General features: G+C 34.5%; 36 protein-coding genes, 1 long non-coding RNA gene, 2 other non-coding genes and 1 pseudogene across 52 annotated transcripts; 19 read left to right on the top strand and 21 right to left on the bottom strand.

Annotated features, from left to right (window-relative positions):
* The first annotated feature begins 8,523 nt into the window (after positions 1–8,523).
* LOC105161357 (transcription factor bHLH30) lies at positions 8,524–12,158 on the top strand. The gene is made up of 2 exons (XM_011079014.3): positions 8,524–9,883; positions 10,876–12,158. The coding sequence occupies exons 1-2, from the start codon at positions 9,290–9,292 to the stop codon at positions 11,350–11,352; spliced, it is 1,071 nt and encodes a 356-aa protein (XP_011077316.1). The 5' UTR covers positions 8,524–9,289; the 3' UTR covers positions 11,353–12,158.
* Positions 12,159–13,835: 1,677 nt separating this feature from the next.
* TRNAI-AAU (transfer RNA isoleucine (anticodon AAU)) lies at positions 13,836–13,909 on the bottom strand. The gene has a single exon. It is a non-coding gene; the product is annotated as a tRNA-Ile (tRNA).
* Positions 13,910–16,036: 2,127 nt separating this feature from the next.
* Positions 16,037–21,746, top strand: LOC105161348 (uncharacterized). The gene is made up of 14 exons (XM_011079002.3): positions 16,037–16,389; positions 17,526–17,616; positions 17,739–17,823; positions 17,978–18,047; positions 18,190–18,259; positions 18,830–18,899; positions 19,259–19,304; positions 19,391–19,640; positions 19,725–19,930; positions 20,016–20,090; positions 20,555–20,615; positions 20,766–20,846; positions 21,227–21,306; positions 21,499–21,746. The coding sequence occupies exons 1-14, from the start codon at positions 16,274–16,276 to the stop codon at positions 21,578–21,580; spliced, it is 1,383 nt and encodes a 460-aa protein (XP_011077304.1). The 5' UTR covers positions 16,037–16,273; the 3' UTR covers positions 21,581–21,746.
* A 450-nt stretch (positions 21,747–22,196) lies between these two features.
* SOG1 (NAC (No Apical Meristem) domain transcriptional regulator superfamily protein) lies at positions 22,197–27,296 on the top strand. The gene is made up of 6 exons (XM_011078989.3): positions 22,197–22,427; positions 24,648–24,789; positions 25,436–25,622; positions 25,727–26,214; positions 26,397–26,798; positions 26,893–27,296. The coding sequence occupies exons 1-6, from the start codon at positions 22,420–22,422 to the stop codon at positions 26,956–26,958; spliced, it is 1,293 nt and encodes a 430-aa protein (XP_011077291.1). The 5' UTR covers positions 22,197–22,419; the 3' UTR covers positions 26,959–27,296.
* A 4,892-nt stretch (positions 27,297–32,188) lies between these two features.
* On the bottom strand, positions 32,189–32,673 carry LOC105161330 (small polypeptide DEVIL 4). The gene has a single exon (XM_011078980.3). It carries the CDS (start codon positions 32,544–32,546, stop codon positions 32,406–32,408), a length of 141 nt encoding a protein of 46 aa, XP_011077282.1. The 5' UTR covers positions 32,547–32,673; the 3' UTR covers positions 32,189–32,405.
* A 3,855-nt stretch (positions 32,674–36,528) lies between these two features.
* STN7 (Serine/Threonine kinase domain protein) lies at positions 36,529–39,941 on the bottom strand. The gene is made up of 10 exons (XM_011078969.3): positions 39,395–39,941; positions 39,196–39,282; positions 38,924–39,043; positions 38,735–38,833; positions 37,993–38,161; positions 37,817–37,910; positions 37,647–37,740; positions 37,505–37,561; positions 36,971–37,384; positions 36,529–36,884 (listed from the first exon to the last, which is right to left on the bottom strand). The coding sequence occupies exons 1-10, from the start codon at positions 39,824–39,826 to the stop codon at positions 36,723–36,725; spliced, it is 1,728 nt and encodes a 575-aa protein (XP_011077271.1). The 5' UTR covers positions 39,827–39,941; the 3' UTR covers positions 36,529–36,722.
* A 2,700-nt stretch (positions 39,942–42,641) lies between these two features.
* On the bottom strand, positions 42,642–44,366 carry LOC105161313 (putative galacturonosyltransferase-like 3). The gene has a single exon (XM_011078961.3). It carries the CDS (start codon positions 44,362–44,364, stop codon positions 43,198–43,200), a length of 1,167 nt encoding a protein of 388 aa, XP_011077263.1. The 5' UTR covers positions 44,365–44,366; the 3' UTR covers positions 42,642–43,197.
* Positions 44,367–55,083: 10,717 nt separating this feature from the next.
* On the top strand, positions 55,084–60,325 carry LOC105161298 (receptor-like protein 4). Its single transcript, XM_011078941.3, has 9 exons — positions 55,084–55,374; positions 55,530–56,609; positions 57,091–57,241; positions 57,434–57,505; positions 58,027–58,095; positions 58,440–58,508; positions 58,761–58,838; positions 59,487–59,695; positions 59,874–60,325. The coding sequence occupies exons 1-9, from the start codon at positions 55,308–55,310 to the stop codon at positions 59,978–59,980; spliced, it is 1,902 nt and encodes a 633-aa protein (XP_011077243.1). The 5' UTR covers positions 55,084–55,307; the 3' UTR covers positions 59,981–60,325.
* An 11,738-nt stretch (positions 60,326–72,063) lies between these two features.
* On the top strand, positions 72,064–73,574 carry LOC105161286 (AP2/ERF and B3 domain-containing transcription factor RAV1). The gene has a single exon (XM_011078932.3). It carries the CDS (start codon positions 72,162–72,164, stop codon positions 73,224–73,226), a length of 1,065 nt encoding a protein of 354 aa, XP_011077234.1. The 5' UTR covers positions 72,064–72,161; the 3' UTR covers positions 73,227–73,574.
* Positions 73,575–76,509: 2,935 nt separating this feature from the next.
* LOC105162178 (allene oxide cyclase, chloroplastic) lies at positions 76,510–77,672 on the top strand. The gene is made up of 2 exons (XM_011080147.3): positions 76,510–76,880; positions 77,049–77,672. Exons 1-2 carry the CDS (start codon positions 76,631–76,633, stop codon positions 77,567–77,569), a joined length of 771 nt encoding a protein of 256 aa, XP_011078449.2. The 5' UTR covers positions 76,510–76,630; the 3' UTR covers positions 77,570–77,672.
* Positions 77,673–79,985: 2,313 nt separating this feature from the next.
* Positions 79,986–81,794, bottom strand: DOT5 (C2H2-like zinc finger protein). Its single transcript, XM_011078921.2, has 2 exons — positions 81,099–81,794; positions 79,986–80,645 (listed from the first exon to the last, which is right to left on the bottom strand). Exons 1-2 carry the CDS (start codon positions 81,498–81,500, stop codon positions 80,196–80,198), a joined length of 852 nt encoding a protein of 283 aa, XP_011077223.1. The 5' UTR covers positions 81,501–81,794; the 3' UTR covers positions 79,986–80,195.
* A 9,823-nt stretch (positions 81,795–91,617) lies between these two features.
* Positions 91,618–94,520, top strand: LOC105161268 (transcription factor HHO3). The gene is made up of 5 exons (XM_011078909.3): positions 91,618–92,109; positions 92,363–92,652; positions 92,752–93,061; positions 93,171–93,247; positions 93,905–94,520. The coding sequence occupies exons 1-5, from the start codon at positions 91,965–91,967 to the stop codon at positions 94,256–94,258; spliced, it is 1,176 nt and encodes a 391-aa protein (XP_011077211.1). The 5' UTR covers positions 91,618–91,964; the 3' UTR covers positions 94,259–94,520.
* A 5,880-nt stretch (positions 94,521–100,400) lies between these two features.
* Positions 100,401–103,740, bottom strand: LOC105161260 (uncharacterized). 2 transcript variants are annotated; one of them, XM_088884024.1, is made up of 7 exons: positions 103,023–103,740; positions 102,346–102,382; positions 102,215–102,264; positions 101,779–102,040; positions 101,534–101,694; positions 101,237–101,386; positions 100,401–100,873 (listed from the first exon to the last, which is right to left on the bottom strand). In XM_088884024.1, the coding sequence occupies exons 1-7, from the start codon at positions 103,065–103,067 to the stop codon at positions 100,526–100,528; spliced, it is 1,053 nt and encodes a 350-aa protein (XP_088740150.1). In that variant the 5' UTR covers positions 103,068–103,740; the 3' UTR covers positions 100,401–100,525. The 2 variants fall into 2 exon arrangements, with proteins under 2 accessions (XP_088740150.1, XP_011077201.1); XM_011078899.3 differs by having other exon boundaries at positions 102,215–102,382.
* Positions 103,741–103,939: 199 nt separating this feature from the next.
* LOC105161252 (mediator of RNA polymerase II transcription subunit 25) lies at positions 103,940–112,799 on the top strand. The gene is made up of 15 exons (XM_088884015.1): positions 103,940–104,398; positions 105,809–105,839; positions 105,964–106,027; positions 106,571–106,701; positions 107,663–107,866; positions 107,955–108,020; positions 108,482–108,692; positions 109,231–109,301; positions 109,411–110,232; positions 110,742–110,795; positions 111,018–111,046; positions 111,577–111,645; positions 111,757–111,841; positions 112,081–112,167; positions 112,274–112,799. Exons 1-15 carry the CDS (start codon positions 104,301–104,303, stop codon positions 112,670–112,672), a joined length of 2,421 nt encoding a protein of 806 aa, XP_088740141.1. The 5' UTR covers positions 103,940–104,300; the 3' UTR covers positions 112,673–112,799.
* A 1,421-nt stretch (positions 112,800–114,220) lies between these two features.
* Positions 114,221–116,363, top strand: LOC105161245 (Eukaryotic aspartyl protease family protein). The gene has a single exon (XM_011078875.3). It carries the CDS (start codon positions 114,497–114,499, stop codon positions 115,973–115,975), a length of 1,479 nt encoding a protein of 492 aa, XP_011077177.1. The 5' UTR covers positions 114,221–114,496; the 3' UTR covers positions 115,976–116,363.
* Positions 116,364–117,893: 1,530 nt separating this feature from the next.
* LOC105162169 (uncharacterized) lies at positions 117,894–121,154 on the top strand (annotated as a pseudogene). The gene is made up of 6 exons (XR_016066877.1): positions 117,894–118,356; positions 119,040–119,231; positions 119,328–119,559; positions 119,673–119,800; positions 120,450–120,672; positions 120,755–121,154. The product of XR_016066877.1 is annotated as an uncharacterized LOC105162169 (transcript).
* Positions 121,155–124,090: 2,936 nt separating this feature from the next.
* On the top strand, positions 124,091–128,473 carry LOC105161226 (transcription factor HBP-1b(c38)). The gene is made up of 11 exons (XM_011078850.3): positions 124,091–124,499; positions 124,675–124,781; positions 124,900–124,976; positions 125,070–125,285; positions 125,823–125,900; positions 125,993–126,052; positions 126,741–126,818; positions 127,102–127,159; positions 127,371–127,642; positions 127,736–127,981; positions 128,087–128,473. The coding sequence occupies exons 1-11, from the start codon at positions 124,411–124,413 to the stop codon at positions 128,231–128,233; spliced, it is 1,428 nt and encodes a 475-aa protein (XP_011077152.2). The 5' UTR covers positions 124,091–124,410; the 3' UTR covers positions 128,234–128,473.
* Positions 128,474–128,517: 44 nt separating this feature from the next.
* LOC105161235 (uncharacterized) lies at positions 128,518–129,188 on the bottom strand. The gene is made up of 2 exons (XM_011078862.3): positions 128,800–129,188; positions 128,518–128,691 (listed from the first exon to the last, which is right to left on the bottom strand). The coding sequence occupies exons 1-2, from the start codon at positions 129,137–129,139 to the stop codon at positions 128,624–128,626; spliced, it is 408 nt and encodes a 135-aa protein (XP_011077164.1). The 5' UTR covers positions 129,140–129,188; the 3' UTR covers positions 128,518–128,623.
* A 1,846-nt stretch (positions 129,189–131,034) lies between these two features.
* On the top strand, positions 131,035–132,873 carry LOC105162158 (protein PLANT CADMIUM RESISTANCE 2-like). The gene is made up of 4 exons (XM_011080130.3): positions 131,035–131,733; positions 131,864–131,935; positions 132,088–132,300; positions 132,706–132,873. Exons 1-4 carry the CDS (start codon positions 131,484–131,486, stop codon positions 132,780–132,782), a joined length of 612 nt encoding a protein of 203 aa, XP_011078432.2. The 5' UTR covers positions 131,035–131,483; the 3' UTR covers positions 132,783–132,873.
* A 3,219-nt stretch (positions 132,874–136,092) lies between these two features.
* Positions 136,093–137,498, top strand: LOC105161219 (putative carboxylesterase 6). The gene has a single exon (XM_011078839.3). It carries the CDS (start codon positions 136,347–136,349, stop codon positions 137,379–137,381), a length of 1,035 nt encoding a protein of 344 aa, XP_011077141.1. The 5' UTR covers positions 136,093–136,346; the 3' UTR covers positions 137,382–137,498.
* Positions 137,499–138,085: 587 nt separating this feature from the next.
* PP2AA2 (protein phosphatase 2A subunit A2) lies at positions 138,086–144,864 on the bottom strand. 2 transcript variants are annotated; one of them, XM_011078831.3, is made up of 13 exons: positions 144,703–144,864; positions 143,586–144,022; positions 142,682–142,928; positions 142,220–142,332; positions 141,747–141,826; positions 141,234–141,375; positions 141,046–141,126; positions 139,941–140,045; positions 139,653–139,835; positions 139,197–139,289; positions 138,751–138,890; positions 138,597–138,663; positions 138,086–138,488 (listed from the first exon to the last, which is right to left on the bottom strand). In XM_011078831.3, exons 2-13 carry the CDS (start codon positions 143,976–143,978, stop codon positions 138,369–138,371), a joined length of 1,764 nt encoding a protein of 587 aa, XP_011077133.1. In that variant the 5' UTR covers positions 143,979–144,022; positions 144,703–144,864; the 3' UTR covers positions 138,086–138,368. The 2 variants fall into 2 exon arrangements, with proteins under 2 accessions (XP_011077133.1, XP_020549747.1); XM_020694088.2 differs by having other exon boundaries at positions 138,397–138,527.
* Positions 144,865–145,395: 531 nt separating this feature from the next.
* Positions 145,396–148,366, bottom strand: LOC105162149 (aluminum-activated malate transporter 4). Of its 2 annotated transcripts, XM_011080118.3 has the most exons (6): positions 147,374–148,366; positions 147,148–147,285; positions 146,794–147,063; positions 146,577–146,710; positions 146,347–146,493; positions 145,396–146,237 (listed from the first exon to the last, which is right to left on the bottom strand). In XM_011080118.3, exons 1-6 carry the CDS (start codon positions 147,675–147,677, stop codon positions 145,578–145,580), a joined length of 1,653 nt encoding a protein of 550 aa, XP_011078420.1. In that variant the 5' UTR covers positions 147,678–148,366; the 3' UTR covers positions 145,396–145,577. The 2 variants fall into 2 exon arrangements, with proteins under 2 accessions (XP_011078420.1, XP_020552259.1); XM_020696600.2 differs by having other exon boundaries at positions 146,794–147,285.
* Positions 148,367–148,562: 196 nt separating this feature from the next.
* LOC105161200 (aluminum-activated malate transporter 4) lies at positions 148,563–152,254 on the bottom strand. Its single transcript, XM_088878165.1, has 6 exons — positions 151,662–152,254; positions 151,371–151,508; positions 150,960–151,229; positions 150,740–150,876; positions 150,498–150,644; positions 148,563–150,383 (listed from the first exon to the last, which is right to left on the bottom strand). The coding sequence occupies exons 1-6, from the start codon at positions 152,002–152,004 to the stop codon at positions 149,724–149,726; spliced, it is 1,695 nt and encodes a 564-aa protein (XP_088734291.1). The 5' UTR covers positions 152,005–152,254; the 3' UTR covers positions 148,563–149,723.
* A 1,722-nt stretch (positions 152,255–153,976) lies between these two features.
* Positions 153,977–154,989, top strand: PSRP3/1 (Ribosomal protein PSRP-3/Ycf65). 2 transcript variants are annotated; one of them, XM_088886292.1, is made up of 2 exons: positions 153,977–154,332; positions 154,541–154,989. In XM_088886292.1, exons 1-2 carry the CDS (start codon positions 154,072–154,074, stop codon positions 154,829–154,831), a joined length of 552 nt encoding a protein of 183 aa, XP_088742418.1. In that variant the 5' UTR covers positions 153,977–154,071; the 3' UTR covers positions 154,832–154,989. The 2 variants fall into 2 exon arrangements, with proteins under 2 accessions (XP_088742418.1, XP_020550944.1); XM_020695285.2 differs by having other exon boundaries at positions 153,980–154,332; positions 154,550–154,989.
* A 291-nt stretch (positions 154,990–155,280) lies between these two features.
* On the bottom strand, positions 155,281–158,057 carry LOC105161174 (uncharacterized). Its single transcript, XM_020695289.2, has 5 exons — positions 157,473–158,057; positions 156,992–157,085; positions 156,592–156,629; positions 156,356–156,491; positions 155,281–155,716 (listed from the first exon to the last, which is right to left on the bottom strand). Exons 1-5 carry the CDS (start codon positions 157,818–157,820, stop codon positions 155,301–155,303), a joined length of 1,032 nt encoding a protein of 343 aa, XP_020550948.2. The 5' UTR covers positions 157,821–158,057; the 3' UTR covers positions 155,281–155,300.
* Positions 155,585–168,410, bottom strand: LOC105161182 (Protein kinase superfamily protein). Of its 4 annotated transcripts, XR_002287392.2 has the most exons (16): positions 167,824–168,410; positions 166,044–167,143; positions 165,774–165,943; positions 165,003–165,202; positions 164,734–164,802; positions 164,260–164,332; positions 163,763–163,919; positions 163,363–163,654; positions 163,150–163,264; positions 162,892–163,055; positions 162,698–162,772; positions 162,168–162,584; positions 161,637–161,701; positions 161,150–161,203; positions 161,020–161,048; positions 155,585–155,716 (listed from the first exon to the last, which is right to left on the bottom strand). XR_002287392.2 is itself a non-coding variant. In XM_011078797.3 (12 exons), exons 1-12 carry the CDS (start codon positions 168,268–168,270, stop codon positions 162,396–162,398), a joined length of 3,051 nt encoding a protein of 1,016 aa, XP_011077099.2. In that variant the 5' UTR covers positions 168,271–168,410; the 3' UTR covers positions 162,080–162,395. The 4 variants fall into 4 exon arrangements, 1 of the variants encoding a protein (XP_011077099.2); XR_002287390.2 differs by lacking the exon at positions 155,585–155,716 and having other exon boundaries at positions 158,764–161,048; XR_002287388.2 differs by lacking the exon at positions 155,585–155,716 and having other exon boundaries at positions 158,764–161,048; positions 161,150–161,701.
* A 1,759-nt stretch (positions 168,411–170,169) lies between these two features.
* On the bottom strand, positions 170,170–170,811 carry LOC105162141 (Copper transport protein family; the record flags this gene model as incomplete). Its single annotated transcript, XM_020694823.2, has 2 exons — positions 170,170–170,609; positions 170,703–170,811. Coding segments are annotated over 2 exons (336 nt in total), but the record flags the coding sequence as incomplete, so codon positions are not given.
* Positions 170,812–171,539: 728 nt separating this feature from the next.
* Positions 171,540–173,742, bottom strand: LOC105161139 (uncharacterized). 2 transcript variants are annotated; one of them, XM_011078747.3, is made up of 4 exons: positions 173,502–173,742; positions 173,223–173,380; positions 173,036–173,117; positions 171,540–171,997 (listed from the first exon to the last, which is right to left on the bottom strand). In XM_011078747.3, exons 2-4 carry the CDS (start codon positions 173,340–173,342, stop codon positions 171,831–171,833), a joined length of 369 nt encoding a protein of 122 aa, XP_011077049.1. In that variant the 5' UTR covers positions 173,343–173,380; positions 173,502–173,742; the 3' UTR covers positions 171,540–171,830. The 2 variants fall into 2 exon arrangements, with proteins under 2 accessions (XP_011077049.1, XP_020553317.1); XM_020697658.2 differs by lacking the exon at positions 173,502–173,742 and having other exon boundaries at positions 171,540–171,888; positions 171,957–171,997; positions 173,223–173,495.
* A 601-nt stretch (positions 173,743–174,343) lies between these two features.
* Positions 174,344–178,538, bottom strand: LOC105161154 (Agenet and bromo-adjacent homology (BAH) domain-containing protein). Of its 2 annotated transcripts, XM_020697653.2 has the most exons (7): positions 178,140–178,217; positions 177,248–177,309; positions 176,903–176,976; positions 176,674–176,787; positions 175,722–176,540; positions 175,406–175,622; positions 174,344–175,235 (listed from the first exon to the last, which is right to left on the bottom strand). In XM_020697653.2, the coding sequence occupies exons 3-7, from the start codon at positions 176,933–176,935 to the stop codon at positions 174,703–174,705; spliced, it is 1,716 nt and encodes a 571-aa protein (XP_020553312.1). In that variant the 5' UTR covers positions 176,936–176,976; positions 177,248–177,309; positions 178,140–178,217; the 3' UTR covers positions 174,344–174,702. The 2 variants fall into 2 exon arrangements, with proteins under 2 accessions (XP_020553312.1, XP_011077062.1); XM_011078760.3 differs by lacking the exon at positions 177,248–177,309 and having other exon boundaries at positions 178,140–178,538.
* A 6,024-nt stretch (positions 178,539–184,562) lies between these two features.
* Positions 184,563–187,043, bottom strand: LOC105162133 (heat stress transcription factor C-1b). Its single transcript, XM_011080093.3, has 2 exons — positions 186,696–187,043; positions 184,563–185,543 (listed from the first exon to the last, which is right to left on the bottom strand). Exons 1-2 carry the CDS (start codon positions 186,918–186,920, stop codon positions 184,722–184,724), a joined length of 1,047 nt encoding a protein of 348 aa, XP_011078395.1. The 5' UTR covers positions 186,921–187,043; the 3' UTR covers positions 184,563–184,721.
* Positions 187,044–191,685: 4,642 nt separating this feature from the next.
* Positions 191,686–194,873, top strand: LTA2 (2-oxoacid dehydrogenases acyltransferase family protein). Its single transcript, XM_011078727.3, has 6 exons — positions 191,686–192,707; positions 192,994–193,185; positions 193,287–193,374; positions 193,472–193,542; positions 193,621–193,704; positions 194,626–194,873. The coding sequence occupies exons 1-6, from the start codon at positions 191,838–191,840 to the stop codon at positions 194,728–194,730; spliced, it is 1,410 nt and encodes a 469-aa protein (XP_011077029.1). The 5' UTR covers positions 191,686–191,837; the 3' UTR covers positions 194,731–194,873.
* Positions 194,874–195,481: 608 nt separating this feature from the next.
* On the bottom strand, positions 195,482–197,398 carry LOC105161121 (ACD11 homolog protein). Of its 2 annotated transcripts, XM_088884825.1 has the most exons (5): positions 197,285–197,398; positions 196,937–197,189; positions 196,261–196,433; positions 195,980–196,125; positions 195,482–195,790 (listed from the first exon to the last, which is right to left on the bottom strand). In XM_088884825.1, exons 1-5 carry the CDS (start codon positions 197,338–197,340, stop codon positions 195,684–195,686), a joined length of 735 nt encoding a protein of 244 aa, XP_088740951.1. In that variant the 5' UTR covers positions 197,341–197,398; the 3' UTR covers positions 195,482–195,683. The 2 variants fall into 2 exon arrangements, with proteins under 2 accessions (XP_088740951.1, XP_088740948.1); XM_088884822.1 differs by lacking the exon at positions 195,482–195,790 and having other exon boundaries at positions 195,829–196,125.
* A 6,141-nt stretch (positions 197,399–203,539) lies between these two features.
* On the bottom strand, positions 203,540–206,853 carry LOC105161089 (protein NRT1/ PTR FAMILY 3.1). Its single transcript, XM_020697043.2, has 4 exons — positions 206,587–206,853; positions 206,219–206,436; positions 205,579–206,138; positions 203,540–204,568 (listed from the first exon to the last, which is right to left on the bottom strand). The coding sequence occupies exons 1-4, from the start codon at positions 206,660–206,662 to the stop codon at positions 203,683–203,685; spliced, it is 1,740 nt and encodes a 579-aa protein (XP_020552702.2). The 5' UTR covers positions 206,663–206,853; the 3' UTR covers positions 203,540–203,682.
* Positions 206,854–212,248: 5,395 nt separating this feature from the next.
* On the bottom strand, positions 212,249–216,775 carry LOC105161078 (uncharacterized). Of its 3 annotated transcripts, XR_016065549.1 has the most exons (4): positions 215,846–216,775; positions 214,565–215,693; positions 213,838–213,902; positions 212,751–213,634 (listed from the first exon to the last, which is right to left on the bottom strand). It is a non-coding gene; the product is annotated as an uncharacterized LOC105161078 (long non-coding RNA). The 3 variants fall into 3 exon arrangements; XR_847739.3 differs by lacking the exons at positions 212,751–213,634; positions 213,838–213,902 and adding an exon at positions 212,249–212,749 and having other exon boundaries at positions 215,562–215,693; XR_016065547.1 differs by having other exon boundaries at positions 212,751–213,902.
* Positions 216,776–220,836: 4,061 nt separating this feature from the next.
* Positions 220,837–221,753, bottom strand: LOC105161068 (uncharacterized). The gene has a single exon (XM_011078646.2). It carries the CDS (start codon positions 221,625–221,627, stop codon positions 221,076–221,078), a length of 552 nt encoding a protein of 183 aa, XP_011076948.1. The 5' UTR covers positions 221,628–221,753; the 3' UTR covers positions 220,837–221,075.
* A 30,316-nt stretch (positions 221,754–252,069) lies between these two features.
* Positions 252,070–252,142, top strand: TRNAK-CUU (transfer RNA lysine (anticodon CUU)). Its single transcript has one exon. It is a non-coding gene; the product is annotated as a tRNA-Lys (tRNA).
* A 1,216-nt stretch (positions 252,143–253,358) lies between these two features.
* LOC105161052 (alpha-xylosidase 1) lies at positions 253,359–258,602 on the top strand. Its single transcript, XM_011078620.3, has 3 exons — positions 253,359–253,831; positions 253,973–254,661; positions 256,498–258,602. The coding sequence occupies exons 1-3, from the start codon at positions 253,437–253,439 to the stop codon at positions 258,375–258,377; spliced, it is 2,964 nt and encodes a 987-aa protein (XP_011076922.2). The 5' UTR covers positions 253,359–253,436; the 3' UTR covers positions 258,378–258,602.
* A 6,350-nt stretch (positions 258,603–264,952) lies between these two features.
* Positions 264,953–267,749, top strand: LOC105161026 (ethylene-responsive transcription factor ERF118). The gene is made up of 3 exons (XM_011078594.2): positions 264,953–265,106; positions 265,697–265,924; positions 266,108–267,749. Exon 3 carries the CDS (start codon positions 266,337–266,339, stop codon positions 267,408–267,410), a length of 1,074 nt encoding a protein of 357 aa, XP_011076896.1. The 5' UTR covers positions 264,953–265,106; positions 265,697–265,924; positions 266,108–266,336; the 3' UTR covers positions 267,411–267,749.
* A 6,154-nt stretch (positions 267,750–273,903) lies between these two features.
* Positions 273,904–274,928, top strand: LOC105161018 (ethylene-responsive transcription factor ERF117-like). The gene has a single exon (XM_011078573.3). The coding sequence runs from the start codon at positions 273,984–273,986 to the stop codon at positions 274,707–274,709; it is 726 nt and encodes a 241-aa protein (XP_011076875.3). The 5' UTR covers positions 273,904–273,983; the 3' UTR covers positions 274,710–274,928.
* A 5,038-nt stretch (positions 274,929–279,966) lies between these two features.
* TKPR2 (NAD(P)-binding Rossmann-fold superfamily protein) lies at positions 279,967–281,691 on the bottom strand. Its single transcript, XM_011078560.3, has 6 exons — positions 281,524–281,691; positions 281,260–281,432; positions 280,941–281,129; positions 280,683–280,845; positions 280,360–280,549; positions 279,967–280,249 (listed from the first exon to the last, which is right to left on the bottom strand). The coding sequence occupies exons 1-6, from the start codon at positions 281,627–281,629 to the stop codon at positions 280,087–280,089; spliced, it is 984 nt and encodes a 327-aa protein (XP_011076862.1). The 5' UTR covers positions 281,630–281,691; the 3' UTR covers positions 279,967–280,086.
* Positions 281,692–282,175: the final 484 nt, after the last annotated feature.

The raw sequence follows: 282,175 nt of genomic DNA, 5'->3' as shown, positions 1-282,175 counted from the left end.
ATATATATACACATATACATATATATTTGTTTTGAGTCTTGACACACCACCTAAATATTGTAGAATCCGGACCACATAGTGAGTAGGTCCTTTATTATGTTGTTTTTGTTCATGAATACCACGAAATTTTTATTTAATTCGTGACCGACCACAAATATTCATTAAATGTACTTGTCCCACTGAAAGAAACAATATAGTATATAATAAAGATTGAAACTTTCATTAATGTTTTTCATATTTAGTGCGATTAGTACATTAAAAATATATATGATTTTTTGTTATAATTAATTAATTATTGTGATTTAAAATAAAAAATTACGATAAATACTATAGTAATTATTGGTGCCCTATATTACCCGTTGTTTCTGTAAGTAACGCCAAAATATTAACGATAATTAAAAATTATAGCAAATGTTTCGGCCATAAGTAGTTAAATCACCACAAATATTGATCAATTGCAGTCCAAACTTACGTTTTTAGCATCGATTTTGTTTGACCGTAATAGATATTATTAATTTATCTTGATTTTAAACATTTATAATCTAGGAAATTAACTTTTTTTAAAGTGATATAATTTATAATTGGAATGTGAAATATTCCTCAAATAAAATCAAATATTTTTATCTGGAGGACAAATTAAGTTGTTATTAATTAGCAAAATAAATCGTTATTTCCTCTTTGCCTTTTTGTAAAAAGTTTTGCTTTAAACTCTTACAAGTTGTTCAATAAAGAAGTCAATAATTGCAATAAATGTGAAGGTCATCGAGTTCGACTCATATGTCGACAATGAATCTATATATGCAACTATACATATATATTCATGGAGTTTTGGATGCGACTTGACATAATTTTCATACTACATCAAATATTTGACAAGTCGGAAAAATGAAATTTAAAAAAAAAAAAATGCTATGTTTCTAACCAAGATCGTCATCCGAAAATACCCTTTAGCATAAACGTAGTCAATTTGAAGTTGAAGAACAATTTACCCTCTTGGTGCCTTAAATTAGACGGAGTGTAGGTACAACTCAATCTTTCAATTGTGAAATTTACAAAATAAATTATCGTTAGAACGACAAAATTCTGATTGTAGCTTTTTAATACTTAAATAAGGTAGATTGTAATAGAAATATATGTGAAGGGTATAAAAATGCTAGTGCTCAAAAGTTGTGCCTAAAGCATAGAGAAGATTATTTATAAATTTTCTCTAATTATATGATTTGAAGTTAATCATATAAATCAAAAAATAATCGTAAAATCACAGTGAGTGCACACATTTACACCAAAGCCTGATTGTATAGACTTTGGATTATTAAAATATATCCAAAGTCTGTCAAAAAAACGATATATTGTGGAAAAGTCTTGATACGATATTTATAAGATATACCCACGTCAAATAGTTTAAGTGATGATGGATTAAATGAATTATCTTGGGGGGATTTACTTTTTGATGTTGAAGCTTGTCAAACATATGTTTTTCAAATCAAATCTAGGGCCTTCAATTGGTTATTTATTAAAATGATCTTTCTAATAAATGTGAAAGATGAAGAAATTAAACTTGGTAAGGCACGTGCATTAATTTTGTGAAGATGGTATCATGTGGCAATATCAGCAAAATTTATTACAACCTCTTTTACAACACAAAATATATAGTTGAATCATCATCATCACTCTCTAGTATTCAAACACATACGTCTATGTCTATATCTTATCTATCTATATCTTATTATGATTGAAATTCGACCTCCAATTCTCTCTAACGCTCTCAATTTCCACGTATTTTTTTCTTTCTCAACAACTCTCGATAACTTTTTTTATTTATTTAACTAATATATATATTTTGAAAAGGTAACAATTATATTATTTACCTTTTTGTGCTCTGTTAATTTTTATTTTATCTTTTCCTTTCTTCTTAACTTTTTATTATCTCTTTTCAACTTCTGTCATCTCATTTTTTTCATAATTATGGAGAACTTATTTTTAAATATTTTTAAAAATAATAATTAGTTGTTAAAATTTAAAATTGATTGTGCATGCACAATTGTTATTTTTTAAATCATGATTATGTCCTATAAATTGTGGGTGCGATCGATGTTCATGATGAGCCAATTGAGACCAATGTTTGGTTGTATTTTCAATGAGATTTTTTCCACTTTTTACTATTTGGGTAGTTGAAAGTTTGTTTTGTCAAACCATTTTCATTGAGAATGCATTCCTATTTTAATTCTCAATTTCTTGAAATTATAGGTCAAATGGGTTTGTCATACTTGTCTTATCTTGTCAGCATGTCTTTTCTTATTTGAAATCAGTTAAAATTATTTCAAATGGCAAGACTCACTTTGATTATTTTATAATTTCACATATTCAATTAATTCAGTCATCTGTCACATCAAAAATAAATATACCTGTATTCAACATTCTCACATCTATATATCTATATTTAGAAACAATTAATCCAAACACATTCTCAATTTTCGCACAAAAACCAAGAAAGCATTTCTACACATTTCCAATTGTTGAAAACTGAAAATGAAAATGAAAACACAACCAAACGGGTATTGAAATAATTTGTGTTTTTCTTTTCTATCTTTTATTTGTTTGTTCAATATATAATCCTGTGAATTCTAAAGAGCAAGGTTAGTACAGTAATGGGCTTCATTCTATCCGACGCTAAAAACGTCAACCCACCCATTTGTCTCCGACTGGGTTGAGCCCACCTAGGAATTGGGCCTTTAACCCAGTAAACAGGTCAATTCCTCTAACAAACAATCGTGCATTTACGGATTTCTTAATAAAATAAACAGAATATTATTTTTAAATACTAGCCATCATGACACACCGCTTTGTGTGTATATAATTAATTTTTCATTTTTAAAAATGTATTATCAATTAAAATAAAATATATAAACCAAAAAATTATATTTTAAAAAAAAAATAAAAGAAGACCAACTTAAGGTATTATCTATACAACTAAAAAATTGTTATACTAGTGCTAAAATGAAACGGAATCATTTTTATATAAAAATAAAAGTTATTTCAATTAAATTTTAAAATTTCTAAATAGAGGTATAATTATTTTATTTAAAAAATTAATACGATGATGTCAAAAGTGATCGTTTATAAATATAGAAAACCTCTATTTTTTATATTAGTATTTTCTATCGTTTATATTTTTTTATGCGTTTCTTTTTTCGATCCGTCTTTTTTAATATAAACATTAATTTCTTTAGTTAATCATTTACTTTCCACTCCCACACAATCTTTTGATTGTTGTTTCTTTCTTTATTTTAATTTTGACGCATCTCTTTTGTCTTATTTTCTTATATAAATTTAGTATTAATTTATTATTTTGTACATAATTCATTAAAAAATTAATAAGTAGTTTATAATATTTTATTTTAAATAGTATTATAAAATTTGCACACACATAAAGTGTGCCGCAAATTACTAATAAATATAAAGGATAATTATATTTACACTTCCTTACATGTGGTCTATTTGTAGAAATCATTCATGTCTTTGCATAATATCACCTATGCATTTTGCATAATTATATAAACTACCTTTGACAACCAAAAAGAAGAGATAGTTTATGTAATAAGGTTGATGTTTTTGGGGGGTGTATGTATAATTTTTTAAGAAAAAATATGATTTTAATCCTATAACTTACGAACAGTTGCATTTTTGGTCATACACAAAATGATTTTGCAATTTGGTCCTATAATTTTAAATATTTAGCAATTTTCATCTTTTCCGGCCAAATTGCATGTGACTTGCATATGACACAATTAAATCGTAATTTTAGTCATGAAACTTAGGAGACGTAGGTATTTTTAGTCCTGTAACTTAAGAAAGTTGACATATTTGGTTCTACACGAATTGATTTATAAGACTAAAATTGCAATTAAATTAGGTCATATGCAATCCACATACAATTTTTTGACCAAAAGAACTAAAATTGCCAAAATTATTAAGCTACAGGAATGACTTGTGTGAATCAATTCATACAGGATCAAAAACACCACCCCTTTAAATTATCAGACTGAAATTACATTTTTTCTAGTTTTTTAAAAAGTATGGATGATTTGAACAATACTGATGTTTCTAATGGATGTGCATATAATTATCAAAAATAATTTGTATAGACCGATTATAAATTAGGGGTATAAATATAATTATCCCTACATATAAAAATATTGACAATTATTCATGTTGTCACGACATTGGTCAAGAATGATTAACTCGGTACCGTTAAATGTAATGTTGTCTGAGGACATTATTAAAATCCAGCACTGCTTTCGGCAGTGCATGAATTGATGATACAGATACAATAAAGACATGTTTGGATCATATGATTAAAGCAAAAAATACATAATAATGTTCACATTTGTTCTAATATATATCCAACAACTGTGCATTCACATTAACATAGCACATATGTAAAGACCGCTCTTGTATGAAAGATTTATGTGCCTTTATTTTGACTAGTCCACAACTTTTCTGGAATTGCAGCTTAACCTTAATTCTATCCCGATGTGATTGAGACAAGTGATTCTATGTTTGACACTTTAGTCAGTGCAATTTACCCGACTTTTGAATTTTATTGTGGTTCAAATGTAAGAAAAATTATATTATTTGTCCCGTATATTATGGTCAATATATTTTTCGTTTTATTATGAATTCTCATTAATGATTAAATAAAATTGTTTAATCTTTTCATCAAATTTTATTAGTATTTAAACGGAAAAAGATCACGGGTTGATTTTGTGTAAATTAGAGGGTTTTTCTTGGAAGGAGCCGATTTGGAAAATGGGAGGAACTCCACTGAGCGTAAGCAAATTATAACTTATACCCACTTGTGGGATGAATTGTATCGATGGATGGACCACTTCTTGCACCCATTATTTGTACCATTTTAATTCCATGAATGTGGATGCATTGCAATTTGCATGCTGTTCTTTTCATATTAGGTCAATTAATGATATGTATCATTAACACATAAGTTTGTAATCATTGAATCAACTAACCCTTCATGCACTTGAGGAAAAAACCAATAAGAATAACAAATACAAGAGGCCTGAAAATAGAAATTTAGTATTTACCGTTTTGAAATCTAATAAACTTTTATATATCTAATGCTTAAAAAATGATGTGTGAACTTCTCTATATTTTACATAAAATAGAAAAGTACTTTTCTAACCTAGTTAATATTATATAATATGAAATCTGTATGTGAGTACCATAGTTATAATTCACGTTACAAGTCCACGTTCAGCCAATGGCATGTGTTTTTTATGTAGATTTAGCGTGGGAGAATATAGCACTTTAATCTCACATATCTTTTCAATACTAAAATTCGATTATGATAATTCGTAGAAAAGGAACATTCAGTAGATGCATTTATATTTTTTTAATCGAAACTTACACCATACTTATCTAATTTAATTGAGGTGGAATAAAGTATAACAAATTCCAATCACATGAAGTGATACGGGCAACTAATTGTCCAATCGCATGAAGTGATACAATTTTTACATAAGCATACATGTTAATACCTATGTGTTCTTTATTTATTTATTTATTTTAAATTTTGCGGATAATTTTCAAATAGTTCATAAGAAAAATCAAACACAAACGCATCTTTTCTTTTCCCCCACTCTTGCATGTGACAGGCACTATAGAAAAATGCCAAAAAATAATCAACAAAACCTAATGACATACATTTAAAAATCAAACTATACTTAATATTAAACAATTAAATATTAAAACCAAACAAGGTAAAAGTACTAGTAAACTTGGGCGCCGTACCCTCACTCCGACACACTAAACATAAAAAATTGGGAGATTAATTAAAGATGAAAAGGTGATGAAGGGCTTATTAATTATGATTAGTGCCATGAGCTCGGAAGTTAATTATTTACATAATTAGCACTACATATGTATGTATGCTTTGCGGGGAGGGAACATACGTCATGAAAGCGTGAGACTGATGTCATCATAAACCCCAAAAGCGTAGGACTTTCTCGTGCCCTATTCTAGTAGTGAGGGTTGCAGCTATCATCAAATCTTTGAAACCTAATAACTCTTTTTTTTTTTTTAAATGTTGGGAGATTATTAAAATAAAGAAATTATGATAAGAACAAAATAACAATTATTAATATTGCAGAAAGGAAAAAAGGTTGGGGTGGGGGGTTGAAAAGGTTATGGAAAATGGGGACCAAAGCAGCCATGCGTGTGACCATTTAGCTGCACAAGTGTGTCGTCTCTTCTCTTTCCATTGCCCAAAGTGAGCAAAATAGTCTTGTACTTGCTCATGTTTCTGCCCTTTGAATGACCTGACTTTCTCATTGAAAAAAATCCGTACAAATTACGGTTGATCCACGACACTGTGATTTTCACATCTAAATTTGACAGATTTAAAGGGTTTTAAAATTTTAATTCATTTTTATTTTTATATATATCAATTATGAATAATGAGATAGATCATCCACGGAATAAATTGGTGAAAGTAACATGTTTTTTTTTTTTTAATTAGGTTATTAATTAAATATAAATATACATATATATGTTGAGATAAAAATAATTTGTAAGAAGGGTATGATGTGATCAAGATATAAGTGTGCAAGGGCATGCAGAACAATTATCATTAATTATTGTCTTGCTCTGAATGCTATATATAAATATATAATTATAAGCTAGAAATTTCTGCAGCGTTCTCTCTTCCCAACAACAAATTATATTGAGAGAGACAAGCACAGTAAATTCAGTTATTGTGCTTAAAAAAGGGAATAAAAAGTTTAGTAGGGTTAATCATAAATTTCCTCCACTTTTGTCGGCTGCCAAATGCTTCTTATTACCTGTGTAATTACTCAGACATTGTTATTTGCTGGGGAAGACATTTCAGTTATGAAATCTCACTTTTTCTTGGTTGAGCACGGCTAAAAAAAATACCTAATAGCTGTGGGAAAAAATTGATTTTAAAATTCTCATCACATTATTACTAAGTAAAATTATTAATAAATTTATTGTTAATCTATATTAACAACGAGTTTTACTATTTTACACGGAATATATGTAGTTGCTATTAACCCTATTTCTTAAAATATACTTAGCTACCCGCGGAATTTAAATATTAATCTTTGTCCATCTTATTTATTTATTAATTAATATATTTGGATTTTGAATTAACGAGGAAAAAAAGAAAGAAAGAAGTAGAAAATACCAACAAAAATTAAATAAAGTAGAAAGTACAATGATTTGAAGTAAGAAAATAGTTATCCTGATCAGTAAAATTACCTAAAAACCAGAATGCAAAAATCATTTTCCATTGCATTAATACTAATTTCCTAATTCCAAAAACTCAACATGAATGCTAGCAACTTTAAATATTCGCAAAACAACATAAGTAGTGACAAAATCAGATATGCATATATATATATATGTGTGTGTGTGTGTGTGTGTGTATAAAAATTTGAAACAAGTACAGTACAGTAGTTGCTCGCAGATTAAAGTTGAGATGCAACCTAGTATTCAAAATCCAAATCCTAACACCCCATATCAGGACAGCAAAAACTGCATTTTAGTATACTGTTGGTGAAGAAAAAGGCAGCATTACATACAGTTTGTGATTTGTATTTTTATTTCCTGGTTCCCAAGAAAGCATAAAAATTACGATTATTGTAATTCGAGGATTTTGGTACCTATATATAACAAATCAGTAACGACGTGATTCTATATACAACGAAGACTTGTCATTATAAGAAGATTTTATTTTTCCTATATATTATCCTGATTTATATATACATGACTAATAAATGTACGTAATAAATCCATAAAAACAAGAGGGATGGATATTGCATTTGCAGGAGTTACAGTTGTGATTTCTTTTTAATTCCAAAAGGACATGTAATAGGCAGCAAGTAGTAAGTGTCATGAATACATGCAACTGAAATCGAGGAAACTATCGCCTATAGAGACAGAAACTGTATGCAAGAATAAAGAGAACCTGGAGTGGTGGGGGGGGGGGAGTGGAGGAGTGTGTTCCAAGACACAATGATTACATGGGTCTTGGGGAAGCAGAAAGTTTTGGCGTGGAAATAGCTATAGAGAAAGAGCATAATATGGAAGAACGTGGGAGGCTTGACCACGGTACCAAACCCATACAAATACATACCCCTATATATATATATATATATAGATAGATCATATCCTTCTTTTTTTTTTATCATCACACACATACACACACTTAGTACGCTTTATTATTTGTCTTTGGTCGGTCGACAATCTGTGTGTTTTGTATTCACTGTGTTGTGCTTGTGTTTCCCCCCTCCATATCTCGCTCTCTCTCTCTCTCATCAAAAATTCTTTCTTTCTGCGGCAGCAGCACTCATCAGAGAGAGTGTCATTATGAGGGCTTTGAACCAATAACTAAGCAACATGCCATATTATTATATGTTGTACATATATGTATATATGAGTGTGTGTATATATATAATGTATGTGCCTCAAAAAGGACTCACTGCTCTGATAGCTACAGAAATGGATATGTAATGAGAGATAGAGAAAAAAGAGAGTGCCGTAAGAAGAAAGGAAAGAAGATTAACAGTACTTCCATACCTCTATATATGTTAGGAGAGTGAGAGGGGCCAAGTCCAAGTCCAACACAAATTACAAATAAACCAAAAAGATACCAACAAACCCAATACCAAAGGAAAGGTGTTTTGATGGTAGGATAGAAAGGGAGGCTTTCTTTCTTTCTTTCTTTACTCTTCACTCTTCACTCTTCACCCCCCTCACAAAAACTCACCACCTCTCATAAAGGCTGTGCCAGAGACCAACAACAAGAAGAAGAAAGAAAAGAAAACACACGTCTTTTTTTTTTTATTATTATTATTATTAAAAAAGAGAAGAATAAAAACAAAGGTCTGTCTTTTAGTTCTTTACCCCTTTTTTCTTTTCTTTCTTTTTATTTTCTGTTTTCTTCCCTTGAAAATATCCCCTTTTGGCCCCCAGAGGAAGTAGAATCCAAGTTCTTGATCCTTTCCTTTCACATATTCTCTCTTTTCATCTTTATGTGAAAGAAAGATGGCATGATTATGAAACAACCCTAAAGTTGGTTTGATCTCAAGCCTGTTTTTCGAGTTTCTGGACTGCCATAATCAAACACACATACAGACACTACCCCTTTTAATTCTTTCTCACATACATATATATCTATGCATCTTCCTACACATATAAATTGAGGCAGGCCAGGGTTTGTTGGGGTTGAGGGCTTTGATATATTATTATTATGTGTGACAACAACAAAGAGAATCAAGAAAATATTTTACATGTTTTAACTGATAATATTGAGGGTTTCCAAATTCAGGATCAATCTCTTATCCCACAGATGCAGCAGCAGAATACTAGTGCTGATGCGTATATTGGAGTAGGAGGAGGAGGAGGAGGAGGTGGTGGAGGTGGAGGTGGAGGAGGAGGGGGATCAACTCTAACTTTCCCTGAGGTATCACAAATCCTTCCATGGACTCTCCCATCAGTCCATAACTTCAACCCCGTCCACGACCCGTTTCTTCTCCCCCCTCCAGCACCACCCTCCTATGGAGGTCTGTTCAACAGGAGGCCATCCGGGTTGCAGTTCGGATACGATGGCGGGTCGTCGGACCACCACCTGAGGCTCATTTCGGAGTCTTTGGGCCAGGTTGTGCATCCCAGCTCCGCCCCTTTTGGGCTGCACGCCGAGCTGCAGAAGATGACGGCTCAAGAAATTATGGATGCTAAGGCCCTTGCTGCCTCCAAAAGCCACAGTGAAGCTGAGAGGAGGCGCAGAGAAAGAATTAACAACCATCTGGCTAAGCTCAGAAGCTTACTCCCAAGTACCACCAAAGTAAGCATTTTTACGCCACTTCAATGTCCAACTACTGAATTTTATTATAATCATCATTACCTTATTATTTTTATGTGTACTTATAAGATGTAAATAATTATATATACCATCAGCCACAAACATTCCCTTCCCATGATGTGTTAATTAGTAGATTTACACCAACCTTAAAGTTAGATTTTTTGTTTGGTACAGAGATTGATTTTGATATCCCAATTAAGATCCCACTTAGATAATTCAAGAATTGGATTCATTATGATGGGTGGAGGTTTAGGTGGAGGAAAATGCCACAAATAGGTTCTTATTTTATGAACCAAATCAGTTATCTGTACTGATCATACTTTATTGTTCATGTGTGCTGAAGAGAAACTTTTGTTTATTATCTTTTCATCTTTTTTGCTTTGGGAATTCGATTCCTAAGTGGTGGTTCCGAGGAGAAAAAATGGGGCGGGTTAAAAAGGGAGGGAGCGTTAATATCGCTCAGTTTGATATGATAAAGAGAAACCATGCAGCAGTTGAAAAGCTTCCATGGAAAATTCTTGCCGGATTCGCAGTCAAAAATTTTAAATATGAAGAGATCTCAAAAGAGAAACTCCAGAAAAGACAGACAAAGAAGCATTCTTGTCAGTCATTGGGCTCATTTTCACACATTATTATACCCATGCCTACTATATATCTCAAATCCCAGTACCATTTGTATTTAACAACGACAAAAACTAATAAAATTAGCTTTATGTTTTCCTTGGTTCAGACTATATGTTAGCCACTCACCAAATCCCATGTCTTCTTTTCACTAAAAGAAAAAAAGAAGGCAAAGCTTTCACATTCTGGCACCCTCTTAGTTTCTAGCAAAATCTGTCTTAATTTTTGACTAGAAAGTTCTAGCTACATATGTGTATATCCTTTTTCCTTTCTAAATATTGGCAGCAGTCTTGGAATTATATTCTTAACTTGATGTTGTCATTTTTTTTTGACGAATGTTATGTGAATTCCAGACAGACAAAGCTTCATTGCTGGCAGAAGTAATCCAGCATGTGAAGGAGCTAAAGCGCCAAACTTCTCTAATAGCCGAAACCAGCCTGGTCCCGACCGAGATGGATGAATTAACTGTCGACAACGCATCGGATGAAGACGGTAAACCTGTGATCAAAGCCTCAATTTGCTGCGAGGACAGGTCCGATCTCTTGCCTGACCTGATCAAGACTCTAAAAGCTTTGCGGCTGAGAACACTGAAAGCTGAAATTACGACACTTGGAGGAAGAGTTAAGAATGTCTTGTTCATCACTGGAGAGGAAGACTCAAACAGTAGTGGAAATGGTGATCATCAAGGGGAGCCGCAGCAGTACTCTATAAGCTCAATACAAGAAGCCCTTAAAGCAGTAATGGAGAAATCCAATGGGGATGAGTCTGGTTCAGGGAGTGTTAAGAGGCAAAGAACCAATATCAGTATCCTTGAACACAGGTCCCTTTAGTTTGAAGAATTAATCAATACTAATTGCTATAACAAGCCTAGCTTATTTTATTTTTCTTCTTCTGTTTCTCTATCATGTGTGGTTTTTGGGTTGTGCTATTTTTACCATATATATGGGGTGTGCTAGAAGTAAATCATATATTTTGGGGTAACTTATTGAAAAGGGAGTGTGAAATAGAAAAAGTCCAGAGAGAAAAGAAAGTGAAAACAGACAGCTGACAAGAGTGGATTGTGGTTGGTGAGATCAGTTCCATTTATGTATGTTACAGCTTCATTTTCTTGAACATGATTCTCCACACACACACATGGTTAGAATGTAGGGCAAAAAACAGTGGGGGATCTTTTCCGTGAGGAGGGAAACCTTAGATCAAAACCTAACATAGAAATATTGGAGTTTGAGAGGTTTTCTTGATCTGGTTTAGGCTGAAAACTTGCAGCATGCTGTTTTATATCCCTCTATAGGTCAGACATCGGCAATAGGTTATTTTGAGAAAGGTGACATATTGCTTCTTGTCATGCATATGCTACAAGCTCCCCACCACCACTACCACCGCCTCCGCGGCTTCAGCTACGGCGTTCTAAAATCATTACTGATGAAGGACGAATTTAGTTCTCTTTAAATAGAGCTTTGATATACGGACTTATGGTGGGATGTATATAGAATGAGGGCATTGGTATATTTCCTTTTCTCCCTTTATTATGCAAGTGGTCATCAAATATATGTATATGTTGGCCCAGGGTGAGGTTTGGTGTATCAAAGTGCAAGATTTTAGTTGCACTTGTAGTAAAAAGACCATCATTTCATTATCTTTTTTTGAGTGTTTCATCTCATTTCTAAGCTTTTACAATTTATTTTTCTGGAATATATAAGTTTAGATTTACTGTGAATACACTTTTTACCCTAAAGTATATTTATAGTTGCATGATCCGTTAATATTATAATAGATATAACAAAATTAAACACTTCTAATCATAGTTTTTAGGATAAAAATACACTTATCATTTAGCCCCGTTATTCTATGTTTATATATTAGAATCATTTCCCATATATAAAATAATTTGAGTTATTACAAAATGTCATTTAATTTTATTCAAAATATATTTTATTTATAATTAGTAAAAAATCTTGTAAAACCTCCATAAGCTTAAGTAGTCTCTTATATATAGTTTCTTATATAATTATTTAAAAAATTATATATCTTATATTTTATGTTGTTATATATGTATGTGTGTGTATAACTTTTTATAAACTATTGTTATTACCAAAAAATAGAAGATTAGCTAGTGACCAAAAAAAGAGAAAATCAAGTGACAATTTAATAATATCACTAATAATATATATATATAGTGACGAGAATGTTTATTTTATCACAATAATGAATATTCATGATTTTAATAATTATAATTATAAAATATTATCAGCACGACTAAGTGATAAAAAAATATGCATAGAGTTGTCACTAAATATATAATTAGTGATACATGTATAACGTCGACCTAGTGACAACAATTATCACTATATTTATGTTGTTACTATAGATGTCTCTTGTATTTAGTGGCAACTTTATATACAATTTTTGTCACTAAGATAAAAATTATTGTCACTTAATATTTTTTCCTTAATATTATTTTTTGTATCGTGTGTAAATAGTAATTTAAAAGTTAAAGAGTGAACTAATTATGTATTGCAAAATATAAAAAATTATGCATTATTAATTTATGATGTTCAATAATTTTATGAGCAATGATATGATATATATTTTAAATATTCATGTAATTGGACATGAAATATACAATTTTAAATAATATAAAAAAATTATCTTTTTATAAAATTACATGCATGATATATATATATATGGTTACATCACGATTCATACATATAATGTGTACTTTTATTTACTTTGTAAAATATAGTTGCAGATTGAGATTCTAAATATTTTTACATCATAATTTATTAAAAAAAATGATATAAATGAGTAAATAGAGTTCATGAGGAAATTTGTAATAAATATATTTTAGGGAGGTAAAGAAAAGAATTTGGAAGGTACATAGGAAGCATATTTTGTCCTGTTAAAACTTAGGGATAATGAGTGACTCTTACACTTATTAATTTAGATGATGTACGTACGTGGATGGTTATTGTTGGGAAATTTGAAATTTTCAATTCTTGCAATGCTTCATATCATCATGCACCAATTACTTCGGAAAGCTACATAAACTTTTTTTACAAAAAAAAAAAAAAAAAAAACATTCTACACTCATATCTCTTCAATTTTATTGGGAAATTTGAAATTTTAAGTTTTAAAATAAATTCCGAAAACTAGAGTAGTAATTAGATGTTGGAGGTGTAAAATATAGGATCGAGAAAGTAAACGGCCTCAGCATCAAATAATGTTTCTGACTGTGGGGGTAATATGGGAAATCCATTGGGTGTACACCAAAACGTAGAACAAGTGTTTAACATTTTTAGTAAAAACACAAATATGGCCCAAGCAGGTCTCGAACCTGCGACCTTCGCGTTATTAGCACGATGCTCTAACCAACTGAGCTAATAGGCCATTGTTGATTGCAGCAACCATGTTTCATTTATAAACAATATCGTCACCTATAACTTCATTCGCCTAAAATACCAAAAGTCGAAACATTGTAATCGTAAGTGGTGTCATCAATTAACATTGGTTCTTAAGATATAATAAGACAGAATACTTAGTGTCAGGGCCGGGTAAAGGTGTAATTGCATAACAACTATGGGTTCTTCTGCCCCAAAATATGAAAAGTTAAAAATGTAAAAATAGTTAGTAATTTACAGTATAATTAAATCAATTGTAATGAACTTAAAATCCATCACGAACCAATATACATCACCAATTCACATAAAATCTATCATTAACTCACTTAGAATCCATCACCAACCCATACAGAAGCCATAATAAACTCATGAAAATTACTTTTGAAAAACTAAAAGAAAATTAAACATGAAAAATTCATATAGGAACCATAATCTATTTAATTTATTTTAACAAAACCATATTGGACATACATTAAAAAAAAATGTGTGTGTGTGTGAGAGAGAGAGAGATGTGAGAAGGTGTGTGTATATAAGGAAAGAGAAAATAGTGGGTTCTTTTAGGTTTTCTTTTTATTTAATTTATGAGTTGAACTCGTTAAAATCCATATTAAGTCTACTGTCAACTCATATCTAACTCATACAAAATATAATTTTATTTAACCCAACCCATATTAATTCATTTTAAAATATAACCAACACAACTCAACCCAAAATTAATTGGGTTAGACTGAATTAAACCCATAGGTCTTAGCCCATTTTGCCACCCCTACTTTCAATTATCACATATTTGAAGTGTACATATTAAGTGCATTTATAATATTCATCTATCATAATAGGTAGAGTTATATTACGTTTCCGTTGTTCCTTTCAAATGATATATAGGATCATTTGCCATTTAATATTTTTTTTAACATCTTACATTTATACCCTTAATTCTAACTTTTTATATATATAGATTAAAAAATATAGAGAAATATAAATGATGTTTTAATTTAGTAATTAAGACTCAGGTCCTATAAATAATTTTGAGGTTATGGACTTGAGTCTCATCAAACGCGTGTATATTTATTTAATCTATACTAATATACAAGAAAATGCTTTTTTCTCTCATAAACGGCGGTTATGACACCGCAACACCAATTTTATTGTTATGCCGATAATAACCTTAAGTTTATTTTCTTTTTTCTTTTTAATTGGTTTCTTTCTTTTATTATTATTTTTTAAATATGATGTGTTGGTATTTATATATATCTGTTTTTATTCATAATCTATTTTAAAACATGAAAGATTATTTATTATATGCACACAGAGACGACGTGCTATGAAGGCTAGTATAATATGGATATTGTAATGAGTATTTGTATCACTTAATGTGATTGTTGTAATATTACTTAATGATAAATTATATTTTTGGTCTTGTAATTTATTCATTTACATATTTAGTCATTTTTTTGACAAACTTAACTGTGAACATTTAACATTTGGTTATTTTTTTTGTGAAAATTTAGGTCTATTTTGACTATTTTGATTCCCTTTACACTGTAATAAATTTCATTTTTTTGTTTTGTAACTACGAATCGTTGGGACCAAAATTTTCAATAGAGGACTAAATTTGTCAAAACAGGACCAAATATGAAATGCTCATGACTAAGTTCGTTAACAAAAAAGAACTATACGTGTAAATAAAGTAAATTATAGAACAAAAAATGCTGATAACCTTAAATTATAGGACAAAAAATATAATTATATCTTAATTTATTGATCAAATGAATATATTCTATTAATTGATTGATAGTGATGTAATATGTAATCATAATTTCTATCAAAAAAAGATAATAATAAGAGGATTGGTAAAGTGCAATTTTAGCTTTGCCATTAATACCATTTCTATGTGTAGTATGTGAGAATATATTCCCTCCCGAATTCCCAATCCTATATAAAGAATAATCGGTAAAGTAAGACACGCCAAAGACTTGGGTGATGGCTCCCACCATAACATTCTCAAAGGACATAAATACTCCTCACTCGCCCGTCTCTCTGGCAAAAGATAATGGACAAATTCGACATTTCCAAGAAAACTCAATCAACCAATTATGAACTGTGGTATAAACAATAGCGACATTGGCGTCAAATCCACAGGCGCAGCGATTAACGTTGTTGTCTGAAAGATTTTTCTTTTTGTTTCTCTTGTTTCCCTCTAAACCTCCGTTGAATATCTCCATGTCTCTGCAGTTTCGTATTTAACTTTTCTTTTCTCTCAATTAATCAGTGAGAGTGTGTGCGATTGTGTGTGTTTCTTGGGTGCAATCTAAGCTATCTGGGCAGATAGAGATATCAGGATTAAGGGGGGACGATGAGTTGGAGGAGAGTTTTCAAGTCTCTCCAAGTAGTGCTGGCTCATGGGTTGCTTTTCTCTTTCACTCTTATTCTCTCCCTCAAGCTTCATCACGCCCTTAGCTATTCTTGGTGGTTCGTGTCTCTTTTTCTCTTTACCTTTTTGGGTTTTTGTTAATTTTTTTTCTTTTTAATTTGGATGTGAAGAAATGATATTTTCCTGTAGCAGCGGGCTTTAAGTTTAATTTGGTGAATAGAGGAATTAGATTTTGTTCGGACTGAGCTGAAAAGGTGTGGTCTTTTTTGGTTTTTATTTTTCAATTTTTTGTGGATTTTGTTTGTTTGATCGTATGTGAATTATTGACTGTATGTATAGCAATTGAATTGTAGTTTGGGTATGTGCTTTTCCCCCCTGGATTGGCTAATTTTGATATTCTTTCGTGGTCTTTTGTTGTTTTCTTGAAATAATTAGCGCTGAGGTTGTTATTGAGTAGAATGTGATCATGCTTAGGTAAAGCTTTGTGCAGGATCTGTCTCTGTATTTGACTATTCTCTTGCTAGAGTTAGAAGTGTTTAAAACTTTTGGCTAATTCACGCTGCAAAAAAGGTGAATTTTAAAAAATGGGGAAGATAATTCTGGTAATCAAGTTATTTATATAAGGGTTTTGTAACAGCATGCCAAAGGCGATTTCCAGCTGACGGGTATGAGAAGTTAGCATGAGGATATGATCGCCTATATGAAGATGCTACATTACTTTATGCTCCCAATTTTTAATATGTCTGGTGACTTATGCCTGTTGGAAGTGTAGAGGATTTTTCCCAATGTGAAGGGATGTAATGTAAATCCAGTTTGCTTGATGTGAGTGTTTTGGAAAAAAGAAACTAGAGACCCCTAGAAGGGCTGAGAACCCTTTGAATGGATTAAGAAGTTTCTTGTTTATTGCTTTTTCTTCTGTTTTATGTGAACGTGATGCTGTGAAACTGTGAAGAGATCTTCATTCACTGTCACTTATGACAGTGATTTAACTATTCTTCATTGCTGATAATAGGCATTGGATGTGGAAAAGTTAAGAAGTAGGACTTTGTATAATATCAAGGGTAGGAAAAATGGTTATTCTTATTTATCATTTTCAGGTACTGATTATCTGGTGGCATTATGGTGCAATTTTTTTAGTCTGAATCTGTTTCTGAAAATTTTACTTAGCCTAAGTGCACACAACCTTCCATGTTTTTCTTTTTAAGTTGATTCGTTTCTGTAAAAAAAATTGTAGGTTAATATTTTCTCCTCTCTGGTTATTTCATGCGGTCGTGGCAAGAGGCAGATTCTCCTTACCAGCCCCATCTATGCCTCATGGTCGCTACGTAAGATGCCCTACACTCGACTGATTTATGATATCTCTATTTCATCTGGAAGATTAATTTTTTCAGCGTCTATCTTGATAAATGCCACTGTATTGAAATTGCTTGAACACTTTCATGGACAGTGGGCGCCATTTCATGCCATTGTGGCAACTCCTCTGCTTGTTGCTTTTGAACTTCTCCTCTGTGTACATCTTGAGAGAAGTTATGGTAAACTTGCTTATCCTTCTGGCACATATGTTTGTTAAAGGCTGCAGAGGGCCAAAAACCTTTTCACAGTTATCTTTTTCTTTGTTCAAATGCCCATCTCCATGCTCTTTTAGTTCGTGATGAACTGATCTTTCCAAAATGTGATAAATGACAGCTGTAAATTTGAAGATTGTATTTCTGCCTCTACTAGCACTAGAAGTCGCAATTTTGGTTGATAATATTAGGTAATAGTTCCAATCCTTGTATGAAACTTATTCTGAATCCCAATCCTCAAGGAATTTGTACTTTGAGTTATACCTATCTGTCTGAGTTAGGACTCAAGATGTGATTATGTTAATTGTTTCTTTATGTTATTCTGCTGCTCAGGATGTGTAGGGCCCTTATGCCTGGAGATGAGGAGAACATTAGCGATGAAGCAATATGGGAGACTCTTCCGGTAAATTTTAAGTAAAGCATCTGTTAAATAGTCCAAAATCTTAGTCTGGTCAATTTTAAATACTTTAAGCTCTTTAAGCTGGCTGTTTACTGGAAATTTTCTCATAATAGCATAACGTACTGTTATCTGTATCCCCTTTAGACTAATTAAACACAATACCATTGAAGAGTCTATATCACTTACTCATTTTCTGGATTTAACCTATGCTCTCAAGGTTCAGTTTGCTTCTCCCTTTTCTATCTAGAGATAGAAAGGGTGTAGCCAAAAGCAGTGAAAATAGGAAAAGAACTAAAGCAGAATAAGAAGATGAATATCTCCCAAGGGAAAAAATTTTGCAGGTCCCATACCACACTTTCCTAATTCTTCAGTGGAGGAACTGAAAAACAGATCTTACATGAAAAAGCTCTTTAATTAATGAGCAACGATTGTTGTATTGTTGATGTGGAGTTACTAAAATATTTTGTCCTTTTGCTTTTTTATGTGTGTAAATAAGTGGTTTATTTAGATCCATCATCGAATTTCGTTATACTTGATCATCAACTGAAGGTTTCATACTGTTTTTGTCTTCAGCACTTTTGGGTTTCCATTTCAATGGTCTTCTTCATTGCTGCAACTACATTTACCCTACTCAAGCTATGCGGTAAATTCAGCTTCAAGCATATTAAGAAATCTGATTGTACATGTTCCATCATCTACACCTTATAACAAAGTTTAAGCATTTACGTTGCAAATAGTTCATCTGTGGAGCTTAAACATGTTATTTTGATTCTGTTAGTGTGATCTTTCAAAACATTGGTTCTGGACTTCAAAACATCTGCACAAAAAGTTTCTTAAAATGATCATCAATCTCCATTTTCTCTTGGTACAGAGAAAAAAATTGCCTAGTTTTCTTGCTTCGAGAACCTGGTGTTTCGTATTTACTTCAGTTGGAATTTAATAATCTCTATTCATCTCCTTCTTAACTCTATTTCCCCTGTCTCTGGTTGGTATTATATGCAGGTGACGTAGCTGCTCTTGGTTGGTGGGATCTATTTATCAATTATGGGTATATAATTTAGTACTTTTCCCTTTATGCTCATAATAACTGTCCTGTCTATTGAATCCTACTATAGTTGCGTCTTTGGTTCTCAGTGTTGCAGAGTGCTTTGCCTTTCTTATTTGCACCAAGTGGTATAATCCAGCAATTCATAGACGTTCGCATCTTACAGCATCAACTTCGTCTTCAATGAGTTTCAGACATCTTAACTGGAGTAACAGTGTCTTGGCATCTCCTGAGGAAGATCACCAAGAAAACAGTATGTGCAGTTTGCAAGACATTGGTGGGCATGTGATGAAAATACCCTTTATTGGTTTTCAGGTCATGCTGTTCATGTACTTGGAGGTATGTTGAGTTAAGAAAATTTCTGGTCCAAGTGCTATCAAGTTGGTTGATAGTTGATCTCATTAGGACAAATTCTGATTCTAGGGAACTCCTCCTGGTGCTAAACATATTCCAATTCCACTTCTATTTTCTCCTCTACTTCTGCTGCAAGGAGTTGGATTTTTGTTTGCGATATATAGATGTTTTGAGAAAATCAACCTGTTACTACATGGTGATGCTGATTCTGGAAGCAGTTTCCGACTACCTCCTACAGCTTACGACTATATGGGATTTCTGCGTCGTGGATCAAGGTAATTACTATGAATTAAAGAAAAGGTTAAAATTTCTCCAAAATCATGCCATGTTTTTGAAATTCCCGGATATTTCTCATATCAGGTTATTGGGTTGGTGGTCTATTGATGAAGGAAGTCGAGAGGAGCAAGCCCGGCTGTATTATGCTGGGGAATCCGGGTAAGTGTTCTGAAATTGAAGCTTACATCCTACTTTCATGCGTTATTTCACTTTCATTTATTTGAGGCTGACTCAATTACCTCATTTAATCCATGCAACCATCAAAATTCTGTTTGATGGCAATAGTAACAGCACAGTTAATGGCTTACTAATGACAAATCTACAGCAAGTTGAAGCACTGAACTTTGCTGCACATTTTATTGTCTCAACAATCAGAATTGTGGGCTTTCGCTAAAACGATAATTTTTCTGCAATGTAGCATTTGAATAAGGTTTTCTGCAACCCACGAAATACTGAAATTATGTGGTTATATAACAGTAGTCTATGTCTAACTTACTGCAGTATGTGTTTTGCTTCGTAGGTGATACATAATTTGTTGCTGCAGAAGTTTGAAATATATTTTTACATAGACATAACTGTATCCTCTAGATGGATGGCTCATGAGTATTCTTTATTCCTAACAGGTACAATACATTTTCTCCGGATGCTGTAAAGAAAATGCCAAAAGCTGAGCTTGCTAAAGAGGTGAATTATCCTTAGTCATAGAATTTTGTTTTAAATGTGTTGATTTTTATGTTTGGTTTTCTTGAATTTCTTCTATAGTCGGCCTTCCAACATTTTCAGAATAGTATATTGCATGGTTAGTGTTTACCAAGGCATTTCTGTTTTTCTCAGATATGCAGGCTTCAGTCTGCCCTTGTTGCACAAACAGAGATCACAAATATTAGCCAGGAGGAGTTTGAAAGACTTCAAAATGTAAAATTCTTTCCTTTTATTTACTTTTCAGACTGCAGAGTTCTCTCATCTTTCTCCTAGAAATACTTTAACAGGTTGTCACATGGATGGTGCATGTTGATAAATATCGATGGTCACACACGTAGTATCGGGTTTATATATGATTAAACAGGTCAATCAACTATTCAGAAATAAAAGAAAAATGAAAGAACCTCACCCAAGATATTAGTAACTAAATGTAAATCTCTTCTTGTTAATTGCTGAATGCATTAGATGAGACAGTTATTCAACAACAATGGCAGATGTTAATCTCGATCCATTTTTGATAACCTATTGTGTTTCTTTTGTTCTTTGGGTTTTGTAACAAAGCTTTGCTGATGCATGCTTATTTGCTTTATCAGGAAAAGATCCTGTGTCGGGTGTGCTTCGATGAACAAATAAATGTTGTTCTGCTCCCTTGTAGGCATTACGTTCTTTGCAGGTATTTTTGCCCATATACTGATACTTTATCTTCCCTTTTCTCTCTATTCCTTCTCTTCTTTGTCTTCTCATGGAGGTATTTTACCAGCAACTCGCTCACTGTCTGTGCACAATTATCTTCAACCACCCAATTTACCCTATTCTTGTGCCACTACGTAAAAATTACTGATCTTGCTTTCACATATATTTTCAGCAATTGTTGCGAAAAGTGCAAGAGATGCCCCATCTGCCGTGTGTACATTGATGAGCGTCTGCACGTGTACGATGATGTATAGCTACTGATAGTACAGGCCTAGTGAAATTTTTTGCTGTAATTCTACATTTAAGCATTGGTTAGGTGGTGACTGCAGTTTTATCAAGTCATTTCGCCATCGTAAACTCCTCATATGAATAGTTAAATGTAATGTTGGATTATTAGTTTAACATCCAAATATTCGTAAATGTGCTCATAGTCGTATATATGTATGTAGTATCTGTACTGTTATTCAGAGTTACTGCTCATATGTATATATAATATAAGAATTTCTACCTTGTGCAAGAACGAAGTTATTAAGATTACTGTATTCCCAGTCAAAACAGGAAACCGGTAAATACACAACTATCTGAACTATGCTTTCAGCAGAAAAGTTATAAAAACAAAACACGTTTTTACAAGAAAGTTCCTAAACGCTAACTTTTACAGGGTCGGGTCTGATTCACGATTTTAAGAGACCAAAAGTGCACGTGTAGTGCGAGGCTTGTTGACCAGGTTGCAAATGTGAACTAGCAGCTTAATTTGAGCTAAAATCAGGAAAATGCTTGTTAAAAGAGAAGCAAACACGTCCTTCCTACAATTATTAGGAATGGTGCGAGTCTCCCAGGTGGACCGGACCCTTTCAATCACGTCAGGGAAATAGTAACACGCTTTCAAATTTGAAAACCAGAAATGACTGAAAGGGAACAGAGTGGTGTGTACATAAAGTGGGAAAGATTAAAGAAAATCACTTTACAAGAATCAAGACAAGACTTTGTGAACATCCCATAAATACTGGTGAGAGTAAATGCGAAATAGATTCCTGCAGATACTGGAGATTTTCTGAGCTTAAGTATGTTTTGATCCTTGCATCCTTCTACCATGTCTGGGTATGGCATCAATCTCTTTTTCTATTTTGATTCGGCAGTTTCCTATGGACTGAAGTTTCATTTCTTTTATTCGTTTTTGATGCATTAATAAATAGGTAGAAAGAGATAGTTATTGGTGAATCTTGAAGTTATGCGACGCATGAGATCGTTCTATTCTGCAAGGGGGTGCTAAAAGTTCCAACTTTTGTCTGCTTATAGTTATCAAGTTTTGTTCTTTATGAGCAGTAGTTGAAATCTTGATGTCAAACAGTGACTTGGGTTCTTCTGATTAATTGGGTTTTATGGCATTTAAGATTACTTTTTAAGTTTTAAGCTTCAGTGGAGTTTAGTTTGAGAGTGTATTTGTGTTGGATTCTGGGATTAGGTATTTGTTCAGTTGATGTCATCTTTTCTCCTTTCTTTCTGTTTCTCATTCTAGAGTTATGGGCTTAAATGGGGAAGCGCTTGGGCGTGAGCTTCCATGTTTTAGTTTTTGTCTTTGGAAGTTTGGCCTTTTCTTTTCAATTGAACTGAACAGCATTGCTGTTTTCCTAGATGATTTCATGCCTTTGTTCATTTCTGGCGTTTATAGACTCATGATGCAGATGTCATGGTACGGGGGAATGACAATCTCTGTTGTCTTAGCGCTTGATATGTTCTGATCTCACTTTGAGGATCACGAAACATTTAGTGTTGAGTAAAATAATCTCCCTTGGTGACTCTTATTATTATGCAACAACCACCTCTTCTATTTTCAAGTGAATGGGTTGGGCTCTCCAGATTTAGTACCAAGGGAATCAACTTTGCATTTCAACTTAATGTAAAATGTGATAGGTTTCTCTTAGATCACATTTTTTCTTGCAACTTGCTTTGTTTTATTCTTTTGAAGTATAGGCGGTTGTGCTTTTTGAAGTGATTTTTAGACTATCTTGCTGTATTTAAAAATTTATTAAAATGATGAAACCAGTCATATACTGGTTTGTGTTACTTGGAATTCAAATTTCAGCAAATCAAGGTGCCTGGACCCTCAGCAAGTGATTAGCATATTGTAACAATTGGTCCATTAGTTATTGCCATTATTTACATGTGGCTGTTGATATATTATTTCTGCTATTTGGAATGCACAATTTGATGATTCTAGGTTTTTTTTTAATATTATGAACGCATGGAAATTGAGACTTAATTTTAGATGTACTTTTCAAAAGATTGAAAGCACCAATTTGCCTCGGCTATAATATGTTTTATACTAAAGTTGTAAGCAAAACTTTATGGCATCAATTGAACTCTCAATTTATCAATGTGTATTCCACACTACAAGTACCATACTTTTGATTGGTACTAATCTGGTTATTCATCTGTTTCTGCGTAGTGTACAGTTTTGATGGAGTACTTAACAATAATTCAACATTTTAACTGAAGTGGTCTAATCATCACAACCATGTTGAGACTTGGAGTATGCTTGTAATTTGCTAGTCAACTTTCAGTAGTTAATGTGTTGTAGTGATTAAAGATGACATCTCATTTTCATAATCTCATCTTTTCCTGATTATAATACCATCTTATCCTGGAACTAATTGGTAGAAAATGGATTGGAGTATCTAGAAGTTGGAATAGATCTTTGATCAACATATATTGTGTGTATGTGATCTTTACTTATCTCAAAGAATTATGATGTTATTGTTATTTTACTCATAAATGTTTCTAAGTTGACAAGATAATTTCATATTATTACGATCTTTGTTTTCCAATTAGGTTATGGAACAACAATAGTTAATGAGGCATTTAGCTCCCTGTCAGACTCTCCATGAGTGATGGTTTACATTTGCAATTTATGAAAATAATTATTGAAGTCTTCTTCTTCTTCAAAAGGCAGTAATAATTATTAAAGTGAGTAGATAAGCTTAAGAGGAATTTCTGACTACTTTCTTATTTTTATGGGAATTTTATTTCATTGAGCAGTTCTTTTATAATGTGAACTAGTGATTTGATCATCAAAGGTTATCTATCTTAGTTGGTCCATCATATTTAAAACAATATCCACTGGACTAGACTTTTACTTATATTATTCTTTCCTATTATGCTGTCTATGTTCCCATTATCTTTCTCATTCAGTTAGTATGTGTACAGTTGTTGGCAACATTCATCTAGTTTTGCCTTGGTTTGTTCTCTACTCAGCATCAGATTGCTTGTCTTGGTGCTTGGAGCAGTTGATGATTATTTTATTTCTTTCATAACATGCAGGCCTTCATGGTTGGTTGACCCTAATCGGATTGCCACAAAAATTAGGAGTGCTTCAGGTGCATGTAATCCAGGAAAAGTCAACTGGAAAAGCAACCCGACAAAATCCTGCCCAAATTGCCTGCATGTTATTGATAACAGTGATGTATGATTCATTTCTCATGTATTTTGGCTTGTTGTATGGTTATGCTGACACTGTTTGCATCCATATTCCTAATGACATGCTGTTTTAATAGAATATAAGTAGTCTTTTGTGTGAAATTGGTCTATGGCAGTCTGGTAGATGAGTGCCACTCCAGATTGTTTTAGTATCATTCTTCTGCATCATCTCTCCTCGAGGGATACACAATTATGGGAAGACTCTGACTATTGTGTATGTCGTGGAACTTGTCACCTTTACTTTTACTGGTCTGGCAGCAGGCAGCTTGTTCCTGTTGATATTCATCTAAGTAAATAACTTCGATGTTGGTTATGTTGCTTTTCATTATAGTTTTGTGGTTCCTGGAGGTCTGTGATGGTTTCATGAGCCCATGTTGGTCAGTAATGTTAATGAATCATACTTCTGGACTTTGCTGGAGATGTTCCCTTAGCTTCACCTGTCAGGTCACCTGAATTTTATGGCTTGCACAGAGCTTAGATTCCTCAATATTAATTACTTAGAACTGTATGGAGCATATGTTTCAAATTCCTGTCAACAATAGGAAAGACAAGCTACTTCTCTTTCTTCAGTTATTCAAAGTTGAATCACAATATGTTGGAATCATTGTGAGCAAATACATCTCTCTTTTCAGGTTGCTGATGCATGGCCGGGATTGCCCCTTGGTGTGAAATTTGATCCTTCTGACCCAGACATTATTTTGCATTTGCTTGCTAAAGTTGGTGTTGGGAATTCAAAGCCTCATCCTTTCATCGATGAATTTATACCAACAGTTAATGAAGATGATGGCATCTGTTATACCCATCCTCGAAATTTACCTGGTACACAGAAATTGATCTTGTCTGACCATTCTTTTATCACCCTCCCTTTGTTGGTTTCGTACTGCTTCTGTCATACTGACATGATGCATAAATGATATGTTCAGGTGTGAGAGAGGATGGGAGTGTCTCACACTTCTTCCATAGAGCAATCAAAGCTTATAATACTGGAAGCCGCAAGCGTCGGAAGATACATGATGATGAGTTGGGAGATGTTCGTTGGCATAAGACTGGCCGGACAAAACCTGTCTTCTTGGATGGTGTCCAAAAAGGATGCAAGAAGATTATGGTCCTATATGTAAGCCCTGTTAGAGGTGGAAAAGCTGAGAAAACTAATTGGGTGATGCATCAGTATCACTTGGGTACAGGCGAAGATGAGAAGGAGGGGGAATATGTTATCTCAAAAATCTTTTATCAGCAGCAACAACTCAAACAGAGTGAGAAGACTGAAGAAGATATTCCTGCGGAAGTTGGGACCATGATCCCTAAGGTGGATCCTGTCACGCCAAAGTCGGTCACTCCCGAACCTCCTCGTACTGAAACAAGATTCTTGACTCCTGTGTCTGAACAAGATTCAGCACTTCGTAACGTAGAGGTAAATCCAACCTTTTCTATTGTCAGTGTAATTATTTTCCTTTGACTTTTATTTGGTGGGCAGTTGGAGATGCTTGGCCCTTGGGCAAAAGATTTTGTATTCTCCTCTTATATGGAATATTGATCCATGCAAAAATTGTCATGACATGCTATCCTCCTTTCCAATATTTGCTCTGATTTTAGCATGAGAATGAGGGTTATATGGAAGAGGTGGTAGAAACTCCTGAGCCACCCAATAATCAAAACCACTGCAACATGGAGAATAATGCTGATCAAGTGGAAGACGAGAATGACGATGAGGCTGCTGATGACAACAAATGGTGGGAACATGAGTCACAATATCTGTTGAGTTCACAGCAACTTGTAGAAGGGCTGTCTCTGGTTGACGAGCTTCTCCACAGCCAATCCCCAAATCGGCTTGAAACTGCAAATGGTCAAGAACTGGATGCTAAACCTCGTCTTGCTGATTACGCTAAGTTAGGACCAGAGTATTTGAAGAGGGATTTGGAGGAGTGCCAAAATTTGGCTTCTGATCCAGCAAATATTGACCTTGATACACCTCCTGATTTCCGATTGAGCCAACTTGTGAGTTCGTTTTCTGCATTCCTTTTCCTTTTACCCATCAATTATGCTTGAGTTTTTGTTACGCACTGACGAATTCTTTTATATTATTTTGCAGGAATTTGAGTCCCAGGATAGTTATATAGCTTGGGGTGGAAGCGCGAGAGGCAAGGCGATTGACTAAATCAAAATTGGGCATCTAGAATCGAAAAAAATGACATCTCATTGGTCAAGGTAACATTCTTTTGCTAACCTTCAACCTGCTGAACGATGTTTGAGGTGAAGGTAATGAAGCGTCATGCTGATGAAACGATTGCTTATCAGTAACTTGTAGCAGTTTTTTGAGAATTTAGGGGCATCGACAACTTATTTTTGTAATCTGTGCTACCAGTGGTTCCTGTATTATAGCACGGATTTTCGCTCCTAAATCTGTGCTCTTGTTATTTCAGCAGTTGCTCTGCCTGTAAATCATCAAAGATCTGTATTTCCACATTATAAACTTCTCTGTCAGTTTGATCCCTACTTCTCATGTTCATTCTAATAAGCTGGCAATTTTTTGTGGGCTTTGAATATGAGGCCACAAACCTTGGAAATTCGATCCGTTCAAGCCAGAGAGAAATTAAACTCCAATGCTTCTTCTGTGAAGACCACGGTTGAACTTCAACCTGCAGTTTTCAATTATGCTGTTTCTTGTACGTGCTGTATTTGCCGGAAGTGGGATCCTATGTTGTCCGAAACAGAGACAAATGGCACAACTAGGACGGCTAAATTCATGAACCTGCTGAGAGTTACAGGTCATTGAGGTTGTCTTCAAACATGAATTAGAGAGAGTTCCGGCCTAGACTGATTGAAGATAGAGACTGCAGGACCTATTTGGAGGGGCCGAAGAACATGTATTAAAGGGAAAGTGATTTTTGTAGATAAGAAAATTGAGAACCTCAAGTCCTGAACTATATATAAGCTAGAGAAAACCTTAGTGAAAGAACATGAAAATGGGCCATCTTCTGTCGAAAAGGGCTTTGAATTTGATCACGAGGGCTGCTATTTTCTTGATGCGTTGCTGCCTGAAAACAGGACATAGAGGGCCTTGACAACCTGGGCAGTGCACGACAGTGGGGGCATAGTGATTAAAATTCAGATGAATGTCAATTCCGTTTCCTTACAATTTGCTCTCTACATCAATCTTTTGATGATGTTTCTTGATATATGGCTATGTGGGATATGCAAATGAATAACGAGAAAGCAGCTATTCATTCGAGCATGTAGTGTTGTAAGTCAGTAGTTATTCGAGCATGACATGCATGCAATGTAGTACTACTGGTGCCGGTTGTTCCTCCTGTCCTTGTTTTGCCTATGAGGTAATAATATCAGACGAAATCTTCATGTACTGACCTGACGAACCCAACTATTTAGCAGCCTATGAAATAAGTTGAGGCTTCTAGTTCTGGTGAAGCATGTGTTCAAATTGAACTTTGATGCTGCCCCATATTGAAAGAGCCCATACTGCAATAATAAATTTTCCGAACAGTGACAAATTAGACGAAAAGACGTATATTTCTGGTAGAAACCAAAGGGCAAACCATCAAACCAAGATGCAGATTACGTTGTCAATCCCAAATCTTATCGACAAGTCGATTATGGTACATGCCCAAAGCAAAATTGTTTGAAGGTCATATGTTGTTGTATATATAACATATATCTTTAACAGAAAACTAATATTCTGCAGTTGGTGAGCTAAGTCATATTGACGTGGGCACGTCAACCTTACATTGGATCAAAATAGTACATGAAAAATAGATGAGTCGTTAGGTGAATCCCAACAAAAATTCTAAAATAATACGAGAATATACAACATCGGTTGGAAATCGAATTTATCAGACTCAAATAATTAAAAATCACATACAATATCTTTTCTTTTGTTTTTTTTTTAAATCACGTACAATATCTTGAAATTAATGAATGTATCATAATTAATATGAAGGAAATAATAATTCATTTACTGGATTGAATGGTTGAGTCCACATAGAACGGAGAAAGGTGGGAATTGTGGTTGAGTCCACATAGAACGGAGAAAGGTGGGAATTGCGGCATAATGGGTATGTATATGATTGTGCATGTAATATGGAGATTGGAAATTGGAGGGTGTAAATATGGATGTGCATTTCGTAAAACGTGTGCTGCTCTCATATCATATCTGCCCATAAAATTCTCAAGTGCTGCTCTCTACTGCGCCCATTCTGGTTCCAAACTACTTCTCACTTCTGAACCCTTTTCAAGTTGTTGATGAGATCCTCAGTCCTCTACATGGGCGTGGGGATGGGTATAATACTAGCCTAACACAACAAACACCTATGTCACTTCTCTGCCATGACATGCCGCAATCCTACAAATTAATGTTTTATAATGTTCACGGGAATTCATTGTAATTTATTTTTAAAATAATATTATGGGACAATTTACCTTTTTCTTCTAAAATTTTGCCTAATACTCAATATTTGTTTAAGTTCAATAAATAAATTATTTGGTAAGTCAAAATTTATAAAATTACCTATGTTAATAAAAATAATTAAATAAAAAGTTATATTCCTTAATTGATTTATTATAAAACTGAGGGAGGTAAAATAAAATTTACTGAGTGAGAAAGAAATGAGTTGGGGGAAGAAGAATAGTAAGTAATAATGAAGAAATGGAATGATTGAAAGAGAGAAAAGGGAATGGTGGTGGGGTTGAGAAGATGAAGAATCGCACGTGGGGGAGGATAAGGCTGCCATTTTGACTCATCACAATATGTCGGGCGGGTGGGGTATGCTATTTGCCCACTTTTGGCTTATTTATTTTAGGTGAGAATGAGATGGGATATCCCATTAATATGTGGCCGACACCTCAATTTTCCAATTCCCCTCACCCTCACCCTGCCCCACCACCCCCTCTTTTGTTTTTTCGTCCTCCTCTCCTTTCTACTATTTTTATTTACTGTTTCAAACCCCCCTCAATTCTTTTAATTCTGTAAAAATGCCATATATATGTGAATATATATAAGGTGGCAAGTTTTATGTGCACCTAGATATGTTAAAACTTCATTTTTATTAAAAAAAAAAAAAGCATTAAATCAAGTAGCAAACACTGCGATAATAGGTACAAAAAATTTAAATTTCACTAGATCAATCGAGCGATATGAGTTGGTGGCCAATGAGTTCTAACACAATTGGCGGAACTGAAGTTAAGGTCATATGTTCGAATTTCGTTATATATGTGGAATGTTATTTTACTATATAGTAGGTGTTGCATATTGTGATATTATGTGTTGTTTAAATTTTATTTATTTGATATTATTGATTATGATATTATTTTTGTAATTGTCTTTGTTAGATATTAATATTTAATAAAAATAATTATAATCAATTTATTTTAATTAATAATAGTTTATCGCTCCGAATAAAAAAAAAATGAATTGGTGGCCATCCCATAATATATTTCGATTAACTGACAACTCTACTTAAACTAGATATGTTTAACTCAAGTTTCACTAACCAATTATTATGGGTTGGCATTTGGCAATAATCTACTCATAATATACTTTACATAAATTAACAAACTCTATATTCTGAGGAAGCTCGAAATCAGCAGAGAATTATTAATTATGCATGTATTCGAATATTTTTATTTCCCAATCCCCACTCCAACAGAAGAAAAATTCTGTGACTGGAAAATCTTACACTTATCACTAAATACACTTAATTTGTCCGAAGATGACAAGAGTGGCACTTTTCCTTTGCAAATAAAGATATCTATATGGAATAATTAGGTCTGAATTCCTACATGACATGAATGTGGGTTGAGCACAAAAATGATTTGGCCCACAAAACGAGTTTTTGTAGTTTGACTAATTTTTATATATATTCTTCCACATGAGTCCAATTCTACTTCACATTTTGATGGCTTGATTTGCTTAGTTGGAGAGCATTTCCCAAACAGGACGTAACTGTTGCTGTTTGGTTCCAGACAAGCAAATTAAACAAAGAAGATCACGTTTTTTTCTTTTTTATGAATGAACAAAAACGAGGTCGCCTTGCCTCCTGCCTCGTGCATTATTAATCTCGCTTTCTACGTTAAGACGATTTCATGTTTCCAACTACCTCTAATTATAATCACGAAAGACAAATCAAAACAAACGACCAAACCTGCCTAAAAATGCATGTCGTTGTTGCTCTGATTAAACGATTTGATTGTCCCACTTTTTAGACGTGCTGTTTAAACAGTAGCAAAAGAGTTTGGCGAAATCGTTTGACTGATTGAAAAGGTTGTCTGATTTTTTACAATCATATTATTAGCCACTTTAATGATTTGTGGGAGTAGGATGCATGCCTATGTAATCTTGAGAAATTATTAGCATAATCTTGCTTTTTAGATTGTTTGTTATCTTATTAATCATTGGTAGAGAAGATAATCAACAGAAATCGGCTTTTTTATTTTGACTCTAATTCAGAGGGTGCTTCCATGCATAAATTTGCTTTAAATACTTTGTATGAACTTTTGTTTCTATTATAAATTATGATTTTATAGAATTTATAAGTTACGATGTGTTATTTGAAACACAATTTATATAGATAAAAGACGTGACGTGGCTCGATTGGTGTTGGATGCCGATGTATTGTTCTTCTCTTTATTTGAAAAATTATCTTAAGTGGGAGATATGATATTAGAACTTATAAGTCGTTCAAACTCGTCATCCGTTGGGTTCCACATTAATAAGATTATAAAACTAAAATATTATTAATAATAATTTTATATTACTATGATTAAAATAAAATAAAAAAGTATTAAGATTATTATAAACTGGATGGAACTTCTTTATCGTATAAAATGAGTTTGTAAGATGTAATATCTTATTTTAGTTTAAAATTTTAAGTTTTTTTTTTTTTTTTTATAGAAGTGCTAAAGGAAATTTCATATAAGTATTTAAATATCTTATAATATAATTTAAGAATTTCATAAACTCATCCTTGTAATCTACCGACACATCAAAGACCTGGGATTGAATGATCAGTCCTACGGACTAAAGAAAAAGCAAAAAGAAAATATCAACTTCAATTTCAACTTTTTCACTTTCCAAATAAAAAAAACCCCAAACAACTTTAATCTGAAACAGTGAGATCCAATCTTTAGAACTTCCCCATCACACCCCTCAAAAGAAGAGAAAACCGAATTGATTTTCCTTTTGATTTTTCCAAACACTAATTCAGATGAAACCCACAAGCTTTGGAACCGCCCTCTTGAAAGTGAACAAATCTTTCCAAGAATGATTGGAAAGATCAATTTGCAGCCAATTTGCCAAAACAAGAAAAATCATGATCAAGAATTTTCATGCTATATATGTTCATTTCTTGGCCAGCTGCTCCAACTGATGAAGCAAATTTTAAGAAAGAAACTAAGATCTTGAATTGAATCAAATTAATGATATGTATACAAGAAGGACTGCAATAATCAGTACAAAATTGTCAAGTTTCTGAGGCTAATTAATTCCTCCTGTCCTGCCGCTGCTATTTACAACTCTAACAAAGTCGATCGACAGAAAATTAGGAAAAGAGGGTCAAATTCATCATCATGTTGGTGCTCGACGGCCTGCCGTCTTCAGTCATGATAGCAAAGAAGCATGACGACGCATCGTCTGATGATGTAGAGCCTGGCCCTCTGTTCTCGGAGGACACCGCCAAGCCCTCGGCTGGAAATCCTTCTCTTGCTGCTGCTGCTGTTGCTGCTGCTCATCTTCATACTACTTGTTCTATGTGATTATTGCAAAGAAGCTAAGGAAGCTGCACTGTTTGGTGAGTTTGGTTTGGTTTGAGAGATGTATGTTTGATATTGTGAATGAAGAAGATTTGCAAGTGCGGAGGGGTTCTTATAGGGCGTTTGTGGGGTGTGGTCCTTCCTAGTTAGGATTGGTCGAGTAAAGAGCCAACTATGGGGCATCAAAGGGCGTGCAGTGCCTCCTCCTACCTCCCCACACATTTCCTCTTCGGGTCCCCCACCCCCACTTGGGATTCCACCCCCCCGTTTTCATCATGTAACTATTCTACACCCCCACCTCCTTTTCTTTTTCCACAATTTATAATCAAGATTTCAAGCTTGGCTTCTAGGAAATAATATTCTAATTTATCCTGTCTCAACTTTATAAGATTTTTAGTAGTATCTATGATTTTAAATGTATCTCAAATTAATTTACTAATATTAGAGGTTATCTTCTCTAGTAAATAAATCAGAGTATTCATTCAACCAATTCTCAATTTAAATTTTATATTTATATTTTAGGACGACAAAATGAGTATTATATAAGTAATTAGAATTGAATTCAAGTGTATTTTCAGTCTTGATGGAATGAATACAAGTGAGAGAACCAATATGTGTCATCGTTGTGAACTTCAAGAATGTCTTCTGCAGTTTGAAATGTGAAGTTATTAATGTCAGACTACAATTGATTGCCAAATTTCCAACAAAATTAGTTATTGATCATGTAGTTCTAATTACTTAGATTGATTAGAATACAGTGAGTCAGATGAGAATGTAGTGGATGATCAGTGGTCTCCTTGGAATTTAATGCAAGTATATTTTAATATAATAGCTATGCAGCATCCTACATTTATCCTAATATGTGTAGGGTTTACCTACCAACATAGTGGGTCGCCCATTGCTTCCACATATCAGCTAACATATTTCCATAATTTATGACCTGCCTTGCAATATGTCCATGATAAGCTCATCATCAATGGGTTTGGACCTATTCATCATCCATATCCATAATCTTTAAAGGAAAAGATTATTTCATTTTTTGTATCTACTTTTAGTATAATCCAACAAATGGCTTACAGGAATACCACGAACTCTGTGACATAATGGTAAAGGCCGAAAATTATATATAAGTGATGCAAGCAAGCGTCCTAAATTGATTATAAATGAGGAGATTAAGCGACTTATGAGTTTCAAGACTTTTTCTTCGGAATGAGTTACAAATCACATCAGTAAGTGATACGTATTGAATCTTTTTTGAAATGCTTGACGAGACCAAATAGTTAACTTATTGTTTTTGACAACTTCACGATATAGTATCTCTATAAATTTGTTATAAAAATCAAATTTACTGCAGTGAAATAAATTCAATTTTTTTATGGGACTGTTAAGATATTATACAAAAAGAAAGAAGGCAAGTGGGAATTAAGTACTTAATATAAATTGCACATCTTAATCACCTTTTGTTAAGAGTGGTGATAACAATTATTTTGGCTAAACTAGCTTTTGACTAGACATCTACATTCATTTGTGAGGAATTGCATAATCACTCTTATAGTGTTGGAGTAGTCATGTAAAGTGAAGTTTATAGGTCAAATGTCAACTCAGAAAAGATGTTATACATTTTGACTAGGATAATGTGCTTTATGTCTTCATCATATCAAAATTTCTGCATAAAGTTACCAAATCAGCTAGCCCATTAAAGATATAATTATTATTAATTAAGTCGATAATTTTAATTTGGAGTAATAAAAACAACCCTTTTACATTTTCTAAGGAAAAAAAAAAAGGTGCTTTAGATATTCTTTAGCAATATATTTTTGGACAAACAACTTTAACTTTTCACGTCATAGTTATTGAAGAGTAAGAACTAAATTTTATTGAAGTTAATTTCACAACTCCCTAATATAAAAACATTCGGTTCTACAGACATTTCTCAAAAATAAATAGGGTAAATTGTATTGTCATTTTGAAGATTAGACCAAAGTACACAAATACTTCATATTTTGGTAAAATTACAGCTACATCCCTTATCGTGTTTGTATAAGTTTTGCCTTTGAATAGGGGGTGTAGTTGTAATTACAATTATAACATGAGAGAGTGTAGTTGTAATGTTATTAAAGACGAGATATTTATGTATTTCGGTCAAACCTCATGAAGTGTCAATGTAACTTACCCAAATAAAAATTATCATAGAATGTGTAAAAGAATGAATTAAAAAAAATACTCAAATTAAATTTGATCGCACTCGATCAAATATAATATATTTATTGTATAAATAATTCAAATTTGATTAGACTCAATTTGAACTAGAGCTTTGATAGAATTAAATTAGAATGGAAGTTTAGTGTGGTTGGAATTCCGAGTTGTTGCCGAAACAAATGGATCAAAATAAGAGTCAAAGCCCCCACGTGAAATGCGAATTACCGAGCCATATTCCCCTTGAAAACGACTACTACTCTATTAAGAACCCAAGATGCAGATATTTCAAGACTCTGCGTGAAATTAATTTTAACATTGGGTTACAGTTTTTGTTAGCACAAATAGCTCAAAACCCAAGTAAATGATTGATTAATTTATAATTACACTGTGTTGGAAAAGCTTATGCAACCCATACTTGGTCTCCTGCTCTTCTCATTAATTTGCCTAATTAAGGACACCAACTCCTATTTATATATGTATAATTAAACCCTAATTAACCATTCATGATATAATTAATTTTAAGGCCAATCTTGCTAATTGTGCTCAAGGGCTTTTGATGTTGCTCAAGGGCTTTTAATTTATTTGTTACTTGAAGCAATGACAAGCAAGTACAAGTTTATATAGTATATATATAGATTCATGAGCTCTTCTAGGTCAATTTCCTAAGGCCATGTTTGTGAAAGTATTTGTATGAGTTCATATTTGACTCATTTGTAACTTTATGAAAAAATTTCAATTTAGGAACTAAAGCATGCAATAATGCATGGACATGGACATGGACATGTATGTATAAATAATTGGAGAATGAATAATGGAGTACAGAAGGGCAGCGCCCCAATATGTTGGAAAGTCAGTGAGATGATGGAAGGGCAGTGGTGTTTAATATTTATTATTAAACACACTAATCTGCTCATCATCTATCATCGTAGAGTTTGAAGGGGTAGTTTGAAGTGTCCCATGCTGCTATTGTCCTACTTTTTCATATATATTAAGGTATTCTGTGGGTTGTACTGAACAAGAAAGTGGTGCCACACGTGAAGCTCTCGTGGTTCAGATGGCTGTTGTTCCACACAATCTCGACATCATTTTATATATTAAAACTCTAATTGTATGTTTGATTAACTTGGGATGAATAAAAATAAATTACATAAGTTTGTGTGTCTTTGTAAAAATACAGGCAAACATCAGAATGCTTTAAACAGAGACGAGGAAAAAATGAAACCTGACCAAGTCTTTGCGTCTGAAGCTCTTTCTCACTCCAAGGGCCAGACGTAATTAAGTAGAAACGACGTATTAAGTGATTCTTTAATGGAGAGAAGTCAGTGATTTGTACTAAATTATTAGCTTATACAGTTGTAAAACCTTACGAGCGGATCGAATTTCGTTACACTTTGCTTCAGGAGGGAATTAGCTCATGTGAAATCGGGTTGACGACAGATCGTTAACTGTACGATTAATAATTACTTAATCCACAGCTGAAAATCAAAATTTATGCATGTCACTGCATTATAGTATTCGGGTTTCGTACATTACAGCAGGAACACTGCTGGTTTTGTCTAAATTAGTAATATCGTAGCTTCTGAGCGTATCAAATGACTCATTTTTCTCGTGATCTTACAGAGGGATATTCATCTGCTATCATCTTAATTAAGAATTTTTTTTTATTCAAACTAGATTTAAGCCCGTCACAGATGAGGCAAATGGTAATATTGTTGCTGAAGAGAATTGGGCCAGCCCACTTACATGGTCCAAATTCTGACAAGAGATAGATTATAACAAACATTAATTTCTGTAAGCATTGGAAAATTAATAATGTTTACAATAACTTGGTACATGCTTATAGATGTTTGTACACATTTGTTTTCTCTTTGAATAGCAGGTGAGTCCACTGGAGTTGTATTACATATGTTGGCTTCATAAAATTTACATGCAAGTGTAATAACAACTACATATTTACAGTACTCATTCCTCTCTAGGGATCCATCTGCTCCACCACAAGCTCTTCCTACGTCGGTTTAGTTCATCAACACTCTCGTTTATAGTCCTGATGATTTTCCTCTGAAATCGGAGGGCTGATGCTAGAGCATTCCGTTGGGGGCTTGACTTTTTCTTTGGCTCGATTTCCTAAACATCATACGAAGAAAAATAGGCAGCTGTAAGTAAAAAGTTTACAGTGAATAGGATGTAGGAAAAATATGATAAGGACAGACCCTTAGTTCCTGCAGCTGAGCCTCAGTAAATCCACCTTCCTTCTGTGTTCCTGACTTAGCCATAAGCTGAATAATCCATTTAGCAGCTTCACTGTAGTCTTGTTGTGTTGCTCGGAAAATTTGCAGCCGAAGGTTCTGCATGAAGGATAAAGCCAATAGCCCCTCTCTGTCAAAGTAGGGATGAGCCAGAGCTCCTTTTGCACTTATTCTTTGACGTGCTTTATATCGAACCATGGACGTCAAAAGTTCCCACCCAATTCCACCGTCCAAATCTAACAGTTCAAATCCACGTCGAATTTCAGGGCTTGCGCGAGGCTCCACAGTTTTTCTCCATGCATTTAAATCATAGTCACATCTCTTCAGTTGACGGTTGAATTGTATAAGACCACTGTCTGTACGCAATGCGGGGAACGCCTACACAAACAAGTGCCTCAGGTTATTATGCCATTAGAGATGAAAAATTCTAACTCCAAAATTTTTGGCTAAGACAGTTGTCCTAATAACAATAGTAGTTGTCAAATTAGTGATGCTTACCATTTGCAGGAATATGAGACCAGCACTGTAGATGTCGAATCTGTCTGGTAGATTCAACTGAGAGAAGAAATCAAAATGGGAGAAAGATATCAATTCCATGTGTTGAGTTAGTTAAACCATCAGGAAAAAATCGAACCAAGACCTGCCACAGAACAGGGGAAAGTGCAGTTGCAACAGGAGCAGATGGAGCAGAGGGAGTTTGAGTGCTCATAATGTACTGTTCAGGTGCAGCATATCTGCAACGATTGAGAACTGAATAGACTATCTTGGTTTCAGTTAGTTGGGTATCAGAACTGATACTATGGAAAGTACCTAGGATCCAGTAGAAACTCTTTGGGAATGTAATTGATTCCAACTCTCAGATCTGCAGCTGCTCCAAGATCAATTATTTTGAACGTTCGAGAATCTGATTACATTTTACCAGGAAAATGTCAAGTATACTTCAAATGAAAATATTAACCAAAATCGGTTGAAGATGGTTCTTGCACCTTCAGAGAAAATAATGTTTTGGGGCTTAACATCTCTGTGGACAATTCCTGTAGAGTGCAGACCATCCAATGCAAATAAGAGCTGTCTCATGATAGTCTGTATGATTCTATTTTCTCTCTCCAGCCCTTTGGGCAAGTCCTGAACCTCTCCAAGAATAATTGCTTCCACCTGACAGTCATAATGATCAGAAAGTTGTACTTTAAAAAGCTAGATTTTAAGTTAAACAATGCAATGCACCGATAGTGTGAAGCTCAGATGAAAGATTAAAGTCATTCTGGAATCAGTTCCGGACATTTGTTTTAGTAAACTGAAGCTTGCAAAAAAACCATTGAACATTGCAATAATGGATGTAAGCATATATGTGGAAGAGAAACTAAATACACAAAAGGCATTTTATTATAAAATACGTAACTTAAGAACTATTAACTCATAAAATATAGTCAGCATCAAGTAGATATAAGATTACAAAATTAAATTCATCAGGAAATGATTTTGACTTAAATATGCATAATACGACTGAAAGAAACTGTTTTTAGTACAATTAAGTGAAATTTTGAAAGCCTCAAAACAATGTTCATGTCAGAGGGGAATGTTGTAGAGATACTTGGACTCTATGCAAGAGTGAGAATGCAATTAATTCCATAGGTTCAATCCAGCTGAAAGAACTTGCAAGGACTTATGACGCAAACGCATGAACTTTTTCTTAACATTTTCAGTATTCTGATTCAAGAAAGTACCAACATTGTAAGGAAATTCTTTACTCTGCAACAAATCAGCAAGTGTGGCTTCCCCTTCAAACTTCCATATCAGCCAATATTCCACCCCTTTCTTTGTAGAATTCTGAGAAAGCGTCAAAATCAGTAAGTTCAATCTTTAAGATGAAACTATCCATAGTGTAAAACTAGCAGCATTAGAATACAAGAACAACACCTCAAGGAAGCCGTACATAAAATCAGCACAACTATTTGCACAAGCCCTTCGAACACGCTCATTCATCCATATCTCTACCGCTCCATATTCAGTTGCTTTTTTCAAGACTATCTCACCATCCTTTTGGCAAAACATAAGGACACAGCAAGACCAAATTCTAAGGCATTAGCCATTATTCGCAATACATTTACTCAATGCACAATAATCATACATTTTTCATGCAAAGATAACATAACAATGGCAATAGCCTCAACTTAAAAACATTCCCACACCTTTGAGGAGGATTTTTTGGCCAATGAAGCCCTATAAACCACACCAAAAGATCCCTCACCCAACTTCTTCCCCAACACAATGTCATCCTGCCATCAATCCACAAACCAAAACCTCATCATAAATCACATTAGTCACTCATCAAACAACCTAACAGCACAAAGCAACCCAAAAACATAAAATAAAAAGAAATATTGACACCTTCTTATAAGTAGGCCTAAAGACTCTCTCAACAAAGGCAAGAACAAACATATCAAAGAATCCAGGCGCCACACCAGGGGTAGCCCAGAGGTAAGAAAGAGTTCCCAAAGCTAAAATCACACCAGGGACAGTAACCGTGATCTCATTTGACCTTGGTAGAGTGCTTCTGTATATTATATCACCACACTCCATAACTGTACAAGGGAGCCCAACACCAACACCCAGAAAAACATCATGAACAAGATTGAAAATTTCGACCCCAGAAGCCAAAACTACAAAATTCCTAGTCCTTGAAGTGGATAATTTCTTGTCGGCAGACAAAATTCCAAGATTGAGCTTCTTGCCAAGAAATAAGGAGAGTGGTCTGGAGTTGAAGGAGTGAAGTCTCACTCCTCCTAATCCAATCCCAGTACCAGTAGCAACCGCAGCCATTGGGAGTTAAACAAGTAATCAATTTAACTTAGGAAATATTTGAGCAACAAAGAGGGAATCATCTGAGCTTTGATTCTGAAGTTTTAGCTGATTTCTTTTCCCTTTGATTTTTAGCTTTCTTTTGATATTTTCTTAGTTTACTTTTTTAATATGACAGTTATTTTCAGGTATTTTTTGTGGTGGGAAGAGCCCTGATGGGATGGGAAGAAAATATAGGCCACAAGTGACAAGTAGGATCACTAATTGGGCCACTTCTGTTGCGACCAGAAATTTGTCACTTAGTTCTGGGCCTTGGGCCAATACAACTATTCAGCAATCCAATTTGTAGCTATCTTGTTTATATGGGCTTCAGTATGGGCCAAATGTTACATCCACACTATTGAGATCGATCCAATTAATAAGTAACAAATATGCGAAGTGCGAGTCCCAGCCTAGCCCACTAACAAGCCCCTGAAGTTAAATCCTTTGGAGCCAATTACAAATAAGATTTGGTCAAACTTGAATTAATTATATAAAAAAAAAAGAGATAACTACACCACTTCTTTTTAAAATTTAGTGCGATTACGGGTAAATTGTTTGTGATTTAAAAAATTACATTTAGTACCTATTCTAACAATTAGATCTCTTCAGTAGCCAAAATTCATTAAATTTATTAATATTAGCAACAAAAAAAAAACATGAATGAAAATCCATATTGACCGTCGATTAATTTATTAGAGATTTATTTCAGGTCAAAAAGAATCTTTTATAACCAAACTAACCTTACAAGGGTGAAAATATGCATTAATGTGAAGATGTATAAGGACAATTTGGTTAAAAAAAAATTATTTGACCTGTAATAAGGCAATATGTTATGAAAGGACAAATATAAATTTTCATTCAATTTTTTTTTTAATATCAACAAATTCGATGAAATTTGACTAATGGGGAATGTGTTTGTTAGACAAAAACAAAAGTCAGAAATATTAGATGTAATTTCTCAAATGTCATATAGTATATAAAATTACACCAAATATGAGGAAAGAGTGGTGTAACTATTCCTAAAAAAAATATATCATACTTATAACATTATTAAGGAGAATAAACAATTACATAGACAAGTAAAATTGACATGTAATTATTATAATTTTCATATAATTAATGGGATAAGAATTTTCCAACAATGTATTTATTAATGTAATAAGGCAAACACCATATCTTGGTTTTGAGGCTTGTCTTGAACTTAATGGCCAAATGGGAAGATAGGCATTGAAAAGGGAAAGAACAATTCTCCTACATTCCTCACTTGCGATTCAGTATTTGACATAGATAAGGAAATTGACACAAAACTCTTAGTCGAAAGGGGTTCTGACCACATCTTCTAACTAAAATAACATAATTAACTTGGATCTTCCTATGCGCCTTTTCTCCATTCCATATGACAATCAACCATAATCCCATTGATGAACTGAATAGGTTTATGAGATCTCCAATGTGGACGCATAATCCGGAGGGGCGGGATGTTCATTTTTTATTTTTTAATATATTGTTATAAATATTATATGTATTTAAATATAAAATAATATTTTATTCTTAAAATTAATTAAACCCACGGAGCGTGTGGTACTCCACCAAAGCCAATGGGACAAATTCCTTCATTTTAAAAAAAATAAAGTCATTTATATATATATTTTATAAAGAAATCTTTTGCACATATCCCATGCCATAGGAGGTGGCTTGTATTTTTTCAAATTAATTCTAATAAGTTTGGAAACTTATTGTTTCCAATTTTCAAATAGGCAAAATTTCACTGTTCGTTCTATAACTTAGGATTGTTGTATTTTTTATCATTTAGCTTTTTAATAAACACATTTAATTTTATAATTTTAAATTTTTTGACATGTTTAGTTCTATAATTATGACTGAATAGATTTAATGACGTGTATATTTTAATAAATAAATTTAATTGTCAGTTCTTTTATGTCGACCAGAAAAATATGTTACCAAAGAAAAGAGTCTTGTGTTTTCAGGCATGACTTGCTAAACACAATCACATATTTTCATTTCCCCAAGAAGGAAGAAAGGAATGAGCGTAGGGCTAGAACAAATAAAACCATGTCTTGTCATGTGGACTTTGGGGGAAATTTTTTATTTGACAAATACAAATTTTAAAAATCATACCTACGCAATACACACATATACACTATTTCCAAATTCTAATCTAAATTCAAACATATTTTTATTTCTCATACAAAAATAAATAAATTATTTTTATCCCATTAGAAATGTTGGAAATTATAAATAAAATTGGAAACAAAATCAAATGGGTTATTAACATCTCACTGGAAATTAAACAAACAACCCTAGTGAGAATTTTCTTGTTTGAGGCCACATAATACAACTAGCCACATTCTTTTTACAAGGTCCGGTAAGGATGGATTCGATCTATCATCTATTTCTTAGTGAAATTATTTTTGTTCAAAATAATTCATAATGCATGCATTGAATAAGGCTCGACTTTGAAGTATGAAAATATAATTCAGCCATAATTTCATATTTTATCAAATTGGAGCCGAACTAAAAGCGTGCAATATTGAAATAGATGAAGTGTGCTCAACTTAATAAAAGCCTACAGCCTAACATATCATATATATATATATATATATATATCAACATATAAACTAGAACTCAATATTGATGGGAAGATTAATTATATAAAACGAAAAGAAAATGGACCACTATTTCCAACTAAACTTGCACAATTATTCCAAGAATAACCTCAACCGACACCTTCATGAGCAAAAGATAAAGAATAACACAAGAAAAACTAGGAGGATACTTACAAAATTCACGTGAGATTATAAAACTTTATGGTGGAGAAAGAATATGGACAAAATTACAAACATCAACAAAACCAATTATTATGAGTTTTGATCACTAAAAGAATGAACCACAAAGAAAAGTAGGGTCAAAAGAGTCACAAACGTACAAACACGTTTCCTCCAACACGCTCTAGTATATTTATGTACCACCACTCCATCAATGCCACGACAACCCCTTGACAGCAACATCCCGAATCTTAACATATCCAACCACTAGATTTTATTCCACAACTGATTACCCACCGCCACTCCCACGGCTGAGCCGCCTTCCGCCGCCGCACTGTTAAAATTCCTCTCTGCCCATCTTCCAAGAAAGATTAAAAAGTATTTTTATAATTTTATTACCCACGTCTAACTCAAAATTCACTCATTCCCAAGTTGCCCTCACTCACACGTCACCATATTCCTCCTACTTTTGTCCTCAACCGTCCTTTCACCTCACTCCCCACTGTCTCCAACTCACACCCCAATTATTCATCACCGGTGGGCAGTGATCCTCTGCGCTCGACGTCAACTGTCGGAAAATAGAGACTCGTGCCTGAACAAATCGTAGGGCGCCCATAGGTTATCCAATGTACAAGCCTTCTTAGCATCAAGTCTTAACCATGGCTTCCCTTTCCCACTCCAGTGCAACAAGCTCACTGGACCTGGGTGCAGATCTCTACACAGCCCTTCAAGATTATCTCCTCCGAGGCCGTGTTGGTTCCACCGGTGCTCCACCCCTTCAACATTCCCGGCGAAGACCAGCAAAAACGGCGGCAAAGAACCCAGTTCGTAAATTCTGTATCTTTTCTGAATTTTCATCCAGTGCTCGAGTTTCTGCGTGAACCCCTGGCTCCGCCACTTGGTTAGATCAATCACCATTACTCCGGTGTTGAAATAACAGGGTTTCCGGTTTCTAAAAGTGGCGGAGAAGAATGGGTTTGACCAGAATTTGGAGGTGAAGTAATGGCTGAAGTTGGCGTGGCAGTATTCCGGCGCCCCGAGGACGTGAGAATTGAGGTTGATTTTCCAGAGTTTTGCAATGTCGTCGACGACAATGAGATCGGAGTCGAGGTATATAATGCGGGTGACGGTGGTGGGGAGGAGGTCGGCGAGGTAGATGCGGGCGTAGTTGAGTGGCTGGTCGAGGGCGCGGCGAATGGAGGAGGAGATGAGGTGGTTGACGGTGGCGGGATTGAAGGTGTAGAGGTGGAAACGAAGATAGGGGAAGGTGGAGATGATGGTTTTACGTAGGTGGGGGTGGTGGTGGGGGTCAGCGAGGAAGTGGAAGACGGTGTTTTCCGGACAAGTGGAGTGTTGGAGAACGGAGAGGACAGCAGCGATGGAGCCGCGGAGGTAGGGGGAGGAGTAGTCGAGTGTCATGGCGATGTGGACATTGGTGGAGTTGTCATGAGGCGGTGGACAGGAATTGCCGTTGCGGAATGCAGGCGCCTCATGGAATATTTGAGGGTGGTTGGCGGCGGACTGAAGGGGGAGGAGCAGGAAGAGAACGGTGGCGATGGCGGTGGTTAGGAGTCGGAGATTGGGCGGCATGGTGGTAGTGGTTGGCGGGATTATTAGTATAGCTTGTGGTTGGGCCTCCGCCTCATCATGTGATGGGAGAGAGATTGAATGAGATAAGGAGAGGAGAGGAAGAGTGAGTGAGGAGAGGCAAGATGGAACGTTTAATGACATTTATACCCCCACGAAACTTTTCTTTTGGAAAAGGTAAATGTAAATAATTCTGGTTAGTTTGACCATTGCGCGCAGTAAATATCTACTACAATATAGAAAATACATTACCTACAACATTAATACTATCAGTACCACAAATTCAGTACCATCATTCTTACTAAATTTTAAATATTTTTCTTAATTTACACTGTTAATATTCGAACACGATCCATTATTTCCATATTTACGTACCCATATTGATTCTATTTTTTTCTTTTCAAATTTATAAAATTGTATATAGTTGTCATTATAGATAATTATGATCTACTTACAGTGACAATACAAATATAGTGATAATAATTAAATTGTCATATATGGGTGTCTCACTAGATACTTTTAGTGACAATTTTATACCCAATTTATTATTATTAATTTTCAATTTTCACAAAATTATTATGAAATATAAAATTATAACATTCATTACTGTAATAAAATAATTTATTTTGATCAGTATACATATTTAATCAATGAAAATATCAAAAATTATTATTTATTTATTTTTGTCGATACTCTTTTTTCTTTTATTGGAGCGGGGTTGACCATCTCACCAAAAGATTGCAATATATATAACTTTAAATCCCTAAAATAATATTCTTATTTTAGTATAAAATAAGTTTGTTCTCTTTTATGACTATATATCATATTCATACAGTAGTTTATTAATAACATTTATTATATATATTGGACAATTTATGAGGGGTATATTTGACAATTCGAGTTGCGTAGCATAAGGTGCAGAGCTTGTATTAGTGAGGGTGGGACCAAAAATTGGTGTGAGTATTATGAAATCCAGGCTGGAAAGCCAGCGACTTTTAGTCTGCTGATTCTTTTAATGAGGAGGCCAAAATCTAGTGGTGCTGGTTGCAGGGACAGCTCTGTGCAGCCGTACGCTAGCAGCCGTACCACATAACTACCGGTCAAAAGTTGGGTCCAGTTAATGCAACCAACGGTCCGGATTTCAGCTCAGCCCTAATCTCTTCTTAATTGTCCAACTGATCAAGTGACTTGACTAACACTCAGAAAGTGTTTGACTAAATTTATAAGTTTTTAAAAATATTTTATGAGTTGTTATAGAGCTTATAAACTTCAATAAATTATTTAATTAATTTTTTTAAAAGAGTTTATAAATTTTAAAATTGGATGTTTTGAATCTTATAATCTCTTTAAAAAAAATTAATTTTCTTACATTTTTTAATCAGACCTTATAAGCTATATAAAATTAATGTCTCACACCCTCCTCACTCTCTCTCTCTCTCACACACACTCTTTTTCTTTCAATGATTTAAAAAATATTTTTTATTATTTAATTTTTCTAATATTTAAAAAAGAGAAAATACTCAATTATTTAATAATAAATTATTGTAATTAAATAAAATTAAAATTGATATTGATATTATATTTACTGCAAATTATAAATTTAAAACATTATAAATTATATATATTAATAATCATTGCATTGATAAAGAAAATATAAATTATATATCCAAGTTAATATTCGATTAGCATGAATATACATATATATTATTTTTATTAAAAAATTTAGGTAATAATTCGCTATTTTTTTATTGTAAAAAAATTATCTATTAAATTTTTATTTTGAATTAAACTAATGTACTATTTATTTTATTAGGTTTAACATATTATTTTATTCAAACACTTAAGAAGTTTATTTTTAAAATAAAATCTAACATCTTATACGCTCATAAAATATCTTATAAGATATTTTAAAAAAAAAATTATCCAAAACAAGCACGAAATAATTGATTAATCTTTATTGGTAAAGTCCCGGCCCTATACGCCGAATGTAATCAATAATTAACACCCTAATTGAACTAATAAATGTTCTTTATCCTTTGTGATTTTCTTTTCTTTTTCCTTATCTTCCCATTTAGCAATTTGTAGTTGATTGGTCTAGACGCATGTGTAGTGTGTTGGGAGGTGATATTATCTATGCGTTGACTACATTTAAAGATTTTAATCTTAAATGAATTTGAGATACAAAATTAATGTATAATTTTATATCCCAACATATATTTAATTAAGTGGATTTATAAGATGTTGAATTTATAAACTATACATGCATTAACTAACATATTGGTATTAACATGTATAATTTTACGATAATTGATCTGAGCAATATTTAAGTTAAGAGTGTCATTCATTAAAAACAAATTGAATTGAATCTAGCGAATTTTAGCGATTTTTTTGCTTTAGATCCATTAACATTTTCAGTTGGATTTGATCAATTCGTGCGGCCCTATGTAATATTCATATCAAACTATAAGTTTATACACATTGCTTCAAGATCAAAGGTATCGTCCTTAGTTTAATTAGAAATTGATCCGAGAGAAACGAAATTGGCCATTAATCTCTAGTGCGCGGTAGACACACTTGGACTGTTCGAGTTCATTATTACATTAAATCAATAATTCTAGGATCTAAATGGCTTCACAATGTTGATAAAACCATAATACAATTTATTGCACATTAGTAATTACACTGCGGTTAGATTAATAATTAATTCAAATCACTTTGCTAATTATCATAGCCCTGAATGAAATACAATGCACCCTCCTCTAATTTTGATGATACATCTTTAATCTTTTACCTTGAGAAGAATTAACTATTTAACATACACACGCCACCTTTATAAAGATAATATTATGTATTTTATTTAAAAATAAAATTATACATATAGTGTGAATAAATTGAATGGATTAGAAGATGGAATAAAGTCTACATCAGAAAATTCAAATTGTGGATTAGTGAGTAATCTGTAAATCTTATATTATAAACAACATATGATCTTCTTGGGCTTGTTTTACATATATGGTTATGGGGTAGACGCAAGTGAGTGGCACAAATACCAAATCAACAGGAATTATGGACATGCACAGCGATACTAAAACATGTGATTCTTGAGAAAGATTCCTCCAGGAATGTCCTTTTTCTGTGAAATATGGCGAGTCAAGTCCAATGTTGCCCTTATCCTGCAATGCCCACTGTTAATTCTATAAACGTGGCGCACATACACACAAGCACACATGTTTGTGCGTGTGTCCTATCCAGGGTATAATAACGTAAGAAGAACAACTACTTGTACATAATACATATAGGGAGAAGAGAGAGAAGATTCGTGCAGGGACATGATGATTTTGTATGATTAGTTGATGTCTCTTGTGCTGATGATTTTAATTGCGTCAGTCAGCGGGTTAGTTCTATGCGACAGACTACACTAGACTAGACTACTTGTCTACTTTCAGAACGTCATCAATTTTTTTGTAGTTAATTGCAACCTTCCTAATTAATATTTGATTGTTCATCCATCACACATTAATTTAAACTATGTATTTCATATGTTAATTAATTTGAGATTATTACACTACATTTGGGGTTTTAGTGTCAATAATTCGGTTCTTACAATCTATGTGGTTCTTGAAGTGTGGAAATTAGAAACTTAAAAAGGTCTATTTTCATGGATAAAACGATAATGACAATAATAATAACAATCACAACGACAACATTAGTAATAATATTATTGACGATGATTGATGTGATTGAGGTGAAGATGATTAGGACGCTATTTACTATAATAATTTCTTTATAATAGTTACTTAAAAAAAGAATAATAGTTGTCCGCAGAGACTATTTTATGAAAACTGATTAGGGATTATAGTTTATATAAAATCTTAATTATGCAAATTATTGGTGTTTGATTCAATTGTATACATATATAGTTGGGCCTTCAGTTGCAGGAAATCATTTATTAGGACAAGTGAGTTAAATGAAAGAGGTCCAAATTCCTAAAAGAGAAACCATCCGGCTTTTGTATTGAATTCCTGTACCAACCACTGGTAAGAAGTAAGACGTGACCTGTCTTGATTTTCAAATCATGTTTATGCCATATTCAAAAAAAGTTCACGTGCACCCTCCAACTTCACATCAATTCCTCACCTTAATTGCCTCTTTCTCTGAATTTCCGAAAATTAGTGTTTTTCTTTTGTTCAAAAAGAAAAAAAAAAAAAGGAGAGGTGGACATGTACACTGCTTTTCCATGAAATTATATGATTATTTTATTGTTTTTGGGAGCAATCGATGTGAAATTAAAATGATGCTCTTGGATACTTTTGTTCCTCATCTTTTAATTTTCTACTTTTGATTTGTTTAAAAGAAGAATCTCCACTTGAGAGTGCAGAAGTTGTTGGATAATTTTGGCCTTAATTTCGCGTCGGTGACTTTATGCGCAGGCCACAGGGCCAAATTAATACCAGTGGTTGTAGTGTAGAGGTACTTTCGCAAGTGAAAATGATGGGAACCTAATGAATTTCTCCTCACTCCCTCATCTGTGGGGGTCTGCATGCCTTTCATCTATCTATATATTTCACACCATCAAAATTAGAAGTACCTACTAAATATTATGACAAAATTCGTACAAATAATCAAAAATTTAATCTTTACTTTTTATTATGACCCAATCAACTCGACTTCTCTATACTTGAATTTTATAAGATTCATTCATGAAACCGACCCTAAAAAATTATAAGTTAAATGTACGTAGCTAGAACAGCAACATTAATTGAGACGTATGCATGTTGAGGGTATTTGAAGTTGGAGGCCACATGAAACTTGGTACGTACCCTCATTGATGAAAACAAATATTACTAGTTAATACAGATTTATAATGAATTTAGATTAATTTTCGTGTGATCCGCTTATTATGTAATTGGTAGCTGAAATATATAATTGAGGCGTTAAGTTGGAGTGCATGTGGGTGCCATGCAAAAGCTGTGTGATAAAATGCAACAAATTTCCCATTTCCAAGGTTGGAAAAGTTGTTGTAATGACTGACCTGTTGGTGTTGGGCCTTCCACAGTTTTCTGGGTAGCCAGCAAATAGGATTGGATGCATCGTCCAATGAATCAATCTGCTGTAAAAGCTTCTTTTCCTCTCTCGGCTTTCAAACTTTTCATATTTTACTTAAACGTTTTACTATTTTTTATTTTAATGCTAAGATTTTATTCACAGTAAATTATATTCAATTTTAAATATTAATTTAATACTTTGACTATTTATAAATTAAAACAACAAAACGAGATATTACTATTAAAAATAATTATATATCCAAACGTCTTTTTAATTACAACAATGTTTTACTATTATTAATTGAAATTATCAAGAAACGTTACTTAATGCTAAATAAACGTGCTTTTGATAAACACATTGAGGATGAAATATGTTTATTTATCTTTACGGAAGCGCTAATAAAAACCACAAAAAGATAATCTATTCTTTTTTTTTTCCTTTAAATATAAAAAGGGCGTTTTAATAGGATGGTAAGAGAGTTATTGGTTTATTCATTATTATTGCTATATACTATAATATTATTTGTTGTTATTATATATTATGTAGAAATTGTGGGGATCCAAAGAAATACCTAGGGACATGTGAATATATGTACAGAGGTTGACCTTTTTTTCCCTATGCTCATACAATTTAATCATCGCAATTGGGATGGTTGGCACGTCTAACGAGCCAAGACTTGACTTCTTAAATTTTCTCTTAAATGCTTCCCATATACAATACATAAAACTACGAATTTTCCCATATATATATAATACGCCAAAATAAAAAAATAATTTGATTTTCAAAGTCTAACGAAATATATATGTAGATACATATAATATTTTTATTAATTGATCGATAAAGAAAATAAAATTTCAATTTAATTGATTATAAATTCGAACTGCATAGAATATGATGCCGAATATAAACTTGACTATGATACTCGCAACTTTAAATGCACGACTTCTTCTGAATCGGGAGTTGGGACATACATGAAATGATAAATTAGCGCTCCTCCAGTTCCATCCACAACTGTTTGTCATAATTAAGATGCAGTAGTCGTATTTTGTCTTTTGTAATATATATATACGCTTATTGTTGTCTTCAATTCATCACAATAGATTTCTTTTTCTTTCTTTTATTATTTATGAGGATGGTGCGTAGTATTTAGAAGCAACAACTAGCAAAAGCTCTATGCACCACATATAGATAAAGAGTCTTGTTGAGGATAGATGTGTACATATTATTGATACATGCATCCTACTCTTTAATACATGATGACATGGCCTACCTACCAATGTGAGTGAAATTGATCATGTGCTCATCTAATTTGTAGAGGAGCACTAAATAATAGCATGTGATAATGCCACTTACCAAATTAAGATCCCAATCTCCCAAATCTCCATTCTACCGTTAAACCTTTTTTTTTTTTCCATTTTACTTCCCCATATCCCACTAAAAAAAAGCGAGATTCGTAATGGCTTTTTTGTAACGACCCAAAGCCGTTTCATTATACACAGACTTTGTAATGAAACTGTAACAAATTGAACGTACGGACGTAATTCAGAGAATAGAAAAATAAATTTTTTTGTAACGGTCGGAACCGTTACAACAATCGTTACAAAATTGATGTGTGCCCAAAATCATTACAATTTATAGGTCGTTACTATTTTGATATGATTTTTGTACGGCTATCTATTTTTGTAACGCATAGTTTTCCATATAATAAGTCGTTACAATGGCAGTGGCAAAAAAACCATTCTAAAGTGCATGAAAAGGCGATTTTACAAGAACCGTCACATTGGGGACCCTTTTTTTTTTTGTAGTGGCCGTTACATATAAACAACTATATTTTCTAACGGCTATCTTTGGCGTTTCAAAGACCGTTACAAAAAAACTTATATTTATTCATTTAATTTCGTTTGTTGTTAAAATTCTTATACTAACCACAAACACTATCAACATTCGGATTTTCGTGAATATACATTTGATTAGCTTGTAGATTATCACTCAAATTTTGGATCGTCAACTAGTGTTGATCATTACTTAAGTTGGTTGACCAGGTAACAAAGACTTTAAAACTTTGTGTGTTTAATTAAACTAATTGTAGTTTACTTATTTTAGTTTTATAATTTTTTATTAATCTTATATCATGTTAATTACATGCATTCTCCTAAATATTGTACGTAGTACTATAATATTTTTAAATTCTGTAATTTTATGATGATGATGATGCTTGGAAATTTTTGAATATTTTTTGGGATTTTCTTTAGTTTTAAAAGAATTTCAGAATTTTTTTCATAATTTCTGAAAATTTTTTAAATTTCTAAAATTTAAATTTTTTTTAGATATTTTTTCAATAATTTCTGAAATTTTTTATTTCTGTAATTTTAAAAAAATTCAGAAAATTTTCATAATTGCAGAGTTTTTTTTTTATTTTTTCTGTAATTTAAAAAAAAATTAGAAATTTTTCATACTTTCAGAATTTTTTTTATTTTCTGTAAATTTCTGCAATTTTCTTTAAACTTATGTATGTTTCTAAATTTTTTTGTAATTTTCTCAACTTTATATTAATTTTATTACATATGTATGTATTTTTCTGTAAATTAGAGGACCAAAATGTAATTTAGAAAAATAGAAATTTTAATAAAATTATTAGAAAATTAAGGGTTATAATGCAATTTTTAGAGAAACTATGCACCTAAATAAAGTTTTTATGAAATTAGAGGACCATAATGTAATTTAGAAAAATAGAAATTTTAATAAAATTATTAAAAAATTAAGGACTACAATACAATTTTTAGAGAAATTACGCACCTAAATGAAGTTTTTAGAAAATTAGAGGAAGTTAATGTAATTTTAAAAAATAGCAATTTTATGAAATTATTAGAAAATTAACGACGCCAATGCAATTTTAGAAAAAATATGCATTTTAGGAAAACTATTGACCTGATTGCAATTTGTAGGCAAAATTTGGACCTTCTTGCAATTATTAGGAAAATTACAAAAAACATAAATTTATTTAATAATAAAATACAATTATGTGTTTTGAATGTTAATGAATTTTTAAATTGTTGATAATGATGATCAGTGCTCCGCCACCCCGAGGTCGAGGTCGTGGCAGTCGTGGCCTTCCCACCCTTCACCGGGACGAGGCCGCGGATACACCTCCGATCGTCCCATCCTCGAAGGGAGTCTCCCAGCCCCTACTGTTACCTGCAGACTCCTCCGCAGTGGAATCAAATTCGACGACGGGAGCCAGTAATACACAAGCCCCGACGAGGCCGTGGGATGCACCCCCCCCCCTCGCTACCACCAGCGCCACTACTTGCCCTAGTGGCCTAGAGGAGTTTCATTAGCTTCCGGGATGCGAGGTACGTATAATATTTGTTGTTAATTGATTTAATATTTTTTATTTTTGAATTAATTTTAATATTTAATTATTATTTTCAGGTCTGACCGCGATTTTCACATGGCCATCAATTCTGCGGTCAAAGGGCATTATCTGCATTCCTAGGCCAACATATCGCAGATCCCACAGGAGCACCAGCTATTCTAGTTCCAAAAATTGAAGGTAATAATAATATTATTTAGTTTTAAGTAATATATATTTTTAAAATTAAATATTTATCTAATTTTAAGTAATATATATATATATATTTAAGTAATCTATGTTCAAGCTCGTCAAGTCGCAGGTGGGGAAGTTCCTGCGGAAGAAGTTTGCTGACGAAAGGAACCGGTTGGCTCAACCACTATGGATGGCCGAGGAGATCTGGGGCCAACTCCTCGAATTCTGGTCGAGCCCAAAATTTTGGGCATAGTCGACCAAGACTAAAATCAATTGAGCCGCCAATTCAGAAGCAGTTGTAACCGTCTACTAGGGGGGTCGTCATCCATTGGGGCACACAAGCAGAAGATGTTAAGTATTTTAAATCATATTAGTAATTTTATTTTAATTTTTTTTATATTTCCAATCATTTCTATATTGATTTTGAATAGGAGACACAACTCGGATGTCCCGTCACACAGATGGAGGTGTTTCAGAAGGTGTATAAAAAGAAGGAGGACGGCCAGTGGAGCGAAGGAGGTGATTAATTTTTTTAAATTTTATATTATTTTTTTAAATCTAATTATTTAACATGTTCGCAGGATACGTTCTTGAGGATGATGGAGGAATGCCAGAGACAACAGAACATCAATGAAGAGCCTTCGTTGTCCTCTCAAGGTTCCGTGGCCCCGGACGAGCAATAGGTCTGGATGTCAGCAGCGGGTGGCCGAGTATTCGGTCTCCACTTCGAGGCCCACCACTGGATTGTTGAACTATCCCAGGCGACCTAGTCGACTGCTCCCTTGCCCTTACCACCACAGCCGCAGCACCTTGACCTAGATGATTTGGTATTGGCACTCGAGTGCTACATTAGAAGCGTCCCCAACTGGCGCAATTATCTAGCGCCCGAGCCTCCAGCTGATCCTCCGGCACCCAACAACGATGACGAACACGCGGCCGTTGGGATCATAATTTAGATTAGGATTTTTTTTGGTATTTTGTAAAGATATAATTTTGTAATAATATTTTAATTTTTATAATTAAATTATTATTATTTTTAATATTATGTGTTTTTTATATATATTTATTTACTTACTTTTATATTAAATAAAATAAATATTAAAATATATTAATAAATAATAAATTTTGTAACTATTTTTGTAACGACTTTTTTAACACACAAATAAAATATAAAATCGTCAGACCTTTACAAATAATGTACCAAAAAGCAATTACAAATTAAAAAGTAGACCGTTTCAAAAATCGTTACAAAATAAGTGGAAAAAATAGTTACAAATTAAAAAGTAGACCGTTCCAAAACCGTTACAAAATAAGTGGAAAAAATAGTTACAAATGCAATGCCAAAAACAGATACAAATATAATACGAAACAGTTACAAAGAGTATTAAAAAAATCATTCTAAATATCTGGTAAAACCATACCTAAATGTGTTATCAAGACTATTACAATTACATTTATATCAAATCCAACCTAACAGTTACAAAAGCTCCAACTTAAATTTTTTTCATGTTACTAGTTTTATAATACTACAACAGACTGTCATAAAAGCCGTTACAATTTGTAATGACTTTTCAAATACTTTGTAATGTCTTATTTAGCCGCGATAGACCTAGCCGTTAAATAAAAAAAGGCGCTATAAAATTTAAAAAAATCGTTCTAATAAATTTTTTTTTTTTTTGTAGTATTCCTCAATGTCCAAGAAACCCTTATCATCAAACCAATGACTCAAACTCAAGATCTTATTTTCAAATCTTGAGTGAATACGTTGGGTGTTTGAGTAAAAAAAAGATAAAAAAAGAATAAAAGAAAAGAAAAACCCATACCCCCAACCAACCCCAACACTAGAATATGCTACTCCATTTCATCAATTTCTTTTTTGTTCTAAATTTACAAATTCTTGATATTTGGATAAAGAAACAACTAAATATGGAACAAAAATTACGTTAAATTCTATTAAAACTTCACCTGGTTTTATTATCGTTCTAAGTTATTTGAACCAAACTCAAATTTGATAGTTGGTAAACTTTTGAACGATGTGGTTGAATTTGAATTTCCATTGGTTGTTATATACAACTTCATATTAGGAGAGTCCCAATTTAGTCTATACAAATCTTGTCAGGTTGGGGTACTTTTTGTGATTTTTATTGATGGTTTTTTCATTCGCTCGTTACTTGCTGGTTTTTACATGCTCAACACTGAAATAAATAAGAAAAATACTTTCAACATTTCGACCTATCTGCCACAAAAGTCTTCCCCCACACCTCCACAATTCTTGATCAAATCTAATGTGCTAGCGTCGTCAAATAGTGTTATTCTGATGTCTCCCAATTCCAACATTGTCCTCGTCATTCCGTTTACTTCGCTTTCACCTATACTCCGCTAATCACGCCCTCGCCCACACACTATCTCTCTTTCACTCTCACACACACACTACACACAGTTCCCTCCTTATGTCCAAGCGACAAACATTATCAGACAACACCACCACTTAACCATGTCCCTCCTCCTCCTCCTCTTCCTCTCTCTCCTCCCTTCTTCCCTCTCTCTCTCCTCCCCTTTCAGTAAGTCCACCACCACTTCTACGATATTCAACATCTCTATCAACATCCCTCCTCCTCTTAACTAACTACTGTAATTTCCATTTCCGGCTCCAGTTAACTAACTAATTATATAAACTCACTCACTCTTGCTCTATCTTTGTTTCCTTTTTTGACAGACTACAGTTTGCACATTGACTGCGGCGGTCTCGTGAACTCTACCGACGCCTTCCGCACCACTTGGCTTTCCGACCGCTTCTACTCCGGCGGCGCCACCTCCGTCGTCTCCGAACCCCTCCGCTTTCTCCACCAGCAAGAAAAGACCCTCCGCTACTTTCCCATCTCCTCCGGCAAGAAGAACTGCTACTCCATCCCCACGGACAGCGCAGGAGGCCGCTACCTCCTCCGTGCATTCACCGTCTACGATAATTACGATGGTAAATCACACTCACCCTCCTTCGACGTCTCCGTGGAGGGCACTTTAGTCTTTTCCTGGAGATCCCCTTGGCCCGAATCAGTCTCTCGCTCCGGCGCCTACTCGGATCTCTTCTTTTATCACGATGAGCCCGTCGTTGACGTTTGCTTTTACAGCATTGCTACTGATTCTCCGGTTATAGGGTCTTTGGAGGTTACCCAAATCGACCCCAAAGCTTACAGCTTTGAGTATGCAAAGAATTCGAGTAATTACATTTTGGTTAATTATGGGAGATTTTCATCCGGTTCGGATCAGTGGGGCCCTGGATTTAGTAATGATACCGATTTTTTCGGTCGGTCTTGGCAGTCTGATGCAGAGTTCCGGCTACAGGCTGTCTCCATTGTTAATGGAGCGACAATTAAAGCGATTTCTGCGGTAAAACCTATAGCTAATGTGGAAAGAAGCCCAAATTACTTCCCTGAAAAGCTTTACCAGACCGCAATTACAGCACTTGGAGATGGTGGTGGGGTTTTAGAGTATGAATTGCCTGTGGATGCAAAGCTGGATTACCTGCTGTGGTTCCATTTCGCTGAGATTGATGTGAGTGTGACGAAGGCTGCGCAACGGGTGTTTGATGTGATGGTGAATGGGGAGAATGTAAGTAGAGTGGATGTGTACAAGGAGGTTGGTGGTTTTGCTGCATATGATTGGAGCTATGTGGTCAAGAATTTGAGCAGCACTGCTTTGAATGTGAGGCTGGAGTCGGTGGTGGGTGCGCCGATCATTTGTGGGCTTGAGAATTACGCAATTGTTCCTCTTGATCTCAAAACTATTCCTGATCAGGGTATGTGTGTGCAATTAGAAAGATTCAATTTTTTGTTTGAATTATTCTATTATGATTGCTTACCGTTCAATTCTTCAGGAGATATATAGTGAAAGACATAACTCTTTTCTCTTGCTTAGTTGTTGAGGAAATGCAGTAGAGACAAAATGGGAATGATGTGAAATTTGAGTCGGATGATGCTAGAATTGATTGGTCGAATTAGATCATTTTAATGTTTGCTTCGACTCTTTATTGAGAAGGAAGTGGTCGGATATATTAATCCATTTGACATTTCTTCTCCACTCGTCTTCGTCGTATACAAACTTACTCCTACCCCTTACAGACTAGCCCCAAATAGACAAATACCCCTGTGTCTAGCCTTACTCTTTTTGGTAAATTGCGTACATGGGAGGAAAGTACTTAGTGAAGTTAAAGCTTTGAAACTTCGACTACCTAGAAGACAGACAAATCTTTTTAATAGTTTGAGCTTACACTTGTGCAGTTACTGCCATGAGAGCACTGAAGTCATCACTTCGTGTGCCCGACAGAATGGGCTGGAATGGGGATCCGTGCACCCCTACCACTTGGGATGCCTGGGAGGGCGTTACATGTCACCTCGCAAAGGATGAATCCGCCCTTGTGGTATCACAAATGTAACTTTCTCTTATCTCCTTGAAGGTTCTCATTTGTATGAGAAAGATGTAGTAAGAATATGTGGAGAAAGTTGCACATGTATCGTGAAGCTAATAGCATAGTATGAAAACCCTGTCGCAAGTTGATGACAAGTTAATTTCTGTATCTTATAATAGACCATTCTGTATTAAATTTGTTTATCTTGCTTTCAGAGATCTTGGGAGCCAGGGCTTGAAAGGTTATATCAGTGACCAAATTAGCCTTTTGACGAATTTGGTAAGCCTGTAAGTATCTACTATTATTGTATTTAACTGTTTGATGTTTCTTTCATTGATGGATGGATCAATTGCTGCTTGGGAGACAGTAATGATTAATAAACTTAAAAATAGTATTTCGGCTAATTAATTGCATAGGAAGATGAAATCAAAGAAGTTGTATACATTTACTTGGTTGTGCTGACTGAGAGCAGTGATCATGTGGACTTCTCATGATGGTGATGGTACTGAATTTCTGGTAGCTAGTTACTTGAGAGATGAGCTACCATATGATCTTCTATTAGATCTCTTTGCTTCTATATGAATTTGACATTATTACAACTCACAAGTCAACATGGGTAATCTATTACTCTTTTACTTCATTCAAATCTGTTGAATAGGTGCGTTTCAATAGTAATGTAAATCAGCTTAACGGCACTGATAACTTTCCTCATTCTAGTGCTTGGAGTTTCCCGCATCATTGATTTATTTAGTATACTTTGTTCCTCCTGGCTTAAATTAGTAATCCATAAAAATATTTTTATATGCAGGAATTTGAGCTCCAATTCCTTGGGAGGTAGCATACCCTCAGGCTTGGGTCAAAAGTCTCTTGTGAAGCTGTAAGATTACCTGCTCTTAGATATTATGGTTATTTCATTGTAAAAGGAGTTGCTGGCTTCACTTTATATCTCAAATATATCTGTGACCTAATCAATTAAGGTTTTCTACGTTCAACTCTAAGGTTTTATGATTTTCAGCTCGTAACATGGCTGACATTATTATTTTTGCTCAAGTTATAAGTATTTTCATCTACTACTCTAAAGCTGAGACTAAAGCAAATTGTATTTGCATGATCGTTTTCATGATGATTGAAGTATCTAAATAAAATATAAGCTGATGCTGCATCTAGTTTCTTGACATTGGCCCCACATTTCCTAATCTTTGTTCTACCTTTTTGTTGCAGGGATTTATCAAATAACAAATTAACGGGGTACATACCAGATAGTCTAACTTCATCCAGCTTGCAACTTGTGTAAGTCATGAGCTTTCTTTTATGTTTGTTTGAGATTAATTATAGCTTGCATGTATCGGGTAATTAACAATGAGCTGCCTCTTACACCATAGGCGGGAATTGCTATCTTCTGGCCTTGCCAAGCTCTTCTGTTACTATTTCCACTATTACCAGACTCCAAATCTTTTCCCTGTTGAAAAATAGGAATTTAGGAATCTGTAAATGTTATTGTAATTTTGATCAAGCATACCGAGTTTTGTAACTTCTGCGCAGGTTATTGAATGATAACTTATTGGAAGGGCAAGTCCCAGAGGAAATTTATTCGATTGGGGTTCACGGTGGAGCCATAGAGTATGTCATGCGTTGATTTACTGGATTTAGTTCATGTTTTCACTTTATCTGTTTACTTTGCATCTTGAACTACTAATCACGCAATTTTGCCTATCTAATGCATTCTGTGAACGAATTAACTATCTATTATTGTTAGCAGCTAATCTTGTGTATATTTGTATTTGTGTGAAGTTCTTCCCTATCGTATGTAAATAATATGGAAAATGTACTTCTCTGCTGACAATAAATGGTTTGCATTTTGGAATTTAATAAATGTTCGTTCCGATGTATAAAACTTCAATTACTGTTGCCATATGTTAACATTTTCCTGAGATGGTGTCTGAAGTTTACTAAATCTATCTCATGGAGAGACTGTTGTCTTGGTGAAAACTCATTCTATTTTATGAAGTCAGTAACTTTCTTATCCCTTTTCTTTGCATATCTAAGGAGTGTCTTTCTTTCAATTTTGAGCACCAGACTGTGAAAGCTTACTCAAGGCATGAGTTAAACTGTTAAAAATCTTGGTGAAACGGAGTAAATGCATATCTATTTCACAATTCAACTTGCAGAATTCAAGTCACTTAAGATGATTCAGTTATGCATTATATCTTTTCCATTCTTTCTGGCAATGTCATTTGCATATTTAATGAGCCAAATTCCTTAAAACAGCCTTGCTGGTAATAAAGGATTGTGTGGTGTACCTTCTCTGCCGAATTGTCCACTGTTTTGGGGGAAACACGGCTTATCTACTGGTGCCAAAGTTGGAATAGCTCTGTCATGTCTGGTTGTTTTGTCTGCATTGCTGTTTGGAATATACTATTGCATTATCAGGAGACGGCGTAATGACTATGACTTTGGTCTACCTCATGAACTCATGTGTAAGTTCATTTCCAGAAAACTACATTTGTTTACTCTCTTACTTGATTCCATGAAACACCCCAATGTTATTTCTGCTACAGTTTTACTTAATTTGTTCATATAATGTCATTTCCATTTCGAGAATCCAATCACGTGCTGATGTTTGCTGCTTCTCTTTGACTATAATGTGTTCCACAGCACTGGCTGCAAAGAGAAATCGATATCACAGACAGAAATCACTTATGGCTCTTGAAATGGAGAGCCAACATGCTAAAGGATTTATACCGACTTACAATGTAAGCTGATTGACGTTCTATACATGAAGAGGAGAGGAGACACGGAAATTTTTGATAGGTATCAGCTTTACCAGGATGTAGATAAGAATCTTGATTCTTGATCGCGTCGATACAGAGGCGAACGCTGCAAAGTCCAAACAACCCGAGGGCTTTTGCTGTTTTGTCAACAGTTTGTGTTAGAAATTGTTCGTATTGTGCAGTGCATGTTGATCAATTTTGTGAATTAAAATGCAAAGGAAAATATGGCCCTACATTGTACCTTAACCAGTTTTTGATATTTGGTGGTCATACAGTGTAAAATCAAACTTTATTGAGTGCAGATCAATATCAATACTTTGTGGTCCTTGGCACTGACATTGCATTTCATCAGTTGTCATCATCATAATATAAGAAGGTAAATGGTATGCTAAAACTTGTACTGCTATTTTAAAATATTCGTTCGAAATTGATCTTATTACTTCTACCCTAATCTCATCCAACAGAATACTTTTTTCCAGAGAAAATCATGAATATTCTAATTTAAAGTTGCATTTGGATCGAAAGATTTAAAATTATGAAACTCAAATTCTTAATAACAATTGTTTTGGATTTGTTTGGATAATTATGCATTTAAAGAATTTTAAATTTGAATTATATTTTATTGAATGTCAATGAATTTCAAATTATTTTCATATAAAATTATTAGGGTTTAGGGTTTTAAAATCTTTTCTTCAAATTCATCCTTAAATCCAAATACACCATAAAGAAACGTGTAGTGTATGAAATAGTTTGAAGGTTTTGTTTGTTCTCCAAAATAGATAGTTTTGAGAAGAAGTGATCTGAATTGAATTTTCTATCCCAACTTTTATACATTTTGTACTCTATTTAATATCTAGGCGTTGTGCATATAATGTATTTTTCGTAAATAAACCAGATAACCTAAGTTTTATACACATGAATATATATGTTCCAACTGAAAATGCAATAAAAAATCAGACAAGGAAACACCATTAATGCAAAGGAAGAGGTCCTACTTGGTCCCTTAACTCCCAGCCTAAAAGCCCGTTAAAGTGGATAATTTTGTATCAACATTTCGGCCCTTTGGTGGAGCTACTTTAACTCTAATGACCACTCACAGCTTTCAAGACCAAAAGTTTGGGGCTGAGGCCCAAAGTCATCCCACCACATTGATTTTTTATGTTGTTGTTGTCCGAATATTTTCTTTATTCTCAGAAACGGACTTTTCCTCAAATATATGCTTTCACATGATATGTACGTGAACCTGCTGCAAAATCATGTAACCTAAAGAAGTTCCTGATCAACGTGTCCAAGGAATCGCATCAATGGCTGCGCTGCTCTCATCGGTCACATTCAATCTTATAAATTATTAGATAGTTGAAGAGGACATAAAATTCTGAGAGAAAAGCAGCAGCAGCCGTTGTAGATGAGGACATCCTCATACTAAGTGCCAAGAGCCGATGAGGCCCTTTTTCTCCTCAATTTATATTATTATGATGGGGTCTTGGATAACTACTTTTTCTTTCTACGGTGCAATGTATCTCTCGATTCCTCTATTCATCATTTTTTCAACCCATAGATCAATCACAACCCATTCCCTGCACTGCATTGTAAACATATTCCCCCCAAATTTCAAACTTGATCGAATATTAAACGAAAAGGGATACAATATATTTTATTAATCTTCACATTAACGAGACTTGAACCTTATAACTCGTTGATTGTAGGGCTGCAAAAGAGCTTAGTGCGAACCTGCTGAAAATTCAAAATTATCGCATATTCTCTAATACAAATACCACCGCGTGGTCCCATGCCTTTACATTTGATGGTCTATTTGATCCTTACCAGTTATCTCAAAACTCCATATATAGAGTTGATTCGGTGTTTATGTGCGCGTTCTTGTTTTAGAATGGCATAAAATTCCAAAATCCATTAACCTGCAACTTTCAATTGCTTCATGTAAGTTATTCATTCTAAAATAGTTTTGCCAAACAGGTCAGATCCGAAGCTCATTTAGGTAAAAATAAGGTACGAGAAAGCACAGATAGAAAAGACAGCTCAGAAACCTAACTAGTACTCCATCATGCCAAAAAAGAGATTACATTACAAGGTTTGATTCCCGCAATGTCTGCTGACCCGAAAATGGGAAGCTTTTAAGGTTTTCCCATTGTTGAGTGGAATTTGTCAAAAAGTTGCTACATGGACCAAACATGGTGGATTAAATGCATTTAAATTTTTAATCATGTACATATGTTATTTAATATTTTTGTTTTTTAACTTTTTAAAATAGTATTTTAATTTTTCATTAAGACTTTGTCTTAATTTGCAAAAACATAAAATTTCAAGATTGAAGTACCAGCCTGCATGATAAACAATCATATGTAATTTCAAAATATTGATCGATAATTATAAAAAGCAAAAAAAAAGAAAAATATCGATTAATAGATCCTATGATCTTTTATTATGCTTAATTTAATTTTTTATTAAGACAGAAACAGAAAATTGACGGCTGACTTGGTCATGGGAGCTGGTACAAAATTAAGCTGACAACAATGTTACACCAAATGAGACTCAACCTTAATTAATGACCAATATCTTTTTATGACAAATAATACTAAAAGTTCAGGGTCAGATTAATAATTAAATTAAATTGTGGTTTTGACCAATTTTGATTCCAGAAATTAGGCAGCGTTAATAAAGAAAACCAACTTCTATCTTCTTTCTTTTTTTGAAATCGATTATAATTATATTATAAATTTCAATAATTAACAGTTAATATATTAATTATTAATATCAATTATTTATAATTAATTAACAATTATTATTATAATAGATCAATACCAACACATTAACGCAGGTCATGCAGCTCGAACGTATAGTGCAACTATCCGTGATGACTTACAGATGTATTACAATTGAACACGGAGACTTTTTGAACCTCAATTACGTCATATTGTGTTCCTGTTGAGTGATATTTACACAAATTCCAGGCTGCAACTTAACTCAGAAATAATTAATAAACAAAATTGATCATGCTTTTTGACTGCGACTAATCAGAATCAAAAGCCAATTACAAAAATGTGTGAAGCAAATCTTTGCACGTGGGACTTCCATTTAATTATTGATTAGGAGGTCACATGTTGGGCGATTTGTGGTTTAAGCATGCAACTAACACTTTTTTTAATTCGTAATTGCTTAATTATTAGAAATTAAATGAGGTGATTTAAATAGATCCACGTTCACATGCAGACGACCACTCAAAATTATTAGTAATCTATATGTAAATTGGATGTATTTAATTTATCAGACCTAGCTAATACATGTGGAATTGGACCTAATATCGGTTGATTTAGATGAGGGGATAAATGGCAGCAACTTGCATAAAATATTGAAACAATCATACCAAGAATTTAAAAATAATAAAAGCATATATGTGAACCCGTGATGAGATAGGAGTAGCCCATGATGCACTCCTCCCAAGCCATTGCAATTTGGATTTAGTCATACGTCACCAAAGTCTCCTCTATATTTATATTTTTAAGGGGACAGCTTAATAGTTTGAGATTCGAGATTTTTTTACTATGTTTAAATTTTGGGTGTTTATATTTGTTTGAAAAATTTAATTTGATGATTGATTTTGAAATTTTGAATTAACTGAAAATGAAAAAATAAAATTGGAAAATTAGTTAATTAGGGGTATAATAGTAATATTGAGATAGTTTTGAGTTGAGAGTGGGTAGTGATGTGATTAACGACACATTGGATGGTGATGGTGATGATGATGAATGCTTATCTGCAACAGAAGCAAACGAGAAAGAAAAATCAAATGGTTAGCCAACGACGTACAACTTGCCCAAACGATGTTGACTTTTTATAATTACAAGTTTGTGCGTGCCATGTCGGCAACATATGTTATATACCCAACTCAGGGACCACGACCACTAATTTTCGGAGATTCTTCAGTCTCATTCTATATTTTCTTGAATATTTCTCTTCATATATATACTATGATCACGAAAACTGTATTATTTATATATGCTGTTTTCTAAACTCGAATATTAGTTATGCATCTCTCTCCATATATATTTCTTTTCTTACTAGAATAATGTTACTGCAATAATTATTTCTTCAACTTTGACCCTAATTTCATAAATTCTTGTTGCTGTAAAAAAGAGATTCATTTCTCTTTTAGAGTGAAAGTTGGTGATTGATTTGTGAACAATCATGTAGACCCTAGGCCACCAGGGAATTCTTACTTTTTCCGGATCAATCAATCTCAAGACTAGTTAAAACTAAAGTACTAATGTGTGTGTATATATATATATATATAGTGTGATCACTACTTTTTTCTTCTTACAACCTTTGGAATTTTCGTCCAGGTTTATATATATATATATATATATATATATATTCTTGAGAAAACTTACATAAAAAAAAAGAAGATAATTGTTGTGTGATTCAAACACTATTTTAAGATTGAATTTGGGTATGAATAAATGTTCATCACATGGATATAGTGATTAATATATAGTATAGTTGGGAATAGGAATATTATGATGAAATCACAGGACATGTACAAGAGCACGAAAATAAAAAGAAGAAATGAATTAGCTGGGTAAAGTAGTCTAGAAGGTGGACATATTGGCACATTATATATATATATATATATAAACTCCACATTTTGAAAATTCAAAGTAACACTTTCATATACTAAAAACCATGAAATTGGGTAGAGAAAGTGTAATAAAAATAATAATAATTAGGGATGGGAGGGGATATGTGATGATTTATGTGGCACACACCCTACTACCCCTATACCCTATGTGTATATATATGTATATATACACATATGGTCCCAATTATTATTAATATAGCAGCAATTTCAAAGTCTCTCCCGTCAACAAAAGCGACTTCCCCTTGTTACAAACTTCTCCCACTTGCCCTCCCAATCCATAAAGACTGTTCCATCATTTTATTTGATTTCACGAGTTTTCAAATGTATACACATTCATACCTACATACATACATACAAACTAATTAATAGTGAAGATTACTTGCTTCGTAGTTTATAGATTTCTTTCTCGTAAGTACTTCACATGATTCAACCTTAAGAATATTCTCCCCACATTTGTATTTGAGCAAAATAGTGATATATATATATATATATATAATTATTTATAATGAGAATCGGGGTTTTTAATATATACCTAAATATTATACTCATGATAGTCATATGGTAAATTTACAATTTTGATTTTTTTTTATTTTATTCATATTTATTTACTACTATAGTCCGATTTATCATCTATACAAGTATACATGTCTACACAATAACGAATATTTAATATGTATATGATATAAGGTACATATACAACGATCAAGCAATCTATTTCGCATTTAGACAGGATTGATTTCAACAAAATAATAATAAAGATATATGCTTTAATTAGTGACATAATGTTAGAACAAGTTGTGGTTTGTCTTAATTTAGTTTAGGAAAATTGTAAGATATGGGTTTTGGGTAGATATGCGTGGATGTTCATAAACCAAGAGACTTTTGCATTTACTTAATCCAAATGCATCATGTTATGTTGATTTAAATGAGAAGTAGTTGGGGAAGTCACAGTTTTCTTGCATGATGGGACTTTGGATCATTAAACTAGCAATTGCCTCATCTAATTATTAATAAGTCTTCTATCTCGGACAAGAAACCCATGTCCCAAATTCTTTGTGACAGCGACACTGCCAGCTTTCGCTTTTCTCTTTTATGTTCCCCTCCTCATTTTTCTTTCTTTCTTTTTTCTTTTAATTGATTAAAATTAATCTTAGGTTACAATTTCAATAATTCTATTTTCACTTTTCGTAAATCAAATCAGGTTTTTCTCTTACATCTATTTCTTTTGATAATTGAGAAAATGAGCGTGTCTCGGCGCAAGAATTGTCTCTCTCTAGACCTATGGAATGGATTTGAAATTCATCTACCAACAACTTATCGAAAAAGAAATATTCAATCAGTTGTTAATCGATATAGAATGAAGTATCACAGTCATTAATTTCTTCATAAAATGATTCTTCTTTTCGAATTAGGATAAAATTTAATATGTTTTTTTTGGCTTTAATTTACTTGTGTCTGCTCAATATGTATTAAAGAGTAAAGCTTTTGATAATAATAATTTAAATTGGAATGATGTGACGTGGTAGGTTGACCGAAAAGCTGGGTCTTCTTCCACTTCGATGCAGTCAAAGATATACCTTAATTTTCTCTATTTAGTTTCTCTGTTTACAATAATAATAATAATTATTACTATAATTATCTCTTTTCATTAAAGAGTGGAGTATTAATGAGAAAGCGTTATCGCATCGGTTACGTATGGGCGCAGAAGAAAATCGTGCTACCAACAAAATACTTGTCAAAGTTGAGACAATCATACACTACTCCTTTGCGTCCCTTTTCTCCGAGAAGAATGTGGTAAGCAAAACAATAAGGCTAAATTATGTTGTCATCTTTTCTAATTACCTAAATACCCTCTACCTTTTTATAAAATTATTAATACATTTTAATATCTTAATTATAATTATAAATACATCCCTATTTAAGGGTGAAATTTTACATAATATGTACATTACAAAGGGTAAATAATATTTGATTCCTAGACCTAGTATATATGAGGATTGTTAATATAATTTTTCATAATAAAATAAAATTATACTTTTGAGAATAGTTATAGCCTCAAATCACTATATAATATTTTATAATTGTAGTGGCTTAGGTATAATAATTGCTTGATTTTCAGTTAAAATTGAAAAACGTGTTTAAATTAAATCATTAACAACTCGTTGATAAGAACCAGCACTTTTAGCATATGCTGTATGCATTCCATTCTCCTTCAATCCAAAAAATAATATAACAAATGAAAGTATATAGTAGCAAATTTCAAATCAAACTTGCAACAATACATATACTTAAATAAAATGAGATTAAACCAACATGCAATGTCCAAAATTTCATATGTCATCATCACCTAGTGACTCGTGCCTAAAACCTGTACACATGTTTGGAAATACTATTACGAGATAATATTATATATATAACTTGTCCAATTAAAGAGCTACAATAAAAAATAATAATAATTCTTAGCAAACCAAAAATCAAAGATTCGCATCATGAACGAGCCAACATTGATATATTTAATTGGTGGGGTGAGGGTAAAGTCGCATTTTAGTCGGTGAGATTGATGTGGCGTTCCCATCTGTGCATGCACGGTCATATATGAAGTCATCTCCAACTGAAAAAAGAAATACTAAAAATTAAATCCTAGAGAGTTGGAAATGCGCTTTTGGTTGTGGAAACGAATAGATATAATTATCCAGTGATTTGAGATGACCATCCAAGATTATTTTCTGACGAGTGATATGTAGCAGCAGATATGGATAAACCCATGCCTTTTCATTTGTGGGATTAACTGATCATGATCAGCTGGGGTAATTCATCATGACATGTAATCTTTCATATTCTATATAATTAAGTGTCGTTTCTTTCCATAATTTTAATATAAAATACTAGAATTAGACCTAACATTTTTAATTAATGTTTTACTTTTCATTTTATTTAACTAAAATGCCCTATATATTTAGATATATATATATAGTGTGCGCGCGCGTGCAGAAGCAATTAAATTAATTATAAACGTGCCCTTCCAAAATAGCAACAGCCAAGGGTTTGGCTGCTAAATACAAATGATTGTGTTTAAATTGATTCGATTATATAACCTATCTGTGTATAATTTTATTCCACTTATTAATTAAATTATAACGTATTTGATGGTTGAAATACGTACACCAGCATAATAGTTCTAGTTTCATGAAGATAATGATAACTATGGTTGCTGACTAAGAGAACCACAAGACTAATTGATCTAGATTAGTAGTTTTGATAAAAAGATCATATAATTAAGGATTAGTTAATAATCCTCATGTTAAATGATGATTTTAACTATTATTACGCCAACTATATGAACAGAACAGCAAGTGATGAGGCCTTATAGATAATTTAGAATAATTAATAATGACATTGGGTTATCATCATCTACAATAAATTAATGTTTGTTAGGATTTGATTTGTCCCACTTCAAATCTGTGGACAGTACAAAGAACATGAGTGACTTAAGGTGATCACTAGATTAATATATAATCCCTTTAGCGAATGGATGATTCCCGAAGAGGAAAGGCCATCATTAAAAGATACCCACAACTCTATGTATAATCTCTTTTTGCTGCTTCCAGATATAAAAATATCGGTAGAGAAAAAGAGACAGAACATAATCAATAAATTACAACCAGTGGTATATAATTATGGGACCCCAATAGTTGGAGCTGTACCGTAAGCTCCCATTGTATTTATATGTGTTATGTCGATCTATTTAGTGGGAATTCTCGTATTTAAACTCTATTTTCTATAAATAATCTAGGGCCAACAACGGCCGTAAACGCGAGTAGAAATTAGTCTCGAGTTCAGTAAACTTAATAATAAAATGAATCAGTAAAGAATAGCATCTCTATAAAAAAAAAATTACATTTGAGGTAATATCGAAATGGTAAATTCCGACCATATATATACAATTTTTTTAAGAAAAAATATTAGACATTATCAATTTTTCCTTGTACATGTAGGGATCAAATTTTTTGATTTATTTTGAATAAAATATGAGAGACCAAACTCTCAATGTTAGAATAGGAAACCTGAAATATTTATAGGTCAATTTATTAGATGAAATCCCATTACATTTATGTAATTTTTGGTAATCAAACACTCTTGTTATTAGTAATACCGCGGGGTGATGGGGCGGAATTGCAGGAATGGGAAGAAATATGATAAAAACATAAATTACAATAATTTTTTTTTAAAAATTTGTTATAATTATAAATTAAAATATTCCTCTATCGAAAAAAATAGTGGGTATGTGGTCTCATGTGAAAGTCCAACATATTCACGCGTCGCCTCCCACCTGTAAGGAGAGGCACTAGCATGGATACATCTAATGCACACGTGCCGTGCCACAACACCTACTAATTCACATGAAATTGTATGAACCAAATTAATATTCTAATAATCACAATTCATTTGGCACCCTAACCACCATCATAATTTATTAATATTCATATGTATTATGACCCAAACCAGAGTCTCAAATTTTTCTGCCATCCATTACTAATTATATGCATTAACTAAATAGTGATACGTGTACCATGGCAACTAAATAGTAATATACAACTCCTTGTTAGAAGTAGGGAAATTTGCCTTTTTCATTTCATATGTCAGGGCCTTTTTTAATTTAATTTTATTTATTATAATTTTTTCATATTACGTGTCATAATTTGAGAATTCTCTCAATTGTAATTTTCATTCAATAATCAACAGAGTCATTAGTAGGCTGTTACGGGGGTATGTGCTTTCTCTGTTAATTATTGAATGAAAATACATATGAGGGATAAAATTGAAAAAAATTTCATGTTACAGAATGAAATGTGAGAAAATCACGACAAATATAACTAAATTAAGAAAGGCTATGCGACAAAAAATTCAGTTTTTCCTGAGAAGTATTTCATGAGTATTATAGTATGATAAGATGTGCAACTCAGGTAAAATTGCAATTTTGCTCCTGTAGGATACGAGGTATTGTATTTTGTCCCATACTTTACAGGATTAATATTTTTAATTCCACAGGATTAAAGCAGTTGTAGTCTCAATGCCTAACAAATTTGTACCCACATAATTAGTGCATGAGATCATCTACAATGTTCTTTAATCTTATGAGATAAAAATTATTGATCCTGTTAAGTACAAAATCAAAAGTGCAAATTTTCATATTTTATGGGACTAAAATTACAATTATGTCTACAACTCCACTAGTGGCATAAAACTATTGAGGAAATAATTAGACGCGTTGTTGAATGGGACCAATAATCCAGGCAAATGGTGCAATACTAAGGCTGGGATTGGTTTGTATCTCAAGTTGCAAGTGTGGGGGCCTATTGAGATAAGGAGGACTAGCATCCGTACACATTTAGTTCATTATATTTGTATGTTTCTCCTTTTCATGTTACTCACCATTATTGACATTGGAACTAAGGTTTTGTTGTAGCAGCCCACAGTTAGTGAGATTTTCAATCATGAAACTAGATGCTGGACAACAAAACCATCCTGCTACAATTTAACAGTTTTACCCTGAAAAAATTAAAAAATAAAAATAATTATGCATGTATATATATATCATGTGTGTTAACTATAACTATGATTTTCAGAGCTCACCTACTGTTACTAAAAATTGTTTTATACATATATACGTATAAATATATGAATTTCAGTACAAGATATAGTCTGGTTTGGAAAATATATGTGGAGTACAATAATGTGTATTAGTGTCCAAAAATGATTGAAAAATGAACTTAACTAATAAAACAAAAGAGGAGGAATGAAATCATGGGAGTGAGGTTGTTGCATGAGGGGAAATTGTTGTTGGATGAGGGTTTTTGTCTTAAAGTCTATCCACACTTCATTAACAGTGGCCCATGCATCCCCATCCCATCCCATCCCATCCCAGTGGAGAAGATTGTTACCCCCCTCCCCTTGTCTCAATTTTTCTTCCTTTTTTATCTTATCTGATGTTGATACTTCTATGCTTTATTATTTGTTGTCTGCTTTTATTACACCAATTGCACTCCACATAAACTTCCCCACACGCACACTCCTGAATGCTCTATTAATACGGTTCTTTTTCTTTAATATGCAATTATTATATTATTCAATAAAATCAAATTCACAAATTGAATTAATACATCAGCGATGTAAATCAACGAATGCATTCAAATGAGAGAAAGAAACAAAAAGCTGCTGTGAAAGTAGACATACAAACACATTTGTCGAACTCGAACTCATGGCCGCATCAACTTTACCAATCAAAAAAATATGTGATTAATTCATATGTATATTTTTTTAGTTGGGTGATGAATTAGTTTGTCAGAACAGTGTATTTTGAAACAACTTTTAGTTTATATGGTGCAAATGTATTTATACGAAGGTGTGTGTATAGTGTGTGTACAGGGGGAGACCATGCTGAGGTTCAGGAAAGCTCAGGGGGGATGAACTTACTAAAACAAGGTCCACAGTCATGTGAATCCCATCAACTTGTTCTCCTTATCTTTTACCCCACCTCACATACCACCCCCACAACACACACTGACACCTACACATACCCTTTTTACTATACATACATAACATATTTGTTTACCTCAAATTCAAATTAATTATATAATATAATTTTAAAAAAATAATTGATTGCACACAAATATAATGTTGTCACTTACTATCTAACTTTTTTTTTTAACAATACGTCATTTCACAGGTGAGTACAGCACATTTAATTTATTTATCTATGTTATTATATTAAGCCTAAGTCCCCTAAAGTAACTTAATTTGGCTTGTCACATATGAAAATTTTAAAATATCCTTATACTTTAACAATTTACAACATCAATCTAGTGTGGCAAATGTGGAATTTTAAAATACCCCACCTTTATCTCTATATTATTTTCTACCTATGATTGTATAAATTTTTAATAATAAAATTCTTATTCAAATTAATTATAAAATAAATTTAATATATTTGTTACGTAATTAATCACTTATTTTAAATTATAGATTCATTATACGATAAATATATTCACTCATCATATAATTAATTTAAATTAAATTAAAATTAGAATGTCCTTCATATGTCCTGTACCGGCAGTAATTATTAGATTCTAAGAGGGTGGTGGTATTCAATATCCCAAGTCGCTTCGTCCCACAAGTTTGAAAAGATATATTCAAAACTTGTGTATGTGGAGAAAGTTGATTAGAGTTTAGGACCCCCAACTCCCCACCATCTCATGAATCTTCCTAGTTCCTTACCGTCTCAAAGGGTTGACCCACCTCACCCACATCTCCATTTCTTCTATCAAGATTTGTACCATATGCAACTACTTTATGGAGTTGTATTTTCATTATAATATTTTCCACACAAAACTTGGGGCAGATCTTATATATACTCACCCCTTGTCTCCACACCTCATCTCATAATTCAAACTTCTCATTCTGTCCCATCTGTACCTATCCTCCAACAATACCATACTATCATTTTCTCTTCACACCAGAATGGATGCAAGCAGCGCAGATGAAAGCACAACCAGTGACTCCTTATCAACCACGCCCTCGCCCATCAAGCCGCCGGAGATCAGTCTCTGCCGCATGGGCAGCGGCACCAGCGTGATCATCGACGCGGAAAACGGAGTCGAAGCGGAGTCTAGAAAGCTGCCCTCATCGAGATTCAAAGGCGTAGTCCCTCAGCCTAATGGCAGGTGGGGTGCACAAATCTACGAGAAGCACCAAAGGGTCTGGTTGGGCACTTTCAATGAGGAAGAAGAAGCCGCCAGAGCTTACGACACTGCCGCGCAGCGGTTCCGGGGCCGGGACGCCGTCACTAACTTCAAGCCATTGGCGGAGAAGGAAGACGAGATCGAAGCCGCTTTCTTGAGCTCCCATTCGAAAGCCGAGATTGTTGACATGCTCAGGAAACACACGTACAATGATGAGCTGGAGCAAAGCAGGAGAAACTACGCCGGGAACAAGATGGCGAAAGACGGCCTCTTCAGCCTATCCAGCGGCGGCGGCGACAGGGCGTTGAAAGCCCGAGAACAGCTCTTCGAAAAGGCGGTGACGCCTAGCGATGTGGGCAAGCTTAACAGGCTTGTGATCCCCAAACAACATGCAGAAAAGCACTTCCCTTTGCAGAACGGAAACAATTCGAAAGGAGTTCTATTGAACTTGGAAGACAAAGGGGGCAAAGTATGGAGATTTCGTTATTCATACTGGAACAGCAGCCAGAGCTACGTCCTGACAAAAGGGTGGAGCCGGTTTGTGAAGGAGAAGAATTTGCGGGCCGGCGACATTGTGAGTTTCCAGCGATCAACCATCCCGGACAAGCAGCTTTACATTGATTGGAAACCAAGGAACAATGGATCCAATGCCGCAGCAATCGGGCTGTCAGGCCTTGTTCAGCCCGTTCAGATGGTTAGGCTATTTGGAGTAAACATATTTGAAGCGCCAAGAAACGGTGGCGACGCCGCCGCCATTGATAGTTGCAGCGGGAAAAGGCTTAGAGAAATGGAGATCTTGGGATTGGAGTGCAGCAAGAAACAAAGAGTAATTGACGCCTTGTAACATTTAATTTTAACCTTTTTCTTTTTAGTTGTAATCGGTTCTTGTTGTTGATTTGAAGTGGTAGTGAGTACTGTAGATGATGTTTTATGTTGGGGAATGGGATGGCGTTGTTGGAATCAAGATGGGAAAAAGGGTTTGCAATTGTACAGTACAGTGATCAGACAAAAAACAGAAGAAGGGTAGCTGAAGAACTTAGGTGGAGAAAGAAATATTGAAATACCAAAAAATATTAATTTTGTTTGTTTCAAGAATTTCAACCGTTGAGACAGAGTTATCAGCTGCTGCTATTATTATTGTATGACTTGGTATTGGTCAGGTTTTCTTTTCAAGCAGCCAATGCTTTTTGCACATTGTTTTGCTTTCCAAAAATATCTAGTGGTTGGCGTGCTATCACCACCTTATCCCATTTCTCACATATATTTATATATATATATATATATAGTATATAGTTTCAAATTATCATTTTATTTTATTTATATACTCAAACTATATATATCTAAGAGAATACTTTATACGTAAAAGAATCACATATAATTATAATGGATTTCGAAATATATTTATATAAACATTCAAGATTTGGGGAGGCATCAAAGGCAAAGACACACCAAGCATATGCAATTCTTTTTTCCTAAAAATAATTAGTAGTAAGATTGAAGAAATATGAAAAATTATTATCTCAATCATAAATTAATTATGCTATAAATGTACCTGCTATATAATTAATTCATGTTGTATCAAACTGGACTTAAATTAAAAAATTTCCAAAAAAAATACATAGGCAATTGGCATGGAATAGTGGTGGGTTTTGGGCATGAGGAGAATAATAGAATCATATTCTTGCAACTTGTTCATATGTGACCAAGAATTGTATGACAACTTGTTTTTTGAGCATCCGAGTTGTTATTCAAGTCCGGACAAATAATCATAACCCCACATTACAATGGACTTTTGTGTTGTATCGATAGAGCCGTAGTTTGCACGGTTAAATCTAAGAAGAGTAGCCTCAACTTGGTTTTAGATTTGGGCTTTCGAATAGGATCAAAGGGTTGGCCCACTCCAATATTTGGAACGGACTTCAATTTTCTTGGCCAGGGCGTGAACAAATAATTTGGTTTAGGCAAGTCCAACACTCAGGTCCCAGTTATGCAATTAATATTAATGCAAAAATATAAATAATTTTATTTATGATCAAATTATCCTTATACATATTTACACATATTAGTGCATGTAAGGAGGTATTTCATTTTTCTTATAAGGGTAGTTTTGTTTCTAAAAAATATTTGACCTGCAATAGGTTAGGTAGATCAATCAGAGATAAATATAGTTTTTACTGTTTTTTTTTTTTTACTAATATCAGCAAATTTCGTAAATTTTAACTAATAAAAAAATCTATTTGTTGAACAAAAATATATGAAAACAAATCATAGGGAGTTTATATACCAAATATTAGGGAATATCGATATAATTATTCCAAATCATAACCCATCTTTCCCACGGCACAAACAAAAAGAAAAGAAAATAAAGAAATTACATTGTCATTGATAAAATGTATTTATCAAGAAGATTGATTTGCCCTTTTCAAACCTAAAAACTAGAAATGATGACAAGAATCCATCCATTTACGATTTTATATATATTTGTTACTCAAAAAATGAGGTTTTATTTTGACCAAATCTTTGAAGGGCATCCAAATAAGCCTGAATCCTAAAATGTTGATCCTCAAACTGATTTGCTTAAGAATTTTTTCATTTTCAAAACGTTGATCATCTCACTATAAATATTTTGTATAGAGCTACTTAGCAAGAGAAGTCGAGAAGACAACAAGATATTCTCCTTCACATCATATCAGTGCAAAGCTATGAAAGAAATTCAGACATCTCACTAGCTCTGCACGGATTTACTATATTATTGCCTTGCCTTTCTGTCCTGCCCAAATTTGAGTATGCTCACTCAGCAGCACATCAAGACATGGTTAGGTTCTTGCATTGCATTTAGGTCCTCATTTTTTCTGTGTCGTCTGTCTTAATTTTGTCTTCATCTATTGATCATCTCCCTGTAAAATACGGATTGCATCATGCTGTCACCGTAATTAATTTATTATTTCCATCACATCTGCAGACACGACTGCAGTTTTGTTTATGGATCTGATATGGGCTAGCTAGAATCTTGATCCAAATATGTCGTATGAATTATTTGAATCCGGACATATATATCCAGATGACGACACTTATTTTCTTAATTTCTTCTGTCATCTCTATTATTTTATTGTGGGTTGATAATAAATGATGAGGCCTATTAATTTGAACCTACTCCTGCAGAACACTCAACATTTATATATATATTATATAGCCAAGTGTTGTAGCTGATGGTTTGGTAAGTTTTGTCTCTTACATTCAGTAGTTGAGCACTTCTAATTCAAGTGATTATATGTAACATTCTCTATTGTAACTTTGAATTTCTTGTGTGATGGGAAAATTATATTCCTTTTGCTTTGTATTTTAGAATCAATATATTTTTTTATTACAGTAGTTAAACATGATTTTTATTAATAATTTCATAAATTGTAGAAACTATCACTTTAGTTAATTTGATCACTTCATTAGATTTTGAGGAAAAGAGAGTTTAAGGACAGATGAAAAGTATACTGACCTTAAAATATGAAACAAAAAATACTATTTCTCTATTGTACAAATTATTTCTCATTTATCAGCTGTGTATACTTCTATCTGGTTAAGGAATATTGTCCTCTACTCATTTTTGTTTTTGGTGATAATATACAAATAAGATCAAATAATTAATGCTTGTATGAATTGTTCAGATATTATTTGAGTTGAACATGAAAGTTCAAATACGAAATAGCATAAATTAGTGATAAGATTGCTATAATTATTGTCCTCTTTCTAAGTAACAAAAAAGAAGGCACATTTGTAAAAGTAATTATGTCAAATTAGTAGTTTTATAGATGAATTTAATTTTATCATTGGAGCTCACTTGCATTCATTTATAAGGACATGAAAATTGTATGCTAATCAAGAATTTATTGTGATTCTCCAATTAAGTTCAAAATGTTTTAAAGGGAAAAGAATTATTTGGACACAACAAAAGAAACATGTGAGACTAATTAGCCATTAGATTATTTCATAATTAAATCAGACATACCGACCGCCAACGTTGACTATTCCCACCGACCGATGCTCGTGTGAGTTTCCACATGGTACAACCACGTGCATCCCTGCCCTTCTTCTCTAATGGATTTCTTATCAAATTTCTCCAATCAATTTATTCACCAACTCTACATCATTTACATAAATTCCAACACATCTTTGTGTATATATGCATAGTCGCATCATTCACCCCCAAGTACAACTCCCGTAAGCACGCACCTTCTCTTCTAGTCCGCATTAATGGCTTGTACCAACACCCTGAAAGTGAAAGCAATTACTTACAAGAGTAGCGTAGCAGCTTCTGCTTTCCAATCAAAGGGAAAGGGAGTGCTGGCTCTTGATTTTTCGGCTTCTCTCTTGACAAAAGATTTCAAGATTTCCACTACTAATTATCCCAAAAATTCCAACACCTCAAGATTCTCCAGAGGTCTCAGCACACAAGCATTTTTCTGGAGAAAACCAAGATCAGATGATCAGTCTTCAAGACCAAGTAAGTAAAATTTCCAAGTTTTTTACATTATTTTCTCCATGCTAAAAAATCCCAGTTTAGAGATGCAAATTCTATTGTATTTTGTATAAATCAATTAATTTTGTCTGATGATATTCTACCAATATATGTATATATATATAATTAAGATTAGCATTTATAATCTTTCAGCTAAGGTTCAAGAACTATACGTGTACGAGATGAACGAGCGAGACCGTGGCAGCCCCGCATACCTTAAACTAAGCCAGAAAGAGGGGAAATTCCTGGGAGACCTGGTGCCCTTCTCCAACAAGCTCTACTCCGGCGACCTGCAAAAACGACTAGGAATAACGGCGGGTTTGTGTATGTTAATCCAAAACTTCCCGGAGAAGGGAGACAGATATGAGGCCGTGTACAGTTTCTATTTTGGAGATTACGGCCATGTAACTGTGCAGGGCGCGTATCTGACATACGAGGACACGTACCTGGCCGTGACAGGCGGCTCAGGTGTGTTTGAGGGTGTCTATGGACAAGTTAAACTGCAGCAGATTGTATTTCCGTTTAAGCTCTTCTACACGTTTTATTTGAAGGGGATCAAGGATTTGCCGGCCGAGCTTGTGGTTAAGCCGGTGGCCCCCACTCCGGCGGTCGAGCCCTCAGCGGCTGCTAGGGCTGCTGAACCTCATGCCACAATTGCTAATTTCACTACTTGATCGATATTGTAGTCTCACTAGTTACACACAAGATCCATATGTTTCATTTTGTATTCAGCACTTTGAAAACTCTTGAGGGAGTCTACCTGCTGCATTTGGGATACTATATTTTTGCAAGAATTTTAATAATTTCAACAAACCTAATTAAAAGTGAAGATATTATTCGATTGCCAACATCCAAAGATTTGACGTATATGAGGTAATCTTGAATGAATGATTACGTAGTGTTGCACACTAAGCTATAATATACAAATCGTACGGGCTTGACCGTATAGACAAGACAGACTCAACGGACGTACAGATTCTTGATGTTATGCATGTTCATCAACTACAGTTCTGTAGTCATATATATATATACTCTAATTTCGTTTTGATATATTTTTGTTGAAGTTCGTCTGTCGCAAAATTGACAAGAAGTCACGCCCTGAGAGAGAAGGGGACCATGAAAATGTATTTATTTTGCTTATAAGCTCATCAGGTACTACTACGATTCAGGTCAGACAGCTACTTCTCTTCGCCTACATACATATGTTTTAGATGTTGTATTAATTTGTCCACATTCACAAGTTTCCATGGGAGTAGTGGCAATTTCTAGGCCAAGACAAAGCTGAGATCGATGTAGAGTATAAAGTACTAAAATGAAGAGAACTCAAGTAAAATCATGGGAATTAAGGGGGTATTTACATTCATCCAGCAATGGCTCCTCACACAAATCTAGATTACTTGATCACGTTCTAATCAAGACTTCAATAGATTGTGAAGAAAATTAAGTTAATTTGTTTCAATTAACAATTAATACACATTGTATAGCTGAAACGTACGTATATTGATTAATTAATTGCCGCCTTCTAATTAACTCTTCAAAATACATAAAAATTTCATCCTTAATTATGACTTGTACAAGATTAATCATTAGTCTGATCAAGAACTAACACTTATCCTAAAATAAAATTTAATATCTTACCATTTCCTAAAACAAATTAATTTATAAAATATATAACTTAATCAATATGTGTTCTTTAATTATTATAAATTTTATTCCAAAACCCTCTAAATTACATCACACTTAAATCAACGTAAAATAAGAAAAAAGATATATCTACCTGCAGCTGAAACTCAAATATTATAAGTTGTTCTAATCACATTAAAACAAAAGTTTGAAGGACAAAGAGAAACAACAATAATTTTGAAACCCGTAGAATAATAATTAATATGCACAAATACCATAATTTTGAAACCCATCATTCCCTTTTCATCACTTGAAAAAAAAAGAAAAAAAAAGTCAAATGTGAATCCCTACAGAGATTTTTTTTCTATAATTAAGGACGTAGCAACTTAATGACTCAAAAGCTCTACGCAACCCCATTTTTGAATCTATCAACATAATTTGGCTATTTAAGGTTTCTGATAAAGGCAGAGAAATGAAGATATCTCCGCTCTATTTTGAATCACAAATCAAGAGATCTGGGAAATTAAAAAAGATATTACATACACACATATTGCAATTAGATGTGAGTGATAACATGCATGAATTGATGAGGTGGATGTGAATCACACAAAGAAAAAGGGAAGAAATGGGAAAAAGATTGACGCATGCATGCATGCATGCCCAAATCAATCGATTGCAATTTGCACATACATAAATACAAAAGCGGCACATAAATAAAGAGACAGAGGAAAAAAACTTAGGGATGAGAACAAAACGAAAAGACAAAGGGAGGGGGAAAAAGGGCAGCCAAAAAGGGGCTTGACAGGATGGTGACACTGTCAAGTTATGGTGTAAGAAGACATGCACAATGTATATGTTGTTGGTATTAGGGTGGGTTAATAAAGAAGGGAAGCACAGTGGCCTGGTTCTGAAACATGTTATGTAGTATGTGTTTGTTGTTGGTCTGAAAAGGTTAAAAAAGGTAATCCTTTGGGTGAAACCCCAAAAACAGAAACTTCCAGTGGTCCATTGTTACCCACTGACAAAGGGGCTCCATCAAAGTGTTAGTAGTTCTAGTCGAAGCTCAGATAAAGAATTGATAAACCAAGACTCAGGCCCTCGCTCTTCCGTCAAGACTGATCACTCATCAGTGATCATCCACCACCTACCACTGTGTGTTTTAGTGTGTGTGTGTGAGAGAGAGAGAGAGAGGTAAAGAAATCTTGAGTGTGTGTTCTGAAAGAAATCTATGGCAAAATGCAAGCTAATGAACAGTAGATTCTGAGACTGTACCACACTGCAGAAATGTCTGTGGCTTCTGCCAATTTTTTCTCAGTGGGCTGAATTCACTTGACCAAAACTATGCACCCTCTCTAACTTTTCTCTCTAATTCTACAATCTTTACCTTCTCTCTGCAGCCTCCACCCCCCCCCCCCCAACACACACAGAGATATATTTGAATTACAAAAAGAGACTTTAATCAGATGCTAATTGAACTGCCACTTCGAACATTAATGCATATAGAACCATGGCTTTCACTATACTATTTGTCTTCTCTCTCCACACACACACACACTAGATGCCAAAGAGTCACTAATCAATATCAGTTGGTGCGTAGAAAATGACACTAGCAACACAAGTTCACATGTTTGATGATGATCAGTGCACCATTAACTTCAGCCTCCATTTTTACTAGTCCTAATTCTCCTCCTCCTCCTGTTCTTCTTCTTCTTCCAACTCTTCCACATCAACATGATCGTATGAGTACAAATTCTCACTGTGTGGCGCATGGCCTTGTCCAAATGCCCGCACATGATCCTTCAATGACCTCTTGTGCTTGAAATCCGAACCGCAAATGCAAAACCAAAGCTTCCCACAGTTCTTCTCATGCGTGCGCCAGTCGCCCCGCACGGCGAATGGCTTACCACACTTACGGCAGCCGAAGGGTTTTGACCCATGCTTGCGTTTGTAGTGGGTTTGGAGGGTCCTGAAATCCTTCAAGGGCTTCGATCTTGGGTGGTCTATGTTGTTCTTGCAACCCTCGGCGCAGCAGTAACATGGCAGCCTCAGAATTGAGGAGGCCGGTTTTGTCCCTCTCAGAGACTCCGGGCCCTTCCGGTATTCTGAACCGTGCCCCCACATATGCATCTGCTGAGTGCAAATAGACAAAATTAAGGGAAAAAGACGAAGAATTATGTAACACTGTGTAAGAAAGAAATAATTACCTAGAATTTACCAGCAACCTGTAAACTAAGCAGATGACTAGTTGGTGAATACTAATTGTAATTCAAAGTTTAAAATTTCCCAAAAGAGAACAAATTAAAAGGCAAAGTTTAATTTCTACTCGTTTATGTTGTCATGAACCGATAAATTAAGAACCCTACAAGTTGGCTTGAAGAAAATTTGAACACCAAGAAAACAAGAAATATGCACACAAACCAACAGAAAACATGCTTAAAACCCTGAATGTAGCACTAAAACTCGCAAAAACTTTATTCCAGTAAAGTTTGATGCTTGGAAACATCGATGGGGCGAACTGAAAGGAAGATGAAGTGACATATATGTCGGAGAAACAAAGATGAATATTCCGCAATCAAGAACCTGCATGTTGTTGTATCTGTTGAAAGTTTTGCTGCATACAGAACAAGAAAACTGTGTAGGGCCAACAAGGATTTGAGCCGGGGTTGGAATCCAGTACTGTCCTTCTACAAGACCCGCAATTTCGCTAGGGTTTCCTTCTGCTATGGCTAGTGATGGAGAAGCACTCGGTGGGCCAATATGAAGAGCCACAGTCACTCCATTTTCACAGCTAGGGTTTTGCAAGTGATCCTGCCCCTGCTTGTACGCAGCGAAGCTGGGGTGGTACTTTTGCTGGCGGTGGTGTTGGCCTGGAGGGCCGAGAGAGAGCAAAGTGGAGCAGTCAATTTCATCTTCTTCATCAGCTTCCAAGTTGTAGAAGCTCTCACTGGAAGATATGTATGGTAAAGAATGATGAGTTTGCATGCTGATTCTCTCTACTCTACCTTAATTCTATTACTATATATATATATTTCTGGAGATTTTAGGATAGCAAGATGTTTAGGTTTCGGTGGAGGAGGCAAGTTTCAGGACTAACTACACAATTCTTGTGCTTATATTATATGCATATATATGTAGACTTTCTGGAATCAGGACATGCATTCAATTCCCTAAGATTTTGTAGAAATTAAAAAAAAAAGATTAAATTGGAAGTGAAAAGAATAAATAATACAAATTTATAATATACTAATGTAAGAACGTAATTAATTATATTATAGTGTGTGTGTGTGTGTGTGTAATTTTCTTGATTTTGTATGTATATATGTAGACTGTAGAGTGAGGGGGCCGTGTGTGTGTGCACGTGGAGGGGTGAGAGATGAGGAGGTTGGAAATTTTGGCGTGTTTGGATGTGGAGGAGACAAGGGATAGGCAAAGAAAGGAAGAAAAATGCATAGAAGAGTGTACCAACACTACATGGTTTGCCTCACAAATCACAATGCTCATTTTCCCAAACTTGGCCTTTTTTTAGCCCTTGTCATTTCAAATTCTTTAATTTTCCTATCTGATTTCTCTCTCTCTCTCTCTCTCTCCCCCTTTATCTCTAGCTAGCTCTTCACTCCACACCCACGTATATTATAGACATAAAGAGGGTTTATGTGGACAGGGAGCAATGCAAACTGTAGAAGAGAATGCCCTAATAACATCCATCTTCTTCATCTCTCCTTTTTCCAGTTTTGGTATTAAAGGACGCAGCGATGGAGATGTGTTGTAATGTAAAGTTGGATGATGTTAGTCTCCAATTGTCCATACTTCACTCCTTTAACTCATCTCCTTCACATCAATGTTTCAACCATCTAACATTTTGCTATTTAAATTTATATACCTTCCATTTTCATTAACTGTTGATCTAGTTGGTATCACTCTTCTTTGCTCTGAATTCAAATTCAGGTGTCCCACACCCAACCCCACTCCTATTTTAATTAAAAAAAAATTTAATTCATTATACAATCAATGTAAAATCTATAAACAAGAGAAGCTTTCATGTTTTTTTTTAATATAATTAGTGCTTTTACCTTTTAAATATATATTAGGTACAGAAATAATTCTGCTTTACTCGTCCTTTTCTCCTTAATCAGATATATGTAAGTATTTTTAACCATGATTTGACAGCTTGAGATGCCAAGAAAAACGGCTGATCATGTAGCTATTTAAACACTGTAGAAAGGAACTGATCAGTCAAATTTGTTGATGGATCAATCGTGTGTGTAATATACCGTATTTCTATTCACACCTATGTAATTAATTAGCTCGATGATCATCAGTTGATGGGTTTATCCAACCTGATTTCTTGTAAAAAGGCCCTGGAAAAGGAATTGCCCCTTTTTACCACAGAAAACCGTCAAGCATGTGCGCTATTGATTCGCATGTGATCAGACGTGAGATAAAATTATAATAATGATAAGTAATTTAATGTATAAAAAATATACTTATTTTAATTAATTTGTTATGTTTTTTTTAATATAATAGTGAAGTATATTCGGGTGTATTTTGAAAAAAAAAATAGAAGCAATTAAATATATACCTAATTGACAAATATTTGATGAGATGAAAAAATTTTCACAAGCAAGCAAATCCCAAGTAGTTGTTCTCTTTGGTTCTGTAGCTCACCGGTCAATTTGTTGTGTCGAATCAAATGTATAAAAATTACAAACACTAAATTGTAAGAGGAAAAAGTTGAAAATAATTGAGGTGATTTCAACTTCCATCTCTGGAATACCTTCACTTATGGGAGATCATCGTAGTTTATTTAAGGTCGGGTCGGGTCGGAATGGGATGAAGCGATCCACCCCAACAACTCATGTTTGAGGCCCTTGGATGAAAGCCATGTGGCTTGTTTCGGTAGGCCCAGTGAAAATTATACGTTGGCAAAAATTATAAATACTACATAATAAAGAGGACATAGGTGTGATTTGAGGATATTATTTATCTTATTAGTTTCGACCATACAACTATTTGACATTTTACTAACTTGATTGTCAAAATGGTTTTGCTAGGACAATTCCGTACTCTTGACAAATTATTGTTGATTTCAAATTTATTTTTTAGTACTTGAAAGATTTGACGTATGACCGTCAACCTACAATCTTGATTTGTAATAAAAAAACATAGCCCCAAAGTATATATATACTAAACTAGTTCAAATCTTGATTCTTAGAAATATTTATTAATTAAATAATCATATACGTATATATGTTCGGTCAATTAATTAATACGCCTCTTCCCTTTCAAAGAAATATATATATATTAATACGCCCTTATTCCAAAACCACTACACATTATTTACATCGTAAAATTACTATTTATCATATCGAATTTTCAGTTTGATTTACACCCATCTCTCAAATCTTAATATTATTTAAATAATTTACAAAAGAAGAGGACTATATTATTTTTAGTATCATATTGAAAAATATATATATAATCAAATTGCTTTGACCCAAAAAAGTGTACCAAAAAGGGCTGGTAAACCTGAACACCAGCCCAAACTGTAGGACGATAGTGTCCCCATTTTAATGTATATCATCTGAACTCGAGATTGGAATTTGTCTGGATTTGGACAAAGTGTCATTAATGCACTACACCCCAATTAACATTCATATTACACGTAAGTGGTATTTGTGGGAAATTGGTGGGGAAAGGCAGTTATGAAAATATGCAATTTGTATACATGAAAGTTTCAAGTATCAAATTAATTTGGACATTCTTTTTCCATATTTGAGGTCCGTATATTTTATTGTTTCCTTGAATTATTAAATTTATAGTTGCTCAATGTATAGTAAAACTATAATCCATGACGACAAGATTTTATATTGATCAATTTGTTTTTCTTCTTCTTCTTTCTTTCTTTTTTTTTTTTTTAATAATAATACTAATAGTCGGTGCATGTGGTTTCAATAAACATATAAAAATATTATAATATGAGATGAATAGAAAAAAAAAATTTAAAAAGAGAAATAAATGTAATGCTATGATCCATGGACATGACATGACACAGTCATACATGAAAAATGTAAAAAAATTAAGACACGACACGACACTGACATAGCTATATATAATATATTTTTATTGTGTATATTCTCAATTTTTCATAAAATTAAAATATGCAATATGAAAAATATTAAGCTAAAATATAAAATAAGCATGTCTTACATCTATATTAATTGAATGTGGCTTCAAAAAATATTCATAATCAGATTATTTTAAAAAAATGGAATGAAATTTTTTAAATAATTTAAATTAATTAAGTTATCGTGAACATCTCTTCGAATTTTTAGTAATTCGATCATAATATTTTTAGTTTAAGAGGAGTAAATTAATCCTTTTTCTTTTATTAAGCCTAAAATTCATTTTTTTTAAAGGCGACTTAAAATTTTTTAAAATTTTAAAAAAAAGTTCAAAATGTGTCGGACACTCCCCAAATGGTGTCGGGCGTGCTGTGTCCCTTTTATTTTTTCTGGCTATTGGGTATTATAAGCAACTATGGGCTATGAAATCGATAGCCCATGTTTTATTTAATTTTCACGGAGTCGGACATTCTTGCCCAGGACACGATCGAGCTATGAAATCAATAGTTTGACACTACTTGCAATTATGCAAAAAAATAGACATTTTTATTCGATAAATTATAATATATTTTTAATAACTACTAAAACATATATGTAAAAACTAACAAGGCCATCGTAAAATAAATTTTTGAATGGAATAAATATTGCAGCAATTTTTATATGTATGTATGGATGTAAACATGTGGCAACAACATATATAGCTAAAATAACAGTAACAAGTAATTTTGTCACAGTAATATGTAAGAATTTAAAGTACTAGAGATTAAGAAATTGTATACGGATTTACGTAAATTAATTATGTAATTACATATTTATTAGTATAGATATATGTATGTTCAGACACCATAAGCAAAGGAGGGATCAATTATGGAGACAAAATCATTGGTTGGACTTCTGCTCCTAGCCTTGCTGCTTTTTGCTTCTCCTGAGTTCTTTTCTCTAATATTCATATGTTTTTGAAGTATTAAAATTTTTTTATGTTGATATATCGTTCGAATCGATATATTATTTAATTTATTAAAATAATTTATGTGATTATATAGTTAATACTATGGAAGATTAAAATTTAAATAATGGAAGTTATATAATAATATTATCGCAAATTACAATGGACTATCCTAAAATTTATCATAATTACAATGCCCCTTATTGTTTGAAAAATTATAAATATCAATCGTGACAGCCTATTGTAAGGGGTTATTGTTAGATTGTCGTTAACGCTAGTGAATTATATGTAATTTTTCAAATAATAAGAAATATTTATAATTATGATAAATCTCAAGAGAGCTCGATAATTTTACTGTTACAAAAATACAATTTTATCACATCATACAGAGATTATTAGTATTATTTCACACTATTTATTGATGGGTGAATAGTGATATTTGTGAATTTGCAGAGGAGAGCATGGGTAAGACCTGTGACTTTACTATTGGGGTTTGCTACAATGACGAAAGGTGCAGTTTAAGTTGCTTGAATATAGGGTACCCTACAGGATTCTGCGAATTCCAGGGGCCCAACCCCCGTTGTTGTCTGTAGGGACCCCAACTGCTAGTCAATTTACATGTACATGATCGTCAAACTTGAAATGTACTAATTAAATAAAATATTGTAATAAAATCATACAATATAATTTTGTATGTGCACATTGTTGTAATTCGTCACATGCATGTAATGTGTGGAATTTAATCTATGGGACCTCCGATCCATTTGATTTAAAAGTTATTGGATGTTATATATATAATTTATTAAATTGAATAGCTTTTAAAATATATATAATTAGATTTTATTTTTATGACAGTAAATAAATGTATAGTCCAAACCCAAATGATCTTGCCCCATTTCAGTGGAAGACTTAAACCACTTAGCCCACTTCACTTTGGGCTGCCCAACCCGTCTATCCGATCCTACTGTTTTTGATTACTCTCTCTCTCTCACTTGTCTCATAACCCTAACTTTAATCCCCAACAGTTGTATTCTCTTTCTCTCTTTGGTTTCTCCCCACCATTTCTTGGAATTCCTCCACCGCCTCCTTTTCCCAATTATCTTTTTCGGTCATTTAGTGGTCAGCCTCTTTAAATGGCTGGTCCTTCTATGGTTCTACAAAATATGAAAAAGGAGAAACATTTTATTTCTTCCCTACTATCTGATATTCTGACCTTGTTCTTCATGTTCTAATCCTTGAATGCTCAAGTTTAACTAATAGCCTTTGTGGCTTACCTTTGTGGTTCTCTGGTTGACAGTCTTTGCGGCTCTATGGTTTAAAGAGACTGAAACTGGGTGCAAGCATTTGGCTTTTTGTGGTTTTGGGCATTCCCCCTAGATCTGACTATCTGAGCTTGCCTGCGTAATCTCGTTTTGTTTCCTGTTTATTTTTTTATATTATTTCAGATCTATAATTGTAGATTTTGGATCTGTATTATTCTGATTATTTATTGTTGTAAATTTGTAACAATTTATATGAGAGTTCTTTGAACCCAGTGATATTTGTAATTTGATTAAGTGCCTGTAATATTGGTTGATGCCTGGTGACCAAACGGATACTCCACAATAACACATATATAATATAATATAATATAGTATAATATCAATTTGTAATTAAAAAAGCCTGAATCGAATCGATCAAGCCACTTGCCTTTCTAATTAAGAACTCTCACCCGATTACATATGATTCATACGATCATTCACATGCCATAAATGTCACTTTGAAATGAGACACTTTAAATTATTCTAAAGTAAATTTAAACAAATTGCATATATGTATTTCCGACATATTTGAAGTTCAAATACAACACAAAATGTATAAAGTAGGCCTCGCTTCCCCAAGCAATTTTACTCCACAAACAATACTATAACACACAAGTTGGTCATAATCCAAATATATATATATATATATATATATATAAGCTTTAGGACTTTCACGACATTTCCCTAAATATCTAATTTTAACTCATTCAATTCAAATTTTTTTAAAAAAATCTAAAACCTAAATATTATATTATTTCTATGTATGCAGCGGTAGTTAAAATTATAGAATAATAATTTTTATATAAATTCTTGAATATTTATTATTAAAAGTCCAAATCTAAATTGAAAACAATGCTCGGGTTTCATCATAATTTTGAATATATTGAAGTTCGAAGATAGTTATAAGCCGTACATGTAAAGTTCAAGATATTATTTTCTTCATTTAATATTTTCATACTATTACAAAGTATGTTCGGAATTTAAAACCACATGTGGAACCCTAAAAACATCTACTTACTTTTACCATATAAATATGGTGTACCATACATTGGGTTATTACAATTGAATGCCTTGTACAAGATATATATACAAATTATATATATACATTATTTGTGTTAATTGAAATTATGTGATTTTCCTATAAAAAGTGCCATTCATCAAGCACTGCAACAAAATTGTTCAATAGCTATGGAAAAAAATTAGCGCCAACGAGTCAATTAGCAACTAAAATTCGTTGCTAATCTACATTATCTAATACAAGAAATTTACTTTTCAATAAATTTAGCAAAGAAAATTAACTTCCTATGGATTTAGCATCAAATTGTTTAAAAGAAATATTAAATAATGCAAATTAGCAACGAAAATTTTACTTGCTAATTAGCTCAACGCTAATTTTAGCATCAAATTTTTTATGACTATTGATCATTTTACTTGTAATGAAGGGTCGAATATTTTTTTTTTAAGTTAACTCCGTATATGCTTAGTGAAAAGTTTAACAGACCTATACCCATTTATTAAGTCAAAATCCATTAGAAAAATTTGTATAATATGAGGCTGCACAATGTAAACAAAAATTACTGCTCCCTTACAATTAGCAACATTTAAAATTCAAAACATGCAATTTATGTAAGTAAGAAGAGGAGAATGTTGAGGTCTATGTATCGTTCAAGTTCTTGGTTTTCATTTGTTTTGAAATGATAGTATAGCACAACCGACATTATAATCATTCAGATGTGCAGCTTCAGGGATGGATAGGGGGACCTATGGATCTTGGAGAGAACACATTGTCCCCTTCTAGACCACAAGGATCTTTCAATTGGTTGAAACTTTATTCGTCCTTCATCCTAGTTGAATGTTCACCCGCGTCAAAAAAGATTTTTGCTTATAAAGATAAATAATTTATTGAGAAGCATTAACTGCAGAATTATATTGTATGAATTAATTGAGTAAAAATATAAATTCTAATTCATAATCCAAATTTATTTCTAATATGTGAGTATTAATCACTAAATTAATACATCATTAATCACTCAAAAATAACAAGTAAGATAGAAATCGAATTTATTTTTTGATTCAATTTGTTTTTGTACCGAATTAATAGAAAAAATTGCACCCTCTTAGTAAAAAGAAATATTCCATTATTGCTAGTGCAGACAAAGACCAGCTTGCTAAAGCATATTCGTATCGCGAACCAATTCCAGAATTCTCCAATAAATTCGCATTCAATTAGAACCATTGTCCAATAAAAAAAAAAGGGATAGAAAATATCAAACAAGAATATTTTTATTCTTGGTCGGACAGGACCGCTACATTTTAAACGGGCATATCTTTCATTTTGTCACGGTAATGACTTAATAATAAAAAAAAATAGAATTTTAAGTGTGTCGCTATTATTAATAATTAAAAAGAAACCGGGAGTAAGAATAAAAAGTATGACTATTATTTATAATACAGTTTTTGTTGTCTCTATACATATATTTTTAGCATTTTATATTACTAGAAATCTTATAAAACTATTCTTATTATGAAAAAATTAATTTTTTTACCACCTAATTGTCATGTAATAATATATTGACACAATTTCTTCTACTTCTTTTCTTTTTTCATAGAGTTTCTTGCAATGCTATGTCTTTCTTTTCTCAATTAACAACACAAAAAAAATAATTTTTTGCTATAGTTAATTATTAAAGTAAAAAATATATATCACGGTAACTACGAATTAATTATAGTTTTTTAACGATTATTAATCATTATTTCTACAAATGAGGAAAAAATATTAACTATGACTAAAACCATCACAAGTATTTCGACGGGAACTAAAGATTATAATAAATATTAATCAATTGTGGTAAAAATTTAATTTTTTATTTTAATTTTATTTGACCATAATTGATAGTATGATTTGTTACGATTCTTAAATCATGGTCATTTACGACATTATGAAAAAAATTATTTTTATTGTAATGTAAAAAAGGAAAAAATATTAACCAAAAAAAAAAAGAAAAAGAAAAGGAAAAGAGAGTTTGCTTCTGGTGGACTTGGTCGCACCCGATCCAAGCAACCCAGCTACTCATTACCACGGAAAAAGGGTAATCCACTCTCTAACCATACTATGAATTCGGGGTCCACCGTAAAGCCAGAGTGTCGTGTAATGATTCGTCCGTGTACGACACGACAGATTAGACAGAACTGGATATGGTTGCTCTCGGTGGATGGCCCTTCGAGTGGGTGAAAGGCCAACACAGTTTTTCAAAACGGTTCCATTAAATGAAAATCCCGGACCTAATCCTACGCGGCGATAAGGTGCGTGTACATCACGCCTTTGGCGGAAGATTCTTCCCCAGCTTTCAATGTTTCGCGTGATTCTTCTACCCGTTCATACCGTATATTCCAACCTCACCATAAACTTCGTCTCCAGAGAGAATTCATAAATATATAGAGAGAGAAAGTGAGGAGGAAAAAAAAAGCAGAAATTACAAATTTGGCCCTTCACTTTTCTTTCTTCAAAGTTCCAATTCTTGTTTTATCTTTTATTCCAAAGTTTATTTGTATTAATTTTTGAATCCACAAATTTGTTAGTAATTGAATTGTTTGAAGAAGCTCTAAGGTCTTCATTTTTTTATTCTAATTTTAAACTTTTGAAAGTGAAGTTGGCTATATTATCTGTGTATTTTTTGTTTGATATTTATATCAATTACTATTATATCTATCCTGTTTATATATATATAATATATATAAAAGATAAATTATGTGTGCATAAAGTAATGTCTCATAAAAAATCTGGTGTCTGAAAATTCGAGCCCGATAATTATGACAAAATTCCTTATTGATAATTTTAAGAGTTCTAGGATATGATTTACCAGGTCAACTTGATCACTTAAGTGGGTAATATCCGACCTCAAACATCATCCTCCACCTTGATCACTTAAGTGGGTAATATCCGACCTCAAACATCATCCTCCTGTGTATAAAAAAGGGACCAAAAAATCAAGAAAGGATGAGGAAAAATGCATAATCTACACAAAAAAAGTTATGGTGCTGGAATACTTCTTCATACAAGTTTGTGAGGAGGTTCTCATCCATTAGATGCCTTCCAACTGGGTTCATGGGAAAAGAATGAAAAATTAAAAAATACAAAATTACTAAAATAATTTTTTTAAAGAATAATCGTGCTAGTAACTTTTCTTATTACACACACAAGACATTTGTCACATAAAGATTTTCTAAAATATTTGTTAGAATTTAAAATTTACTGATGAATGTATATAATATACTCTTTATCAAAATACATTCATGATTGTATTGTTAGGTTGAAAAATAATAATAGAGGGTTATAATTGACTAGATCTCTCATAAGAGAGCACTTAAAATAGAAAATATATATATATAAGTAAAGAGGCTGTAAAATTAATATCGTAGGTAAAAAGGAAAAAACAGAGAGAGAGAGAAATTAAACGAGGCGCAATTCGATGAACCTAAAACATCAAGGGCCAAAAATGAAAGAAGCGGAAAGGATCGAGAGAGAGTGAAGAAGAACTTCCCCCAAGTTCTTGATCTTATCTAAAACGTAACGCGTCACGTCAATCCCAGCCCACATACGAGAATCACCCCTCGAATATTCAAACACTCTCTCTCCAAGAAAAACCATAACCTAAGATTCGTGTATACGCGACGGCCCGACCTCGACTTCTCCACGCACCCCTCTTTTTTTTTTTTTTTTCCCCTAAGCTTAAATATTAAATACCGAAATATATACGGAAACCCATTCCCATCTTCTGCCTCATCATCTTCTCTCACTTTCACCTAAATACACATTAAAATCAGAGGCTTTACACTTACATAAATCTTTCTTGTGAAACCCAAGTTTATTCCATTTGGTGATTCCACTTAGATCCCTTTATTCTCATATGTTGTTTGGATCTCTCTATGCTGCGACAAAATTGAAGCTTTCTCCCCCTCATATAGTCTCTTGTCTGGTCCCCAACCTATTCCAAACTTCACTCAAATTCCATGTTTTGAGTCAGAGGAAAAAGGTGAAAAGAAAAAAGTGCAAAATAGTATTAAGAACTAATTAAGGATGATGATCAACACCCATAATAACAGTGATATTTCGGAGAAAATGCAGAGATGTCAGGATTATATCCACGCCTTAGAGGAAGAACGTCGCAAGATTCAAGTTTTCCAACGTGAACTCCCTCTTTGCCTAGAGCTTGTTACACAAGGTATGTTCTTTTACATATACATATACTCTTACATATGTTTTTGTTTGTAAATAAGTTTGTAAACTTTGTAGAAATTAATTTTGGGCAGTCCCTTTTGTGGATTCTTTCTGCTGTTCCAGTTTTCCTTTTGAATTGTTGTATATTTGTGTAGTCTCACAATTTGTGCACGAATATGAAGATTTTTTTAGGCCCGTTGGTTGAATGTTGAAGTTTCACAAATTTTTATGGTTCTTTTGCCTGTGGGATTCTGCAGCAATTGAGACATGCAAACAGCAGTTATCAGGGACAACAACCGAGTGCAATTTACATGGGCAATCTGAATGTTCTGAGCAGACATCAACCCCAGTTTTCGAGGAGTTTATCCCCATAAAAAGGGCTTCATCTCATTCGGATGGTGAAGAACAAGAGTCCAAGAAGCCAAAAAATGAGAGTAATGCTGGCAATAAAGATGGGAAGAATGGTAATGACAAGAATTCCAAGAAATCAGACTGGCTTAGATCTGTGCAGCTCTGGAATCAAACCCCAGATCCACCTTCTAAAGAGGTAATTTTCACAGATTATTACTTCACTTTTTGTAAATTAGCAATCTGGGATTTGGTAAATTCGGATACATATTTGATCTTTCTTATCTTTTGGGTTTAGGATTCACCTAGAAAAGTTGCTGTCGTGGAGGTGAAGAGAAATGGCGGTAGTGGTGCATTTCATCCCTTTAAGAAAGAGAAAAGTACTGCTGGCGATGATGGAACCGCAACCCCTCCTCCACAAGGGTCCATGAATAGGCCATTGCCGCCGGCATCCACCAGCTCCACGGCGGAGACTGGTGGCGGCAGTGGTGGTGGAAACAAGAAGGAAGGCAAGGAGGGGCAATCTCAAAGAAAGGCAAGGAGATGTTGGTCGCCTGAGTTGCACAGGAGATTCTTGCAAGCCCTTCAACAACTTGGCGGTTCACACGGTATATAATATATGCAGCGGAATCAGATTAAGACTTTCTACAACTCTTCATCATTTCTTAGTTTTCTTACATATGTAACTGAGTTTCGTGTGTTGATTGGATTATGCAGTTGCTACGCCTAAGCAAATTAGGGAGTTGATGAAGGTTGATGGGCTCACAAATGATGAGGTTAAAAGTCATTTACAGGTTGGTTTTGCAATACTTTTTGATGTTTCTCTTTTCAAAGTAAATTTTCAAGAAAATGTAAAGTACAAGATTGGATGTTGTGCAATTTTCCACGCTAAGATTCTTTTCGATTTTGCGGGTCCTAGATTGATAGCTGTTTTCATTGTCTTGAATGTGAATAGCTCTTTTAATAGTTGGGTAGAGAATCTCTTATGCTGTGTTTGGATTTTGAAATTTTGACGAGAAAAGGGTAAAGGAAAATCGAAACTTAGCACAAAGAGGGCAGAGCTATATTTTGTTTGAATGGAGCGAATCTCTTTTAAGGTAAACTTATAAAAGCCATGATTCAAACATGGCGTTAGGAATTTGAGGAAGAAACTTAAATTGAAAGAAAAGAATAATTGAGTGAAAGATCGAATCACGATAATAAAGATGAACCAACAACTTTTGATTCTTTAGAACTAGGCTTGAGGTAGAAGATTGTCCTAGTTTTATGCTAAGTTTCCTAGACCATATCACATAAAACGATCCGAAGAAAAAGATTCGTTTTCTCACTATGCCCTCTACTCATTACAATCAAGACTTTGAATGTAGTAAATTACTTGGATGTTACTTTTTTACATTGTTGTCTTAACATTGACCATGACTTAATTTCGTTGTTCTCGTCATTTGATGCAGAAATATCGTCTGCACACGAGAAGACCGAACCCCTCAATTCACAACAACAATAACAACAATGCACAAACACCTCAATTTGTGGTGGTGGGAGGGATATGGGTGCCACCAGAGTATGCCGCAATGGCTACAACCACCACATCCGGGGAGGCAGCCGGTGCTGCTGCCTCCAAAGGAATCTACACCCCAATTGCTGCACCACCACCACCCTTCCAAGAATCACCAGCATCTTCTAAACAAAGACAACATAAGACATGCTCCCATTCTGATGACAGAGGCAGCAACAGTACTGAAGGCGGCGTTCAGTCGTGCACCCGATCCACCTCCTCCTCCTCCACACATACGGCCACAGCCTGACCAGCTTACTCATTTCTCCTTAGTGAGAAATTGTAGATTTGCAAACAATGTAATAATACTCGGAGTAAACATAGAGGAAAATAGAGTAGATTTTCAGGCCCTTTTTGTTTGTTTTTTGGTGTTACTATACATACCTGTTCATTTTGTATGTTAAAGGCCGTAGGCATGCATTTGATAACGACAGTCAACTTGGTTAACAATGACGGATGGAGATTCCCAGTGTGGTGAACATCATAATAAGAATTACTTATTTCACAAGTAATCAGGCCTTTGATTGTACCTTAATTATTATCTTATTACTACCTTGTCAGCTGCCGAAATGAAATCTGGATTTGAGGAAGGATTTACATATAAAATATTATCTATCCACGTTCAAAGGAGATTCAAATTCATAACTTCATACTTATCCATAATCTTTTGTCTTATTTTAGGCTAGCTAGACATCATTAATGAAAATTCCTTTTTCGAACCGAGGAAACTAAAAATTATCTTCCAATATTCCCCCTCCACTGTAAAGTTTTATTTTCAACAACTTTCTTGAAAAATGGAACTTGTGTTGTTCATTGCCATTGTTCAATATTGAAGAACAGCCCACAGAATCATAAAACAAGAAACTATTCAGATTGACCTAACAAAAGAATGGAAAGTGGAGAGTATTAGGAATTTGAGAGGAAGAGAGACAATAATGTTAGGTAAATATATGTATGTATGGTGGACTGGAGTTTTATTTTATTGCAAGTTGGGGGGTTTCCAGCTAATTCCTGCAAAAGAAGTTTCCTGTAAAATACTCTAAAACTAACGTGTTGAAAAGATTATAAATTTTCCATAAAAGGGAATTGAACCTCTTTCCTTTTTGGGGTCTACAGTACACACGCAACGTGATGAGAATCTTGACCCTCTCACTCTTCATTTCTTGAAAATTCAGATCTGATTATTATGAGGAAAAACACGAAATCCTTGGAATTTGTGAGCATGGAACCTCTTTTTTGCCGTGGAAAAATTAGTTCGCTATTCTGCTACGCCAAGAGTTTTTCTTTAAGAGATGAGAGACTTTTGCCGTTCAACCTCTATCTTCTGCTTTTACTATCGTCTCACTAGCTACAATAACAAGGATAGTCATATCCACTAATAAATAAATTATGATCATTGTCATCATTTATATGCATTAAGTACAAATAGCTTTTGTTTCATCATTATAATTATTTTATCATTTTAAATATTAATCATATTTGTTACATAAAAGTTGTCACTGACAATAATTAGTCATAAAAAAAATTTGTGCATAGCATTTTTATATGTGCACAATTAGTGATAATATATTGATAACAAAAATAATTATCACCAGATATATTTGTTTTATCTCTAAATTGCGGTTAAATATACTTTGCCTCTCTGAATGATCATTGATATAATATTTGCCTCATAAACTAACATATGTAATAATTATCTCCTGGTTGGATAAAATTATCCATCATGTCTTGAATAATTATATAGTCAATGTATTTTAGTATTAAGTGCATTAAACCATCATCAAATTATTTTTTACCTTTAAAAATTAATAAGCGAAGAATTTAAATTAGAAATGGAGTAATAAGTTAATATCAATACCTTGAAAACAAAAACAACATATATATATATATATATCTATACACACACTCAACCAAAATTTAAACACTTTTAGGAAAAAGATTAAAATATACATTTTATCATATTTTTTAAAGAAAATATTTTTAAAAAATGGATATGTAATTATTCTTTTTTGTTTAAAAAATTAAATAGTTAATAACTTATTTTTATTATTAAATTAATTAAAAAAATCACATGAAACTTTTTTGTGTATTTATTGTACTCATTCATCAATTAATTTTGATTATGTAAAATAGTTCAAATTGTAAAATAAATACACAATAAAACTTTAATTTAGATGATGAATGAGTACAATAAATATAAAAAAATCGTGTAAAATATCTTTTTGTTGGGATATTATACTTGTTATGTGTCTATTTATATATATATATATATATATAAACTTATTACTTCACTTATTAATTTTTTTAATTATAAAATAATCTAATCATGATTTGATGTACAAAATACTAATAATCTGATAATAATTTAATAAAAATTGCATAAAAAATAATTCAGAAGGGAAAAGTGTATTTAAATTCTTAGCTTTTAATTGTGTATAATAACAACTTTATAGTAATAAAATTAAAAATATTGTTATTTAATATAAACTTACAGTAATTATTATTTAATATCTTATCATTAACATTGCCGTGTAGAATGATGGAGCCAAGTCTTTTTCAGCACTAGAAAAATCTTGAAATTCCGTACCGAAAGTTAAGACACGGCAGCTACTACCCTAAACACAACAGTCCCATAATGCAATTATGCCTATATATCCATCACGACAAACTTTGTTTCGTCGCCTCTGCGTAGCACCAACTACTTCCAATGTTTTTGAATTTCTTTTTAAGGATAATTATTTTTACATTTCTTGATTTATGCTCTATTTATATCTTTTAAATTAATGGATAAAAATTCATCAATAGTGAGTCTAAATAATTAAAATCCTAATCAAATATTACAAAAAATCGTGGATTACGATTTTATAATATTATAAACTGATATTACAGAAATAACACAACATATAGTTCAGAACAAAAGTTAAAAAATTTAAAAATCTTTTGTGGCATGGATTACCCAAACCCGACCCTCCAAACACAACATTACAGATAATTTAAAAATAAGAGATTAAAATGGGTAGAATTTGTATAATAGTGTGGGATCAAGACCTAATTAGTTGTTAATTGATGTTAATTATTACTAATGTGATGTTAATGAGGATTGAGTTGATTGATTGGTTAAGTATATTCTTCATTTCTTTATATTATCTTCTAGGGAGGAGACGAAAGATATCCGGGTTGCAAGGCCACGAGAATCTTGCCTTGTCTAAGATACCATTAGCATCTAGCTATATTAATTATTTAATAATTTGGGTTATGTTAATCATATGGTGGATGTACGTACCTTCACTTGATTAATGGACTAAATCCAGAGGAGGGCATTGGATGCTTGTATCCATCTCCAATTCAAAACCACATTCATCATCTTGAACCTAAACATAAAATTACAATCTAATAAAATTAATATATTCTAACTTTGAGCCGTCCGATTGAGGATACGGTACTGACTAGCTAAAATACCACATGAATTTCATTTGAATTTTTCAAAGTCCTTATAATATTCTTTTCATTATTGGATTTAACGTAAATCTCTCTATATAAATTTTAAAATGGACTATTGATCTTGTCGGGTTTTTTATTCTTTTAATAGAAGTGGGAATTACATTAATACATATTGTTTTAATAAATTGAGTAATATATTCATTCGATTCATTCATCAATATAATTGAGAATTATAAATTATAACAATTAAACTCACATAAAGTTAATAAGAAGGAGGATTTTTAATACATATATATACTTTAATTGTAATGTTTTATTAATTAGGATTTTTACTTATTTTAAATTAGTCTTATGATATGAATATAATTAATTATATATCTTTTAATTAGAAAAATCTTTAGAATGGGTTAAGATCCCAAAAGCAATAACCAAGCAAAACAAGATTGTCTATGAAATTGTTTGTGATATTAGCAATATGCAATTGTTTGTAGTTGCCTATGAGGTCTAGTTCAGTTGGTGAAGATGGGGCCCCATGATTTTAGAGGTCATGGGTTTGAATTCCGCCATGTGTATGGATATTATTTACTACATAGTAGGAGTTGTTGTCTACTGTAATTGAATATGATTATTCTAATAATTTTTGTTAGATATTGATATCATCAGGAATTATTGTAATTGTAATTAGATTAACTTAAAATAATAATTTATCACTCTTATTTCAAAAAATATTTAGTCAATGAATTCAAAAATATTTCAACCATTTCTTGAAATTGGATGTATCATTCATATATACTGCTAGGAGTTTATTTTATTTTATTTGTTTTTTGCATTTTTTCTTGAAGGAGAATGAAAGACGATTTTCCAACTTCCTTTTTAAGACTCGAATACATACTATTAAGAGTAGCATAATTATTATTTGAAATTAGGTTTTAATCTCTCTCATTTGGGGTCCCAATTTGAAAAAGAAAAAGAGATAAACTAAACTCCAAATTTTCAACATATTCCAAAGTCCAAGATTTCTAAAATCAAATTGACACTCCATATCCAGCATAGAATCGGCCATATATAATTATTAACAAACATGTAATAAATTACTTTAAGCAATGGACAAACCATGGGCACTATTATCTTATCCAAAAAATTATTACATTGAATAATAAAGATTTACACTGAACTGGAGAGGTAGGAGATAGATGGGGGTGGGGGTGGGGGTGGGGGGCCCGTTCATAAATAGGTGGCCCTTGGAGTGGAATTTGGGCCAAATGTCCCTTCCACTTATCTAAAGCACAACAATGTGATTTCCAAGACACATCCCATTTTTAGGTTGTCGGAGGATACTAAAACCCGTTTTAGGACATCTTCTCGTACTAAAATAAGCCTCTTTGACCTAACTTCACATGTATTGGTGCTACTTACCTTCCAAGTCAACACTTACACCTGCAAACCATTCATTTCTATATTCTTCTAATTGCATCCACTAAGTATGTCGCGATGCACAATGCTAATTAATTCCCACCTATTTCATTGTTTCTGATACGCTAATAAGTGATTAAATTAAGGGATATTAGCAAAATCCCCAAGAATATTCTAACTTGATGGGTTAATATGTACAAACGTCTTAATATTAGTGTTTGTAATGGGATGATCGACGAGTTTTGTCTGTTTCTTCAATCATTTTATACAGACATAAAGATAAATCTGTCCATTATTATTATATATATTAAAGTCAAATGCCAACCAAATCTGCATATCATTATTCAACGATATTGTATCATAAAATACTGCAAAAAAATATTTAACGTCGAGCATATCCATAGAATCGTTCTTGTTCTTTTCCATTGGCATGATAATATACATGTTTTAAATTCACGTTGCTTAATATCTATTTCTTTTTTTTTTTTTTTGGAATATATAATCGAAATAGTTAAAAAGGAGTTGCTTTTAGAAAGACTTGACTACTAATATCAATAATGAGAAACGACTACAAGGGGCATTCATTCAAGTTTCCCATGAGTATCATTAATGTTTTTGGATATTTATCTATTGTAATTATAGTTATTAATTAGTTGTACATATTTAATATCAATAATTGATGCAAATTAATTATTAATTATTGAAATTCATAATATAATTATAACTATTCACTAATATATATATATATATATATATATGCCACCTCATTTAGGAGCAGTAAACAAGGACTATTTAGCAATTAATAATTAATTAACAAGCATGAATTTCTTTAGAATATTAATATATAGATAGAGAGTTATGTACTATATATATCCTTCTTGGTTTCAAATGTTGCAGTGGTAATTAACAAGATTCTGGGGAAGATATTGTCCTAATTAACTAATAACATTTAGTTGACTATTTGAAGCATTAGGTAAACCAATGTGCGCTAATTGTACTAATTTCTTCAATAGACAAAGATAACATGGCTTGAAACTAAGTCAGCGGCAAAGCACATTTTGACACGTGATATAGAAGCTAACAGACAAAACGTATAATAGGGTGGAAGCTGATGGGACATGGGCTGTCTAGTTCATGGATTGCAGATGAGATAGTTGCAAGAATTGGATTCAATACCCATACTTGCTCTTGGACTCAATGTGGGCTTTTCTACTTTGAGGTTGAGCCAAGATGTCTGGACGCATACGTCTGATTTTTGTTGTAATGGGTAGCTTTATAATTACACAAAAACAAGTGTGGTTTGTATAAATAAATCATATATCAGAGGGTGTAAATGTAATTATCTATATAGAAAAATATTTGTGTTTGATTATAATTACATGATTGTGAATAAGAAGTTTAAAATTAGCTATAATATATTTTTTTGAAATTAAAAGTGAAAAAGTTAGTATATTTGTAGGATATTAAGTTTGAGTTACCAAATCAAATATTGATTAGCAGTTTGGGTTCATGGAGTGATGCTAGTTAGGTAGTTTTTCAGAATCAGCAGGTCCTGGTACTTTTATTAAATAGTATAGATGTTTACTTGGTGAGGAGAAGGGCACAGAGGTTGATCCCAGCTTTTTCCACACAAGGAACTATGAACTATACAGGTTTTGCACACTTACAGTTTGAAAACAAGTGATCTTTCCCATTTTTGGGGTTGATAAGGTATGAGAGTAACAATTTTTACAGCTTGAGGTAAGGGAAGTTGGTCGGTACGAGGGACCTTTGCACGCCATATGAACTCGTTTTCATGCTCGTATTTCCTGAGCTGAACTCTCACATCATCTACCACCTCTTTGAAGACTGATCTCCATGACTCTTCTTTTGGCATGCTTTTCTTAGCATTTGCCAATGCTCGACGAAGAACTCCAACCGCAACTCCAATTTTGCCTTCGTTTTTCAGGCCTTCCGCAGTGTATTTGTAACACTTCAACTCGTGTAGTTTCTTGCAGCTCAAAATATAATCCTACATAGACCAGAAAAAAATCACCAAAAATTACGCAGTCATTTTAAGGTAAAAAGATCAACCATCTTGTCGGAGGAAGATAATCTTGCTATTATAATGAGAAAGATTGGAAGGACCATCTGCTAAAGCCCATGCTCTACTTCAAAGTCATGCCATTACTCCCACTGGGAGAGGCAGCTTTCTAAATATAGGAGCTTGCTCGTTGCATATTGCCTAAATTCGACATTGAAATTGGTTGTTACTTCCTATGATTTCACAAACAAAAGCGAATATTTTGAGCAATTTGTCCTTCCTGATTGCTGCAACAAAGCTATACACACTAATAGTATACTAAGTGATGCCAATTTGGATGTGCTTCTGTACCAGAAGGCGAGATGAGATATCTTTGCATTCTTTTGTTGTGACTTGCAACACATCAATAGCTTCAATCACAAACTCTGTAACTCCATAGTGCAATTTTGCTAAAAGTCCGGCAGTTTTGCCGCTTTCTTCAGCCTTCCTTGCAGTTACAGCCTGAAGTTTTTCAAATGAAGCTACTCAATCATAAAAATGAACAGTTGAATAGAAGTGCACAAGTAACGCTGGATGCTTTACATTTAACCATCTGGCTAGGGAAAAGGAACTTGTATCTAGCAAATAAAAGACACCATTTACACAAACCTGGGCTTCTGCCAAGCAAATGAAGCTCAGAATAAACGACATGCGACATGTAGCTTCTGGAGGCCTATCTTCGGCCTGAGTTAAATAAATAAGAACCTCCTGGGCTAAATAGTTGTACACTCCAGCAGCTTTTCTGAAAAGTGTGGCAGATTGCACAAGATCTAAATGATGAACAGCAGAAATTAGTGAGAATTGTTGCCCGTTATTTATGTGGAATCAGGATATCAAGGAAGAATTATGCTTGCCTGATGATAAAACTTCCAAAGCCTGCTCACGAAGCATTGAACCGTAAAGAAAAAGGATCATTCCAAGCTCGAAGTATATATTGTTAACCTGATAGAACTTTGGACCTTTGATATGAAAGATAGATGAAGAATTAAGCACACTGCTCCATCTTATTCGAAGGTTTGAAATCCAGCAAATCATTTGGTGGTTCTTGCCTTTCATGTTGACATGGCGAACCAGGTTCTCCAACAAAGGCAAATAGTGTTCCAGTTTCTGAATGTCCTGAGAAAGTTTCAACAAATGACAGTAAGCAAAAGCTTTGAAAAATTTATCCAGCCTGTTTTATCAGATAGATTGCTTGACCATTAAGCTAACATTAGAGAAAGATAGTAGACGGAACATTTAAAAACGTATCAGAAATGCTTCCAGAAGCATATGGAAAGGTGTTCTTCTTACCTGTTCACAATGTGATGTGAGGCCTCCAGATATTTCCCTTGCAATTGCATCTGTAACATAGCTAGTTTGATTGAAGGTCTCCTCAATTGCTTTACGCTTTGAGCTCAGCTCTTTCAGTTGTTCGAGCGTACCTGAATCGCTAGCTGAAAGCACATTCTGATACACAATCTGGCAATTGCAACACTTTATAATCACTCATCCAGGGAAATAAAGATATCAACATCAGTTATTTTCTCATAGATAATTTTAGAAACAATTGTTTCAGCTAATCACTTAGATTTTAAAGCATCAAAATGACTAACTTCATACATTTAAGAGAGATGGACAAAAGAAGCATTGCACAGCTACTCCACGAGTGCATTTGCTTCAATTGAGATTGGAAACAGAATCCAAGAATCAGGTTATCATAATTGTTGAGCTGTATTTGCAAGCGGGGAGTCAGTGGTTCAGAACATTTATCAGGCATGATCTTTCCTTAACTATCCTAAACTACTAAATGCAAGTCACTACATATGGTTTTCAGTTCTTTCCTACATGTAAACAGCTCCAATGTGGAAGAAGCAAAGAACCAACTTCTCAACATATATATCATCCAGATTCGCTGAATTCCACTCTACCAACTAAAGAAAAGGCAATGACTACTAACAATGACCATTTCAAGTTTCATTCTTACAAGTAGATTAAACACAGAACAATCAAGCATAAACGAAGAATCTGCACAATCACATGCTTCAGTACCATCTCCAGAAATTTAATGTGAAAAACATAGACCATAAATGAAGAGAAAGGATAAAAGGAGAACACATACTGGCTTCATTTTCAACTTCGTAAGACCAGGATAACATATCATCATCCTCAAAACCCCACCAAAATTCTTTCAAATACAGCACAAAGACAATGTTAACTCCGTCTATTGTCCAAATTCCAGGCTTTTACTTAAATCCTGTTACCCAAATAGGGGGATACAAGAAATGCTTCCAAATTCCCAAAAAACCACAAAAGCAGAAGATCTTCTCTTGCATAAATCCACTTCTTCTCCTTTCTTATCAGCTCTTATATGGGTTCTTGCTAATATAGTTGAAACAGTGAAATAGAACAGAACGTTGATCTGAAACCTCCTGGAAAGTGATAATACGCATATTTCTTTCAAGAGGGACCTTTTCTCAAGGAATTATTTATTAAAATGAGGAAAGTACACGAATTTTCCTACAGTTTGCATAAATGGTTTACAGATTCTGGGTCGTTTTCCGAATAGCTTCTTTGTAAGTTTATGCTACTACATTCCCTCCTCAACCAAGAATCCTGATGGTTTTGACTTTTGAGTTTGTGAGTTGACTAATACTATGGGCTCCACGCGGGTCCACGTCCCTTTTGGGCATGACTTTTTTGGCCCACTTGTAGTTTCATATACCTACAGCGAGTCAACCCAACTATAGCTCAGGTTTAATGATGTAATTACCAATAAATACTTACATACTACAAAATTTTCCAAAATATTCAATATTTCTTTAACAATTTGCTAAAGATGCAAAAATATAAAGAGTTATGCATAAATACGTAGGATATTGTTAGCAAATGAGGTCCTGATAAGTGTGAAATCGTATCTTATTTAGAAGTATAATTTTATTAATGTAGATTTGATGAAAATAGTTTCAATAAAGTGCCAAAAAACATTAACCAAAGATGGGTATTTTCTAGAAATGTTATTTTTTTCAAGAATTGTATCAAATCAAGCAAAGTGAAATTTTGCTAGAGTCTGAAAAGTAGCAAATCTTCGTAAAATTCTAAGCGACGATTTCTTGTTGAAGAGTAAACCATTAAGCCGACCAAAGCGTACTGCTATTGGTAAGAGTTCGTCGCAAAGTAAAGAAATTTCTGGGTTCAACTGATCTGCAATTGCTTTCAATAAAGAAAAACAGGAACCTTGGGTAAAGAAGAATTTCTTGGCACAAAACTCAACGGCCCAACAGCAATCAACTGAGAGAGCGGCCAAATAGCTGCAAGAACGAGAACAAGATCAGAGGAATAGGGAACGAAGCAGTTAATCTGAAAGACTGGGGATTGTGTGGCGAAATTCTGCCAAGGTATGGTGCCGAAGCAGCTGATTGTGGCCGTTGAAGGTACGGCCGCCGTTGGTCCCTTCTGGCAGACCATCGTCTCCGACTACCTCGACAAGATCATCCGGTACTCTCGCATACTCGCACCCACAACTGCGTGTTAGTGTATACGTATGATTAGTGCTTGCTAGAGATTTATTCTGTTGGATTGGTGGTTTAGGCGTTATATGCTTGCTTATTGGGGGAACAGATTGTGGAATTAAATCCTGAAATGGATTTGCTATGGATGTCAGCTGAATGCAGTTATAGCTATATTTTGTTATTTTTTTCATTTGTGCATATGGTGGGATTGTTTGATACGCTTGGATAATAACTATATTAATGCTTCGGAGTTGAAGGTATACAATTTCTTTTCTTGTGAAATCAGCTTATGATGTAAATCCAGGCTTAGATATGTTTCTTTTGGTCTATACTTTCGTTTCTTATGAGTAAACCAAATGTCATATCTTGGCTATTCATACTCTTTGCTGTTGAAGTTCAATACTTATTTTCTTCTAATTAGGTCACTTATAAATGCCACCACCCCCTTAACCTTTCTCCCTTTATGTTGACAATCAAGTAGATTTTTTTTAAAATTTTGGTTTCTTTTTAACGGTCTTGTCTTGTTCGGCAGCTAAAACCAAAAAAAGTTTATTCTTTCGGTTATTTTCCTAACTACCGATCATTGTGGCGCATTTATTTCTTATGATGTCAATTGTTAGTATACATGCTTTTCACACTGCAGTAGAACGATTAGCAGGAATTTCCTTGAAGAGGTGGTGTTCTAGAGAGTTAAAGAGCGTATAACTTGTTTTGAGCACTAGATCATCAATCAAGAAATTAGGTTTTACATGAGGCAAAAGTTCATACTTGTGTTTTGTGATAGATATGATGGAGAAGAAATTACAAATTAGAGAACCCACCGTTTTTTATGTTCTGCGAAGGTACTCTTATGAGAAGTACCTGCTAATTAGCATTCTGCATTAGAAACAGGGAGACATAAAGCTGTTCATCAATAGAACATTTTGATAAGATATTTAAACTACAGTTTCTCTATTTATGAAGGCAGACTTGCTCAGATACTCCTCTGCCTTCTTATCCGTGGCATCAAGATCATACATTTTGCAATACAGAAAATTGGATTATTGGTAGGAGCACTCTGTCCCATCTGTTACATGACATGTTAAGTAATTCTTCAATTTGGTCTCAAGCTGGGTTGAACTGAGGAATAATTCCAGGGCTCTGATCAGTTTTAGTAGGTTTATTATAGGAAATGTGACCAATTCCATGGAGATGCCACTGGAACTTATTGTTGGTAGACATGGATACTTATTTAGCATATAGAATGATATAATTTATGACATTTAACCAGTGAAAAATAAGTTGAGCTTAAGGAACAATTCTTTCTCCTTAAATCCATTATGCTCTATTTTAAATTGCTTTTCTATCATATGTTAGTTCTTAATGAGTTTCTGATCTATCTGTTAAATCTCTACAGATGTTTTTGTGGGAATGAGTCAACGGGTCAGGTGTGTATTAATGCCGTACTTCATATTTTAGTTGACTACTTTTGATGTATTCATGTTATTTGTTTAATAAATAGCAACTCCTAACATTTTGGGATCAACTTTATTGTTTCATATTCTTTTTCAGAAGCCATCTACTTCTCAAGTTGAGCTTTCACTGGTCATGTTCAATGCACATGGTTCATACTGTGGTGCGTCTTTTCTTCTCCATATTCTGGCAATAATCTCATTCTTTTTGATTGAATGATATCCTTGGAAAGAATCCTGTGTTATTATTGGCTTGGTCTTCATCTGTTGCTTCTAGTCTTTCAAGTTCTTTATTTTGTTTTAAGTTTTGCTCTTAGCAAAAAGCATGGTTCTTAAGATTCTCTATTTCCTAGTTCTTGGAAATCTTGGAAGGCAATATGCATCATAATTCTTCTTCCATATTGTTTTTTCCTTAATGTCCTTATGATTTGTTCGTGCAAGCTGACATCAATCACAAAAGTCAAATCTCTGTTTGCTGGCTGCGCTACTTCTTTGTTCAATCTATCCATGAAAGAATATATATATTATTATTATCATTATTTGGAGTTAGACTGTCAAAGAAGGTTACATACAAATGTCTTCTCTCTTTCATGAATTAAATTATTTCAATTTCTATTAAGGGAGATTCTCATACACGCATTAATTTTAGCTTGTACCATATTGCTTACACTCCTTTCTTTTCTCTTATATTGCGGTTTATCATTCAGCTTGCCTTGTACAACGGAGTGGATGGACTAGGGACATGGATATATTCTTTCAGTGGCTTTCAGCTATACCATTTGCAGGTGGTGGTTTCAATGATGCTGCAATTGCTGAAGGTCTTGCTGAAGCTCTAATGGTGCGTACTGATTTATACTTCATTGGTTACTTCTTGATAACATTTTTTGGGCTATCTATTATCTTTTCATTAATTTGAGCTATTCCTATTTGGATCTATTCTGATTTCCAGTTTAGTAGCATAGTTGCTGAAGAAGCTATAGATGAAAGGCTTCATTCAGTTCTCTACAAAGGACAGTTTGAATGACATGTATTCATTTCTACATATGGTCTATTGATATTTTGTTTATTCTTTACATAAAAAGTAGCATGTTTTTTGGAAATGGGATGTATACCGATTCTGGAATTTGGTAATAGTTAAAAGTGGTACTTATAGTTTGTTGCATTTGTTGGGTATAAATTCCATGTTAGGCCATCAGTTTGGCCAAGAGAAATTGTCTTCAAGGCCTTGCTCTAAGTGTTATACTTGTGTACTTATCCTGTTGATATTTTGCATACTCTGAGAGATATATTTTGGGACTTTTTTGTTTTCCAAGTGAAAGTTACTTCTAAGGACAAAATGGTTGCAATACCATGGCAAATTTTGAGAGGACAATACTATTTTCAACCCATTCCTCTGGGTTATATATTTTGATATATATACATGCATTTTGTACTGGTTCATGAAATTGATAGTTTAGAATATTTCTGTTTAGACTGATGAGCAGATTTAAGTTTGTAACTGCAAAATAGTATGTTTGGTTCATACTATGTTAATCATACAACATACTAGTGCTTTTGCACTTTTGCGAGGTTCAGTTAGCGAGTTTCTCTAATTCATATTAATCAATAATTTACTATATCTTTAACAAGGATGACCAGAAACCATTAAGAACATTTAACTTTTTTGTGATGATAATTGAAGGACAAGTGCCAGATATTCCATAGAATATGTACTTTTATGTGTTTATTGTCCATATACATTATGCTTTGTGTGAGTAATAAACATATGAAATCTTTAACTATTTTATTGCATTCACCAGATGTTCTCTTCCCCAAATGGAAGCCAAATTCAAAACATGGATGGACAAAGACATTGTATTCTTGTAGCCGCAAGCAACCCTTACCCATTGCCCACACCAGTGTATCGACCACAACCCCAGAATCTGGAGCAGAGCGACAATATTGAATCACAACCAGATAATCGTCTATCTGATGCAGAGGCATTAGCAAAGTCATTCGCTCAGGTACTGGTAAAAGTTTCCTCTTATTACGATTTTACATTGAAATCCATTTGATATTACCTGGTAGCTCAGAAGTATTCCTCTTTTGCAGTTCGGTATTTCTCTATCCATTATTTGTCCGAAGAAACTTCCCAAACTTAGAGCAATCTATAATGCGGTACTATCCACTTCCCTGAAACTCATTCTTTTGCTTCTACTTGAAATTCTGGTTAACTCGTGCAGCCATAGTGTTACATCTTGCCTGTGCTGATCTCACCTTCAAGTTACTTTTATCTTTAATTGATCCAACATCTTTGCAATCTCCTGAATAAGTCATGAGAATGATTTTTTTCGTTTGACCCTGTAGATGTTTTATTGTCATGTCCCACTTGGTCTGTGCAAAAATATCAGCACTTGCAAAATAATATTAGTCACCTTTTACAGCGCAAGGGGGTTTAAGTCTCTGTTAACAATAATCCTTGGTTGAAATTGACATTAATTCTTTGACCAATATAGTTTATCTGGGTGCAGGATGGAAATTTTTTCATAAAGAAGGAAATAAAAACAAATCTTTTTGCCTTTTTTCCTTTCAGGATGATCTTTTGACCAAGCTGATATTATTATCAATGTGTTATTTAGGGAAAGCGCAATGCCCGAGCTGCAGATCCGCCTGTTGATAATGTTAAGAATCCTCATTTCCTTGTCCTTATCTCAGAAAATTTTATGGAGGGACTTGCTGCTTTAAGTAGGCCTGGAATGGCAAATTTGCCATCCAATCAAAACCCTATCAAGATGGACGTAACTCCTGCCCCTCCCATTTCTGGACCACCTCCAGCTTCTGGGGCATCAGGTGACTTTGTCTATTTTTACGTCTCTCCATTGCGGTTGGTCTAAGATCCGAATAGGCATGATGGCACTATGAGTTGCTTGATGCTTTTGCATTTGTGATTTTGGAAAACGTGAAGATATACATTTGGAAGAAAATGTCAATCATCCAAGATAATATGAAAAACAAAAAATGTCAATAATTTATGGCGTATATTGTATAACTTAGCACATGGGTGATATCAAGGAATGCTTGTATTTGATTAGATTTTTATTTTAGAATTTTAAACTTGCGCACTAGCCATCTATTTTTCATGTTGTGGGAGATTCAATGAGCATGTCATTTGTTGGTGCCCTGGTACTTTTCGACCTAATGGCCTTCAATGAATTAACTTAAAAGACTATTAAAGATATTGAGGAACTTCTGGTGCACAACACAAGAGCAAGCTATTGCTGAAGAGGTTATTTAAGATAACTAATTTTTGAATTATTTTGGACGAATTCTTGTACTTCTCAGTCAATATGTAATGTTTGGTGCTGATACCTCACCTTTTTCTCTTCAGCCAATGGATCAGTCTTGGGCCGACAACCAATACCTGTTGGAAAAAATATCCCTCCTGCAACTGTAAAAGTAGTAAGGCTCATATGTTTTTCGGTTTTCTATACTTCTGTTTTTAGGGGTTTTACCTACTGCCCCATCTATCGACATCGGTGCCATAGACTCATTACATAAATTTCTTCAGGAGCCAATCACTGTGACCTCTGGGACTGGGCCTGCATTTCCACCTATTTCTTCTGTTTCTCGAGCCACTTCTCAACCTGTTCCGAGCTTGCAAACTTCTTCACCTATATCAACGTCTCAGGAGATGGTTTCAAGTAATGAGAATGTACATGATATGAAACCTCAAGTAACCAGTATGACACCCTCCTTGCGTCCAGTTGGTGCACCAGCAAATGTTAGAATTTTGAATGATGTGGCTCAAGCACGTCAAGCCCTGGCAGGAGGAACTTCTATTGGACTTCCTTCTATGGGTGGAACACCTATGCTCTCAAATATGATATCCAGTGGAATGGCATCTTCAGTCCCTCCTGCTCAAACTGTAATTTCATCAGGTTCATCAGGTGTTGCATCAATTGCTGGGTCATTGCCAATACCAGCAAGTGGCCAGGTTGCTCAAAACTCATCTTCTGCATCATTCACTTCCACAGCTCCTACTGTCACTGGAACTTCTAGCCTTGGCATGTCCCAATCTCTGAGTAATCTTCAAGTAAGTGGTAGTTTGGGTCAATCACTCCCTGGCATGAGCCAAGGAAATCTTCCAGTCACACAAATGGTACAGACAGGAATGAGTATGAATCAGAACATGATGAGTGGCACTGGTACTACTGGTATGCCTTCTGGAAGTGGCAACATGATGCCTACTCCAGGAATGTCTCAGCAAATACCACCAGGAATGCAGCCTGTCGGTGTGAATAGCAACAATTCTGTGACAAATATGCCCTTGAATCAGCAGACATCAAGTACAATACAGCCAGCACAGTCAAAGTATGTTAAAGTCTGGGAGGTAATTGCCATTATCAATATAATGAAAAATAATGGTTAAGTTTCTGTTTATTGGGTGTTCATCACAGAGAAATGATTCTTCTTTTGGGGCTAACTATTGTGCATGATATAATTGATCAAGTTTCATTCGAGATATGCTACGCGCTACCTGTCCATTTTTTGGTTACTTAACTACTTACTTTATCAGAACATAGTTCTTTTAACAATGAGAGTATAACAGGCTTAACCACTGAAAAATGTCTTCAATGTTTTGCCTCCTTTTTAGCTGATTATGCAAATAGGTTAGTCCTCAAACTAACACGGGTTGTACATCTAATTGGCTGTCTATAGTTATCTGCGGGTTTCTTCACCAGAAATCTCACTTGATATCTAGTTTATGAAGAAATAGAGATAAGCAACATGAAATTTACAATCTATAATTAGTAAATGATGACATGGAAACATCTGCTTCAACTACACAATGCTAGTGTGATCATAAGCAGCCTCTGAAGTTTTATTGATGGGATCCAGGGGAACTTATCCGGACAGCGACAAGGCCAGCCTGTTTTCATCACCAGATTGGAGGTATGCTTTTCCATGTTTGAAGTGGGGTCTAATTCTGAATAATATTGTGATGTATTCTAAATAATTTGGTTCAGAAATAGTTTTGATTCAAAACCTGCCCCTTCACTGTCATACATTGTGTCATATGCATATCATGCATGCTACTCTCTGATAATTAGTTGTTAGGCATGCATAACCTAATTTTACTTCTTTGTGTGCTTATATTCTGCTTTCTGGTGCCAGGGATACAGGAACGCCTCAGCTTCTGAGACGTAAGACTAAATTCCCCCCTTATTTTTTACTTCGTGTCGCCATCTTGTGCACAATTATGCAGGGAATCTGCAAGTTTGCTAGTTCCAAAGAATCTATAACATTGTTGAATTGATGTTATGCTGTCGAAGGCATATAATGTTTGTGAAGAGATTTATAGTTGCACTATATGGCTTTGTCAAGTGCATCACCTTATTAAGTCATGAGTTCTCTGGTAAATGGTTTGCTCTACATTTGCATACTTAATCCAAATGCAGAAGACAAACTGCATCCTACGACACAATTTTGTCCCAAAAAATCATGTTATGTTTATGGACCTAAAAATGCATAGGCAACTCCTGTTGCATTACTATACATGGGACTGTAGTTGGGTTCTTTCTTGAGTTTCACATCATTTCCTAAGTTTGTTCTTTTAACAGAGCATATTGAGTCTCATCACATTCCATGCTCTTTTATCTTGCTATTTTTAAACTAATGTAACACACCTGATGAATTTTCTGTACTTTTTCTTGTCAATTTGACCACCTTCCAGGCTTGCTGCAAATTGGCCTCCAACAATGCAGATAGTTCGCTTGATATCCCAGGACCACATGAATAACAAGTAGTATCCCTTTAGAGGAATTATCTTCTGTCATTGGATGTAGTATTACAAATAAAATTGCTTATCCACAGTGAACTGCTTATAGAAATTTACTTCTGTATATTATGCTAGGCAATATGTTGGAAAGGCTGACTTTCTAGTTTTCCGTGCTATGGATCAGCATGGATTTCTTGGCCAGCTGCAGGAAAAGAAGCTTGTAAGTCATTAGTGCTAACCTTAATTCTTCCCTTTTTGGGACAACATATGATATGAGAACCTTACGTGGAAACTCTAAAAGCTATTACTGGTTGATGAACCTTTATTTTTCTTTATCCATGATAGAGCACTTCACTGTTGAAGTTATGTCAAGGGTTTTACAAACTGAATGATGTGCATGGAAAAAAAATGTTTGTTTGGCCCTTATTCTAATGTTCTCAGTTTCATTAAAATTCTCAGTGTGCAGTAATCCAGTTACCATCCCAGACATTGCTGCTTTCGGTTTCTGACAAAGCATACCGCTTGATTGGAATGCTTTTTCCTGGTGTAAGATACCATTTCTTTTTTCTGTAACATTCTGTGCCCGTCTGCACTGGCTTAGCCATTGACCACCTTGTCTGACTACTTTCAATTACTCGTTCCGTCTTTCCAGGATATGGTCGTGTTTAAACCTCAAATACCCAATCAACAGCAGCAGCAACAGCTACAAGCACAACAACACCCGCATCTACAACAACTACAACAACAGCAGCAACCACAACAACAGCTTCCCCAATTGCAGCAGCAACAACCACCACTTATGCAGCTTCAACAACAACCGCTCATGCCGCTCCAGCAACAGCAGCCGCTCATGCAGCTTCAACAACAGCAACAGCAACAACAACAGCAGCAGCAGCAAATCCCACAACTGCAGCAACAGCCACAACAGATGGTGGGTACGGGTATGAATCAAGCTTACATGCAAGGTTCTGGAAGATCGCCATTGTTGTCCCAGGGGCAAGTTTCCTCACAAGGTGCACCAGCTATGCCTGGAGGTACCTTTATGAGTTAACGAGATTAATATTATAAATGCAATAACTTATGTAGTCTACTCTATGTAAATGAGGAAAAACCTTTCTTCGAGATAGTTTCCTTTTTCAGTGCGAGAAATTATCAGCATCGATGCTTTATTTTGTGCATCTTTAACTTGTCAAAAGAGGAAAGAAGAAAATAATTTTAGCAAAGTGTTGGATTATTTTAGTATAATTTAAGGAAAATCGACTCAAAATAAGTTATAACTAAATCAAATTCAAGAATCTGTAAATTTAGAAGTGGATGGAGAAAAGAGAAGATAACTTGAACAATTGAATTTGTATTTCATTGCAGAAAATAGAATAACCATATTGAATTATGGAGGAGGCATGTGAGAATCAGAACTTTCCTTGATTATTCTCGGTCAGTTATTTAGATAAATTATTGTCTCTATCGAATGAAGAAATCCTAATCAGCCGGAAAATACAAGATCTGCTTCTCAGGGAGAGGATGCTTTAAAAGGTCATTATCAATTGATGAAAATGATTTCTTTTGGGAGCAATAGAGAGCACAAAGGCAAAAACCCAAGCTTGAATCATCACCCTTCCATCATATCCCTGCAATTATTTTCAGCAGTAATGAAGACACGTAGTGACACATATAATTACATGTACCAATTGTTGACACATTCAGGATCATCGGATCGGCTCTTGCAAAAACCCTCCAACATTTTGCTAATAAAAAACGCAATAAAGATAAAGACAACCGGCATGCAATAAATTGCTCTTTAGTTTAACATTTCAGACGAGTTTGTAAAAATGGTCCCTTATGCTCGAATTAAAACTAAATTGAATATGATTTGATTAGGATGAATATTTTTGCAATTATCTACATAGAGTGAACCCCACCTAATTACCATATAAACTAGTAGAATTATTCCAAATCCCTCAATTCAAGACCATTTAAAGATACCAGCTTTGCTTGGTTCTTCTTTTAAGATACTTGTCTTTATTTTTGAAAAATAGGGAGAGACAGATAAAGATTACGTTTGATTTTGCATTTTTCTATTAATGTAAAATAAATAAAACAAGTATGATACATCAAACTTAAAGATATATTTGTAACTATATTTTAGAAAAAAGAGAAAATAGAGTAGAGAAAAGTGTTGATGTGATGAGGTCAAGTGTTTGACGAAAATGAGAAATGATGAGAAGCATCAACTTCCTTGCAAGGGTGATAAAGAGGAAAGGAAAAAGTTGGATCTAAAGGCTCTACTACACAGTTAAGTACACTACTTACTTCACCTACATACATACATACATAACTCATTCATTTGGTCCACCATTTCACCAACACCCATTGAAAAATAAAGATAAAGCGGCCATCTCGTGATAATCAAATATAATGTCTTCTTCGTTGTGTTCCCCCATCTTTCTTTTGACCCACTCCCACATGACATGCTGTCCCCACCCCTAACCCCTCCCTCTCCATAATCCGCCTTAATCTGCTCATAATTACCACATCGCCGCTCCCTCCACAATCACTCCTGCCCAAAACCAATAATAAAATTACCTTGTCTAGTTTAAAAGATTGAGATTTATAGTTAATCAAGTCGGGAGACTCTTTTCATGACATTAATCGCAATTGATCTCATGCAAATTAAGTGATCAATGCTATCGCCAAGAATCTATTCTTTCAAATATCTAAACAACATTAAAAATACCAACAAACCTCCTCCTCACATTCAAAGCTTCTCTCTGCTGCTTTCTCCCCCCGCCTGCGTGACTATCTTTATGCCACCTCCCTCTATATAAATTTGCACTGCACACGCCTCCATTTTCATCTCACCTCCTCTTGCGCTGTAATGGGGAAGATGGGCTTTTTCTCTCTTGCCCTTTTTGTTGCGGTTTTCGCCATTTTTGCTTCTCCTGTGCTCTCGAGAACACTCCCCTTCACCTCAAAAGCCGCTCTTCTTGATGTTGCTTCCACACTCTCGAAAACCCAAGATTTGTTCTCACTCAATTCACACAGCGTACTACCCTCGAAGCACCAAGTACGCCACCGACACCCGCCCGTTTCTCCCGACTCCAGCCTTAGTTTCGAGCTGCATCCTCGCTTGTCCGTCCGTGGAACTTCGGAGAAAGACTACGAAACCCTCACATTGGCTAGACTCGCTCGCGACTCGGCCCGGGTTAAATCGATTCAGACTCGGCTAGATCTGGTGAGTTTAGACATAAAGAAAGCAGATCTAACGCCTTTGGAAGTTGAATTTGAGGAACAAAAGCTCGAGGGTCCAGTGATTTCCGGCACGAGTCAAGGCAGCGGCGAGTATTTCTGTAGAGTGGGAGTCGGCAACCCGCCGACTCAAGCTTACATGGTGCTCGACACTGGGAGTGACGTCAACTGGGTGCAATGCGCACCCTGCGCAGACTGTTACCAGCAAGCGGACCCGATTTTCGACCCGAGTCTATCCTCTTCCTTCTCTCCCCTGACGTGCGAAACACAGCAATGCAAGTCGCTCGACGTGTCCGAATGCCGGAACGGCACGTGTCTCTACGAAGTTTCCTATGGCGACGGTTCCTATACCGTCGGAGATTTTGTAACGGAGACTATTACTTTCGGGGGTTCGGCTGCGGTTAACAAAGTAGCCATCGGCTGCGGGCATAACAACGAGGGACTGTTTGTTGGAGCCGCCGGCTTAATTGGCTTAGGCGGCGGCCCGCTATCCTTTCCGTCCCAAATCAATGCTTCCTCCTTTTCTTACTGTCTCGTGGACCGGGACTCCGACTCCGCCTCGACTCTCGAGTTCAACTCGGTTCCGTCTCCTGACGCCGTAACTGCTCCGTTAGTCCGCAATTCGAAGCTTGACACGTTCTATTACGTGGATTTAACGGGAATCAGCGTGGCGGGAGAGCTGCTGCCAATCCCACCGTCGACATTCCAGCTGAACGATAACGGGAACGGCGGAGTGATAGTGGATTCAGGGACGGCCGTGACGAGGCTGCAAACAGAGGCTTACAACTCAATGCGCGACGCCTTCAAAAAGGGGACGAAGGATTTGGCGTCAACAGAGGGGGTGGCACTGTTCGACACGTGCTACGACTTGAGCTCAAGGAAGAGTGTGGAGGTGCCGACGGTGGCGTTCCACTTCGGGAACGGGAAAGAACTGAGTTTACCGGCTAAGAATTACATGATACCGGTAGATTCATCGGGGACTTTCTGTTTCGCATTCGCACCGACGTCGTCATCGCTTGGGATTATAGGGAATGTCCAGCAGCAGGGGACACGTGTCAGTTACGACCTGACTAATTCTCTTATTGGGTTCTCACCCAATAAATGCTAGAAATTGATTGAAAAAGAAAAAAGCAGTGGTGTTAATTTTAATTTATATTATTATGATATTCCTCCTGCTGATTAGATATATATATATATATATATATATGGGGGAAGGAATAGGATTAACTATTTACTTTATTATAAAGTTTTGTTTATTGTAATTGAAGAATTGAGGTAGTTGCTTTTGTGTGGGCCTGACCTTAATAACTGTAAGGCCCAAGGGTTGGGCCCACATGTGGGTGTGGGTGTGGGTGTGGGTGTGGGTGTATGTGTAATTCTTGCAACTCAGTGAACTTACATGTTTCTTTGTTTGTATAGTAGGTAGTAATATTAGTTGTAAGTTGCAAGTTTGATGCGAGATGGTTATTTATGAAATGGTATTGATTCTTGATTAATTAGTGCACAAATTGCCTGCCTTCCTTTGGTATATGTTCATTTCCCTCTTCATTGCCCAAAAGTGCTCCATCTTGTTAACTCAGAATCACAATGTTTGTTGTTGTAATTATCCATATTTTAAATGTCAAATCAATGATCAGAATAGTAATTTATGGTACACCCCCTTAAGCCTTAATATATATAGAAATGTAGCATAAATTACAAGTTGATCCAGTTACTTGGATCTGATTAACCTTTAATTTTGAATACAAAGTATTAATATATTAATTAGGGAAAAATCATGAAAAGCTAACATAATGTTTGGATTCGTTTTCTGAGTGTTTTGTTGTGTTTTATGGAAATAGAGAGAGAAAAATAAAGATAAATAAGTGTGTGTTAGAGATAGTATGTATGTTTGGATTTGTTTTTGGAGATAATTTAAAATAAGTATTATATATTTAATGTTATGTTTTGGGAGACAAAAATAACTATTCATTGTCAAATCATGTTTTTGGAGATAATTTAAAATAAGTATTATATGTTTAATGTTGTATTTTGGGAGACAAAAATTACTATTCATTGTCAAATCATGCATTTTTTATATATATTTATGTATATATGTGTGTATATATATGTATGTTTTTATGCTAAAATAGTTAAAAACACCTAAATAAGGTGTTTTTGAATGATGGCAAACATTGGGTATGTTTTGACTTGTCTCGGAAATAAGTTAGAAATGAAAACAAACATAGTGTAAGCTGCCCTACCCCTTTTTCACTTAATTATTAAAAGTTAAAAAGTTGAAGAAAGAAATGATAGCCGTTACATACATCTTTCAGTTTTCCCTTTCCTTCCCCAAATCCCCCCTTCCTAAACTGCCGCCGCCTTTATCACTTTCCCCAACTCCCTCTTCTTTTCCAGTCACAAAATCTCCAAAACCCTAGCAACATATTTCTTGTGTGTACTCTACGAGACACACTTCCTATCCAGACCAGACCCTACTTCTTCTAAGTCTCTTGTACGCGTTTGCCCAATGACTGACTCTCCTTCTCCGTCGCCGTCGTTTTCCTCGTATGATCTCCCCGCGGAACTGCCGCAACCGTTAATGCTTGCGTGTGCATGTATGTTTCTGCAATAATGTGTGTCTGACAGATAAAGTTTGGATTTTTTTTTTCCGGGGGTGGATTTAAGTAACTTGACCATTCAGCATGGCTTTCTATGGTGATGCTCGTTGAGTTCGATCTTCATATCTTGTGTGTATACCATTATTTTAGAACTATTCCTTAGGATTTTGGTGGGAAATGTTGCAATTTTCAGATTTAGGGTGCCAACTTGGAATTTGAAGAATAAAAAAGAACTATCGAAAAGGAAATGTTGTAATTCCACTACCAGACTCTAAGTTCAGTCAAAAAAATTGACTTGAGAATTTATGCATTAATGAATTTAGTTCCGATATAAAATATGCACAATTAGTACTCTTTGCACTTTAGAAATTCCAATAAATACTTAAAATGATGTTTTTATCTATTGCTGATCATCTTGCAAAATAGATGCAGAATGTTTTGGGCAGCCATTCATATCCTCCGGGAATCTCTCCAACAGCTTCTCGTCACTGGCTGGATGTGTTCTGGTTGCTGATCTTTATGGCACATTTGTGATTTGACAGTGGTAGGTTTTGCTTTTGAGGTTTTTGGTCTTAATAGGTTTAAGAAAAAGGATAGGCTAAGCATTGACAAGTATACTATGGGATTTCTTGAGAATAAGGATGGTCTCACTGAAGATTACTGGCCAGTGTACTCTATTGCTGCCGGTGTTGGAGCAGCTTTGGGGTGGACTTGGTTGTTGTTGCTCGGTTCACGTGCAAATCAAATGACGAAGTTTGCAGTGCACCTTTTGACTGCATATCTTGCTGTTGTCAGTGTGTTATGTTTGGATTAAGCAGTTTAACTGGGTTGTTGCATTTGCTACTGGCGCTGCATTGCAGTTATTGTATATTATATCAATCATTGACAGGTAATCTCCAACACCTTGTTGTGGTTCAAATTTTTGTGAATTTAGCTTTGATTTCATGTCTGAAAATGGTTGAAATAAAATGCTGCCTACAGAATTACCATGACACAGACCTTTCTGCATGATGATTGGTATAGTGTCTGAGTTCACAACTCTGATAACTCTTCTGATTGAATTCGAACATGCATGAAAACTTTTACCTTACAAATTATAAGATATGAAATTCTAGAGTTATGTAAACAAGTTTGATGGTTATTTTCTTTATTGAGCAGCTTATAAACTTTGATCTTTGAGTCGGTGGTCTTAGAGGTTTCTCTCTGTTTACAAATTTGTTTGAGATGTTAACCTTCTAAAATCAACATACTTTAACAGCCGGATGCTTTATTCACAATGTTGGAGAAAATGATAGAATATATTATAATACTTTTCCCATTCCCATGAGTAACCTTTTCTCTCATTCAGGAGATGTATGCATTTCTGAAGTTATTTTAATTATTCACGTATTCAAAGTTGTTATTTTATTTTTATCAAATATATATACATTACTCTACTGACATACGAGGTGTGATTCTTATATGAACATCGATCACCTGATTTGGTCTAAAGTTATCTCTGAGAAAGAGAGGATGATCAGCAAATTTTTCATACATGGTTTTCAGCTTTTATGACTTAGTGTCCTTCTGTAGACTTCCATTTACCATGCTGGTATTACAAGGAGCAGTTAAGATGTACAGAATCTTCCGGAGGTCACAAGAGTAGCATCCATATTTATGCTAGTAATGCTTTTATGGCTAGCCCTTTGTCATTTGGTGCTGCTGGGGTTGTGGCATTAAGTATCGGTGATGCGGCGTTGGTGGCTTCTTGTGATAAGCTGGCAAGTCTTTGCTAGACATGTCTTCTTACTAGGCAGTATTACAGCATAGTTGCTATGAGAACATAAACATTGAACATAGTGCTGTTATATGCAAGCACAGGTGCTGTCCATAAGTTTGTTTTGGACTGGTGCAGTTCTGTGTAATGTCCTCCACGTCATAGTTTCAGGAATGGTCTTTCTTGTTCTCATTCATGGTGGCCGAGAAGCAGCACCAATGCCTCGTAAACCACTGATGAATTCCTTGAGATGTGCTATCACTACTTCTTTTGGCAGCATATGCTATGGGTCTCTCTTTACAGCTGCTATACGAAGTACGAACCCTACACTGGAAGGTTAGTGATCTGGAGTTAATTGATGTCAGTTGAATAAGGAAAATATAGCTACATGTCTTTTCACTTTGGTTTGCTACTGTTACTACTAACAACCAATCTCATGTAATTTGCAGATTAGAGGACTGAGGTCAAAGATTGGCAAGAATGAGTGTTTGCTCTGCTGTGTTGATTTTCTGTTTCATCTAGTAGAATTTTTAGTTTGATGGTTCAACAAGTATGCTTATGTTCAAGTATTTGTTCTACCTATATGGCTACAGTTTGTATCGTTATCTTATTTTATTGTGACATCTTGTGAAGGCACAGATATACCCCTATGCTACTGCTCCGCGTGGACTTTGATTAGTGAGCTGAAATGCTACTACGTGATGTGATGGCTTCAATTCTTTAAATGTTTACTACCGAATGAGGCTAGAGAACATAAGAGAAAGAATTTAAAAAAAAGTATGTGAAATGAATTGGATAGCAGTAGGTACCCCCTATGAAGAGCCTTGATGCCTTGCGAATCTAATTTCGAGATGAGGAGTTAGGCCATCCACCTTGTGGGGAAGACAGTAAGCTCCTTTTGTAACAATATTTTGCCAGTAAAGCCATCCTCAGTTTCCATATCAGCTTGCTCTGTGAAGAAGATTGGGAAGGAGTCGGGAGGAAATAGGCCCTTTCAGCTAACTAAACTTTTTTATCTAGGGATCCCATAATATGGAAGATTTTAGTGTCAGTTCCTACATTTTAATCATCTATTATTAAAGAAATAAGAGGAGATGAATTACTACTTATTCAATGTCATCGCCTGGAGATGTGGATTTGTTGTCCCAACTATCTTGGTTTTGATATTAACTAGGACCCTAAATATATATTTTAACACGTGCTGTTCTGTCCTGATTGCTATTTACAGAAAAAAACTTCAATCATTCAGCAAAGGACGCATGGGAGTTGTTCCAATCAACAGGTGTGGAATCACTTGTAGCCTACGACTGTTCAGGGGCCGTTCTATTGATGGGAACTCTATTGGGTGGGCTTATTGCCGGAACTTGTGCAGCAATTTGGACTTGGATTAATCACCCTGAGCGGGTAGTAATGGTGGGCTCTGCTGCCATGTTGATGGGAATGATCTTGGTAAGCAGCGATGCTATCTCCCCAATACGTTTCCAAAGGATTCGACACCATTGCCGGTCATAATTCATTTTTCTGTTTGCAGGTCGGACTAGCAGTGGTAGTAGTTGAAAGTGCAGTGACATCTATTTATATCTGTTATGCTGAAGACCCGACATTAATAAACAGGTGGGATGCCGTGTTCTTCACCAAGATATTAGAAAAACTACACCAGCGCCTACAGCACAGAAGTTTGCGTCCCAGGGAATTGTTAAGACATAGAGCAGATGAAGAGACACCGGAAGCAGTTCTTCTTGAATTTAACCTTGTCCAAGATCGATAATGTAACTCTTTTCTTGCATTTTAACTTGTATTAAATATTAATTGCTGCATCTTTCCTCCTTCAATGCTGTGTCTCCTCGGTGTCTACCCTTGGTTCCTTATCATATTGTATTATTCACAGTGAAATATTTTACTAAAGTTTAGAACATCAGTTCTGTTTCTTACTTGGGGTTGGAGCCGTTGGAGGAGTTGGATGTTTGTAGTTAGAAAGTCATGCTTTCAGTGCTAGAGCTATCAATAGGATGGGGACATAGATGACGTCAAAAAGCCGCGAGTAATCGTAATCCATAAGCCCAACGCTTTCATGACAAAGTTAATGTGTGATAAAAGGTTGACAAAGTCATGCAACTTGTTCAGCAAAAGGGTCCATTGAGGGTTTGTGGCTTAGATCAAAAGGGGGGTCGATCCAATTTGACCCGAAATCAACAGACGTCTATTTACTATGGGATATAACATATGAACTCATCCAATAATTTATCTGTTTACCTAAAGCTGCGAGTAGTAGCACTTAGCAGCATGAATGCACACTTGTTAAAACAAAAGTTGGCGTAGTAAATAAACAATTAAGTTCAAAATAACATAATAACATTCACATAAATTTTGATAGGGGTAGTAGCCCTTTGGAGAGCAAAAAGACGAAAACACCCTTCCATCGTATGAAAATTACGGAAAGAGGACAAGATCCGCATGTGAATTTACGGGTGTCCAACTCAAGAAAAAAGACCTGGATTATGGGCTGTTGGATCACTTGACAATTATACTTTCAGATACTGCCATGTGAAGTCATTTCATATGGTATGGTGGTACATGCAATTAATGCTATATTCGACCCTATTAAATCCTCTTGATTGAATTCGACCCCATTTTCTAATTTAAACATCAAAGGATTTTAGTTGGAGTCATACCAACAAATCTAATGTGTTTTCTAGTTCTCAAAATCCACTCACATGGAGTTAAGAAAAGTTGCAACCCAACTTAAAAACTACCCTAATATGACCTCACCCATCTTTAACAAATCTAATGTGTTTTCTAATTCTCATGATCCACTCACGAGGAGTTAATAAAAAAAAAAAAGAAGAATGGTCAGAATTTAACAAAATAAATTTTGAAATAACCCTTTTTTCTGCTTAAAGAAGAAAAAAAACATCATAGAACACAGTACAGAAATTTTAAAGAGTGAAGGTTCTATGTATATAAATTTGGAAGTGTTATAATGATGCGTTGTAGCAGGTTCACTATAAAGATAGCCAGCGCCTACGAGGACAGGGAGCGGTGGCGCGGCCGTATGAAACGCAGGCATATATGGGCTGCGGTGGCAGGCAGGTGGTGGTGGGGCCCTTGCACCTGCAGACATATTTGCTGGTGGGTTACTTCCGAGCAAAGCCCTCCTCCGTAATTAATTCTGAATTAATATCTTCTCCTAACGAAATTAAATTTTATTCCTACTCTGAACTCCAATTTCAATGCTCTTTCCATCCCATCTCATCACCATCCCATCATCCTTAATTATGTCCAGAAAATTAAACTCACCCTTCCCCATGACATAGACGCCTCCTTCTACTCTACATCTACACCACAACTTTCTAGGTCATTATTATTAACAACAACAATAATACTATATATTATATGATGTGGTCAAAAATTTAAGGATTGAATTTTATCTTAATTTGCTTGTAATACAATTCAATTGTTTCTAAAATTTAATCCGTTTAATATTGGACTAATAACTTGTTCATAACTCAAATGGCTTTTGTGCAAAAATAATAATAATCTGAGGCATTAATTTGTTGTATGAATTAGAAGAAAAAAGCTGGGAAAGGCAGTTCTGTGTGTTTGAGGTGTGTAAAATGGATTATATTTTTGTCGTTAGTGGGGTGGGGTTCTCTAATACTACTTGTACACAAATAGCTTATCAAACAAAATGACAAAATCTTGAGATTGGATAATCCTGCTACAAACCCCCGTCACCAACACGCCCAACTCTCGTGTTTCACACGTTTTCGGTACATTATAATCTATATTTTTAAAAATTTTACAAAGTCTTTGTCTTTAAATAAAAAGAGTTTTGGGTTGAATAATAAAATAATTAATTTACTTATCTTAAATTAAAAGTTTTAGAATAAAATTACTCAAAATACAGAGATGATCACGATGATTTAATTAATTTGAATAACTAAACAAATTCCATTTCATATTCCTTTAAAATAAATTGGTTATGTTTAATTTTTTAAGTAATATATTTTGATTAAGAATTTAGATGTAAGACACATGTTTTATTTTAGTTTTATCTTGATATTTTTTGTTTTGCATGTTTTAATTTTATGAGAAATTGAAAATATAATAAAAAACTATTATATATATAAATAGTAGTGCCATTCATGTCTTAATTTTTAAAAAGTTTTCGTATCATCATGTCTGTATTGTATTTTATCTGTATTACTGTATTTATATCCATACATCATATCCCAAAAGTATTGGTAAGACTATTATGCATGCTACCAAATCTATCTTGTTAACATACTATTATTGCAGATGGTGTCAAGTTATGATTTTCTCGTGAAAATTTCCTAGTTTTTCACTATGTCGCTAGCATATTATAGTTACTTATTCATATGGGTGCAAAGTTACAATTTTTTATGGTCAAAAGTTATGAATTTTACCTATAAAATTATCCACTAAAGTACTTGTCCTAGCTTATGATGTTGTGCTGTAAAAAGTTATGTTCATGATTTTTGCTTGTTAAGAAAATTTTATACAAGATCAAGTTTGAGCGCAAAATTTATTGTTAAATAGATCGACTTCTCACACTACATACGCAATAGAATCTTACACCATTGTGCTAACCTTTTGAATTTTAAGGTATGGAATTCTACAATTAAGTTGAAGAGTGCAAATTTTATGGACGTGGGTGAATTTGAACAAATAAAGTTTCAAGAATCAAAACAGACAACACAAAAAGAGATTGTATTTGCAAAAGAGGCCCTTGATCAAATAGTAAATTCAAGTATGGGTTCATTGCAAACGAAGTTCTTGGTGGCACGTGACATGGAGCCTCGTGAGAGGGTAGTGGTAGTGCATCTCAGCTTCTGCAAGTTGAGAGACTGAAGGGAAGGGAAGGGAAAGGGGGTCAGAATGTAATAATGAAAAAAGATGGTGGTCGTACCGATGTTTTTAATGAATAAAAGCAACCTTACTTTGATACGCTATCTTCTGTTCAAAAAGATACATCCAAGATTTTATTTCTCAACCTTTTCTTGTTTGAGGCTGCCATTTCTGCTTCCACTCTATTTCTGATTCTCCTACTACCCCTTCTTGTTCAATTTCTTTCGTTTGTGTTCAGGAGAGAGAGAGAGAGAGAGACACACACACACACACACACACACACACACACCCCCACACCACACAGAGTGAACGTGTGAAATGCATAGCTTCAAAGCAGCCTTACCGCAGGGAATTGCTCTCACCAACTCTGATGTGTATTGCCATTCCCACTCACCCTTTTACCTCAGGTGCTCCAAGAAGCTCATCTTTTTGTGTTTATGTTACTATATTGCATGTTTAGATTTATGCAAAGGTAGTTTTTTTTCTTTTGAATGGTTTACGAGGGTCGTAGCTTTTCTGGCCTTATGAACATTGGATGGCCATCTCTGCATGTCTCATTTGGTGTAATTTATGTGAATGTAGAGGTGAAGAAGGTGGCAGAAATGGGCCACGTTTTGGAGATCTTGGGGAGCTTGAGCAGTCAGCTGGACATGCATTCCATCATGATGATGCTGTTAATTTAAGCAGAAGTAATCTTTTCATCTCTTTCTACTTCAACTTATCACGAAAACTTCTCTCTCTCTCTCTCTCTCTGTTTGTTTCTAACAACTTGTGACTAATATAATGCATTTTCTAAATTCATGGTAGGCTCAATATACAATGACATGAAGGCAAGCAATGTTTCTGTTGTGTCTAGTAACTTGCAGTTTGGTGGGCTCAACAATGTGAGCTCTCTTCTTCTTTATCTTCAAAATAAATGAATGTATGTATACGCAACGAATGCATAGTTGACTTGTACCGCATTTTGTTTCTTTCAGAGTTTGGGTTCAGCTGAGATGGTCTCATCAGGAACAGGAGTGGATTCAGGGCATTTCATGTTACCCAAGGGGACAATGGTGAGTGTTGGAGGTGGTGGTGGCGGTGGCGGTGGGGCTTTGGGAAATGGTCACTTTGAGAACTGGGGTGATTCTGGGGTGGTAGCAGACCACAGCCAGCAGACTGACACTTCCACAGATACCGATGACAAAAACCAGGTCCTCCTCCATTTTAGCTTCTTGTTTGTTTTAGAATTTTACATGCTTTGTTATTTATGTGATCTTGAGTCAATTAATGTAATCCTTTAGCAGATTTTAAGCTGGTTTCAACCTGAATGGGTTGAGTTGGTAATAATGGAGATTGCCTTCCGTTATGATGAGAAATTATTAGGGGGATGGAGGGCTTTTAAATAGTTCTTTGAGGTAGAGATCTGGTAGTTCCTTGCCGTTTTGCTCTTCTGTTTTGTGTTTCGGTCCTTCCTATAGTTATTACTAGGTAATCAATGAGAGTTATGTCTGAAACCAGGATTTTGGTGTTGCTGCTTGATTTGGAAACTAGGATAATAAATTCACTGAATTGGCCTTCAACATCAAGATTGTCCGGAAATTATTGGCACAATTTTGGAAGCTTGGGAGAGAGTTTTACTTCCTTACATTCTGTTTTTTTTTCTTTTTTTTTTTTTCCTGTTGTAATAATGTGAAATTCTCGGGAATTATAATGGTTGAGTTAGTTTTGGCTTTGGTTACAAATTTTAGTACCCCGGAGTTCATGATGAAAGATTGATAGTGGTGGACTCGATGGACCAGTCTAAGGGCAAAATTGGGGACCAAAAGGTTTGTTTCTTTGCTCTGTTTTATACGCATTTCTCAAGGGTCCTAACTAGGTAGTTGGAAATGATTTTATTTGCTTTTATTGTCTGTGTCAGGCTCTTCGAAGGCTAGCTCAGAACCGCGAAGCTGCAAAGAAAAGCCGAATGAGGAAAAAGGTAATTGTCGATCTCTTGAATTTTTGAACAAGTACTGATTTTACGAGGCCTGTAACGCGTGGTGTTCAGCTCTAATATGATGATTTACATGAATTCTGCAAATTGTAATAACCAGATATTTTTTGTGTCTGGTTGTCTAGTATTATGCTATGGAATTCCTTTTTCCACTATTCTTATTCTATGCACGTGGTGATATTCACATGTTTTTGCTCCTTGCTCGCAAAAAGTATAGCGTGCAACACTTGCATGAGCTTCTGCCTCCAGGGACCCGTCCTCAAATTTCGAAACACTAATTTGTCATTGTATTCTCCATCATTTCATGGTTTTGTTTCATGTGTGAAAATCGGAGTGCTGTAAGAGAGGTATTGGGTAAGAGCCTTTGTCATTATATAGTTTTGTTTGTTGCTTTATCCACAAAGTGGCGAGAAACCCAATGAACCAATTAACAATCAATATAATTTACAACCATGGGATCTCCTTGGCTTTATTGTAGGTAGATAGCTTCCAGGTTTATATTGGACCACAATGGAGCTCAGTTTTCTGTTTGGTCCATTATGAATTAATGGTAGCTGGTGCTCAGCATTCTTAGTTACATTTTCTTCCTGCTTTCTGCTTTCTTTGTTTCTGATAGCAGTTCAATGGTTTATTTGTGGAGCATTGTTGAAAATAGGCTTATGGTTTTGAATAGGCATATGTTCAACAACTTGAGAACAGTCGGCTAAGGCTTACACAACTCGAGCAGGAGCTGAAAAGAGCACGGCATCAGGTGCTTTCTTGTTGCCATGTCTACCATCTGGTTGAATAACTTGGAAAAGTTATTTGATCATTTAGTTATACATTCACGGCTTGATTTTAGGAAGTAATCCCTTATCACGGCATACAAAATCAAGTGCATAAATTTTTTATGGGCAAATATTTATCAGCTTTAGTACGACTATTGGTTCATTATATGTAACATATAACCTTGATGGAAAATTACTTGTCTTTTATCTGAAGTTGACCTAAATTTGACCCAAGAAATTACTTCCATTACCCCAAAAAAAATGCAGGGCGTCTTTGTCTCATCTGGATTTTCAGCAGACCAGAGTCATTCTGTGGGTGGAACTGGTGAGTGAAGTACTTTTCTGAATCTTTAGGTATATTCTGGAGTTGTTGTTCATGTCAAAAGGCTGCACTCAATTTTTGCCTTCCAGTAGAGTTTTCGGCACCTACTGGATCTTATATCTTAGATCTTCTCATTTTTATGGTTGATTTTTAGTTTAGAAACTCAGAAGTTGTTGATTTGGGGAGTTTGACCCTCTGTTGTCAATGCCTGCAGGGGCTTTGGCATTTGACATAGATTATGCTCGATGGCTGGATGAACATCAACGACTGATCAATGATCTGAGATTAGCTATAAATTCTCATGTGGGTGACAGTGAACTCCGGCTTCTTGTGGATGGAGTCATGTCTCATTATGATGAGATATTCCGTCTTAAGAGCGTTGGTGCAAAGTCAGATGTATTTCACATGCTTTCTGGCATGTGGAAGACTCCTGCTGAAAGGTGTTTCATGTGGTTGGGAGGATTTCGCTGCTCTGAGGTTCTCAAGGTAATTAAATATCATAATTTTCGCTCTATTTCATTTTATCATGTTTAGGAATCCTGTTTCATTCTAATCCATTTTACTTTTTCGGGATTTCAGATTCTTGGAAATCAAATTGAACCTTTAACCGAACAACAGTTGGTGGGCATTTGTAATCTACAGCAATCCTCCCAGCAGGCTGAGGATGCCTTGTCCCAAGGCATGGAAGCTTTACAACAATCACTTGTAGAGACACTTTCCTCCAGTTCTCTTGGACCTCGTAATTCTGGAAATGTTGCCGACTACATGGGGCAGATGGCAATTGCAATGAGCAAGCTTGCCACACTTGAGAATTTCGTCCATCAGGTATGACCATTATTACTGTGTCTAGATTGCAAGATTGCAGCACACCTATAGGATCCTTGATTTTCAGACCAAAAAAATTACAAAGACATACATTTACTCTGACAGGCTGATCTTCTGAGACAGCAGACCTTACGACAACTGCAACGAATCTTGACAACCCGTCAAGCTGCCCGGGCTCTTCTTGCAATTGGTGATTACAAGTCAAGGCTCCGCGCCTTGAGTTCTTTATGGCAAGCACGCCCAAAGGAATGATCTTACCGCATTCAGTGGCCTAGATTCTACTAGACGAATCCTTGACTGCTTGGCAATGTTGTAGATTTCCGTTCATCAATGTAAGTACAGGTTTGCTTTGTGGAACGAGTAGACACCAGGTTAGTGTATCGTTGCCTGTATCTAAGAATTACATCCACTTGTAATTTACTAGTTTCTTAACAATCACTATGAGAAGCAGTTTCTACCTAGGAATATGATTATGCTCATCCCTTGATGGAATTGATTGCATGTTAAAAAGTATTAAAACTGTATTGTTATGATGATAAAGCTATAACGATGCAGCCATCAAAACTTACATTCCATTCCATTCATTTATACACAGGGCAGTTAAAAGTACATATTTCACAGGTTCTGAAAGAATAAAAGAATCTAATTTTCAGTCCAGCTCATCTTTTCCACACCCTTGTATGTTCGTCCTCTTTTGTTCTTCTTCTTTCCTGCAGCCATATTCAAACAGCAAACATGTTTATTACCAAACTTAAATGTTAAGCCTAGACAAAATATTTCTCTTTCAGATTGATCATATTTCACATAAGAGCACATACTTGGTCTGTTTTTCGATCTGGCCTGGGCATTAATTTGTGGTATGAAAACTCCTGTTCCGTTCCCAGTTCTCCACAAATTCAATATCCATGCAGGTGCCGCATGATCCTCCTTGTTCCCGGGCCAACTGTAATAGCCCCTGTCATTTGTAGCACCATAATTCTGGCCTTGTTTTTGCATGTTGGGATTCTTGGTTTCAAATGATTCATCGTCCTCCGCTGTCAGTTGTAAGACTTGTTTTCTGAGCTCCTTATAGAAAACATCATCATCGTATTCAACTTCATCAAATGCGTAAATGGCTGTTTTGTGCAATTCTTGTTGAGAACTGCTTTGAACATCCATGGCAGGAGGTTTTGTGTAGTGATTGACAAATCTTGGTCGTGCTAATGGAGAAATATATAGTGGATAAGTGATCCAAGGAAAAGTTGCATTTGATTGAGGTCAATGTTCAAGGGAAGTGAATGGTCAAGCAAGCCGTCTCCAAGTGGTTACAAATGCTAAGAACATTCCTAATTTTGGAGTTTATAAGTCCACTTTGGGTGTAAAAACGTGTTGAATCGTTTAGATATTAAAATAACTCCAAAATTCTAGAAATAAATAAATCTATATTCTTAATTGGCTTTAATAAAATTCAAAGTAACGACGACTATACCACAGATTAGGCCTGAATAAATTTGATTTCAACCAAAAAAAAAATCTGTAATTCAATTCTAAAAGTAGCAGGAAGATTCATGTCGAAAAATTTGAACCAAGTAAACTTAAAAAATACATTCGATGAAAGGGGAATCTAATACTATTCAGTAAGCAATATGATTTAATGAGAAATTTTTTTTATTCAAATCAGGATTAGCTATATTAAATTAATTATATAGCTTGTATGATATACTTGTCATATGATTGATTATTTTTTTAAAATTGTATATTAATTACACGATAAATATATTATACTTGTCATATCTCTCCAACTTAGAATTTTTCTGATCTAATTTATTGGTGTTAAAAGATTTGTTTGAATCCACGTGTCAACTGTTCCTACATACTTTTAGGTACATACTTTAAGCTTCTATTTCCCTTCATGATCATATAGTCATGTCAAACTTTAGTTGACTAATCAATGTATTCGGCATATCATTAAGCGTTAAGTGACATTTGGAGCATATATATGCATATTTTAACAGTCATTTGACAGCTATCATGGGCTTAATTTGCGTCCAATTAAGTACTAATATTGGAAAAATTCTTATCAAAATTAAATTTAATACAATCAAATTAATCACATGCCAATAATACACTTATCATGTTGATTACTTTTATTTAATTATGCGTTAATTATACAATAAGTATTACATTTATCTAATAATTTGTTCAGGTCTGGCCTCATTAAGTACACTTATAATATATTACCTTTATTTTCTTTGGCAACAATTTGAAAAATAAATTACTTGTGCATTTCATGTACCCAACCATGGAGTCCAAAGGACTAAATCCAGTGTTTGCAATAATGTTATCAGATTCAATGTATAATTTCATGAAAATTCTTCCCATCTGTTCATGATCTCCAAATGGACCTAAAATTTGCTCAACAGACCTCTCAACTACATATAAGGATCACGTTGGTTTCCTGCATTTCTACTTCGTTCAACAAAAGATGGAAATGGAAATGAAGGCAAACAAGAATAGAGACAAGTACGAGGAGGATGATGGGTTTTACAAAGAATTGGAAAGGCGGATTGCTGAATTGATCGTCGAGAATCCTGAGGAAGTGAAGCCATCTTGCAAACTTGCATCATCGGCATCAGTTACCAAGAATTCCTGCAGGGTAATAACTGAGAAGAGTAGTAGTACTAGATTAATGGTGCTGGATGGAAGAAAGTACTACGACTGGTCGGTGTGTGGTAGGAGCAGTGGTGGACGACCTGTATTCTCATACTACCCGTCTTCCAGCTCCAGTGGAACTGGGACTGGGGTGTTCATACCCCTAATTGCTCACAAGTTTGAACGCTCCGCTGCCAACAAATAAGAAAACTGCCCGGAATTTCCTTTCTCTTCAGTTCTTGATCCTGCAACGCATGCACGCACATACACATGTTTGTGTGTGTGTCTTAAATCCACAGCAAATTTGAAGGGTAAAACAAGATTTGTACAGGTATGTTAATAATGGTCTGCGTAATTAAGGAAGAGTTCCATCTTTCATGTCAACACAATAGTTAACTGTGATTGATTTTTTTTTATATAGTTAATAGTGATTTAAAGAAAAAAAAAATAAAAAGTTTCAAATATATGTGACTGATAATGTAATAATTAAACTCATGAAAAATAGAATTAAAATAAACATCAAACTGATGTAGTTATTAAGATCGAAACACACACGTTCTAGCCAAACGACGTATATATTCCAACTTAATTTGATCACAAAACTGTAAGTGTTTCTGATGATCATCTACTTTATTAATTAGCAACTCTTACAAGTTAACATGTAATGATTTGCTTCTGTACATGAAATTTGAAACCTAATATTAGACAAAACCCTCCAAATTTAAGAGAACAAGAAACGGTGAATCAATTAAGATAGGGCAAACAATAAAAATAACATAAATTTATAAAAATAAAAAAGAAAGAAACAGTTACCCGACCAACCTCCAACTGCTACATCCCATGCACCGTTCCCTTCTCAAATACAAAACTCATGAATTCCCTCCTTTCCCATTCATTACGAGACATATATACACCGCAAATACACTCCGTTTTGAAAATGAAAGCGTCTAATTCGCTACCATCAGCCCCACCGGAGCCACCAACAATGGCAGCACCAGCCGCCAGTATTCCAGTGAATCTGCAGTCCTTTCCGCCGGCTCTACACGCCCCTAAACTGGGCCCTCATTCTCCTGTCCCCTGGTCAACCGGCCTGTGTGACTGTTGCGACAACATCAGCGTTTGTGAGCCCTACTTTCTACACACACATAAACCTATACATGTGTTATTACAATAGCTAGTTTCATTATAAAATAAATAAACCCCACTAATAACCTTTAATTTGTAACATTAATTAATTGTTCTAATTCCCAGGTTGCCTGACCTGTTGGTGTCCATGCATAACATTTGGTCGCATTGCAGAAATCGTCGACAGAGGATCAACCTGTACGTAACCCAAACAGGAATACGAAGATTAGACCATACTCTACTTATATATTTCCAGTAAAAATTGCATTTCTCGTCCCACAGATTAGTAGTTATGCGCTTTTAATAATTCGTGGTGTTTAATAATTGTTTATGTACATATATATGTTCAGCCTGTGGAATTAGTGGAGCGTTGTACTCAATGATACTGTGCGTGAGTGGTTGCTCCTGCCTGTACTCCTGCTTCTATCGATCAAAATTACGGGGACAGTATTTCCTGGAGGAAAGGCCATGCACTGATTGCTGCGTGCATTGCTGTTGTGAGACGTGTGCATTATGCCAGGAGTATAGACAGCTCCAGAACCAGGGATTCGACTTGTCTATAGGTACGTACAATCTTTATTTGCTCGCTTGTACATTAATTTTTATCCTCCTATTTTAATATTTTCAAATTAAGTAATATCTTACTAGAAATCGATGGACAACTTTACTTAATTGATTGGTGGGACTTTGTGTGAATTGATTTGTAAGAATAATTATTCCCCGTGGATGCATATATATGTTCAATTTTGGAAAAGACGATGATTAATGATAATTGTTCTGAGTAGTCTTTACTTTTCAAGAATAAGTGAATATTTTTTATTCTTGGGATTTGGCATGAGATATTCCTCTATCTTCTTTCACTGAGATCACGAAACTTTTTCACAAGATCATATAATTTTGTTTTTTCTTTAGAAAAAGAAAGAAAAGAAAAGGTTGAAATGGAAAAATATATATATGAATGTGTGCAGGATGGCATGGGAATTTGGAAAGGCAGAAAGGAACGGGTTGGATGGCTCCACCGGTTCAAGAGGGAATGAAGAGCTAGATATATATATATATATATATAATATTATATGCTTTTTCTACTACAATTATTATTCAGGATTTTTTTCCTTTTGATATTTATCTTATATTAATTCTCCTAATAAATTCACATATAATTAATTGATTGACGATGAGATAAACCGAAAATTACATGGATTTGACATTATATGCGCCTGGAATGAAATATCTTTTTCTGCTTTACTTTGCTTCCTATTCTTCCTTTGTAAGAAAGAATAGCATGCAGGGCGTGTTGGTGTGGTACATGATTCACCTGCAACTTGACATTCAATAATTTTCAAACTACTCACATATATACAAATTATTATTTTCTAATTGTTATAATTTTATTGAATTAATTAGAGCCAATCATATTAATTTTAAGATGTAGTTGAATCTACGTTAACAATTTTATTTAAGGTCAATTATTGATTTACTGAAATAAATCTTTTTTTAGAAAAACAATCGAAAATTTTAAGGTCTGGGAAATTCCGGGCCGACTTTGCCTTTTTAATTTGTGGATAGCATCAAATATTGTTGGATAATATATGATGATGATTCTTTCTTGCTCAATATTCCATACACACACATAGTTATAATATATGCACATATGATCTGCTCATGTAATATTTAGTTTGCAACTTCTAATTTGATCATAATCTTTAACTTGAAGTTGGTGTTTGCTAACTCTTAGATCCGATTTTCAGATACACTTTTAACGTGTGAAATTGACACTTGTTGTCGTTTCTGCCTTTTCAAGAGAAAAACCACATATTCCCTTCTTTTTTCAAAAATCCAATGGAGAAAAAGGACCATCTCTATAAATTGATATGTATATCTATAAACTTTTTAATTGTCTTAAGTTGATCTTATTTTTTGAACCATCACTAAGATACTTATTATATGATTAGTGTATAATTTACAAAATTGATAGATCAAATTACAAGTGTACCACACTTATTACGTATGATTAATTTAAATCGATCAAACCTGATTCGGATAGAAAAAGATTTCTTACAACCAAAGGTGTGTGGGAACCTAAAGAGCCGAGCAATAATAATATCATTTGGTTGACCTAAATTGTTTGGGAAAAATACATAGAATATCCAAAGGACAGTATAAGGGTTGGAAAGACGTATGTAGGTTTTCAAGAATCGGATGTATGTACGTATGTATGTATGTATGTGGGTAAGAGATGAGCTGACATTTGGATTCCTCGTGTTCTCATCTTACATGGTCAAAAAGAATGAAAAGAATAAAGACATTTTGGTGCCTACCTATTTTGCCTGTACTTGCAAGATTTTATTCTCTCTCTCTCTCTCTCTATATATATATATATAATAATTATACAAAGAAAACTTTTGCATTTTACTTATCAAAAAATACCTTTGTCTTAATTAATAACTAATTCATAACCCAAGTTCATGCATTTATACGATAAGTATATTCTAAATTTTGATTACAGCCAAAATTCTTGACAAATGATTTCATTACCTAATTTAATATGTACTGTATATTCGTCAACGTGTTCTATTGTTTAATTAATAATGGGTTATTTATTTAGTAATGTCCAAACAAAAATGCGTAAGTTAGAATGTAGATACTATTAAATAAAATTATGATTAACATATAATCATATGATTCAGTCCTTAATTATAATCATAAGAAATAGGACAGTAGCATTTTCCAGTAGAGGGAACATTGAACAAATTTGTTGGTGACAGGAGATGTTGTGGGGGACAATCTGAAATTAGGTTGTCTGTTTTTTGACTTTGAGATCCGACGGACATGTTTGTAAAAAAATATTTCAATTAGTATTTCATATTTATGTTTTTAAAAATATTAAAAATATATATATTTAATTTAATAATGCTCCCACTAAATAATATAATTGTTCATTCATCACGATAACTAAATTTATATGATTGCAAAAAATAATTATTTTATTAATTAATCAAATAATAATATGTGAGTGAAATAATATAATTAGATGATATATTAAATATATGAAAGGGTAGATTTAATTATTGTTAAAATTAAAATTATTTGAAAACTCCGGTATCAACTCTAAATATACAATTTTAAAAATAAATTAAAAACGGTAAAGTTGAATTAGATTATTATAATAAGGATAAAGTAGTCAAAAATAAAATTAAATTTATTTACAAAAAAGCCAAAACAGCTTTCCGAAAATATTTTTTTCTTAATTATTTCAAAAGTAAAAGCTGACATTTCAAACACTTCAAAAATACTTTTAAAGAGTTACAAGTTAAAAAACATCTTTTTAAAGTGGTCGCAAATACTCTCAAGATATCTATCACTAGCTTGTTTGTTTAATAATGTAGCTACCTTCTGGCTTACAATAATTAATGTCATTGCACAGCTACAATTATTGTCATATGTGCCATATTAATTAACTTTTTTGGGTTGCGCCCACAATGTTACATGTACGTCCATCCAATTATTGTAAAATGTCGTGAAATTTGATGAGGATCGCACGCCACATTTGACCTTATGTAACCCACTTAATTTTCTCCTTCCCATCAATTCTAATTTTTCTATTCGCCCTTCCACTTTTCTTTTTGTTTGTTTTTATTTCTAATGTTTTTCACAAAATTTTGTAATTGTGGGGTCTTAGATTTAAGTCTTATAAGAAAATTATTGTTGAGTAATTGTTAATTATTTATACATATCTTGAGTTATAAGTATTTTTAAGTTGATTCTTGAAAATAATAGCCATTCTTTAAAATAAATTAATTTCATACACGCACCGCGCCTAGTTATACTGCTAACTTTTAAATATTATTAAGGGTAAATTACAATGATCTTTTTTTAAATTTGGCATAATTATGAATATCCTCTTATTGTTTGAAAAATTACAAATACCCCTTGATATTTATGTAATTCTTGAATTGAGGTATGAAATTGTCACTATGTCCTTATTGTAATTTTCTTTTAGAAAAAATTAAAAAATTTGAAGAAGTGGATGAAAAGTTTGAAAAATTATAAAAAAATTATTCACTTAGTCAATAAAAAAAATTAAAAAATAAATAAAAATATAATCCTTAGTCCACAACGGCATTTTGGTCAGTTCATCATAAAAAATAGATGAATACCTAATGGAGACTAACGGAACGGGTTAATTATTAGACAATCGTTCAAAGTAGGAGGTATTGGTAATTTTTTAAACAATAAAAAGTATTTATAATTATGTCAAATTTCAAGAGAGATGATTGTATTTACCCTATTATAACTAATTGGAGTAATCAAAACATCAATAATCAATGTATGATGCTAATCAAATTTACAATCTTACCGTCATGAAATTAATTTCATGGGCTGAAACGAAGACCATTTTTCACAATAATTAGATAATAATTTAATAGACTCCAAATGAAGACGCGTGTCAGTATCCCTTGCCCTAGTTGCCCACTTCCAATCTTACCTTTTCCCGGTTTCACTTCCTATATAAATACCATCAATCACCCTCAATTTTGTCTCAAGAAACAATCTCAACTTTGCAACTCTTTTTCTTCATATCTCCATTTCCGTTCTGATCAAGAGAATCATGGGTGCTACCACACTGGATTCAACTCTCAGCCTTCAAATCAACGGCCAAGATCAATCCCAGCAGCAGCAGCTGCAGCAGCGACGATCAGTTCATGTAGTTGAGGAAATTGATGGCCTTATTAGGGTCTACATAGATGGCCACGTGGAACGACCCCAGATCGTGCCATATGTCACGTGTTCATTGGCCCCCGAGCTTCAGGTCACGTGCAGAGACATGATCATAGACAAATACACCAACATTTGGGCACGTTTCTATGTCCCAAATGCCTCCCTAGGCAACAAGAAGCTCCCTTTGCTTGTCTACTTCCATGGAGGTGGATTTTGTGTTGGCTCCCCTTCTTGGAGTTGCTACCATGATTTCCTAGCAAACTTAGCCTCAAAAATCAAGTGTTTGATCGTGTCGGTGAGTTACAGGCTGGCGCCGGAAAACCCTCTTCCGGCAGCCTACGACGACGGTGTCAAGACTCTAGTTTGGCTGAAGCAGCAAGCATTTGCTGCTGGTAATCATGATCACAAATGGTGGATCAATAAATGCGACTTTTCGAGGATCTTTTTAGCCGGCGATAGTGCCGGTGCTAATATAGCCTATAATGTGGCCTTAAGAGTAAGGCCATTAATGGACATCATCAAGGGACTCATCCTAATACAACCCTTTTTTGGAGGGGAGTCAAGGACTCATTCGGAGAAGTGCATGGTGCAGCCGCCAGGCTCCGCCCTCACGCTGGCAGCATCGGACACATATTGGCGGCTGGCGTTGCCTGCAGGGGCCAACCGGGACCATCCATGGTGCAATCCTGTGGTCAAAGGGGCAACGGAAGTGCCGATTATGGTGTGTGTAGCGGAGATGGATATATTGAAAGATAGGAATATGGAGTTTTGTGGTGTTTTGGGAAGGGAAGGTAGGAAAGTAGAGCAAGTGGTGTGTAAAGGTGTTGGGCATGCATTTCAGATTCTGAACAAGTCTCCTCTGTCCCAAACGCGGCTTCATGAGTTGATTTGTCATATCAACAACTTTGTTAGTAGATATAACTGAGGGTCGGTCGAGGGGGATTCTCGTATATGTTTGCGTTAAAGGATTTCATTTTGTGATTTTCTAAATTTGTTTTGTTGTAATTAGTAGGTTAAATATACAAAATGGAAATTAAGATGATATATACACAATATATATATATATATATATATTATTAGGTATTGAAATTGAAGCCATGAATTGGGAGAAGGGGTGGTGCCAATTTAATTAAATACTGTTTGAACACTAGCTCTTTGTCTATATGTGCTCAAATATTGCAAACGGGAGACAAGGATGATAACTGGTGGAAAAAAGTGTGTAAACTTTTATTATTTGTCGTACGCTTGATAGCATACAATATGGAAACCTAAAGCTAAAGTTTGAAATGTTTGATTCGGAAGAAGATTTAGGTAGTTTGATATTAAAGTATTTGAGAAAAGGCATCAACATACGACAAATATTTCAATTAAATTGGTCAACAAATAGATGATGATGATGATGGCCTTAAATTGGCATAATGAGATGTTGAATTTAGAGGTCGGATAAGCAATTGATGTCAGATGGTTTTGTCACGTTTAGAGGAGACACAAACAAACTACGAATTATGAATGTGGAGTGGAGGAGGGATTTCATTGTTTATGTTTTGGCCCTTAAGAGAGATTTGCTAGCCTCCACATTCCTTTAGTTCAAGAACAGAAGCTATTCACATTCTCAAGCAAAATAAACAATTTCAAGAACCGAATAGACACCCTAAAATTATCATTTCAAACTTTGACAGCGTTAGATTTTAGCCATACATATGTCAGTATACTACCCTTTAAACACTAGTAACAGCCAGCAAGCCAAAGGGACGCAAAAAAGGGACGGATAAAAGTGAAGATACAAATAGTGGCGTGAAATGTAAGATTTAGATCCTTCAAACAAATCAAGGACTACTATCCAGGACCACTATAATGAAAAGGACATATGAATAGCAGCAGCGGCCATGGGAATTAAACAGCATCAACTTGTCTAGCTCGACATCATCACATTGTCGATCGACTGAAGTGCTTGGTTCGCAAAGAAACGGACATCTACATCAGGGTCCTCAGAAAGCTCCACCAAACTGGGGCGTATTGTTTTCTCCACCACCTACAGAGCAACAAGATGTTTCCAAGAGCTAGATATAGACTGTAAACAGAACAGAAATAAGACATCATAGTAGATTATATGTGCAAAGAACAAGTAATGTTTACTCACGGATTGATCAACAATGGGGATCATGGACTGCAACACCTTAGCCACGTTAAACTTGATGTTGGGTACCCTGCAAAACAATTTAATTCCGCTATTTAGCAGCGAAAATACCGTTGAGTAAATGCAGCCAACAGATGAATGTGGAAGGGAAAACTACCTATCCTTTGATGCAGTAACGATCACAGGCAACAACTTAGAACATGTAATCTCAGAACCCATGACAGGAGCAAGTAATGAAATTGCCTGAAGAACGGTCATCCGATACAAATAATGCGGATTGGTTACCATATCCAAAACCTGCATGGAAAATGATGCAACGCTTGAACATTCAGACTTGTTAACAAGAGAATATTACTAGTCCATAGGTTTGAGGAGAATGAGAGCCAAAGCGTCCATCTAACAGATGGATTTGCACTCTGTCATATTCTATGGAAGGCGTTCCAGCATATGCTTAACGAAAAAACTCAATCTACTATTGGAAACACCTTTTTAACTCCAAGAAGATTTATCAATTTTGAGAGCAGAAGATTTATATAACAGGAAGTCATTTGCCAATATAAGCACAACCATAAAAGGGAGCACTTCAGTCAGTCATCCACAAACCTGGGGAACTATATGCTGCATTGCCCACTCTGGACCGAACTCCTCAGCCAGACGCTTCAAATTATTAGCTGCAGCATCCCGGATAGAGTAAACCTGCACAAATCCCAAAAGTTCACAATGTTTTTCCCAGTTGTAGCGCATCAGCAATAACAAGGCGTAAAGATGGAAAAGAAAGAATATATTTTCTTTGGATATCTTCATTCACAATAGAACTTTATTGGCAAGAGAATTACAAAATCAATTGGCTGATGGTTGAGAGAGAAACCGAGAACAGATTTTTCTTGAATGTCCCACTAAAGATATCAAGTTAGATCCTGAAAGTTCAAAACTGACAGCCTTCACTACATCATTGCCTTTTACACTTTCTCCAATTAATAGCAGCAAAAATGAGAAAAAGAACTGTAGACGGGAAGATGATTCATGCTCCAAAAAATAAAATTAAAGAGAAGCACCAACCTTGTCCTGCAGCCACTGCATGCAAAGAGCACCCAGCTTATCATCAAAAAATCCGACACCCAACTGACTAGCCAATAAAGGTATATATTCTATGATGGCAAGCCGAACCCTCCAATGCCTATCCTCTGCAAGCTCAACAATAGCTGGTAATAGAGACTGTGAGAGTAAATCAATTCCAATAACCTGCATCGGCATGCAGAAGAAGAATACTAAATCAGTGGGAGGTGAACAAAGTGATACTGGTAGACATAGTGATTGAGTGGAGAAATTGAATGGGGCATCAGGGACCTGATTGACTTGATCTAGCTTGCTAATAATATTGAGGCGAACATCAGGAAACTCATCTTTCAAAAGGGAGAGAAATATAGGAAGAAGTTGTTCAATTGTTGCATCCTGCATCAACAGGAAAATCCCATGTTAAAACTCAAGCACAACCATGCATGAAAGTAAGCAGAACTTTATAAACTTATTATCTAAAGAGAAAATCGAGGTAACAACAATGTAAAAGAAATCCATTCAGGTAGATCAGAATCCCAAATTGAAAAAGAACCACACATCAATTGAACTAGTATACCACACAAATACCAATTGATGATTATACGATGAATTGAAGGTCACTTCATCTGCATGTCTAACAAATTTTCAGATAACTTAGACGACAGTTTTCAGCACACACACAGCTATTCGTTCGCTTAGCAGTTCAAGGAACCACATCACAATCGAATTAGTAACCACTACCCCAGGTCCACATCCAGCCTTTATCTAAGAATAGATTAGGCGACAACTGTAATTTTGGTCAAGTAAATGATATATGGAAGATAAATTTCTCTATATCCTGGAAAAGACAATTGAGATGCACGATCATGACAAGGAAAGCAGAAAACAGAAATACAATACTTGACCAATCTAGATACAAAGCTTTACAACTGTGACCAATGGCAGCTTAGTGGAAGACTGTCAAGAATCATATGTATAACAAGTAAACTAACTGTTGAAAGATAGATCAAGATACAATAGCTATAGTAGTTTTCACAAAGTTGAGATGAAAGTGATTGGCAAAAAAACATGTAATTCCAACAATAGGCTATATAGCACAAGCAGATACTTTTACCACACAAGATAATAATGCTTCTGGCAGTATTTTATGGAGTTATAAGCAGCCTACTTTATCAAGTATGAAGCAAGAGGAGACTTATTAAGTCTCATCAATACATACAAAGAGTTTTGATATTATTAAAACATTAGCATAGTGTTGACTGAAGTGAATAATACTTCACATATGATGTAGAGAAGCAGAACAAACATTCTCCCATCCACACTTTTGCACACATGAAAGAAATCTTTAGCATCACAAAAGTAGCTTGTCCAACTTAAAGTTGCAAATTTTGTTTACCTTTCCTAACACAGGAGCCATTCCCATAATGACAGATGCCAAAGCTGACCTTACATGCTGTGAAGAATCAGATGATAATTCCTGCAAGCAATCACCTCTCAGTATAAGATAACTATGAAAAATAATAAGGGCAATATATTCATTCACTAACAGACAAATCCAACTAGATTTCGCTCCATCCAGGATACCTTTACACAGGGAAGAATATGCTGAATAGCAAGTTCCGGATTGAGGATCCGACAAAATTTTGTAACTTTTCCAGCAGCTGCAATTCGCACTTCTGCTTCATTATCTCGGAGTAGGCGCACATAAGCAGGAACCAAATCCGTCCTTGAAACATATAGTGACAACATATCATATATTGCATATGTCAAAAGTTAACTACACTAGTAGGAAGACAGGTAACAGCAGCATATCATACATTAATTGCACCCTAGGCATACGCAAGTAGATATGAACAATTGACTATATCCAATCAAGTTCATTATCTGGCATTTCCTTATGTCCACACATCCAGACAGCATCATATCTACAGTCCACAAAAATGCTACTGTTTTCAGGATTATTACCAAGACAAAGAAATGAAAAACATGCTGAGTATTTCCTAATAGTTTTGCCATTACCAGATATTTATAGGCGTGTGTAAGATAACATATATAAGATGCAGTAACACCAAATTCTAGAAGCATATAAACAGCTACCTAGTAGGTTCAGGTCCCACAGCCTCACAAAGCTCATACAACTGATTGGCAACCATGTAGCGAACACGCCAAGATTTATCCTGATACAATTATAAAGTCAAATTAACAAGGAGAAAAAGAAAGAAATAACCAAAGCAAGAAGCAGCAACATCAATTTGCGAAGAAGAAATAACTGTTTCCAGTTCATCACACATCTTTATATATGGCAATATTTTGCACTCAGAAATAACAAAGATCTGGTAGACATTAACTGTTCACCCACAATCAATAAGCTCCATAGAGTAAAGCATACGGATACAAGGAAAGATGATTACAAACTGTTCCAAACACACAGGTCAAAGTAAATCATAAACATCATCAAGAATAACTCTCCAAATAAATAACAAGAAAAAACTCAGGTACAGCAACAATGATAGATTAAAAAGTAACAACTACAATGATAATTAGAATGCACAACGTAGTGTGAAGTGTACCTGTGAGAAGTTGACAATTACAGGGAGAATATGGGCAACACAATCTTGAGGCTCCAACAACTTGCCAAGAGCAGCACAGCCCTCAACTGCTAGTAAGCGAACAGAATCTTGATCTGAAAAGGAAGCATTTAAAAAGTTTTAGTCCACCAATGGCATTTAGAAAGTTAACTAACCAAGTAACTTCCATCCTGTTACTAAAACATATTCAACATATTCCATCAACTGATATACAGGCCATTTCGTCCTCCCTCAGGGAGCAGAAGATAACCACTGTTTAAGATGCTTAATCTGGAAAAAATCATTTAACACTGTGGAGCTATAATAAGATTTCACAGAACTGTCCAAGTAACTAAATCTCGCAGCTCATCTTGCAACAAATTTTAGAAAATTAAAAAAGATTAACTGAACCATGTTAACTTCTGATATCTATCAACCAGTACAAAGACCCAAAATTTGATATACCATCCTGGGTAAGATCCTCAAACATAGACATGATATCAGTCTTGAGATTAGCAGCTTCCACAGTGGCAGCAAATTTCCCCAAATTTGTCGCAGCAGCCCTTCTTACCATTGGCATATCATCTTGACACAATTGGCTGTATATTGACCTTAATTCTGTCTTTAACAGATCTGGGGCACTCGGGTAAGCAATATGAAATAATCCACAAGCTGAGACACGAGCCGTAAACCACTCACCAGCTGCCAACCTCTGTAATTTAGAATTGATCAAGTCCAATAAAAATCACACATAAATAACTAAAAATGAGATTTAGAAATGGCCAAGGCTGTGATAGTGAAAGAGCAATCATATGTATACTTAATTAAGAAAAAAACAACTAGACCTTCAAATGCTAAATACAATTACTAGCAAGAATGTTACTGAAAACCAGATAATAGAAGTCCTCTAAATGAACTGCTTGAAGTATTTATTTACGGTGATAACCCCAGGAAATCTATGATGCTATTTCAATGATTCCAATTTCACCACTAGCCACATATTGGCTCAAGAAAGGGGATAGTGGGAAAGAGAAAAGATCATGCATCATATATATATACAAAGCTCCAGAATCCAGAACCTTCCAACTATGCATCAGTCACCTCCAACAATGAAGATAACACTGCTTGAAGTAGCATCAAAGGCACTGCAAGTTCTCTCCCAAGTCATATGTAAAAGCAATTATTAACATATATCTACATTAAGATCTGATTCTAAAAGCTTCCCAATGAATTGTCTAGTATTTAAGTGTCCTTTGGAATCTTGTACTTAAACAACATACACAATTTATGTGGGCACACATGAAAGGGAACTATGGGGGAGAAAAGATTGTCACAGAGCTTTGAAGCCCAGGGTAATCTAATATCTGACCTTCACAAGAGGAATAACCGAATCAACCAAATCACTCTCCCTCATCTGTGATCCAATTCTGCACAATGACTCCACCGCTTTGTCCCTCACACAGGTCTCTTCCACAGTACATAGTGTTTCCAGAGGAGGGAGCAAGACATGAGCATGCTCCACTCCTCCAACATATGGAATAAAAACACCCAATTCTTCAGCCATAGCAAGGAGCACCTCATCATCGTCATCATTGTTCTCACTCAAAAATGGAATCAACTCCTTCCGAGTCCTCTCTTCCCCAAGTGCACGCGCAATGGTGGATAGTCTACGTATAGAGTTCAAACGCAGTTGAATGTCATCATTCTTTAATTCATCTATTAGTACCGCTATCGGATACAGTGGCTCATCCACCATCGACATTGTGCCACCAAAGTAACTTTTAAGCTACAAGCTTCACTAAAACACTTCAAGAAAATAAAAGCCATCAGCTTATCTGAAGTCATAGGGTAAAAGCATACAAGAGTATTAGACAAGGGAAAACAGAGAAAAATGAATCTGATCCACTAAACCATAAGAAAATACGAAAATCCTACTTAAAAATAGAGAATTACTCTGTTACAAATCCAAAACCATAGGAATTAAATTGCCCAAAAACTTGATTTCTGGATAAAGCTATATAGTTTAATTCGAAGGAATTGGAGAAAACTAAGATCAAGAATTGCATTTTCGAATCCTTAAAGTTCCTACAAAATAAAGCCTATCCGACTAAAACTTAAAGACGAGATTCCATAATAAAGAAGCTGTAACCACGTATTCCAGAAAAAAGCGAAATTGAGGTCATTATTCCGAAGAACCGTTGCAATCTTCTCTGAGAAATCTTACAAATACCCAATTTTATTTCCAGCTCAGAAATGGGAAACGGAGTTATGTTCTGATAAAATCCAAGCATGACCCACAAGTTTAATCCGAAAAAAACAAAAAAAAAAACTTATTTCGTCAATTTCTCAAGCTACAATAAACATCCAGTGGTACAATCTAAGATCTGGGCCACAGCCAAGAATTTGAATACCCGAAAGAAATAAAACAAACAAAGGAAGAACACAGCAGCATAGAAGCATACGATTAAAGTGTACTAAAAACCTACCGAGAGAAATAGAATAGAGCTACCGGAGGCAATGAGTTTCGCCGGCTTCCCCTCAGATTCGAAGGCTTTCTTTTAGAGAGAACACACACACACACACAGAGAGAGAGAGAGAGAGAGAGAGAGATTTATGCATAGAGTTTTTGGACCGGTGTTCTTTCATGCACTGTAATGCGACATCTCCCCATACGCTGCTTGAAGTCGTCAACGGGTTGGAGCGATTTCCTCTTTTTGGCTTTTTGTGACTACTTTTAATTCTCACTAATAAATGCGAAAAGATAGCACTTTTAAACAAATATTGAGGAGTTAGTACTTATTAGTTGAAGTCCTATTAATTTTGGACAAAAGATTCAAAACCACAAACGCAAAAGAGTTACGGCCTCCTCCCTAACATTTCATACAATTTCAATTAAAACTTTATATATACCCTTAATAATAATAATATATGTTCAACAATTCAACCATTACATATTTTTAATTTTTCTATAATAATATCCATCTAACATCATATTTTATACAATAACATCGTCCAACATAATATTATTTTTAATTTTTTTGCTATCAAATTCCAGGAAACTTGATGTTATTTATAAAATAATAATAATAATAATAATAACTCCAGTACATTTTTTTTTTTTTTGGATAACTTTTTCGATACAATTATTAAAAAAATGTGAAAATGCATCAACATGGCTCTGCACAACTGAAACAACCTAGTCATGCATGCATGTCATAGATTAGCAGATCTATATATGATGAACTCTGTCAATCCAATTCAAGCAATCATTCCCAAACAACTACATAAACTGAATCTTCAAGATGAAGTTTCAACCACATATCCTTGTACGACATTTTTTATTTAAACTTCTTTACAAGAATTAGCTCTTCAAACTGAAGCACCTCAAGAATCTTGTCCAAAAACTGGCACTCGTTGTTAAAACAATGATATTGGGATCTTTGAACTCTGCCTCTTCACTTAACTCTTCAAAGCAGTCCACTACATTCTGAAGCCTCGCCACAAATTCAATCAGAAGAGAAGCAAACGTGGCCAGAGATAGAGCGCTCGCACTTTGATAAGTTTTGACTTCGTCTTCTTTGATCAAACCATTGCCTTCAAACGAAATCCAGGAAGGCCATGGAACATGCTTTCTTAGCTTTTGCTTCGGCAAATCTTTGTTTGGCAAGCATGGAGTCGATATCAGAGGTGACTTGACATATATTGCTGTTTCACTCAGAGACTTGAAGCCCAACTGCAACGTTTCGTACTCCCTCTCACTTGGAAGATCGCCAAGATCTTCTAGCACCTTTCTGTGGTTTCCAATCTCCCAGCTCTCAGAATTGACTAAAAGAAACGACCTTTGGTCGATTTTCTTCTGCAATTGTTCGCCTGCCTCGTGCACCTCCTTCAGTATGTTGTCGTCTGTCCCAATTTTTTCCATCTTCTCTATTTTGTTCCCAAGTTCGCGCAGAACTTTGGCTCCCTCTGCACTTACCCTTTGAAGATGGCTACGAAACACCTGCCTCTTCTCTGGTGGTGCCTGCAGATTTCATGTTTTGAGAATCGAATTGGCAAATCAAGAATCGCACAAGTGAACATAGAAATTGGTAGAAACTTCCATTTAATGAAGCATGCATGTTTGTGTCCACCTGAATTTCTGACAAAATGCATCCATGGAGTGCCATGACAGTGTAGGCACAATGCCTGACTGCACCGCTTACTTTCACATAAGTTCTCCAGGGATGACCAAGTGTTCTGTAACGACCATGAGGCGGTTCCCATACGGCAAAGCCTAACTGCTCAAAATATTTGGGTACTAAAGTCAGCATGGGATTATTTCTTGCAAGCATGGAAGTATGCAGAAAGACAAGAACTGTACCAAGCTTTGCTCTCGGCTTGCAGATTCTATGACTGTTTTATAGCCAAGGCAAAGCTGATCTCCAGATGCTTGAGACATAAATCTAGTCGGGATTCTATTGTAATCAACATATTTCAGGTATCCATCAACGCAACCTAATAAACTTTTAAAGAGTCAATAACTGCTAAAACTTGTGGAGAAAATATATGTATCTATCGTGAATTTGCATGGATCAAACCTTCTAAAGAAGCTGCAAGCTCCTTAAAGTTATTCACGACGAGACGGTGGAGATCATCTCCAGCCCAAATCGGGTAAATGCAAATGTTGATGATGAAGCAGATACAAGCACCAACAGCAATTAGCACCAGTCTACTAAGAATCGCCACTGTGTATTCCCTAGTTCTGTTCCCAGCCACCATAAGGATACAAAACGTGAGTACAAAAACACGGTATCCATATTCATAAGGTGCCATCGTAGGATAAAGTTTCAGGTATGATGCAAAAGATCCTGCAAACAAAAAGAAAGTATAATCAAGCAGGGAAAGCAAGCTGAGGATACAATAAATGGTTTTTGGAGGTGCTATGGACAAACCGGTAATAAAAAAACTTATAACAATTACGACTTTTTCCCATTCTCCGGCCAAGAGTGATAGCTCAGCAAAGAGAAACGCAAGCATTCCAGCACAAAATGTCCCTAGCCCACGATTGAATCCTTTGATAAAAGTTGCTCCTGCAGAAGAAAAGTAATGGAGACTGTGCAGATACAGTAAAGTAAAATGAACAAGGAAGATGTTACAAGAATAGTGTGTTTCTACTACCTATACTAAATTCGAACATTACAATGACAGTGAGGATGGCCCAAATAGAAAACTGGGAGACATCAGCGGGCTTTTTCCAAAATATGAACAATGACACGAGGGCCAATGCGAAGCCCATCTTGATGGCGTATATGACTTTTCTGGGATCGTTTCGTCCCATCTCCAATGCTTTCTTGGAAAAATTGCAAGAATCTAACCATAGCTGCAGAACTCTGTCGTGCATCAGTTTAAAACAACTGCAAGTGATCGTATCATCTTCATTCCTTTCCACGCTACCAAATGGAAGCAATCTTTCTTTGCTCATGTTTGGAAATAGTTCTCAAATGAATAGTTTTCTCAGAACTTAATATAACCAGCTGAATTCAGAACCCCAGATATATAGAGGAGAAGGAAAATATAATAGGAAAAGATAAGGACAGAACATCGAAATAGACTTTGTCACAGAAAGATGGAAATAATATAAAAGAAGTCAATCTATGGGGCACTGACAAATCCGTGTAAGCCAAAGAATCAAATGTGGTGCTGTATCATCAAGAAGATTTTGTACTATAATTAATTAATGTAATTCCTCAGGAAAAAGTAGTTGAGGCAAAAACGAAGTAAAACAGCTGACGATAGATTTGGTTAATGTTGCCTTACATATTGAACTCCAAACTTCCATCCATGTCCAAAGCAAAGACCATATGCCGAAAACTTTTAAGCAATGCTGTGTACAAAAACTTTACTTCCGGCCATAATTTGTACAATTTTTGAATCCCACTTGACTGTGATCCTTTTGTCTTTTCAAAATCTTCTTTTATGTGTTTCCTCTGTTGGCGCAACAAAAGCATTTTAAGGTAGACTTTATAATTCAAAAATCATAGATATTGCCACAATGCATGCAAAATAAAGAGTTGAGAATCAATACCGTGTTTTGGGAAAATTTGGATGAAAATTAGCAAATGGTGGTAGTCAGGCGAAATAATCCTGACCAGAAGTAAGAATTTGATTGGTCTGAACTCTAGATCATGACTGAGTAATTCCTTTTCCTAATATTTCACTTTCACGATTCTGAATAGTCCCATTCATTAACTCGTCTTTCGTAACAGCTGAATTAGAAGCCTTCACGATTGCATTGGCTTATCTAATATAAAAATCAGGCAAAATGAATAGTTCAGCCATGGCTTTTCATGTCCAGAAACAAGAATCCTCACATGAATACCTTTTCTACTGGCTTTTCATATTTGTGAAACACACAGTACAAGAATTTCAGCGGCAGAAAAGGGGTGACAAGATCTTCATCCCTTTAGTAGGTGCCTTCGATGACTTCCACAGGGCAACAACACGTTAAATTTATCCCCTACAGGGAATGTAGAGCTATGCTGAAAGCAAAGAGTCCTTTTGACAGAATATAGCTCTGAAAGCTGAAGCATACACGTTCAGGGATGAGACAGCCCTGTGCCTGAACCAGTCAAATAGAGTTGATCTTTAAATTGGACCAGACATGAACATAAATTTAACTTATTATTGCCTTAGCTCAGCTATATATTGCCAAGCTCATCTAGTCAATGAGAATGAATATTTGATATGTATCGATCAAGTTTTGCGAGCCGCATGCTTCATCAAGTGGCAAATAGCCCAGCTGAGATCATGACTTTGTTCACGTTCATCTGTCCGTGCAAGACGCTAAAGTGTTTTCAAGTATCAGTACAGCTATTACATTGTTGGAAATTTATCCCTGCAGCCACAAAAAAATATAATTATTACAGCAGAATATAAACCAATATAACAACAGATTAACAGGAACAGGCTCAACCACAAAGGCCGGCAACCCAACAACCGGTTCCTCAAATCCACCAAAGGTATGACAGGCACCTAAGCTAACCCATGCCACCAAGGCACACAAGCGACTACCAAGGCACCATTAAACCATGCAGATTTACCTATTTCTTTTATTTTTCCTTGTTTCTCCGTTCCTTTTTCTTCCAAAAGGTTATAAATAAATATGGAGAAGTCATTAATGATGGCGGAAAAAAATGAGAAAGAAGGAAGAATATGAGGAGGGTGAATAAATTGGAAATGAATAAGAAGGCGAAGGATTTCAGTCCCCTAAAAATGAAAACCGGATCAGATTATGAGTGGATCGGGTCAGGCCTTTCAGGTGATGAGTTGGGGCCTACTGAATTTGTCGTGGGCCAATTTTCCAACATATGTGAAAAGGGATTGGTAGTTCCAAAGCCATGAGTTTTACAATTTCTATCATGGAATATGTATTCATGTGTATCATCATCTTCCAATCAGGAGTTGGTCTGAGATACTGAAAACATTAAATGTAATGATTTCAACAACTATAAGCAGATTTCCTTAATTGTCACTTCTTGAACACAAAGCACCTTAGCTGCCTAAACCATGACCCCGCATCCTTCGTTCCAGCTGATTGGCTTGTGATCACTTCTTTGAACTTCGCCTTTTCACTTAGTTCTTCAAAGGCATCAACAAGATTCTGAAGTCTTGCGACAAATTCAATTAGAAGGGATGCAAAAGTGGCCAAAGACAAAGAGCTTGCGCTTTCATATGTTCTCGCCTCATCCTCTTTGATTATCGATTCTCCATCAAGCGAAAAACACGAAGGCCATGCTGTTTGCCTCCTTAAAGTAGGCTTTGCAAATTCTTTAGTTGGCCAATTTGTTGTCACTATTGGCATTGATCTCATGTCTAGTATTGTTTCACTCAGTGACCTGAAGCCAAAATCCAATCCTATACTTTCATTTTCATGGGGAAGGCCAAGATCTGGTAACTCCTGAGAGCGCTTACCTATTTCCCAACTCTCGGATTTCACTAGAAGATATGACTTCTTGTCTATCTTCTTCTGCAACTGCTCGGCTGCCTCATGTACTTGTTCAAGTATATCATCCTTGTCTAACTTCTCCATCTTCTCAATTTTGCTCTCCAGTAGGCGCAATACTTTAGCACCCTCTTCCCCGACCCTCTGGAGTTCACTGGCAAAAACATGTCTCTTTTCTGGTGGCGCCTGTAGTTTCAGGTATAAATATCAACCACCAGCAAAGTTTACAAGCGAAACAGATAACCCTTTTCTCTCTCGATTACTAGAAGTAGATATAAACTTGTAGCACGGACAATTCACCTGAATTTCCGAGAGGAGGGAACCGTGAAGCGCCATGACCATGGATGCACAATGCCTTAGTGCACCACTTACTTTGACATAGTTTCTCCATGGATAATGTAGCATCTTATAGCGGCCGTGAGGCGGCTCCCAGAGGGCGAATCCTAGCTGGTCGATCACCAATATGTTAGATAGGAGTTTTTGTGCTGTGAGTTTCTTAATTTCTCAATGAGAAAATAAACCAGCACAGAGCAGAGACATACCAGTGTATTTTCTCGACCTGTGGATTCAAGGACTGATCTATAGCTACTATATAGTGGATCATCAGAGGGCTGGTAAGTTAATATTTTCGAGGGGATCCTCTCATATTCCACACACTGCAAATACCCCTTAATGCAGCCTGCAGATTCATACAATGCTATAATTTTAAATAGTTAAGTAGAATAAACAACAAACTAGATGAGACGAGTGACAGAATTCGACCTTCTAAAGAAGTTGCAAGGTCCTTGAAATTCTTGACCACCAATCGGTGCAAATCTTCACCAGCCCAAATAGGGTAAATAAATATGTTTATGATAAAACAGATAACGGCGCCTAGTGCAATAAGCATTAATCGTGTCAAAGCCACCTCAGTGTAATCGCTATTCCTGTTTCCAGCCATCATCAGGATACAATAAGTCAACACAAAAACACGGTATCCATACTCATATGGCTCCATGCCTGGATAAAGTTTCAAGTATGAAGCGATCGCAGCTGCAGAATAAGCAGAAATTAATGAAAACATTAGTCGGGTGTGAAAACAGAGTTCCAATGGAGCTCTCAGTCACAATCACAAACTAAGATGTTGGGCAACAATCTTGATGAAGATAAGTTCTGTAGTCAGTCACAACAAACCTATGAGGAAAATGCTTGTGACAATTACTATCTCTTCCCCTTTGCCAACCGACAAGGCTAATTTCCCAAAACCAAACGCAAGTACTCCAGCACAAAACGTCCCCAGGCCACGGTTGAATCCTTTTATAAAGGTTGCTCCTGCATAACAACCAATAACGTACGGCAAGAACTTTACCGGATAAAAACAGATGCAACAGCATTTTACATGTCAAAGGACAATTTAACACTGGAAAAAGCCCTAAAGAAAGCAAAGAATCCCTGACAAAATCTGATAATCAAGTATCGTATTACCTATACTGAATTCAAACATGACAATCACCGTCAGAATTGCCCATATCGAATACTGAGCTGCATCAGGAAAGGGCTCTTTCCAGAAAATGAGCAACGACACTATCGACAATGCTAACCCCATCTTGATGGCGTGCATGATCTTCCGAGGATCGTTCCTGCCCATCTCCAATGCTCTCCTGGAAAAATCTTTAAAATACTGAGTGAATTTATCGCATATAGCACTTGTCAAACACATGCATCGACCGGTCTCTTCATATTGGCTTTCCAAGCTTCCAAGATCCAGCAGTCTCTCTCTGCTCTTCCTCGAAAAACTACTACTTAAAGAACTGGCATTCTTCAGCATTGTTATACTTCTTTTTTGTACAACTGAACTCTGCAAGATGCAAGAATGGCGTACAGGTTATCTGAAGATTGTAATCTTAAAACCGGCCTCAGTTGAAACAAGAAAATTATTGAGAACAACTGTCCATGTGATTCATGTGGGAGATGGAGAAAGTCTACGGTAATCATATCAATATGATGGGGGCAATATTCAAATAGTGAGAGAACTAAACTGTGTGAATGTTGTAGTAGGGGGTATGCAGGAAGTTTCACTGGTCCACCCAAATTTTAATTCCGACTCAATTCAATTAAAATTTGAATTATTTATATGATAAGTTTAATATATTTTTTATATAAAAATAATTAATTATAAATATAATATATTTACTGTGTAATTAATGATAAAATATATTTCCCAATCCCAACTACGTAGACCAATACCATAATAATGCCTACCACATATACTGCATTGGCAACATATGATAGTTGGTCATAGGGATAGAAACAGGTGTGGGTTTGACGTTAACCCGTTCTCGGCCTATCCAGAATAGGGCCTACAAGAGCAGATCCCAGATTCCCATATCCCGAATCCGTCCAAATATTTCTTGTTTTTCTTTGGTTATATTTTTAAGCCATGTTTTTCACAATTGGTCCAGATCGATCGGTTTGATAAAAATCTGGCTATGTGTTTAGGTTGGTTCATAGAATTAAAATTGATGTGAATCGGTCAAGATTAATCATCCAATAATCAATCAAAAATTGATTTTGACTCCTTTTTTTTAAGAAAAAATAAATTAATAATGTAATGAAATACAAATTATTTTGGGCTTAATTTTTTTCATATTTATAGTTTAAACTTAACTTATGCTTTTTCAATATGGGAAAATGAACTTTTTATATTTATTGTTTAAAGTATGTAGGTTTGACTTATACTTTTTCCAAGTTTGGTTTAAGTTTTTCTATATTTATATAAAATATTTACATGTGGTTTTTATTTTTCTAATGTGGGACAAAGAGCTACTTCTAACGGCCAATAAGATTTTTCTTCTCTTCTTCTTCTTGATGTACTTCTCTCTCCTTTTCTCCAATCTTTTTTTTACTTTTTTCTTTAAAAAAAAAATTATGGAGGTGTCAAATGTCATACTTTATTTTTTATTTACTTCAATTAGAGGAAGCCCGTTATTAAATAAGTTGGCTGGTCGTTATTTATAAATATAGTCTAATTCCAATCAAACCCAGAAATGTGGTATTACATATAATAGGCAAAGATTAATTTTTGGTCATCTCTACAGTGCATTACTCTTACTTCTCTTATTTGCCCCTCACTTCACTTAAATTTACCCAACAACTATGATAGATTTTCTGATGACAGGTGAAAACAATCCAGCATTCTTCCAGGTTCTTCCATCACTGATATTTATTTTCCATTCTTATGGTGCTGGGGGAATTACAGCACAACGGAGAAGGATTAGGGGGAAAAAACGATGGCCATCACAATATACATCTTTGTAATTTCCTGTGAAAATAATCAATTTGGTTGTGGAAAATGTATGAGCAGAATGGTGGTGAGCAAGAGGCTCCGCTGTACGTAAATGGTTCCATGTGGGGAAAGAAAGACATGCAACAAATGGCTACATCTTTCACATATTTTAGGGTAAACAGCTCTATTCCATATATTATCATACATTTAAACATAAGTAAATACAAGATAACACAATCACAGATTATAACACATGCATGTAAACATAATATGAAACATTCTTATTCGGCTAATCCATATATCAATCATAACTCATAACCTAATCTATCCGAACTTAATCAATTTATGGTAAAGGAGCCATCACTGTAAAGAAGATCATTTTTATATTCGGCACGTAAGCCCAATTGTCAAACAAAGGCCCATTTTCTTGAGGCCCATGGAAGGCCCGTTGCTTTAATTCTGTTCTCGAATTATCAGTACCTTATCCATGGCGTCAATCACCATGACTTCCCTTCACATGTAGAAACTCTCTCTCTCTCTCTCTCTCTCTCTCTCTCTCTCTCTCTCTCTCTCTCTCTCGTGTGTGTGTGTGTGAGTGCAGACCAGAAAATGTTCTCCCTGTTAGTTCAACCAAGCATGAAGAGCACTTTGACAGACCGGCCTTGGTCTGTTTTCAAGAATCTGTCTTCTGCTCCATTCCCAGACTCATTTTCTGTGAAGCCAAATGCTTCCTCTTTGCACTCATTACCCATTCTTGACCTGAAATTTAAACCCCTTAGGAGAATTCAAAGGCTACCTACTGCTGCAGCTGCCACAGAATTGGCTCCAGAAGAAACGCCTGCTGAGATTTCAGACTCTCAACAACCTGAGGTTCAAATTCAATGCTCAAGAAGCTTCTTTATTTTCAGTTAGCAACATCCTTTTCAGCCCATCTCTGTATTCAGAAACATGGGCATTGCATTTTATATCATACTTGGAAAATATTATGAATTTCCAGAAAGTAAGAATTAAATGATAATTTCTCCTTGCTGATGAAGCGTGTGTTGGAGAGGTATTCACATACTAAGCGAGTTCTTAGGTTTTCCAGGTGGGGGGAGTGGAGGTGAAATCCGTCGTGAAACCGAGGCTAGTGTTGAAGTTCATTTGGATGGAAAAGAACATTGGTCTTGGGCTGGATCAAATCATACCAGGCCATGGAGCTGTGCCTCTGAGTCCTTACTTCTTTTGGCCAAGGAAAGATGCATGGGAAGAGCTCAAGGCTACTCTAGAGAGCAAACCCTGGATATCACAGAAGAAAATGATTATACTTCTTAACCAGGCCACTGATATTATCAATCTCTGGCAACAGAGCGGTGGCAATCTGTCCTAAACACGCTTCTAGTATCACCCATTTGTGACAATTTTCGGGTTCATGTTGTAATATTTGTCTTTGAGTTCTGAATTCAGCTACATTATTGATTTGTACGTTCTATTTTAACTACGGCCTATTGTTTTATAATGTGGAATTTGGACTTGTTTTCGTTTCTACCTTGGAACTAAGACACGAGCAGATAGAGAGCAGAGAAAGGCTTGTTTTAAACCAAGAATTTTGAATGCTAAACCAGGCACCATTACAACTAATGCGAAAATCTTTGGTGAAATCACAAGACGCACTTTTGCAAAACCAAACCCATGTAAGTATACTTGTCTGAAGTTTATGATCCAGAGTTACGAAATAATTTGGCGAATCTAGTGCTTCATTCTCTAGCTTGACGAATAAGACATGTATTCGTCTAATGTAATATTATATCGTAAATGAAAACCAGTGTACAGAACTCGTAAGTAATAAATGTACTGGTTTATTTCTCATAACTAGCGTCTAAACAAATACAGTAGGCAATTAAGCCAACTACAGGGACAAATCTAAGATAATTAACCACAGCAACTTTATCCTTTTGAATGTTTTGCAGGTTGTCTCCTATCAACCATGGCTGGAAAATTATATAAAGGCAAATATCCCAAATAAAGGCATAAGCAAGTCTTTCGGACCCTAGATAACTCAGCAAAAATTCCCATCTTTCTGGTAAATCACCAAAATTATCATCTCCGCGACCAAAAAGGGCCCATAATATTGAAATCAAACAAGCAAGCCCACCAATCAGTCCAACAACAGGTGCGCCATTCTTCATAACAGAACCAAGTTGAGAGGTCTTGCTTGGAGTGTATTCCCCATCAGCCTCATTAAGACGTATCGCCATGTATGGGATCAAGAATGCTGCAACATAGAGTACAATAGGAATAAATTGCCAGTCCCGTCACGAAAAATGAAGAATTTAGCAGGAGAAGAACTTGTAAATGGCAAAAGTATCCAAGCATAGTAGGCAAAAGAATATTAACACAAAGGAAACATGAAGATGCAACAGGATTCACACTATTAAAGGGCACAAAATCATGCCGGCTGTTGTAACTCCAGATACATGTCAAATCCACTGATTTGTAGATAGCGTAGCTATAGCAATAATCCCAGAAAGACTTGGAAACCAACAACTTCTGGTGACATTCACAAAATGTCTTTATACAGTCTGAAAAGCATATTGCAGCTCCATACTCTCCTCCCCTCAAGAACTAGGCATTTCGATTCACAAGAATTTTGTTTCTTGTAGCACAAAATAAAGAAGAAACCATTCAACGACTGCGCCACGATAACAACAACATAATCCAAACAACAAATTCATGGTTATGAATCCCAAAGAAACCCAAATACGTTGGTAACTGCCCATTTGAGGCTGAACTAGGGCATTTCCTGTACCTCTACTCCCTGCTGTGCTCATATCGGGGGCAGGAAGAACTTATATAAACATTTGTGAATTTAAAGAGTATAGGCCAAACACAAAATAGTAGTCTGGAAGCATACTGTTTGTGAGGAACATCTGAAAGCCCCATAGGACATCAAGTGACCCCTTATATCTATCTCTCCTTCTATCAGTGTATAGCAAAGGAGCAAACATGAATGTCCACCCAATTACGAAGTTGAACAAGCCTTCAGACATCTGAGTAAATGGAACATAGAGATACCTTGATATTAGTCTAAATCATGAGCTGCATACAGAATCAAGGTCCTAAACAGTTAAATGTAGCAGTAAATGTTACCGGATGGAGTACTGGTGCCTCAATAAGATGAATACCAACTACTCTGTCAAAGTTCAATTGAACAAACGATCAAGATACTTTTACTAAAACAGAAGCAGATCAACTCATGTGATTACAACACATGCCACTCCTACTTCAATGGAAACTCGTCCAAAAACCACTAAAGAATAGCTACTTTATATGATTTTTTTCCATAATTGAATGAAGCTGCTTATATCCAATGTCCTTATAACTTCCCTTGAGACGTGCATTTCATTCGTTGCAGAGTTTGATTTTGAAAATTGCCAGTGTCATCTAAAGATGTCTTAACACCATTCGAATACTAGAAACTTATTGGAACGGCATATAAATAGAAGAAATAACAAATGGATTGTACAATGCAGCTGAAGGTTAATATTACCAGAGTTCAGTAAAGGCAGAATAAAGAAGAAATTGAGAGAAAGGCCTATCAAAGAGTTAATTGTTTCTGAACTGATGGCCCAGACAGGATCCCCCTGCATGTATACAAGGAAATACCAAACTTAAAACTTGACACGAAAAATCCAATTTGTTTAAAACGCCGCTGGATAAATTTGAAAAGCACCCCTCTCTTTCATCGATTAAAGCAGAATAGGGGTGTGCCAGAATCCCAATTGCAGGTATGCAACTTATAATATTATATCTCAAAGGAACTTCAAATAACATCAAGGTGAGCATAGTAAATAAGAAGTGCTGCAAAACACTTGCCACATCATATAGGAATTTATAGCTTTTGCCGCATGCCGAAACAAGCATCATTTGACAGCTAAACCATGATACTATCAAGGCGCAAATTGAACATCTACAATCCTCAAATCTTTAATAACAACTTTGAAGAAAAGGCTTGGTGTGACGATACTTACAGGAGCATAGGGAAGTAAAAAGAGCCAAATAATGTAAACGCCTTCCGCAATCCACAAAAGAGCCTGCAATAGTTTCCTTACATTATCGTCCAACTCCGACACTGAACCCCCGCCGCCACTTGTGGCGGCAGTTGTAGTAGAAATGAATTTAGGATGAGTGCCCAATCCCGGAACTCTTGCAGTGAAAACAGACGGATCAAAACTTTTATCCTGATCGTCAATGCTAAAAGAATTCCGTTCAAAGAGCAAAACAGAATTCCTAAGCTTGGAAACTCTCGACGGTTTGAGCGGGGCAAAACTGCGCAGCGGAGAACTGGTGCTGCATAATGTTAGCGTGGTGAATAACATCTCCGTAAGTTACTCTGCCGGCGGCAGCGGCGGGGCCGATTTCGTTTCTTTTATTACAGTCCGCAATTATCAGATGAGACCACGGGATTAAGTGGCTCGGACTGGCAGGTGAGGTGCTACGTGGCGCGCTCCCTCTCATGCAATGAAAATAAAAGCCTCGTGCTTTCCTTTCCGGTCAACCTTCCTACAACCTCTCAAATTTCAAATCAAATCGTGTTTAGCTGGTATGCCGTTGAATCCTAGGACCTATATCCAGCTAGACTTTGGCGAGTTTAACATATTATTTTGGTGAATTCATTATTCCTTTGTCCGTCTTCGTACTTAGTTGATTGATATAATCTCTAAACAAGATGGTTTGTATTAGTTGAGTAACGATTTACCCACAGAAATTTTCTTGAACAAGAATTTCAAGATTTTAAGTTTAATCGACACAATTGGGGCTTGAAATTATTAGCTCGTCTTCCCGTCTCATGGCTGATCAACACAAAATGAGGAATGGATATGGAAAATAGAAGAGAGAGGGCGGCAGAGGAGCATAAAGCATTGATCTTGTTAGCGCTAATAATCACCAACTGTGCGGAGTCAGTTCAATGAATATCAGAAGTTTGAGATATAAAATTATCACGAAGAGTGTGTAATTCTTGCAGCAGGGGATACAGCCCTGGAAATCTCAAAATAGACATGACGGCCTTGCAAATAGCGGGTAATAGACATTTCCAGATTGCATGATTAGAAATTCATTCACTCACTTAAAAATACCAGCGCACACCAGCGCACAGGAAAAACCCATCAGAAATCTGAAACGACTGAACCACTTGGAAACTCTGCAGCCAAGGTAGAAAGTCATGTGCTGTACACCGGCAAGGATTTGGTACTATTCCAACATCCACATTAGTTCTAAATATAGCATTACACATCTGCTATAAACACTAGACTTGCCTGATTATACACAACTACAGAATATTACGTAGATAACATTCAGGTTTAACAAAATGATGTATTCTTTGTTCAGGAAAAAACAAGGAAAACCCCGCAAGGAGAAAATAAGAGAGGAAAAGAGAAGGCCACATTAAACCACTTGATCTTCCAACAACTAAAATTCGATTATGGAACCTCAACCTAAAAAGCTAGCATATTTATGATGCCTAATGAGATGGCGCCACCGATGTAACACAAACTACAGCTCTCCCATGCAATCCATTGACCAATGAAATGAAGCAATCACCAGGCATGCAGAACCTAACATACTCCTCCAGTTCTGGACGAACTTCAGATCTCAGCATAATATTGAGAAACAGGTGGGACAGGGGAGCGAGGGATGATTACATAATTGACCTCATCTCCAGAAATTGGGACTTAAAATTGAATATGGTCACCATGCTTCCAATTTTCCTGAGCGTATCTGAAGTATATGGGAAATTCCCCAAACTATTTGTCCTTTTACCCACCCAACTCAGCACCGCAGCTCCTCATTACAATATAAATCTTATACATAAAATAAGAAAATGATGGAGCAATCATACTCACCAAGGGAGATGTCGGGAAATACCAACAGCTGCTCATAAGCAGATAACAGTTAGAAAGTTGAACAGTCATGCATAACATTAATCCTAAGACATTCTATCTCCCACTTCTCATCTCAGTCTATAATGTCATTTGTTGTCAAGCCCTTCTGCAGAGTGTAGGACGAATGATTTTGGAACACTCAGAATAACAGAAAGCAGACAAGATGCTAGTACAAGGAGCAAGTCAATCGTAAGACCACCCTAATAGTCCACATGCATGATCAAATAATTTTTAGTTCGTATGTAAGATCAAAACATTTTGTATTTCACGATATTTTATTTATATGGGCACCTTTTCAATGTGTCAAAAGCACTATGACATGTCAAAACAGCTGCGGGGGAATAAAATCCATTTGAAGTGCATGAAACAAATGCATCAAAACAATGCACAAGGGGATTTCCCCTTTCAGAGATGTACCTTACAATTGGAGAATCTCTGCAGAATGAAGAATTTTTTGGGATCATTAAATGATCGATCACAAAGAAACATCCAAGTATACCTTATTTTCGTTATTAAAAAAAAAAGGTGTACCCTATTTTCAATTTTCAATTGAAATACAAATGAGCAGGAAAAAAAGTGGCAATATAATCAACAAATCCAAGTAAATCAAAGAAAAAACATAACACAATGATCAATGCCAAACTTGATCAGCATGCACAAACCAAAAGAAAAAGGGAAATAAGCAAATAAAGGTCCCCACATAAATATTGGTTGGAAGAGTAGAAGAATAAACCATCTGAAACAACAAGCTTCCTAACACCCTGAGCCTGACCGAAATTAGAAAATCATATGCAAATTGCAAGGTAATGTACTATAATCCAGACTAGAAAGTAAAAAGATAGTTAGGACATTGGAAATACAAATTGTAGATGCACCACAAGTCTGCATTTCTTATCTTAAGAAGTCATTTTCTTAGATGACTTGCACAGTACAACAATTTATTCTCCAAAACGTGTGGTTTTGATTGCAATACCATAATAGCATTACCATGCAATTACATTCCTAAAAGTACCACAAATCTCCTATCAAGACTTAATTATTTTCCAAAACACAAATTTCTATCCTACATAAGAACTAGATGATTCAGTTTAGATACAGTTGCAGAGTCAGCGGCAAAGCTGCAATCTGGAGTTAGTGGACACATAATTCTAAAATTATGAACCAGAAAGCTCCTCGTTCAAGTATCAATCAAATTCAATAATTCATAATGATAATAAGCATCCCGCATCTACTAAAAGCTTCGTCTTCATTATATAACAGCTAGTTGAGCCTAGGAGAGTTTTAATTTGATTCTACTCCTGATCATAAAAAGTGTCTTGATAATAGTTCTGCTTAACATTATGATCCTCGCTGAAGAATCTTTCTCTATAAGAAATATCAGTTTCACAAAATTGCAAAAAAATAATTGAAAACTGCAGGAGGATACCATTTTTGCCAAGACCAACAATACCATCATCCACAAGCAACAATGACAGTCAAGTCCATATGTCTATAAATCAACATTTCCTGACCAATAACTCTGAATCACAAAATGGATGACTACTTGAAAACCATGAGGATCTTAGCATAATCACCCTGTTTATCAGCTAAAAGATACCCATTACAGGAAATGAGCAAAGAGGGGGGCACTCACCAGTGGTGCAGAAATGAGAAAGCTCAAACCTATGGATACAATGATACAGGTCATCACTAAGTTGGAATATCATTTAACAGTAATTATTACTACAAAAACACAATAAACAAAAACAATTCGTGCCACTTACAGGAATCTTTTTCAGACTTCAAGCAGCATCCGAATATCTCCAGGGCATATAATCCTCCAGAACAACCAAACCATGGATCAGACAAATAGCACATACTGTTAAAATTCTAAAAAAGAAGCAACAACTAGTCACCCACAATTCCCATACAGAAGAGGGTAAACATGGTTTAACCTAAATAGAAGTAGAGAATAAAAACAAGCCTTATCAGAAGTTCTAGACAACACCGAGATGAATCAATAAAGGAGGAGTGAAAAATAAATTTTTTTAAGCAATGCCTTGCAGATCTAATATGTTGAGAGGATAAATACAAGCAGAATTAAGGCACTCAACTAGTCAAAGAAGTATAAAACACCAGACACAAAATATTCTGAAGAAGACTGCCAATACTCAAATAATCCAAAATGACCCTAGAAATAATTTAGACTTGACATTAACTTTAGTTGTCAAAGGTTCCACATGTAAACTCCTAAGAAACAAACCAAGGTACCTTCTCCAGAGTGCCTTTAATCATCTAAACCACTGAATGGTTTCCTCATAGCACAGGTAGATTTCCTGAATGAAAGATTAGATTAGACTCTCCAGAACCCCAAATCTAATGTGGTATACAGAAAGAAAATAAGCAAGCAACAGAACATCAGGATTATTAGCAGGAATTGCCGAAATCAGAACGAAACAACCACTGTTAAGACAGACCACCTGGAATGAAAAGTATATATTGGTGAGGCACAGAAATGGAAAATTTATACCAACTTTTCAGATGCAATCCCGAAAAGAACCACAATCACAACACAAAAGATATATATCTTATTGCTTTCATCCATCTATATGGATATTGATGGTATTGGCTTCCTGATATCTACTGAGCAGATAATGCCTCCAATTTTAACTGCTGGCATCAGGTCCAGTGGATAAAACGAAATAGGAACCATAGAAAAAAAATATTTTAAAGCTTTCTTGATTGTCACCACAAATAATCAGTACAAACAGAAGGGAAATACGCCTTTGGTGAGTTTCTTACAATAGAAATAGAAAACAATCCATGCAAAGAACTCCCGTAAATTGTCTCCCCAAGATCTTCTCTAAGAACTTGACATGCCCAACCACTGTCTCCTGGATTCTTGCTCCCACAGAGAGAAGACAAAGACAGATAAATGCCCAATGATTAGATAATTCAGTTTTGAGACGACACCAAAATGTATAAGTATCTAATGCAGCAGTTCTGTAGTCAGAGAATCAGCATCATGGTTCACTTGCCAGTGATGAAAGGGTGGCTCAAGGCCTGTGATACATTCAACCTCTTGTCTGGATCCAACACAAATATTTTTTCCATAAGATCTTTAAAATTGGCTACCATTTTTGGATCCTCGCCAGGAGAACCAGAAATTAATGTGCCAAAATCTTTTGGCTTGATATTCACAACCAGTCTCCTTATTGCCTGCAACAACAGAGTGAAAACTCAATAAAAACTCCAGATTCGTTGTTTCCAATATGAAACTGAAGTTTCAACTAGCACAAGAAAAGCAAACACTAGATCAGTCGCATACCGACCTTCTTTGAGACTGGGTCCTCCTCTGTTGCAAGAAAATTCAAATCTTGATCAAAATGCTGATCTGTAAATAAACCCTGAAACAAAGTAGAAAGTAAGAACATACAGAAAAATAAACAAATTCATAATTTGACATGGGAATGTCCGCGAGGAAAATAAAATTGTCCAAAGACAGGTTATGAAACTGGGTCCCTACCTTCCGGAGCATCTTTTTTGGGAAAGGACCTTTCAATTCCATGTGAAGACGAAGCATGTCATTATTTGTAGGACCAGGAAATAGAACCTTCCCAGTGTAAAGCTCAAACAAACAACAACCAACCGACCACATATCCATGGGATGGTCATACGGCAGGCCTAGAACTATATACAAAGAAATAAATCAACTCCACCAAAATTTACAAGAATCAAATAGGCAATCAAAGCAACTTTAAAATAGATAAAGTAACACACTTACTGATCTCAGGGGCACGGTAAAAACGGCTCACAAGGTAGGGGGTGATTTCATTTTTACCAGCAAACATGGCATTACCAAAGTCACAAAGCTTCAAAACATTTTTTGCTTCATTTACCTGAAGAAGAAATGCACAATAATTAGTTAATAAAATGAAGACATGCGGAAGGGCTAAAAATTATGAGAAAGCAAATTAAGAGGAAATTTACTGCATACCAGCATGTTATCTGGCTTGATATCACAATGAAGAACACCACAGTTTTTCAGATGCTTCAGAGCTATGAAAAGTTGTTTAGCATATGCCCTCACAGCAGTAAGCTTCAGACCAATATTGCGACCAAATTTCTTGAGAACTTCTCTTAAATTCATGTGAAGAGATTCAAAAACTAAACATAGATGGTTTCGGTACTTGAATGTGGAAAGAAAACGAACACAGTGGCGCTTGTTCTCAGGGTCAGCTCCAACTAGCTTCTTTAGTATGACCAATTCTTCCATACCCGCCTTGTACCTACATAAAAAATCAGAGACAATAAACTAGGTAGGACAGCTCTTGCAAAAACCACAGCTAAACGACATCCGTATAAAGCAGGAGACCACAACAACAATAATCACTCACATTGTTTCATTGTTACGTATGATTTTGATTGCTACTTCTTCAGGGTCACCAAGTTTAGCCTTCAGATCCTTTGCACGAACAACAGTAGAAAAAACGCCTTTTCCATGGGCAGCAATTATTTCGTACCGGCCATCAAGTACTTCTCCAAATCGGTAGCCTGATAATCAAAGAAGGGGGCTATTTGAAGAAAGTGTAATTCAAACAACAATTGCACGAACTATTTCTTGAATGGACAGGCTTCTAGAATGATATACAGGTAAGGCTTTATTGAAAGTTCACGTGAAGCAACATGTGTTTAAGAATAACATTTTGTTACCAGATATGTAGCCAAGCCAAAAGCTCCACAGAAATGTTCCAGAACATAATAATTCAGAGATGTACATGGACAAAAACACAGCAATACACAGAATAGGTTTTCTTAGAAATTCAACTACAACTACCAACATCTAAGAGGAAGGCACGTATATAACAGAGTAGAGATTAGAATCGGGTATTACCATAATAACCTTCTGCATCATCCCAATTGTCATTAAGTCCACTCTTTTCAACAGCTACACCATCTCCTTTACCCTGTGAAAGAATTCAATCCAGAGAAAGGATTCAATAAGAATAGGGTGATTTCGTTTAATGACAGTAAAAGCAACATCAAGTATAAGTTAATAAAAAATTTCATCTACCAGGGGAATCATCATGAGCAGAAACACAAAGCCCAAGGTTGCACACTAAAACAAGAATATTTCCAAAATGTTTAAAAAAGCTAAAGGGAACGGACTTTGTCTTTGCAGAAGAAAACTCAGAACTTAAGGACAAGATAATCAGCTATAGAATGTGAAGCTAACATCCAAAGAAAAGAAAAGGCTCAACAAAGAACTAGTACACAGCAAACTCGAATGCACTGAGAGCATTAAACAATTATATCACTATAAAGCAATCTGAAGGCTAAACCATAACATAAAAATTGTGAGACTAACCGCTTTACGAACTCCAGCAGGTGATTCTCCAAATATATCATCACAAAACATATCATTCGATCTCTCACTCTGCATAGTTTTATCAAAAAATCATAAAAAATTCAAAGCATATCAATATATACAGAAGAATAAGGAAAACTGCCAAAGGTCATAATTAACATAATAAGACAAGAAAGAGCCCACAAGAACTTTTTCTCGTCAGAAAAAAGAATTAGCAAAAGGTTATCTCTTCTCAGTAAAATTCTTCAAGTTACTGGCAACTGAGGTACCTTAGGGCTACCCTCGCCTAGTCCGCCAGCGCCACTAGGCACCTGTAAAGCAGAAAAACCATTTTGGGAAGGCGATTTCCCCAGAGAAAAGGATGATTCAGGAATATAGGTATCTGCTCCTTCCAACCGATTTTCAGACTTTTCTGGTACATTTTCAGCCGACACCACTTGTGCAGAAGACTCTCCACCTTGATCCTTAGCTGCCTCATAAGAATTACAACAATTAGCCAAACTTAGCGCCAACAGAAGACAAGCAGTACAAGTCCAACAATGTCTACGAGAAGTCTTAGAGACAAAAATGCAAGTCTATCCATAAGAGAGCTCGTGAATTAAGAATTTCAACTTCAAGTCTTCAACACATGAAGAGAAGAAAGCCACTAAGAAAGATTTATTATATCTGGCAATAATGTTATCCTTCATAATGTGAATACCTTTTCTTAACTAGATATCTTTCCTTACACTTCACTAAAAGAACAGAAAGTCCAGTATGAAGATTCTAATAGATCAAAAGCATATTATTTCACAGAACGCCTTATGATAACCTGCCAAAATTGATTACATCATGAGAACAAATTCCAAGATATGGCACACCGCACAATTGCTCAACAATGAACAAATGTCATTTGGCAAGAAGCTCAATCAACAAATTCTTGTGAGCTAGCCACAGAGCTCATATGTCATATAATTCCTAACTTCTCCCCAGATAGAAAATAAGAGAAACATGAACATTGCGGCAAAACTAAGAGCAGTACAAGCATAATAAAATCTTACCCATATCTTGTGCCTGCTTTTCATTCTTTTGGTGTTGATTTTTGTACTTTTCTAGGATAGCTTGCCTGCGCCTCCTACTTTCCTCCTTAATTCTCTCAAGATCATCTTCTTCCTGTTCTGCAAGTTGCATTGTAATCTTTTCTTGATAGTCCTCTTGTCTGTCATCTTCTCTGAACCCACCCAAAACACAAAATAAATTATCAGACACCCAAGAACAGAGAAGAAGAAGAATACAAAAGTTTAATTAACTTGTCTAAGAAGACAATATACCTTTCATGGCTCTCCTTAGCCTGTTCCTCCTGTTTATCTACAGAGCTCATATTTTCTAGACCACTTCTCCTTGCCCTATCCCTATGGTAGTCTTCGGAATATCTTCTGTGCCCAGAATCATTATCCCTATCTCTATAACCATCCTCGTCGTTATCATATTTCTGGCGCCTGTTTACCCGATCACTCTCATTTTCTCTATCTTTATCTCTGCTTCTAGTCCTTCTGCCATCTCTAACCTCTTCTCTACCTCTGTCTCTATCCTTGTTCTTCTCCTCTCTTACTCGATCCTTGTCCCTTTCCCTCTCTCTCCCCCTCTCCCTCTCCCTCTCCCTATCCCTTGCTCGGTCTCTATCCCTCTCCCGTTCCTTGTCCCTCTCTCTGGCCCTGTCCTTCAGCACATCCCGCTCCCTCTCCCCTCTATCTCTATCTCGGACTCTGTTTCTTTCTCTCTCCTTTTCCATCTCTTCCTTCTCCCTTTCTTTCTCTCTAGTTCTGTCCCTATCCCAATGCCTCTCTCTACTGCCCTCCCTGTATGAGTCACGAGTCTCCCTGCTATAATGCCTTTCTACTCTCTCCGCATATCTGCTAGAACTACGCTCCCTTTCTTTCTCTCTTACATCATCTCTGCTGCTGTGTCTGTAGCTTTTTGCACGTGCATTCACCCTTTCATCATCAGACTCACTCTTTTTTTTTATCTCAATACAATATGGTTCCTCCACAGAAACCTCCCGTGCAATGCTTCGGGAGCGAGACCTTCCCCTAGACCATTCAGGTGACCTCGATAAATTACTCTGAGAACTCTCTTTCAGGTACTTGTCATGAGAGTCGGAGCGTGAAACATCTCTGGGCCTTTTCTCAGAAGATGAGGCTTTCCTCAGACTTCTTCGCTCAACTTCATCAAGAAAGTCACCTGCCTTCTTACCATCTCCATAGGGAACTCTATTGTCGGATTTGTCATATTTCAGTGCATAATTCCCATTTACAAGACCCTCCAGATTAGAAAATCTATCCGCCTCACCACTTTCTTTGCCATCCACACTGTCCTTTCCAAATTTCCTTAATGTTTTATCAACTCTTTCCGCATTCTCTTCATTAACTCCCTGTTAAGGAAAAATACAAAGAGAAGAATATTAAGGAATAAATCGGCACCATCACCAAACAAATAATGCCTGCAAAAAGTTTAGACTTATAACCAAGTCTTACAATCAATTGAAAGCCATCATTTCAGTCTTCTGGAAAGTGGTGAAACGCCTAGGGAAACTTTGCCTGGCAACAAAATGTAATTACAGGGAGCAAAGCTTCCTACTGATAAAATTTGTCGGGTCTGTGTAGTGCAGCTAGAATATTTGTAAGAAGCTCATCATTTTACCATCAGTACAAAATCTCATCAGAAACTCATTATGACAATTCAAGAAACTCACAGGAACCCATTATATCCTGATTGATTACCAAGACGACTAATATTCCGAAATGAAAGAGGAAAATTTTTCAAAACACTGGTGTGCAGAGTATAAGGAATGATTAAAAATTAATCTATTGCACGTATCAAATTGAAAATTTATGTGTATGTAACAAGTCCAGTAATATAAGAAGTGTTATGGTCAAAAAATGAGCGTGCATACTCACTCATAACCAAAAGTGGATTATGATTCCGTGACATGTTTTCTCGCAACAAACCACATAGACACCAAAGAATTCCAAAAAAGAACACCCACAATTCAATAAATAATCATAACAGAAAATATTATGTAAAACAAAAGCGAGGGGAATCTGAACACACCATGTTAGAATCATCGTATCCATTCGTCTCAATTTCCCCAGATTCGACATCTGAATGCAAATTCTTCTTAGACTTATCAGAATCCTTACCAAAATCAACCAAGCCATCTTCCTCCACGATCTCCCCTTCCTCCATTTCATAATCCACCCCTGCGAATCCTGAACCACCCGATACCAAAACTTCTCCCAAGGCACCATCATCATCATCCCCAATTTTGTCCATCCTTTCTTCAACGTGAATTTCGTCGATTTGTACACCCTCCAATTCCTCGATAGTTACCGCAGTTGTTTCTTCTTTATCTTTACTGCTTCGATGCCGGTGGTGGTGATGGCGATGCCGGTGGCGGTGGTGTCGGTGTTTGCGGCGTTTGGAACGCTCCTCCGCATCGTCGGTCGAGGAGGAGCGGTGGTGCTTTCGACGCGTGGGTTCACTAGAATCACTTCCCATTGGCTGCAATAAGGCAAAAGATCAAGTTCTTGAGTTGCTCAAAAATCTATAGAGTTAGGGTTAGGGTTAGGGTCCGGGAAAGAACAAATTTGACACGGATCCTTCTGTTGCCGAAAATATTATGTAGCGATAAAGGTTTATTGTGTAGTTTTAAGATATGCAAGGAGAGACATCTAATAATTCCCTAAAAGCTTCATAATATCACTAATAGCCCCTGCTTTTACGAAATATGACAGAATAACCCCTTCATGTTCTAATTGTGCAATCTGCATCCTTTGAATATTCTATACACATTTCTTATACTAAAAGATTCTATTATGCTAAATTTGGAAGAAAGTATTTAGATTTTAGGCAATTATTGCAAATGACTTCATATGAACTGGATTTGAATTTATATAATGGCATAAAATATAGTTTAAAATAAAATTTTGGGTAAATTAAAACCATCTTCTATGTGATTTGGCATAACTTTAAGTACTTCACGTTGTTTGAGAAATTATAAACACTCCTCTTATATTAAGCACATCTCTTTAGCTTTCGTTAAGTTTTTATTCAATTTTTATGGTTAACTGACTAAAATATCATTTTGGATTATAAATTATAATTTTTTATATATTTTTAAATATATTTGATGGATTGATGTTCCTTATAAATTATTCATTTTACCCCTCCTTAAAACTTTTTATATTTTTTAAATAATATTTTTATCTAAAAAAAATTAGTAAGGGTAAAATAGTAAGTCCACTTAATCGTTTAGTGGTTACATAACTATTTTTCATTTGAGTGGTGTATTTGTAATTTTTCAAACAATAAGGAGTATTCATAATTATGACAAATCTCAGATAAAATAGTTGTAATTTGCCATAGAAATTTAAAATTTTGATGATAATACGGCTTGCGACTCAATTTGTACTACATTGTACGATATTATCCTTTCTAACTTCGTATGAGTTTTGATTTTGTTAAAGATACCTCATTACAAAAAGAATGTCTTGAGAATTATAAATCGTCCAAACTTATTATTTGAAACTAATACGAAAACGTTCATTACGTCACACAAATCTTTTATTAAGATTTGAGCTGAAAAATAAGAGGGTTATTCTTTATCCTAGCGTTGGCAAAATATATGATGATTTATTTATGCAATAATCCATTGGTTGTATAAACTAAGTAATACACTAATAACAATTACTAATTTCTTATGCCCTCTTACATGTTAAAGTGAAATAAGGTTCTTGGGGACACCTTTGTAATCATATCAATTTTGTTATGATAAATTAGTACACTGAAAAAGTTTGAATTTTTTAATTAAAGCATTCGATAATGGTATCTGTATATTATTAAATGAAAAAGATTTTATTTCTATATCTAAAAAAAGCTATAAAGAGTCAATCTTTTTTTAGTGAAAGGAAACAAGTAGCAGCCCATTATATGCACATTTTTGGGATTTTTTCTACTATGTATTCTTGTCTTTGGCAATGCGTTTTTGCATAATCTGCTGTTCTTCAACATTCACATACTCGTGCATCAAAAGTGTACTATTTAAGTCTGCTACAAATCCTTGGTCAAATTTTTGTGTTCTATGTGGTGGGTTACATGTAAATCGAAAACTACAGTAGAATATGTTTAATTATGGAGGAAAAAGGTCATAATTTAGAACCAAATGACGCGTTTTGTTAGGTATGACTCATACACCGATGCTTAGAGGAGTTTCATTGGCAGTTTGAGGGCTATAACTGGGATGGGGGTGTGGGAGCAACGTCCCCGCGATATAGTATTGGGTAATTTTGTAATGTACCAAGAATTGTGCATATAAATTGTATTTGTATAAATTAAAACTTATTCTCTTGAGACAATAAGAAATCATCAGTTCCAAGGACGTAGGCACGTTGTCGAATCTCGTTAAATCCTTGCGTTCTTTATGCTTGTTATTAGTGTTCATTCCAAATAATTGATATGACACATTTTATACAGATAACAAGGAGAAAGACTACAAACATGCTATGTCCAAACTGGTCTACTTAACCGTTTACAGGCTAGATCTTGAAAATGGATCTACAACTATCAATTTTCTTGATGTGCTACAAGTGACTCGTAGAATTCTGTAAATTGTTAAACAGGTTGTGCTTGGACAGGGGGCATTTGTTCAACGGGATGTGCTAGGACAGGGGGGGGTATTTGTTCTACATGTCCATTGATGTCGCCGAGTTCTTGAACTTCAAGAATCTCGACTCTACGGTTCATCCTTTTCCTTATCTTTATTGCAACATCTGCCGGCACAAATCTCCCCCAAACAGTCACCATGTGCTGCTGCTTCTCTATCATGTGTCTCTCTATTTCTTCAAACAAGTAACATAAACGGCACACAACTTGTTAGATGATACTTATTAAGACAATGGAGACAAACAACTGACTTTGTGAAATGGCCTTACCTTTCATCCTGAGGAGTATTCTTCTCATTTTCCTGCAACAAGCATTGCAGTCAAGATTGATCCGCATCACCATGCAGTGAGCCTGTTCTTGAGAGGAACACGAAGCAAAAGATCAGGTAACGTTGTGGTCTTTTCTGACATAAAGCTATGTTTGACATTGATTTCTGAGGAGGTGATCAAATAAGAAAATGCACAGAGATCATTCGGCATGGTTAGAATAATCCTTGCCTGTTCAGACATGGAACTCTGACGGGATCCCAGGATTAATAGCTGGATAATTGTCCCCAAAAAAGAGTAGTAGAGGAATGGGAAAAGAAACTGGTCTTTTTGTGTTTGAAGGATCACGATTCTTGAACATGGTTGGTATTTCTATTAAAGGTTTTTTCTCTCAACAAGGAATCTAATTCTGTTGAAGGTTGAGAAACCTCAAAAAGATGTCTTGATTTGACCATCTTTCTCAACCTTTTTCTTGCCTTGTAAACAATATGATAGTATTGTTGACAGAGGAAGCATCCTGCTGTTGTCCACGAATGGGAATTGCAAAAAGAATTCTAAGTAAATAAGCTCTTATGATGATTCAGAAAAGTAGGAGTAATCAGTAAACAAAGTCACATTCCGAAATTGGTAAAGCATTTCTTTCTCTTCTTTACTTCACAATCGTATACAGAATTTTACGTCTGAATTTCGTACAGAGATCTGAGGATTAAACTTTTAAACTGCTGTGAAAAGGTCGAAAAACCTGCTGCTGGAAGGTTTTTGCGTAGTTTTTATAGTATTGAGGCTGATATTTGTTGCTTACCAGTCTTCCAAGTGAAGCAAATATCTCATTGAAAGTACTGAGATGACAAGCTTTACTCCACTTATTTCTTATTTCCCCCCATAAAAGTTCACAACAGAACAACAGTAAGAGACAAGAATTTAACACCAAAGTAAGAATTTTCTATTACCAAAACAGGCCCTAATCTCTGTGAATCACTGTCCAAACGTTGTCAAAACGCTGCCCAAAAGGTTATTTACACCTGTATAGTGTTGTACTAACAGCTCTATACGAGTAAATTTGGAATCTTTGTACGTATATATATTTCAAGTAAGTAATTCTTCTGCTGTGGAATCGTTTTGGTTAGGCAGTTAAGTGCAGGAAGAGCGAAAGAGGCGCACGATCAGGGAAACCTTGCTCCATGAACTCCTGCACACAGCAGCAACTTGTCGTCCGGGCAATTTATCAGCATTTGGATATGAACAAGTGAGTGTTACCTTCTTCTCCAGAACGCTAACCACCACAGATTGAGTCTCTCCTACAAGACGCAAACGAACATATGGATTTTGCTTTTGCTGACGAAATTTACTTCAACACTGTAAACCATCAGTCTGGAGTAAATCAAATGAGAAAAAATGTTGGAAAACAGTGCTCTCAGTATGTGTGTGTGTGTGTGTGTGATGGGCCTCTTGACATGGAAGTTTTTGTTTGTTGGCTCTGTATCAAGATAACATGGCTAAGGCCATGTAGGTGGCCTTAAGCAAGTACACATTATAGGTACAGTTTTAATGTTTTTAGGCTTGTCTATGCAAAGAAAATGAAATAGGTGTGTAGTAGAAAGCTGGTTTCACACAACGGTGATTTAGATGTCCGTATACTGTACTAAATTTATGTATACCCATGAAAGAAAAGGACAAAACGAAAGAAAGAAAGAAATATAGCAGGTAAGATTACTCCCTCGTGTTTTCCAGTTTATCAAAGTACGGAGAAAAGGAGTGGCTGAAAATCTGGTGGAGGACAGTTGTGTGTAATCAGCAAAGACAACTGCTCCCTCCCTGTTATAACCTTCTAGTTTCCTACATGTGCTATAATTGTGATAATTGTCCATATTATTAGGTTCTAACAATTCAAATGAATGACAATCAATGATCCATACAATAATTGCAACGGTCAACTCAACGTCACTTATCGTATTAATCAGGAAACCATAGAGAGAAGCTGCGCCAAACAACATTATTATCATCCTTAAATTCAGACACTCATTTTTTATGAAGCCATACTCGAAACAAGTGTAGAACTCGCAGTCATAAAACACCCTTGCCCCAAAAGACTTGGCCCCATGGGAAAAGGTCACTTTTCTCACTCCAAAAAGAAGAAAATTATCAAGTACTCGGCAGGGCCACCATCACATAATATTATTGCAAAAGAGAATCCAATGGCCTATGGGGAAGTCCACTGACAACGCCAGAAATCAAGGTTGTCAAGAAAGCCCTGGACCACCACCACCCACAACGGCCAACAATCTAGACCACTGCTGGTTGAGTGAAATGGCTAAACAAGCTAATCTTACTCTTACCATTCATTTTGGCCATAATCTCAGCCACCCTCTTCTGGCACCTGGCACACCGGAAATCTGCTAAAAACACCACTTCTTGCACCTACTTACAAAGAGCAGAGGATTTTATGGCAGTTTAGCTTATGAACAGAGAAGCTACTGCATTACTTGCAAGAAGTTCAGAACTGTTGTACGGAAATTAACTCACCAGAGGTACGGCCAACGACTCGACCGCAGCGAGGGTGGTTCGATCAGGGCGACTGCCTTTCACCCCTGTCGTTGCCGTCATCGTTGTTAGGTCATCCTTCTTCCATCTTACCAGGGACATGCTTCTGTGCTATGACTTATGAGTATGTAATCAGCAGCCTGAGAGAAAAGATCACAGATAGAGCCAAGAGAAAAAGCTGGTTTTCATCTTGTGAAAGAGTGATGAAAGGAGGGGTTTTGGAGATGGTGGTAGGAAAAGGATTTGCCAACATAAACTTACAACAATGATAGGACTACGCCATCTTTCCTTGCATATATGCTTCCTAGGAAGGAGAAAATGGGGACTTTACCATAAAAACATTGTAAGTAGGGAAAAATTGTCTTGAGTTGACAAATATGGTTTAGATCATGAAGGAGCCCCCACAGTGCATTGAACTTTCTTTGCATACAATTATTGTTAATAGGTTGCTTTAAAGACTAAGCCTCTCTAATACCATAGAGATTAGTTGCAAGGAACCAATCAGGTCAAATTGAGATTAGGTAATAATAAGGGTAAGATTACCGCTGCCTTCGCTTGGCTGATGGCTTGTCTTGTTTGATTTAAGACCGTCTCAAACTATGGCCAGCTCTCTTGACATGCTAATCCTTCATAACTTCTTTTAGCTAATTTCAAACTCATGTTTTGCGTACTTGGAGAAAATTAGAAGGCATTATTATAATGTTCTTGCATCAGACTTACGCTTATTATTTCTCGACTTAGAAAATGCTTGGGAAACTATTTAGACAATGTATAAATTAATATCCAGGGGGTCCATCATGGAATTCATGGGAGTTTCGAACTTCCTAAAATATCCTCATAGAGCAAGGACTTGCACAATGTTTGAACTCTTAACAAATTGCTAATAGTTTGATGCTTGCGCGTCTAACTATATCAAAATAACGTGTTTAGCAATAGCTGCCCAGCACAACCCAACGGACTGACCCAATTCTCACGAAAACAGAAACCCTTTTTCTTAAACAAACACCCTCTTGTCAATACTTCGTCAGATAGTTACAATATACAATGTACCTCCAGCAGCATATGGAAGTCTATCAGCAGATGGAAATGAAATGCTACAAGAGTAACAAAAAAAATTATTTGACAAATAAATACATAGTTCACAAATGATTTAAGGGAAAATCAGGAAACATTCTAAATGAAGTTAGAATCACCTAAGGATTATTCCGCTATACCAAAACTGCTGCCTGTGGTCCACGGGCAATACACCACACAGCAGGCTGTTTACCTATTGTATACAAAGGGGCGAACTGGTTGGCCGCCTCACCTCTCCATTAAACACCTTTCTGCACAAGTCAATAAATCTACTCTAAAGCCATCAATTTGGATCAACCTAACCACCAGCAAGAATGTACAGATGGATCCACCACACTACTTGTTAATAGAGAGACCAAGAAACAAGTTAGACAAGATCTTAAAAACATCACCTAGACATAACCAAGTTTGTTAGAGGAGGCACAACCGATGAACTAAAGTGAGAGTCACTAGCATATTTGCAGTAGTCAGGATCAAACTTCAAAGACGAACTGGCAAAGAATTTCTTGAATGTCTGCAGTCCTGTCTCAAAATTACTACCATTGGTACCAAAGTGGACCTTGTGAACAGGGCTCCGGCAACGCCTTCTCTTCCCTGATGATTTCCATCGCAACCTAGCAAGTAAATAATCTTTTGAGAGGTCTCTTACAGCTTGACACTCAATTGGCATCTTGCCAACATTGTCTGCCACTGAGTCGCCAATCTTGATCGGGGTTTGAGGCAATGCATCATTCTGAATGCGGCCAGCAAGATCTTTGTTATCAAATGGTGCAACATCATGGTCAATATCTGATATTCTGTTTATACCAGAAAATGCTGAGGCAAGGTCTGGTCTTTCCTTGATATTTTGCCACCCACTAGCAAACCATTCTTTTGAACGCCTCAAATCACAAGGACCGAATATTATCTTCTGCTTTTCTTCTGCAAATTAGTTACAATTATATCAGGATTCATCTTGACATACAGTCAGTTCAGACAACACCTAGAGAGGTGGAGCAAGGGAGATGGGGGGAAGACCAGAGAGTGTCAGACATAGGGTCTCCCGTAAACATTTAAATCACTTTCAGATAAACCAAACTTGTGATACACACCTGGGAAGTATATATGTAGCCTATCTTCAGATTCTTTCTTCACAACAATTCCTTCCCACCATCCATCATGCCACCAAGCATCAACAACACTACCAACATTTAGCACACCAACCACTCTGCTGACATCAGATAACGGGGTTGGTCTAACAATGGTCCTTCCAGACAACCGAATTCCCAGTGCGTCTGGTGTGACTAATCGAGATGCCATGATCCACTCCTATGAAATAGAAGCAACATAGTATGGTCAGGAATTGGTTCAATGAATAGGAAAGCACAACCATCAATATGGAAATGCAAAATTTAACATCATACTCACCTCAAGATTTTTGGAATCATCAACTGGATCCTTCAGATCGCGGTACCGTACTTTCACCTTATCTTTGTGCTTCTTGATGATTGAAGCCCTAAACCAGCAGCCTCTGATGCCACTATCTTGAGAAAGCACCTCAACCTGCGAGCCAACAGTTAAATGACACCCAGTCTTCGGTGGTGTTGTATTATCTGTGCCAGACGAGGATAAGTAGGAGCAACCTTCTTTTAGACTACCCACTTTCAGAACTCCTTTAGACTCAAGCGAACTGCCACTACAAAATTGTAGACTAGTTCCAATAGTCTCTTTTTTATCAGGCGAATTCAAGTATGCATCACAATCTTTAGACCAGCGAATTCTTTTATTGGGTCTATCTCCAACAGCATCACCAATAGATCCTCTCAACTTCAGATCATCACCAGAGAGTTCACGTAATGAAGCTCTACTCCTCAATATTTCCTGTTTCCAATATCCTTTGATGCGTGTTATGTCAAATGGTCTGACATCATCATTATCAAACTGTCTATAGCACACATAAGGCATCAACCCCATACGTGCAGCCTCATCGGAAAATTTCTCATAATGCTCTGGACTTAGCACAGTTGCCAGTCCATCTATGCACTCAATACTGAGATCTTGAAGACAAAGAGAAAAGAAAATCTCTCTGTCATTATATTTACGAGGCAAAACAAAACCAACCTCATCAATTTTGTGAAACCATCGTACCACAACCATCTTGTTGCCTCTAGTGTCTTCATACATATCATCCAAGTAAGCAACAAGTCTTTTGCCTTCTTCTGCCAATACATACACAAAGTCTTGAACCTGCAAGTCAAGAGAAAATGAACAATCAGAGATTTAATCAGTTGAAAACAAAGCAAAAACAAAAGCATAAAAAATAGCATTCCCAGCCAAACCATAAGAATAACAATTTATAGAGTTGTGAGCGAGTACATACAGATATTACAGCACCATTGCGCCGGAATGATTGATAGTGGGCCCGTCTTTTTCGGGAGAACCATGATGAACCCAACCACGTGAATTCAGACCTGGACTGCTCCAACTTCTGAGGCTGAGCATCCCATAAAGATTTCGGTGGAACACAATAATGAAATCAATCAGTCTTTGGTTTTGAGATTTGAAGAATTAAGCAAAAATATTAAGAGAAAACACAAGCAATTAGCAACCTTAATAAAATCAGCATCCAACTCACTCTCCATCCCACCCTGAAACTGCCTAGGGGAACCATTAGGCTGTTCACCTGAAACAAAATCAGAAGAGAAACATGAGCACCAAGCAAGGTGATACCAGGGCTTCAATAATCCATCCATCAGAAATACTAATAGATTAAATAACTTGAGATAAATCTGGAAAACCGAAAGTGCATAGGGAAAAAAGTGACAAAATATTGTCAAAATTTCATAATAGTTCTCTCAGAAAATTTCCAACTATTTTCAACACTACAACACAAACAGAAAAGGCAAACACAGACCAATCAAAATTGGCCTCAAGAGAACATTGCAGATGTTAACCTAGAACGGGAAATGGGAATTCCGAGGCTCTCAACCGGCTCTTAGTAATTGACCTAATATTCCTGCAGCAGACAATTGTCAGTCTTGCATAAGCACGGCAAGAGCCGATTGAGATGATGAAAGTCATGATTTGGGGGAAAGAAGCAACGGCCAAGCAAGAAAAACAAAAATGAGATGGGTTTAAAAAAACGAGCAAAAAAACCACTCGTAGATACAAAGAAGAATTTAACCACCAATTAAAAAAGAGAAAAGGATAGGGATGCAATTCAGAAAGCTTATAGCTCAGATCCAGTTGAACGCAGCATTCACCACAAAACTCTCAAGAAAATCTAGAATCACTCCCTCTATCAGCAGAGAATACAGATGCGGTTGTACTAACACAACAATTTACCCTGAAGAAAAGCCCGGGGGTACTCCCGGAAAAATTCATTTTCACCTAAAAATGAATCCCTCTTCAGATACAAAGTAAAAACCAACCCTTCCAAGAAAAATAATTCAACTCTTCTGACCCTCCAATCTGTTCTTTGAACAAATCAAAACATAAAACATAATTCATTTTTAAACTTTTCGCGCACAGATCAGAGAGAAATTTATCCCTCTCCAAAAGGTCTTAACACCACGCTGAAAAACTTCCGCAGAAACGAAAAATTGATGTAAAGGTCCCATTTTTACACGTCACGTAACTGATACTACTTATGCGCAGATCTAAAGTTATAAAAACAAAAGACAAAAACTTCAAAAACAGCAGAGAGAGAGATTTGAAGCAAAAGTTCAAATAAAAAAAGAAACCCTAAAAATATCGGGAGAAAAAACATTTTCTTTCAGCAAAATACTTAAATTTCACGGAAAAAATAACTCACACGAGGAATTTCATAAGAAATTTGACAGGCACCTGAAAGGATTGAACTGAGCCAATCGATGACCTCTCTTCTAGACCTCAGCTTCAACCTAAAAGAACGGTTCAAGATAGGAAGCAAGGATTTGTTGTCTTTAATCGCATAATGATACGACATATGCCTTGCGCTCTTCTCCTTTCCAACAACCACCAGATCTCGGCCTCCGCCGCAGCGCTTCAGGTAATAGTGAACCTTACGGCGGCCCTTTTCGCTCGACACCACCACCTCCTCCCAACCGACATACGACGCCGTGGAACTATTCGCCATCGCCCCCATCAACTATCAACTAATTGGAGAAAGTATTGAACAAAACTGCAGACGCGTAAAAGGAGAGGGACAGAGGATAGATGAAGAAGAGGACTTTCTTTTGGTTTTCAAATCTTTTATGTCTTTTTTAAAACGAGAATTTCTTATTTTGAAAAGGTATTTATAGGGGGGCCTAGGGTTTCGCGATTCTAATTGACGGCTAGGATCGAGTTTGAACATGGCGATGATACGGAGGAAATACGCAAGAAGTTGCGAGCATTATTTAACGTTTGCAGAAAAGTCCCTGGACTATTGCTCATTTACTAATTGATGCCAAAACAACTATTGGTTTATAAATAATACAGTTATAGATTTATGATTTAAATGAGCAATATCAATAAACAATTTTATATGACATAGTCAGACTTATTTTTTATATTATATAACTATTTTAGTTTTTTTTTTTTATTCTTATAACTATATATATCAACTTTTCTTACTTTTTTTTGTTACTAATAGAGTGCTTTGTTAAATTTATTTTGAAAGTCTTATAAAAATTATTAATTTTATTAAATACTTTTATATCATCTACGATTTTAAATTTTATTTTAAAAATAATCTTTTGAAGTGTCTGAAAATTTTAAGTTGATTAGGCTTATAAAATGCTAATAACAAAAATTTATAATTAATTTGAAAGCGTTTGTAAATTTATTAAAATAAGTTAAGAACTCCTAACACTTTTTATCATTAACACAAAAATTTATGAATTATAAATTATGGGTTTCAAATTTCCCACTAATGGATCTTTTAGATTTATTTGGATAATTTTAAATACAAAATATTTTAAATACTTCAATTCTAATTTTAAATTATACTTTATTGAATATTGATTAGATTTTAAATTTTTTTCTAGGAATTCATTTGAAATTTTTACCTCAAATTATTCCATCAAATTCAAATTCATCGATTCAAATACAGCTTAAGGTGGCATTTGGATGGAATGATTTTGATTTAAGAATTTTCTTTTTTTTTTTTTTTTGACAGTATTGAACTATTCTAACAACTTTGAAGCTTTTAGAGTTCGTTTGACTCAAGTGATGTAAAAAAGAAAGTGAAAGGGGGAGGAGAAACAAAAAGGCAAGGAGGAGAAAAAAAATAATAGTTTTTCTTCAAGTTATTTGGTATGATTAAAAAAATAATAAATCTTGAATGGTACCCCTTGTTTGGTAGGAGAAAAATAAATTGAGAATAAAATACTATTTTTTATAAATTTTACTGAATAATCATGTGCCTTTTATTTTAAATTAAAAAATAAATAAATTAATATTATGCAAAAATAATTTTAGTATACAGACCTCTTGTTAGTAAAACAAACAAAATAAAGATAAAATTATTCATCAAAATGAGTATTATTGCATTTATTTTAAATTATTCAGTTTAAATAAAATAAAAAATTACTATCAATTATCAACAATGTAGAAATCTTTCTTGGAAATTGGTTATACTTTTTTTTTTCAAAAGTTCTATACCGGCATTTTCAGCAAAAAGAAAAAAACATAGAGGAAAATCATTTATGTGTAAATAAAATAAAATAAAATAAAAATAAAATCTTTTTTTTTTTTTTTGCCTTATACTTCTATTTTTCCGTGCAAGTTTGGACAGAAACGAAATTGAACTTCGTAGAGATTTTATATACATCCAATTTTACTATCTCCAACTATTCTTCATAATCAAACACCAAAAATTATCTCGTACATTTATTTTTACTTCTATTTTTTTTATACACCCACTTTTTACCTCAATTAAACAAATTCTTAGTTTTAAATCAATCAATCCAAATACAACATAAGAAAACTTTTAAAATCCTAAATTTATAAACTATTTTTGCAAAAAAAAAATGTCAAATAATTTATAGAATTTATAAAATGTCAAACATCTTATAAAATATTTTAAATAACTTATAAACTTCCCAAACACCCTCCAATCTCATATCCACGTGAAATTCTCAAGAGCACTCAAACCACATGCTTTCTGTAAATTTATCTTTTTGCATAAACTTCTCTGATTCTCATTAATGTGATTTTAGTAGAATTTAATGGATTTAATTAGATAATCTGATGAAAAATAATTGCGATGAAATTAAAAACTATAAATTGTAGTTTCAATCAAGATTTGATTTTAGTATAATTTAATTTTAAAAATAATTTTGGAAAAAGGAGTCAAACAGTATAAAAAATTGCACTTGCACTCGAAACACAGATTTAACTTACTCAATCATAGGGTCAATCGAGCACATAATCATCTATTTTCAATTAGGCGAGCTTAGCCATAAAATGATTTACATGCTACCCATGAAAAAAAAATTGATACTTATTCTTGTACATAACCTAGAATCTACCTATGCTGTTGATAAAGCCTCGAGGTCTTTTTTGTGTGTTCCAATCTTTTTTTGTTAAACTACCTTTCCAATTTTACATGAAATTAACTACTTATTTTACATAATTGTGAATGGTTGATTTAACATCTTGCATACAATCATTAGATATTTTTACTTTTATGATTTTTTTAAAATTTTTTGAGAATTTTAACATATTGAGACTGATAAAAAGGTTACAACGATCAAGCTTTCCTAAGTGGTGAGATTGAGGTCTCACAACAAAAAAGTCATGAGTTTGTGTCTTTACAGATGTAAATATTTAGTTCACTTTTAATAGTGGTACGTTGTTTATTTGTTTGCTTTGAAGTTGTTGGTATCTTGTTTTTTTATTTGCTTTAAGTTGTTGGTTGATTAAAAAATATTCATATATCATATATTGAATATTGTAATAATATTGATTAATTAAAAAACATGGATGTATTTTTAAAAGAGTTGCAACGAGAATCAACAATATGAACATTCCATATAATTAATAAGTTTAACAAACATACCTAATTTATGTAATGATTAAGAAAAAAAGGCGGATGGGTGATTTGAGGACCAAACCCAAAATCCTGAAGATTTATTGGACTATATTATAATTCCAGAGTGTAATAAAAAACAGAAAAGACGGCATAGAATAGAAGGCATCGGCTGATATGGATAAAACCAAAAGATGAATGGAAGGATCGAGAATAAAGGCCAAATAGGTGGCGTAAGTCAAAAGATTGGCTCCAAAACACAACTAGCCCCCCTATTCCTGCTGAGGCGGGAAGACTATTCAAAATTAGGAAACTTCCTCATCCCCCGTTGAATCCAATCGGTGGATATTCCCCCCAGCCGGACGTGCTATGATCATCGATTTAAACTTATCAATACACCAAATATACTAACTCATCGCATCACCCCAACTCACATAATTATTTGATTAACGTTTTTTTTTTAGATATAATTTTTTATTGTAGTTTTAATTGTATTTTATATTTATATTAATATAAAAAAAATTCATCTTTACTGACAAAAAACGGTTGCTTACACCACTATAATAACTAACTATCCAATCACAACTTCATATTCCTTCAAATAACATGATTCCACCTTTATAGGTCGGTTGATTCTATTATCATAGATCGATAATAAATGACTGTACAAATAACACACTTGACTTAAATTAAATTGTTCCGTTTTTCCAACGACACAGGTGACTGCTTACTTCTCTTGAAAATTGAATATAATTTGGAAGAATGTATATAAATAGTACTTTTAGGATAATTCTACAAATCTGCACAAGAATTTGACAATCTATGTGGAGTATTTTAGAGCAAATGAATTGAATCTCAAAGTCACATGACATGGGAGCCATATACATTTTGCTATATTCTTTTGATGTAGTCTCATGTACTTTTATTTTATTAGGCTGATACACTTCAATAATAGATTTGTATGCTTAGCATTAATTTTATATTTTATGCTACTTGCTTTTGACTTCATATAGATTTTTTTATTATTTTGATGAAGTAATATTTACTTACGTGAAAATTTCAACGCGTAAGTATTGTGACTGATTTTATTTAACATATACGTGTTATATGCAAAGTTTTTATTTAAATAAAATCAATAACGTAATACTCGTACATGCCTTATTTATATATAAAAATAAAATATAAATTATAATAAAAAATTTCAATCCAATATTTTATTTTTCATTTGGATTAGATGAAATTAAGGTGGAGGGATATTTCTTTTTTCTTTTTTTTTTTGGTTTTCTTTAGGGAAAATTCAAAGTTAGTGTAGTAGAGCTGACTTGAGCTGATTCATTTAAGTCTATGCACGTGTAGGTTTTCATTATACATAGATCTGAGAGTGAATTTTGTTTTGATGGATTTGATTTTTTAAAAATATATTTAGAGTTATGTCGAATTTGAAAAATTATTTTTTAATCGATCGTCATTCATATAAATATATTGAGAAATTAGAATTATTATTTTTTTTTAGATTTATCGAAATAAAACCAGTGTTAAAGCAATAAATCAAATTTTTTTTCTCAAACAAATCTTATGAATGTCGATCATAATAATAATTATTGTGTCAAAAATAAAATAAAATAATTCTCATTATCTAATTTTATCCATGTTTGATTGAAAAATAATATATATATATATATATATATATCTTAGTCATAAGATTAACAACTCAATCAAATCAAAATAGACAATCCTTGCAAGAACAATAAATGTTGAAAACACTGGTTATTACTCATAGACAACATTGTGGACCATGTCGAATTATGTGTTACCTGTGCAACTTGTCGATGGATATTATTTAATTGGCAACAGTAAAGCAGGGATAGAGTTTGGACTATGATATGACAGGAAAATAAAATAAATAAGTTGGTGGGGATGATTATGCAATCAAATGTGGTAAGGACAAAGCAAGCGCATGTGCCAAGTTGGGCTCCTAATACTCCAAAAATATCACTTCCTCTTCTTCCTTCACATTGCAATCGCAAAAGCTCGACCAAGCCACCATATTTTCTTTTTCTTTTTATTTTTTATCATAAAATACAATAAATAATATTTTACGTATTAAAATGTAATATTCATAATAAAATAAAATGTGTATAAATAATATTTTTTAAAATATTATGGACAGAAAGCTCAGCACAAATGAATTGGAATTAACTTTGTCTTATTGAGGCTCATGGCCCATAATTTGATGTTGTAGTTTTCTTCTTGTATTGGTGGGTTTGGGCTACTGGGCTTGGCAAGATTGGAACTTTTAGGTCTTTCTTAATTTTGTTGTTTTAACTACCTTTGTTATTTGCTCTTGCAAGAATTCAAGAGGTTCATCATACCTTGTTTTTTAAGTTGTACTTTTAGTAGAATGAGACCACAAGTCCATACTTATTCCGGACAAAGAAAAAAAAAAATTATAGTTGGTGACGGAGGATTGAAAACTTACATTCTCTCTAATCCAATCCAATTCGTGCACTCTTTCATATATTATATACCTATTTGAACTGTGGCTAGTGGATACCTCAGATATTCACATGAATCCTCCCACTCTTTATGCTCCGTTAATATTTTATTCTGATGTCATCTGTCACAAAAATGCCTTAATTCATAAGAAATCGAAAATTAAGGAGCTCATAAATTCTTCCATCAATTAATTTGAGATGGGTGCCTCACAATGAGGCCAATAAAATAAAAACTTTAGATTTCTACTATCAAATAGATATATTTAAATGTTAAGTATAATTATATGGGTGGTACTACATCTATTATATTGTGCCTTTGGGAGGCTCTATGGAGGCTTAGCTCTCTGTCTATGGATTGTGGCTTGCTAATGAAGGGAATAGCACACTTGAAAGCTTGAAGCTAACCAAGATCAATATATTACCTAACTCAACCTCCAATGCCTTAGTAACATTAAACCTTCTATGATTCCCTGACAATGAAGTTACTTTCGAAATGGTTGGTGAAATCGTGTAAGATTTTATTGCATGTATATGTGTGAGGTTTGAATTATTTAGTGAGAGGTATTGTTGTATGTGAATTCATCGTCTGTAAAATTTTCTTAGACCAACAATAGTCACAAACTATGAGTAGGATTAAATCTCGAGCCTAGTGAACTTGAGAATACCGGAAAAAAGGAGATTATACAAATCTTATGATTTGTTGCCAATAAACAAAAAATGGAAATCAAAAGGCAATTAATTCTCAAGTTTACTGGCAATAATTAGAGTGAGGCTCATAACTTGATAATAGAATGCTATTAATGTAACATCTAACCAACCTGAAATTACACTACTGTTTAGAAAAAAAATTTACAAGCATAAAAGAAGTGCAAACAAGGTACTAATACATTCTAAATTATTACTAATAAAAAGGACTAAATCCCTACAAATAATGTGATGCTATCCACCTCCAAGAAGTGAGAATGGATAGGGTGGTGGTGGGCTAGCATTCTCCCCAGCCATTAGCCCTTCAAAGTAGTTTGCACTACCTCCGCCGCCACTATTATACCCTGCTATGCTATCTACTGGCGGTAGTGCGGCAGCAAAACCACTGTTTTCGCCGGAGGGGCTAAGCATTGATGAACTAGAAAGAGTTGCATAATTTTGAAAATCTTGCCTCATCACAGGCATACCTATACCTTGTCTATGACTAAACATCTCAGGGGACGATGAAAGCTCAAGAGACGGTGAAGATTGGTAATAAGTATCGGCATCCAAGTTCCCTTCGGGTGATGAACTCGGTGTTGTTTCCCCGATAGTATTGCAGTCTTGATCATCTTCGCTCTTGGCTGATGAACTCGACATAGCCATTCCTGAAGAGGAACTTGATGAAGCTGCGGATATCATAATCCTTCGCTTCTTCTCGATGTTATCAGATGTTAGCCTTCTCATCTTCTCTTTCTCGAGCATCATTCGGGGCAGAATTTGGGGGTCTTGGACAACTTTGTACAAGAAAGTCATCATTTGTTGGGGTCTCCTCTCTGTTGATTCCAGCCTCCGGTTCATGCTCTCAAGCTCTTGTTCTAAACTCTTCTGTTCTTGCTTTAGCTTTGCAATCTCCACTAAAAGCTCCTCCTCTTCATCGTCTTCGTGTTTCATGAGTGAAGTATAGGCTCTACTTGTGTTCTTCCTCCTCACAATGTTGTGCAATAACTGCGTTTGCCCGCGTAAAAACCATTCATTTGCAAACTCCCACCTGTCTGGATCAACCTTTTTGAAACCCTAACACAAACCCACAAGAAAACGATATGAGTCCTTTTTCCATACTGATCAATAATACCGACATGTCTATAAAGTTACGTAAGAAAGCGACATACTTGACATATATTCAAGTAAATCACTCAAACAGATATAAGACTTGGTTAGGACCTTAGGATTGAGTCAAAGGAAGAATCAGAACATGATTAAATTCCAGTTGTTGTACTGTCAAGGAGATCAATTATTTATATGCAACATGACTACATTCAACAATTGAAATGATTAGAGCAAAACATAACTGATATAAGTTGAAGAATTCCTTATGAATCAAAAACTCAAAGATTTCTTGTCCTAATTTCAGAGAAGTAACTTGCTCAAAAGTAAGCAACAACACAATAACTATAAACATCACAAAGTTTTGTATCACCTTGATGGTCCAACACCCCCGCCCTCCCACCCCTCGCCTGGAACCCACAGAAAAACAAAGTAAAAGAAGAAGAAAAACAAGAAATCTAATAAGTTGAGATACTAATATACTTGTGGGCTAAACTGAGTCAATCTTCACAGTTAACATCTCTATTCGCTGCAAAACTAGATTAACAGGTAAGAACCATCCAAAAGTAGGTATAAGGGCAGCAAGAACATTTCCATCATAAATACCCAAGAACATAGAAACCACTTCTTTCAATCTTCGATATGTCGAATAGGTTACCAAACTAATTGACAAGAATAACATGTTTGAAGCTCCATAAATTATCCAAACAGGCAGAACCACAGAAAACATAGATTTGTGTGCCTCAGTATGTTTCCAGAATTTAGTCCAATAAAAGTAAATCTTATTCTTGAATTATTTGGTTTAAATCACTTGGTCAATATTAGTTCATCTTTCATGCAACTGATGTTCATCCTTTCATTATCCCACAACTTGAAAAACAGAGGAAAGTAACGAAGGGAAAAAAGCTCATCTGTTCATTTCTCTCCTATGCTAGCTTGAGTTCTTCGATTCTCAAATTAACTTCCCCAGCATAAAAGCTCGAGCCCAGATTCAGATTAAAGTTAAATGATTTGAGCAATAAGTAAAATTCACAAAGAAAAGAAAAAATCCCCCAAAATCGCATCAGATACACAAGAAGTGAACTTTAAAAAAAAAAAAAACAGCAACCCGCAAGCACTCACATAGGTATTGAGCTGACGCACGAAGCTGGAGAAATTGTTATGCTTAAAGTAAACCGGCAAAATCCTGTGCGAGAAATCCAAAGGCTCAAGAACAATAAAACTATTGTGTTCCCTTCCCCATGCGATGAGCCCATTCGTAGTGGGATCACTCACCATCTGATACGTTTTCATCACAAACGGTGCTATAATACTACTGTCACCATTATTTCCCTCCATTCCATGCATAAATGTTTTGTACCCCTCAATACAGGGAGGATTTTGTTTCAAAAAAAGACACCCAAAAAGATAGAAAGCCTCAACTATACAACAAAACCTCAATTTTCTTTTGCATTCAATTGTGATGGTGAGGGGGCACCATCATATAAGGTAATGGAGTGGGCTTAGGTGGGGGGAGGGTGAGGGTTGGGGGTGGGGGCGGGTGGTCATGCACAGTACACCATGTGGTAACGTGGAGCTTGTAGAGGTGGCATTGATATTTCTTGGGGGATTTTTGGGCCTACATCGTTTTTCTATTTGTCTTTTTATTTGTCGTAGATTGGCAGGATTAGATATTTTGCTGTAGGTTTGAATTTAATTATACATTATTTTATTCAAATTAAATTTGATTAAATTAAATTAATTATATAATAAATATAATTAATATTTATTATAACTTAATTATTTTTTAAATTATACTAATTACATTACAAATATATTATATTTATCAAACGATTAAATTTTAATTTAATTAAATTCAATTTGAATTAAAATTTTCTGACTTAGACTAGATTTTGGGTGCGAAAGAATTGAGTAATAAAAGAAACAAGTTATTATATTATAGTAAACAAGATTTGTATCATACGATTGATATATTTGTAACAATATTTTGAGAGTCATACAATTTTAGTAAGGTGGTCCCTTTTTGGAAAGTGCTACGTGTCAAGTGTCGGAGAGAAGATGCCAAAGGGGATAGGCTGGATGTACAGCTAAGCGAATCCTGTTCCTACTTTGTGACATTGAAATTCTTTTTGCACTTTTGGTCCTGCATTCTTGTTTTATTTCATCTTGGTTCTTGTTCCTCACTTCTGCTTACTTTCTCCTTTTGTCTTGGCAGCCAATCTGGTTAAATACATGTTATATTACACCTGATAGATAAGTGCCACGTGCTTCTTAATTTTAAAAAAATGAGATATGAGATGCATTGTGCATTATGAATATGCTAATCGATCATGCTCTTTCACACCCTTTGTGAGAAATGACAACTTTTTATATTGTGTAATATGACACCACATATTAGTATTCAGATGAAATATAACGAATTATGGTATTTTGAGAAACACAAAAAAATTACAAAAATTATAATTGGCAGGATGCTAAACTTCTGATCATGGTAAAAATGCATAACTTCCAATTTTTGCTCTTGATTGAATGAAGCCAAAGTTTGCTGAAGTTCATTTGCAGACTAGTTTTTTTTTTTTTTGTCATAATTCAATTGATTTAAATATCAAAAAATCTTTGTTGGGCTCAACGAGTCTAACAATTTGTTCGTCTTTATCAAATCTCAAATATCTTCAAATTGAACTAACCCTTAGGGTCTCTTCAACCTCCGATCTGGATTAGTATGCAAATATGCTCCACAGTACATGAAATATGAAGATGACTAAATTGTAATAATCAAATAATGGAGGTGCAGGATATGCAATAAGTTGTTAGTATTGACCTAGTGACAAGATAGCTTGATCGTGGGCCAAGTATAAGAGGTTGGTCATAAGGCATAGCCAATGGGCATATCGATGAGTTCTTGGATGATGGACCATCCAATGAAAGCTTACACATATGGACTAGGTACCCTCACTTGCTACACTACCCATGTAAACAATACCATAAAGTGAGAAAGGATCCAAGTGCTTAGCTTCAATTTGTTAGCCTTTGGGTGCTAATGAAGCAATAATTGGTGATAAAGTATGTATTGTTTAGTATATTTCCATAGTTCAATATTTCAAATAATATGGATACGGTATCGAGTACATTTGGTTTAAAACTTCGGTATGATATTCATTTTTTGAATTATATTAATTTTTTTTAGAACAAATCGTGAAAAACTTTCCCACTTCAATTTTTAAAATTCTTTTTATCATAATTGTTTGGGTATACTTAAATTAATTGAAGGCGTTTCAACATAAAACAACACATTTGAATTCATCAAGATCTTATGTACTCTTGTATTTAAAGATCGAAATCGGAACTGCGCAAAAAAAAAAAAAAAAAACCCTTCTATATTTAAATTAAATAAGTTAATTTAAAGTGGTAGAAAGAATTGTAAAAAGATGGAGTCAAAATCTCATACTTGACAAATATGGGAGATAAGTATTTATATTGGTGTTGTATGCATAAAGTATAGAGTGCGTGGCAATAATGTATTTATTCCAAGAAGATGTAGCCAAAGTGGGACTTCTGTCTAGGTGGACTCTATTCGCAAATATTACCTAATTCAACCTCCAATTGGAATAGAATATGTGGTTGAATTATCGCCAAGGGATCATTCCACTTGTAACTACTATATCACATAACTAAATTAAGTAGGTGAATGGTTAAAAACTCAACGCATTAATAATATAATATTATTTTAAAGGCCGTCTAATAATTAACTCAATTTATTAGGTTTTTATTTATTTTTTGTGATGAATTGAATTAAAAATTATAATTTATTTATTTTTTTAAAAAAATTTAATTTTTTTTGGACTAAGTGGATAATCTTTTTTATAATTTTTAAATTTTTTTTATCCACCCATTTGACTTTTTTCATAAATTTTTAATTTTTTTAAAAAGACAAAAAATATAATAAGAGCAAAGTCGATAATTTCATACCTCCATCCAAATATTATATAATTTCATCAAATATTAAGAGATATTTATAATTTTTCAAATAATAAGTGAGTATTCATAATTATGATAAATATCAAGAGAGATTGATGCAAATAATGGTGAATTGGGATTTGAGGGCTAGGAATATGAGATTAGTTTTAAGGTTTTAAGTTTAGAGAATGCGATTGGTGCGCGGGCCTGAGTTGTGGTGCGTTGGCGCACTAAATCAGGGCAGGGAAGCGTGGCAAATTTGCAGCGGCAGCACTTGTTCAATTAATAAAGGCTATCAATTTATTTATGAGTGGTTGGAGTGTAGGAAACATATTTTTGAATACCAAATGTGTGCTTGTCGGCCCTCCTATTATTGGACCAATTCCACATATTCAAACCCTAATCTCCATCTTTTGTTCATTCCCATTTGATTCCAATAGTTGACCATTTCAAATAATTTTTAATTTTGAATTGTAAATACAATTAGTTTAAGAATATAATATTGTTTGGCGTGGGAAAAGAGAATCTAAATTAATAGATTTTAATTCGTTATTAATACTATTTAAGAACGTTCAATTAATTGATTATCCTTTTTATATCGATCAAATCTTAGTAAATAGTATCATTTGCGAATAATCAAAAACCTTTTTGGCCTTTTCCCAGAATTGATATGATAGGCTGTAATTAGTTGATTGAATTTCTATTTCTATCCCATTATATATATATTTTTATTTAATATTTACAGGTTACGTGTACAAAAATTATATGATTAATTGTTCCTTCAATCTGGTGTATATAATTTATTTCGACTTTTTGCTTGGCATTAACTAAAATGTTTCTTCTCGTGGTGTATATGATTTATTTTGCATTATAAAATGTTATTATCAAGAGTTAATTCAAGATTAGATTTATATCAAACATAACCTTTTGACCACTATTTGGCCACGCTTTTCAACAATAGCCCCTAGCTATCACTCATTTATGATAACTCACATAATTAACAGATAAATTAGCATATATTGACGTACGATTCACAACTCTATGGAATTATTTTATTCCTTATACTTAGGAACGAGGCTTGATAAACATTTCAGTGGAAAAGAATGTCAAAATTATGTAAAAGAATAGAAAACAAATACATATGAGTAATAAAAGATGAATGTGAGATAATATTGAAATTTCAGTGGTTATATGCATTGAAGGTAATCATAGACATGTTGAAGGTAGCTAGAAAGAAAGCAAGTAATTAAGAGCAAATGTGTTTGTATGATAGGAGAAGTAAGATAACAGAGAGGATCACTAATGAAAAAAAGTAGTAGTGGAAGCAATAATTCCCACAAAAACTGTATGGACTAAATGTTTGTGCAACAAAACAACTAACTATGTTGACAGTTGAGAAAGGATTTGACGATGCAGCAGCTTACATGTGTGAAATTATGATTTCATCAACCCAATTTTGGTTATGCTTTGCTCTTTCTGTGGAGTGTCAAGTGTGGCTCTTCTATCTATCTTTCCTTCTTTGGGTAGGGTCTCTATCCCATGTGCTTTCCCATCCAAAAGCTTAATGCAAAACTTTGGCTTCAATTATATGTATCACCACTGCTTTTCTTGGTCTTTTCGCTGAATTAAAGGTTCCTTTTTTGGTTGTAGCTGTCAACGTTAAGCGTATTTTACTATTTTAAAAGAAATTTATCAATTTGTACACTACAATTCCACCAATGTAAAAAGTAGTAGAAACTTAGATAACACGTTCATATTATGATTGTTTAACTAAGTTCACTATATCATCTAAAATAGAAAGTTAAGAAGAATTGGATATTTCCTATATTTTCTTACTGGAGTGTTAGAGCGTAAGGGATTTTATCTTGTAATCTAAAATCTGTTTGTAAGGCAAGATCTGCACATCAATGGTAGTCTAGTAATCTCATGTCTCCAGTTGCTGCCTACTCTATTGGCTTGGACTGATATTGATATTTAGGCCCAACTGGTTAAGTTTGAGGTCATCCAACGTCAATCAAGATTACTTCAAATTACCCAAATCTGTATAGTGTATCTATGGCCCAATAAACTTCATGTGGGCTGGACCTATTTTGAGAAACGCTATGTACAAAGCTATAACTATCTCAGATTCCGCCGTGGAAATACAGTTATGAACAAAATGCAGAGTGGCAGGCGGACTACTCAAAGCTAACTCAAACCAACTCTTCCTCGTCTTCTCCGCCCTCCCCCTCCCCCCCTCTCCTCTTTTATTCTTCTACACGACTATAACACACACCACACTCTCTCTCTACTCTCCATTCTTTCACAATGGCCTCCCTCTCCTTCTCCTCCTCCGTTTCCTCCTCCACCCCTTTCCTCCGTCCTTCTGCCTTCTTTCTAAAACCCCGCTCCATCTCTCGCCTCCCCCTTGTCCGCGCCAAGATCCGCGAGATCTTTATGCCCGCCCTCAGCTCTACCATGACGGAGGGCAAGATCGTCAGCTGGGTTAAATCCGAAGGCGACGTTCTCTCCAAGGGCGAACCCGTTGTCGTCGTTGAATCCGATAAAGCCGATATGGATGTCGAAACTTTTTACGACGGAATATTAGCTGCCATTGTAGTTAATGACGGCGAAACGGCTCCCGTTGGCGCCCCGATTGGGCTTTTAGCCGAGACGGAGGACGAAATCGCCGAAGCTAAGGCTAAAGCAGCGGCGCAATCGTCGTCTGCGCCTAGTGCCACAGCCACGAAAGTGGAAGAGTCTGCTCCTGTCGCTACGAAAGTCGAAGCTCCTGCTCCCGCCGTTGCAGCAGCTGCTCCGGCGACACCGGGGAAGGTGGTGGCAACGCCGTATGCGAAGAAATTGGCCAAGCAGCATAAGGTGGATATTAATAAATTGGTGGGGACAGGGCCATTTGGCAGGATAACGCCTGAGGATGTGGAGAAGGCAGCTGGAATTACGCCTGCCCCCAAGGCAAATGTGATAGCGCCTGTTGCCCCAGCTGCATCTGCTGCAACGTCTACGGCATCTCCAGCAAAGGCTGCAACAAGTTTTCCTGAGATTCCAGGGTCAAATGTCGTACCCTTCACCACGATGCAGGCTGCTGTGTCAAAGAATATGGTGGAGAGTCTTAGCGTGCCGACTTTCAGAGTTGGTTACCCCATCTCGACAGATGCGCTTGATGCCCTATACGAGAAGGTAAAGTTGTTTAAAGGTTCTTAATTTGGTTTCAAGGTGCCGACTTTTATGGTAAATTGCAATATGAATTCAATTGAATTTTCATTACACTACATAGTGGATACATGTAATTCACAACTTGTGATTTGTCACATGGGCTGCATAGGCAGTGCCAAGACTAGATATAAAGGGTTTTCACCATCACTTACTATACCGTTGTTATGATATGATCTATTTAGCAGACTTATGATATAAGTCTAAAGTCAAGTCAAATTTTAAATGGGGTTTTTTTTTACATTAACTGTAGGTGAAGCCAAAGGGTGTTACCATGACTGCTTTGTTGGCCAAAGCAGCAGCAATGGCATTGGTTCAGCATCCAGTGGTGAATGCTACATGTAAAGATGGGAAAAGTTTTACCTATAATAGCAGCATAAATATTGCTGTCGCTGTGGCTATTAATGGTGGATTGATCACACCTGTTCTTCAAGATGCTGATAAGGTATAATACATGAATGAAATATTTTCTCCTCCATACATTTGGTTGATTCTATGCAATTATTGAAGTTTCAGATGATCTTAACTTGTTTGCTCTGGTTATAGTTGGATCTCTATCTGTTGTCTCAAAAATGGAAGGAGCTAGTTGAGAAGGCTAGGGCAAAGCAACTTCAGCCCCAGGAGTACAATTCAGGTAATTAAACAGTAAGAAATTGTATCGGTTTTCAAGAACATCAGTATTTTGGTTCTTGGATGTAGCAAACTGATTTATATGGTTTTTTGACTTGTAGGGACTTTCACGTTATCTAATTTGGGAATGTTTGGAGTGGATAGATTTGATGCTATTCTTCCACCAGGACAGGTGAGGATTGAGATCTGGCAATACATTCTATTGCAAGGTAATTTTTGAAATGCTCAAGTAATTTGGATGGATTGTCAGGGGGCTATTATGGCTGTGGGAGCATCAAAACCTACTGTTGTAGCTGACAAAGATGGATTCTTCAGCGTCAAGAACAAGATGCTGGTAAGTCTGTTGTCTAGTTAATGCTGATAAAACTTTCCCACTTAACATGCTTATATTATCAGCGCATATAGTGCTAGGTATAGTATTTGAAGCTATTATAACACTAATTAGAACTCCCCAGCTTGCAATGCACATGTTTATGGTGTGATCTGTTGCTACTCTTATTTCTATTTGTTATCATTCTTTTGAATTTGAATACTCAATACTGTTAGTTGGATGTGAAAATCCACCTGGATCTTCGCTGGTGTTAATAAGCAATATATTTGAAGTCCATTATATGAACCCATTTAACAGTCGCATATCACATACACATTACCTTTGAGATGAAGGCTAACCACTAAACTGTGCTAGACATAACTTTGATATGATAAAGATTAAACCATAGGAGTTGTCTGTAAAAACATCAAGGGAATTGGTTGTTTCTTTATCGTTGAAATAATACCATTTAAGATCAGTTAAGTGCATTAGTTGATATATTTCCTCTATACATAAGAAACAAATTTTGTGTGTGAAGAAAGTAATAGAGCCAAAATTGGTGGTTGATTGTTCTTTTTGATAAATTCTCCTTTTGAACTCAAATACATGTAACATTGAAGATTGACTTTGCTTTAATTCAAACTAAAATGCATTTCACCAACTAAGAGTAATATACAGCATCAGACAGTTAGCTGAGTTCATGACTAATGCTAAAATAGTGGTGTTTCTACTTAAATTTTTGGGGCTGTAAGATAGAGCTTCTGCTAGTGCCAGAGCACATAAGGCCTGACAGATGTAATATTTCTGAGCACTTCAGAACAAGCCCTTAGTTTCTGCTAGAAGTAAAGAACATTTTCTCAGTTGGATCACAGCATTTAACATGTAACAGAGAATAGAATTTTGCTGGAAGGCAGAAAACTAAACAATCTGCACCAATGTTTTCAGGTGAACGTTACAGCTGATCACCGAATCATCTATGGGGCTGACTTGGCTGCATTCCTTCAAACCTTCTCAAAAATCATTGAGAACCCAGAAAGCTTGACGATGTAGCACGCAACCAATTAAAGCTTGCCTCTACTACTGTTAGACTTCTGTCAATGTTTTGTTGTATTTAATTCTTTCTTTTTCTTGAGAGATTATACAATTGAACATTAACAAATTTTGAAACAAAAGGATTTTAGAACTTTTTAAAAGACCTAGATGCGGTTTATAATTCTGTTTCGAGGAAGGATAACCTTTTTTTGGGTTTTATTTTGGCTTTAGTATTTAAATAATTATGATCAGTAATGAAATTGGTGTTGAATTTCGTCGTACTCTCTCTCTCTATAATCTACTTCCTGTAGACCAAAACCTTTGTTATACTTTGTTCTTCCTTCTGCTAAGAATCCCGAGTTTCCCAAAACAAGTGACATAGCTGTGCTTGTTGTCTCAATATATTGCTTCATGTTGCTATGTTACTTGTTAATTCCCTGAATAATTACTTAGGTACTGATTTTCAAAATATAATCATACAATAGTTTCGTTATATGTCCAGTCATCTTGAGCGGGACAACAGTGAACATACAATTTAACTCGTGTATGATACTAACCAAAATGTCTTAGCACATGCCTGAAATTCATATTATAAGAATCTCTGCCCTAGAAATTTGTGTTCTGGCAACATTTCATATACATGTAGCAGATGTTGTACAAGTAAACATGCATTTGAACTATAAGCCATACAGTTGATCGACAAGTAAACATACATTTGAACTATTAGCTAGCCATCCATACTAACTCTAAATACAAGAAGCAATGCCATTGCTGCTAGGAATGCTTGCTAATAAGCATCCACGTCCATTGCTAATTCTGTCTATCAATCTAGTTACCTAAATTGGTTGCTAAAAAACCCAGTTCGATCTGGATTTGTCAGAAGGCTTCTTACGAATAAGCAGAATCTTTCCGACTTTTGATGCATCTCCAAATGTGGCCAACATGACCGTAATTGTACATTTCAGATAAGCTCACCAGTCCAAGCTGATATTTCTTGAAGTGTAGAGCTTATCGATATATTGTATTATTGGAAGCGAAGCCTTGATGTATCTTACCATTTCCCTTTGTGCCGATTCATCTGTGGCAATGTTTTCATAGAACTAACAGTATTAACAGAATTCGCTTTTTACAAAATGAAAAACTTAAGGTAAAAACTGATCACATGATATATATGTTCCCGTGATTTCAAGCATTATGAGCTTAGGGCTATTCATATGTTCAATATCAGAATGTGGAGCAGAAAGAAATGCACAGGATTTCAACTCACCAGTTTCATTTAGCTTCGAAAGTAGCTGTTCCCTTGTCGGAAGAGCATACATTCCAGCCGAAACAGCAGTCCTCACAGCCCACGTCTGATATGGTGCGCATGTTTTTGCATAAGCTGTTGAGGCTGCTTCTTTCAAACAGGTATCACTGCAGATATACAGCCCAGTTAATCGCAACATCTCTTTCAAGCAAGAAACATAGAATTTAAGACACCTATGGATAGTATCATGTCCCAGTGAAATCTTAGAGCTGGAAGTTGAAATGATGGGCATCGAAACATACTCTGATGAAACAAAGTTTTGGAATAGAGCTCGGAGGAGATCAAGACCCTGTCTGACTCTGCGCAGATAACGTGAAAGACTTCCCCGTACCCTCACCGTGTCGTTTTGCACATCAAAATTGAGAATGTTGTTTAAAGTTCCATAGCTTTCTGATGCTTCTGCAAGATCACTCACCTGGAAAACATTGACCCGAGAAAAGCTAGGGAGGCAGGACAGAGAAAGGAAAAGGCCGATGATGGGACCAAAATAAAAGAAATGTGCAATATTCATAGGCAGACAAGCCTTATCTCAAGAAACAATAGTTTGTCCTGCATAACTTGGGAGAAATGGAATGGCCACAAACACACATGGAAATCCTTATATGCTAATCATGAAATCAGTGAAATATGGGATTAAGCCACCTAGAAAGTGAGATTTATATGCTGATGGCATATCCTAACCATTTATTGTTTTTACATCTATTGCATATACCACTTCAACGAGACACAGACTTGAATTTCACATAACTATCTCATCAGTGCTAGGGCTGTAACGCCTGTAAGCCCTGCCCATATTGTTAAACACATGCACAATAGAACAAAGAAAAGATATCTTGCCTGCTAATTACCAATTTAGATCCAACAATGGATACTGCACAATTTAAAAGCCTTGCAAATTTAAGAGAATATCCCACAAACCTTGGAACGATAATCCAATTCAGCAAATTTAAAAGGCTTGCCCAAACAACCAAAGAGATGAGAAACAAGCGAACATGCATCACAAAATGTCTTCAAATCAAGATCATAATCAAAGCCATTGGCCTTCACCACTTCAGAAAGCTCTACAAACGCATCCGCCACTACCGATAGAGGTGTCAGCTTGGACGTGGCATCGTCAAAATCATACTCTTCATCCCTTGAAATTCTTGATCTTGCGACCAAATTTGGGCTCCTTCAAAAACCAATCCCAAGTTTCATACTCTTTCCAGGATCAAATGGAAACAAAAAGTTATTTAGATGTGTAAAGAGTAGACGTTGAAATCTTACTTTTCTTCGCACGACCTTTCGGTTCTTGAGAAAAGGGAACATAATTTGAGGGCCATCGTTCTAAGGTTCACGAATACTGCGGTTTAACCTTAAAGAAAAGCAGGCAAATCTTGATGCTGACACAAATTTATTATGAAAGTGAAGGATGTATGTAAGGAGTGGATCGATCTCCGGCACAATTACAACACGTTACACAGTTACAGAAATTAACAATAACTTAATATTACAGGCTTTCCTATAACGAATTACAAGTAATCTAAGGAATAGCACAACAGAAACCAGAAATAAACCAGAAACAATAAGATAACAATAAACGGGGTCAAAGACAACTGTAAGGCTCAGGAGCCGTAAAACCCAAGGCCTACACAAGGCCAAAGGTTGAGCACCTCACTGGTTGCTCAAATCACACAAGCCACTCAGGCAAACCGAACCACAAAGGTTCTATTTCAACCACAAAGGAGAATGCCACAAAGGCTTTAAGATAACCACGGAGGCTTATGCCACAAAGGCAATATCAGAGTATCAGAGAGACAGGAGAAGAGAGAGTTCGGTTTTCGGCTTATCCCCACGAACCAAAACAGACCAGCCATATAAACGGGCTGTCCATTAATGGCCGGGAAACGGCCATTATTGGGAAGGGGAGGTTACACAGGACTCCAGGGGTTATGGGAAGAACCCGAAGAGACGAGAGAGACCAGGGTTCGGGAGGGAGAAGGAAGAGGCAGAAATGAGTTAGGGTTTGACCGAGATTAGGTATAAATATGTAGGGTCAATGGGTCGAACCTTTTGTGGGTCGGGTCAAGAGAGTAAGTGGCCCACAGGGCCATGTGTGATTTGGCCGTCCGAAGTGAGGGCCCATCACCTTTGGTTTGGGCCAAAATTTCCCAACAATTTCCACCTTGGTCCAAACCAAGGTGGTGGGTTTCAGGCTTTCATCATCGCCTTAAGGATGGTCCCTGCAAGAAAGAAACTGGTTACAGAATAACAGTTCAGATATTAAGTATATCAAGACAGCTTTTAAACTTTTCCAAAGATAAGCTTTTAGTGCCCATATCAGCAGGATTATCAGCAGACTTTATTTTTTCAAGATTTATCAAACCTTTATTTATCACATCTCGAATGAAGTGGTACCTTACGTCTATATGCTTAGTCCTATAATGAAAAACTGGATTTTTGCAAAGTTGGATGCTTGACTGACTATCAGAGAAAACAGTGAGTTTTTCTTTTAGAAAACCAATTTCTGAAAGTAATCCTTTTAACCAAATGGCTTCCTTTATTGCCTCAGTAGTGGCAATATATTCAGCCTCAGTGGTTGAAAGGGCCACAATGTTTTGTAGCTGAGACTTCCAGCTTATACATGCATCACATAAAGTAAAAATGTATGAAGTAGTAGATTTTCTGCTATCTCTATCATTTGCATAGTTAGAATCTACATACCCAACAAGTTTAGCTCCATTAGGACTTTTTGAAAAGTTTATACCAAGTTTCTTAGTACCATTAAGATATCTTAAAAGATGTTTCAAGGCTTCCCAATGGGGAGAGCCAGGGTTTGACATATACCTACTCAAGCAGCTAACAGAATAAGCAATATCAGGTCGGGTACTAACCATTAAATACATGACAGAACCAATAGCATTAGAATAGGGCACTTTATTCATCTTTTCTTTTTCAGAATCAGTTTTTGGACACTGATCCTTACTTAACTGGAAGTGAGCAGCAAGAGGCACAGAAGAAGGTTTAGAAGTTGACATAGAAAACTTTTCAAGAATACTTTGAATATAAGGTGTTTGATTTAAGAAAATAGATGAATTGGACCTATTTCTTTCAATGTTCATTCCAAGTATCTTTTTAGCATCTCCTAAATCCTTCATTTCAAAAGTTTTACACAAATTTTTCTGTAACTCTTTAATCATGCTTAGACAAGAGCTGGCAATTAACATGTCATCTACATATAGGACAAGAAAAATAGGCACATTATTGACATACTTAAAGTACAGGCAAGGATCATATGCACTGTTTTTAAATTCTAAGGAATGCATAAATTGATCAAACTTTTTGTTCCATTGCCTAGGAGACTGCTTAAGTCCATATAGAGATTTTTTAAGCAAACATACAAGATCAGGATTTTTCTTGTCAACAAAGCCATAAGGTTGAGACATATAAATCTTTTCATCAAGGTTTCCATGCAAAAAGGCAGTTTTTACATCCATTTGTTTAAGTTCCCAATTAAATTGAGCAACCAAAGCAAGCAGAATTCTTACAGTAGTAAACTTAACTACGGGTGAGAAGATTTCAGTATAATCTATTCCTTCTTTTTGTGTAAAACCTTTAGCTACTAATCGAGCTTTAAACCTTTTCTTGTTATCTTCTTCTTTTACTTTGAAAACCCATTTGCAGTCAATCACAGAGACATTTTCAGGTTTAGGAACTAAGACCCATGTTTTATTTTCTTTTAAAGCTTTAATTTCATCATGCATAGCAGACAACCATTCTTTTGAATGTGGGTTTTCTAAAGCTTCCTCATAAGAATTTGGTTCAATATTCTCAGCATTTAGAGCTAAGTGGTAGTCTCTTAGTCTAGTAGGAATTCTACGTTGCCTAGGTACCCTATCTCTTACTAGTTGGTAAGAGTTTTCAGAGTTGACTTCATTTTCTATTTCATTATGATCTTCTTGATTTTCTTCTCTATCTCCTAAATCTTCCCCTTGTTGGTTATCTAGGGTGTTAGGTTCCACCTTATTAAAGGTATTTTCAATGTTATAATTCTCAGTGGTTTTAGAAGCAGTGTTCAAGCAAGGCATTTCAGACTCATTGAAGATTACATCTCTACTTACAACTACTTTAAAACCTGGTTGGTTTCTTAACCACAATCTGTAACCTTTAACACCTATTGGATAACCAATAAATACACATTTTTGGGACCTAGGATCTAATTTATCACCATTCACAAGACAAAAAGCAGAACATCCAAAAATGCGAAGAGAAGATAAATCAACATCAGTGTTAGACCATAATTTTTCAGGGATGTTTCCAAACAAAGGCACAGATGGTGATCTATTTATTAGATATGCTGCAGTTAACAGTGCTTCACCCCAAAAAGTTTTAGGTAATCCTGAACTTATTAAAAGACACCTGACTTTATTCAGCAAGGTCCTATTCATTCTTTCTGCTACACCATTCTGTTGTGGGGTATAGGGTGTAGTTTTATGTCTTTTAATGCCATACTTTTCACAAAGTTCAGAAAATTGTTTATTACAAAATTCTAATCCATTGTCAGTTCTCAAAGCTCTAAGTTTAAAACCTGTTTGATTTTCAACTAAATTTTTCCAGCTTTGAAACTTCTCAAAAACATCAGATTTTTGTTTCATAAGAAACACAAAGACTTTTCTGGAATAATTGTCTATAATAGAAAGAAAGTATTTATTACCACCATGTGTGCCAATATTTGCAGGACCCCACACATCTGCATGCACGTAATCTAATATGCATTTTGAAGAAGTGGGAACGGGATATGAGGAGGTAGGAAAACTGACTTTATGCTGTTTTCCTAGAATGCATTCATCACAAAAATTCAAAATGGTAGGTTTATCATGCAGAAATCCATTTTTATGCAGCAATTCAAGTCCTTTTAAACTTATGTGCCCAAGTCTTTTATGCCACAAATCAGATTTGGAAATTTCAGACACATTTCCAGAGAATAAATCATATTGAACCTTGCAAAGATAGAGATTTCTTTTCTTTTCAGCTTTAAAAATGGTTAAAGACCCTTTGGTGATTCTCATTACCCCTTTACCCCATCTCCCTTCCAACCCATCTTCTTCAAGGGCTGAACAAGATAATAAGTTATGGGCAAGGTCTGGTACATATCTAACACCTCTAAGGGTAAGTTTAGAACCATTTTCAAATTTCAGAAAAATATCTCCAAAACCAAGAACATCACAAAGTTTCTGATTTGCCATAGAAACAGATCCTAACTTCTCTGTTTTAAAATTCATCAAAATATCTTTATAAGGAGTCATATGAAAAGTACACCCTGAATCTACAAGCCATTCAAACTTATTAGAATTATCAACAAGGTTAGTTTCAGAAATCATATAAACTTCATCAGAAGTTTCTTCAGAAACATTTGCAGAGTCATTTTGGTTATTCTTTTTTGGTTTCTTACAATCTTTTATGAAATGTCCTCTACCCCCACAATTATAACACTTATAATCCTTTTTATCATTTCTTTTATTATGATTTTTACTCCTAGATGGACTTCTTCCCCTGCTTCTACTACGGCTTTTACTATGTTTTCTGTATTTATGATTTTTATCACTATCATTACTCCTAGACTTAGTTCTTCCCCTTGCAAAGTTTACCTCATTACTATTGGTACTAGGAGCATTTGTTTTTAAGTCCATTTCTTTTGATTTTAAGCCACTAATAACAGTTTCTAATGACACATTATCACGGCCATATTTTATTGCTGCCTTAACATCACTATAAGACTCAGGTATAGCATTTAATAAAACAATAGGTGTATAATCATCTATGTTTTTATCTCCAGTTAATTTAATGTCCTGAACTAATTTAGTAAATTCATCAATATTTTCTTCAATATTTTTAGAAATATCAAGTTTATACCTAAAAAATTTTTCTAACAGAAAAAGTTTGCTAGGAAGTGAAGTTTCAGTAAAGAGTTCCTCAAGTTTATTCCAAAGTTCTTTAGCCGAATTCTGTTTTCCAACTTTCCTAATTACAGAATCAGATAAATTTAAGATAATAGAACTGTAAGCATACTCATCATTTTCAAGCCGTTTTTCTTCAGAAACTGTTTCAGAATATTTTCCATCGATTGCTTTAAAAACCTTTTGTTGTATTAAGATACCTTTCATTTTTTGCTGCCATATACTAAAATCAGTTTTACCATCAAACGGTTGTAAATTATAACCAGACATTTTCAGCAAGTTTCACAGTACACAGTGTTCTCAGTTCAAAAGATAGGAGCAGATATTAAACAGCAGAGAAATCCCCAATCACAGAAATAATTACAGAACAGGAATTAAAAGAAAAAATTTGCAGGGGCCTTCACTACGCCTCCACTAGATACCCGACGGCTTCTCGAGCCCGGCCAAGGGAGGTGAGTAGGGAAGGGGTTGGGACACTGGGACCGGTATTTAAAGAGTTAAGAGTTGAAGCGAGTTTACCGTTTTGGCTTTTCAAGCCAGAGACACCCCCTGGTGCTCTGATACCACTGTAAGGAGTGGATCGATCTCCGGCACAATTACAACACGTTACACAGTTACAGAAATTAACAATAACTTAATATTACAGGCTTTCCTATAACGAATTACAAGTAATCTAAGGAATAGCACAACAGAAACCAGAAATAAACCAGAAACAATAAGATAACAATAAACGGGGTCAAAGACAACTGTAAGGCTCAGGAGCCGTAAAACCCAAGGCCTACACAAGGCCAAAGGTTGAGCACCTCACTGGTTGCTCAAATCACACAAGCCACTCAGGCAAACCGAACCACAAAGGTTCTATTTCAACCACAAAGGAGAATGCCACAAAGGCTTTAAGATAACCACGGAGGCTTATGCCACAAAGGCAATATCAGAGTATCAGAGAGACAGGAGAAGAGAGAGTTCGGTTTTCGGCTTATCCCCACGAACCAAAACAGACCAGCCATATAAACGGGCTGTCCATTAATGGCCGGGAAACGGCCATTATTGGGAAGGGGAGGTTACACAGGACTCCAGGGGTTATGGGAAGAACCCGAAGAGACGAGAGAGACCAGGGTTCGGGAGGGAGAAGGAAGAGGCAGAAATGAGTTAGGGTTTGACCGAGATTAGGTATAAATATGTAGGGTCAATGGGTCGAACCTTTTGTGGGTCGGGTCAAGAGAGTAAGTGGCCCACAGGGCCATGTGTGATTTGGCCGTCCGAAGTGAGGGCCCATCACCTTTGGTTTGGGCCAAAATTTCCCAACAATGTAGGACGTAAGAGATTATATATAATGATTATTCGGGCTTACGGTTTGAGGGGGAAATGCGGAATAGGGTACGCATTGGATAAGAAAAGTCGTTGAAACGACCAATCTTTTCGGGGTTTCCTTCCAACTTTTTCTTTATACTTCAAATAGATTGTTATTGATTTATTACTATTTAGAAGTTAAATAGTTTATCTTAAAGAAGGTATTTTCAAATTAGTTATTCAAAATGATTGAATATGGAAGTTCAGACATGGCAAAAAAGTGACCCTAACAAGATTGACAAAGTAATCAGAAATTGTCCAAATTCAAAGAAAATGGACTTTCTTTTCAGATAATATACATAGATAAGATCCATTCTAGGACTTTCCCTTCTAACTAAATTTCTTGCCCCTACCTAAAAACCCACAAAATCACGGACCCTAAACATGGCTTGTCAGCTCAACCCCGTCTTCTTTTTCCTTGTCATCTCCCAATTTGCGGGCCTGAATTGGCTTCAGCGTATAGAATTTCGCACAAACTAGGTAATAAATCAGGTTAAAGAACTGCAACAACGTGATCAACCAATACAAATACTCCAATTTCCCTTTATTCAGATTGTCATCCGGCAACCAATTCGATCCATCAGCCCCTGCGCTGTACTTGTGTACCAGAGTAACCAAAAGGGTGCTTGTATAACTCCCCGCCGACATCGAAAGCCAGAATAAAGCTGGCGCGGTGCTCCTCATGCTCTCCGGCGCCTGATCATAGAAAAACTCGAGGTGCCCGATAGACATATATGCTTCTGCCATCCCGTGGAGACAATACTGTGGCATTAGCCAGAAAACTGAAATGGGAATGATATCTTGCGGCTTGTCTATCAGGCCATGATCCAAAGCAGCATTCTTGCGCTTCACTTCGACGAAACCGGCTGCGAGTGTTGCTAGTAAAGATATGAAAAGGCCTATGGCCATTCGTGTTAGGAAGGAAATGCCTCGCTCCAGGCCTGTGAATTTTCGCATTAACGGGACGAAGATGCGGTCGTAGAATACTATGGTGGCCAGCATTGATGCCTGGGTGAAGACACTCATTGATGCTGCTGGGATTTGGAAGTGTTTGGTGAGATGTCTTTCCATGGATTTGGCCTGCTGTAGGGAGAAGGTGTTTTGTTGGGCGTAGGCGGTGATGAGGAGGATGCCGGCGGCCCATATTGGGCCCATTCGGATGATGGATTTCAGTTCTTCGACTCGGTGGACTGTGGTGAGTTTCCAGGGGTCGGGGGCCTTGGGGTTGTCTTCCTCTGTCACTATGGCGGCCTTGTCCAGGAACCTGCGTAGTTACAGGGGAATCAAAATATTTCCATCATGTAATTCTGAATGCCATTTTGTCTTAAGCTGATTCCATAAGCTGGAAACATATTAATTTCTTGAAAACTAAAGTGTGACTTCATTAAATAGTAATGATAAAATTAACTCTAAACAACACTCGATTACTGGATTAAAATCCATAAACCAAGAAAAGAAAAAAATCTTGGAATTCCACTATTTTCAGCTTTTCTACTAGTCATAACATTCTGGGAAATTCTCAGTGCCGTCTGATTCATTACAATGATTCAAGTTCTCTTCTTTCTTCCAAAATATTTATTTTTTGCTGCCTAATTGAGAGATATGCTAGTGGGAAGCGGAACGGAGATTGGTTGGATTAGCCAATCCAGAGAAGGGTATAATCTTGGCTTTATCCAGAGCAACTTGTGGCTGATAACAGGAGGCCTTATCCGATAATGTAATTCAATGAACACATCAGGACTAGTTTCATCAGATAAAGGTCCTGCAGGTGGGCGCCTGATACAGCGGACATGACATTGAACAAGTTGTGTAGTAAAAAAGCAGATCTAAGGTGGTAAAGAAATTTGCATTGCAGAAATATACAAGTACATAGTTGTTTGTATAGAAAGTACCTTATTTAAAGCGTTTTATCCATTGATTTATGTACTCTGCCCTGTGAAATTGATGAGCCATAGATTTTTTCGGTCCATCTTTACGTTGTCATTTTTATATAATCCATTGGCAAGATAAGATCCGTGGGGCTGAAACACTCTTTACTGTTTACAACTACCTCAAATTACTGTGTACCAGAATTTTGCTCCTATTGAGTTCAACGGTAAGGTCTTCTTTGGAATTCATTTAAAAGATGCAGACGAACAATCTTTGTAAAAAATTATAATCTTCGGGAAACACATAATCATGCACATTGTAGGACCAAGAATCAATAATGCATAATGCACGGGAGGAAATAATAATGAAAGAAAGAATGCAGATAAAAATAAGAGATCAACTTACTTCATGCTTTTTGTGTGGACAAGCTTCCCACCGACAGAAATAGCAGCATCAAGATCCTCATTCTCATACAATATTTTAGGATCAGAAACCATAGCTACCTTCCTCTTCTTATACGCTGCCACACAGACCTGCATCAGTCGCGTAAATGGGCTGCCAGCGGGATCCATTTTCCGATACAAAGGGTATCCGAATATGAAAGCAATGATTGACAGAGCCATAGCAATGGTTGGAACGCCGAGTCCCCAACCCCATCCGACGTTGTCTTGAATATAAACGATGACTGTGTTGGCAACCAGAATAGATGCTCCCATGCAGAAATAATACCAATTGAAGAACTTCCAAGTTGAAGTCTTCTGCTTGGGGTCATTCTCATCGAATTGATCAGCCCCGAATGAAACAACACATGGTCTAATCCCACCGGAGCCTAAGGCTGTCAGCAAGAGTGAGACATAGAGAACAGCTAGTTGGCCTGAGTCAGCTTCTTCGCAAAATTGGTTGTTTTTACAAGGGGGAGGCCTTAAACTGGGCAGTACTGCTGATGTTGTCAAACTGATCATGCCCTGTTCACAAACAGTTTAGTAGAATGAGTCGTTGTTTTCTTGTTTTATAAAGTATCTCTGGTAAGTTCAGACAACTTAACTATTTGGTATATAATTGAAGCAATTGTTATGGTCCAAAACCTCCCGGCAAAGGCATCTGAGACGAACGCACCAAGCAACGGTGTCATGGCTGCGGTTCCTCCATAGTTTGTGAGAGTATTGGCAGCCTTAGTGAGTGGCAGGTGTAGCTGCGTAGTTAAGTAGCTGATCATGTTTGTGCTGAACCCAACCACAGCCAACTTCTCACATATCTCATTTGCTGCAAAACAAAATACACCGTGTATAAATACATACAACCGTCCCGTATGATGCTTATGCCTATATATGTATTCCCACGGATGATACAGTTTAACAAGGTATGTGACTTCATTTATGTAGAAATTGAGAAATTTAGCATGAAGAAGCTCACCAAAGATGAAGGGCATAGTAACAATGCCACCCTGTTTCTTTTCAACATTTGGGCCTTTCTGCTTCATTGCTCCCATATTTTCTTGTAGTTGTTTTAGCAGTAAATGGCCTGATCCAGGCCAGGTACTTATAGGCAGATGTTGTGTTACTTACATGGTGTAACTGGGGACAATTTTACCCTCTTTATAAGATCTTTATTTGATGAATAAAGAAGTGAGAGAAGAGTAGCAATCATAGAACTTGGAACGGGATGTCCTACTTAAGCCATTAGTTAGAGCCGATTAGAATTTCTATTCTAATTCCTATTGCATTTCTTATTTTATTTAATACATATACGCCACATGTATAATTTTTTTTTCTTTTATGATGACGTAATAAAAAAACGAGTATAATAGTCAAAACAAAAACAACAAATCAACCCATTCTACAACTGGCTATATAGCACTGAAATTAAATTATAGATCTATTGTTTTAAGCTGGTTAATGTTTAAATCAATTCAATTTCATGATTTGTTTTATAAATAGACAGGATTCGTTCCACTCAAAATCACACATGAATCATCATCAGTATCTTGTAAAAGATGTTCATTTTCCAGGATTATGGCTCCAAGGAGTTTAGGTGGAAGTATGTGGTTTAGGTAAGTAGAGTTCCGTATTGCTCCAAATAATCCCACTAACACACATGCATACATAAAGCTTTCATTGAAATTTCCATCTCTTTTACCTAATTGCGAGTGTGCTTTTGTGTTTATTTTGGCATGTTTATTTCTTTTACCTTAATTATATATATAAATGTGTATTTTTATAACGAAAAGTTAAGACAAGACAAATTTGAAAAATAATATTATATGGTGGATGTAGAAATAAGTAGGATGGAATGCAACATACATTCTGAAAAGACTCCTTATCGATATGCCACAGCAGGAGAGGAAAGCCCACCCATCATCTTCTGCCAATATGGCTGGTTAGATTTTTTTATTTATTATGGAGTCATTAATTCTTTTTCTTTTAGCCCACTTGTTGACCACCATACACACACACACACATATATATATATTGTTTTAAGGTTGAAATCAACAAAATAAATTAGAATCTGCCAGATGTTATTTGTGAATCAAAATAAATAAATTAGTACTACACACTTACAAATGACGATTAATGGTACCGCCTGTACTAATTTTTTATAAAGTCAAAAATACCTCTCAACTTATTTAACTTTTCAAATTTTATATAAATTAATAAGTTAGTTTTATTTTATTTTATTTCTTTCTTTAATTTTTTAAATATAATATATTGATTTATATATTTTACTTTTATATATAATATATTTTTAAAATATAATTTTTTTTATTATACACACGTAATAACAATATGTGACAATAACTAATATACATAGAAGAAACTGGCTACCAAATATTGTGAATTGCAATAACTGTGCCAATTATTGTGTTGATTAGGGACTGGTCGGCACCAGCGCCCAGATCTCATTATCATGAAAGACCATCTTCTTCGACCAATCATTCAAATAATTATTACATACATGCAAGATCATCAATATTTTAGTATTTTTAAAATAACTCTCTAATGTGGGAATATTTATGCTAAGTGGACCTTCAACACTCGCAAATATGCATATCCACGATTTATGTTATCAACGATTCAATTAAGAAATCTCAAGAATATTTTCATTCAAAGTTATCTTAGATACTTTTATCTCTAGCTAAGTATTCTATGTCTCGGCCTGATCCATCGTCTTATTTGTAGAGACCTATATGCCATTATTATTCATTAATATGTATAGATCATTGCTGCCCGTAAGTCATATTTTAAATCAATGATGTACTTGAAATCGTAGAATTAGACCGAAAATTATAAATAATAATTCTCCCCCAACCAGGTACAACTTTGGGTACCCCTATTACCATCGTATATCTTTTCGAGAACCAAGTTCTAAACATTGACTTGAGTGTTGAAAAACTTTCATTATAAACCCATCTAACTTGACTCTAACATTGTTTTGACAATACAAGCACTACATTTTTCTTGAAAAAATATCATTGCATTTGAGATAATAAATACCCTTAATCCGTCATTAGAAAATCTTAAATAAACACTGAGATCTTTTAAGACCAACAAACTCCATTCTTTTTTGGTAATATGATCTTCATCACAATTGCTTTGGACTCGTTTTCTTTTTCCTTTCCCAGAATAATGTATGTGGTTTTGACTTACAATGAAAGTTAAAAACACAAACCCCTACATTTGGAGGTGCCTTTTGGACTAATAAATTCTAAAATTAGATCTAGATCTTGTTTGTGAGATTGAGAAAAAGAAAGATATTTCTAGATTGTTCTAATTTCTATATATATTAAACTATTCCAATTCGATATACATCTTCCACTGTATCACTATTATTAGGGTAAATTATAATTACTTTCTTCAAGTTTAATATAATTATAAATATCTCTTCATTATTTAAAAAATTATAAATAACCCTTTAATTTTAGCGTTCGTCTAACAACAACCCCATTCCGTGAAGTTTTCATCCAATTTTTGTAGTGAACTGATCAAAATGTTCTTTTCAAATTATAATTATAATTTTATATATTTCATAATTTTTTAAAATATTTTTATGAATTAATATTCCCTCTAAATTATTTATTTTATCCACCCTTAATTTTTTTATTTTTTTAAAAAAATTCAACAAAGGTAAAATAGTAATATCTACTTTACAGTCTAGGGATTACATAATTATTTTTTACTTGATGGAATATTTATAATTTTTCAAACAATGAGAAAATATTTATAATTATGCCAAATCTTAAAAAAAATAATTGTAATTTACCCCATTTATTATATTCACTAGCAAGTAGTATCACATTCGTGCTGTTGTTATTATCAATTATTTTTTTTCCCAAAAATCCCTTCACATAAATGTTTATTTTGACAATTTGACTTTTATATGATCGTTTCCACCCTAATTATATCACATATATCTTTTCTCGTTAGAGAACACTTTTTTAAAATAAAACAATGAGGCTTATAAAAAGCAAAAGTGAATAGTACGTCGCACAATGAGGTATCATGCGAGTGACAAGCCACATCATATATATTGATGTCCCCTAAAATTATTGGACCAACCCTACAAACTAGGCATACTAGCTTAATCGACTAAGTGCCTAATCGACTCATCAGAAGGATGGATAAAGCCTACCAGTAGGGAGGTGAGACCCACAAGCCTGTTTTTCTTTTATGAGATAGTAGGTCCAAGATACAAGCGCATTTACAGCTGAAAGGACACTTCATAGGACTTGCCAACACATTTATACACGTCACCTTTGTTCAACTTTAGGTGGTTCCAGGTAAATGAGTACCAAACGAGCTAGAAAATCTACAAATAACCAACTCTCGGATTTTTAGGCAGATATGGCAGGATTCAGTCCAACTCATGTATCTCAGTCAAATTTAATCCAAATCTCAAACTGTTTGTTCTGCATGATAGCCAATTCAAAGAGCTTTCCAACGACCCCCGTATCCTACTCTGTACAAGCCTATAAATAGAGATTTTGTGCGGTCATTTGGAATATCACTCTTCATAACTCAAACTCTCACTTATTTTCACTACCCTCTCTCGATTTTTAAGCTATTCTAAACTTACATTTTGCGCCCTACGTGAATATTCGTCATTCTCACATCATACCTCACCTTTATCTAATTTTAATTCAAGTTTTTTCTTTTTATTTTTTCATAAACCGTTACTGACTTAACTATCAGAGTGCTAACACTATTTTACAGGGGTAGTCCTTTGATAATCTTAGATTTTTTTCAAAAGTTCCTTCAACCCTCGTGGTGTGGCCAAAGATCTTATACGTATCATATATACTAATTGCCGTTGCACGAAATCCCCGCGAGCATATAAAAAAACTGTAATGTGAGAGGAAAAGAAAAATAAATATTGTAATTATAAGTTTATTAAAAATCTAAAAGTTTGTTAGAAAAATAAATATGGAGACGTTCGCAGAGAGAGAAATATGGAACAGTAGGTAAGAGAAAAAAATTATAAAATTATGAGATTATTAAAAAAAAATTGAAATTAGTATTCTGACCAAATTTATTTTGGAAGAAAAAAAATAATTTTAAGAATAAATTTTGGTAATAAACAATTGGTACGAGAAAAGATTGTTTTTTATAATAGTATTAGCTGTTGTGGCGCGCAGTTCCTGCGTGCACATAATAAATAATATTTCATACTTTAAAATATATTATAAATAAGAGTAAAATATATAAATTAATACATTACATTAGTAAAAAGAAAAATATGATCAATTAATATAAATTTTGAAAAGTTAAAGTTAATTACTTTGTAACGAAGGATACTGTGACCTCACAAAAAGTTAATATGACTATTTCATTAATCACTGTTTATGAATTTGAAGGGTTTTTTTCGTATATTAGTATAAATAAATATATAAATTTGAGGAGCTGCCCTTTTCCGACAGTGTGACTGTTGAGGGAATTTAGGCATGAAAGAAAAGCAGATAAGGATAGAAAAGTGAACAACGTTAGGCTCCCACAGGAATTACCAGACACCATTTCGGGTCCGCGCCCATCAAATATGGAAAGACAGCAGATTTGGGTCCAGTATTGCTAACTGAGGTCAGGGATGACATCAGCAGATCAATGGTCCAATGCACGGTGACCTACACGAAGAAAGGTATGTTTGCTCATCTGAAATCATGCCCACATAACTTATCATACGCACCGAAAACTCCATCTTTTGATCCCAGCAAATCCACCATGCACGTAGCAATCAAAGTTGTAGCAGAGTAAGATTTGATGAAGATCTACGTTTCCGTTTGATTGATCAAATGTTAGTGGGGGATGGGAGGTGAGTGATTTAGACTACCATGTCAACCATGCATGGGGTCCTCTTTAGAATCACATATATAGTAGCTCGCTAGAATGCCAATGCAACTCCCATCTTGTGTAAAATTCACTGGGGCCGACAACCACGAATCACTAGTCAAAATTAATCTCGAATTCAGTAAAATTCAGAACACATTATGAAAAAAAAATTACTAGGAGGTTATATATTGAAACAACTACAAACGATATATACAATATTTCCTAAATTTTGAAAATATCGATTGATATATATTATTTCAAATAAAATATTTAAAAAGGTAAAGTCCAAGGTTTATATGATCTTAGCGTATTTCAGTATTTATAATCATATAAATTATGAAATTGACATATTAATATTTTTATAAATTCTATAATGTTATTTTAATTCAACAGTGTTTACATGAGGAGAACACAACAAATTGGTGGTCGCACTTGCGAAATCTGATACTTAAATGAGTGAACTGCATTAAAATGCAATTTAAAATGAAAAGATAATAAAACAAGCAAGTCGTATTAGTTTCCATAAAACGTGGTTTGGCCTCGTCTCACATTTTCTTCGGAAGTCGTTTTTCTTTCGATTATAATTTCCTTTTCTTCTGATATGGTTAAAAGGGACCTTAACGATTGTTCTTTTTTTTTTTTTCTCATTCAAAATGAAAGGAAAAAAAGATACTTTCATGAATAATAAACAAATTCCCGAAATTCCAAATGATTTAACTCCGATCAAAATCTCTTTTCTCTGCTTAAATTTATTTAAAAACATAAAAATTAGAAATACTATAATATAAAAACAGGACAAGCAAAAAGTCACAACATCATCTGAAGGCGACAGATGATGGAGATTGGGATGATTGAAGTTGAGAGAGAGAGAGACGTGCACTGTTCTAAACTTGAAGGAAGCACCACAAATCTGTGACTGTGAGAGCCAAGCAGAAGACGCTTATGAGCTCCTCCTCCGGGCTTCAATTATTATGAGGTTGGAATCTTAACAACCTCAATCATCCAAACCTCCAGACAAAATTCCTATTTTTCAATCAAATATCATAATAATGTCTACACATAAAGCCTGCTCCAGTTATGTATATATATATATATATACCGATCATAATATGTACTGTACTTGCTCCAGTTATAATCCTCTATTAAATATATGCACCTGAAACCCAATGGTATTCAAGGATTTTAATCTAACAAGTCATTATGCGTACCAACTCAAGATTGTTTGCACCAACAACACTCCATTTGAAACTTGGAAGGCCCTGTTAAAAAGAGAATCATATTTCCAAGCCCATATAATTATAAGAGAAAAAATGCAAGCTACCTCCTTATGATATGGGTAATGTGCAAATACCTCCTTGTGAAATAAAAAACACCAAATTACCTCATTGTGTTATTAAAATTTAAGCAGTTTACCTCCTTAGAGGGGTGTGTGTAGTGCACTCACCCCTCTTGCAACTGGGCATAGGTTTTACAAATAAAATATTATATATATAATTTATTAATAATTATAATATGTAAATACTTATCAAAAACTAAAAATACTATTTTTTTATGTAAAATATATAATATTTTTATTAATATATACTTTTTTATTTAAAAAAAATCCATCCCACCCCCCTCACCGGCCATTGCCGCCCCCGCCTCTTCCCCCCTCAGTCCATTGCCTCAACCTCCATACCCGTCGCTTCCCTCCACCCTAGCCGATCTCGCTCGCGCTACGACGCCACTTTCAGGCTTGTCGCCTGTAACACTCCCTACAATGTTATACTTAATTACCACTAAATATCATACATTCCCTTATTAAAATCCCTCGTATAAGATATTTTCAGTTATCAATATAATATATAAACGTCTCACGAGATAATAGGCATATTCAAAAGATAATATTTACATTTCCCAGGCGTCCTCATTTGCAAAATCCCAAAAATAAAATAACACAACAACCAGCTGTACAAGATTTTAAATAGAAATCGAGCTAGAGACTGACATATTTAATATTCCCATAACAAAAATTTTGGCTTTAAATGTCATGGTTGACCCACCTATTGGCCAGAACAGCACGACTCAAACTTCAGAGTGATTTATCTCCTCAAAAGTACGTGACAATCCGTGAACTGCCTTCTCAGTAAGTATTGCCAAACAATCTATATTTACATATATATTTGCAAGTCAAACATGATACAATCATATCAACCAATCAATATTTGTCCGTATATTACAACCACATATAAACACATAATAACAATTTCACGAATATATAGGTAACCTTACACAAATATATAAACAACCAATATATATATATATAGTACTACACAAATATATATATAAATCAATTAGCTATACTTACCTCAAATCTCAAAATGCTTCAATTAATACAAAGAGCTGCTCAACCCTCTATTTTTTCGTCACGTTCTATAATAAAATATTATATGTATAATCAATATATTGAGAACATCATAAGTTCTAAACAAAATATTATATAATATTCGTATGTTTTCCACCAATCTTTTAACATTTCATTTATATTAAAGTTCAACCATCTGTTCCATTTTCTTTTAAATAACTATACTTTCTAAATTTCTCAAGTATATATTTAATTTATCAACTAACTCATAAGAATTCATTTAATCAAACCCCTCATATATTTATAACTATCTGTTTTAATAACATCTCCAAGTTAAATTATCATTAAAATCTCATTTTCTCTTTTTAATAACATAATATTTCTTAAATATAATTTTTAGAATATTTTTATGAATTTTCTATCAATTTCTCGTTACTACTATAATTTAATTAAACACCAATACATATAATTACGCATTTAGTTAATAGGCCGGATAAAATTGAATAAATTAACTATAGTAATAATTAAATCTGTAATAATTTAATTAAACAACTAAATATTTTTATATCAAATATGATATTTAATTTGACACTAATTTTAAATAATCAAACTCATAAAATATTCCGACTAAACAAGACATCGATCAATATAAACTTCATTTAATAAATGAACTAACTAAATAATATAATTATATAAATTAATATAAATTAAAATCTAAAAATTTTCATACCTGTTTCTCCTCGTGAGTGTGTAAAATGTGTGAAGTGTGTGTCAATTTAGAATGATAAGTAAACATATATTTGTATATAATAAGATGTAGGTGGGCCGGTGGGGTTGATGGCCCACCTCCCCCACTCGTGTCATATATATATACATATATAATATATATTTTAATTTTGATTTTTATAAAAAATCTATTACGTCCTATCTAATTTCTTAATTAATATAACTTGCTATCAAATATCATAACGAACTCCAATTTAATTCGTTCAAATTTTATTATATTTCAATTGTAATTTATAAATTATTTATAATTTAATTAATTTTTTAATAATTATCAATTAATCTCTCGATTATATATAAAATTCTACCAACATCACGTCGCCAGCCCCTCCTCCCCTTCCCTGTTCGCGCCTTGGCGTTGCCTCCCCCCAAAAAATCAATCTCCAGCCCCACTAAACCAGTAGAGACGCCCCCTCAAAACCAATTGCGTTGTCGTCGTCTTGCCCAAACCACCAACCCTTTCCCATCTCATCGTCGCCGCACTCAAACCCCCTACCTAACTTGCGTGGCCACCCGCCCTCTCTCTCTACATATATATACATATATATTTATGATTATAATTATATATAAATTCATTACATATAATATATTTTAAATCAATATTTAGGTAAATACATATTAGGTAAATTCACAATTGTAAATCTAGACTTTGAATTAAGTAAAATCTAAGCTGTTGATTTATAAATTGAATTTCGACTTTTGATTCAAATCAAATCCAACAGTTCTTAAATAATTTAAATTTAAAAAAATAAAAAGCTCGTGCATTATATGAAATCGTGTGAAGGGGTAAATTACTCTATTTTCACAAACACATGGAGGTAATTTGATATTTTTTTTCACAGGGTATAATTTAACCATTTCTGATATCACATGGGATAATTTACATTAAACCTAGTTAGTAAGCTAAAGGAGAAACGACGCAAAGAAAAAATAAATAGATGAACCGAGGATTTGCGGAAAAAGATATAGCGGATTAGCATTTGGTCCAGTTGAAGGAAGAGGAGCTGCTTGCTGAGGCTGAGCGTGCGCATTAGCAGCCTGTCCACTAGGTACGCTTACAGGTTCAGGAGGAGCTTCTGCTGATTCAGGGATCCCCAGGATTATATATAAATAATGGCATCACCAAAAAGTATATGCTTCGCTAAAAAAATAAACCTCATGCAATAAGCAACTCGTCGCCGCAAACAACAATTTAGTGCACGTAGAAACACAAGTTTGATAAACTTACAGATTACATATATTCAACCGCTCTGGAAGGGCTCGACAACTGTGTCTCTGTCTCCCTCCAAGTTGTTGCCAGCAACTAGATTGGATGCAGCTTGACCACAAACATCTGAGCTGCAGTCAACAGAAAAATTTAATTGTTGGAAAACTTAACAAAGTTATAAACGTCAAAATCTCGTCATTGACAGGGAACAGTAGCAGTGTAGCAGGAGTAATTAGAGAGGCAGGGGCATTACTTGTCTATGAGAGGAGTGAGGACTAAGAAAACTTAAATACATCAACATTCATCCCCAGTTGTTAACATGATCAGAAATTAACATATTTTCCTTCAACTGATGAAAACAATAATAAACCAGAAATTACATTTCAACTTATCGCAAAACGGTTCAGCAACCATACAAGCCAAATACAAAGAAAACGAGTTGATGACATTAAGCATTGCATTTCGCATTCTCCATAGAAGAATGACAATGGGAAGCAATACAAACAAATCATTTTCCCATACATGGAGTAAATCTACCAACACAGTCTAAGAAATTCATCAGAAGTTCAAATCTTTCAATTCAAATGCACATGCATCCTAACATAATTCAACAACACCGGCTGCAGATTGAACTGCCACCAACATCAAACATGCAAAAAACCGAAATGCACAGCAACCCCACAACAAGAAACAAGGAAATTTGAACATAAAATTTCAAAACACAGCATCACACTCAATTCAGAACGAAATCATGAAATCGACACCAGCAAGAAAATGAGGAAAAGATCTAGGGTTTCCCTTCGAATTCGAAGTGAGTGCCTTTGAGTGTTATCAACATGACCTTCCTAATTAATTTTTTGATGGTATTAATTTAGTATTTTCGGCGGTTGCCTGCAAAAACATAGAGAAGAGGGGTATCGAGACCCAACGGTGCAAGACAAGACTTATTTCACCTACTTTGACGTCCATGTTTCTTGAAATTCTTCCTTGAGCTTTTCTCATACTATATATCAACCATGCACAGGAGATCAAATAACACGCTCTCTAGCTGCCGTGCCATGGACGTCGAATAGTTCAGAGGTCAGATTGGTGCGTGCAAGTCAACAAAATATAGAGAGTAATAAATGTTGGTGAATTGGAAGAGGATAAAACCTGAGCTAGATTTTTGTGTCCGATTCCGACAAGGAGTATGTGGGAAGTCCCATGGCCATGTGTGTGCTGTTAGCCAAAGTCTTTTGTGGGTTTGGATATCGGGTTTGGGCCAAACCCAGTCCCCATCGGAAAAAATTGGCCTACCGTTCGATCGATCTAGAAGCCCAAAAAAAAAAGAAAATTCGAAATCACATTTAGGTGGAATTAAATCATCGTTGTTTAATAGTTATAAATCATTATTTAATGTTGATAATTGACTAACCAATTTGATCTAATTAATAATAATTAAAATCTATTATACTTATGATTAAAAAATAAAACCAAATTTTTTCCAGATCTAAATAAAATTACTCGGCTAAAGAGGGCTTATTGTGGTGAGTCTAAAATTACAAATTTTGTTGAAATTTCTTTATCAATCAAATTTCTAAATCAATGATGGCGATTATTGGGAGTTGATATTTCAAATTTGTTGATGGAACGTCGTTCGTAATTCATACGCCAACTGATTAGTATGTCACCGTTTAATGTACTCAGCAATCCTTCCATACATTTAAAGAAAAAAGAGAGAGAGAGAAAGTAGGATATATTGGGAGGATTTGATATAATTATAATTTTTTTTAATTTTAAATTATTAATATACATAATATTTGATGAAATTATATAATTTTTTAATAAAGAATTTAAATATTCAAGTATGCTCTTGCTAGATTTTTTCTTTTCTTAAAATAGTTAAAAAAATATAAAAGAATAAATAACTATAAAGAAAATAAAGTTTTAAAAAATAAATAATTTGTAGGTTTATAAACACGATAATGTTAAGGTTTAAATATATTTTACACTCTTAAAATATACTATCAATTAGCCCCTTAAATTAAAGGAAGTTTCACTTAATTACCGCTTATCTTTGAGATAATTTCTTAGATTAAATATAAATGGACAAAAACACCTTTGATGATTAATAATATAATATATTCACTTTTAATGCCCTCTACAATCAAATATATCAATCAACATAACTTTCATTTTTATTTCAATTATATTGTTAATAACTTTGATGCGTTCCAAAAATGCTCGGATCCAATTAATATGAACTATGCTCAAAATTTGGGTCGAAGTAAATGCAAATTTTAAAGGGAGGACCTGCAAAAAAGGCCTTAGCACTCCGACGCCCAAATTAATATTGGATTTGAGATGGAATAAAGCCAAAAAGTAAATAAATATAATTGAAATTGAGATATGATGAATAAAGTCGTTTAATAGTGCAAGAACATATGACAATGTGCTTGTAGAGTCCTTAGATAATGTTTAAAGGGTATTTAAAAGGTGTTTAGAGAGTGAGAGAGATGATTTAGAGAGTAAGAGATGTGTGAGAGACGTTAGAGAGTCTCATGAAGGTGTTTGGAAGTGCTATGAGCATAGAAGAGTAAACCTGTATTTGTAGAGGGGTGTCATCTTCCGATATGACTATGCATGTTCCTCCATTTTTGGAAAAGTGGATGAATGTCGTTTGGATAAGCCATAATTTGATCTTTACCTTCTGTTAGAAGTGCTTTTGAATCCTATCTCCAAGTTTGGGGAACTCTTCATCAGCAAGGACTCCTAATCGCTAGGGAGTCCTAGCTCCCCAGGAGTCCAGGGCTTTGAGGTCACCTTCCTCGTCTGTGAGGAGTCTCAGCCGCCAGGAAGTCCTCCTAGGGCTTATGTGGTACAATGTGGTTGTTGACGAGATGCCACATAGGAGAGTGGGCTGCCATATGTGTGGGCTTTTTAGCCCGAATATTTTTGTCAAGCTCTTATCATGATTCGAGTAAGGGGATGTCTTCAGTCATCTCCCTTTTCCAGTCTGTTTTCTGGGGGCCAATTATCAAGGTCGCCCGCCTGTCTGTTTTCTAGGGGGCACCTGTCAAGACCACCTATCAAGTGTTTTTGGGCCTCTCATGACTTGGTCTCCTATGATGTTATGAGTCGCTTGTTTCTTTCTTCTTTTTGGATCGTTTGGGTCTTTTTGAGCCAACTTATTTTATGCACTTCAAAATTAATATTAAATTAATTAAATACCAAATAATTTGTTTAAAATTTGATTGTACAAGTAGTTGTATTAAAATTAGAAAAATAAATAATATTTTTATCATTTACGATAAAATTTTTGTTTCTCATTGAACAATATGAAAATTTACTAATTATAAATAAGTGTTTCCTAATCAACAATATTAAAATTCCACATTAAATTTTTCTAGATTGATCATTTAAAATAAATTAGAAAATCTTGCGAGATTGTTCATTTTACTAATTTCAAAATGTATATTTATACTATCAAATTTGAAATAATCGTTTTATACTTAATTAAGTTGCAATAATTATTTTAGTATTAATTTATTAACGATAATTAAATACAATCTAAAGTCAACATTAATTAATGTATTGTATTATGGAGGAGATTAAAGTAAATACATCATACTCTTATGTTATCTTCATGGGTATTTTTGTCCATTTTTATTAAATTTGAAGGATCAAAGAAAATGATGAGGTAAGTGAAGGTCTTTTTAGTTCAAGGGGATGATTTATGAGGATGACATACTCAAGGATGTAAAATATATTTTACCTACTATAAAAATAATAATTTATATTGTGTTGAATCTTTTTTTTTTTTGAATAAAATAAATATAAGAATTATTATTATTTTACACTTTATTATTTAATCTTTTTTTTTGTCAACTTACCATTTCAATTTTTTATGAATTTTTGCACTTTGTCATTTATAAATATTTATCAATCAAGTTTTTTATGGAAAAAAAATTCAAATGTAATACGCATGTGATATTAAGGGTTATGTAATATGATATTTTCACATATGCACAACATGTGATGTTTTCAAACAGAAAAATTAACAAAAAAAATATCACAAAGTACAAAATTTGTAAAGTTGAGATGATAATTAAATTGACAAAAAAAAAAAATCAATAGCAAAGTATAACAAAGGGCATAATTCAAATGGCAAAATTTACCCAAATAAATAATGTAATTTTTATACACGTCAAATGTATTATATCTACAATCCAACTTTGATCTATTAATATAAACCGATCTTTTAAAATATTAACGTACACCAATAAAAACATCAATACAATTTACACAAACATCCATAATTTTTAAAAAAATACAAATACACTCCAAAAATATCAACAACATTACAAAATATATTTTGAGAGTGATTTGCATAATTACCCAAAAAATAAAAATAATTCATATGAATAAATCATATATTAGAGTGTCAATAAAATTATTCTATTTAAATAAAATAACATTTTCATTAAATTTTATCATCCCAATTATAACTGTTTTTAATGATTTCTGAACTAAATATGTTATCAAAAAAACGTAATATAAAGAGATATGTAATATTTATGGATGATGTGAAATGATATTTTTGTATATCCACAATATGTAATGCGTTTTTTACAAAAAAATCAACAAGAAAACATATTTGGTAAAGTGTAAATTTTGTAAAATTAAAATAATAAATTGACATAAAAAAATATAAAAATTAAATATAATCTTATTGAGAAAATGTAATTTATCCTAAAATAAAAAATAAAAAAAAACAAAAATGATGTATTGCCGTGTCAAATAGAAAATCAAATCCGGCGGGTGGAGTGGTTGGATTCAGATATATGGAAAAAGAGGAGAAAGTGAAATTTCATGAAATATATTAGGTGGAAATTGTCGTTCTCACTTCTGACACCACCCAATCCTTTCTTCTAAATGGAAATTAGATATGTCAATATTTATTAGATCATTAATTAATAATCTTTATTTCAATTGAATAATTATTATCAATTAATTACAGCTACTAATTGAAATAAGAGAAGGGAAAAATATCTTTCATACGCGAAAATTGAGACCATCAGAGTTAGAGCAAATGATCCGTGTAAGTCTCTAGATCTGGGTATACTTTTAACTTACTTTTTCAACTATCATTAGATATATCAAAGAAAAAAGAAATTAAATAAAGTGATTATATTAACAATATTCTTTGCCTAACCCTAAGCTCCCTAACAGTAGCATATATAGGTTGTAGGTGGAGCATAAAAAGTCCGCCCTACTGAGCCGGCAGCGTTTCGGGTCTCCATGCTAAATCCCCCGACCCGACACCCAGATCCGCATAGTCAAACAATCCGTCTAATGCCACGTATTCACTGTTCGCGTTATCCGCCGCACCCAACCCCAATCCGAATGATTCATAACCCGAAAACTCCCAGAACTCGCGTCCGAACTCAGACGCGTCGGACTCAAACCGATCCAACTCAGTCAACTCATTCTTCATCCCACCGGGAGATGAGGTCGGAGGAGGAAGCCCGAGCTCGTCATCAGACGCCTCCAACAAGTACCCTAACTCCGGCCGAGACTCGCCGCGATCCGCCCCTACATCAACCGCACCTCCGTCGCCGGCGGACGTCGAAGCGGCGATCTCCTCCTGGAAACTCTTCATGAAGGAGTCGAGATCCTGGGTGGAAGTGCAGAACTCTGCATCATCGTCCAAACTATCCAGCAGATTCTCCCTCAGCCGCTTCACCTCCGGCGAGTCGATATCCGACTCGGACTCCTCCGCCTCATCCCGAACTCGTTTCTTACTCAACTTCATATCTTCCATAAGAGAATATCAGAAGAGAGAAATTAGAAAAAGACTTGACAACAATGCACAGCAACGTTGGCAAAAGATTTCAGAACAGTGTAGAGAGAAGAAAAATGGAAATGGTGTGATGAGGGAGAAATGAAAGGGGTTGGAATTTATAGTGGGGGGAAAGCGGTATCGGGAGTGATGATGGTGACGTGGGAATAGGGAGGGGGGGACCCATATTGGGGACGTCCCGTCAATTGTAATATTGCTTTCATTTGACGTGTCTGCTCATCTGGTCTGTGTGTATTTTTTGGTCTGGAATTTAGTATTGCGTAATTAACAGGATTTGAATTTGGGGTTGGAGTCCGGTCAGTTAGGTGGGGACCACCCGGGGCATAGTCAATCACGGCCCCTTTACCCATTCTTTTCTTTTGTACAAACGATTTCGTCCACATCATCAGAATAGATATTTAACTAAATAAATAAAATAATAATAATTTAAATATCTATGTATATATATATATATATCTAAGTCATGACATAAGCTGTTTTGTTTGGGTTGTTTGTACATTTTGGGCGCTGTTTTTACGGCAGAATTTTTTACCATCGGCCGTCTGCCCAACTCTGGAGGCAACTAGGGTTTTCTTTTTTGGTATTATATTATACGACTCTCACAAATGCAAATATGTAATTTTTTTTTAATAATTTTTATTTTAAAATTATTAATATATTTATTAATTTATAAATTTAAATCTATTGAATAACAAATAATAAATTGAATAATGTAACAATTAATATTTTGAGCCAACTTTTGTTCATATATCAATAACTTATTATTTTTTTTAAAAAGTGAAAGTTTATGAAGAAATCAAATTTTCGAAAATGTAACATAACAGTGAAGAGAGTGTGTGTCAGTGTGGTAGAACCAAAAATAAAATAATGTATGGAAATCAAAAGTGGTTAACAACGCCTTTTATTGACTTTGAGCTTCTGTTTTTTCATAACTCAAAAAGAAAACCTCAATTTGCATACGTTTTAAACACTTTGTTCTCAATTACATGTTAGTTGATTTTTGCAAACGCTGTCTATATATTATAAAATAGTTTTTTTTAAAAAAAGGAAATTAATATGTGTCTTTCTCCAATATTATTAAATTAAAATAATATGTTACTTTTATTTTATTTTTATCTTTCTTAACATTCTAGAACCAGAATTTATCTTATAACATTATTTTTTTTAAGAATATTCTTTCACCTCACAGCAAGAGTCATAACATTTAATTTTGATTAATTGTCATGGTTAATAATAAATAGTCGTACCAAATAGTTATTAATCACAACCAAGCAACGATTGTTGGCCGTGATTTTTATGATATTGGCTAAAACATTTGTCATGGCTTTTTAGCCATGATAAATATTTTGACCATAGCTTTTAACCATGAAAAATGATTTTTTCATGGTGAAAAAATTAACTTTTTTCATTGATTTTATTTACAATAATTAAAAGTATATCATAATTTTTAGACACAACCACTAATAATATAGCTAACAGTAATTCTTTTTCTAGTACTTAAAAATAATGTGATATTATTCAATAACTCTTTATCAAGAACTTAAGCAAATCATAGCCAATCGACTTATCGGAACCAAATGTATTGCTACCCATCTTATATAATATTAGTGAAAATATAAAATAAAAGAAAAAGTAATATTTTTTTTATTTTTTGAGTATTAATTTGTACGTGAGAAAAATTGTGTTGAGCAAGCACAACTGCGCTGACTAATCTCGGAAACATTACCTCAATACTGAATAAAATTCACTTTTGTTCTAAGGAGGAATATGGAAATAAAAATTTGTGAACTACGATTTTTCCTGGTCTAGACATAGTATTTAAATAAGTGGCCTAAATTGGAACTCACCACGCACATCTATTTTGAGGAGTAGAGTGGGTTGGCAACGGCAGGCCTTTTTGATTGGACTATTCTATAATTTGGACGAAATTGGGGAAGAACATTTACACCATCAATAGACTTTACCGTATCCAAGCTGTCCTGTCAATTGACATGTTCGAAATTATGAATTTGAATTTTATTGTTAGTTTATTTTTTATAAATTATTATAATTTATTTATAATTATTATTAATATATTAATTAAATGAAAAATGATTATGATTTAATTATTGTTTTTAGTCTATTAATGTGAATTATTGTAATTTATTGATATTTATAATTTATGTGTTGATTAAATAAAAAATAAATTTGACGGCATCCAAGCAATCGTGCCCATAACAACATCAATTATCAAACCTCTCTACTTTACATATTTATTTTTCTTCTTTTTAAATGGTGAAGAAAGATGCACACAAGATGGAATTATGGTGTGATGTATAATGCAAGTTGCATTATTGATGTCATATGTCTTTCTTCTTTACTGTAAAATATTTTAAATTTAAATTTTTGGATGGACTGTATTGACTTTTTATGTATTCATTAAAATGAACTAATTCTACATGGGATTTTGTGGCAATATTATCAGTCTCTTGACGAGGGATTGAGGATAAACATATAATTTCATATCGTAAACGGGCGTCGAATATTTAATTAGAGCCTCTTCAATTTATTTCTAAGAAGGCTTTGAGCCTTATAACTCACACAAGCTCTTAATTTGCATTTTGTAATCGATATAAAGCTCGTGACAATATTAATATGTGTGTATATATCGATCGTGTCTTGTCAGTGCTCCACAATTTTAATATTCTTATCAGTTAAAGGTCGTTTGACGTGATGTTCCACACTATATCAATTTTTCAAATACCTTTTAAGAAAAAACTCAACACTTCCATATTCAAAAATTGATTTAGGATTGGAACGTATCGACCAGCCCCAACCCGATTATGTGATTGTCAAATCTAATCTTTTGATCCCCATATGGTCGACAAATGACCTCTAAATTACGTCATTAGAGTTCGAATAGCCCGAATTGTCCAATTTATAAATATCGCTTCAATCCCATTTTGTGAGATAAGTTATTTCAACTTTGGGCATGGTTACTTATGCCCCAAAAATCAAATGAAAATTAGAACATATAGGTTACATTATTTTAACAACCTATGTGGCTACATTAACTACCAGTATTAATTATAGGTTAAAGCAGGCAACGTGCAGAATCAAAAGCTCAAGAATTGATGATCTAATCTAGGACAGCTCAATGCTTGGTTCCTAAGAAGGGAAAAACAATTATTCAGCCAGCCGTGGCGTGGTGCACCACAACAAGCCTGCCATAATTAATTAAAGTTTCACAAAAGTACAACTCTGAGAGCATCTAGACATCTCCCCTTCTGTAGGAATTGAATATTATGTCTGTATTTTAAAAGGGTTGCATGTCACATCTAATCAATTTTACTAATCTTGTAAATCAGACAATGGGCAGCTTCTTCTCATCTCATCTCATCTGTCCAAATGGAATCTACTAATCTTTTATTTATTAAAAAACCAAGATTAATATCGCACGTAGCTTTTGAAATTGAAACACATCTAATACCCTTTTTTTTTGTGCTGCACAAACTTGCGTATGTCGTTGAATGTAATTGAGTGGGGCCATTTAATCAAATGAATTAAATTATTAAAAGAATTGAAATAAAATATTGGGGAAAAATAGAATATAAACAAAAAATATTTCTTTCTGATCTAGACCAAGATTTTGCTACCTTTAAATCGATTTAGATTAAAAATTGATCGGTGTCCCGATTGGGTTCATGCAAGAATTCGGTCTTAAAATGTTAATTTCACCTTGATACCCTTAATTATATAGATGTAACACTTCGGTCCATCGAGATATTAATATTTATCCCTATACATAATTGGCCCCCTTCAACTAAAATGGTATCAATATGTTGCTCAAAGTTTCATATATTCTTAAGAATAATTGTAACATTTGAATTTTTTTTTTTTATTTTCTTCTTGGATAGAAGTGGCATTCACACTGTAACACCCCCTTTGCTACAAGGGCTATACCTATCCTAAACGTCATACTTATTGTAATCCTTGTGTTTATAAATATAAATGCACATAATAATTTAATCCATGTGTATACGTAACCCCAATGTCATAATAGGTATTATCAACCCACAACATTATATATATATATATATATATATCACACACCACAAGGTGATTCGTCACAAATAATCTGTACGCTTATATTCTCTCTGTACAAACAAAATGTGCTTTGTACTCTAACTGACAAAGAGGAGAAAACTGCATACTGGCCCGACCTGCCTGGGTATAGCGCGTGGACCTACTCTTCAATAGTCAGACACCTCAAAGTCTATTCCTGAAAGAAAATGTCAGCAGGGGAATGAGCCTGCCACTCAGTAAGCAAATAACCAGTCCTATCTATATATGCATGTCAACCATAGCCCAAACAAGATAAACAAGCAACACGAATGGAATACAATCAATTTAATTCCAACATAATCAACTTATTACACCACATGACTATCTCATAATAAGACAACTAACCAAACTCCATTTTTCCTAATTTGCTTACCAGAAGGTGATATTGTGTTTTTCCCACCAACTCAGTCTCACCGTTATATAAATTTAAGTGAATCCCCTTGAAGCCGGCTCATCAATCTCATTTCGCACATAGCATTTTCATTTCGCATCAAAGCTCTTTCATTGCGCACATAGCATTTTCTTTTCGCACATAGCATTTTCTTTTCGCACATAGCACTTTCTTTTCGCACATAGCATTTTCAACACGTCAAGGGGTATTCACACCACAATTATATTCAATTTCCACCACTCCCTCATTTCCACATGTCACCATTCTTGTAAGCAACTAGTAACGTAAAATAATATATCAACAAATTCTCATTTGCAGACATCCACAACACATCAAACAATAAACATAATATTTCAATGCATTTCCTCATTCTATGTACACAATATCGTCAATCAAATCAATTCATTCACAACTCATATATTTTCAGATAAATCAATATTAGCATAAACCACAAATTCATGTAACACTAATACCACAAATAAAGGGAACATATATAGATAATACTAGTTATTTACTTACCTCAACCTTACAACGTTTCTTTCTACTCAACCGCTAATTGTCAGTCCTTTCACCTCACCTCCGTATCCTATAATGAGTTATACCATATACAATTAATATATCGAGAATATCGTAATTTCTTTAAAATATAATATTAAATATCATTTGTACAATTTCTAATAATTCTTTAATATTCTATTTCTATCAAAATGCAAATCTTCATTTTTCCTCTTTATTAACATACCATTTATTAAATATAATTCTCGGAATATTTCTATGAATTTTCTATCAGTTTCTCGCTATTATACTCTTTAATTAAACAATAATACATATAATTGCGTATTTGGTTAGCAATTCCGATGGAATTATATAATTTGACTATAGCAACATTCAAATCTAATAAATTTAATAATCTAATTAACCAACGATATCATTTTTATATCCAATTTGATATTTAATTCGACACCATTTGAAATAGCCAAACTCGTAAAATATTCCGATTAAATGGTGTATCGCTTAGTATAAACAACATTTAATAAACAGATTAATTAAATAATATAATTATATAAATTAATAAAGAATAAAATCTAAAATCCGTACCTCTGTTTCCTCCGTAACTGTGCGCGTCAGTGTCTGTATTTTGTTTGTCTAACAATGACTTTCAATTTAACATATATATATATATATATATATTTAGTGGGTGGTGAGGCGGTGTGCCTTTCCTCTAATTCATATATATATAATATTATATCACTACTAAAATACATATATATATATTATATTACTTACTAATATATATATATAGATTATTTACATACATATATAATATTATTATTATTTTATTTATTTAATTAAATTTTCTCAAAAATACCATTTACGTCCTTCCTAATTTTCTTAATTAATATAAATTGTCCCAAAATATTATAACGAACTCCAATTTAATCCATTCAAATGTTATTATATTTCAATTATGGCCCATAATTTATTTATTAATTAATTAAATTTCACAAAAGAATTATCAATTAATCCCCCAATTATATATTATAATTTTTGGGGCGTCACACACATCATTTCAAATATTAATTAGTATTTCAATATACCATTCACTCACATTCAAATTAATTACAACTACTAATAAATAAAAGTATTGTTATACTTGAATAACTAATTAATACCATCTTGGGAGGTGGTATAAAATTGGTACAAAGTTGCACCAAGATGTGAATGACCAGTGTACTCTCAAAATTTGACTAAATAATAATAATAAGAAAAAATTGCAGCCCCCCCCCTGTGATATGGGTAATATGCATGACACCCCTCTGTGATATAAAAATATCAAATTACCTCCCTGTGAATTTTTTATTATAGCAATTAGACCCTTGTATGTCCAATGTGCGCCACATGTGCCAATGTTGCGGCTAGGGAACCATATTCATGTTGTCTTTTGACAATTATGCCCGTCTTTCATCAAATAAAAGTGCAATAACTCATTTGTTATTGCAATCCTCTTTTTTCCACTTGTTTCTCACGATTTTTTCTCCAAAAAGAGATAAAATGTCAAGGTCAAGCTCCTCATTTCAGAAAAGCAAATCAAGACAGAGCACATAATCACTAGATTTGAGATTCCCAACTACGCCTTTATGTGGATGTAATTTGAAAACTGAAATTAGAGTAGTGAGTCACAAACAAAGCTCTCGAAAAGGCAAGTTATATTATTGTTGCAAATATCAAATTTGTAAATTTTTTCATTGGTTGGAGCCTGAAAGAGCTTCATGGGCACCTAGTGGGTTTCCTCTAACCATGCTCAAGTACACAGTAGTGAAATTTTTTTTCGTGGCTTTGATGAACAGTGTGATTTGGACGATGGTGAGAAAGTAGTGTGAAACTTGCAATCTGGTGGATCTATTGGTGTTAATGTCAAAGAAGAAATATTTGCCAGAAATGTCAAATTTTGAATGAGTATTTTCAATGTTCTTTTTGTGTTAGTGCTAGTTTTGTTGTTAAAATGAGAACAATATAAACTAAACTTGTAAAACTCTGTTGTTTAAGTATTGACCTTTATTGTAATATATATGTTGTCTCATGTATTAATTTGTAATATTTTAAATTTTTGACATGTTTTCAACTGAAAAATAAAAGTGGATATTCAAATTAATCATTGGATATACAAACACTAAACACAAACACTTAACACATACACAAAAAAAAAAAAAAGAATTTGACAATTAAACACTAACACTAAACATTAAGCTGAAGTTGGATTCCAGAAACATAAACTAAAATTGGATTCCATAAACATTAAGCTAAAGTTGTCAAATACTAGATTTTTCAATGTTTTAAGTATGAGCTTAAACCCTGGATTATATTGTCCGACAGTTTCACAATAATCCCACAGCAATTCATATTGCTTTGGATCATTCTCCCTTATTCTCTCTAACGCTTCTTTTTTTTACCCTCATCGCCTTAAATCTACTCACATCCATATTGCATTTTGAGATAATTCTATTTTTCAATTGCTGAACAGGAACTGTTGGATTATCTCTTATTGCATTTTCAATTCTTTTTACAAGATATGATGCATTGGCAAGCCTATTCTTATATGTACTTGCACATGTATGCTTCCATTCATTGTTTTAATTTGGAATGTAGGTCCATCCTATATTGGTGAGACATGGATCCTACATTCACACCCTCTACTTTGCATTTTGCAATCATTCTTGCAGCTTCATTTCGTAAAAACCCAACATCTACCCCACTGCTTATGCACGAGTCCCTCAAAGCCACCCCTACCTACATGATACCCCCGTGACTATTCTCTTTTGTTATTTTTTTTTCTTTCATCACCCTTTTCAATTTCATCATTAATTCTTTTTTACTTGGGTCTTTTGACAAGAAAATGTCATCATCATATTCACATTTTATGTCTTCTAAAACCATACTAGGGGCCGTACTATCATTCCCCTCACTACTTTGTGCATACCCCTTATTAAATGAATCATCATATTCCAATGAGGACTCAATTCAAAAATCTTTCATACAACTTTCAATTCCCCTTTTCATTCATGTTTTCATAATTTTTTTGAATTGAAATTTCAGTGAAATTCTCAGTTGCATTTTCAGCATTTTCTTGAATTTGGAATTTAAGTCAAACATTCAGATGGATTTTCAGCATTTTTTTGAACTGGAATTTCATTCAAATCCTCACTTGGATTTTCAGCATTTTCTTGAAATGGAATTTCAGTATTTTCTTGAAATGGAATTTCAGTGCAATTCTCACTTGGATTTTCAACTAAATTGTTAGCCAAATTATCATCAACCCCCAATGCCTCACCCCCTACTCCTCACAGTCAACACCCTCAAACTCAATCCCATCTAATCCTGACCCTCTATACCCAGCCCCTCACAGTCCTTCCTCCCATCACCTTCAAACTCAACCCACTCTGCCCGTCCCAGTCTTTCCTTCCATCACCCTCAATCTCATTCCTATCCAATTCATTAAAGTTTATTCCATCTAATAAGTATCTTACCTGACTATCTACGGCTTGAAGAGATTCAACATCCTCTTTATCCACATAAATATTTACTGGAATATCAAAGTCTTTATAAAAATTTCGTAAGTCAACCGAACAAATATTAGGACTGTTAAGTTGTGAAGATTTATTTGAAGAAGAAAATGATAACCTGATTCAACTTAGAAATTCCAAGTTGAGTTGGAGAAGGATAACCCGATTCAAAGTTGAGTTGGAGAAGGATAACCCGATTCAACTTAGAAATCCCAAGTTGAGTTGGAAAAAGGATAAGTCATGGCTATATATATACTACTCTTATTAGCATTGTTTTGTAGAATAGAGCAAAGTAGAATAGAGTAGAGAGAAAAGAAAGAGTTGAGACGAGGGTGAGTGTTGTCTTTCACGTGTGGTGAAGACTTGCATACAAGTGTGTGTGTGTTGTACTCCTCAATTTTCCTCCTCTTTGAGTGTTTTCTCCTGGCTTGGTATCGCCCCCAGACGTAGGATTTATATCCAAACTGGGTTAACAAATTCGTGTGTCTTTTATCGCCTTCATATTCCACCTGTTATCCATCTTAACCCGATCCATTTCCTAACAACTGGTATCAAGAGCCTGGTTCAAGGAGTTAAGATGGAGGGAAAGTTTCCAGTCGAACGGTTCAATGGTTCCGACTTTGGGTTTTGGCGTATGCAGATGGAGGCCTACCTGTACGGGAAGGACCTGTACGAACCACTTGCAGAGAAGTCCGAGAAGACGAGTGATGAAGAATGGAAGGTGCTCGATCGAAAGGCGATGAGCGCAATAATCCTGTCGCTCTCTCGGAATGTCGCCTATCATGTGAAGGGAGCAAAGAGCACGAAGGAAGTCCTACAGACTCTTGCCGATATGTACGAGAAACCCTCAGCAATGAACAAGGTTATGCTGATGAAAAAACTATTCAGGTTGCAGATGGAGGAGAGGAAGTCGGTGGCCGATCACCTCAATGACTTCAACCAACTCACGACACAGCTGGCGTCTGTGGATATCGTGTTTGACGATGAGGTAAAAGCGTTAATTTTGCTTTCATCTTTACCTGACAGTTGGGATGTGGTTGTTACTTCGGTGAGCACTTCGTCTGGGAAGGAGAAGATGAAGTTCGACAACATCAGGGACATGATGTTGAACGAGGAAACCCGTAGAAAGCAAACGCGTGGATCATCTGGCTCTGCACTACATACAGAGTCCAGAGGGAGACCTGACACACGGGGTAAATACCGTGGAAGGTCAAGGTCCAGGGGGAAGAACAAGGGCAAGAAGGAGATGGTGTGCTGGAACTGCGAGAAGCCCGGACACATGAAAAGCGAATGTCGGGCGCCAAAGAAGGAAAAGGAGGGCCGGACAGCGAATGCCGCGACGGAGGAGATCACGGATGCACTCTTGTTGAGTGTGAGCAGTTCTTCCGATGATTGGGTTGTGGATTCAGGGGCCTCATTCCACTCATGCAGCAACAAAGACATCATGGAGCCATACACCTCAGGTGATTTTGGCTTAGTTTATCTTGCAGATAACAAACCCCTCAAGATTGTAGGAAAGGGAGATGTGCGGATCAAATCAACGAATGGGTCATGCTGGACCCTACATGATGTGAGACACATACCAGGACTGAAAAGGAACTTGATCTCAGTCGGACAGCTGGATAGTGATGGATTCCACACGACGTTTGGAGACGCGAAGTGGAAGATCAGTCGAGGAGCAATGACTTTGGCTCGAGGACTAAAGTCGGGAACGCTCTACATGGCGGGAGGATCCAGTTCAAACATCCCCTTTGCAGGAACTGTATCGCAGGCTAACCTGTGGCACAATCGCTTGGGCCACATGAGCGAGAAAGGAATGAACGTGCTGAAGTCGAAAGGACGGTTGCCCGAGTTAAAATCGGTGGAGGTGGGTCATTGTGAACACTGCGTGTTCGGAAAGCAGAAGCGGGTGAGCTTCTTGACCACAGGAAGAATTCCGAGGAAAGAAAAGTTGGAGCTTGTTCACACTGATTTGTGGGGACCAGCACCAGTGTCATCTCTTGGTGGATCAACGTACTACATGACATTCGTCGATGACTCCACTAGAAAGGTATGGGTGTATTTCTTAAAAAGAAAATCTGATGCCTTTGATACATTCAGGAGATGGAGGGCACTAGTAGAAAATGAGACAGGTCTACAAGTGAAATGTCTCAGATCGGATAACGGTGGCGAGTACAACAGTGAAGGTATCAAGAATTACTGCGCCGACCATGGAATCCGAATGCAGAAAACAATCCCGGGGACACCTCAGCAAAATGGCGTTGCTGAGAGGATGAACAGAACACTGAATGAGCGTGCGAGATGCATGCGATTGAAGAGCGGACTACCAAAGATGTTTTGGGCAGATGCAGTCAACACGGCTGCTTTCTTGATCAATCGAGGGCCTTCTGTCCCGTTGAACAACAGGATACCAGAAGAGGTATGGAGTGGTAAGAAAGTGGATCTTTCTTTCTTACGTACGTTTGGTTGTTCAGCCTATATTTTGAACGATGATCGGACTAAGCTGGATGCTAAGTCGATTAAATGTACATTCATTGGGTATGGGACTGACGAATTTGGGTATAGATTCTGGGATGATCAAAACCGGAAAATAATTCGTAGCAGGAATGTTATATTCAATGAGGATGTAATGTACAACGACAGGAAGGTAAGCCCGGACGATGACAAGAAGGAAAGGGAATTTGTTGATCTCGACATTTCAAATTCCGGGATCATGAGACCAGCAGATACGGATTCAGTGGGAGTTCAGACGGACGAAACCGAACAAACGGAGATAGAGCCAGAACCAGTATCGGAGGAACTGATTACTGAAAGCAGCACACCCTTGGCACTAGGTCGAGAACCGAGGCTGAGAAGGGCCCCAGATAGGTACTCCCCCTCTCTTTATTACTTGCTTTTGTCTGATTGTGGAGAACCCGAATGTTACGCAGAGGCAGTCAATGATGTCCACAAGAGCAAGTGGGAGCTTGCGATGAACGACGAGATGAACTCGTTGAAGAAAAACAACACATGGGAATTGTGTCAGCTCCCAAAAGGAAAGAAGGCCCTACAGAACAGATGGGTCTATCGGGTTAAGGAAGAATCAGACGGGAAGAAGCGGTACAAGGCAAGACTCGTAGTAAAGGGATTCCAACAAAGATACGGTATTGACTTTACTGATGTTTTTACACCTGTTGTCAAGTTAACTACTATTCGTCTTGTGTTGAGCATGGTAGCGGCAGAGAACTTGGAGTTACAACAGATGGATGTAAAGACAGCCTTCCTACACGGGGATCTTGAGGAGGAGATATACATGGTACAACCAGAGGGGTATAATGGAGATGATCAGCAGGTGTGTCGCCTGAAGAAAAGCCTGTATGGATTGAAACAGGCTCCGCGGCAGTGGTACAGGAAGTTTGACAACTTCATGCTAGAGATAGGTTTCTCTAGATACAATGCTGATCATTGCTGCTACGTGAAGAGGTTCGATGAGTTTTTTATCATTCTACTCCTGTATGTTGATGACATGTTGATAGCAGGATCAAATGTCAAGGAGATCAATAGGCTCAAGGATCAGTTATCGAGGAAGTTTGACATGAAAGATCTTGGCGAAGCAAGACAGATATTGGGCATGAAAATCACAAGGGACAAAGGTATTGGTAAATTATGGTTATCTCAATCTGATTATATTGAGAAGGTATTATGCAGATTCAAGATGGAAAATGCAAAACCGGTTGGAACGCCATTGGGAAATCAGTTCAAACTATCCAACAGTGATTCGCCCCAGACTGACTCCGAACGTGCAAAGATGAGAGTCACACCGTATGCCTCAGCAATTGGGAGCCTGATGTATGCTATGATCTGTACTCGACCGGATATAGCACATGCAGTGGGAGTAGTTAGCCGTTTTATGAGCAATCCAGGAGTGATGCACTGGGAAGCTGTGAAATGGATTCTTAGGTACCTAAGGGGTACTAAGGACCGAGCATTGGTGTTTGGTAAGGGCAAGCTTACCTTGTTTGGGTTTGTTGACGCTGATTTTGCAGGGAGTGACTATGAGAAAAGGAGGAGCACTACAGGGTACGTGTTCACATATGGCGGTACAGCCGTATCCTGGGTCTCAAAGTTGCAGAAGGTTGTCACACTGTCCACGACGGAAGCTGAGTACGTGGCAGTTACTGAGGCAGCTAAGGAGCTCATTTGGCTGCAACACTTGTTGGGTGAATTAGGGAAACCTCAGGCAGATGTGATTCTTCATAGCGATAGCCAGAGTGCGATCCATCTGGCAAAGAATCCCGCGTTCCATTCGCGGACAAAGCACATCGAGATCAAGTACCATTTCATCCGACAACTTCTGGAGAAGAAGGCACTGCAGCTGGAGAAGATCCAAGGAGAAAAGAATCCTGCGGACATGCTGACCAAGGCGGTTGCGATGGAGAAGTTGAAGCTGTGTACGGCTTCGACTGGCCTTGATGACTAGAGTGGACAAACCCGGCGGTACCAAGAAAGAAGTGGAGAAAAGCTAATCAATCTTCAAGTGGGAGATTGTTAAGTTGTGAAGATTTATTTGAAGAAGAAAATGATAACCTGATTCAACTTAGAAATCCCAAGTTGAGTTGGAGAAGGATAACCCGATTCAAAGTTGAGTTGGAGAAGGATAACCCGATTCAACTTAGAAATCCCAAGTTGAGTTGGAAAAAGGATAAGTCATGGCTATATATATACTACTCTTATTAGCATTGTTTTGTAGAATAGAGCAAAGTAGAATAGAGTAGAGAGAAAAGAAAGAGTTGAGACGAGGGTGAGTGTTGTCTTTCACGTGTGGTGAAGACTTGCATACAAGTGTGTGTGTGTTGTACTCCTCAATTTTCCTCCTCTTTGAGTGTTTTCTCCTGGCTTGGTATCGCCCCCAGACGTAGGATTTATATCCAAACTGGGTTAACAAATTCGTGTGTCTTTTATCGCCTTCATATTCCACCTGTTATCCATCTTAACCCGATCCATTTCCTAACAAGGACATTCTTCTTTAATTTGTCTTATGCCTCATTCTAATGGTAGGGTAGGATCTTTGTAATAAAATTTAAGAATTGACTATCCACTTTCTCAAATACTTTCTTATACCGTCCTATATATAAGTTTAAAATGTGTTACAAATTTTCCACCCCACCAAAAATTTATGTCATGTGTCTGAATATGATTCAGCAAGAAGCAAAACAACTTCCCTTCAACCAAAAAACAAAAGTATTATTACATTAGAGGACCATAAACCTTATGTTGTTCATTACAGGACCACAAAATCTTATTTTATTCATGCATACATTGAATAGAAAATAACCAAACACCTAACACAGTTGAGACCACGTGTAAAAAACCCTAATCCCCACAAATAGGAATAAAGCATACTAATAAAATATGCCACAACAGTAAGGTTTTTACATAAAGAATAAAAACCCTACTGGACAAAAAACCCTAACATACATTTATCTATATAGATTGGGAACGAGACAAAAGAAAAGAAAAGCCTACCGTTATTTTTCTCCAGATCTGAAGTTTCACCAGCTTTTCTCCTAAGAACAAACCTCCATTAAAAAAAATAACAGAAAATTCAGAATAAGATCGAAAAAAATTTTCAAAGAACAGAGGTTTAAAAACTTTACCTTTTTATATGTAAGTTTTTCCCTCGATCTGGAAAAGTACTTTAGCTACGTCCTTAAATTTTCTAGAAAAAAAAAAGAATTAGTAAAATAAAAAATGGAAAAACATAAAAAAAAAAAGTTATTAGAATACTTAAAAATCACGTCGCTACAATATTTAGTCGTTTTAATTCTTTTTTAATCGTGGATTTTCAAGTATTTTGAGTGGATTTTGCATCTAGAGTTCGTGGTCAGTCGCCTCTCTTCCTCTCTCTCAAGAAATAAGTTCGACAATAGAAACCCTAATTTTGACTCAGTAGTCAGTTTTTTCATATATAAGGAAGGGTATTTTCATCTTTTTTTCCTTCACACCAACGTTTAATTTGTGCAGGAAGGCAGTGTGTTACATTCTTTAAATCACAAGGGGGTAATTTGCTTTTTTATTTATCATAGGGGAATAATTTGCTCTTTATCACTAACACGAGAGGTATTTTTCTTTTAACCCATAATAATAATAACAGTAACAACAACAACAACAATAATAATAATTGATTGTCTAGTAAATTTTGTAAACAAGGGCTCAAAAGTATTAAAAGCATGTGAATACATCAAAGTAAACACTTGATAGAATTTATTCTGTTTCGGTAATACATATGACTAAACATCTTACTAATTATACAAAAAAAATTTATCATTCATTTAGTAAAATATAATTCTATCATTCATTTAATACGATTCTTAAAGTAAACCTAGCATAAAGCAATACATCATTGATTTGAATTTTATCTGAACATAATAAGTTGAACAACTATTCTAAATCAGACCAACTACAACATAACATGTTGAATTTTATTCAAAGCAATATTTGTTTAACCAAAAGATATTTATTCAAAATAATTATTAAATTTGAACCGGATGCTTTTCTACCCATATTATGGCCTATAAATTCGTACAGCACGCGAACAATTCGTGAATATTTATAAGGAGAATAAAGGGGGGGGGGGGCAAAAAAGTAACCCATAACTATATCGTCCCATCTTGAAATTTTATATAATTACACATATATTTTATATAATAAAAAAAATTATATCTAGTATCTTAATTTTTGTTTATATCTAACAAAAAAAAATTTACTCAAATTTCACCAAATTTATTGATATTAAAAAAAATTATGAAAATTTATATTTACTTTGATAAACTTATTACTTGCTTATTATAGATCAAATAAATCTTATTTTAATTACAATACCCTTATAAAGGTGAATATGTAGCTCTTCACATGCATTATCGTGTGAAAAATATAATAATATTTTGATTCTAAAAAATTTTGCTTGATTTACAATATGGCAGTAATTAAATTAATCTAAAATAAATATGAATTTTATTTAACTTTTTTGCTTGATTTTTTTACTAAAAAATCATGGTACATTTGTATATCATTTTTTAGATTATAAAAGAATATATATGTATATATATAATTATACGAAATAGTGGAAGAACAGTGCAAATACCAAAAAAGAATTAAGAAAAAGAGAATAGTCACGGGGGTATCATGTAGGTAGAGGGGTGGGGAAATGGAGGTAGGGCCGTTGAAGGAAATAAATAAGGTTGATGTGTATGAGCGTAAAAATGGTAGAGTCACGTGAAAAGCATCAATGCGTGCAGATAAATGCAGTACGGTTACGGTGGGTGCAGTGGAGTAGATTTCATTCCCCCCACCCACGTGGTACAGTCGCCCACAGGACTCTTCCCTTGTCGACACTGTACTATTACCAAGCACCTATTCACCCACCTACTTTCCACGTGTCGCTACGCGATCAATTCAATTTAGCTCACTATTATATTTAGGGATAATAATACTTTGCTTTTTTTATGTTTGGTGAATTAGTTTCACTGTAGTTTTAGAAATTATATCTAATCGTTCTAAAATTTATTTAAAATAAATCTTTTTAAAATTAAATTATCCTCATACGTCTTCACATATTAACACATATAAGAAGGTATATCTTCAACATTATAAGGATAATTTAGTACGAAAAAATTATTTGACCTGCAATAAGTTAGTCGAGGATAAATATTTATTTTTATTCCAATTTTTTATTAATATCAACAATTTCAGTAAATTTTTTATTAATGGAGGAACTTATTTACTAGACATAAGCAAATTCTAAAAATACTAGATGTAATTTCCCAACATAGAGAATTTAATGGTAATTACACCAAATTTCAAAAGAAAAAAATGTAATTATACTTATATTTATTTAGGTATTTTAAAATCATCTCTTCTGTTATTTAAAAATTATAAACAATACCCTAATGAAAAGGAGAAAAAGAAAAGGACTAAATTTATAATCTTGATTTTTGAAAAATCAGCAAAATAACCCTTTACATCATGTGGTACACATCATAAATCATCTGTAATTTTGCTTAATATTTATATTTATAAAATAACTTTTATATCCCCAAATATAAGCTATTAAATCTTATTTTATATAAAAATTTCACCAACTAAAATTTAATAAGCAAATCAATTATCTGTATCTTTTTTCATTTAGACCAACAGTCTATACTAATGTATAAATTATTGATTAAAATTAATTTAAATTTGATCATTGAGTCACATTTATACAAAAATTATAAAAATAAATTGATTTGGTAAATGAAAATATAAATTATACATACATATACAATATGTACCTATAATAATAATAACAAAATACCCAACAAAATAAAATTGAGTCGAGCACTAATTTGAGAAACGAGGGGAAAGCAGCCACCGATATGAACAGGAGGAGGGTAAGGGGGGTTTCGCAGGTAACGCCACGTGGCAGAGACGCCAAATGTAGGAGTGGGGATTAGCATAAATTGCGCAAGTCAGGACCTCAGTAATAAATTAAACGATACGTGTGATGCGTTAAAAAAATACACAAATTCAATGAATATAGAGCAAAATTATTGTGCTTTCTCGCAAGAGGGCTTATTTGAGGGGGGCCTCCATGGAAGAGGGCTTAGGCGTCTGTAGGGGATAGAGCATACAAGTCCTCAGAAGAAGGACCTAAATGCCTGCCCGAAGGAGGGCTGGGGTGCCTCCACGGAGGAGGGTCTCTGTGTCTGTGTGGACGACAGGGCTTTTTATGCGAGGGACGCCTTCCATGTGAAATCCCTACAAGAAGACACATGTTAACACATTGAAGGTAGTAAAATAAACCTCCAAAATTATTAAGTTCAAATATTAAAGATACTTCCTGTGGGAAGCTCGAATGTGAAAATTTATTCCGTGAGGGAGATACCTGCCTGGGGGCAGGGCGTATATTCTGAGGAAGATGACCTCCTATTCTTTCAGGGGCAAATCCTGCACATTAACAATCGAACTAGTAGGAACATTAGAATTAAGTAATGATAATGATAGGGCCGCTAAAGTTGGGCGTTGAACAAAGGTAGTAATCATGTGTGGGAGATCCTCTAGCGTGAGGGGGGACCATCCTTCTGGGGGAGTCATCTGAGGAGGTGTGGACTTCTTCCATTATTCTCACATCTTTAACTCTGTATTCTCACAGACGGGGCCAATAGTGCGTTCAAAAAACGAATGGATCCAATGGATATGAACAATTGTTTTGGGCTTGGGCCGAAGTGAATGCATATTCTGAAGGAAGAACCTGCAAAAAAAGGTATTAACTCCAACACCTACGTTAGTATTGGATTTGAGATGGAATAAAGCCAAAAAGTAAATAAATATAATTGAAATCAAGATATGGTGAATAAAGTCGGTGAAAAATGTAAGAACACTTGATAATGTGCTTGTGGAGTATTTAGAGAATATTTAAAAAGAGTAAGAGAGATGATTTAGAGAATAAGAGAAGTGTGAGGGACGTGAGGGGATGCCTAGAGAGTGAGAAAGGTGTCAAGAACGTATCATAAAGTGCCCTGAGTTTGAAAGAGTGAACTTTTATTTATAGGGGGCGTCCTCTTCCGATAGGGTTATGCACGTTTTTTCCACTTGAGGGACATAATTTGTTCTTATCTTCTTGTTAGTATTGTTGTTGAATACTTATCTCCGAGCTGAGGAAACCCTTCATCAATGAGGACTCCTAACCTCTAGGGAGTCCCAATTGCCAAGGAATCTAGGGCTTTGAGGAGACCTCCTTCGTCTACAAGAAGTCCCTGTCGTCAGGGAGTTCTTCCTTACTAGGGCTGATGTGGTTCCAAGGTGGTGTTTATGCCTAAGCCAATTGAATGCCACGGTGGAGAGTGAGCTGCCACGCGAGCCTTTTGAGCAGAATATTTTGTTGGGTTTTGATCATGATCATAGTAGGAGGATGTCTGGGCCTCCTCCCTTTGCCAATCTTATTTTTTTGGGGGACGCCTCCCAAAGCCACCGCAGGTCTTCTTGGGCCTCTGAAAATAAATTATAATAATATAATAAAATATATATTCACACGTCTAATGAGATCGAATCCATAATTTAGAATTTATTCATAGGACCTTGAGTTTAGAATATATAATATTGGAGTTTATCTATTCATTTTCAGAATATTGGCAAAGTTTTGTCATCCACATTGTTAATTTCTCCCTTAATCATAGCTTAACTTTAATAATGATAATTGGTAGGCCCCAACTGTTCCCTCCCAAATTCCTTCCACCAAGTTGTACAATACATTCAAACCGGAGCTTCCATATTACTTGTCCAAAACGTTTCTTATAAATTCTCAACGGAAACACGTTTTCACATTATAACAATTAAATAACGGTATATTCCAAATTGGGATATTAATAATTAGATGGGGAAACAATGCACTAATCTGTGAGTAGTCTTCCCACTAACCACAAATGCGTCTTCTTCACCTTAGTGCTTTTGTTGATGATGATAAGCGTTGTTTGGTCTTCGGAAGACCACTAATAAATTCTTCCTACCTAGTCACTGCCATCTCATTTCAAAAGAAACGTGTTTTCCTTCCTTGTTCAAACTTATATATATTCTAGAGCTTATGGCATCTCAAAATATGAATGGACGAAAATTGGATGACGAATGTATGGAATAGATCAAAATCATGTCAAGTGAATTATCTCGACATTCATAATGTACTAGATTTCCAAGTTTACGAAATTCATGTTCATAATTTAAAATTTTTAATTTTAAAAATAAAGTTATTAAACTGAATAAATAATCAAAATTGTCAAAATAAATTAATTAAAAGGTCTTCTGTGAATAAACATTTTATGAACTAAGTTTGTTACTTTAGACGTTTCATCTTTAATAAATATACGATTTTGATTAATAATGTATACAATATTAGATTTTATTTAAAAATAAATTTTTAAAGTATCTTGAATAAAAAACACCATAAAGTCTATAAGGTGTTAGACATAACAAACCATCAGCAGAATTGTAGAAATTTATTCAAGTTTTCAAAATAAATTATACTTTACTTTTTCTTTTAATTCTAAAGGAACCTATAAGTTTAAGATTTTGTAATTTTTATTCCTAAAACTGTAACTAACACCTTATTATACTTTATAAAATGTTTGAAAAATCTTATAAACCCTTCCAGACACCTCTAAATCAGTGCATATGAATAGATGTCTGGCTGACAACGTTAATCATATTGTAAATTTTCAAACATGTCGTGAGATATTTGATAATTTATAATATTATACAGATGTAAATTAATCATAGACATAGTTAGGTCTTAATTAATTTTTTTTTTTTGAATTAAGTTCTTTGGGATACATTGTTGATACGTCTAACAGAAATCTCATGGATTTGTCTTAAAAAAAGCGGCTCGATGCTGAAAAGAGGTTTTGAGATTTATAAACAAGTCGCTTAAACACTTTGTATGCAATTAATAAAAAATGATTGCCTACATCATCAATTATAAATACATTTTATACAATATATTCGTACCCTAGGTACCAATTTTTTTTTTATTTTTGTTTTTTCTTTAAAAAAAAAACAAACAAACTTTCAAACTGGTCATGTGTGTAATTTGGAACAAATCGTGAGCATTATTAGAGATGGACAGCAAAAAGGAGCACAGCCAGTCATATAAAATTATTAGATTTATGGAAAATTCATTAAGCAACTACGTATAACCAACTTTTATTCTCCACCATCAGATGTGGCATCACTATAATCACCAGTCGATTGTCTTGTCACATATCAGGGTTGTTTTATTGTCATACATATGTATGGTTTTTGGTGCATTGTACGTATACATCTTTCACATATTATATATATATATATATAAATATATGTATATATATATATGTTTCATGTCTTAATTATTGAGGACCACATAATTGACTTGAAATGTTTGTTTAGAAAGTTTGAGAGATCATTGCGTTTTAGAAAGGACATCATGTGATATTCCTGGTTGAGATGATAGTCATCAAATATTATGGAGACGCGAGACGCTGCATCTTCATCTCCACTATGAATTAGTATTAAATTTATTGGGATTACTCCATCAATATATTTTGTTTTATTTAACTAAATAATGTTATTATTTAATTGAATATCACAAAATATGTACATATATATATATATTATCAGTGATGTGGCTGATGATCGGATTGATGCTTAATTATGCTAGGTATAATTCATTCCGACTCCATATAAATCTCACGATTTTGTCCTATTAAGGGGACGTGCTTGCTTTGGACATAAGGCTCTAGGCCTATAAACCACTCAAGTTTTTTTGTTCATAATCAATATGAGACCTTTATGGTGCACCAGGAACTTGGGGCGCACTCATTGTCTCGTTCCTATGAACAATATAAAATGATGCGGCTTGCGACTCAATTGGCATCCCATTGCAGGAGGTATTATCCGCTTTGACTTCAGTCTCATAGAGAGGAGCCACACGAATTTGTCTTATTATGATGCCTCGTTAAAGAGAAGAAGACTCATAAGCCGCTCAAGTTTACCATTAGTAACTAATATGGGATGTTTACCTATAATAATAAGATTTTCTAAAAATAATAATTGAGCCTAATAGATACTTAGAATTATATAATAAGGAAAGGTGCAAACTCTTGTTTTATTTGGAGGATTTTTTTAATAGGAGGGTATTTGCGTCTTTGTGGAAATGTTTGTCCAAAAATTTCCCTATAATATCATGCAATGTAAGCTTAGAAAGTGACAAAAATCTGGGAAGAAACATTCTTCAAAGTCAGCTTTACCAAGTTTTTATCTGTTTCATATATAGAACTTTGGTATTATACCCACGTCAGTCTGAATCCCAATTCCTTAGCCGCGGAGGCAACCTCATGAAAAAATCCCTTTTCTTGAGAGAAAATATACAAACTTTTCTTTCCTTTGTCATCTTCACCTCCTTCAGACATTGACATTTTCCAATGTAATTACGTTTCTAAGGAGGCTACTCCAAGACTTTTTCTCATTGGTTGCTAACATGAGATCCCACACTTTTAACATTTACGAATTTTTCATTTTGAGTAGATCGGACTTCAACTGATGTTATGATCAAATTTTGCTAGTCCACCTCCATTTGAGCAACTACTAGCTTTAAATTACTTTAATTTGATGAGATTGGACTAAGTGATCAAATAATAAGTACTTTTTCGAATCAAATTTTATTGAGTTAGATATCATAGGGCTATAATTGGAGCATACCTAATTATTCCTAAGTCCCTGACTGTATTTGGGAGCACAGGACAAATGGATGAAGTTTTGAATAGTGCACTACCTAGAACATAGAGACAACTTTCAAAATTTGTACCTGCAAAGTTTGATTGGTACGCTGTTAATATTACGTTATGACCATAATTGTTTATGTCTATTTGAATCTTCTATTATAAAATAATATTATATTCTATAGATATAATATATATATTAAATAAAAAATGATGTACAATAGTAGTTTGTAATAAAAGATATATATTCTGATTAAACATGTTAGATGGCTTGACTTTGAAGAAAATGGTGGCACAACCAAGTTGGATTTGTAGTGTGATGGAGGAGAAGAACAAAATAATTGAGGGAGATGTGTATATATATTACCAAAAGTGATGGGGACATATATACATATGGAGTGGAGGGCATCTCTCTGTAGTCTGTCCAATCATGATCATATCATAATTTCTCAGAATTATTCACACACACCAGATCTGTACTCCATTAATACAACTTTTGTTTTTGTCAAAAAGTTGACAGTTTCCTCCTCATATCTATTTGGATGATCAAATCGTCAAAAATTCGAATTGTTGTTATTCGTAGTAGTGGATTTCCACCACCACATGCAATTCTTGACCTAGTTATTAATTATTATAAGTTGAGTGAATCTGATAGGATGCTTAATTATTCACAATATATACATATATATATTATATAGGCATCCACTTTGATCAGGACTACTGATCTCTCTCTCTCTCTATATATATATATATATTCTCTCGAACCTTACTGCACCAATACAAAAACATAGACAAATACATAGATTAGTAAAACATGGGATTATAAGGAAATATTCTAGAATCTTTTGTTAGACTATGCAATTCTAACATCAACAATCTTGAGTGATCTGACGTTCTCTTTTGAGACGGAACCATACTTATATTTTATTATTAGAGATAATTACACTTTTTCTTTAGAAAAAATTCAGTATTTACATATAGATTTTTTGTGATTTATAAAATTACATCCAATTCCCTAGAAATTTGCTTTTATCAATTAAATAAGCTATTCGTCAGTCAAAATTTACTGAATTTAATGACATTAACAAAAAAATCGAATAAAATTAAAAATCCTCCCCCCCAATTGACTTATTACTAATTTATTGTAGTTCAAATAAATTTTTTTATGACCAAAATTTTCTTATACAACTCCACTCATTAATACATGTGATGAGATATATTTTCGGCGTCATAAGAGTAGTTTAGTTACAAAAGATTTATTTTACCTGTAATAAATTAGTAATAAGTCAATCAAAGATAGTTATCAATTTTCATTCAATTCTTTTTTTTAATATTAACAAATTTAGTGAACTTTACCTAACGGAAGAATCTATTCATTAGATTGTATAATTATAATAAACCTCAGTAGAGGAGGATGTAATTATCCCTTATTATTGAGTGGGAGCATATTTTTGTGTCTCAATTAAAATTTGATTTGTCATTTATTTTTAAAAATTTAAATTAATGAATTATTTTTAACTCCTCCATTTATCACAGTTTTCCATAACCACCTTTTGATAGTTATTGTTTTTTACTTCAACATTATTTAATATCTTTGTTTGTCAATACTCTTTTATAAATCAAAATATTTATGTTAATTTATTATCTTAATATATATTTTTAGATACTTTTTTAAATTTATAAAAATTAATAATACATTTTATATAAATATTGTATTTTAATTTATTTTTAAAAATTATGCGCATACATAAAATACGTCACACTTATTAGTTATTAAAACTTGTCCAGCTTCTCATTTGGTTCCCGAGTTAATCTTTTTCTTTTTTCTAAAAAAATATTTTTTTATTGTAATTTTTATATTTTACATAAAATTCAGAATAAATTACATCAACATCCTTTAAAATTGGCCTAATTACACAAACACCTCATACTTTATAGGTACACCCTTTAGTGGGTGTGAGGGCAATGTACCTATGACGTATTTTTTTGTAAAATTTCGTGATTGAATGAATAACGTATTTACAATTACAATTATTACTTGAATGGATATACTTATAATTTTGCAAAAAGCAGAAAATATTAATATAATTTGGGATAACCTCAAAAAATATTAATGTAATTAATTCAAAAATTGAAGTCATGAGTAGTATTGTTAGGTTTATATAAGGAGATTGATGGCGTGCTCTTGTAACCAAGTATTTATTGGTTGATTAAGTGAATTTTCGTACCAAAACTTTGTTCATTACATGTAACGATCACGTAGCTAGCTAGACTAGTAGTTGGTTGGTGGTGTAAATGAATGAGGCTTGAAATTTCTGTATACGACAATTTCAATATTTCATGCTTTCTTACATATTCTCCGAAAATAGATGTCGTAGTTTCGTGGAAACCTAACTCCACCAGAATTATACAACACCAACTATTTTTCTAGCAAGTTTTCCGAATTATAGTATTTATTCTCGTTCAAAAGTGAATTATTGAGAAATAACAATCAAAGTATTGGAGTAGTCACTCACTAGGCTAAAGCACACTTCTAACTATCTAAGATAGGTAGGAAGACGCTAGAAAAAACTTTGTGATACTCTACAGATTATAATACATAATTGTAGGATTAATTGATAAATTTTTATGAAATTTAGTTAATTAGTAAATAAATTATAGATTAAAATTAAAAAAAAATTTATTAAAACTTTAATGAATTAAATTGGAGTTCGTTATGATAATTGAGAGCAATTATATTAATTAAGAAATTAGGTAGGACGTAATGGTAATTACGAAAAAAAATTAAATAACATTAAAAAATATGTATAGTTCAAAAAAAAAAAAAAAAAAGTAGGGTTGGCAGCACATGGGCCACCCACCGCCTCACTCTCCCCTCTTACATTTTACAACACCATAACAACCAGAAATTGATAGAAAACTTATAAAAATATTCGAAAATTGTATTTAATAAATATTAGAAAGTTGTATTTGAAATATTATACATATTGAATAGAAAAAATGAGATTTTTGAAATGATTTAATTTATAATCGTTGTAAGAGCGGAAGTTATAAAATATGAGAGGTTTGAGTAAATGATTTTTTATGAATTAATTGATAAATTATAAGTATTTTTATGAAGCTTGGAGTGTCTAATTACTAAGAAGAATTAGAACGAAGATTTATATTTCAATAGAAATGAAATATTAAAGAATTATTAGGAATTGTGTGAATAGTATTTAATATTCTATTTAAAAATTACAATATTCTTGATATATTAATTATATGCGTTATAATTCATCATAGGATACAAGGATAAAATGAAAGGATTGAACAATTATTTATTGGGTTAGATAAAATATTGTAAGATCGATGTAAGTAAATAATTAGTATTATCTATATATGTTCCCTTTATTTGTGGTATTACTTTTATATAAATTTATGATTCATGTCAAAGCTGATTTATCTAAAAATGTATAAGTGATGGATGATTTAATTTGAATGATGATATTGTGAACGTGAAATGAGAAAATGCATTGAAATACTCCATGGTTGTATGATATGTGGATGGATGCTGAAAATGAGAATATGTCTGTATATGGTTTTGCTAGTTGCTTACAGAAATAGTGATACGTGGAAATGAGGGAGTGCTGGAAATTAAATATAATTGTGATGTGAATACCTTTTGATGTGTTGAAAAGCCTGTACGGAAAAATAAAACAAAAAGAGCTATAATGCGATATGAGAAAAAAATTTAAATGAAAAGAGCTTTGATGCGATATGAAAAGAGCTGCGATGCGAAATGAGACTGATGAGCCGGTTGTCAAGGGGATTCACTTGAGTTTTATATAATTATGAGATTGAGTTGATGCGAAAGACACTATATCACCTTTTGGTAAACAGACTAGAAAAAGAGGAGTTTAATTGATTGTTTTATTGCGAGTTGGCTATGTGGTGCAATAAATTTGATTATATTGGGATTACATTGATTATATTCTATGCATGTTGACTACTTATCTTGTATGGGCTATAATTGATATACGTATACAGATAGGGTTGGTTATTTACTTACTGAGTTGCAGGCTCATTCCTTTACTGATATTTTTTTTCAGGAGTAGATCTTGAGGTGTCTGCGTGTCGAAGACTAGATCCAAATGCTTTATTCGGTCAGGTCTAGCCAGTATGTAGTTTTCTCTTCATTGTTAGTTAAAATACAAATTACATTTTAGTTGTATAAAGAGGAATTAAAAGTGTGGGAATTACTTGTGATAAATTACTTTGTGGTGTTTGATATACGCGTATATATATAATATTGTGAGTTGATTGTATTTGTTGTGACGTTGAGATTACGTGTGCATATTGATTATGTGCATATTTAAAAATATAGATATATGAATTACCTTAAATATAATATTTAAGGAAGATATAATCGTAATAACGATTAAGAGTGCTACATACTTATTACAATCAAATTGGTTAGGTAATTGCAATGAAACACAACAAACCAAGAAAGAGAAGGATTTTAGCATACGACAATATTAGATGAAACTTCCTCGACATTTTATTTTCTATGTAGTTTCCTCCTGTGTTTCTTGTGGGTTTTCAACTTTTCATAACTTGGGTTTTGGCTCGGCAAGTGTGACGGTGTAAACTATGTCGACATGGTTTTTTGGGTATTTATAAATATGTTAATTTGAGAATTTTAGAGCGAAATATGATTATAATTTCAATTTTTGATGTAATAATTTAATTGTCGTGGTAACTTACAGTCGCATAGCAACTCTTACTACAAACCAAGCATTAACGTATATAATATCAAAATTAATTAGAAAGTCTGCAAAAGTATAATTTAGGCCCAGACCCATAAGATTGGATCACCCGTCAGAGGTCCATTAAGGCGACAAGAAACCCAATTCTAGTGTCCAGCTCAACCCGATTGCCTTTTGGGCTCTTTGAATTATCCTTAAACCCGATCACAACCTCAAATCGAATCCGAAGCCGGGTCAGAATTAAGATCCAAACCCCCATACTGATCGTCCTCCGAGCTCGCCGGCTCTTTCTTAACTCCGTCGAAATCTTCCCGTTCGAACGACGGTCTCCACAGAGGCTCCGTCATCAGGCCCCGGTCGGCACACCTGTGGCCGTTGCGCCTCTTGAAGTACTTGACAGCCACCTGAATTCTCTTGAGTATAGCGAAGAACTCGTCCACCTCTTCATCAGCCGGCACGGGCCTGTTCACACCGTCGTTTTCCTCCCGGGGCTTCCCTCTCTTGCCGGCTGCTTCACCGTCGTCTTGCCGTTTCCTCTTCTCCTTTTCCATTGAACACAACAAAGAAGTAAAGGGAGACAGAGAATATATAAAAATAAAATAAGATTTGAGTGTGTGAATATTTGGCGTTTAAGACATGAAAGACACTTGCATTAATTTAAAGGGATTTTTAGGAAAAAAGTCGGACGGGGATGACGTCATAGATTGATGCATTATTGCTGACGTCGTCTTCTCTTTTGGGGGGTGGAGTCGTGGAAAGAAATTGGTGGAATTAGTTTACGTTTGACTATGAATGTTAATGTAAAAGTAGAATGATATATATATATATATATATATATTATTAAAAATAAAATAATATTTTATACATTATTAAAATTTAAATTTCAGTAATTGCATTAAATTTGATTGACAAATCAAGGGTGAAATAATAAAAAGGAATGAAGATGAGAGAAGGGGTGAGCAGCAAAGATGCTGAGCATGTGGTGAGATTTTGTGTTGGGGAGGCGCAGCGTTTGACGGGAATTTGATGTGAATTTGCATATGTGTGGGGAGATATTAAGATGGGTGGAAACTGATTAAGGGCTCATCATTTATCTTATAACATCTAATCCTCCTCATCACTATTATTAACCTAAGATTGGAATTCCTCTCATTATATCATACTTACATTCAAATCAAAATTCATCATTCTACTAATTCTTATCTCCAATTTCACCACAACCAAAATTTCCAATTAGTAACTTAATATAAATAAAGCATCTACTCATATTTTTTACAAATTTGAAATCTTGCCACCACTTTATAAAATTGACTTGTTTCCTCTTTTAATAAAAACAAAGCATCAAATTTGATCTTCACCAAACCAACACCTATACATAGTGTTTGGATTAATTTTTTTTTGTTTTGTTTTATTTTGTGAAGATAGTGAGAGAAAAAAATAAAGATAAATAAGTATGTGTTTGAAATAATATATGTTTGGATTTGTTTTGGCAGTAATTTAAAATAAGTGTTGTATATTTGATGTTGTGTTTTGGGAGATAAAAAGTATTGTTCATTGTTAAATCATATATCTTTTATATATATATATATATATGTATATATAGGTGTTGTATGTTTAATATTATGTTTTTTAGAGATAAAAATAATTGTTAATCGTAAAATTATTTCTTTTTTATATTATATTTATATATGTGTGTTTATATATATCATATATAGAAAGTTCAAAACTAAAAAATCACACATATAAGATATATAAAAAAAAAAATCAAATATTGAGTGTGTTTTGATCGATTTTAAAAATTTCCCAAAAAAGTTCTTCTTAGTTTTGGGACAGCTGTTCGTCACTAGTCGGCCAGGATTGGGCCAAGACCGCCTCACAAGCTCAATTGGCCTTTTCTCCCTAAGAGTAAAATGTCTCAAAATAAAGATACAAAGCCCCATGGGCAAACCTATGGCTATGGGGGCCAACATCCTATTACGAGTTTTTATAATTTTTCAGCGTTAAGGAAGAGAAGTAATTAACTAACCATAAAGCCCAAACTTTGTATTTATTTATTTATTTATACAATCATATTTCTAAAGCCAATAATAAACTATTACAATATTCGATACGTAGTATAATAATATTTTTAAATCAGTCAACGACTTCAGGTGAAATAAAGAAACAACATTCATGTACTATTATAAAAGTAGACTAATACGTAAATATATAAGATTGGAACTCACAACCTTTTTAGTTGTGAGACCTGAACATCATTATCCACCCATAAAGTCCGCACTAAATTGTCAATACTTTGAACAATTACAGAATGATTTACATGGAACTAAAATTTAAATTACCCTTACTTATGGTCTTTTAAATTTATAGTTATACATGGAACACACATTGAGTATGCTTGTCAATTAGGTAAAATAGAATATGAGTGGTGGATATACTAAGGCCGTATTTACCACACTTGACTAGGTTGGATATCCTTGTTAATCCAGTCCAACTAGAATATTTAATTATGCATTATAGATTAATAATTTTTGTATTTAATAAATTTAAAAGGAAGAGAAAATAATAAAATTGAAGTGATATTTAATAAGCTTTATGTCTTATCTATTGTCACAAATATAATTTTACATTTTAATCTCATTTGTATGTTATGATGGTAAATATTCAAAATGTATAATCAAATAATTTGTCCTAAAATAATAAATATATTATTAGTTAATTTCTTCTTCACATGTCACTATTTTAATCATAATTTTAATTTTTTTCGACGTATTTATTGTATTGGGGTTGTAAATATGATTTAATTGTGTTGGAAACGCGACAGCCGACATGGGATTCTCTTATTTTACGCGGGAAAGATAGTACCCCCCCTAGGCCCAGCCCTACTGCCATGCCACCTACAATCAATCATTGGTTGTTATTTTATTAATTACACTACAAAAAAAAAAAAAAAATTGAACACTTAACAATAGCTAATTGTCATAGTTAAAAATAAAGTAGTCATTAACTATAGTTATACAATGCTTATTATTCGTGGTATTTGTGAGGGTAGCTAAAATATTAGCAAATATTTACCATAACTATTAACCATAACAAATAATTTTTCCTTGGTAGAAAATCTATATTTTTGCATCGATTTTATTTGATCGTGGTTAATAAAAATTATTTATCATGATTTTTAATCCATAATTACTAAAATTATATATAACCAATAATTTTTTTTTCCTAGTGTTAGTACATCCAGAATGGTTTATGTTTGAAATTCTATATTTCTGCCTTACCTTTAATTATTCATTTTAATAACTCAATGAAACAAAATATTGATATTATCATTTATAGTTTGATAATCCACAACTTGAATTAACGTCGGCATTCAATTCATTAAACTCTTTTCTCATTTAAGTTATATAAATCTATTATGAGTTCACACCTTTTAGTTTTCCATTTTGCATTTTAATTGTACTATAAATATTTTTCCTTATTTTATTACAAATACACTCTTGATTTCAACGTTCGTTAAACAACAAATTCATTCCATCAGCATCGGTTAGGTTTTTATTCAATTTTTGTAATAACTTACCAAAATGACTTTTTTGGATTATGAAATTATAATCTTATGTATCTTTTGAAGATTTTTTTAAAATATTTTTATGGACCAATATATCCTATGGATTATTCATTTTACCCACTTTCCAATTTCTTTTTACATTTTTTAAAGCATTTTTATTTTAGTTTTTCAAAAAATTTCAACAAGAGTAAAGTAGTAATGTTTACTTCATCATTTTGAGGGGTATTCGTGATTTATAACAATTATAATTTTACGGTATAAAAGTATCAAAAGCCCGTCTAGCTCAGTCGGTAGAGCGCAAGGCTCTTAACCTTGTGGTCGTGGGTTCGAGCCCCACGGTGGGCGTTTTTCAAATTTATCTTATTATATTGTTGAAAGAAAACGAAAGCTCATATTTTTTTTTCCTTGGTTTGTGAAGACTGTTTTTTAATTTGTAAAATTGAGGTAATGAAGTGTTGAATTTCCAATGTAGGGTGAGAGAGAGAGAGGGGGGAAGGAGTGGTGGTAATTGGGAAGAAGAAGTGTCCCAGAAATCGCAGACAAAATGCAAACTCCATAAATAAAAGCCTCCTCACAACTTTACCCCTTTCCAATACATAAAATTATGTGGATAGGAGAGCTTAGGACTTAGGAGAAATTATCCCTCATATTTTTCTCATCACTTTCTTCTTTTGAAAAACTTTTCATTTAAATTAATATTTGTTTCTTAGAAGGAATCATACTCTATCAGTTATAATATTTACATTTTATTTCTTATCTAACACCAATTACACACAATATCAATTATCACCTTTACAGTTTTATATTATATTCAACAATCTATATAGAAGGAAGAGAGGGAATGCTGAGGTTTAATTATGTTAGTGCAGACTTTATGGAGCAGTACTGCTGGTCATAAATGCAGTTGGATTGGGGGTAGATATGATATGTTATAATATCAATCTCTCACAATTTAATGAAACTATATATTGAGAAATGGGCTCTTGACAGTAGCAAATGTGGGGAAGGTTGAAAATGATTTTATATATGCAGCTTTCCTAACTACAAAAAGTTTAAATAACTCATATATTTTGCCACTAACCAATAAATTATGGTTGCTATCTTTATACTTCTGCTGGTGCACGTACTTAGATGTTGTCAGAGGCACAAATGCATGGAAGTGTTTATATACATTCTTGAAATTTCTGGAGATCTTGATAACCTTATCATGTATGAGATTGTGACCATATTTCCAGTGTTTCTGACGAACATTGTTTTGCTTTGGAAACCTTAAAAAAATTGATGTCAGCATGGAACTTGGGTAATTAAAGTGTAAAGACAAGTGACTTATTCTCGTTAAAAGTTAGGTTTTCCACTGTTAAAAACACATGTAATATAACAAATAGAGTGCACTGTATAGTGTATAATGCAAATCAAAGTGATTTTTTGTAATAAAAAAGGATCCTGTGCAAGCTGAAATTTACAAATATATCAACAGTGGCTGCAAGAATGAGTAATCAATAAACAGTGTGGGTTTGCAAGAGACAGCAAACCAAGCCATTCTGAAGAGAACTTACTGCTTGCTTGGTCATGGGGATGGAAACAAATATCACATAAAAGGGTCTGAAAATTTTGGGGCCCAAACAGACATCACAGTCACATGCAAATGGAAAGAGATGTCCTCATAGAATGCGAACCTCATACACATCACATGTATCCTATACCTTTCTGCCATTCTTGGCCATTATATACCCAATGCCCCTCCAGAAATAAACTAGCTCTAAAGCCATTCAACCTAGCAACCATGTTGTTTTGTTTCCCTTTTCCCCTGTCATTATCTTCTTCTCTTAGACTTTTGCTGGTATTCTTGGTTCTATGTGTATTTCAAGTTGATTTAGCTTCTGCTAGCACTAATCCTCCGAAGAAAATTGGTAAAGGCTACCGTTTGATCTCCATTGAAGAGGCTCCAAATGGTGGCCTTGTGGGCCAGCTGCAAGTGAAGGAGAAAAATAATATTTATGGCCCTGATATTCCCCTCTTGCAGCTCTATGTCAAGTAAGTTTCCCACTCAACGACACTGCAAGATCGTTTCTTGTTTTTTAACATTTGCATTGCTTGCACTGGCTGACAGGGTATTCTTGATAAAATATGATCTTTATACCACTTTCTTGGCTTTTTTTTTCACTTGTCTCTCAGGCACGAAACAGACAACCGTTTGAGGGTTCACATTACTGACGCTGAAAAGCAAAGATGGGAGGTTCCGTACGATCTTTTGCCGAGGGAAAGTCCCCCTTCACTAAAACAAACAATTGGTAGTTCAAGAAAGGGAGTGTACAAGCTCACAGCTGCAGAATATGCAGGAAATGAGCTGATTTTTGCATACGAATCAGACCCTTTTAGTTTTTCTGTAAAAAGAAAATCAAATGGCGAGACCCTTTTTGATACCAGCTCTGAGGATTCAGACCCTTACAGTGATTTGGTATTTAAAGACCAATACCTTGAGATTTCCACTAAACTGCCCAAAGATGCTTCTTTGTATGGTCTGGGAGAGAACACTCAGCCCCATGGGATTAAACTTTACCCCAACGATCCTTACACTTTGTACACCACTGATATATCAGCCATTAACCTTAATGCTGATCTGTATGGGTCACACCCTGTGTACATGGACTTGAGAAATGTCAAAGGGAAGCCCTCTGCCCACGCAGTCTTGCTGCTGAACAGCAATGGGATGGATGTTTTTTACAGAGGGAATTCTTTGACATATAAAGTGATTGGGGGTGTTTTTGACCTTTACTTCTTCTCTGGTCCTTCACCTTTGGCTGTTGTTGATCAGTATACTGCCTTCATAGGCCGTCCAGCTCCAATGCCATACTGGGCTTTTGGTAAGTTTTTAAAGACTTCATTCCATTTCAAGTTTGTCAGTTTTGTTCATTTCAATATGTTTTGGCATTAGAAATGTTTGTTGGTTGTTGAATTGTTTGAAGGGCTTTTGCTGTTTTTGTAGAAGATGGTAATTTTAGCTATGGCGCTTATAGGGGTCACCAACATAAATTTATTACTTTCTATTTATTGCCAAGATAGTGACTTGACTTGTGTTCCGGGCTCACCGACATTTTCCCTCTGCATTTAAACAACTTGTCATCCTAGCATAAGTTATAGTAAAACACAGTTAGCCTAGTGCAATAAGGACCTCGTTGAATTGGCTAAGAGTCTTCCCCTTGCAACAGTTAATTCGGGTTCATGAGAATCAGCACTGTTTGATCTAAAACCACCTAGAAGAGAACGATCGAACAATTTCATCAAGATTCTACACGAACTTTATGTTGCCGTAGCCAAAAAAACTTAGAAATTACATTTATTGACAGTATAAGGAGAAAAATATAAGAGGAAGAAGAAACAGAGCAATAGCCCTTGTACAATAGCGTGTGACAAGGATGGAATGGGTTCTGTAGTAATGGGGAGATAACATTGTTGCATCACATTTCTTTTCTAGTGATGAGCTTTTTCTTCTTTGTGGTAAGTCATACTTATACACGTCACCGTTACAGATACTCTTTTCTTGATAATTCCAAGATTTGTTTTCTGAATTTTATCATAGATGTGTAATGTCACGTACCTGAGGGTGGAATTTTGCGATACATCTCTGGTTCTGTTGTAGATAGAGCTAAAAAAATAGGTTGGTGCATAGGGTCAATACTGTTCTCTTTCTAACATTTCTTGCCCTTGCCTTGTACCTTAGCATCCCCAACATCAGTTATTCCTTGTAAAAGAATTTGTGGTAAATTTTGCAAGAAATTCTATTTTCTTCTGCACGAAATCATGTCGACAATGTCCAAGGCCCACATGGAAACATGTGTTGCAATCAATTTTAATGGCTCTTCTTTTCTCTCTTCAACGTCCCTTTCTACCTTATCATTACCAGAAAGTTCATCATTTATACTTAATCTTGGTAGAAACCAACTTCTGGAACACAAGAAAAGCTCTCTTGTCGGCACCCTCCTCATCTCACTTATCTACTGAGATATTGTTCTCCCCTCATGAGGTTGCATTTAGATCCAATTTCCATAATAGACAGTGCGGCACCATTTTTCAAGATCAATCTTTCTTCTGTGTTACTCAAGTCAATTGTCATCAGATTCAAAATGTAATGGAGATGTAGGGAGCAATAGGAGGGTGATATAGCATTTATAGTTGATGGTGACATGCAACATCACAGTCTTTATGAGGTCGTACGGTTTGGGTTCATATGGCAAACAGTCTGTAGGGTACAAAGCATGTAAATGTCAATGAATTGGTAAATGTTATTGAGAAGTTGGATGGCACATGGGGTGGAGGGTATATCATTCTTCCCCAGTTGAAAGAAGGCATGAAAAGCACAGTACGTATTATCTTGAGGTCCCAGTAATCAATTTAAGAGTTTTGCCCTTCTCCCTGCTTCAGTTTCTAAAAGAAATAATTTTTGTAGCGAAGTCTGTGCTGTTACATGAACCTCTAAGGGCCTCGATATATCGGTTGCTCATATTCATGGCATTGATGGAGGAAGGTGGGACAGATGCCCTGCTATGTATATAGGTTATAACTTATAAGTAGTAGCTAATTTTGCTGACTTTGATTAGGTGGAAACGCCTGTTGGTCCATCATAACTGGTTTGTCTTATTGATGATAATATTAGAGAAAAATACATAACAAATTTAATACTGTGTTTCATGGTGTTACAGGATTCCATCAATGCAGATGGGGTTACCATAATTTATCAGTAGTTGAAGACGTAGTTGAAAACTACAAGAAGGCCAAGATTCCACTGGATGTTATCTGGAACGATGATGATCACATGGATGGGCACAAGGACTTCACCCTTAACCCCACCAATTACCCCCGTCCAAAGCTCTTGGCATTCTTGGAGAAAATTCATGCTCGGGGCATGAAATACATCGTCATAATTGACCCTGGAATTGGTGTTAACAAGAGCTATGGTGTTTACCAAAGAGGCCTAGCGAATGATGTTTTCATAAAGTATGAAGGCAAGCCCTTCCTGGCCCAAGTCTGGCCAGGAGCTGTTAACTTCCCTGACTTTCTTAATCCGAAAACCGTTGAGTGGTGGGGTGATGAAATACGGCGGTTCCACAAGCTTGTACCTGTTGATGGTCTTTGGATAGACATGAATGAAGCGTCCAACTTCTGCAACGGATTGTGCACACTTCCGGAGGGCAGGATTTGCCCTAATGGAACTGGACCGGGCTGGATTTGCTGCCTCGACTGCAAGAACATAACGAAAACAAGATGGGATGATCCACCCTACAAGATAAATGCTTCTGGAATACAAGTTCCAATAGGTTACAAAACCATAGCAACCAGTGCATACCACTATAATGGAGTATTGGAGTATGATGCACACAGTCTTTATGGTTTTTCACAATCCGTTGCAACTCACAAGGCGCTTCAGGGGCTGGAGGGCAAGCGCCCCTTTATACTATCACGTTCCACTTATGTTGGTTCAGGCCGATACGCTGCACACTGGACAGGGGATAACAAGGGAACATGGAAAGATTTGAAATATTCAATCTCTACAATGCTGAATTTTGGAATATTTGGAGTTCCGATGGTTGGTTCAGATATATGCGGATTCTATCCAGCTCCCACCGAAGAACTTTGCAACAGATGGATTGAACTTGGTGCTTTCTACCCATTTTCCAGGGATCATGCAAACTTCTATTCTCCAAGGCAGGAGCTTTACCAGTGGAAATCAGTGGCTGTGTCTGCTAGAAACGCTCTAGGAATGAGGTACAAGCTTTTACCGTATCTTTACACTCTGAACTACGAGGCACATACTACTGGAGCACCAATTGCTCGTCCCCTGTTCTTTACATTCACGAATGAGACTAAATTGTATGGACTGAGCACTCAATTCCTGCTTGGGAGCAGTCTTATGGTGTCTCCCGTGTTGACTAAGGGTAAAACTGAGGTCAAAGTTCTCTTCCCTCCTGGTAGCTGGTACAATTTGTTTGACATGACAAAGGTGATTGTCTCAAAGGAATCACATTACCTCACATGCGATGCGCCTTTACACGTTATCAACGTGCATTTGTATCAGAACGCGATTATACCCATGCAGCAGGGTGGATTGATCTCTAAAGAAGCAAGAAAGACGCCCTTTACTCTAATAGTCTCCTTCCCACTCGGTGCAACTACAGGAGAAGCTAAGGGGAATCTCTTCCTAGACAACGATGAACTTCCTGAGTTGAAACTTGGCAGCGGCTACGCAACATACATTGATTTCTACGCAACAGTTAGTCAGGGGACGGTGAAGATTTGGTCTGATGTTCAAGAGAGTAAGTTCGCGTTAGAGAAGGGATTGATCGTCGAGAAGGTAACCGTACTTGGATTAAAAGGTATCGGAAGTGCATTTGAGATTGAAGTAGACGGAAATGCAGTTGCAGAGACTTCCAAGGTTGAAATCAGCTCAACAGAACACAAATATCCGGAGAAACTGGAAGAGGGTGGGGATAAGATGAAGAATGTAATGGTGGAGGTTAAAGGCCTGGAGTTGCCGGTGGGAAAGAAGTTTACCATGTCCTGGAAAATGGGAATCAAGCCCTGAATTCATTGGCATGTTGGTTAAAAAATGTCCCTGTTTTTTCCTGTTGTAATAGTGTTTATGTTGGCAATTTGAGTTGAAGAATCACGAGTTTAAACGTGAATCAAGGTTGTGAATGGTGAGGAGATGGCGTAAAAACTGTGTTCATCCCTTTCCATTCAAGTCACTTTCTTTTGTTATTGAATATTCTACCAAAATGTTTCAGAAATTAAATTTGGCTTCTTGAAATTGTTTGAACCCAAACCTCAGCCTAACAAATGTTGATCAAAGTCATATAATCAACTGATCATCAAAAGTAGACTACATTCGATTTACACATCTCAAGTGAAGTCCAATGTTGATATTTTATGTACAAAGTTTGTAAATGTGGATAGGAAACAGAGAGTTATATGCGCCTGGAGATATGGGGCCCACTCACGCATCACCAATGAATCTTATTTCTCCCCATTACTTAACCCCTCTTCATTTTTCTGTCTACCAGTTTGTTTTCCACGCTCAGTATAATAAATAATTTTTTATACTATAAATAAAAGAGATAATTGTATTTTTATCCTTTGAAATTTAGTGTAATCACACGTATATTTCCTGGTTATTTGAGAAATTACATTTAGCACTCATGAGGTTTGCTTCCGTCTAATAAATAAGTTCCTTTATTTGTCGAAATTCATCATATTTGTTAATTCTAATAAAAAAATTGAATAAAAGTTGATGATTTACCTTCGATTGATTTATTACTGGCTTATTGCGGGTCAAATATTTTTTTTATTTAACTGCCCTTCTAACGGTGAAGATATACCTCCTCACATTCATTAACGCGTGAAGATGTATGAAGGTAATTTCATTATAAAAATATTTATTTGACCTGCAATAAATTAGTAATAAGTCTATTGGAGGTACATATAATTTTCTTTTCTATTTTTTTGTTAGCATCAACAAATTCGGTGCATTTTCACTAATTGAGGGATTTATTTGTAAAACAGAAGCAAATCTTATGGGTGCTAGATGTAGTTTTTCAAACCATAAATGGTCTACGTGTAAATACAACTAACTTTAGAGGAGGAACGAGTAATCTCCCTAAATAAAATTAAAATATATTAATCAAAATGTTATATTTAAAAAAAAAACAAAATCAACTTAAAGTATTATTGACACAACAAACAAAATAGAACAAATTATAGTTATTTGCTGAAATTTGGCTTAATTACAAGTATTCCATTATTATTTAAAAAATTATAAATATTTCCTTCAAATGGGAAATAACCATACAGTTCTTAGATTGTAAAATGAAAATTATTATCTTACCCTTTTTATATTTTTTTAAAGAAAATATTTACAAACATATATAAAAAAAATCTGGAAGTTAGTAAAGTAAATAATTTATTGAGAATATTAGTTCATAAATATTTTGTAAAATATTAAAAAATATATATAGAATTATAATTCATAATCCAAAATAACATTGAATTCACTAAGAAATTGGATGCAAATCATATCCAACCTAATATAAGAAGTTATTTATAAATTTTCAAAACAACAAGAAAGTATTTATAACTATGTTAAATTTTAAAAAAATGATTATAATTTATCGAAAATATTAATGTAGCAGTGTCACATATCACTGTTTATAAGTGAAAAAATGTATTTTCTTCTTATTTTAATATGGACACTCTAATAAATCACTTCATGACTTTCCTATAGAAACCTTTTTTCTTAATATATATATAAAAATATAATATGTATTTTGGGCATCCAATGCTTTTCACTATTTTGTGGAATCATGATCGCTGCTATTTTATTATATATTTAAATATTAAAGAGTGAGTGTGTATATTAATAATTTATAGATTACAATGAAGCAACAAACAAAAAATCAGTAACATATATGATATTATATATGTGGTTAGGGTTAGAGTGTATTTGATGATTGCAAATTATTAGCACTGTCTTTACCCATCTGATCTAAAACCTACGACTTGTTTTTCACAATCAACATACATTAACAAAATGTTCCATCACATCTTCCTAATCGTATCATCACCTCAATAATTAAATATTTATAATAAAATTTTAATTTATGAAAATATTCAAGCTACCAATTCTCGATAGCTGTGGTTAATGATTAATTAAAAAAAAATGGTTTGAGGGATTGGACCCGAATCTCCAAAGTTAGGGATAAAAGATCTGAGAGTGAGTGAGGTGATTGATGGAATAAGGCGGGTCATTGATTGACTGAGGTAGAGAAACCGGATCACAAAATCCGAATCGGGCCAAGAACTAGAGAATCGAATGAGAGAGAGAGAGAGGGAAAGAGTGTCATGATCTGAGACACAAAATCCTCAACGAATCAACCCAAAAGTCGGGTTGCTGCAATGCTCCTACCCACCTACATTGACTCAATTTGCAACGCTCCTCTCTCGCCACCATCGTAGCAACGGACGGCTCTGCTTCTCTCTCTCTCTCTCTTGGAAAATTCCTTGTAATTAACGTCACCATAAAATGTTGTAATCAACCTTAAAAGACATATAATGTGGAATTCGTGCGTGGGAAACGCCCACCGGGGGGACGCGTGTCAAGCTCTGCCGAGGTGTCACACCCTGGAATTTTGGCGCTAAAAATAGCGTGGCGGTGGGTCCGCCGCCTGCGCCTATGGCGGGAAGACGAAGCAATCCCTCTCCCACCCCCAACTTGCGTACCCTACTTTGCCTCCTCTCTCTCTCTCTCTCTCTTAAAACCGCCCAATTCGGTTGGCATTCATGACCATACATAGTACATCAAATAATTGCATACATGATGCCCATGCTACATGTACCAGGTATGCACATGACCTGCTCACCATGATGATGGTTTCACAATAACACTACTTGTAAAGCTTTTTATGCAACCATACATATACTTTTTTATCAATAATATTTTATAATTTAAAATAGATATATACAATATATTTTGTAAAAATAAATAAATAATAAAATAAATTTAAATTAAGAATAATCCATTCAATAAAAAATTCAGTATCACAGTATCAAAAATCATCATTTATGAATAAAAAAGGCCTTTCACTTTTATATTAATTAGTAACGGCGAGTTGATTCCCCGCACACATTATTTTATTAAATGCAATACAAAAATCCTTCAAATCTTTTTAAATCGATTAGAAAATTCAATACATATAAATAACAAATCAGTTGAATAATTTCAATAAATAGTCATTTTTACATAAAAATACGTTGGATATGAAAAACAATAAAGTTCTGTTGAGTTAAAATAATTTTTTTCATAAACTAAATTATTATTTTCATGAGTCAATCTATTTTACAATTGTATAATAATAATCCCAAATCATAATAATACTATGTATCCAGACTTTCAAATTAAAATTATTCTATGTTTCTATCTAAGATTTATAACGTTTATCTTCTTTAAATTTTGTAAATATTACTTTTTACATGTGAAAAATTTTACTCTCTATCACCATTTCTAATGAAAATTGTTCAAATACGATTAGGACTTTTTAATTTTCATCCTAAGACTTGTGATTCACATTGGATCAAATTTTTTTTATTTTAAATTATATTTAACAAATACACGAAACATACACAAAAATAAATTATCTATTTTTAATTATGAAAAAATTTTATACACGTAATATATATAAATTAATTAAAATAAAAAGAAAACAATTTAAATAAAAAAGCAATTGGGGACAAGACGATTAATTCAAATAATGTATTATTTAATAATTTTAATAGTCCATCTGTATAAAAAGAAAAAGATGAGATCCATTACCAAAGACAAAATAAACCTTTTTCTTTAAAAAGAAGTAAAAGCATAACATTACTCTTTACAAAATTATTAATTAAACAATAAAAGGAAAATGCGCACTCTCAGTCTCTTGGTATACACTTTATAAAAAGGTAAAAATACATATACTTTAATATACACACGTACGTATACACGTACAAGGAATGTCACGTGACCTGGCAATGCATGAATGGTATGATATATGGAGAGATCACGTGAGACGACGATAATGAAATACCTAGTGCGCAGTGGGTGGTGTGGGAGTGGGTGAGTCCTGTAGGTGTGGCTACAGTGGGGAGGGGGTACGGATTGGTTGCGGTGGGGGGACAGGACAAATACTGCGGCTCTGCCGACGTGGAAAGCTCTGAGACGTAAGATTCGCAACTGCTAGAAAGATGCAAACAGAATCACGTGATATGTGGATGGCCTGTGTGCTTTTATTATTGTGTTTGCCAAAGATCCGCCGTGTAATCTATCAATGCTCCAGTTTTAAAATGCTATAAATTCCCACACTTTGTCGTACCACTGTTTGCTGTGGCTCTGGCTGTGCCTTCCAACTTCAAAAATTGACCAAACACAACAATGTGGTACTATTTTTCATTAAACATTTTTATAAAGTTTGGTTAATAATTGAAATAATATTATCATTTATTTAACCATTATGTTTTCTTTTGTTGTGAATATATCTTTATTTATTTGCATCTAAACATGATCTTTTTTTACCAAGAATTCGTAATTTTATATATCATCACAAAGTTGCAATAATGTGATGGTCTAGCAAAATAATTTAATTGCCAATAACCATATGACTTGAACTTTTGAGTTTATATTCATATTTTTTTATCGTCAGATATTATAATTAAAAGGAAAATGGAATGAGAGTGGGAGATGCACATTGTGCATGACATGGCATGGTGTCTTCATTATGTTTGCAGGAAGCATGGTTCCTATGTTTATAGTATATTTTATTATTGATAATAAGGTCAAGTATCGTCCCATAATAATAATAATTATTATTGTCCATATTGGACGTGATATAAAGAATTGGCCACCTACTTGAGATGTAATTATTAATTTAATAAAAAAATATATGGGGATTTTGTTGTCTATTCCCCGTCTCTAGACTAGACACGAATAATATTTTGACCTTAAAAATTATAAAAATGAAGAAGACATTGAATGAGACACATCAACTTATTATTATTATTATTATTATTATTATTATTATTATTATTATTATTATTATGCTCATGAAATGGTCTGTGCAATCCTAATATTAAATACTTGATCCTCAACTAAAATAGAAACCCTAACATATAAAATTCAGATACTTACCCATATTTCACATTTATAAAATAATATAGCATTTGGAAAACTAGTTGTACTGAATAGTTAGGTAGATGCCAAAGTGCAAAGCAAGATGCCAAGAATTTCTAGGCATTAGCTCTATTTGATTCTGCTATTGCATTGTCAAATAGAAAATTTTACAACATATTAATGATGAAATCTATCAAAATGATAACATCACATTATTTTTCTACTTTGATATTTTGTCCATTATAGAAAAATATAATCCAATTTATGGCCTTCTATATGATTTTCTTATAGGATGTAAGACACAATGAACACGCTGCAAACCCTAAGAGTCATTTATAATTAGATTTTATCTGGCGATAGTGAATGGTGCCATACTACATGCAGATTGATTGCGTTGTTTTAGAAATGAATTAGTTATGTCGTAATTACGTGATTGGTAACTGACAGCCAGACAAAGGAAGCAACAACAGAAATCAATGAAAAAATAGAAGAATTGTTGGAGAAATAATTTGTTAAACCAAGTATTTTATATAAAGGAGCACCAATGTTGTTTGTAAAAAAAAAAGGGTGATAGTATCAAGTTGTATATTAATCATTTCCAATTGAATCGGATGATTGTGAAAAAGAAATACCCATTAGCCAAAATTGATGATATATTAGACACGTAGCAGGAAGCCATAATGTCTATCAAATTTTAATTATTCAACGAATTTTATCGTATAAAAAAATACAAATAAAAATAGGTTACAAAATTAAAATAAATTCAACAATTAGTGAAACTTATCTTGTGGAAATTTAATTGAGAAAAAGGTTGTGTTACTCGTTGGTCTAAGGGCTCAAAAAAGGAAAGAAACCAAAGGGAAAAAGGGAATAAAATCTATACTTAACCAAGAAAAAAAGAAAAGAGAAATGCAAAGGAAAGTAGTGGGCTGTCATCATCTTCCATGTATATTGTATACGCTTAAACAACAATTTCTTTCCATATTGTAATAACTTAACTTGATGGTCAAGTTTCACAGTGGCACAACTGTAAATATCTCCCAACCAAAGCCCAAATTCTTTAACAAATTAGCTGTAGTCGACTACCAGAAGTCAGAAACGCCTACGTTGCCGGATCGCAGCATTACTAGCAACAGGGTAACGCCCCAACACTTGAACTCCACGCTTAGCGTCATCGCGTGACACATACTCCCCACAATGAGTCAATTTCATTGGCTCGTGAGTGTCACGCGCAGTGTGAGAGAGAGTAAGGTGCGATGCCCAACAGCATAAGTATCTTTTACCAACCATGGGATGGCATGATATGCATGAAATGAAAGATGGGGCCGATGTCATGCTCCATGGATGTGCATTGCCAGCTCATCATTCATTAACCGGCTTACCCCAAATACGTATACACAAAATCTCTACGTATATCTACAGTATATATACACCCCCACAGAAAGCCCATTTTGACCGCATAGGGAAAAGTGAATCCCAGAAAACCCATTTGTAACAGCAGCAGGCAGACGAAAAGCCACGCAGAGACAGACACACAGTGGGTGGGTGAGAAAAGGACCCATAAGGGCGGAAAAGGGCAGAAGAAGAGAGTGAGAAACAAGAAATAAAACAAAGCAGGTGTGGCAAAAGCGTATAGACATACGTATGTCTGTATGTAACTAGTTAATTGTTTTTCTTTTTTTTAATTTGATTTGTTTCAGATTTTCGATGGCTACCCATGATATTTTCTGGTGATGTTTATAATTTTTTATTTTTTCATCTTCACTGGCCTTGGGATTTGCGTTCTTGGTCAGTCAAATTGATGGTGGTGGTGTTGTGAAATAAAAGAAAAGAAATTAATACAACACAACTGTTGTTTCTGGGTCTGATAGTCCACTTTTTGCACTCTATATTTACACACTTGAGTGCCCTTTATTTCTCTTCATTTGCTAGTAGTAGAAGAGGTCTATATCAACTGTTGGTTTCTGCTTGTTTTTCGATAGTACCAGAAGTCTGATCTTTTGTCATGTTGTATGTTGTGAAGAAATCATAACCATTGATTCCTAATCCCTTTTCTACGTTCTTCAGAGTGTTTCTACTTGGTTGGTTCTTGATAGATAGATAGATAGGCATATAACGTTTATCTTTACACTCTATAAATAGGTTGTATCTGATTCGATTTCTCTTTTCTCTTCTTCGGGTGCTCTGGTTTTTTTTATTTTCTGAAGAGTTGAGAAGAAAAGGAGGAGGCTTTCTGAGATAAGGGGGTTTAGAGCAAGAGATTTTATGTCGGCAAGTTTTGATTTGGCTGTTGCGTTTGGGGCTCCGTTGAAGCTCTGTTTCTCATTAGTCTCTTCATCATCTGTTAACTGCATGCCAAGATCCCTCTGCTGCGCCCTCCAGCAGAGCAACCTCACTTTCTTCCCGACTGTTTCGATGCGTTTGAGGCCCAAAAGGTAAAAAACCTTGCTTCCTTAAACCCTTATGTGTTTTGTTCTTTTTTATGTTTTTTTTTTTGCATCCTTGTGTTTTCTCCATTGTTCTGACAGGTTTTATGGGTGGTTTTAGTGTTTTCATGAGCCGATCTGTTGTATACTTGGTTGTAATTATTGTGGTTCTTCTGTTTTGTGTTGTTGCAGGACTTGTTCTGGAGTCGTTTGTTTTGGGGGTTATCACATAAATCGGCTATTAAATCTTTTCTTGTTCCTGAGAGGTCCTCTCACTTAATTACTCATTGGTTGAAGCCCTTTGATCTTCATTTCCATCGTTTCTTTGCCTTTGTTGTTTGATTGATTTATTACTTTGGAGGGTACAATTTCTTGGGTATTCTTTTGAGGGGTTTTGGAGTAGTTTTAACTGTGAAAAATCATGCCAGAGCCTCGAAAGCCAGTTCCTTTGAATAAAGAAACTATAAGCAGAAAGCAAAAGTTTAAGCCTGAACCAAGTAGACCTATGAGGAAAGTCCGGATTATTTGCAACGACCCTGATGCTACCGACTCATCCGATGATGAGGAAGTGAGAGAGAAGAAGGTCAAGCGCATCATCCATGAAGTTTGTTTGCCTATTGGTGAGCCGACTCGAGTATCAAAATCCACTGAATCCGAGAGTTCAGTTCAGGATAGCAACAATGGTGAGAAAAGCTCCAAGAAGAAAAGGGTTCTTCCCTTGATTGAAAGCAAGCCGAGCCCGGTTACAGGGAAATACAGAGGCGTTCGCCAGCGCAAATGGGGCAAATGGGCTGCTGAAATACGGGATCCTATTCAGCATAAGAGGGTCTGGTTGGGTACTTACAATACCGCTGAGGAGGCGTCGAGAGCTTATGAATTGAAACGGCTGGAATTCGAGGCATTGGCTAATAGCACGGACTTCTCATCTGAAAAGAGCTCGAATGATGAGAATGATACACCTGTTTGTTCTGTTGTGGTTTCTAAACCAACTGAGAACCTGAAGCAGCAAAATGATGCTGCTCTTTGTGTATCTGAGGATTCCAGTGGGAGCGCTGTCTCACTCACTTCACACACTTCTCCATCATCAGTTCTTGAATTGGATTCATTGACCTCGGCTGTTAATGTTAAATGTGAGGATGAGAAGCCTATTGATGCATCCGCGGAGGCTAATGTTGTCGAGCAGGAAGTAACAGTAGCTGATACTGGACTAATGGATGAAGAACTGATGGCACTGGCACAAATTGGAGAAGAGTTAGATTTGGATATGGAACTTCATTCTCTTGTGGCAGGTGGTGATTTTGCCCCTTCACTGGATGATTTTGTGGATGGATTCGATGATCTCCCAATATGTGGGTTCGATGATGGTGATAATCCTGGTGCATTGCCCGATTTTGACTTTGATTTTGATCTTGATGCTTGCAACGAAGCGTTTGCCTGGATGGATGATGCACCAACCCTGATGAGTGGAGCAACCCTCAACATAGCATGCCCATAAGTTTTGCAGCTAGTAGGTTTTTTATGAGTCTTGGTATTTATTAAGTTGAGTGTTATGAAGAACTGGACAATTCAGTTCTGAGATGTTCTTGTGATTTGTTTGTTTGTTAAGAGGGATTTTGTGGTGAGGGATGTGATGATGATGTTCATCTTTCATCTTTGTATTGTTAGGAGTTTGGAGAGTCCTTTGGGTTTTCTTGTGCTATTAGAGCCGTCCAAGGGGGCTTCAAGCCCAGTCAGTCAGTGGTTCAGCTGTTGCAGCAGAGTCTTTATTACTAGTTATTTCTTCATCCCCGTCTTTCTGTTTTTGGTCTAAACATGAGATGATGTTTAAGTTCAATTGCCTCATTTAATTTATTTATTTTTCTCTAAATAATGTATTTTGTGATTTTTTATCTGGTGGGCTTGCGCACTCAAGATATCAACAAATAACATCATTTAACAGGCGTTAAAATCTATTACAAGAGTTCAAAATCAGGAGGGATCTCATCTTATAGTTGGGATTCTAAGTTACATATGAATACAAGCTTTTGTGTAAATTACAACAGACTTTTTTTTGAAGAATTTGTAATTTTTTAAATAATAAAAGAGTATTTATAATTTCATATATCCTAAATTTGTTCATAATGCTATGTATGAGTCATTCTGCCTTCTTTTTTACTTGGAAAGAAAAATGACATACCCAATTTCATATTAACATTCAATTGACCTCCACTCTCATATGCTTGGTGAGGAGATGCCACTCTACTGAATGTGTGTGTATGTGTGGGCCAATGTTTGGTTTGAGAAGCTATAAAAGAATATCTGCAATGCAAGCTGTATCCCATTTTCCCTCAACATACTGAAACTTCTTGCATGCATACAGTGTTGAAAACACATTTAATTACTTATATAATTTTCAATAGTTTCAACTTACATTTTTATAAACTAAAACCAAAGCGGAATAAATAATAAAAAAATAAATAAAAAGTAGTGTGGAAGAATCAAGAGTTTAGGGGAGGGTGGGTGTGTGAGGTTTTAAATGGGAATGGGAATTGGGGGGTTGGTTGGTGAGAATTTTGACACTGCTTTAATGTGTTTGACAGTTGCTTCTTTCTTGGAATTAATCAACTCCATTTAATTTTTTTTTGTTGCCTTTGCCTTTGGCCCAACTCAATTTACTAATAATTGTCAAAATTATTGTTTTTGTTAACTGTTTGGAGGCAGAGTGGGGTTCTGATTTGAGGGCCAGAAAATATGAATTATGGTAAATGGTTAATGCATTGCATTTGCATGGTGGCCAACACCTACACACCACACCCACCACCCTCTCATGTTCTAATGTCTCTTTTTTACCTTTTCTTCTTCCTATTCATTTATTGTCATTTCATTTAATTGCTCCTCTGTACTAATTTAAAACTATATATATATTTTTCATACAAATCACCGGTTATGACTCCACGATATCTAATTTTATTTTTAAAATGGTCCGCTGCATACCATCTTTTATATATAATAACTTGATCTACTTTTAATTATATATTGATCTTTTATTTTAAAATTTTTTATATATACACTCAAATATTATGTGCCATGATAGCTAGTATTTCTTAATGCATATGGAGTTAATACTTGTAGTCCTATCGAATATTTGTGACCTCGCCCCTTTTTCTTTTTTTTTTTTATTTTCTAATTATAACACAGTTCATTACACAATTACGCATCATATGTTGATTAAATATTAATAATTCCAACATAAATTCAAATCTATGGTAATCTTTTAATTACATGTTTTCAATTTTAAATTCTTTTATGAACTTTCATTAAATTAGTATTTAATCATATTTTAATGGCCTCAAGAGTGTTTAATACGTGCTTAGATATATGATAGTTGGCATAGTAATTATATATATAATTACATCAACATCTCCATTATTTTTCATTAAATTTTATTCTAAATATGAGACTCAAATTTAGTGATGGGAGGGAGGAGAATGTGGGCAGAGTAATATCATTATTCCTTGAGAAAAACAACATTACAGCTGCTCTTCATTATGTCATTTAAAGTTTGATAAAAAGAGATAAGGACATAATTATATATGATTATTGATGTCATGTTACTTCTCTGTTTTTTCACACTAATATTTACTATTATTAATTCACATTCATGTTAGGCGTATACAGTACAATTGTCAAAAGTGTCAAGCCTCGTGCTAGGTTTCTGTCTTCAGCTTTTACATTCCACCTTATATTGTCCCTAATATTATTTCAATTGAATTGGTCAAATTATTCCATAAATATTAATTTATATCGCAATTAATGTCTGTTTGTGACGTCGCACAAAAGTGCAAAAAAGACTAAAATAATAATTTTATTATTCGGAAATTGATTCAAAACATTTAAATATTATGTTCTTGATTTTAAAAAGTTTAAATTACCCCTTTAATTGATTTAGTCCTACATCAATTTGTTTAGGAAAAAAAAATGAGTTTAATCTGTAATATACTTTATTGTATATCTGTAATAATTAAATAATATGATTATTGAAGTTGAAAGTATTCATGTTATATTCTCAGTTGGGTTTCTTAGTATATGTGCTATTTAGTGAAAATGTCAAATTTAAATGGCTTAATAATTGTTCTTGCATGTTATTGTATCGTCCTTTAGATATAAAATGATAAATTACAACGAGCTCTCTTAATATTGTTATAATTATAAATATTTTTTTTATTATTTGAAACATTATTAATACTCCTTTGATTTTATCAGTTCTCTAGCTAACAACTAGCTTAAGTTTTCTAATTTTAGTTAGGTTTTCATCCAATTTTTGTGGTGACTTGATCAGTGCATATTATGAATTATAATATTATCTATTTCTTTAAAAAATCTTTTATTTTTTTGAACCAAGTAGATAACTTTTTTATAATTTATCAAAATTTTTTTATAGTTTTTTCAATTTTTTAAAAATAAAAAAAATACAACAAGAATAAAATTTACAATTCCTAACCCTCATATAAGAATTAAATAATTTTATGAAATATCACGTGATATTTATGAATTTTAAATATTAAAAAAACTGGTTGTAATTTATGTGATATAAATCAAGAATTTTGGTGTTACGTGGATCAGAAGTACTCCTACTCCTAATTTAAAAAATCTTGAAAGCATGTGGGTTTGAGTTGATTGATTTGGCCCATTAGAACATCATGTAAACAAAGTCATTAATATGTCGGGTTTCGCATATGTTCTTGTCCACAAGAAAAATCTTAGTAATTTCTTGAGATTTTCTTATCATTTCAGTAAACCTGTTTTTTACTTGAATTACACTAAATTAATTACATATATTGGTCGTGATCAGCAACAGTCTAACAACCTCGTCCAAGTTTATGTTGGGGGTCTTGTGCCATAGCTTCATCTCCTACAATCCTCGATATGGATGAGTATCATACAAATCGTTAGATTTGTTCAGATGGTCTTTAATTACATTGGACCATAAGGATCCACGTATAGCTCTGGAGTCCGTAAATGAAAAGCATCAACGATTATCATTACGGGTTGGTGGGTTAGACGATTCGGCTCTAGTAAAAAATACCTCAGATTTTTAACATAAATATAATATTAATATAAATTTAACATAAATCGATCCGGAATAAAATTAGAGTTGGGGGTCTCGAATAAAAAATTAAATCCGTGATCATAGGCTGACTTTGTCTTGATTGGCTGAAACATCATTATCGGTCGGCTAGCTTTGAATAATTTCCATGTATATTTGCTCTATTGGTTTTACAAAGAGGAAGAATGAGTTGTTTATAATTTGTTGTTTAGCAACTCTATAGAATATGGATATTGGAAGGGAGGAGAGCATGGAAACAAATCCTTTGATACTTTTCAAACTATCCATCTTTCCATGTCCCCAACTTCAATTTAGTACGGAAAAGTAATTTTGGCATTGCAAGTTGCAATTTTGGGTGTTGCATTCATAACTAAGAATTGAATTAAATTAATTTAGATATCAAATAAGAACATCCAAGGAATTACATTATTGTAGTATTTCTATAATTTGTATGCGCAATAAATTAAAAGATAATAGAATCATTTTTTTAGTTAATTTCATTCACATAATTGATAATTAGAAATAGTAATTAGTGATATAATTAAATTAATTTTATGAAAAAAAGTTTCCTTTTTAGTATTTTTTTAAAAAATTATTTATTCATATTTTATTTAATATATGGAACTCAATTGTATAACAATGAATCGCTTGTAGAAGGTTATAAGACATTAATAAACAATTATATATGTATATGAAAATTTATATTTATTTAAGCAAAAAATAATTTATTGACTTAAAATCGAACTTAATCATATCGTACTCATCTATCATTATTCCTTCAATACAAGGTGACAAAAATATTTTGAATTAATAAAAATAATTAAATATAAATATTATTACTTTTTTTTATTACCATACATATACAAGTCTTTTTCAATAATAGACACGATAAGTACTTAAATTTAGGAATAATTAAAACTAAATATTAAAATAATAAAAAAAATAAAATAAAAAACAGAAGAAGATAAGATAACTTTCATTCCCAATATGTTGGGAATAACTAATAACATGTTTGGAGCGGTGAATGACTAATCCCTTATATAAGAAAATAAGAATTTTATGTGAATAAGTATTTTTAAACCTAAAACATACCAATCGTAGATGTAGGAATGGATTTGGGAATGTCCATTCTATTCCTGCATACCAATTACCCTTTTGCGGATGCTTGCAACAACTTTATTTTTAGGGTAGCAATAGGTTTTTCTAAGACTTGTCATAATTATATATAAATAATTCTTCGTTGTTTCAAAAATTACGAATACTTTTTGAGATTAATAATCATCTAACAAATGCTCCTCATGGCAGCACAATGTAAGGGGTATGTTAGATGACCGTTAATTTCAAGGGGTCATTTGTAATTTTCAAACAACGAAAAAATATTTATAATTATAAAAAACCTCAGGAGAACCATCTGCAATGTATTTATGCTAAAAATTAGTTATCATAAACGTTGTAAGTTGTAATAAAAGTTGAGAGTATTTGAAAACAAAAGTAAAAAATTAAAAAAATTGAAGTTAGATTATTTGGGATGTGGGCCTGTAAATCATCTTGTTATTTAAAATTTTATTAATAAATTATAAAAGTTGTTAGACAATTGTAAATTAACTTAATTTAAATAATTCAAAAAGAGGAGTTTTAAAATAAAAATATTAATTTTTTAACTTATTTTGAACAATAAATTTATAGATAATTATTTTAAACCCTCACATATGCCCCTTAGATTTACTCAATCATAAAAGTACATGTCACGACCATTTTACTCTCGAGCCCGAACCACACATAATGTTTTAAATAAGCCGAGAAGTAAAAACTTGTCCGATCCAAGCTTATGTTAATTTTGGAGATTTCAAACGATGATTCGAGTTTGAGGTTGAGATTGACATTTAGTTTCAAACTATGATGGCTTAAAGAATGTTGCAGCTAAGCCGTAAGTGGCCTAGACAGGATGACCCAATCAGACAAACAGAGAAGATGGGCTCTGAGACCAACTCATGTCTTTGCCATATCTTATTCATTTTGTAATACCCCATGGCCCATTGCTGTTGCTATGCCAGGTTTTACTCTATAGTGTTTGGAACCTAGGATATGTTTTAGATTTGATTAATATAAAGTAAAGTTTGGTGTCATGTATAGGAGAAATGTTATATTACAGCCTTAACTTATTGCAGAATTTCATAATAACATTGTTATACTGTGAAAATGTTATTGCTACAATAAGATTGTGGTAAATATAAATTAGAAGATTAATGATACAATAATAATTGCAAGATAAATATTGTCATAAATATGATGATACTGATAATTAGATAAAGACTGAATTTTGATCTTAAACATCGAAATACGAAGGATATATTGTAAATATTTCATATTCGACTAGTTAATATTAATAATGGATATGCAACAATGTATTTTAAGTTCAAAATTAGTAATAATTTAAAGAACTTATTAGTAAAATTGTCTTTATCCGTATCGACTTAAAATCGAACTTAAGATCGTGTATTCTCGATTACCGTTAACGGTTTTCATAATCTTCTTTTATTTGTTCGCCCTCTACCTAAAAACGAAATAACTAACACTTTTGTCTTGTCCGGAAACCTTTTTTTTTTTTTTTTTTCTTCCTGTTGATCTTTAAATTTTATTGAATATAACGTCCTTGTGCATAAAAAATGACATACTTTGATTTTGCTTATTTTTAATAATTTTGAAATTATATTAACGTTGCATTGTAATTATGTGAGGGGGCAAATTAAAGATTGATGAGGTCTGAATAATCTTATCTGGAATTTCCATTCCGTAAAATCTTAATTTCCAGATAATGTTCAATTTAATTCTCTAATTTTGAATTAGTGGTCTTATAAGTTAAGGTTTTTATTTCTTAGAGAATCAAAAGATTAATTTCCAAGGTCAGATAGGGTCGAAGCCAGCTCTCGCCCTACCTCAACTGAACTTGTTATATGTTTCTTGGTTGTTTACGAGAAACACATGAACCAAAAAACCATGGAAAAGCTGACGCCCACGCCCACCATAAAAATGGTTAGAATCTTGTATTCTGATCCAGACGCCACTGAGTCATCCTCGGATGAAGAAGTCGATACAACCCAGAAAAAGGGAAAAAAGAAAAAAACCCTTGAAATTGTTCTTCATGCGGTGAATAAGAGTTCTGGTTCTGCCTCCGAGGTTTCTTCTGAAAAGAAGCTCGTGGGCTCGGAGAAATCCCCGTTGCCGGCTGTGAGGAAGAAATTCGTGGGGGTGCGGAGGAGAAAATCGGGGAAATACGCTTCTGAAATCAGGGATCCCATCATCAAAAAACGGGTTTGGCTGGGCACTTTCGCGACTCCTGAGCAGGCTTCCAGGGCGTATCTTGCCAAGAAGAAAGAGATTGATGAGAAGCTGAAAGGGAAACAAGGGTTTGATACGGTTCCGACTGAAAAACCATCTGACAAAGATTCCCCATTTTCAGTTCTCGAAAATGAAACCTCGGATTTGACCAATGAGACGAGCCAGGCCGATGCTGTGAAAGATCAGGAAGGTCTCGGTGAAAACAAGGTTTCAGAAAATCAAGAAGCCAAATTTGGGTTCCTGAATGGTGTGCAAGTAGTTGACAACAATGGTTTCTTGGTTGGTGAGTTCAGCAAAATCGATGATCTCAGCCTCCCCTCAACGGAAGATGGGGTTTTCTGCCCGGACATGAGTTTTGGTGCTAAGTGAATTGTTTGGAGAGCAGATGTTATGCAAGCTTTCTAGTTACTTGGTTTTCTTCTTTCCGTTTCATCAGTGGAATGTATATATTGTTGTATTGTCTTATGTTTTTCATTTTATCTTTGATTTCTGTATGTTGTACCATGTCCTCTTGCTTCAAGTACTGGAGTTCCTTAATTGTCCTAAGTAAGGTTTTGTGTCTTGTTGATGATAGATCTTTGTTCATGATATCAGCTTCAAATTTAAGGATCTATTTAGCATCAATGCTCCAACATCAAACATTGTTCAGATGGAGTGAATTCAGCCATTGTCCATCTTATTGATTTCTTAGTCCAAATTCAAGTTTGTTGTTATTCATATATAGGAAGATTAGAAAACCTAATGGCATTTGCCTTCCGATGCTTGAGTTTTTGAAATACTAGAATTCGCGCCAAAGTTAACGACCATTTAATCTCTACCGCGAGCTAGTATTTCCATTAGTTTTAACATATGTACCTTTTTTATTGCATTCAATAATGAGAATAAAATACAAAAAATTATATTTAGAAATAACTAATATCTATTGTTCGGTGCTTAAATTAGAAACAAATTCGTAAAAGAAAAGACTAAAGAGATATGATATATGGATTAATAATTATTACATGATTCCTAAAAAATAATATGAAAAAATGACAATTCTAGCGAAAATAAAAGATTTATTTAAACGCCAACGATATTGGCTCCAACATTATCGCTACTATTTTATGAAAGTTGTTTGATTCACTTCTTATATCACATTATCAATATTGGACAAATAGTTATAAATGCTATTCCAAATTACAAAATGCTTACTAAACGACTTGTCATACATTTGATATGAATGAATGATATTAAGATATGATATAAGTTAGTATTCTTAAGTGTGTACTTTCTTTTTTATTTTTTTTGAAAGGCTTAAGTGTGTACTTTCAGAACACAAGTGATTTACTTCACATGATTTCATAGATAAAATTCAAAATTCATGAGAAATAGGAAACATCTTGAATATGTGTATCATAGATAAAATTCAAATAAAGAAAAAGAAACCACAAATTTGGACAAGTTATTTTTAATAAGATTTGTTTATTTAATGACGTCTATTAATTAATGACATCAATTATATAACAAGTATATTAAACTTGTCATATAATTCATTCAAATTCGATCAAACCCGATATAAGTTAATTAGAATTTTCCCTGTTACTAGAACAACAATACCAATCCCTAGCTAACTTAATTGTTAGACATGAAATTGAGGGTTATTCTTAAGAATCATGGGACACTAGGTTTAACAATGGTATATGTAACTCTTTTACAAATGCGAACTCGGATCCATGTCAGTCTGTTCAATCATAATTTAACTAGTATATATATCATTGAAAAAAAAAAAACTATTATTTGGGATGAAAGAAAAATATCCATCTCAAATTGGGATGGGTATTGGTACGGATTTGGGCCGACAATGTCATCGTGTGCTTTAAAATCAATTAACATTTTGTGAGACGGATTGACCATATCAAAACCTGCTGCAAAATAAGATTTGTTACTTGTTGTCCCAAAACCTGTCCTAAAAAATAGACCATCTTAGTGCGGGTTGTGTTCCATCTCAAAATTGAGGCGGGTTTCACGTCGACCATGCTTAAATTGAGGCGATTACATAATAAATATATATATGACTGTTGCAAAATCGATGCTAAATCCATTGCAAGTTGAAACAACTTTTGTCACAACTTAGAGGGTGTTTGCCCAAACTTATAAGTTTCTCAAAATATTTTATAAGATGTTTGAGAACTCATAAGCTCAAAAAAGGTGTTTGACAAATTTTTTTTAAAGAGTTTATAAAATCTCAAAATAAGATGTTTTAAATTTTATAAACTCTGAAAATAGAATTAAAATTTCTCTTTTTCGGAAAATCTTTTAAACTCTGTAAGATTAATATGTAATTAGACAAAAATATCCTTATACACACAATCACATTCTCTTTCTCTCTCTCTAGGATATTAAAGAACTTTATTTTTTTTTATTTGCAAAGAGAAAATGCTCATTATTTAATAATAAAATATTATACATAGTTAACATAAAAAATTGCTATTCAAATTATATTTATTGAAAAAATATATATTCAAGATATTATAAATTTTACAACTAGAAATAATCATTGATAAAAAGAATATCAATTACATATCTATATTAATATTCTACTAGCAAATATTTTAGATAATAGTTTGTTTTTTTTATATTTTTTAAAATAGATATTAAATTCTTATTTGGAGTTAAACTAGTGTGAACTATTTGTGAAAGTATTTTAAAATATTTAAATATAAAATATGTTAAGAAATAACAATTTATTTGATTTTAATAGTATTATATACGTCCTTTTTTGGTTATTTTACTAATAAAAGACCTTATTATGTCAAATACTCCAACATCTTATAAGATATTTTCACATGTTATAAGCTTTAATATCTTATTTTATCCAAATGCTTTAGGAGTTTATTTTTAAAATAAGATCCAACTCATTAAAATATTTTATAAGATGTAGGAGTTTATAAGATGTTTTCAAAAAGTTTAGCCAAATACCCTCTTAATATTATGCTGCAAATTTATATACCCATTGCAAAATTTACCGATATTTCCATAATGGCTATATCTCCATTGCAAACCTGTCCCAAATTCCATCCTAAAATCTAAAGGCTATTTCTTAACGGCTTATTTTCTATCTCAAATATGTTGCTATATTCCGCCCAAAAAGCTCTCTATATATATGTTTGTGTTGTTTTCACTATCCTAAATTATTAAACCACATAAACACGCTCTCAACCTCTCTATGAATTTTTAGTACATTAATAATATTAATTAGCATTATTTTCACGTACCGTTAATATTTTGAGCTGGCTGACCATGCAATAATTGGAACTATTTTTTGTTCAATATAGTTTGATTATAGTTTTTAATTTCTATATTTGAATGTAAAACATTGTAGTGACAATGAATGAATTTATAGCTTAAAATTTATATGTTTGTATAGTGATAATCACGTTAAGATAATTAAGGAGGTAGATGTATAAGTGGGGGAATGTGGGTATTAGATGTGAGTTTGAGGATGGGGTTTAAGCTTTTGTAAAATAGGTTAAGTGTTAGCATAAATATATAGTCATTGAGAAGATTAGGTGGCCGTTTTGAAAGTGCAAAAATGAAAGATTTCAAAATAATGAATGAGGTTAAGTTTGACTTTTGTATGAGAGAATTTTGCTTATAATTGAATTTGCCATGGTGAGGATATGAAAAATTTCATCCCAAACTTTCCGATGAGGCTCCATGCAAATGACGTCTCAAATTTACCCCATCTATCTGGCTTTTAGGATGGATGCCGACTCAAAATTTTGGACAATTTTAAGATGGACCTCCATCTGAAAGCTGATGCAAACATATTATATTTTGTAATTTGTTCTCGTTCCAAAATACGTTGCAAACCCGTTGCAAATTCAATTCAACAATTATCCATCAATTCGGAAATATTTGTGATGGTCGGGCTTATCCGTCTCTAGTCTGTTGCAATTCGGGACGATTATATTTTGCTAATTCCAAATATTTTTGGACATCTTTGACAATGACGATAGTTTACCGTCCCAAAACTTGTCCTAAAATGCGGCATCCCATTTCCAATTTTGCATATATCCATCCCAATCTACAGTTTTTTTTTTTTTTTAGTGTTGATTAATCCTTATTATAACTTGATTCATTTAATTATACAAGCCCTAAGCTAATTTTGGTTAAGCTTGGTTTGATATAATTAATACGAGACTAGTTCAACGGAAATTTTGAATAAACTTGAGTTTTGATGGAAATCCTGACGCCGACATTAGGTAGGCAAGAGGACATCTAGAAGTAATCGTGAATCCAGGACCCAAAACTTTGCGGGAAATATTTTCCGAGTCCAAGTAAATATAGAAAATTAGACTTTGTCATTCACTGCAGAGTTTAGGGTTTAGTATAAAAGAACTCTTATAGTCGTATACGTATACTAGCATAGCTAGATATCCTGGGAGGCTGGGATGAAGAATTATACGGGAAAAGTGGTTCTCAACAGGTGAAGGTTACAGACAAGTTCAGTGAATTCTGGTTTTGTTTTCAAAACAAGCAGCTGCAGGGGTCATGGAGTCCAAGAAATCCCAGTGGGCGAGTGAGAGAAGGGAATTCATTGGGGTAAGCAGGAGAAAGTCGGGGAAATATGCTGCTAGAATCACGCATCCCCTTATGAAGAAACGGCTATGGCTGGGCAGTTTCTCCACTCCTGAGGAGGCCTACAAGGCCTATCTTTCTAAGAAGAGTGAGATTGATAGGAGAAGCTGAGTGCCAAACAACGATTTAATTGGTTTGTCTCTGGAGAATCATCTGTCCAAGACTCTTCATCCTCGGATTTGTCGTCTGAAACGGACCATGCCAATGCTGTGAAAGAGGAAAGTTTTGGTGAAAACAACATTCCACAATTAAATCAAGAAGTGAAATTTGGAGTCCTGAACGGTGTGCAAATAGTTGACAGGAATGGGTTCCTTATAGGTGAATTTAGTAAGCTGGATGATCTAAGCATCTGTGCAAGCAAAGACGGGGCTCTGCTCGGATGTTAGTTTTAATATTAGATGAAACCTGATACTAGAATTTGAGTATATGCAGAGAATATGTTGAGGTTCATGAGCTTGTTCTTCCGATTTAACCAACTAAATACTGATCAGGTCCGGATGTTGGTGTGAGTAAGCTTTATGAGCTCGATCAGACTCTTATAAATGTTTGGGATCTAGGCCCGACATTATGCATTTAGGATTGTTCAGTAGCATTCAACTCTTCTTTTATGATGTAATTATTTTGGTTGAGATTTGAACTGAATGGAAATATAATAATAAATGGTACTATATGTTCATGATCCCGGATGGGTTAGTGCTATTTAGAGTTGGGGTTTATATGTCAGTAAGTATGGTACCATGTAGCAACATTGGCATGATTGAGGATCTCTTCATCAAGTGTACAGATTTTGGGCAGACCCAAGTCCCAGTCAGTCCTGGGCGGGGGCAAAGGGATGACGTTTGGGGCGGTTTAGTTAATTCCTTGAGTTCCGGTAGATAGTTAATCGTCTCCTGCAGTTGAAAGGATCTGTCTATGTTTTTCCCCTTGAGGTGTAAATCTATAACTAGTTCTTTAATTTCAGTCATGTACTTGCAGATTTTTCTTTAATGGAACAATTCTCTCATAATCTTACACAGTACCGAGAAAATATTATCCATTGAAATGCATTAACATTTCATCTTGGTTTGTTATTTTGAATAAATAGTACTATGACTGAACCAGCTGGGACCAAACAAGTTAACCGATTTCAGAAATTTTTGTATAAACTTCCAAGAAAACCCTTTTGTTGGAAACTTGTAATGCAGTCATCGAACATTTGGTCCAGTGATTTCAGAGGAGGGAGCCCCAACTTAAGAATCTTGCTAGTGTCCATGGTATGTGGATTGTCATCTCCTTTCTGACTGATACACCTGCAAGAAAGGGAAAAACCTTCAAACTCCATCCCGAATCTTCCTAATAATTTCAATATGCTGATACTTGTTTCTATCATGAATCAATCAACATGAGCAGTTCAACTCACTTGTTTTCGTAAGGGTAAGATGGATATTTGGCCCTTAGCATTTCAATGATCTCTGACCAGTGTGCCACTGAGCCTGAACATACAAGTCTGCCTGATGCTTTGCTCTCTTCCATTGCCAATATATGTGCATTCACAACATCATCTATGTGCACAAAGCCTACCGTTGTATTTGGATATCCTCCTCTTAATCCTAAAGCAGAATAGCAATGAGTTGGACATATAAATGAGCTAAATAAGTGTCAGGCACTTGAACAATAAACCATGGTCTTGTCAAAGTTTCATTCTTCAAAAATCTCATTTCATTTTCAACACTGCAATCTAACCTTTAACAACGGCCAATATAAGTAGCAGTGTACTAGTTGGTTGAGGTGCAAGTAGAGGACCGACTACGAATGAGGGGTTCACCACCACCAGATCAATCCCACTTTCCTTAGCAAATTTCCAGGCCTCTTGTTCTGCTATAGTTTTTGCATAAGCATACCAAAGCTGCAAAACATATCCTCTCAAAGTTTAGCAAACTAACATAATCATGCTGATCCTGCAATATTTCTAACAAAATAACATTGCTAGTACTTTATTACATTGTGGTTTTTACAATATTCCAGATCACTCCAATGAGATTCATTGAGGGGGGACTCTTTCTCAACATCATATCGGTATCTAATTGAAGAACAAGAAGAAGTTAACACAATCCTTTTCACAGTGCTTGTTTTCTTGCAGGAGTTGAGCACATTTAAGGTTCCTTTGATGCATGGATCAATCAAGTTCTCCTGCAATATTTCAGTTCTATAATAAGAAATAGCAGACATAGTGGATGAGATTACCAAAAAACTCAGAGGCGTGGGTTGCATTGATTAATCACAAGTAATTGAGTCTATTGCTATCATAATATACACTTACCTTGATGTTATCATCATAGGCAACAAGCACTGGCGATGCTGTATGGAATACACCATCCACTCCGTCCACAGCCTCATCGAAACTTCCTTCAATCAGCAAATCAGCTTTCATAATCCTCAGCCTTTCGTTGGCTCCATTTAGCTCCCAGAGATAGCCTACCTTCTCTGCATTTTCTGACTCAAAAGAAATTACAATATTTAATAATACAACCCATTAGCAAATTAATTTCCAAGAGTCAGGGTAAAAGTTAGACAGAATACGCACCTGGATTTCGTACTGTCGTCCTTACAATATGACCCTTTTCGAGCAGGGACTTGATCAGGTAAGCTGCGATGAATCCGTTCCCCCCAGTCACACAGTATTCCGGCATGTTCCCTGCAAGACCTTATTCCTCTATGTATTTTGTTGGTCTTTGTTTGGTAATTTAGTTTAATTTGCAACTGAAACATTTATATAGGTCTTTAATTTTCGGTGTTTACGATAAATATAAAGATTCGGATCATACGAAAAGATACTTTATAACGTGAAAAAGCTTGTGGGCAGTGACAATTTTGGTGTGAGTTTGGTCATCGAGGAAAATGGCAATTTCATGCTCGGAACACACATGATTTTGCTTTAATGATAATAATAAACTACAGATATTAGTGAGCATGATTATCTGCTGATAAATTCACCTTCCTTCCTTTCTTTCTTTCTTTGAAGCGGGTTTGAAACTGCAACCTGGAAAGTAGAAAGATTTGTGCGGATCAGTCTCAATCCGTCGGGATATCATCATTTTAATGACGGGCTCCAAACTTGGAAATTATCGTTTTATTAAGCTATATTTGGTTGATGCATTTAAACTTTAAGAAAAAAATTTTGAATTTTTGTTCAAACAACTTTATATTAGAAGAATTCAAAAAATTCATTATTATTT

This window comes from Sesamum indicum, linkage group LG1 (genome assembly GCF_026168435.1).
Source record: "Sesamum indicum cultivar Baizhima isolate 11 linkage group LG1, ASM2616843v1, whole genome shotgun sequence".
Lineage (NCBI taxonomy): Eukaryota > Viridiplantae > Streptophyta > Magnoliopsida > Lamiales > Pedaliaceae > Sesamum > Sesamum indicum.
Note: the sequence above shows the minus strand (reverse complement) of the source record. Positions and strands in the feature narration are given on the sequence as shown.

Bases quoted from the DNA above. Each gene is read 5' to 3' on its own strand.
- LOC105161357 (XM_011079014.3), top strand. From the start codon at position 9,290: ATGTGTGACAACAACAAAGAGAATCAAGAAAATATTTTACATGTTTTA. The intron at 9,884-10,875 runs GTAAGCATTTTT...TGTGAATTCCAG, and splicing joins TACTCCCAAGTACCACCAAA to ACAGACAAAGCTTCATTGCT.
- LOC105161348 (XM_011079002.3), top strand. From the start codon at position 16,274: ATGAGTTGGAGGAGAGTTTTCAAGTCTCTCCAAGTAGTGCTGGCTCAT. The intron at 20,091-20,554 runs GTAAGTGTTCTG...TATTCCTAACAG, and splicing joins TATTATGCTGGGGAATCCGG to GTACAATACATTTTCTCCGG. The intron at 21,307-21,498 runs GTATTTTTGCCC...ATATATTTTCAG, and splicing joins AGGCATTACGTTCTTTGCAG to CAATTGTTGCGAAAAGTGCA.
- SOG1 (XM_011078989.3), top strand. The intron at 25,623-25,726 runs GTACACAGAAAT...TGATATGTTCAG, and splicing joins CCATCCTCGAAATTTACCTG to GTGTGAGAGAGGATGGGAGT. The intron at 26,799-26,892 runs GTGAGTTCGTTT...ATTATTTTGCAG, and splicing joins ATTTCCGATTGAGCCAACTT to GAATTTGAGTCCCAGGATAG.
- LOC105161330 (XM_011078980.3), bottom strand. From the start codon at position 32,546: ATGAAGATGAGCAGCAGCAACAGCAGCAGCAGCAAGAGAAGGATTTCC.
- STN7 (XM_011078969.3), bottom strand. From the start codon at position 39,826: ATGGCTGCGGTTGCTACTGGTACTGGGATTGGATTAGGAGGAGTGAGA. The intron at 39,044-39,195 runs GTGTGGGAATGT...TTTTGCCAAAAG, and splicing joins CCAAAAAATCCTCCTCAAAG to GATGGTGAGATAGTCTTGAA. The intron at 38,162-38,734 runs GTTGGTACTTTC...TATGACTGTCAG, and splicing joins GTAAAGAATTTCCTTACAAT to GTGGAAGCAATTATTCTTGG.
- LOC105161313 (XM_011078961.3), bottom strand. From the start codon at position 44,364: ATGTCATTAAACGTTCCATCTTGCCTCTCCTCACTCACTCTTCCTCTC.
- LOC105161298 (XM_011078941.3), top strand. From the start codon at position 55,308: ATGTCCCTCCTCCTCCTCCTCTTCCTCTCTCTCCTCCCTTCTTCCCTC. The intron at 57,506-58,026 runs GTAAGTATCTAC...TTTTATATGCAG, and splicing joins TTGACGAATTTGGTAAGCCT to GAATTTGAGCTCCAATTCCT. The intron at 58,839-59,486 runs GTATGTCATGCG...TCCTTAAAACAG, and splicing joins GTTCACGGTGGAGCCATAGA to CCTTGCTGGTAATAAAGGAT.
- LOC105161286 (XM_011078932.3), top strand. From the start codon at position 72,162: ATGGATGCAAGCAGCGCAGATGAAAGCACAACCAGTGACTCCTTATCA.
- LOC105162178 (XM_011080147.3), top strand. From the start codon at position 76,631: ATGGCTTGTACCAACACCCTGAAAGTGAAAGCAATTACTTACAAGAGT. The intron at 76,881-77,048 runs GTAAGTAAAATT...ATAATCTTTCAG, and splicing joins TGATCAGTCTTCAAGACCAA to CTAAGGTTCAAGAACTATAC.
- DOT5 (XM_011078921.2), bottom strand. From the start codon at position 81,500: ATGCAAACTCATCATTCTTTACCATACATATCTTCCAGTGAGAGCTTC. The intron at 80,646-81,098 runs GTTCTTGATTGC...TGCACTCAGCAG, and splicing joins ACAGATACAACAACATGCAG to ATGCATATGTGGGGGCACGG.
- LOC105161268 (XM_011078909.3), top strand. From the start codon at position 91,965: ATGATGATCAACACCCATAATAACAGTGATATTTCGGAGAAAATGCAG. The intron at 92,653-92,751 runs GTAATTTTCACA...TTTTGGGTTTAG, and splicing joins CAGATCCACCTTCTAAAGAG to GATTCACCTAGAAAAGTTGC. The intron at 93,248-93,904 runs GTTGGTTTTGCA...CATTTGATGCAG, and splicing joins AGGTTAAAAGTCATTTACAG to AAATATCGTCTGCACACGAG.
- LOC105161260 (XM_011078899.3), bottom strand. From the start codon at position 103,067: ATGATGATATGTTATCCTGGTCTTACGAAGTTGAAAATGAAGCCA. The intron at 102,383-103,022 runs GTATGTGTTCTC...TGCAATTGCCAG, and splicing joins CGAAGTTGAAAATGAAGCCA to ATTGTGTATCAGAATGTGCT. The intron at 101,387-101,533 runs GTTTGTGTAAAT...GAAAAACTTCAG, and splicing joins TTTGCTTGGCAGAAGCCCAG to GCTGTAACTGCAAGGAAGGC.
- LOC105161252 (XM_088884015.1), top strand. From the start codon at position 104,301: ATGGTGCCGAAGCAGCTGATTGTGGCCGTTGAAGGTACGGCCGCCGTT. The intron at 105,840-105,963 runs GTGTGTATTAAT...ATTCTTTTTCAG, and splicing joins GGAATGAGTCAACGGGTCAG to AAGCCATCTACTTCTCAAGT. The intron at 108,693-109,230 runs GTGACTTTGTCT...TTTTCTCTTCAG, and splicing joins TCCAGCTTCTGGGGCATCAG to CCAATGGATCAGTCTTGGGC.
- LOC105161245 (XM_011078875.3), top strand. From the start codon at position 114,497: ATGGGGAAGATGGGCTTTTTCTCTCTTGCCCTTTTTGTTGCGGTTTTC.
- LOC105161226 (XM_011078850.3), top strand. From the start codon at position 124,411: ATGCATAGCTTCAAAGCAGCCTTACCGCAGGGAATTGCTCTCACCAAC. The intron at 125,286-125,822 runs GTCCTCCTCCAT...TACAAATTTTAG, and splicing joins ATACCGATGACAAAAACCAG to TACCCCGGAGTTCATGATGA. The intron at 126,053-126,740 runs GTAATTGTCGAT...GGTTTTGAATAG, and splicing joins AAAGCCGAATGAGGAAAAAG to GCATATGTTCAACAACTTGA.
- LOC105161235 (XM_011078862.3), bottom strand. From the start codon at position 129,139: ATGGATGTTCAAAGCAGTTCTCAACAAGAATTGCACAAAACAGCCATT. The intron at 128,692-128,799 runs GTATGTGCTCTT...ATATGGCTGCAG, and splicing joins CAGATCGAAAAACAGACCAA to GAAAGAAGAAGAACAAAAGA.
- LOC105162158 (XM_011080130.3), top strand. From the start codon at position 131,484: ATGAATTCCCTCCTTTCCCATTCATTACGAGACATATATACACCGCAA. The intron at 131,734-131,863 runs GTGAGCCCTACT...TCTAATTCCCAG, and splicing joins TTGCGACAACATCAGCGTTT to GTTGCCTGACCTGTTGGTGT. The intron at 132,301-132,705 runs GTACGTACAATC...GAATGTGTGCAG, and splicing joins GGGATTCGACTTGTCTATAG to GATGGCATGGGAATTTGGAA.
- LOC105161219 (XM_011078839.3), top strand. From the start codon at position 136,347: ATGGGTGCTACCACACTGGATTCAACTCTCAGCCTTCAAATCAACGGC.
- PP2AA2 (XM_011078831.3), bottom strand. From the start codon at position 143,978: ATGTCGATGGTGGATGAGCCACTGTATCCGATAGCGGTACTAATAGAT. The intron at 141,376-141,746 runs GTAGCTGTTTAT...ATATGTTTCAAG, and splicing joins GTGGGACCTGAACCTACTAG to GACGGATTTGGTTCCTGCTT. The intron at 141,127-141,233 runs GTATCCTGGATG...GATTGCTTGCAG, and splicing joins ATATTCTTCCCTGTGTAAAG to GAATTATCATCTGATTCTTC.
- LOC105162149 (XM_020696600.2), bottom strand. From the start codon at position 147,677: ATGAGCAAAGAAAGATTGCTTCCATTTGGTAGCGTGGAAAGGAATGAA. The intron at 147,286-147,373 runs GTAGTAGAAACA...TTTCTTCTGCAG, and splicing joins AATGTTCGAATTTAGTATAG to GAGCAACTTTTATCAAAGGA. The intron at 146,494-146,576 runs GTACAGTTCTTG...TATTTTGAGCAG, and splicing joins CAAGCCGAGAGCAAAGCTTG to TTAGGCTTTGCCGTATGGGA.
- LOC105161200 (XM_088878165.1), bottom strand. From the start codon at position 152,004: ATGCTGAAGAATGCCAGTTCTTTAAGTAGTAGTTTTTCGAGGAAGAGC. The intron at 151,230-151,370 runs GTTTGTTGTGAC...CTTATTCTGCAG, and splicing joins CACAAGCATTTTCCTCATAG to CTGCGATCGCTTCATACTTG. The intron at 150,384-150,497 runs GTGAATTGTCCG...CTGAAACTACAG, and splicing joins CCCTCCTCTCGGAAATTCAG to GCGCCACCAGAAAAGAGACA.
- PSRP3/1 (XM_088886292.1), top strand. From the start codon at position 154,072: ATGTTCTCCCTGTTAGTTCAACCAAGCATGAAGAGCACTTTGACAGAC. The intron at 154,333-154,540 runs GTTCAAATTCAA...GCGAGTTCTTAG, and splicing joins CAGACTCTCAACAACCTGAG to GTTTTCCAGGTGGGGGGAGT.
- LOC105161174 (XM_020695289.2), bottom strand. From the start codon at position 157,820: ATGTTATTCACCACGCTAACATTATGCAGCACCAGTTCTCCGCTGCGC. The intron at 156,630-156,991 runs GTAATATTAACC...TTGACAGAGTAG, and splicing joins TCTGCCTTTACTGAACTCTG to TTGGTATTCATCTTATTGAG. The intron at 155,717-156,355 runs GTATGCTTCCAG...TCTATGTTGCAG, and splicing joins TCAGATGTTCCTCACAAACA to CATTCTTGATCCCATACATG.
- LOC105161182 (XM_011078797.3), bottom strand. From the start codon at position 168,270: ATGGGAAGTGATTCTAGTGAACCCACGCGTCGAAAGCACCACCGCTCC. The intron at 163,265-163,362 runs GTATGCAGTAAA...TTTCTTCTTCAG, and splicing joins TCAAGCCAGATAACATGCTG to GTAAATGAAGCAAAAAATGT. The intron at 163,056-163,149 runs GTAAGTGTGTTA...CTTTGTATATAG, and splicing joins TTACCGTGCCCCTGAGATCA to TTCTAGGCCTGCCGTATGAC.
- LOC105161139 (XM_011078747.3), bottom strand. From the start codon at position 173,342: ATGTCCCTGGTAAGATGGAAGAAGGATGACCTAACAACGATGACGGCA. The intron at 173,118-173,222 runs GTGAGTTAATTT...CTTTGTAAGTAG, and splicing joins AGTCGTTGGCCGTACCTCTG to GTGCAAGAAGTGGTGTTTTT. The intron at 171,998-173,035 runs GTAAGAGTAAGA...TGCGTCTTGTAG, and splicing joins GATTATGGCCAAAATGAATG to GAGAGACTCAATCTGTGGTG.
- LOC105161154 (XM_011078760.3), bottom strand. From the start codon at position 178,419: ATGGGGGCGATGGCGAATAGTTCCACGGCGTCGTATGTCGGTTGGGAG. The intron at 176,977-178,139 runs GTGCCTGTCAAA...ATTTTGTTTCAG, and splicing joins GCTCAGTTCAATCCTTTCAG to GTGAACAGCCTAATGGTTCC. The intron at 176,541-176,673 runs GTATGTACTCGC...CTTGACTTGCAG, and splicing joins GCAATGGTGCTGTAATATCT to GTTCAAGACTTTGTGTATGT.
- LOC105162133 (XM_011080093.3), bottom strand. From the start codon at position 186,920: ATGCATGGAATGGAGGGAAATAATGGTGACAGTAGTATTATAGCACCG. The intron at 185,544-186,695 runs GTGAGTGCTTGC...GGTTTGTGTTAG, and splicing joins TGCGTCAGCTCAATACCTAT to GGTTTCAAAAAGGTTGATCC.
- LTA2 (XM_011078727.3), top strand. From the start codon at position 191,838: ATGGCCTCCCTCTCCTTCTCCTCCTCCGTTTCCTCCTCCACCCCTTTC. The intron at 193,186-193,286 runs GTATAATACATG...CTCTGGTTATAG, and splicing joins TTCTTCAAGATGCTGATAAG to TTGGATCTCTATCTGTTGTC. The intron at 193,543-193,620 runs GTGAGGATTGAG...ATGGATTGTCAG, and splicing joins CTATTCTTCCACCAGGACAG to GGGGCTATTATGGCTGTGGG.
- LOC105161121 (XM_088884822.1), bottom strand. From the start codon at position 197,340: ATGGCCCTCAAATTATGTTCCCTTTTCTCAAGAACCGAAAGGTCGTGC. The intron at 196,434-196,936 runs GTTTGTGGGATA...AATGTTTTCCAG, and splicing joins AATTGGATTATCGTTCCAAG to GTGAGTGATCTTGCAGAAGC. The intron at 196,126-196,260 runs GTATGTTTCGAT...GTATATCTGCAG, and splicing joins CAAAACTTTGTTTCATCAGA to TGATACCTGTTTGAAAGAAG.
- LOC105161089 (XM_020697043.2), bottom strand. From the start codon at position 206,662: ATGGGAGCAATGAAGCAGAAAGGCCCAAATGTTGAAAAGAAACAGGGT. The intron at 206,437-206,586 runs GTGAGCTTCTTC...TTTGTTTTGCAG, and splicing joins TACTATGCCCTTCATCTTTG to CAAATGAGATATGTGAGAAG. The intron at 206,139-206,218 runs GTTAAGTTGTCT...GTTTGTGAACAG, and splicing joins CTTCAATTATATACCAAATA to GGCATGATCAGTTTGACAAC.
- LOC105161068 (XM_011078646.2), bottom strand. From the start codon at position 221,627: ATGGAAGATATGAAGTTGAGTAAGAAACGAGTTCGGGATGAGGCGGAG.
- LOC105161052 (XM_011078620.3), top strand. From the start codon at position 253,437: ATGCAAATGGAAAGAGATGTCCTCATAGAATGCGAACCTCATACACAT. The intron at 253,832-253,972 runs GTAAGTTTCCCA...CTTGTCTCTCAG, and splicing joins CTCTTGCAGCTCTATGTCAA to GCACGAAACAGACAACCGTT. The intron at 254,662-256,497 runs GTAAGTTTTTAA...ATGGTGTTACAG, and splicing joins AATGCCATACTGGGCTTTTG to GATTCCATCAATGCAGATGG.
- LOC105161026 (XM_011078594.2), top strand. From the start codon at position 266,337: ATGCCAGAGCCTCGAAAGCCAGTTCCTTTGAATAAAGAAACTATAAGC.
- LOC105161018 (XM_011078573.3), top strand. From the start codon at position 273,984: ATGAACCAAAAAACCATGGAAAAGCTGACGCCCACGCCCACCATAAAA.
- TKPR2 (XM_011078560.3), bottom strand. From the start codon at position 281,629: ATGCCGGAATACTGTGTGACTGGGGGGAACGGATTCATCGCAGCTTAC. The intron at 280,846-280,940 runs GTAATAAAGTAC...TATGTTTTGCAG, and splicing joins AATATTGTAAAAACCACAAT to CTTTGGTATGCTTATGCAAA. The intron at 280,550-280,682 runs GTTAGATTGCAG...ATTCTGCTTTAG, and splicing joins TATATTGGCCGTTGTTAAAG to GATTAAGAGGAGGATATCCA.